Source organism: Acipenser ruthenus, chromosome 5 (genome assembly GCF_902713425.1).
Source record: "Acipenser ruthenus chromosome 5, fAciRut3.2 maternal haplotype, whole genome shotgun sequence".
Taxonomy (NCBI): Eukaryota; Metazoa; Chordata; class Actinopteri; order Acipenseriformes; family Acipenseridae; genus Acipenser; species Acipenser ruthenus.
In genome coordinates this window covers 4,313,358-4,548,995 of record NC_081193.1, presented here as the reverse complement: position 1 = coordinate 4,548,995, position 235,638 = coordinate 4,313,358, and the positions used below count along the sequence as shown (strand labels likewise).

Below are 235,638 nucleotides of genomic sequence, written 5' to 3'. Positions count from 1 at the left end.
GTTAGAAGCTCTATAGCTGCTTGTGCTGGAGCTTTGTCATTTACGCACTCTGCTGGACAAACAAAAGAGGTGGCATCTACTAAATAAAGTCACTACTCTGTACTGCATGGTACTTAGCTGGAGTTGTAATTGTGGCTTTGACTGGGCTTTTAAATAATCCAAGAGATTTTAAAGCACTGCTTATACTTTATATGGGAAGGGGTCTGCCTGACTAACACTAGATACTGTCAGTTTTCCTTCTCTGAGAAATACACATAACCAACAGTGTGGTACCTGCTGTTTGTTATATATTGCTATGAGTGCAATAACCAGTGGTGCAGGCAAGCCGGAACGCACTGGAATGCAGTTACGTTACTATGTTCTACAGGCAGCAGTGGTGCAGTCAAGTCAGAACGCAGTTCCGTTACTACGTTCTACAGGCAGCAGTGGTGCAGGCAAGTCAGAACGCAGTTCCGTTACTATGTTCTACAGGCAGCAGTGGTGCAGGCAAGTCAGAACGCAGTTCCGTTACTATGTTCTACAGGCAGCAGTGGTGCAGTCAAGTCAGAACGCAGTTCCGTTACTATGTTCTACAGGCAGCAGTGGTGCAGGCAAGTCAGAACGCAGTTCCGTTACTATGTTCTACAGGCAGCAGTGGTGCAGGCAAGTCAGAACGCAGTTCCGTTACTATGTTCTACAGGCAGCAGTGGTGCAGGCAAGTCAGAACGCAGTTCCGTTACTATGTTCTACAGGCAGCAGTGGTGCAGTCAAGTCAGAACGCAGTTCCGTTACTACGTTCTACAGGCAGCAGTGGTGCAGGCAAGTCAGAACGCAGTTCCGTTACTATGTTCTACAGGCAGCAGTGGTGCAGTCAAGTCAGAACGCAGTTCCGTTACTATGTTCTACAGGCAGCAGTGGTGCAGGCAAGTCAGAACGCAGTTCCGTTACTATGTTCTACAGGCAGCAGTGGTGCAGGCAAGTCAGAACGCAGTTCCGTTACTATGTTCTACAGGCAGCAGTGGTGCAGTCAAGTCAGAACGCAGTTCCGTTACTATGTTCTACAGGCAGCAGTGGTGCAGGCAAGTCAGAACGCAGTTCCGTTACTATGTTCTACAGGCAGCAGTGGTGCAGTCAAGTCAGAACGCAGTTCCGTTACTACGTTCTACAGGCAGCAGTGGTGCAGGCAAGCCGGAACTTGTTTAATAGTTAAGCTAAGTCACATGACTCACATCTCCTACACAACTGTCTGATTCAGTCAGTATTCCTCTTGATGCAATGAAAAGAGCATTAGGAGCTTCTTATATTACAAACTATTTCTTTTTAGAAGGTTAAAAATGCTGACGAAGATGACAGCAGCAGTGCATCCACTACGACTGTGGACACAAACACAAACAAAGCCACTGACACAGACATGTAAATAAAGTAAAGCCTTCTGACAGGATGGAGAAAGACACTGTGGAAAGAGTTGTAGAAATGTGATACCGCATGACCTGTTATATGTGTTACTAGAAGTTCAGTATACACATACATTGTGAAATAATTCTTGTTTAAAAAAATCAATACCACCAAGCTTCAGAATAGATCGGAGTTCCCTGAAGCAGTTCATAATGCTGAAAAAGTACTGAAAGTTATTTCAAGTGATCTGGGAAGAGAGGAAACTGCACTGCTAGGTCCAATGCATCTAACAGGTTACTGTATAATTTATATGGACATGATTCTGTCTCTTTCAAGTTAAAATGTTTCTAACATTGATTGATTTAGACATGTATATTTTATGCCACTTTCCAAAATACATTAAGTAGGGTTACCATGTGGCTCCAGATTAACCGGACGCTGTGAGACAGAACGGGATTTCAAACTTGCCCCTAAATTGAAATAAATGAAGGTGTAAATGAACCATCCTTAGCTACAATTATGGTGCTTAAATACCTGGATGGGTGTCAAATAATTGTGTTATACTAAGAATGAATTGCAGCCAGTCGCTATTTTTTTCTGTTTCTTAAAATTCAATCACCCATATTATTCTGCAAATACAATCAAAGCATCATCAACACGTTGCTCTATTCGATAGATTAGCTATTCGTTCATTAAGATCTGATCAGAAGCAGCTGATCAGTGTGACTTATTTGCTGTGCCTAAGCAATTCCACCACAGCAGGATTAATCTCAGCAATGGTGGAGCTCATTTATACGTGAATTACTTTCAATTTAGGGGGAATTTTGAAATCCCGGTCTGTCTCAAAGCGTCTGGTTAATCTGGAGCCATATGGTAACCCTACATTAAGATGCCATCTTGAAAGCCACACCCTCAAACTCCCCACATGCAGGAGATTAGCATTACTGTATAATGCACCTGTATTTAAGTCCAGCTCTTAGGTGTGTAATAAGAGAAGAGCCCCCTGCAAGTAGTTCATTATTCTTTCATTTGACCTCTTTATTGTCCCCCAGCTGGGGTGCAGGCATTTGTCCAATATAAGGCACTTAGTACACTACAGAATGTCTCCATAAAGTCATATAGCCGTTCTTAGCAATGGTAAACGAACCATCCATGCATACCTCGCTTAAAGTGTTGATATTTGTGGAGTCGGGACAGGTCACTCACTCAAAAAAAGGTCGATATTCTTTAAGACATGACCATTGTATATAATGTAGAGTGCACGGGGAAGGCAGCAGCAGGGCTGGTCGGTGACGTATTCACACACAAAGATATGAGCCCGATATACGCTCCTTGCAAGGGAGCCGGCTCTCTTGTACAGCGGTATGAGCGCTATGCTTTAGTGCGAGATGTCCCGGGATTCGCGCCCGCCCTCCGCCTGTGTGTGGACTGCCTCGCCCTGTGTGATGCGCCTGCCTGCATTAACCGAGATATACACACACACACACACACCACTCGTTATATCGTCCTGGAGATGGCAGCCCATTTTTACTGTCTTACTGCAGCTGCAACACACATAGGCACTTACAATTACTGTTCGTTTTTATTTCGTACTGCACATCACAAACAACAATATACAAAACAGTTAAAAACAAAGCGTACTGTTATCATATACACACGCATTGCACAACAACACAAAGCAAATTAAATATCTACTTGCTGAAGCAGTTTTTATTTAGATTGGACCCCGACACCCGCGTTATATCGAGAGAGTGTGTGTGTGTGTGTGTGTGTGTGTGTGTGTGTGTGTGTGTGTGTGTTTGTGTGTGTGTGTCCTATCAATGTTTTACTTTATAATGCGTATATGTTTTGTTTTTCAAATGCTTGGCCCATAGAGTAAATAAACAGTATTATATCTAAGAATTAAATTAAAAACTGTGACTTATGTGGGTTGTATACAAACAGTAAAACAAAATCTGTCTCCTTTCAACTGTAGTCTAAACTGTCATCATCATCAGTTGACAGTTGGTTAGCGGATTAACTCCTGATAAAGGAAAACTTTATGTAATGTAATTCCACCCACAGATAATCTCAAAATCCAGATTAATTCAGTGAAAACAAAATCTGTCAGTTTTCAAAATAGCCACCACTAGAACAACAACGAAAACACTAAACAGAGGGGTAGATTTTGCTCTCGATGAATTAGTGCAAAACAAGCATACATGTTTTGTGAAAGACTAAATATCCATTAGATCAAATATTTCTCCGCACTTTCGGTGAGGTATTTTGTGGGCATGGAACTACGCTGCCCAGTCCTCAAGGACACTGTTGGAAACAGTTTGTCCTGTTCATTTTTATTACATGAGAGTCGCTGGTATTTACTTCATGCTAATAGTGTAGTCAGCTTTCGCTAGGATAATATGAGACAGTAGTTCTAATATGGATTGCCTATTGGCCCGGTGTTGATGGCTGAAGTGTAATGCTGGTGTAACCCTTGTGGTTTCGTAGACCCGGCCAGCACCCAAGAACGTCACGCTGCACACCACAGGAGTTGTTTTTTATTATGCTGATTTATTTTGCGCATCTGGTGAGCAAGTCCGAGGGTGGACTTGAGGCTGGCAGGGGAGTGTGTAGCATGCACGGGGGTAGGGGTCAGGGTGGTAGGTGACGCAGTAAGCCCGATACCAGCTCCTGCAAGAGAGCCGGCTCTTTTGTACAGCGGTATCATTATCAGGGGTATGCTGCAGTGCGGGAGGTCCCGGGTTCGCGTCTCACCTTTGTAAAATATATAATCTTTCTCATCATTCATAATACCACAGTAACATTTTCATTCCATTCCGAATATTCAATCAGAAAGATTGCATCCTGCTGTTGCTTCCATCCTGTCTTTTTGTATTATATGTTATTATTGCGGACACACGCCGGCTCACACAGGTTGCACAATATCACACAGATTGTACTTTTTCATTAGGACCTGATGCGTTGTGCTTTTCCACGTGTGTTAAAGAAGTACCTCTGAATTTGTCCAAAGTGTCTGTTATGTCACCAGTTCCTCTGAATATCAAACAGCGTTCAATATGTTATTTATTGATATGGTTTTTATACCAATGAGTTCATATAAACTGGGCGGTAGAATATTGTTTCTGCTTCTGTTAAACTAATCATGTTTATTGTTTTTGTACAGTATTTACAACATTTCTGTGGTACAGCACTCCATTAATAACCCTACTTAGGTCTTGTTCTTCATTTTTTCAAAATGCAGTGTACTCTGATTTTTGTTAAACAAAAATGTTTGCAAAAATAGCACTGAAGTATTAGGAATTGCTTTAAATAGAATATTAAGAATGTGATTATTTATAAATGCTTTCAGTTCCTAATTCCTAACCCTGGTTTTTGATTATCCATTTGGTTTCTCTAACACAGAACCACCTCCAAGGCATGAGCTTGACTTGCATACCTTGTAATACTGCAACACTGAGGGTACTCTGTGCTGTCAAGTGCTGCTTCGCTGCCACTAGGATAAATGGACATTTTAATGTTATTTTGTTTTACAGTTTTTTTGAGAAATGCACACAAGGACAGCTGTTCTAAAGTTACTGTTTAGGTAATGCTAGTAACTTTCAGCTCGCAGCCCTATGTTCAAGCCTACCTCAGAAGGTAGTTATGGGATTCAGAAGGAATTGTTTTTATACGGCGTGTGCTGATTGGTCTACAAGTACCAGCATTGTGCTTGGTGTAGGCCCTGGCACCTTTCTTCTGTATCCAAGGTGGCCCCAGTTATCTTGTGAATACAGATGTCAACAGAAAATCCTTTGGGTGGGAACATCAGTTATTTTGCCATATAGAAATGGTGCTTGCCTCAAAGGCTTGACTGTTTGAATGAGCTTAATAAACTGCAAGACAATACAAGATCAAGAACAGTGTTGTGGCTGTCTGCTTGTACGATACTCATATCAAGTTTCATATTCAGAAAAGCTATTATGTATTTTGTTTAAAAATTGGAAACGTTTTCGTGCACTTGCTTTAACCGGCTGTTTCTTCCAATTCTTTTGGCTGACCTTGCAGCTGGCCTATCCGCGTGGCTGTTCTACTGAACCATGTATGGGAAACGCAGCACAAAATGCTGTCCGTTTTGACATGAACATAAAACCAAAACTTCCACTTAGTACACTGGCACAGTTTACATCATATGCTGTATTTAGATCACTTAAAAAACAGAATAAATGTAATCTGCAGTAAACAACCTATAGCTAGAACTTGGTTTAGATGTGTAATGCACAGCAACACATTTAATCAATAGGGTGGGAAATAAGTTTCCATGGCTGTTTCCTATATTTAGCCCAAAATAATGAACAGGACCAAAGTAATACATTGTCTTTTTAAATGATATTTATTAAAACAAAATAGATAACATCACATAGTACAGTGGAAACATTCACTGTTTATTCATTTCACTTGTAACTAGAAGGGCCTTGTGTCCATTTCTGTGGACGGTAACTAGAAGGCACGCAAATAGACCAAACAACGTAGGAACATAAAAAGCACGTTGAAACAGACCCATATTTTAATTGTGCATCTGTGATAGAGAGAGAAAGGATCGATGCTGTAAATCTCCCGATTAGAAAGGGCGCTGTGTAAGGGGGAAGGTAAGCTGCCTCCTAGATCCGCCACCTCGGTGGTAGGTGGAAACCGGAAGGTGACCATATTAGGAGGGGCGCGTAGCTGCAAGTACTCAGGACGATTCCATTGCAGTCAGCTGCAGGGCAGCCCTCTATTGGAGAAACCATGGCGACGCATTGACTGCAGGGAGGAGTTTGCTGGGTACAAAGGGGAAGCAGCTACGTCAGTACCTCCGCTTGCGCTGAGAAACTGAGCCACCAGCCGGAGCGTTGTGTTTTTTGGATTATGTGTTGTTTGTTGTGTGTTTTCAGAGGCAGAGTAGGAGTGCGGGACTGCAGCCACGGAGCCGGTTCCAGATCACAGAGCACTACCTTCCCTTCACCAACATCAGCACACCCCGTGTGGATTACAGAGCACTCTCATGCACAGGACACTAGGGATTTCATTGTGGACACTTTCTGTTTGGGTTTTGTATTTTTGTTTCGTGTGTCAGCCAGCTGTGTTCCCCCCAAATACCATCGCTGGTAAAGGGGAGGTTTATTTCAATAAACACAGTCGTTTTGGGAGAAATATTGTTTCGGGACTGTTTATTTATTCAATACACCACTCACATCCGTCACAGCATCTCAGCGTTACATCTATAAATACATTGCAGTATTGCCAAGCAACAAAATGACCTTCAAAAAGTAAACACTCTGAGGTGAGAAGCAAACCCTTAACAGAATCAATATTAAAGACGTTTGCCTCTCAGTAAACAGATCTGACTGTGTGTGTAACTCTGTGTGTATGTGTATTCATAAGGTTTAAATACAGCAAACTAGAATTTGATAGAACTGGGATTTTCAAGCTGAATGCAGGAATTGAGAATTAAATCGAAATGGAAAAGATTGGAAAATACTGTTCCTTGTAGTCTGCTCACATGCATAGCACCCATATTGGTGCATGCATGCGAGTCCACTTGAGACCAAATTAATTTACACGTGTGCCGAGTTTGAACCCAGGTCTCTTACCCCAGTCCAAAGACTCAGAGGGCTCTTTGATGTAATATATATATATATATATATATATATATATATATATATATATATATATATAAAAAAAACTGACTTCGGAATCGTAATTATTTGTAATCTGGATAAATGTAATCCAGATAAAAGTAATCTCGTTCACAATATATAGAATTACAAAATCCGGATCACTTTTATCCAGATTACAAGTTTTGAAAAACCGACCCCAGTAATCATTCCTAACTGTTCATCAGTTGATTCACATTGTAGTGTGGTTTAGGTAACATCAGAAAGGAACAGCTTACACCTGCCTTTAAAAAGCAAACAATTAAAACTTGAAAGTAGTAGTATATAGGGTCCCTACAAATCGACGTGTGTAATAAAAAAAAAAAAAAGGCTATCCATGGAGAGTATTTGATTGTGATCTCGTTTGAGTGCAGTGAGGGAAGAGTAGTACTGTCAGTTAGGATTCAGCGGGAGGCACTGGCTGCCCCACCCCACTGCCCAGGCCCGCTGCCGTTCTCCCTTCCTGTCACTTCACATTCTTCTTTCAACTTGGACAGGTGGAAGTCTTCTTTCACCTGCTTCAGAAGCTCTGGGTTAAACAGAACATCCAGCGCCATCATCACCAGCGTCTTGGCCGTCCGCAAAGTGAAAAACTGGGCCTTATCAGAACCTGCAGAAACGAGAGCAGTTGAGTGAAAGTTATTTTGATGAACAAATATGAAAAGACCAATGGTTTCAAATCCAAGGCCTTGCCTATAGGCTTTATTGCCATGGTTACTGCTTCTGTTGGATTTAATGATCGTTTGTTCAATTCTCTGTAATAATCAATCAGTTCCATTTAATTAGATTTCTGTCTCAATATGATATGTAACAGAAACAGGTAGGTTAAAATTATGATGGAACACGATCAATATTATGCTATACAGTAATAAACTAAAGAATCTGCCAACCAAGTACGCAAATCACTTATTTGGTTCAGGCCGCTTTATTACCAACAATCAGATTAAACATAGGGGGTCCGGTACACAAGTTTGCAACAACATATAAACCCCATCAGTCTGCTGTTAATACCCTAGTACAGAACAGAGGGTTACCAGTGTCCCGGAAACCGCTGCCTACTCTGTCTCTCCATCTCAGGAGTTTCTAGTTAGTTCATTTGACTCCCTTATATACACTAGTTTGGTGCGGTCCGCCCAAGGGCTGGTTTCTTGTACATATGGGAGTGCAGCTGGTATGTCTCGGTATTGTCATGACCACCATTTTCCAAAGAACAAATGCCTAATTTTTATCATTATATTCCTTCCTCAGCATATTTCTTAGCATAGCATTGTGATCTTTAATTAAAAAAAAAAAATGCTGGTAAGCGAGTTACAAAACTGCAAACAAGCAGGTTACACTTCTGCAAATTGTAGACGCGTGCTTTTCAACGCAGTAGATAAACGTTCATTCTGGTACCAAGTTGGTACTACAGTACTTGACGTGGTTATGTCCCAGGTAGCAGCAGCAGCAACATTTCACCTCTAGCTCTGTCTATGAAATATCTGGGAGAGGTATGAAAATACATTTTAAATACATTTTAAAACCTATATGAGATATGGCATATTGTATTAACAGGTAATTAAAAGCTGAAGAAATGTTTGTGTGTTTTTAAATTGAAAACAACACAATAAAAAAAAAACCCACGGCAGTAACAATATGATCAGACCCAATTTGACCTTTTATTGACAAGCGAATAAAAAAAAATAAAAAATAGATGCTGCTGTTCACAGAGAGCATGGATAAGATGTCCTACCAGCAGCTGCAGTGTACTCTTCAGTGTGATTCAGTGCTTTGGAGCCAATGTAAAAATAGGGGTGGATTCCAGGAACAACAAAGGACAGATTTCCAAAATCTGTGGATCCTATAAAGCAGAAAAGAAAGTTAATCAAGAACCAGCTGCTGCATTACTGCTCAGTCTGTTCAGAAACACAAAATACTAAAGCACAGGCCAGGCTGATTCCAGCATCATCGTTATGTGTGACTTCGTTTTTTAGATCTCAATCCAGACCCTAGGGAACAGCACTACTGACCATTCTACTGTGTTTTTTTTTTTTTTTTTTTTTAATTTGGAATTGCCAATTATCTTTCATTTCAACCCAGCTCACCACTGCCACTCCTGCGCTGACTCGGGAGAGATGAAGACGGACACACGAGTCCTCTGAAACGTGTGCCGTCAGCCGTCTGCTTCTTTTCACTCTGCAGGCCTGTAATGCAGCTACCTCAGAGCTACAGCGTCAGAGGACCACGCAGCTCTGGGCAACTTACAGGCAGGCCCGCAGGCGCCCGGCCAGTCTACAGGAGTCATTGGTGTGCGGTGAGCCGAGGACACCATGGCAGACCTAAGCCCTCCCCACCCGGGCTTGCTCGGCCAATTGTGCGCCGCCCCCTGGGAGCTCCCGTCCACGGTCGGCAGTGGAATAGCCTGGACTCGAACCAGCAACCTCCAGGCTATAAGGAGCATCCTCCACTCCACACGGACTGCCTTTACTGGATGCACCACTAGGGAGCGACCATGCTATTCTTGAACCCGATGATATGCCTTTCTTCCCCAGATTTGCAGCACCGAAGGAAAAAAAACCTGACCTGATTTCTTTTGCAGTTTGCATTCAGAAACAACACCCCACCTTGTCTCTACTGTACATGGTACATGGCACTTTGTGGCAGTCAGACAGAGTCCCACCCCTAAATGGGAAAAGGTATTTTGGCAAAGCACTGTGAAGATGCTTTCACCGATCCAATGTGTAACAAAGGGTGTGAGTCTCCTGTGCTTCAAAGCAGTCTGTCACCTGTCAGCAGCATTCACTCAATCCCAAGTGAAACAAGCTGAATTCTGACATACGCTGGAAAAAAAAAAAAAAAAGTAATAGAATAAAATAAATAATTTGGTTCTGTTTGCTAGAAAGACAGGAAGGACATCCAACCCCCTCCACTGCTGAAAATACCAAACTATGTGACACATGAACACAGTTGGACAGACAAACAGACCAGCAGCCTCTGCATGTCCCAGACGAAAATACACTACATAACTAGTGCCGAGCAAGAACATGCAGTTCTCTTGACAATAAAATACATTTTTAAAATGTCTCTTTATCCAGCAGGGTGGTAATAAGAAGATACCTCCAAACCACCAGGCCATACCACTTCTGCCCCCTACTATTTAAAACAGACACAGCACATGTTATCTGTGTGAAGTATTTTCATTGACAGTAAATGGAACAATGTCACGGTAATTGAAATGGTCAACCAGACAGAATAACTTTCTAAAGCAGTAGCAGTCTCTATGTTTGCACAGACCTGCATTACATAACCCCTAGGTTACAGGAGGCTGTGTGGTCCAGTGGTTAAAGAACAGGGCTTGTAACCTGGAGGTCCCCGGTTCGAATCCCACCTCAGCCACTGACTCGTGTGACCCTGAGCAAGTCACTTAACCTCCTTGTGCTCCGTCTTTCGGGCGAGACGTAGTTGTAAGTGACTCTGCAGCTGATGCATAGTTCCCACACCCTAGTCTCTGTAAGTCGCCTTGCTAAATAAACAATTAATAATAATAATAATAATAATAATAGGAATGTCACCGCCCATATCTCTGAAGCTTCTAAAATACAAGACTCTGCATCTGCAAGCAGTATAAACCATAAGAAATAAACTAGTAAGTATGAAGTAACACAAATGATGTATTTACATGAAGTAACACAAATGATGTATTTACATGAAGTAACACAAATGATGTATTTACATGAAGTAACACAAGGGATGTATTTACATGAAGTAACACAAGGCATGTATTTTACCAGATGGAGTGTTGAGCACCTGCTTGTCTGTTGTGAATTCAATGCCAAGTGCCTTCCCATTCTCCTCATACAGCCGCGCAAGTGTCTTGTTGGGAAGAACATTATGGTACTCGTGAGGCCCGTATTGCAGCTCCACCTGAAACACAGAGCACAGCTTTGTTCAGTTCCCCACAGGATTGCTTCCATCGCTTTGTTTTACGTTGACTAAGATTTTGTTATTTAAACACTCGAACAAACACTGGAGTTTGTCAGGCTCTACCCAGACATGCTCTCGTGCAACAATGCTGATGCTCATCGTAGGAACAGAAAACCAGCACCAATGCTGCAGGAAGGAGTAGTGGGGCAGCAGTGTAGAGTAGTGGTTAGGGCTCTGGACTCTTGGACTCTTGCTCTCGGTGGGGGGCACAGCAAGGTACTTTACCTAGATTGCTCCAGTAAAAACCCAACTGTATAAATGGGTAATTGTATGTAAAAAAAAATAAGTAATTGTATGTAAAAATAATGTGACATCTTGTAACAATTTTAAGTCGCACTGGCTAAGGGCGTCTGCTAAGAAATAAATAATAATAAAATAAATAAATAATAGGAGGGAGCGTGATCTAGATGCACAGTGTAGGTTTTGTTTTATTCCTCAGCTGATTTGTGTATGAAGAAAATATCTTGAAAAATGTCTTGTAAAAATAAGTAAGATAAAGGTATGTCTGGTATAAAAAAGAACATTTAAATGGATCCTGAAACACATTTTTGATGGGAAAAAAAATGACTAAAACTACTTTTTATTGCAGTGTCAAGTCTTTTTATACTTGGTGGAATTTAAAATAAAAACATACTATTGTCAGTGTGCCTTTCCAGGTACAGCCAGTAACAGGTGGGCTTTGTTTGGGTTTCTTTTTTACATTCTGTTTTCTCACTCTAGTTCCCTTTCACACAAAAATGCCGCTACTGAGCCGTCTCAGAGACGTTTCAAATATTCTATAAAATACCCATTCACACAGCATGAAAAAAGCATGGATCATGCGAGTACAGCAATCCATCGTGTATCCACCCTAACCGTTTATCTGCCATGATCAAGCTCTTCAGCAACGTCACTCACGTGTACAGCGCTAATGCAAAATGGCTACAGGAAAGGGAAAGCGAGTTGTGCTTACAATTGAAAGGTTTTTTTTCTTTGTAAACCTATGCATTTTGCTACTGTGTAAATTACCTGACACTAATGTAAGTTTATTGCTGGTAGTGTCACGTGAGCGGTTTAGCGTGTTGTTATGTAAATAAATCCTGTTCGCCTGCGGGGCGTATCAACTTCAACCTCTGTCTCGATCTCCTGCCTGTCACTCAGCAGTGAATGCACGCACCCACATGGCAGATGGCTACTCTGTCACAAACATTAATACCCTGTATCTTTCTAAACAAGAGATTTATGGGAGTTTCCTTATAAAAGCTGAATCTCAAAACAATAATTGTGTGAATATAGTAATTGTTACAGCTGTGTATAATGGTATTTAAAACAGGATTAATTTATCCAACTTTTTACATATCCACCCTTACTCTGGTCCCACCGCAGTTGGACTACTGTACAACTTTCAAACCTGTCAGTCAACAGATCGTTTTCATGGCAACGGTTATATCCATGCTTACGCACCGTGTCGGAGATTCGCCCAGAAATGATCACGCACCGTCCCTTCTATTTGTGAATTCACCTCCTCGTCAGACCTAAAAGTTAATTCCTTAACGCATTTCCGACTCCTATTACTACCTCTTTCTTGATCAGCCATTGCATTTGCAAAAAAGGAAAGCATGTAACAAAAAATACCCAAGACGTCTGGTATGCATGCAGTCAAGTTGGATGTTGACTTTCAATCCATGCCCACTATAGCGTTTCAGAACCATTTTCATGGCAAATTGCACCCCCCAAACGTTATTAATATGAGTCAAAAAAACCAAATAACCATTGGTGTGTCTGTATGAGACAACATGAGTTATAGTACGAGTTACAGTATATATATACACACACACACACACACACACACACACACACATTGATCTGTGTATTTAATCATAGCATAGCATTTCACACAGGAGTTTGAACGGTTCAGGGCCGTCTCTGAACCTCCCGTGAGGTGGTTCAGAGACGGCATAAAATATGACGGCTCTGTGATGGTATAAGCAATTCACAGACCACAATCAGTGCCAGTTCTGAGCCGTCATAACTCGTCTGTGTGAAAGGGGCTTTAACAGCTGAAACGTACTCGGCATCCGGTTGCCATGGCAGCAGATCTGAAACACTGCTCCGCCTTCTCTCTGAGAAACGGGAGGTCCCTGCGCTTCGGGGTGCGCAGATAGAAGTAGAGTTCGGAGTATGCTGGAATGATGTTCGGCTTCACCCCTCCGTGTTTAATGATACCTGGAGAAGGGCACAAGACAAAGATAATGCAAGGCAACAGGGAAACTGAATACAGAGATTGGGAACAGCAAGTTGCTAAATGCAACCCTTATAAAAAATTATTTTATAGAAAAAACCTCTAAAGAATTTATATGGAAAATTGGCCATGCAGAGAATCTCTATAGGATTCTATAGAAAATAAAACTATTGACTTTCTAGAGAGCAGCTCATAGGACCCTGTAGAATTCAGTAGAACATTGTCATTAGGGAAGATTTGCAATTAACATGTCTCTGTACAAATGATTCACGCAGATAAAAGCTCTTGAACATAGAGACAATGTGGGGAAAAGGGTTACCTTTTGGGAGAAAATAAAAATAGATGAATAAACCGGGAAAGAAAAAAAGCTGAAAAAAGAAACAGACGTTTAATGGAACTAGTACATGAATCCTCACCGTGGAGCCTCCAGTCAGGCTTCAGCTGCTGTCTCAGCAGAGATAAGTTGTTGTAAGCAAGGACAGCAGCATCTAAAGCATTAATCCCTTCCCATGGGTACGCTGCAGCATGAGAAGCCTTTCCATAGTACTTCACCGTCACACTGCAAAACCAAAATCACGCCTTCTTAAAACGGCTCACAGCAAGGTCGCACTTTATTTATTTATTAAGAGATACTAAAAGAAACTAAAATTCAAAGACAAACACTTCAACTACTATTTTTTTTCAATGTATTGAAAAGTTTGTCATTGAATTTTAGTTTATTTTAGTGTTTCTCAAATGAGCTGTATTGAATGTTGTTGTTTGTGTGTATCTCTCTCCTGGTTTACATACAGTACAGCTGTGGAAGCCTGAAAACACACACGGCATTGCTACTGATTTCTTTAGATCTCGTTTGGCAGTATTATATTGTAACAGCTCTTCAATTTAGTTCTTTAATTCATATTTTGCTTGTGTAAAGCCATGGGAGGAGGAGGAGGAGGAGGAGGAGGAGGAGGAGGAAGAGGAAGAAAGGCTTCAGCCACAATCAGATTTCAAAACCTAGAAGCAAAAAGGAAATCCAGCTGATCAATCTGAAATCACACATGTAGAATTATTTTTTACTTTGTGAAATGCCCTCTCTTACCCCTCAGCACTACCAGACTGGCACATACAGTGCCTTGCATAAGTTTTCACCCCCCTTGGACTTTTCCACATTTTGTAGTGTTACAACCTGGAATTAAAATGGATTTAATTAGGATTTTTTGTCACTGATCTACACAAAATAGTCCATAATGTCGAAGTGGGGAAAAAAATCTACATATTTTTCAAAATTATTTACAAATAAAAAACTGAAAAGTCTTGATTGCATAAGTATTCACCCCCTTTGCTGTGACACCCCTAAATAAGCTCTGGTGCAACCAGTTGCCTTCAGAAGTCACATAATTAGTTGAATGGAGTCCAACTGTGTGCTATTAAAGTGTCACATAATCTCAGATTAAATACATCTGTCTCTGGAAGGCCAGAGTTTGTTAGAGAGCATATCTAAACAAACAGCATCATGAAGACCAAGGAGCTATCAAAACAAGTCCGGGATAAAGTTCTGGAGAAGCACCAATCAGGGTTGGGTTATAAAAAAATATCCCAAACTTTGAACATCCCCCGGAGCACCGTTAAATCCATTATTAAAAAATGGAAAGAATATGGCACAACCGCAACTCTGCCTAGAGAAGGCCGTCCACCAAAACTCAGTGACCAGGTAAGGAGGGCATTAGTCAGAGAAGCAACCAAGAGGCCAATGGTAACTCTGAAGGAGCTGGAGAGATCCACAGCTGAGATAGGAGAAACCGTCCCTGGGACAACTATAACCCGGACGCTCCACAAAGCTGGGCTTTATGGAAGAGTGGTGAGAAGAAAGCCATTGCTGAAAAAAAACCCATATCAAATCCCGTTTGGATTTTGCCAAAAGGCATGTGGGAGACACAGCAAACATGTGGAAAAAGGTTCTCTGGTTTGGTGAGACCAAAACTGAACTTTTGGCCTTAGCGCAAAGTGTGTGGTGCAAAGCCAACACTGCTCATCACCCTGAGAACACCATCCCCACGGGGAAGCATGGTGGTGGCAGCATCATGTGATGGGGATGCTTTTCATCGGCAGGGACTGGGAAACTGGTCAGGATTGAGGGCAAGATGGATGGAGCCAAATACAGGGAAATTCTAGAGGAAAACCTGTTTCAGTCTGCAAGAGACCTGGGACTGGGGCGGAGGTTCACCTTCTAGCAGGACAATGACCCTAAACACACAGCCAAAGCTACACTGGAGTGGTTTAAAAACAAGAACCTGAATGTCTTAGAATGGCCCAGTCAAAGCCCAGACCTCAATCCGACTGAGAATCTGTGGCAAGACTTGAAAATTGCTGTTCACCAACAGTCCCCATCCAACTTGACAGAGCTTGAGCAATTTTGCCAAGAAGAATGGGCAAAAATTGCAGGATCCAGATGTGCAAAGCTGGTAGAGACTTACCCAAAAAGACTCACAGCTGTAATTGCTGCCAAAGGTGCTTCTACCAAGTATTGACTCAGGGGGGTGAATACTTATGCAACCAACAAATGTCTTTTTTTTTGTTTAATTAACTTTTGTGTCACAATAAAAAATATTTTGCACCTTCAAAGTGTTAAGTATGTTGTGTAAATCAAATGGTAAAAACCCTAATTAAATCCATTTTAATTCCAGGTTGTAACACTACAAAATGTAGAAAAGTCCAAGGGGGGTGAATACTTATGCAAGGCACATTTATATAGGAGCTCCAGTACCAGACCGGCACATTTATATAGGAGCTCCAGTACCAGACCGGCACATTTATATAGCAGCTCCAGTACCAGACCGACACATTTATATAGGAGCTCCAGCACCAGACTTACAGTGGCTCGGTTATGTTGTTGTTAACACATTACACCCATCTAACATGGCCAATGGATTTAGCCTACCTTCACAGGCATGTTAGACTGAAGAGTATCACAGATGCAACTACAAGCTCCAGTTACCCATTACACCACATACAGTGTATATAATACATCAGAGACTGAAGACATCTCCAAACCCTTAGAGAGAAGTTACACATGGATGCAAGATCAGGTTGCATTGCAAGAAGACGAGATACTGCCGGGTGGTGAGGGGTACAAGCTGCTAGACCGTGTATAGTAAGCAGAAGAGAATCAATGAGCCAGGGTCTCACTTGAAAGAGACCATAAGCTACAAGGTCTTTTTATTGTTACATGCATAGTGCTGTCACATTAGTCTAGGGGGCAAGTGCCACAAAAACAAATGCATAGTGGACAGTCTCAAACAACTTTCATTTTATTTATAGGTTTTCTGTAGTATCTTACTGACTATTAAAAAAAAAAGAAATTGCCTGGCATTCGCGTTATTCAAAGCCCAGAATAGTATTTGCTAAGCGTTTAATGATTTAAATAAAGTTTGATATTGATAACAATTATTATGGACTGTTGGTACAGGGGCCTATAATTATAGCACTGTGAAATTCTTTTTATACTTTTTTGTTTTATTTTTCACAAATTGCATTTTATTACAGATACACATTAATAAAACAACTCAAATAGATGTATATCAATAATAGTATAGTACACGTTTTAACTACATACATATTTTTTATTAAACATTATCCGATTTTTTTAAAACATTTTGACAAACAGACTTCACACAGAAAAATAATTTAGTTACCATAATTTCTCATTAGCGTCAGTCCCCCACTTTTTTAAAATCAACTTTCTATCAATATATATAGGGGCTGTGTTTTAAGGGAGGAGGCAGCAGATTGTGGCTACGAGTTGCATTGCGCCCTGTGGACTTCGAAGCGTGTGCCGTCAGCCGACCGCTTTTTTTCACACTGCGGACTCACCATGCAGCCACCCAAGAGCTACAGCATCGGAAGACAACGCAGCTCTCGGGCAGCTTACAGGCAAGCCCATAGGCGCCCGGCCAGACTACAGGCGTCGCTGGTGCGCGGTGAGCCGAGGACACCCTGGCTGACCTAACCCTCCCTCCCCCGGGCGACACTCGGCCAATTGTGCGTCGCCCCCTGGGAGCTCCCGTCCACGGTCGGCTGTGGAATAGCCTGGACTCGAACTTGCGACGTCCAGACTATAGAGCGCATCCTGCACTCCACGTGGAGCGCCTTTACTGGATGCGCCACTCAGGAGCCCCACCCTGTGGAGTTTTTGGGGACAAAAATAGACTAAGGTGGGGGCAGTGTAAAGATCTGTGCATTTGTGTTGTACTGTACTTCTGTGTATGCGTGTTTACGTGCTGTGTGTGTCTTATGTCGTTCCCTTCCCCCTCTGTATTTCCCGCCGTTGTTTAACTCTCTGTTGCTGTGTGACCCTAGCCTGTGCGCAGAGGCATGTTCTTTGTCTCCCTTGTGATTGGCCCTTCCCGCTGTATGAGTTGTGTAGTCCGTGGTTTGTGTCTCCCCTGTGATTGGTCCTGTCTGTAAGTCACTGTGTGTTCATGTGTTCAGTGTGTTCCCATTGGCCCGAAGTGTGCGGGTGAGGCCCAATGGGACGCGTAAGTTTTGAATAGAGTAGCGGGGTGGGCTGGGGTTATAAAAGGCGCTGCGACGCCCTGTGTGTGTGTGGTTGTGTTGTGGTTACCATGGTTTTATTTATTTGTTTATTTAGCAGACGCCTTACAGAGACTAGGGTGTGTGAACTATGCATCAGCTGCAGAGTCACTTACAACTACGTCTTACCCGAAAGACAGAGCACAAGGAGGTGAAGTGTCTTGCTCAGGGTCACACAATGAGTCAGTGGCTGAGGGGGGATTTGAACCAGGGACCTCCTGGTTACAAGCCCTTTTCTTTAACCACTGGACCACACAGCCTCTGGAGCAGCTGACAGGGAGCTGTGTGTGTGCGACTGAGTGCTGAATAAAGCTTTTGGAATGAGAAACCAACGTGTCTGTCTCTCCTGTTTTCTGGCTGTCTGCGGAACGCTACAATATATATTTACACTGCCCTACTATTGTGGGGCTGTCATAATAATTGCACATACAACAATCTACCCATTAAAAAAACAAAAAAACACAAAAATAAATAACACAACAATAGAAATTGTATTTCAATCCCATTGCACTGAAGCAGTATACAACAAGCTTGGGGTCTCTCAGTATTTAAACACAAAGCAAAGCAGATTCATTCATTCAAATCCATTCAAAACCAAAATAGCATTTGCTCCAGTGCAAAGTTTGCACCACTTGAAATAAAACAAGTATTAGAATACCAATGCAAAATACAGTACAGGCAAACAAGCCATATTTTCCCCAAAAGCAATGAACCAGCCGACAGTTGTAAAATCTGCACATCATTATTTTGCCACTGTCAGCTGCATACATCCCCTCATGCTCAAATTCTTTGCAGTGTTGTTTAATTGTTATGCACGGTTTAGGCATTTTAGAAACAAAGTCTCCTCTTCCATCACAATTTTAATTACCAAACAACTCGCTTCAAATTATACATCTGCGCAAGTGCTAGTCAGAGATTCTGTTTCCTCAGACCAGGTATTTTCTGTATAAACCTCACAATTTAAAAATGTCACTCTGTTTTGTAATGATTTTTCACACAGGGCTCTATCTATAATAGTTTCATGTGTATATTATGTTATGTTAAATGTGTATTTGATTTTTTAAATGGTATTTTTTTTATAGCATTTGTAAACAACCACCCTGGTGAACATGTTTCCCCTGAAGGCACGCGTTCCACACACACAAGTAGCTTCTTAAAGTTTGAGTCTGTGACGGAAAAACAATTCTGAATGTTTTCCTGAGCAAATTTTTTCAAATATTCCCCCCTAATTCTGAATGTTCTAAAACGTCATTTGTGCACCAAGGCATTGCAACCTGCAGCTGCACTTCTGTGTCAGAAAGAGCAGACTAATTACTTCACAATCACTTGACGTGCGACTAGTTGACCAGTTTCTGCGGTCGCCTGTCACTGCTAATCAGCGAGTCGACTATTCGCTTACTCATCCTCAGCCATGTCAGGAAGGTAGGCAGCATCCTCCTGCGATGGGTGTGCCATGAACACCAGGTCCAGGCCTTCAAAGCCTCCTGCTTCGATCAGGTCAATCTTGCCACCTCCCTCTTCTTCTGCAGGAGTTCCAATCACAGTCACCTAAACAGACCCCCTCAGTGTTAGTGACGAGGGTATTCTTACACAGGGCAGCCTTGACATCGGCAGGGGGTCTGCACTGTATTGTACTGAATGTGCTTAAAAACAATCCACTACTGTAGAGATTTCAACGACACTCTCTGAATTAAAGTTACACCTTCTCACTGCACTGAACTACAGCATTTACTATATGAACTAATATTTGTGTATCAAAAAAGTACTTAAGGCCTGTAGTCCGGTACAAAAAATGTAAAGTAACACAATTAAATACAGATTGACGCTGCCCATTTAGTAGTGACAACCAACAGTCTCCAAAATCAAAAATAAATAAATAACCACAACAAACCATGTCTGGACTAATCGTACATAGTTGGTTAGGTTTAATTGTTGTTACTGCAATGATATATGAATGGGTTGCACCACATCAGTGTGTTCCAAAAGGTCTAGACCAGGGGTGCCCAATCCTGGTCCTGGAGGGCCGATGTCCCTCCTGGCTTTTGTTGCAACTGTGCCCTAAATTACTTAATTAGACCAATCAAGCCCTTATTAGAAGCCTAATTGGTCCAATTGATCAATTTAGTGTACAGTTTGAACAAAAACCAGGAGGGCATCGGCCCTCCAGGACCAGGATTGGGCACCCCTGGACTAGAGGCTGTTGTTCATCTTTGGCAAACCATGTCTTAACTACAGGTGTTTAAATCCCCAGCGAATGATGACTGTGGTCTTGTGGAGGCACAGTGTTGCAGCAGGACTGCACCCTGGCACACAGCACCATTATTCCACCCAGTGGTGGGAAGGCAGTTTTTTCTGGCTGCTTTGGCTCATCTTGCACAACTTGAGTTCCTTCACATCTGTTTCGTGTTTTTTTTTTTTGGGGGGGGGGGGGTATTATTTAAAGGGGCACCACGTTAAAATGGCAAGGTGACCAGCAATGTGACCCTCTCAAATATACGTGTGCAGCGTTTTACATAAACATTCTGTTAGGGTTGTTACCAGACCCCACCCTGTACTGTATCATCTGCCTTGTGATTAAGAAATGGTATGCAGCTCTCCAAAGCTGGGTAACGACTTTCCCAAAGAAGTAATTGAAGAAAATTGTATTACAGTAATTAGGACATTCCATGAATAACACAACCATGAATATAGTATAACAGATATACAATTTTACCCTGCTTCGTAATTTTTCAACCAAGAACGCTTGGCAGCTTCTATGATTCTTGCCTTACCGTTACTCGAACTGGAGGATCGACCAGCGCCTCCAACGCCCCTTTCATTCCCACAGCTGCGGCAGCACCGACCTCAGCGATCAGGTTATGTCCGCATGCATGACCGATACCTGGCAACGCGTCATACTCGCACAGAAACCCAATATTTAACGTGTCACCCCCCGCGTTGCCTCCGGTGGGTCCCCATGTGGCCCGGAACGCCGTGTCCAGTTTGTAATGGCTTTCAACGCTCCATCCCTTCTCTGTCTCCGTGAAGAAGCGGACGAGGATGTCGTGAGACTGCTTTTCCTCGTACGCTAGTTCTGCGCAGCTCCATATGTCTTTACTCAACGCGAACAGGGTGTCCTTAGCTGAATCTATGCAACATCCTGCTTTGTGTTTGCACTTCTGCAATTTCTCTTGATTACAATTGTACGCTGTTCGCATGGTCAGTATATGGTAAATATGATAAATGGAACACTAAAAAATAACCGTAGCCTAACTGAAATTATTATTAATTAAAAGTAATTTGTAGTGTTGATCTTTTTTTTTTTTAAATCAACACAGAAAAAAAGCAAACTTACGGTAATTCTGTAAAAATAAGCAGTTTGCACTGTCAAAATTACCCTGCAAGGTTTTTAAACGCACTAACTGAGACAGAAAGAGTCTGACTTTAATTAACAGCTGGGCAAGTACAAGCACGCTTGAGCATTTTGTCTGTCCCAAAGCATTTCCCAAGCATTTAAAGGGTCAAAAGCAAGGGCACTTAATCGCTATGCACCCTTTTAATTGTAGTTGTGCAGTGTGGTTCTTCTCATAGCCTGACACTTCGTTCAATCGCACTTAACACTACAAAGCCCAGCATGCATTTCGACATTTTCTCTCCGCTGTTGTGTAACATGGAAACCGTATTTACTCTAACGTGCCACTCAAGATTGCGCAAAACCAATCACTGGAGAAATGGATATCCCTGCAAAATGCAAGCAGTGTCTCGTAAACATCCAAATCGAGCAGCCTTCTAGAACCCGGATGTATCCAAACTCTAGGAGCTTAGTCACCTTGTTTACCTTGGTTTAAATTCAAACGAGGTGCAGTGAGGGGGGAGGAGCTCAATATGAAAAGGCAGTACCCCTGCACCCAGCACACTTACAACTGCATAGTCAATATTAAGAGCAAAGAAAGCTGGAAAAGAATGGAATAACAACAGAGTTGGAATGTTTTAAGGTTCCTTTCCACACACAACTGTGTGGTTCATGTTTTTAATGTCTGCCAGCTTGTACTGTACAAGTCATTAAAGATAACGATAACCATGTGCAAATTAATGTCATGCACTAATGTTGCCTTAGATGTAACTTATCCTAAACCTGTTATGTACACAGATTGTCTATATTTTATGAAATAAAATAAAAATACAGTGAGTGCTGAACAAGTCCCTTTCCACCCATCCCAACGTGCCTGGAGGTCGGCAGTACCGGTGCGGTGTTGTAAGTGGTACATCGTCAGAATGTGGTACGCGTACCAAAACTTGACCCATGTAATGTCAGAAAATGGTCCTCTGTCAGCTTTTGGTACACGTGTAATCAATTGAGCTCTGATAGGTGTTTTGCTATTGTCAAAAAGAGGTACATTTACCGTTAATTATACATTATACTTAAATTGGAAACAGACAACCAATCTCTCTTTAAGGAAAAAACTATTCACCATGAACAAGACACAATGTATTTGCATATGATAAATATTCACCTACTATTTTCTTAATGGTGGAAAAATATGATAAATGATATTAAAAACTATGTAAAAGACTGGAAAAGATCAATGCAATTAAAAAAGACGTAAAAGATCGAGCAAGCGCAGTGTGCTACGTACCACTATTTAACGCATACCTCTAAATAACACTAGACCGGTACCCAGCAAACAAACCTAATGGGTCGACTTTCATGTAACACAATGATTCGGAATCTGCATAGTTCATATTAAACTTTGTAAAAAAAATGTAAAGTTTTGAAAATTCACGAAGAAGCGGTGATGTTTCTGCTGTAAAAAGTAGCTTTTAGAGTTTCTAATTGTGCTTCATTGGAAAAACAACATCATCCTTAAACCCCAATAGAAAAGCATAATATGAATCATTTCCCACTCTGCCCATACTTATTTGTAAACTGGAGGACATGCATAATGTTCTAGGGCAGCAGTGGTTAGGGCTCTGGACTCTTGACCAGAGGGTCGTGGGTTCAATCCCCGTGGAGGACACTGCTGCTGTACCCTTGAGTAAGGTACTTTACCCAGATTGCTCCAGTAAAAACCCAGCTGTATAAATGAGTAATTGTATGTAAAAATAATGTAATTGAATGTAAAAAATAATTTGATATCTTATAACAATTGTAAGTCGTCCTGGATAAGGACGTCTGCTAAGAAATAAATAATAATAATATTAGGCAGCATTTCATATTTGACTTGTTGGCGTTGTGTCATTACATTTCGTCGTGTTCGCACTGCCTCGCAACACTGGCACAGGAGAGTCTTATAGTATTGGGGCTATATTAAGACTCTGTCTAGGCAGACAATTGTAACTTTGTGGAAGATAGTGTTACCAACACCATTCCCAAGCAGTATATTTTATATTATTTTTTTACATTCTATGGTATTGACCAAGCAATTCAAGAAGTAGGTACCTGCTTTGAATAAAGGGTGTCTGTTCATTTCTGACAATCCAGCAACATTTTACTGCAGCCAGCCTCGGGCTAGAAGGACCTAGCAGCTCATTGCATTGCACTTCCCATCACATTTCTACATCATTAGGTTGCAGAGCCAACACATAGTGCTTCCTGCTTGCACTGTGAAATCAGACAGCATTCTCAGCAGAATCCCAAAGCAAGCCTGCATCCTTGATTAGCTCAGGTGTTTTGCATCAGCCCAGCAAAGTCGTGCTGGATTAGCTTTATGATTTGATGACTCAAAATGTACGCTAATTTATCATGCTCTCTGGACGTGTAATCCTCGAGTGCTTCCCAAGTCATCTGCAGTGGAAATGCATCGGGATTAAAGGTGTAATAACAAGTGGGGCCCTGCTATCTGTGACACAGGAAATGTACTGATAGAACCAGCTTCATCTGAGTCCAAGTGGAAAGAAAAAAACAGCTCTGGGTCACTGGCGTATTACCTTTTACACAACTGTGTTTTCACCTGTTAGTTAAGAAAGATTGTTTACCACTGCACTCACATATGATACACTGCACACTAGGATAGACTACTGCATGCCACTTCCAAGAAAGCAATTCATCCTGTATGAAGATAAGGAGTGGAAAAACACTGGATAGCACCGGGCCAGCAGAGGATTTGTTAACTAACATCCTGGACTTGCATGAGAGAGAATCAGTTACCAGCAGCTTTTTTTGTCTTTTTGGTCTTTATAGTGGTTGTAGCTCTCAAAGTACATTGGTCTTAAATGTGCACTGTTGAAAGAATGTTCATTTTAGAGCAGAATATCTATTATGACACTGGGTTGAAGATCCAGCATCATAGTTAACCCTTCATAGTGTTGTGCATGCATCCTTTTAAAATTCTGAACAATTTGACCCCACTTGAGAAAGTTTCCATGCTGCGTTTTGGAGTTCTTTTGGAAAGACTGCCTCCTGCTGGGTGGGTCTTGCAGTGCCTTGGTATTATTCTCGATTTAAGAACCGGAAATACAATTTACCACTGAACAATAACGTCGGCTTGTTTTTAAAAGTAGCTGAGAGCAAGCCTGCACCTCCCAACTAAAGTCAACAGGAATCACGATGTACCTGCTCACCTTGACACTGTTGCTAATCGTTTGGAATGGTTCAGGGTTCTGCGTTCTTATTCCAGTTTCACACTGTTGCTAATCATTTGGAATGGTTCAGGGTTCTGCGTTCTTATTCCAGTTTCACACTGTTGCTAATCATTTGGAATGGTTCAGGGTTCTGCGTTCTTATTCCAGTTTCACACAGTTGCTAATCATTTGGAATGGTTCAGGGTTCTGCGTTCTTATTCCAGTTTCACACTGTTGCTAATCATTTGGAATGGTTCAGGGTTCTGCGTTCTTTTTCCAGTTTCACACTGTTGCCAATCATTCGGAACGGTTCAGGGTTCTGTTGCTTCAGTAATGAGTGAACCATAACATGGTCCCTAACTTGCTTTTCTTGCGTAGCAGTTTTTTTGTACCCACTCCAAAATCTTGTCCAAGTTCGTGAAAACTGCTTTATGATTTGATGAGAAGAACATAAAGTGATGGGATGATGAATTCATAACAAAGGGCTTGAGTGGGGCAAAACAGGCAACAAATACCCCACTTCCAATCATCCATTCTAGCTTAACAGGGACAAGAAGAAGAAGAAGAAGAAGAAGAAGAAGAAGAAGAAGAAGAAGAAGAAGAAGAAGAATTATGTTCCTACTCTTTGGCTGCTGAAGAAATTGCACTTTTTGGCTGCTGTGAATTCAGAATTAGGTCTGTACTGAAACATGCAAGCAATAGGAATGGTCACATTTCCCCCTTGGGATCACCAATTCAATTAAAGTGATACCTTAAGTCAATGAGGACTTGACAGGCAAATATATACCAGTGCCTCACTCCTACGACACGACAATTACACACTTTAGCATGTCCACTTTATTCACTGAATGCACTTAGTGACCATTCTATAGGTTAGCACCATACACTTGCATTAGCGGCATTTGAAACTTACATTGAGTTGAGTAGGTGAAGCAGGACTGCAGTACACAAAGGGCAATTTGGAGTTTGGATTGTACAGAGTAGAGATGGGGAATAAAGTAGAACACCATGTGAAGCCAACTGATCCCTAGACATATTCCAAAGCTACTTCGTTTCTTGTAGTTTAACAAATACAGAGCATAATAAGATCATATAGTTATTATTGTTAGCACTTACTTTGGTTTTCATTTATAACTATAGAAGTACCAATCCGTGAAGGAATGCCTGTATTTTGGTAATGTAACAGAGGAAACAATTGGCCCAAAAGCAGACTCTAATGAAACCCTCCCTTGCTCCATAAACCTTACCGCACCTAATTATTAAAAAACAATTGATTACATAACCTTTCTATTTAACTGGTTTAAAATATAATTTGAAAAGAAATCATATATAATCAAATCAAATTTAATCAACCCTTTATTAAAATGAGACCAGATTTATTTTCGTGTCCATTTTGTTGACTAAGACAGACCCCCTGTGGCCATACTGAGTAAAGTCAATTTTACTGGAAGAATTTGTTTTATTAAAGAAAGACTGGAAGGAGACACCGCACTATAAGAAATCACGCATGCTCAACACTGCATCAACTCTGTGAAACAGGCTGAGTATTCCCAATTAAACTAAAGAATAGAAAGGGTTCAGAAACTATACTTGGGGAATGAAATCAATGTATATTTGCAGAAACGTTAATAGTGGTGTAATGTAAAAAGGGTGTGTGCTATATTTTGTTTTCTTACAGAAGGAAAAAAGGCTATTTTAATCTTCCATGAAAGTGAATTACAGCTAACAGCTAGAATAATTGCAAGGCGATCTATGAACTTGAATAAGGGGTGCTGAATCTTACTTTCCTTAAAGAACAGTGTAACATATTTTTGTGCCATGATTCTAATTATATATATATATATATATATATATATATATATATATATATATATATATATATATAACAACTGATTTATAAAGAATTAAGAACAATTTCATAAAATCATATTAATTAGAATTCACTGAATTTATATTAATTTACATACTTACTCAAATGATTATCCTGCTTGCATATTCATATCATTATATTTACTGACTTAAGAATATAATTAGTCTTGCAGAACAGACAAATTATAGACAATTAATGTATTTATTTCACTTGTAATTGACATTTACATGGAGATTCTGCCTAACCAGTATTGCTTACTGAGATTAATGTGCTGATTTATAATATTTTGATATTAACCTTCTTCCCTGCTTTTCTACTGCATTGTATTTACAAACTTTTGATAAAAGTTATAAAAGATATAACTGTGTTGCATGTTTTATTGTGCAATTGTTTCCTTGCGATCTTTTGGGAGCAATGTGTAACTAGGAGCACTAACTGAATGAAACCATTACACACATGAATTATCTTCTTTGGTTATCTAAACACCCAATCCCCCCCCCCCAACAGAAGACAGGACGGCCAGTCGGGAGACCTCATTTACACACAGCAACTTCTTTAGCTCCGGGTTGAGCAAAACCATAACACTTTGTAACAGCTTGTATTGACACTAGAAACACCCAGGCTTGCTTTCCCACATCCGTTTGTTGATACCATAGAAAAAAAACAAAATCAATTATTCTTTAACAAAAATGTGGTATAATGCCAAAAACCGACACCCTGACAAATGTAGTATTTGTATACTCAGCAGATTTTTATTAGCAACTGTAAAGTCCTGGTGGATGATAGCTATAACCTAAACAAACCTTGAATGCCATCCCTTGTGGAAGTAACCGTGCAATTTAGGGGTCAATGATCTCATATTGCACGTGGGAGAGAGGGGATGTTAAAAGTAACGATTCTATGAGAATTTCATAAATCACTCTTTTAATGCTCTACTATTTGTCACGTGTGCAGTTTTGAAATAAGCGTGCAATAGGAAATATCTGTTTTGCCATTTTTTAAACCATCTGGTATGAAATGATTTGGGAAGTGCAAGTGCATGAAAGTCATGAAAGTAAGGCATGCAAATGGAGAGCGAGGAAGATAAGTGCCTGCTATGTGCTTATCTCAAAACCGCACATGTGATATTTAATCAGCAAAATATTTCACTCAATACAATCCCTGGCTGTTAGGCTCCACAGCCCTGAGGAATGGATTTCTATTAAAGCTGACCACAGATACAATAACGCTGAAGCTGCAGAGTACCGGAGGTGCACACAGACTATCTGCCACTGCCTCACCAGACCTGCATGTGTAGCACAGAACATGTCTGTATTACCCACTGGGTAAGCTTCCTATGATATGACGATCTGAGTCCAGAAACGGTCCTTTTACAACATACTGTAACTATACCTTTATTATTATTATTATTATTATTATTATTATTATTATTATTATTATTATTATTATTATTATTAATATTTATTTATTTCTTAGCAGACGCCCTTATCCAGGGCGACTTACAATTGTTACAAGATATCACATTATTTTTACATACAATTACCCATTTATACAGTTGGGTTTTTACTGGAGCAATCTAGGTAAAGTACCTTGCTCAAGGGTACAGCAGCAGTGTCCCCCACAAGGGATTGAACCCACGACCCTCCGGTCAGAAGTCCAGAGCCCTAACCACTACTCCACACTGCTGCCCCAAGGTCCATGTCCTGTGACAGACGAAGAGCTGGTCAGATTGACGCAGAGCTCTTGTCCTATGCACGCAGCATCTCAATGCCGGCACTGAGCAGAGGAAATTTAATCTCTCATCCTCCGTTGAAGCAAACGGAGGTGGATGGAAGGACTCCAATTCCATAGACTGATTAACGTGGAAGGCTGTGATCACCTTGGGGAGGAAAGCAGGGTTTGTGCGCAGAGACACCCTGCTGCCATCCTCCCAAATGCGCATACAGGAACTGTGCACAGACATCGCCTGCAGCTCACTGACCCGCTTAGCGGAGGTGATAGCCAAGAGAAAGGCTGTCTTCATAGACAGGTACTTCAGCTCTATGAAGTGTATGGGCTCAAACGGGGCCTTCATGAGAGCCTCCAGTACAACCTTAAGGTTCCATTCAGGAAGAACAGTCCTCCTAGGATGGCATAATCGCCGAGCGCCTTTAAGAAAATGGGTAGCCAAAAAATGCGTGCCTGGAGACATTGAATCTATGGGGGCATGGCAAGCAGAGATAGCTGCTAACACCTTCAAATTGGAAGGTGACCTACCAGCATCAAGCAGTTCTTGCAGAAACTGTAAGATGACTGGCATAGGGCAAGATATGGGGTCAAGTCTTCTAGCCAGACACCAAGCCTGGAAATACCTCCACTTATAGGTATACAAAGACCTAGTGGAGTCTGCCCTAGCGCTCTGCAACGTACCCACAACCACATCTGATAGCCCTAGGGCTAACCAGCGGTCCCTTTCAGGGGCCAGACCCATAGCCAGAACCTGCCCAGATCCGGGTGCCAAAGAGAGCCTTTCGCCTGACTGAGGAGATCCATGCGAAGTGGAATCTCCCAGGGCTGGCCGTGCAACCGCTGGCACAGGGTCGAAAACCAGACTCTCCTGGGCCACTTGGGGGCCACAAGGAGAACTGATGCTTTCTCTAACCAGACTTTTTTGAGAAAAGCCGGGAGCAGCGGTATAGGCGGGAAAGCGTACAAAAACACTTTGGGCCATTCATGTGCTAGGGCGTCTATGCCAAGTGGACCGCCTAAGTGGTGGAGGGAGTACCATAGGGGGCAATGTGTCGTCTCTGCCGAGGCGAAGAGATCAACCTGCGCCTTCCTGAACCGTTCCCAAATGTGTTCAACTATCTGAGGGTGGAGTCGCCACTTTGACAGGTCTGCTGCCCAGCTAACTGCTCCAGGAATGTTCATCGCCCATAGGGACAGCAAGTTCCTCTGAGCCCATGTCAATAGCCTGAAGGCCATGTGTTGCAACCCCGGGGACCGTAGGCCACCCTGGTGGTTGACATACGCCACATCCCATACGTAATGTCATTGGTGGTCGTCTTCGAATTGAAAGGGAATCACAGTCATGCTCAGGTCCAGAAAAAAGAAAATGACATCATTATTATTATTATTATTATTATTATTAATAATATTATTATCCAAGAGTAATTTATTTCAGAGATTTGTGTAATAAAGGGAGTCGTGTTCTATTCCTGTTAAGGTTTTTTTTTTTTTTTTTTTATTTAAGCAGGTGCTTTTTCAATTGTAATGAACTTCTACAACATTATTCCACATTAAACAGATTTAACAAGCACAGATCTTTGATAAGATTTATGTTTTGCCTTTTTTGCATTCAATAATCCAGTGTCCAATGATAAGTTTGTTAAAAAGATGTATATGGTTTTGTTTTTGTTTTGGTAAAAGTTGTTTACCTTTATACATTTTTCTGATCAAATGTAATATTTCTTGTATAACTTTAATAGAATATTAACACTAAAATATTTTCTGTATTTTTTTTAAATAATGCCAAGACACAATGGCATGAGCTGTGTTGGTATAAATGTATTGTGCTCTATTACTTATTAATCTGATATTTCAGGCATTACAAGGAAATCGGGCTGCCTTAAAAGCATCTTTCAGAGTTAGCCTGTGGAACGCAAAGGAGAGGAAACCCCACACTATAGGAGAGGATTTTATCAAGCCTTGTGCTAAAGACATCTGTAAAAGTCTTTTAGGTGAAGAAGCAGCCAAGAAAGTGGATTTGATCCCCCTGTCTAATGATACGGTAGCAAAAAGGATTCAGGATATATGATATTCAGAAAGCTGTTGTAGAGAAAATCAGAGACTATAAAAGGTTTGCTCTGCGGTTGGATGAATCAACAGATGTCACTGGACTGCCTCCGTTAATGGTGTTTGTTAGGTTTGCGAGTGATGGAGATGTTCAGCAGTTAATGGTGTTTGTTAGGTTTGTGAGTGATGGAGATATTCAAGAGGAATTTCTTTTTTGTGATCTCTTAGAGAAGACCACTAAGGGAGAGGACATGTTCAGGGTTGTGGATTCAAACTTGAAGGACTTGCATTTGGAATGGGGTGACTGTGTAGGGATCTGTACAGATGGTGGATAAGAGTATGATGGGTTGTAAATCAGGTTATTGCTTTTGGAGAAAGGGAAGTCTGACTTTTCTGTCCTCTTTCTTGATACCAGCTGGTTGTCAAGGTTTGCATATTTAGTGGACATATTCAGACAATGGAATGACTTTAACTTGGGTCTTCAAGGCACGGGGTCTCATGTGCTGGTCCTCCAAGACTCCATACAGCGGTTTATGGCACGCATTCTAGACTGGAACTGGGTGAATATGGCATGTTCCTTATACTTTCCATCTTTCTTGAAGGGAATAGGAATTCCCTTACACAAAATGTAAAACTTGACATACTGGAGCACATGACAAGGCTGCAGGAAAATATGTTTTATTAGTTCATCCAATAGGAGCAAGTAAAATTGCCCCGACAGAAAGCTGATCCCAATACAGAGAGATCTTCAGACTGTATCCATATTGAAATGGATTGACACAACTGGTGATGTCTTTAGATTGGCAGGGAGGAAAGAGGACGCTTTTCATAATTATTTAGTTTAACAGTTGAATAACGTATTTGGAATATAGATCATTGTCTTCTGAAAGTGCAGAATTTCTGAGTATATTGAATAACAATGGTTGTATATTAGCACTCTCACATGCCTGGTCTCTTGGTTCATCTGTATGTGCACAGGGAGGGGCAGCTCCTAGTAATGCTATCCCTGGCATTCTCAGCACTGGGGGTGCACAGGGAGGGGCAGCTCCTAGTAATGCTATCCCTGGCATTCTCTACACTGGGGGTGCACAGGGAGGGGCAGCTCCTAGTAATGCTATGCCTGGCATTCTCAGCACTGGGGGTGCACAGAGAGGGGCAGCTCCTAGTAATGCTATCCCTGGCATTCTCAGCACTGGGGGTGCACAGGGAGGGGCAGCTCCTAGTAATGCTATGCCTGGCATTCTCAGCACTGGGGGTGCACAGGGAGGGGCAGCTCCTAGTAATGCTATCCCTGGCATTCTCTGCACGAATGGGGGTGGGGGCCCTTTTGCAATGTGAAAGATAGTTAAACTGAGCCCTGGCATAAAGATTATACAGTACCATAAGAAAATCCATCCAACCCTCACTTTAAATAGGGAAGAAAGGCAACAATCTGAATAGTTTGGGGAATTGCCAGTTCCCCTTTAAATTATGCAAAAGACTCAATTAATCATTTAGCAGTGCGCCTCTGCTCTAAACAGAGAATAAATCCAATTGCACAGCAGTCATCTAATGATATCTGGAGAAGAAGTCTTCAAGGACACATGCAAAAAGACTGGGGGTGAAAAACAACATTTGCAGTTTCTCAGATATTTTACTGCACGAATCGCTCATGATCTTTTTTAACCAAGCATTGACTTTCTACTGATTGCTTTAAAATGGCGTTCCAGGAAGGTCCCTTTGTAGTAACCTGAGCACACATCTCTTTGCAGAAAGCAGCGAAGCCCAATATCAAACCCACTCTACACCATTTTGTTTTCAAGAGGAACTATTTTGTTTTGTCATATTGGGATTTGCTTGTATTAAAGTACAATTTGTTGCTGCTGCAGTTTCAAATTCACAGATGTAACTGGCATATTACGTACTTTAAATTACAATTTCAATTTAATTTGCTAATAAATATAATCTGTATTACCTTGATTGGGGCTGCAAATGCTAAATGTATGAACAGTAAAAACAAAACAAAAAACCCAATAACTAAATGTTTAAATATTCGAATAACTTTTAATTTACTGTATTATGAGAATTTCACATTGATTACTGTGACAATTCACTGACACGGTGCCACCAGAATTATTCAGTCAGTTAAATAGTCCTACATTTTAATATGCTGGTTAGAATCTTGGGCGTACAGTTGCGTTCCCTCAGAGGAGCAAGGAAAATCATCCGGGATTAATTTGCTTCACTGTGAAACAGCGGCCCCTACTGTCCACTACAAGCAATTGGATATGAGTGGGATTGAAAAACGTCTGTCCATCTTCAATCCTTAAACCAGTACAGGGGAAATAATATAATAATAATAATAATAATAATAATAATAATAATAATAATAATAATAATAATAATAATAATAATAATAATATGTGATTTGTATTTAATTATGTAGGATCTTCTTTAATACTGGCTAAAAAATATTTAGAAATTAAAATAAGGAATTTGGTCTTTACAAGGATATTTTACTATTGAACCTAAGTGTAATATATAGAACTATGGCAATGAAAGATAACTTGAAAGAGAATCATTTTAACTGTCGCTGTTTTTCGGACACCACTGCAGTTAATTATTATATATGAAAAAGGCAAAATATTAATACAAGTCAACAGTTTTTGCTGGATACTTTAAACTTACTATATGTATGCTTACTGAAACTGACCCTTTCAAGGACGGGTTTAGTGGACAGTGCGTCTGTTTGTCAGTTACCTATGCCAGGCTTGGCAGGGACATGCTGTAGCATGTTCTTGAGAGTATCACATCTACTTGTTCATCATATTATTCTAAGTGTGTGTTTACAGCAATAACATGCGGTGAGGTCAGTGGATGGGCAGGCACTGGCCAGTCTCACACCCCAATTTACATAGATTCGATTGGCAGGTTTATAGAGAGCAGAATTCGAATTACGCACGGTTGGTAACGAGTCATGAAAACCCCGATGTAATTACACGATTCAACCGACAGATGGCACTGAATTTCGATACCTACTTTATTATTATCTGACCTCAATGTCAAATTGATGGTTATTATTGTCCACAAAAGAATGTACTGTAAAGCGTACACACTGATTTAATTCATACTATTAGTGTTTTATATAAATCCCCAAATCTACAGTTAACTTGTTACCGTTCTTTAAACATTTGCTCACCTATACCCGACAATTAAAATGAAAATAAATATTTGCACTTACATATCTACTTGTACATGAAATCCATCCTTCTCTCCTTCTGGACGGAGATGTCAGTGACATCATTGTAGAATTGCTCTCTCTTGGCCTGAAGTTTTAAAAGTGGCGCCAGGGATGAGAGCCGCCCTAGATTGGTCCGATTCCGAGTGTGGGTTTTGATCTGTTTAAGCTGATCTATAACGTTTTTCATTTTTGGATCGGTTGATGTTAGAATTGCTAGCATAGCTTGGTTGGTTTACTAAAGAGCGGTAACTCAAGGACATGCCCTCAAAGGCAGAGAAGGTCTGTGCCTTTCCAACGGTTGTTCCCACAGCATTTTTCCTGCAAGAACACACGTGTCGATATTAACTGTGCAATGGAATTAGTGTAGTCAGGTGACACAGTTAAGGCAGCGACGCGCTGTGCTTTTTTCTCACTCATTGCTGAGACTATAATATAAGGTTGGAACACACTTGCGCGACTCAGTAGAGCGGCTTATGTTCAAGTTCAGTGGTAGGGAAAGGCAGAGCGCATCGCTGCCTCTCGTCTTTTCATCGAATTTTGTATATTACCAAAAAAAAAAAAAAAAAAAATCCACTATGCAGAAATGTGTTGTGACAACGAAAGGTAATGAACAGTCATACACAATTTAATGTTTTCTTTTTGCTGGATTGTCACTAGGTAAGCAGTGCCTACCTCAACCACACGTCACTGGTTTACAACACTGGTGGGTGGGACATGTTACTGACATACATATTTTCTGTGTTATAGGCAATAGATTCCCAGCTGCAACAGATAACGTGAATGCAAGGAAATTCATGAGGTCAAAAGGTAAAATAAATCCCTAAAGAAAACATTAGCAGCTGAATGATAAGGGACTTCTGGATCCTTGAACGACTCCCCTGAAATACATGAACTAAACAAACAAAGACACACACAATGTTTGGGGGAGGCCAAATAGCTTTTATTTGTTTTGTTATATATCCAATTGTAAAGAAATGGGAGACCAGATATATATATATATATATATATTATATATATATTTTTTTTAATTTAAAAAGAAAAGTTGCAACAAAATGTCTTGATTTTTAGTGCTGTGTATCATTTTCCATCTGCGCTATATTCAAAAGATCCAAGAACTCAAAAATAGCTGCCCAACAAATGGTGTGGATTAACACAAATCAAACAATTATTTTTAAATGAACATTTTGCAATGACATAACAAAAGTACAACTGACACCTGTTCTTGTATGGGCTTTTTCAACTGTATTATTCTTGGATGTGATTATAGATGTTATAGGTGCTAAAGGGCAAGATATTAAAACAAACCTGAAAACTGAATGTTCTTGTTAAGCAGAAGGTCAGTGCTGGTAGTATCGAGTGAAGAAAGCAGTATCTGTACAATAAAGCAGGCAGTTCTCTTCGTCTGAGGTCACAAAGCTTGAAGCATGATGATATGTTCACATTTCTATTCCAGTGCCAGGACTTCAGAGATTGTGCCTCAAGTTCTTAGTTTCCCCACTAATGCATTGCAAGTTGTGTTGGCTTAAAGAATCCACATGTTGTTTTGCTCCAATCCAGTTGCTCTGTTTGGTTATCAGTCTTGTGCAAAATTAGTAAGAAAACACAAATTGTTTCTTACTTTATATGTGCCCCAACAGGTTTTACAGTCTTTCATTTTTATAGACAAAATAAAACAATTCAGAAAGTGCACCTATTCTCGGTACATAATACAGTACATACAGGTTTCAGTAACAAAACTATAATTTACTTTTGTTAAAAGAACATGAAAAATACACAATATTACATGGTTTACAATATTTACACAAGTTCATTAAAAATCCACTAAACTGTACAAGGCTGCTGTTCCATGCAAATGTAAAATTCAATACAGTCCAAACTTCAGGACCTTCTGTTGCAACAACTTCCAATTCCAAAACTCTTTCAAAATGTAATCTTTAGTGCTGAATTGTGCTCGGGTGACTTACTGTCATTCTTTTTTCTTCATTAATTCATGGCAATGCTTGGAGCTTGAGTAGGGTCTTTAGGTGCACTGTCATGAGTGCTCTGCTCGGGTTCGAATGTCCCTGGGTGTTGTCTCCTACCCAATGGCTCGGTGGCTTAGGAAGGACACTGGGCGATGGAGGCTCACTAAACCTAGCACCAGCGTAGTTCTTCTTGCCATCCTTGTGGTCCTCTTCAGAAATCAGTTCAGCTTCAGTAACTTTAACACTCTTAAAATAATCGGCAGGGTTGAGAGGTATTTTAATCCCCTCTCTATGGTACAGGTCCAAGGAGGCGGGGCTAGGCTGATAGCTGTTTTCATTTTGTTTTACTGGAGAAACCTTGACAGGCGTGCTGTGCTTAATCTTCTGTTTGGTGGTGTTCAGAGACTGGACTGGGTGTTCATATTTATTCAGGTTGTGCATGGGCTGCCCGCCGGGATAAGGGGTCTTCTCAGTTCTTACCGGTTTTGATTTTAAAACCTAGGAAGAAACAAGACAAACACTGTGTTTAACAGGAGGCCAGGAGCAGAGTAACTGATACTGTAATGGCTTGTTAAAAAGGGAGCTTTTTATTAGACTCCAGGCTAGATTCTCAAAGCTCTTCATTGTCATTAGCACAATTATTTCAGAAACAAAAACACACCGTATGAACTTACCAAATGAAAAATAAACAAAGCAGAGGACACAACTTAAATTCAGGACTGGTAGGAGGCTTAGTGTTCTAGTGGTTAAAGAAAGGGGCTTGTTACCAGGAAGTTCCAGGTTCAATCCCGGCTCAGCCACTGACTCACTGTGTGTAACCCTGAGGAAGTCGCTTAACCGCCTTGTGCTCTGTCCTTCGGATTAGACATAAAACCGTTCTATTGTAAGTGACTACATAGTTCACCCCCAAGTCTCCAAATAGGGTGGGGGAACAAAGCATGATGGGGTTCATCCCCTATGGGAAGGACTGTGGGTGCAATTTTGAAATCAACGTAAGATTATCCCAGTAATCAATCGCAAAACATATACATATATTAATATAACTGTCTGCTACATGTCTGTCCTAAAATATTTAATTATGTTTGTGTGGTTTTATGTTTAACAGAGTTCTAAAGTTGCTACAAACCGTAAAATGCAACGAAACCTGTGTAGAATGGTATTTAAAATAGGATTCATTTATTCGACTTTTTATATATCCGCCCTTACTCTGGTCCCACTGCAGTCAGATACGCGACGGATTACTGTCGTATAATAATTTATTCAAATATAATATCAATCCCACAAAATATCGTTCTTTTGATTGCACTGTTCATCTAACATTCGGCACAAAAAAAAATGTTTAAGTGTTTTTATATGAAATAACAGTTTGTTTTTCAGACAAGCGTCACAGTCCATTTTGGGACCATGTCTGTGGTTCCTACATTTTTGGTTACGTTCTCCCCTATTTTGACCTGACTGCATGGTCCACTTAATATTACACATACAAAATGCTTTTAGATGAAATGAATACCGTTGTGTGCGGTCTGCAAAACATGAAAAAAAAAAGTTTAAATATTTTGAGGCGGTATTTCAAAGCCCTAACCACCTACCAAAATCAACAAAGTGCTGTGTGTGTCTGGAAGATGTACCCCTGAATTATTGTCCTATCTGGGGTTTCATGAGATATGGGTTGGACTGGAGGTTTGACCTGCGTCAAGTTCACTTTCAGCACAGTTTCTGCGCTCTCTCATATAGATAGAGATAGAGATGATTACATAGGGATATAGAGCAATGTATGTATATGTACAAATGCGAAAGAATATGGACTGCGCTTTTAAATCGTTAACAATTTACTATAATACCGTCTGCAGCGAATTCACGTCTTGACATTTAACTCGCAAGTATTTCTGAGGTAAATCTGTAGGACTAACTAACGTGGTAACTCGGAAAAGCATGGAAACGCCACCTTCTCTGGGAGACTTCATGCCAGTTCGCACGCATTCGAGTCTCCTGTCGGTGGAAACTTTGATGTTAATGTTGTGTAAACACCAGCAGCTCGGTACATTCCTTCATTAACACCAGCTGGCACTGCACGTTCGCTACTGAAACACCCACCCCAAGCCCGCAGGCTGCAGCGATTGGCCACCGATTCTCTACTACTGTTGCCAAGTGTAATACTATTTTTACTGGTGACGTCTGGTAATTTGCGTCATATTTTCCTATGCCAAAACAAACCCATCTGCTGTTCCACGCCCCCATACCCGACCCCGCCCCCAAAACAGATGCGTTCCAGCACACCATATATGAACAACGGGGCGGCTACAACCCCCCTTTAAATTATTAAAAAACAGAAAACACACACACTTTAACACGCCTGAAAACATGATCCGCGACACAGGGAGGCACAAGACGAGCCTTCTAGTTGAAAGGGCGATGTTAGACCAGTGGCGTATTAATTATATAAAGTGCAGTGTCTTGCAGCTAGACTAAACCCCCACCCCTTGCGTTTGTAGTACATCATGCACAGTTAAAAACACACGCCATTTACATCTGGTGTGCGCTGCAGACACATACAATCGCCGTGGTTAAATGCAATGCAGGCTTGTGCTGGTAATGCTTCACAAAGCAGCGAATTACCAATTCTTTACACCCCGAGGGAAATGCTGCCTACACAAACAAAGCCAATACGTCTAGCCTCGCTACCGCTCCATCGTTTGTTTTTTGGTCACAGAACAATATTAAAAATGAGAAAACATACCAAGTAATGTTATACTATGCAGAATATATCGTGCACACACACACAGACACGCATGCATGTTGTTACCTCTTTCTTCGCCCCCTGTTTCTGGTGATGCAGTGTTATAGCAGTAGATGCAGGGACCCGGCTTGTGGCGCTACCACAGTCTGCTGACTTTCCTCCAGTCCCCATGGTGTTGATATCACTGAAGCGCGAAGGGTTGCTCCTCGCCAAACTTGGATGTTTCTGGTTATGATGGGGGTGATGATGGTGTCTGCTTTGTAAAGCCGCAGGTGTCGAGCGGGCTTTCCTCCCACCTTTCTTCAACAAAGCTTGTCTTTTGCTGATACTATTGTTGGCCCCGCCATAATGATGATAAGACGGCGGCTTGCTGTTCTCGACATGGTCGAGTTTCGACTCGACGTGGTGGGCTAGTGTTTCCCCGATCATGACCTGGAAATCGCACAAGGGCGGCGAAGGAGGATACATCAGCTGGCTAACTTACTAGAAAACTTTCCTTCCAATAGCGAAAAGCAATGCCTTTACAGCAGAGTGTCCACATATATAAACAACCTGGCGGACTGTAGTTTGTCGTCCAGTTCTCTGTCCAGACGCTGCCCTGGACTCCGGGCTGAGTGCAGTCTTTCTGTCCCCAGGTTTCGCAGAGCCCCTTCTGAGATGGCGCTGACTTCAGAGCAAGTGAAAATGGCGGCCTAAGACTAGCCACTTCCTGATTGTAAACAAAAGCGAAGAAACACACGCCCACACAGAGAAACGCGAAACAAACCGAAAAAAAACAACTGCGCTTTTTTTTTCGCAGTTAAATGTTCTTGTATTTATTTACGAGTTTTCTGGCAAATTCCCAACAACCCCGGTTTTAAATAAACGCGAAAGGTTACTGTTTTTAGAAGTCGCGCTTGAATTGCAGTTATAATCCAGTTTGTTAGAGACTGTGTTAACATTTCCTAACATTACTGCGCGCTCACCACCGTCATTTTCTTATTTACTGTAATCTTAGCCCTGGTAAAAGACCAGCAACTCTCAGAACTCACTTTTCTTCTCCAAAGTAGCGCTCCCTTATAAAAAAAAAAACAACTCAACTTTATAGCCAAATGAAGATGGAACGTTTCTGTATACAATCGGCGAGCCAATCACGTCTGCACGTATAGACCATGCACCGCCTCCCATTCAACTACGTCATGAAACAAACTAATCCGTTCGGAGGAGGTGGGTGGGAGTTTCCGAAGTTAGCACAGTCTGGGAAGTGACACAGAAACTTGAGAGATGGCTCAATGACTTTGGTTTGGAATGCCTTTGGCAATAGTGAAATGATGTAATGTAATGTAATGTAAACTAGTTAACGGCGTTGATTTTGGAAAAAAAGAACACTTTTTGTGAGGCTTTATGTTTTTATTTTTATTTTTCCCTTGTCACTCAAAGTAACTTTATATATATATTCAGTAGTTTCAGTGTCTTGTATGTATACTTATTTCATATGGGAGATCTTTGGGAATACACAGTTCATCTATCAATGTACTGTAGTTAGAATATATGGTTGTGTTTATAGCATGAATAGCAGGTTTGAATTAACAATCAGTTTGCCATACATGTATTAGGTTGATGTTAATTTTTAATGATGCCCATATGCTAATTTAGACAGATGTGTGATCGTAGTCCTTTGAAACAACGCCCAAGGTTTCAATCGGCTTTAAAGACACGAGTCTTCTGTAGGTGGGGACAGGATTGTCAAGTGTTTGAAACACAGGCTCTAGATACTACTGAAGATACAGGAGTGGAGGAAGAGGATGAATCTAAATGGCATGAAAGGTGGGCTTGTTCACAGTAACGCGATTTACATTAGTCATTAGTCATCTTCTTAATATAAATCATTTTCAGATGTCAAAGTAAAACGTTTCCTGTGCATATAAGATGCATTGTCATTGTGATATATACACAGTACAGAAGTTTGTGTGGGCGAAGTCAAACAATATAATCCAATGGCTGCCTTAATTCCCTGCTATGATGTTTTTGGGCTAGTGCTTCTATAGTCCGACAGTTTGATTGAACAGAACCCTAAAACAGAGGCACAGTTGAGGTCATACATGATACGTCCACCACTATGTGAATAAAAGGAGGGAATAGCTATCAAGTGGCTTACTGGTGTGAGTCTTATTTTGTTCAATACAACAATCAGTCAGCTTAATAATAATGCTTTATTAAACTTCAGTAACAGCAAGCAATGTCAAAAAGCTGTTAATGGGCAGAACTTCCAGTTTCAGCGACACAGAATGTGTCAGTCTTCTCTTCTTCCTCTGGTCTAACAAAAGATCTCTGTAAGCCTTTTTATACCTAACCTGTGGTTCCATCATTCTTCAGCAAGTCTTTCTTTTTATACCTAACCTGTGGTTCCATCATTCTTCAACAAGTCTTTCTTTTAATACCTAACCTGTGGTTCCATCATTCTTCAGCAAGTCTTTCTTTTTATACCTAACCTGTGGTTCCATCATTCTTCAACAAGTCTTTCTTTTTATACCTAACCTGTGGTTCCATCATTCTTCAGCAAGTCTTTCTTTTTATACCTAACCTGTGGTTCCATCATTCTTCAACAAGTCTTTCTTTTTATACCTAACCTGTGGTTCCATCATTCTTCAGCAAGTCTTTCTTTTTATACCTAACCTGTGGTTCCATCATTCTTCAACAAGTCTTTCTTTTAATACCTAACCTGTGGTTCCATCATTCTTCAACAAGTCTTTCTTTTAATACCTAACCTGTGGTTCCATCATTCTTCAACAAGTCTTTCTTTTTATACCTAACCTGTGGTTCCATCATTCTTCAACAAGTCTTTCTTTTTATCTGTTCTCCAGTGCAGCTTGGTATCCTCCTGTATGTTTCCCCTCTTGGTCACTTTTCTAAGATAAACAGACCCACAGTTCATGCATTTGACACACACACACACCCTGCTTATAAGATATATTGCTACAGAAGATTACAGGACATTGACAATATATGTAAGCTTGCCTTTACCTCATCCAAATACAATCTCAAGAGAAAAAATAATCCACATAACGTTTTATCTTGTAACATGCCATGGGGTGCTGGGATACATTTTCAGTGCTAGAAGCAGATCGTAACCCTTGCTGTTCGGCATCCTTGGACTTCATGAATATGAAGAAACCGCTTCATATCCCTTGAAAGGGACGGGTTGACGTTTTCAGTTCCCTAATAACCTGGCAAAACAAATATTCATTGCTACCATTTATACTATGCTTCTTTTACCTTTCTTTTTTTTTTACTGTGGTTAAACTCAACAAACTGCGCCATTTTCTCATTAATTACAGTAAATTGTTATTTATTTCAATGCATTACTATCTAGGCCTACAACAAACTAAACATACAGTACTTAAACATTCAAATGCCAAACCATACTTTACTGTATGCTGTTATTTAGTAGGGGCCTACCCTCTACTGTACAATAAAATTTGGTGTTACGGGAACATCAAAATGCTTGTATAAATTGCATTTTCATTGCAGGATGTCAGAGATTTCCAAAACAGCTTTAAGCATATAAACTGTCCTGTCTTGCTACTTTGCCTTATCTGTATACTGTTTTAATGATCTAATCAGTAGTTTTAAAACCAAACTATCTGGTCCCTGCAGGCCACAAACAAATACTGGTAAAAAATGGGCTGAAAGACAATTAAGACGGGCTACTGGGGTATTACTGGGGGTCTGCTGTGGCCGCATGAAACCTTAAACATCTTGAAATAAATGCGTATAATCTGTCTTATTGTAATAGCAATGTACTTCCCCCCTCTCTCTGTGTCCCCTGGTTGTTTTAGAAGTCAGCTTTATTTGGCTGTTATTTCCAACCACAAAGCTACATTTTAATGAAACCTGTATTGCACAAAGCAGCGATGACGTAACCAGTTTCATTTCCTCTGTTGTGTGTAAACTATCCCCTGCCTTTATAACAGTAACCAATGGCAGAGTGAGATGCAGTCACATGGTGGTACTTCCCCCCAGCAACACAAACACAGCAGCTGTTGCCTAGCCGTTTTTCAGGACGTGACCAACCAGGCAAGAGAAAGCTTGCCAATAAATCGTCACATGTCTTCTGGGAAAATCCACACAGCGTGTGTTAACATTCGAAGTGGCTCTGAAGGCAGAAGTGTACCATTTTTCAGAATTTAAAAAAGGAAAGGGATTGTGACAAAACAATAACAAAACTAGGAAATTTCTGACAGTACAAATGTGTATGAGATGAACATTGGCTGTGGTGCCATTGTCAGCGTTTTGGTAAACGATGCCCAAATCAGTGCATAACATGGCTCATTTTGGGATGTGTCACCTTCTACCACCACATAAACATGATTATTTAGGGATTAAAAAAATGAGCTGCTATCTCTTAAATTCCCCTACTTTCATTCTGCTAGCGTTTAGAGCAATCTTTGGAATCCAGCTTCATTCAGAGGGAAATATGCAGTGTCTTCAGCACTATTCTATAAAAAGAGAAACACCCCTGTGACTGTGTAAAATAAATAAATAAAAAACAATTGTAAAAGTTTAAAGAGGCAACCAAGAGGCAACGTAGCTATTGCAAAAGTGAAATTCAATGAATATATATATATATATATATATATATATATATATATATATATATATATATATATATATATTTACCTAAACCTAGTTTTGGAACATTAGCTTGAGTTTATTTGTAGTTAGAAAAAGGGGTGCAAATTTTGCACTGGAGCAAAAAGCTTTGAAAGCAGCCCCACAAGTGTATTCCTAATGCACATTAGAAGGAGACAGCAGTATTGCTACAGTGCACTTCTCAAAGCCCCACTGCACACACCAGGGCATTGTAGTCTTATGGTCCTTTGTTCTGAAGAGCTGTTATGCTCACTTTTTTAACCTCTAGCACGTACACAGCAGTATGATTTCTACAGAAAACAACAATGGGTCTGCTATAGATCAGGTAAATCTTTGATTCTGTGTACAATAATTTATTTGTGTTATTTGTTTTGTGGTAATCAAGAGACTTGAATAAGAAAACACCATTCCCTGTATGTTTCTGTTTCTGAGAGCGATAACAGTTTTTACTTTAATGCTTTCTTAGGCATACAGTACTAATGGTATATTTCAGAAGTGCATGACACATTATTTGCATGTTCTGGGAAATTCCTGAAATTACTTTCGGTTCTTTAGTACATTTAAACATGCTGCGACTCATTTGGAATATCTTATACATTGCAGCACCACCCACAAACTACAGCAGTTAACCAAGTCGTACTGAATAAGACGCACACAAATACAAATCTGGCAACACAACACATACACATGGCACAGTGGTTCTGGTACTGTATTGTAGCACTCTGGTACTGATATGGCAACATGGTACTGCTCTGGCTTCCCAGTGTGAATTCATTCATACTGTAGGTATGAATGTGTTCAAGTATAAAACAATACACGAGTGGGCGCCTAGACAAAGCATTGTTACTCAATGATCCACTCACCTGCCTTGGATTCAACTTTGCATGGACAATTGTTAAAGTGCACATTTTCCTTCTAACAGGCAGCGTGCAAGGCTCCGGGAATACAAATGCACACAAGTCAATTACACCTGCCACATTCTCTCAGCGATGAAACTCACTTAACAGGTAGCGCCCGCTACATTCTATCCCCCCCCCCCAATTTTATCGACTTCCCGTCAATGACAAATTCTATTTACTAACGTTACTGCCAAGATCGAAAAAGTAAACTATTTAAAAAAATTAAAACTACCGGGACCTAGCCCAGGTAGCATAGGGATTCCAAATGATCTTCTGGGGGGGGGGGGGGGGGGGGGGATGCAACAGCTGTTGGGGACCAGGGCTTGCTGTCTTCGGACCTCCATCACGGGTTCAACAGTTGTACCTAGAAGACACAAACCTCCCACAGTGTTCCCACATACACCCCCAAAATAAATACTACTTGCTCTTGCCTGAAGGAGTAACCAACCCAACCCATGCCTTGTTCTGTAAAGAGTATATCTCACAAAATTAGTACCTACTCCTTTTATCTCAGCATGCCTGCTTCCCCTTTAAAACAACACACTTCTGCCATTCGTATGTGCCCCACTCACCTGTAGCATGCTTTACAGCACACATCACTTCACAGCTCACTTTTCCGCCTTGCTCCTGCCCCTTGGTGGATCCATACAGATAGACACTGGGGTACCTCTGCTTCCTCAAGGCATAGGGTGGTTACGGCCCTTTACGGTCACCACAACACATACTCCCTTGCCATGATAGCCCTGTAGCTTTTCAGCAACCTTTTCTTTCCACAGTGTCTACAGGCACTACAGACCGGTATGAGTATCTAGGGGAGTGGTCATCTCGGCCTACCTTCTCGGCCTCACCCACCCCTCTCTGTGCCCTTAAGGCCTAGAACCCACACTCAGTCTTGACCTTACCCTTAAGGCACTGCACCACCTGAGGAGCTCTTTCCATCCACAATACTCAAGGGGAGCCTTCTCCATTGCAAATCGGCACCTGCTACAGGGAGGGGCACAACAAAACCAGCAGCGTGAACATCAAATACCAAGCATACCAAATCCATCAATCTTATATTTCTATTTAAAATAAATAAATCCCCTTCAAATAAATTTACTTTATCTACATTACCTTCTGAGCCTTATCAGTTTACCAAGAGCCATGGGTTTCCTCGTTATCTTACAGTAGTGCTTTCTAGCCCCAAACATGTAAGGTAACAGCAACATACTAACTGCATTACTCGCCTGCCCAAAATTCAGAACTATCATCTTCTGCCAAACTGATTGTGCCTCTAATTGAACTTTGTAGTCAGGGCTACCTTCCAGGTGTTACATTTAGTAAATTAAAGCTTTCCTTATGACTACACTACACCAATATGTGTAATGATCGTTTTTTGTACCAATAGTACTGAAAATAACCAGGCAGTTGTCCTGCTTTTTCTCAATTTACTCAGCTGTGTCCTTTTAAATCTCATTACGGTACTTGGCTGAGGTTAAAGCATTCTCTTATCGAACTCATTTGTAACCATTGGCAATATTTTTTTGCATTTTGACACGGAGAATCGCATTCGTGCTACCAGCTGCCTACAGCTTCACATTACTGGATCATGTGTGCCGTATTTATTTGTACAGTTTTTAAAGTACAGTTTGTTTGAATGAGGACAGTGAACTGTGTTGTAATTTGACTGTGCACTCCGTAGGTTTACAAAACGTGTTCTCTTGTAAATCTGGAGAGTGTTTTTCGTGTAACACATGCACATGTTTTGTCTGGCATTAAGTGAATCGAATGGCACGCATTGATCAAACTAGCAGGAGAAGCATATGCCAGAAACTGGTAAAACTGTAACAAAGCTATCATTTAAGACAACAAGGAAACTGTACAAGCTGCATTGGATAAACAGTCCCTGTTTACAGCATACATTACACATAGCTCTGTGCAGGTGCATCTCCGTGTAGTTCTGTGCTCAATTTACTATTATATTTATTGTATGACTAACCTTGAAACATCTAGTTTTCTTTTAACAAAACATACTGTTTATAGAATATTATAAAGCAACTATATAGGGTTTTATTTGCGTGTGTGTGTGTGCATTTTTGATAGGGGACTTGGAGAAAATTATACAAGAACGATGTTCTGTGTAACAAAATGCAGTTAAACTTACTCACCATGACAAAATATCAACATGAAATAGTATAATTTAAATATTTGCATGACGTTTGCATCAATTTTCAACCTCTGCAATGAACATTCAGCAAGTGCTGGACACACAGTTTACAATATAACTTGAGCTGAAAGGCAGATGTCATTTGGGATTCGATGGAGTCTGTAACTACTCAATCCATTTTTAAGCATTTGATAAACTGCAGGAGTACTGATACTACTCTGATCCGTTAAAACGTCAAATCGAATGAGTCTGTGAGACCTTCTTGATTATTAAAAGTCATCTGGATACGTTGCAAGTCCAGTGCACGAACAATCCACTTAAAAAGGGTATGTGCAAATTTGATAACAGTGTAGTCCGGATCACAGTGTAGTCCGGATATCACAGTGTAGTCCGGGTATCACAGTGTAGTCCGGATATCACAGTGTACTCCGGGGATCACAGTGTAGTCCGGATATCACAGTGTAGTCCGGGTATCACAGTGTAGTCCGGATCACAGTGTACTCCGGGTATCACAGTGTAGTCCGGATCACAGTGTACTCCGGGGATCACAGTGTAGTCCGGATATCACAGTGTACTCCGGGGATCACAGTGTAGTCCGGATCACAGTGTAGTCCGGGGATCACAGTGTAGTCCGGATCACAGTGTACTCCGGGGATCACAATGTAGTCCGGATATCACAGTGTAGTCCGGGTATCACAGTGTAGTCCGGAACACAGTGTAGTCCAGGGATCACAGTGTAATCTGGATCACAGTGTCCTCCGGGGATCACAGTGTAGTCCGGATATCACAGTGTAGTCCGGGTACCACAGTGTAGTCCGGATATCACAGTGTAGTCCGGGTATCACAGTGTAGTCCGGAACACAGTGTAGTCCAGGGATCACAGTGTAGTCTGGATCACAGTGTACTCCGGGGATCACAGTGTAGTCTGGATCACAGTGTACTCCGGGGATCACAGTGTAGTCCGGATCACAGTGTAGTCCAGGGATCACAGTGTAGTCCGGATATCACAGTGTAGTCCGGGTATCACAGTGTAGTCCGGATCACAGTGTACTCCGGGGATCACAGTGTAGTCCGGATCACAGTGTAGTCCGGGGATCACAGTGTAGTCCGGATATCACAGTGTACTCCGGGGATCACAGTGTAGTCCGGATCACAGTGTAGTCCGGGGATCACAGTGTAGTCCGGATCACAGTGTACTCCAGGGATCACAATGTAGTCCGGATATCACAGTGTAGTCCGGGTACCACAGTGTAGTCCGGAACACAGTGTAGTCCAGGGATCACAGTGTAATCTGGATCACAGTGTACTCCGGGGATCACAGTGTAGTCCGGAACACAGTGTACTCCGGGGATCACAGTGTAGTCCGGATATCACAGTGTAGTCCGGGTATCACAGTGTAGTCCGGAACACAGTGTAGTCCAGGGATCACAGTGTAGTCTGGATCACAGTGTACTCCGGGGATCACAGTGTAGTCTGGATCACAGTGTACTCCGGGGATCACAGTGTAGTCCGGATCACAGTGTAGTCCAGGGATCACAGTGTAGTCCGGGGATCACAGTGTAGTCCGGAACACAGTGTAGTCCAGGGATCACAGTGTAGTCCGGATCACAGTGTACTCCGGGGATCACAGTGTAGTCCAGATATCACAGTGTAGTCTGGGTTTCACAGTGTACTCCGGGGATCACAGTGTAGTCCGGATATCACAGTGTACTCTGGGATCAGAGTGTACTCCGGGGATCACAGTGTAGTCCGGATCACAGTATGCTCCGGGGATCACAGTGTAGTCTGGGGATCACAGTGTAGTCCGGATCACATTATAGTCCGGATCACAGTGTTGTCCGGATATCACAGTGTACTCTGGGTATCAGAGTGTAGTCCAGGTATCACAGTGTAGTCTGGATCATATTGTACTCTGAATTACAGTGGAGTCCGGATCACAGTGTACTCCGAATCACAGTGCACACTGGATCACAGTGTACTCTGGATCACGCTCCTTCATGCAGCAATGCTGTTTTTCTCTTCCCACACTACACCACTAATTTCAATCAGAGCACCAGCACTGTTGCAGGAGGGGGCATGAACTGGATACACAGCGATGTTTCTATTGGCAAACGATCCTGAGTAAAAAAGTTGAAAAAATAAAGTAATTCCCTAGTATGTTCTGTGAATAATAAAATATCAAACTATTAGGAATATGTACTGCACCCAGGCCTGGAACTGTTTATCTATAATCCAAAAACTTTTCATATTCGATAGTTATTATTTTTCTTACCAGATCTCATTCATTCAAATCCAGCAACAGAATGTCAGAGCGATTCGCACTGCTCCAAGTTATGCAGCATTGCTAAGTAGGTGCAGAACTTGTTCTAAGGAAAGTAATTATCCAAAATCAGCTAGTTGTAGGACTAGTGTGAGTTTCTAACCCTTTGTTTTCAGTTATTCCTTTCGTAGACCTGATTGGAGTGTTGAAAGAGTAAATTAAATCAGGAAACTGAACGCCTGGCTGTCACTGCACAGCCTGCAGCACTGCAGTTAAACACCATGGTGGTTTGGGCAGTGTACATTCATGGCTCTGAATCTTGTTCTTCTGTCTTTGTTTTCTCAGGAACATTTTTGCCTATGAAAACAATGCTGGGGCCAAAATACGATGACCTGGTCCCAGCGGAGAACCGATTCCATCCCAGCATCCTCTCTAATTATCTAAAGAGTCTCAAAGTACATGACATGTGCATTTTGTTTTATGTACATCATACTGAATCCGTTTCATGGTTCAAAACTGTTTTACTGGTGTGTGTGAGATCTTATTAGGGCACGTTCATGTGAGCACTGCTGTCATCAGAAAGTAATCTCAAGTGGCGAGGACACTCTTTGCAGTAAGTGTGGTAATACATTGCATGCTAAAAAGCAAATGCCATTGACTTCTGCCGTTTGCAGCTGCTGTTACACTGCTGCATCAAGTAAACACTCAGTCAGGACAGCAGAATCCCCCTGCACATGGGAACTGTGAACAGAAGTGCCTCAAGTCCAGAGGAATTAGATGCTTTATGTGCATTCCAGTGTGTAGCAGAGACAAATGTACTGCACAGTCCTAAAATAGGAATACTATTGCGTTATTTAATCATACTTATACCCAACGTTTACTTACAGTAACATTGTGCTTGTAACATAACATTATGTAGGGCCCATTTTTGTAAGCAAACAAAAAACAGCAGTGATTGAAAGGCCATTATTTATTATTTGTTTATTTAGCAGATGCCTTTATCCAAGACGAATTACAGAGACGAGGGTGTGTGAACGATGCATCAGCTGCAGAGTCACTTACAATTACGTCTCACCCGAAAGACGGAGCACAAGGAGGTGAAGTGACTTGCTCAGGGTCACACAATGAGTCAGTGGCTGAGATGGAATTTGAACCGGGGACCTCCTGGTTACAAGCCCTCCTGGTTACAAGCCCTTTTCTCTAACCACTGGACCACACAGATGTATCAGCTTAGTACAGTTTCTTGTGGCATTTTCCCCTTTAGTAATCTTTAGTGTGTAAAAGATTATGAATTACATTTTTTTCTTTTCAGGTGAAAATGGGATTGCTAGTTGACCAACACAACACGATTTTACGATCGGAATGAGATCGAGCAAGAAGGCATTACATTTGTGAAACTTCAGTGTAAAGGGTAGGTGTGTCTTTGATTGATGTACGTTCTGTTAACATTTTCAGTGCTGTTTGTAGGACTGCCCCAATCTATAGATGTTGGTTTTAATTGAAGGGGATCTGCGATTGTAACTGGAGTTAGCAGGTTCTTGCTCTGACTAGGTAGCAAACATACTGCTTTGGTTCTGTGCCTAAAGTTATTTACCAGTTTAGCAACTTTAGGGAAATTTCCATGTGTGTTCTAATTTTTCTCGAGACATTGTGCTTGAGCCAAATGAAAAATGACCCTATACATTTCGGGTTTCCATTGGCTCAGTTTATTTAACTGGAAGACCCTCTTTTCACCTGACGTCATGCAAATTAAGGAGAACGTAGGAGGTCAATATGCAAATTAGACATGCGTAGCGTTCTCGTGCTGTTTTTGCAGACAGCTCGGAAAAATTTGGTTTCAATACACAGAGAACAGGTACACGAGAGAATATCACCTGGAAATCCATGGTTGTCAGGTGACGTCTTGTTTGAGTGAAGCTGTTTAAAGCACAGTGTTAAGCTCATGTAATAAAGCTGTGATTTGTAAATGCCTCGTGCCTGGTTGTTTAATAATATGTTTTACTGCTCTTGCCCAAATTGTTTTCAAATGTCCATTGGTGGGGTGGCTTATCGTTAGTAGTGAATAATATTTCAACTAATTTATCACACGACTTATTCATTAAAGAAAAAAGAAAATAATTAACCCGGAGGTATATAATGAAACTGCCCAACTCAGCTATTGCAGCTCACCATGGTTGAAAACCGGTGGAGACGTAGAATTATCGAGATCTGTGCCAGACCCCTTCCACGTATGCTCCCAAGGCTGTCTGGATTGGGAGCAGTGGACGTTTTCACGTGAAATGCGGATTTCCATGTGAAAATGGGCGTGGATTTCCCGTGTTGCTCAAGAGTAAATGAGATTTACCCTCTCTCTCTGCGGCCGTTATTTTCATCCACAAACCTGATCCTCTCCAGCTGTTCTCTCAAACGTGCACTTCATGTGTAAATAACCACACATGGAAACTCCCCCTTTCTTACTCGCAAGACAAGATAACCAGAGATAACATCATGATAATGAAAAAAAAGACGTAGATTGTTGTTATTTTATACTTTTCTTTTTTTAAGCCTAAGAAATGTACCTGATTTATTTAATTGGTCTCACATGGTATGTCATCTTTTCTCTTTACCCAGAATAACCTTTTCCCAGAAGAATAGCAAACAAGTGCCTCTGTAGTTTCAGGTCTTTTCTGTCACCGGCATGGCGAATGCCCTTCGACAGAACACTTATCAGGCTGTGTGAGCACTTCATGGAAAAGACTCCTGCTGAACTGATGGGTATGTAGAGTGTGTATGTGTAGCAGCACAATGGGTTATGTCTTTGTGAGTTTAATGGCATCATGTCCACTTGTCATCCTTACTCAAATCAACCTTGATGTGTGTGCTAAAGATGATAGAACTTGCATAGCTTACTGATTCTTCCTGATTTCAGACTGCTGAGACCGACTGTATTACACTGCGACTCCTGAGATAACATGTCTTGTTCTGTGCTGCAGCACAGAGAGTTTTTGCTGTTTTCTGGGCTATGCTGCCACCTTGTGGAAAAGTCTTCAACCAGCATGATCTTTAAAAAAAAAAAAAGCACCTTCTTTTATGTATATGAAGAATATTAAAATTAGAGCAATGCTTTAAATGTTCAGACATACTCATGCTGGATTTGCACACTGTTACATAATTATTTGTAGCCAGCTGCATTAAAAAAGTAAAATCCTGCACAATTAAGTTGGAATTCATCTACTTTAACTTGGCTGTTGTACTTGACCTTTGAGTGCAGCGTGAACAATTTACTATTTAAATAGGAGATATGATGCTAGGTGTCACTGTGCTAAACCTTTGAAAGGACCATTTGATTTGTAAAGATTAACTGCTTGCATGTCCCTGTGACATTACATGAATCTGAAAATCCACTCATCTGCCTATTTGAACTGCATGAAGGACCTATCAATCAAATGAACAATTTAGCTCATCAAATCTAGATGAGACGGATACTATAGCATTACAGTACAGCTTGTGTCATAAGGAGCTGTGGGTCTCAAGGTGTCTATCAAATTAGAAAAAAGCCATCCCTCTTAAACATTCAATTTCTTCAAGTTGACATGTGTAGCAGGATACCGTTAGAAATAAGACTCGGTAGGTGTACTAAGATGGGTCAGTCGCAGGGCAAACATACCGCAATTTGCATTTTTGTTGCGACAATTCGCAAAATATACATTTTGTCCTATGTGCTAAGAATATATGTACAAAGAGAGCCAAAATATACCAAGTTAAATATTTGTTGCATCATCTTAGCGAGATCTCTAGCATTGTGAGAGTGGTGCGACATTTTTTCGAATAAATAATGAAAGGCAGTTTAATCCCAACAGATTCTATAGTGCGGCCCCCACCTTCAGCCCCAAATAAAAAATGTGTTTCTTTAAAAAGCTTTTCATAATCATACAGTAGCCCCTCTACACCGAATATGTTTGTCGGAAATAAGGAGGTGTCGAGTTTAAAAAAAAATACAATACAATCACATACATTTATAGTGCTCAATGTATTTTAAATGTATCAATCATTGTGCTGAAATAACACTAATGTGTTTTGGGTGGGCTACAAATTACATTATGTAAGAATATAAATCTGTACAGTACACCAGTGCAGTAGTAAAATCAAATGAATACCTAGCACACTTTCTTTTTACTTTAGAGGAATGATAATGCAGAGTGGACAATAGTTTGACCACTGCAGAGACAGCATGGCTTCTCTGGGTGACAGGCTCCTGGTCATCTTTTAAATCAGACAGCAGCTCAAGAATTATGTGGCTGCTGAGCCTGTACCTGTGCTTAATCTGGTCTTCATTGAAATCTTTCTTGCTGTAGACAATGTCTCCTTGCTGCAGTCACAGCGGCCATGGTTAGGGGATAGTGTTTTTCATACTGCCTTTTAAAGGTTTGCTAATTGTGACTGTTTAATATGCGCTTTCAAAGGTTCAACAAATTGATACAATTGTGTTGCAATTGCCGGCAGTTTTAGCATATCTCATATTTCAGAACCCTCATTTTATCTTCACTCCATTTTTGTGAATTTACGCAGGAACCCCCATAATTACATATTCATCATTGAACCGCAAAGAAAAACTGCTGCCGCAAAGCATTCCCTAAAAAGTTACAAATAGCATTGCACATGTTTAGTACATTTCACCTAGACTTCTGACTGGTTTGCGACAGCCGCAACGCTTTAGTACATCTGCCCGAGAGTCCAAAGCTGCAGTGCAAGCGCTGTTGCTCACGGTTAATCAACAAAGAACAAATAAACAGGCACAAGTGCCAAAATAAAGCCATATGTACTATATGCTGGGCATTATAAGTACACAAACACACCTCAAAACACTCTCCTAACTCCCTTCACCAGACAAAGGATTTCTCCTTCCTTTATATATGTTCAATTAAGGCTCCAGCCACATTCTCACATGTATTCTGGCACAGATTTATTAATTTATTTTTATTTTTTATTAAAACAGGTAAAATGTATCACACAGATTCCCATTGCCAAGCCTTGCAAATTTGTATCTTGCAGTATCTGCTTGTGTTGCTGGCATTAACACTGATAGATTTGCTGTAGGTGGCCGCATGTGACAAATGCAGGCTAAGGTATGCACCTGGAAGCTCATTGTATTGTGGGTGGATACACACATGATGTGCATCCCAGCAGAGAGCTGAGCAGAACTGTCCAGAACTGTCCAATTCTAATGAGTTTCAGTACAAGTTTATGTTGAACGTCAGGTCCATAGAGTACGATGTACTGGCCAAAGTGACATACAATGTCATAACATTAATGCTGATAAAGCCTAAGTATTAGCCACAAATCTAGCAAGCAGTTCAAAAAAAAAAATAGCAGAAATGCAGATAAATAAGCACATTTATATTCTTCACACTAGCTACAGTAAATAAAGTAACTTGGCTATGAAATTGTGTTTGTGTTGGCCACTAGGTGGACCCTTCAAGCTGTTCTATGCAGTTTTTGAAAGAATAATGGCTTAGAATTGATACTGAATGAATAACGCACCAGCAGTTGCCACCTAATTATTAATATCTTGGCATTGTGACTGAACAGTGGAAGAGTTATGAAGGTTAATTGACACCAGATATTATTCATATATGGTTGAGAACTCCCTGCTGCTGAAGTTTTGGATTAGCAGCACATTAAGAGGAAGTAAAATCACGGATTGGTGGTCTTTTTAGTGCTCAAAATCTATGGTTTGCTAACTGACACTAAATTTCCTTTAATTACCCTGGTGTGTGGACAATCACAATTGTCTTTTAAACTGACTCTTGATACTTGTCTCGCCTCCTGGTCATTTTAATAAAGGATAGTTATTGCTGTGTATCCATCTGTCACATATCCTCCCTGACCGTTTATCTGCCACCATCAAGCTCTTCAGCAACGTTAGTTTATTATTGAACAGAGAAGATTAGTTCAGAGATTGTAGATCCTGCCAAAGTTTTTGTACACTGTGTTGTATGTGCACCGTGCGCTGCCATTGCTGGTAGTGTCATGTGAGCTGTTCAGTGTTGATATGTAAATAAATCCTGTTCTCCTGCAGGGGGCTATCAACTTCAACCTCCGTCTCGATCTCCTGCCTGTCACTCAGCAGCGAATGTACGCACCCACACGACAGACGGCTACTCTGTTACAAGCATAAATACCCTGTATCTTGGGGATTTAGTGGAGCTCCCTCATAAAAGCTGAATCTCAAGACAATAATTGTGCGAATATAGTGGTTATTACAGCTGTGTATAATGGTATTTAAAACAGGATTCATTTATCCGCCTTTTTACATATCCGCCCTTACTCTGGTCCCACGGCAGTTGGATACGCATCGGACTACTGTACTGTTAAGGCACCAGGCTCCACATTGATTGTTATTGAGATAAGCTTACTTATTTACAAATATTGAATGTATGTATTTGTTTGTTGGAGAGCGCTCGTTTAGCTTCATGGCTCCGACTCTCTGTAACACTTTGGTGCGTGATGCTCCCACCGTCGCTCGCTTTAAATCAACTCTCAAGACCCACCTGTTCTCTCTTGCTTTCCATGCTCTTTAAGCCTGATACCTGCTATTAGCTGCTGTGTTGCTGCTACTATTTCATGTATTATGTTATTATCACATATTATGCACTTTCCACTGTATATTAAAGTATTCTTGTTACTGCATCTTGTAAAGCGCTTTGTGATGGTGGTCCACTATGAAAGGCGCTATATAAAATAATGACTGATTGATTGTTTTATTTTGCTACTATTACTCCTGGATACTGTATTTTAATTGGGTAGAACAGTCTGTTAGCATTGTTACAGTCCCTTAGTTACAACCACTGTGATTACTGTACAGCAGCACTGAGTTGTACTAAACTTGAAACGCAGATTGATTTGCAGATTGATGGCGTTTAATTGTTGGTAGGTTAAACAAAATCCCCCCATTTGAAAATGTTCTGTTAATTTCAGGGACATGCTGTCTTCATTTTCTCATTAAAATGCCTTTAATGTTACATCTGTACAGAACAGATTTCACATGAGACAGATTTGTTTTTCAAATGAAAATGCGAAATCAAAATTGGGATTTCAAATTCCCAGAGCGGAGTTATAACGTCTTCTCATGTTACTTCAATGGCCTGAAGTGTAAGCGAGCCTTTTGGAGATAATAGAATAAAAGATAACAACTAAATAGCTTTGGCCGCTGGGTGGAAATTAGCAGAAGCAAATACTAATTTTTCAAATGCCAAAAGCATTATATGCAGATCACTCAAAAGTGTAAAGGACTGAAGGATTTCAAACCATGAAGAACTCATAATAACAGTTCCATAGCAGCAGGGAATAGCAAAGACCCAATCCAAGGCTCAAGTAGGCAGAGTGGATACTTTGGATTAAAGTAAAAAAAAAAAAATACCCTGGACACTTGTTTCAAGATTGTTTTTATATCTAACTGTATGTGACAGTACTGATTCCTGAGCCATTGAAGAGTATCTTATTTTGTGATTGTGGCAAAGTGGCTGCTGATTAAGACCGGATGCAGAGGTGATGCAGTGCAGAGACAATCACACGTGAAAACTGTAATCTAATTTGGAAAATGTTCTTTTTATTTTTACAGAAATCCTGGTCTGGCGACCAAACAATAATCCTCCGGCAATACACCCCTGGAAAATAATAACGATTTGTAAACACAAATAACACGTTATCCGCTCCCACAATACTACTAACACAAATCACCAGTCCGGGTGCGTGCAGTAGTGCTCAAGGTGGGTGATAACAAATAACAGTGACTGTGGTGTTGTTGTTCCGGGTAGTGCTGGCCCAAGGTGACAGCTCCGGAGACGTGTTAGCCGTCTAGTGAATTTACAAACAAAAGACAATTACTAACAGTGCTACAAACAAACAAAATACTCACAAATATTTATTATTTATTTTTGGGAACTCTCCCGGTCCTTCCAGTTCCGTGTGTCTCTGAAACCAAGCGAAGGATTACAAGTCTCTGTCCCCTTTTTATGCTGTCACGCATGACCCCTTGGTAAACTAATGCAGCTGCCTTACAATCAGCGACTGCTACATTGTTTACCTTCCGGGTCAATACGTTCTTGCAACAGAGACTCGCCTTCTTCCAGACTGACCGACTCCCCGACCCGGTAAAGAACTGTCTGTCCAGCCCGTCAAAAGAACTCTGTCCTCGCTGCTTAGCGCCCTCACAGGTCGGGAGGGAGATTTACAACCAGAACTCATTATATTTCTGTCACAGTGATATATATATATTTTTTTTCCCTATGCAATTTTTTCAAAGTACTGACACGTGTACAGTAATACGCTCTTTGTATCTATAGGTTAGGGTGTTTATCCTGCATAGAGTACAGCCTACACATTTTGTTAAATATTCAGAAGTGACCTCCTAGGAACGAGGTTGTCTCTGCTGTTTTATTCTTGATGAACAGGGGTTACATGTCTCCCTCTGAGCAACTGAGTGTTACCTTTGCTGGTGAGTAATAACTGCTAGTGCAGCTGAGAGACTGCAGATTAATAAAAGGTCACTGAAATCGTGTGCATTGTAGGTAGAGAAGACATTTGCTGGAGCAAGGCTATTTAAGAAAAGGTTATTATAACAGTTTTCTTTTAAAAGAGATTAATTATTTACATGGTCGTCAGGACTTTCTGAAATCAAATCTTTGTTAAGATTTAGCTTGTATTAAGTACAGGATGGATCCTTTGTTACAAGTATCAGAGCAACCTTGAATGTCCTGACAACTAATAGGCTGGTTCAGGGACAAACATCCACATCCCTGTTAATTAACTGAGTTTGTTTTGAATGGCAGCAGGAGGTCAGAGGTCATGCAAAGGTAGGATTTATTGCTTGGTTTTCTGTTTGTCATTCCTACTATTGTGGCTGCTTTTGCTCAGACGAGACCACCGGGAATTTACAAAGGCAATTACCTGAAAGAGCTGTTCTGTTGCTATGGTGACGTGGAGGACGCCCCTCCTGCCCCCGCTCCGCCGGACTGGTGTTTTGAAGACGATGATGCTGATGATGTGGATGATGAGGGGAAGACGATTGGTCAGGACTCGGGACCCAGCTCTTCAGGGTCATTGCCAGGCAAAAAGAAAAAGGAATGTCTCAAACTGGTAAGAAAACAAAAAGCTTGGAAATACTGTAAAACCCTTTTCCTCTCTGCCCATATTGTGTATTGGAAGCACATCTATCCTTTGTCCACAAGGTGGCAACGTTGGGCATCCTAATGCTTCCGAGGCCAGCATCTTTACTGGCTTACCTAAAACAGGGTTCCACAACGTTAGCAACCAGGTCCATTCTTCTTAAATGTAGTTACCTAGCTGGGTGTACTAGGCTAAATTAGAAGTCCACAAAGGGGAAGGAAAATAAATGTACTACAGGAGCTATTTTGAAAAAAAAAATCAAGCAGAAGTGTTTTTGTATAATATCAGGTTTTTTTTTTTGTTATTTTACTTTTCAATACAGAGCATATCTAGCTTTTCTGTTTACATTGAAGGAAAGCAATGTGTTTGCTTTGTAGGGAGCTGTGTTCTTGGAAGGAATTCAAGTTAAAGGTGTAACACAAATTACAACACAACCAAAGCTCGGCGAAATCCAGCAGTTCTCTGAATGGGAAAGGTAAGCATATCCATCTTTATCAAGACCGTGTGTATTTTCAGAAGATATAACTGCTGCGAAAATATTCAAAAGTATTCATACCCTGACAAGGAAAATGAAATGAATAGCTAGTTGAGGCTCCTTTAACAATAATAACCTCTTTTAAACGATTAGGATATTTGTCAATGAGCTTTAGGCATGATTAGTGATTTTTGCCAATTCAACGCAAAATTGTTCCTGTTCATTCAGATTCCAAGGACTTCTCTTGTGCACAGCCTTCTTCAACTTATACCAAAGATTCTCAATCGGATTTAGCTCGTGACTTTGACTAGGCCATTCCAGAACCTTGATTTTATTCTTCTTTAACCATTCTGAAGTAGATTGTGATGTGTGCTTTGGATCGTTGTTGTGTTGGAAGGTCCAGTTGTGCTTTAAGCCAAGTTTTCTAGCAGAGGGTTTCAGATGATTGGCCAGTATCTTTTGGTATGCTATGGAATACATTTTACCATGTATTGGAACTAAAATTTCCTGTGCGATTAGAGGAACAACAGCCCCATAGAAGGATGTTACCAGCTCCATGCTTGACAGTAGGTATGGTGTTCTTTTCTTTGTACGCCTCACCAGACTTTCTCCAAATGTCTATCTGCATGAACAAATAGCTTGATTTTTGTTTCATCACTCCACAAAAACTCTGTCCAGAACTCATGTCCATCATTCAAATGCCGTTTTGCAAACTTTAAGCGATTGTCCTTCTGACGTTTTCCTAAGAGTGGCTTTTTCCTTGGCCTGCGACCATTAAGCCCTTCACCATGCAATATTATTATTATTATTTTCTTAGCAGACGCCCTTATCCAGGGCAACTTACAATTGTTACAAGATATCACATTATTTTTACATACAATTACCCATTTATACAGTTGGGTTTTTACTGGAGCAATGTAGGTAAAGTACCTTGCTCAAGGGTACAGCAGCAGTGTCCCCACCGGGGATTGAACCCACGACCCTCCAGTCAAGAGTCCAGAGCCCTAACCACTACTCCACACTGCTGATTTCAAGAGTGATCTTCATACTGTTGATTTGATGGACAATGACACCTGTGCCTTCCGACAGTTCTGTTGTCAATTCAATGCTTGTCTTCTTTCTATTTCTTAAGGATATTATTTTCAAGTATTGCTCATCCTTGTTAAAGTATACACTTATTGTGCAGGTACTGTGTGTGTGTGTGTCTAATATATATATATATATATATATATATATATATACAGACGTGCTCAAATTTGTTAGTACTCCTCCACAAAAAACGAAGAATGCACAATTCTCTCTGAAATAACTTGAAACTGACAAAAGTAATTGGCATCCACCATTGTTTATTCCATATTTAATAGAAATCAGACTTTACTTTTGATTTCTTATTCAACATAATATTGTAAATAATAAAACAAATGAAAATGGCATGGACAAAAATGATGGGACCGCTAACCTGATATTTTGTTGCACAACCTTTAGAGGCAATCACTGCAATCAAACGTTTTCTGTAGCTCTCAATGAGACTTCTGCACCTGTTAACAGGTAGTTTGGCCCACTCTTCCTGAGCAAACTGCTCCAGCTGTCTCAAGTTTGATGGGTGCCTTCTCCAGACTGCAAGTTTCAGCTCTTTCCATAGATGTTCGATAGGATTCAGATCAGGACTCATAGAAGGCCACTTCAGAATAGTCCAATGTTTTGTTCTTATCCATTCTTGGGGTGCTTTTAGCTGTGTGTTTTGGGTCATTATCCTGTTGGAGGACCCATGACCTGCGACTGAGAGCTTTCTGACACTGGGCAGTACGTTTCGCTCCAGAATGCCTTGATAGTCTTGAGATTTCATTGTGCCCTGCACAGATTCAAGGCACCCTGTGCCAGGCGCAGCAAAGCAGCCCCAAAACATAACCGAGCCTCCTCCATGTTTCACTGTAGGTATGGTGTTCTTTTCTTTGAAAGCTTCATTTTATCATCTGTGAACATAGAGCTGATGTGACTTGCCAAAAAGCTCCAGTTTTGACTCATCTGTCCAAAGGACATTCTCCCAGAAGGATTGTGGCTTGTCAATATGCATTTTAGCAAATTCCAGTCTGGCTTTTTTATGTTTTTCTTTCAAAAGTGGAGTCCTCCTGGGTCTTCTTCCATGGAGCCCACTTTCGCTCAAAAAGCGACGGATGGTGCGATCAGAAACTGACGTACCTTCACCTTGGAGTTCAGCTTGTATCTCTTTGGCAGTTATCCTTGGTTCTTTTTCTACCATTCGCACTATCCTTCTGTTCACTCTGGGGTCGATTTTCCTCTTGCGGCCGGGCCCAGGGAGGTTGGCTACAGTTCCATGGACCTTAAACTTCTTAATAATATTTGCAACTGTTGTCACAGGAACATCAAGCTGCTTGGAGATGGTTGTGTAGGCTTTACCTTTACCATGCTTGTCTATTATTGTCTTTCTGATCTCCTCAGACAACTCTCTCCTTTGCTTTCTCTGGTCCATGTTCAGTGTGGTACACACAATGATACCAAACAGCACAGTGACTACTTTTCTCCATTTAAATAGGCTGAATGACTGATTACAAGATTGGAGACATGTGAGATACTAATTAAAGAAACTAATTAGTTTGAAATATCACCATAATCCAATTATTTATTATCTTTTCTAAGGGGTACCAACAAATGTGTCCAGGCCATTTTAGAATATCTTTGTAGAATAAGCAATAATTCAACTCATTTCACAGTTTCTTTGCTTTATTCTATGACATACCAAAGGCATGCAAGTATACATGATAAAATAGCTTTTAATTTAATCACTTTTCAGGAGGAATGAAGCATTATTTCAGTGATCTGTAAGGGTACCAACAAATTTGAGCACGTCTGTATATATATGTACACACACACACACACACAATTATTATAATCAAGTTTGTGAAAAACAAAGTATATCTTCACAATTTATGCCACTTCTTTACAGTCCTGATTTGCTTCTATTGATGTTAATGTAAAGTAATGTAAACTCCCCTCGAAATGGAATGGAATAAACTTGTTAGTAAAGGCTTATATTTTCATCAGCAATACTTGCATTCAGTTTGCCTTCTGGATTTAGGATGCAAGGCAGCAAATATAATTAATTTAAAAGCTTTGAGGCAGTAATTTATGAAATTGCATTGCAGAAATTGCCTTGGTAGAAATTGGTGGAGGGTGGGAAAGGGTTTTTATTTTCATTGACAGTGTCGGTTTGTAAATTGAACTTGTGATTGAAATGACTGTGACTGAGACTGAGGGGACACTTGTATCATGTCTGATTGACTTCTGATAGAAGTTTTTAAAGCCTGACTGCGGTTTGAAAGACATGTTGGTAATTCTTAGGTCTGGGTTCCCTGGAGCACAACCAGTATCCATGGATAGACAGAACCTACAATTCCTCGAGCAAAAGGCATCAAAGTGAGCTGGATAGCAATTGTAAAACAAATCCCCTGGGCCGTATGAGATCCTCCCAATAGTACTCAAAGAAATGAAAGAAGTTATTTACAAACCGCTAACCAAGATCATGCAACAGTCTCTTGACACAGGGGTTGTACCGACAGACTGGAAAATAGCAAACGTAATAACGATTCACAAAAAGGGAGACAAAACCGAACCAGATAACTACAGTCCAGTGAGCCTGAGTTCTATTATATGTAAACTTATGAAAACTATAATAAGATCCAAAATGGAAAATTACCTATATGGTAACAATATCCTGATTTCCATTACACGAGAGTAGATGTTAAAACTTCATGCTGATTTGAACTCGGCTCTCGCCAAGATAAGCACCAACTAAGACGTAGCTTTACAGTAAACTAATATGATCCATATGTGTCTCCATCCATACGTTTCCTTCCATAAGATGATGTAGATATCCTTCTGTCTGGTGTTAATGGCTGAAGTGTAATGCTGGCTCCAGGGATCAGCTTATTTTGCCTCCCTGGCGCATCAACTCACACAACGGCTGCGATGCTGGCTCCGGGGATCAACCACAGTGCGGCCTCCCCAGCGCATCAGCATGACAACCGTCTGGATTGAGCTAAGTAGGGTACATCTCTGGGGTTTTCAAGTGGGCACCTTCCATCCTCAGTGTTTCGTCGACTAGCCCACGACACCTCAAGAGGGCTCGACAGTGATTCTGGCGTCCCAGCATCACCCCCCTCCGTCCCCCACTCAACTCAGCCCAGCTTACTTACCTGTACATCAGCGTTTCTTTCTTTCTATTGTGCTTGAGATCCCCAGCCAGAATCTTTCCGTCTCAACCACAGCCAGTTGCTGCTCCTCTCTGCTGCTTCAGATAAGTTCTTCACTGTGCGACGCAACTCTTGGCCACTGAATCCGACGTCTCTGAGAAACCGGGTTGTAGAGTGTGCCACAAATCCTCGACAACCCACTTCCACTGGGTAAACCCGAACTCTCCATCCTCGCTGTTCCGCTTCAGTGGCTAGTTGAGCATACCGCAGTTTCTTCCTCTCATACGCCTCATCTACAGCATCCTCCCATGGCACTGTTAACTCTACCAGGTGAACAAGGCGTGCTGATCCAGACCACAAGACAATATCTGGTCGAAGGTTAGTGGTGGCAATCTCAGGTGGAAAAATAAGCCGTTGACCAACATCTGCCAGCATTTTCCAGTCTCTAGCAGCTTCCAGTTGTCCTGGGCGAGGATTGGTTTTAACACCTTTTCTTGGTGGTTGCTCTCCTGGGGATTCAAGGAAATGCATGCACATAGATTAGGGAGTGGTTAACATGTACAAAACAGAGAGTACTGATTAGAGGAGAAACCTCAAAATGGAGTGAAGTAACCAGTGGTGTACCACAGGGATCAGTATTAGGTCCTCTGCTATTCCTAATCTACATTAATGATTTAGATTCTGGTATAGTAAGCAAACTCGTTAAATTTGCAGACGACACAAAAATAGGAGGAGTGGCAAACACTGTTGCAGCAGCAAAGGTCATTCTAAATGATCTAGACAGCATTCAGAACTGGGCAGACACATGGCAAATGAAATTTAATAGAGAAAGGTGTAAAGTATTGCATGCAGGCAATACAAATGTGCATTATAAAATATCATATGGGAGATAGTGAAATTGAAGAAGGAATCTATGAAAAGACCTAGGAGTTTATGTTGACTCAGAAATGTCTTCATCTAGACAATGTGGGGAAGCTATATAAAAGGCCAACAAGATGCTCGGGTATATAGTGAAAAGTGTTGAATTTAAATCAAGGGAAGTAATGTTAAAACTTTACAATGCATTAATAAGACCTCAACTAGAATATTGTGTTCAGTTCTGGTCACCTCGTTACAAAAAGGATATTGCTGTTCTAGAAAGAGTGCAAAGAAGAGCAACCAGAATTATCCCGGGTTTAAAAGGCATGTCGTATGCAGACAGGCTAAAATAATTGAATCTATTCCGTCTTTAACAAAGAAGACTACGCGGCGATCTGATTCAAACATTCAAAATCCTAAAAGGTATAGACAATGTTGAGCCAGGGGACTTCTTTGACCTGAAAAAAGAAACAAGGACCAGGGGTCACAAATGGAGATTAGATAAAGGGGCATTCAGAACAGAAAATAGGAGGTACTTTTTTACACAGAGAATTGTGAGGGTCTGGAACCAACTCCCCAGTAATGTTGTTGAAGCTAACACCCTGGGATCCTTCAAGAAACTGCTTGATGAGATTCTGGGATCAATAAACTACTAACAACCAAACGAGCAAGATGGGCTGAATGGCCTCCTCTCGTTTGTAAACTTTCTTATGTTCTTATGTTCTTGTGTAATAATTTTGAATTTTAAAGCAACTCTCAAGCTCTCAGAATCATGGTAAACCAGAGTGTAATGTAACCTATTCCCCAGCAACACCCTTTGTGGATTGAAGAAATGCTTCAAGTAAAGAAACTGCACATGACCAGTGTGGTACTTCTGCACCCGCTAGCGGCTCAGCATTACAGGGGAACCTGTTTGGTTTGTTAATAGGGTTTTTATTTTTATTTCCCAAAAAGAACCACAATTCTTACTGTTGATGTGTGATCCAGTTTGAAATTCAGCTGGATGACACATCCCAGAAGGTTGTTTTCTCTAAAATGCTTTTTACTTTACTCTAAAGTGATTGCAGCACAGAATGTGCGATATGTTTTGCTGGGTTTAGTTTGTTAGGAATAGATTTAAAGTAACCTGAAAGCATAAACGCAACACATTTTTCAAAATGACCGAATTACTAAGCTAATAAGAGAAAGCGCTCATTACCCCCTGAGTGGTTGTGTCTAGAGTCTGCTTGAAGAAAAGTTTCTCCAGTTAAATGCTGCCATGATTCATTTGCATGTTATTCTAATAGTTAACTTTCAGTCTCTGTTGTGAGAATACAAGTTTCCTAATTAAATTGTCAGTATATATTACAGAACATAAACCCTTATTGGACATTACCCTCTAAAAGTAGCATAAGGGTTATTTAATCATGCAGCAAATCAGTCTTGCCCTTTTGATTTAAATTTGCATTGCTATACAATCTTACATGGTGAAAAACAAAACCTTTAACTGTTATTTCCTTTGGCTCCTGCTTTGAGACATTAGTCGGGGATAATTTTACACAAGCCAGCATTCAACACAATAAGACAAGCGGTTATTATCCCCCCTTGGGGTAAGTGGTGGTGGGTATATATATATATATATATATATATATATATATATATATATATATATATATACACATACTGTAAAAGATTCGCAACTCACACGGTTCGTTGCCCCTTTAAAAATAGACCCAATACACAGAAATTGATTTTTAAGTGCGTTGCACAGTTTTTAATAAACACAAAAATAAACAAAATACAAAAACAAACACCTAGCTCTTTACGAGCGCTAACTAAACAAACAGGAACCTAAACTATAAATCAGGACAGCTAAGCTGTTTACCTGGAACACAAAACAAAATCTTCACCCCGAAACAAACCACACAGGTTTACACTACCTTTCTTTACCCGACTGCTCGGAAGCAGAGCACCTATCCTGCTTCCTTCTCTCTCAGCAGCCGCGAGCAAACTAACTCTTTCTCTTAAGTACCCTGCACCTGGTCCTAATTTACAATTGTTTCCAGGTGCCGGGAATAACTAAGCAATAAAATAATTAACAAAACCAATTAAACAATAAAGCAATACAATCAAACAAAACAAACCCACACATTTTACTGCGGGGATGACTCCAATCCCATCCCCACTGTGTTACAATACATACATACATACATACTTACATACATACATACATACATACAGACGTGCTCAAATTTGTTGGTACCCTTACAGCTCATTGAAATAATGCTTCATTCCTCCTGAAAAGTGATTAAATTAAAAGCTATTTTATCATGTATACTTGCATGCCTTTGGTATGTCATAGAATAAAGCAAAGAAGCTGTGAAAAGAGATGAATTATTGCTTATTCTACAAAGATATTCTAAAATGGCCTGGACACATTTGTTGGTACCCCTTAGAAAAGATAATAAATAATTGGATTATAGTGATATTTCAAACTAATTAGTTTCTTTAATTAGTATCTCACATGTCTCCAATCTTGTAATCAGTCATTCAGCCTATTTAAATGGAGAAAAGTAGTCACTGTGCTGTTTGGTATCATTGTGTGCACCACACTGAACATGGACCAGAGAAAGCAAAGGAGAGAGTTGTCTGAGGAGATCAGAAAGACAATAATAGACAAGAATGGTAAAGGTAAAGGCTACAAGACCATCTCCAAGCAGCTTGATGTTCCTGTGACAACAGTTGCAAATATTATTAAGAAGTTTAAGGTCCATGGAACTGTAGCCAACCTCCCTGGGCGCGGCCGCAAGAGGAAAATCGACCCCTGAGTGAACAGAAGGATAGTGCGAATGGTAGAAAAAGAACCAAGGATAACTGCCAAAGAGATACAAGCTGAACTCCAAGGTGAAGGTACGTCAGTTTCTGATCGCACCATCCGTCGCTTTTTGAGCGAAAGTGGGCTCCATGGAAGAAGACCCAGGAGGACTCCACTTTTGAAAGAAAAACATAAAAAAGCCAGACTGGAATTTGCTAAAATGCATATTGACAAGCCACAATCCTTCTGGGAGAATGTCCTTTGGACAGATGAGTCAAAACTGGAGCTTTTTGGCAAGTCACATCAGCTCTATGTTCACAGATGATAAAATGAAGTCTGGAGAAGGCACCCATCAAACCTGAGACAGCTGGAGCAGTTTGCTCAGGAAGAGTGGGCCAAACTACCTGTTAACAGGTGCAGAAGTCTCATTGAGAGCTACAGAAAATGTTTGATTGCAGTGATTGCCTCTAAAGGTTGTGCAACAACATATTAGGTTAGTGGTCCCATCATTTTTGTCCATGCCATTTTCATTTGTTTTCTTATTTACAATATTATGTTAAATAAAAAATCTAAAGCGAAGTCTGATTTCTATTAAATATGGAATAAACAATGGTGGATGCCAATTACTTTTGTCAGTTTCAAGTTATTTCAGAGAAAATTGTGCATTCTTCGTTTTTTGTGGAGGGGTACCAACAAATTTGAGCACGTCTGTACATGTGTCACTCTTCATGCATGCGTCTAGAAAACCTCTTGTCTTATTTTGATGCAACTCGCTAAGGATCTTCTTAAGCACAAGTTATTGGTGGGGGGAGGGGGGGAGGATTCTCAAACATCAGAGGTATTGTATCAAACTCGCAGTATAGTAACTACAGCTTTAGTAGCAAGTGATTTTCAGATGAATCGTGTAATGTGCACATTTAAAACCGGTACACACACAGATGGTCCTCATAAATGCACAACTGTAAAAATAATCCCCCAAAAAAGCATATAGGAAAAGTGTATTCAATGGCCGAGTTATTTGCAGGAATAGTACATACTGGATAGCTTTCAATCGAAAGACAAACTCGGGAAACAATTTGTCTATACAGATATACTTTTTAAATGTCCCTCTCAAAACACAGAGAGGCCAGGAATCCCTCATATAGGTTATCAGAACTGACCAGCTCGCCACCCCCTAGTGGTGGAGGTCAGTATTACAGCAAATTAATAGTAATGCACAATAACCAACAGGCATGAAAAAAGAAACCTAGAATTAGCTCTGGGCTATAGTCTTATCAGTGCATTTACCCTGTCGATATTAATAATTTGTATTCTCATTGGCTAGCATTATGTGATGGTGTCACAACCATGGTGTGACAGACAGACAGACACAATCTGGGCATACGAGTCTCCACTTTTTAACCTTATCTATGTCCAAAATTATATGTAACGTTCCTGGCTGTGTTACTTCATCAGTGACGCACTCCCGTTGATCTTTGCTCTGGTCAATGTGATGCCTAAGTGCAGGTAACGCAACATGCTGTCTTTTGCCTTTTATGTAATTCAGTCAGCTGCGTTTGTTTTTTCCTTTAGGTATTCATGCAGCTGCTCAGTATTTATATTCTTCATAATATGTTACTCAACAGATGTATTTGTAATTCATTTTAGAATGCGTAGAGACTGGTTTGGACAGACCCAAATGGCCGCTATATTGTTGTCACAGGCAAGATTCATAATACCCCATTAATACTGGCCAATGTTTATAACTGGGATGATAATCAGTTCACTTCTAACTGTTTGTCATCCCGACCAAACCTCAACTCTCATTGCCTGACTCTAGGTGGAGACTTCAACTGTCCCTTATACCCTGCCTTGGACCACTCTTGCTCTAACCCTGTCCCCTCCTCAAAATCTTCTTTAGCCATTAAATCTTTTCTCAATAATTACGCAATCTCTGACCCATGGTGCTTTTTATTCCCTGCATCCAGGCAGTACTCCTTCTATTCTCATGTCCAGAAGATGTTTTCCCATATAGACTACTTTTTTTTTATTGATACCAGCCTGCTCTCCTCCATTCGGTCTTGCACCTATCATGGCATTGTTATTCCAGATCATCCCCCTGGTTATGGAACTCTCTTTTACTACCCCAGCCCTGACCTTTACTCCTTGGCGCTTCAATTCTCTCCTACTTTCAGACCAAAGTTTCGTTCAGTTTATCTCTAACCAAATATCTTTTTTTCTAGATACCAATACTACACCTGTAGTCTCCTCCTCTATATTATGGAAGACCTTAAAGGTCTTTCTACTGGGACAATTTCATATACTGCCCAGGCCAACAAATGCAGCGTACATAGGCTTTCGGAGAAGGTACGGGACTTTGTATGTAAGAGAATAACTCATTTTCCCCTCTTGCCTCATTACTCAAATTGAAGCCAGATTCTGACGGATTGATTTCTGAAATGTATTCTCTCTCTGCATGTCCCTTCGTTATCCACCTTAAGAAGCATGTGGGAGTGGAATTGTTTGGAGCTTGAGGATGACGAGTGGAAGTCTATTCAATCTCGGGTACACTCACCCTCCATCTGCGCTAGGCATGGATTGATACAATTTAGGATTCTCCATTGTATTCATTGGTCAAAGCTTAAATTGTCTAAGATCTTCCCGGATTTGGACGCATCCTGTGACAGATGTAAACAGACCCCTGCCTCTCTTATTCATATGCTTTGGTCCTGTCCCAGGCTGATCCCTTTATGGAGCTCTATGTTTTTGACCCTTTCTCATATTTTGGGTATCCCCCTTGACCTTGCACCTCTCCCTGCTCTTTTTGGGGTGGTGTTGGATGTATCAATGCCTAAAATAAAATGACACCCTAGCCTTTGCCAGCATGTTAGCTAGGTGATTAATCCTGCAGAACTGGAAACAGACTGTCCCACCCTAACATATCCACTGGATCAGGGATATTATGTACTTTATTAAGTTAGAAAAAATTAAATACACTGTTTGGGGATCCGTGGAGAAATTTTACACAGCATGGCAACCATTTTTATCATATTTTGACAGTCTTCAAATCCCCTCTGTGCCCTAACTACTAATAGTAATTAATTAATTCAAAGCATGCCTTCTCTGTATGGAATGGTAGCCGGTGACCTTCTTCCCTTATTTCTTTTAACTGCTAATGTATCTTCTTTTATTTCTGTTAGTTTTATTAAGTTCTTTCTTTCTTTCTTTCTTTCTTTCTTTCTTTCTTTCTTTCTTTCTTTCTTTGGAGGGAGACGGAGGAGGGTGCTAGGGTTATAACATAATTAGGGTTTTGGTATAAATTTTCCATTAGCAAAACTGAGAGTGAAATCAGGTGATTAGAAATTGCTGAACACACAGAGCACAGAAATTGTCAACCGAATTGCTGTAAAATAGAGCAGTCATATATTCCAACAGCTCCAGTGCCGATGGAAAATTTGTTGATAAACTTGAGTTGTCAATCAGTGACACACGGCCAGTTTGAGTTGCCAAGAAAAAAATAGCTTAAATTGCTTGTGTATCTCAGGCCTAAGTGTTTGGACCCAGGATGAGTGACACTCGCAGTTCATTTAAAAACTGTCATGCAGAGCTCCAGGCCTTCAGGGTGATTAGACTTCAGCACAATGTGGCCAACAAGCTTGATCATTCTGTAGGAAAGACAAGAAACACACTGTATCTGCCCTGTGGGGTAATTAAATGGCTTTAACTGGATGTCATTTGAGGGTTCCACTAATCCCACTGACTGACACGCACATGTGCAGCAGTTGGTGCACTAACCTAGAACAATACCTGATGCTTCTGCTTTAATAACAGTCTGGGGACTGGAGCTGCTGTCAGACATTAAAGATGCATCACATAGAGAGTGTGCACATGGTGGCTATCAGATACAATAATTCATAATGATTCATTGCAAACCTCTAAAGTAAAATTACCAAAAAAAAAAAAAAAAAGACGTGAAATATGAGGCAATGCTGTGTCAGAAATGAATGTGTCATTAAGCTGGGCTAGAAGTTAACTTTTTAAGGCGGTCTGGTCGGTCATACATACTGCAACATAAGGTATCGGCAAAATGCTACTCCATAAAAAGATAGTAGCAAATTAAGAGTTTTGGGTAGTAAAATGCTACCAAATATGTTAACTTGGAGCCTTGCATTAAGCAGGGCTGTAGATCAACATGGATGAAGGAGCTCTCCAATACGTGTGTCTGACTGCTCCGATTGGATTTTATTAATTGATATTGATAGTTATTAAGTGTGTAATTAGCTATTTGCTACAACAATATTAAACAACATTTAATTTAAAAGTCTTGTCAATATAAATCTTTATTATGTAGTAGAATAAAAGTAAACAAAACATAAGACAAGATAGATTTCATGTATTACACCTTGCATCTATTTAATATATATTTTTAAACCCTCTGGATTTGGTAATATTAGCTTTCATCAACAATTATAACAACATGTTCTCTAAAATGGCTGATTAAACACCACAATATTTGTCTTGTTTGATTTGAACTGAAATTAACGCGTTTGAATTTGGAATGGTACTGCATATAACAGATGCTCCAACAAAGCATGGGAGACACAGTGTTTGCTTTTTCAGACTTCGGCACTGTGCAGTATGTATTCCCCGTGACAGATGGCAGACTGGCTGGCACAGCATGGTTAAAGCCCTTGCATTTAGCTGTTGTCGAAGTTTAGATATGTGGAAACGATAGCAGTTAGCTATGGATCAGTACAGAAACAACCAATCAAGTGCTGAAACCTTGCCCTATTATAAAACAAGGAGATGAATGTTAACTCCACAAAGTCAACGTTCTTGTTTTTATTAGTTCCGGTTCTCAGCATTGCACTATTCACAGTCAAGAGCAGTGAAATAGTACAGTAACATGGGAGATACACCACCATATTTATTCACACATTACACATTTAAACCGAATCTTTGGAAACTAGCGAATATCAAGTCATTTTAACGTAACACAAATGATAATAGCAGTTCTCATGTTGCTGGTTTGTGCAGTGTTCATTTTCTCCTATTCAAAATGCATTTGGAATAATGCATTGGATAAAAAAGTATTATATATGGATAACCTGCCAACAAAATTGCTGCCTGCTGCTGAGTATTCTAACAGCGTAGCCTCACTCTGGAACATTACTCAGATATACAATTATCAGATCTGTTCACTTGAATCTTCGAGGTGAAGTGCATAGGGCCAATTATAATCATGTAAGCTGCTATTTGCAGTTGACTTATGATTGGAAAGTATGTGGCCTTTTAATTCTGAAAAGTTTACTTAAAACTGCTGATATCTCAAAAACCATTTTAGCTCACAACTTCGTGTTTTCGATGTCTTGGATGTCAAAATCTAACAACCTTCCTTTAGACCCAAGAGGGTCACTAGATTGGGGTCATGTGCGGTTTTGCTTTCCAAATGATAAAGACAGTGCTTCGAGAGATTTGCTTCATAATCGAGACTGTGCTTGTGATGTCTGATCGAGGCTGTCGTACAAGAAAAAATAACCCTTTCAAGCCAGTTATTTAACAAAACTGACACCACCAAAACCTCAGAGCCTTATATCTCAGAAACCATTTGAGATAGTGACTTCATATTTATATCGATCCGGCGTGCTAAATGTAATGCTGACCGTGACATTGACCTCTCCTAATACGACTGCCAGATTAAGGTTGTGCTGTTTTTTTTCTTTTTTCTTTACAGAGACAATACAGTTTTGAGTTTTTATCTCCAGTTGAACCACCATTTATCTGTCTGGTTTGTAAAATACTGTTTGGGATCGTGTCTTGTGAGTCCAAATTACTCCGTTACCCTTATTGTTGTATGATTAACGACCTTTGCCTTGTGGAACGATTACAATAAATTGGTCCCTGAGTCTGTTCCTATAGTGCTGTAGTTTTACAAGGTCTTCTTTGGAATAATGAAATGGTTTTGAAAGAGAAACTATGTTTGTGACGATGTATGCTGTCAGATTGCGACTAATATGTAGACTTTGGTGTCTGGTTGTATCTAATTTAAAAGTCTAAAGGGATTGCAGTTTCTTTGTGTTATATTCTGTTCTGTCAGCCAAGGAGCAGCAGGTGCATGGGTTTGCTGTAGTACACAGTTGATCCCTAATGAGATGGAAGATTATGAAGCCAAATATGCAGGCTCCATCCTCACTCACACTATGGGGAAACAAAGTAATGTAAGATGTCAGCTGCTTCAGCAGATGCATTGATTTACAGCCAAGCCAAGCTTGTATGTTTTATCTTGAAAGCAGCACTTTTAATGAAATGCTCATTTTGTTGATTGTTTTGTACAGGAATTATCAGTGTGTTTACATGAAGGCTAATACTCCATTGCCCTTTGCAATTCAGTCATTGCACTTGCCCAATAATGTAGTATTCTTGATAGTTGTTATTTGTCTGCTTGCAAATATGGAATAGTGGAATATTAAATTGTAAACAGATTATTCAGAATAAATATTTGGTGTGTTACTTATACTGAGTGTTAATCATTGCTGTCCGATTAAAAAAATAAATTGTTTGTTTGAGTTCTGAAATGTGTTACATGATGAGGCATTATCCTATGTGAATTTAAATAACGTGTTACATTAGGAATAATTGGGCCTATTACCGTAAAAAACGTTGTATAATTCGATTTTCTAGGCATTTTTGCGGGGTCCTTAAAAGGGAGGAGCGACTAATTCACCAGTGCTTTGTGTGCACCGGTGTGTCTAACATTAACTACTGTACCAGCGCCACAATGGGATTACTACAGCCATGGTTATGGCTCACACAAACATAACTGTCAACAGATTTTTATTTGTTCAGGATCTACGGCATTCAGGTCACGTTGCTAGAAACACAACATAGAAACACAAAACTTCTGTTCTAATTTAAAAGTTTAAATTTCTTACTCTCAATACCCTTAGTCATTTTGAATGTTAAACGCAAGCTTTCAGACTTGACTGACCTCCTCTCAAATGTCACAGCTATACTGCTTCCTGTTAACACAATAGCTGTCAGTCTCGAAGAATTTCCTTATTCCCACCCTCTCGAGCCATTGATTTGTCAACATTCAAACTGAACCCGCCCCTGGGATCCGTAGCAAACAGCTATTGGTTAGAAAGTCGAGTAGTAAACTTTTCAAGTCTTCTGTACGTTATAATAATGCAGGTGACTTCGAGACCGGATAAAGTAGGACAGTAAGAAAAAAAAGAAAATGCTACTCAACAGGTTTGAAATTGCGCGTTGTTTAATTTGCTGAAATAAATGTTAATCGCAATGCTGAAAAAACAGTACGTGACTCGAGACGAAACAAAGACCAACTTAAAATGGCAAAAGAAAAACGAGCTGGTAGGAGGAAAGTGTTTATGGCCCGGTGTAGAAAACATTTTGTTTGAATGGAGCACTTTGAATGACTTTAATACATACTGTATCTGTTCTGCATGTCAGTGCAACGCAGTGGTACACTTGGAAAGCATGTGTATGGTTATGGTTTTTAACACTGTTCTTTTAAATTTGAATTAAGAGAACACATTTGTAAAAGCCAATACAACATGAACTATTGTCTAAGTATGGTTTTGGAAAGAAATGTTCAGTAAAGCAAAGAAGATATGTTCTTGAACTTGTTCGGGTACTTGACAAGCCGATAGTTTAATACAGATGTGATTTGGGATGTATAACTGGATTTTACGCTCTGTTAATTATTACTTTTTAAATTTTTAAAAACGTAATAGTTTCTAGCAGTTTAACTAAAAACGGAAAAAAACAACACTATGAAATTATTAAAGGAGTAAAATGATGCAAACAAGGGTTAATTCAAAACTAAACCTGTGTATCTTTATTTATCAGTGTTGAGCATGTAGGAGAAAAATAAATTGTAAAGTATTTTAAAACACAAAAAGGGTTTTTCTTAATTTAAGTCTCAAATAGGGGAGCGACTTTTACACCAGTGCAATCTGTAAAACGATTTTTATGGTAGCAGTTTTATGTGTTTGATTTGGAATAATTAACATAAACGTGTGTGTGCAATAAGTAAGCCAAATGGTTCTAGAACAAAAAAACAGAATCTTGCATGTCATTTACAGGGGCTGGTGTAATTACATGTGTCAATAGACCTTAGATAAGATAGATTCAGTTAGACCTCTTGATTTCAGACCTAGATATGGTGTCTCATTTTATTTAGTGCTGGGACAAATATCCAAATTATTCTAACGAATATTTTTTGACATGTATTCGGATATAAAATCCAGATGCTCCTATTCGCTAGAAATGACAAAAATACTGCGCACTTATTTACCACCTCACCAAAAATTATATTATATATATATATATATTTATATAATATTTTAAAAAAAGGATCAACACAGCAGCTCTTGAGCCTCTATTTAAAAGTTTTAGACAGTAAAAAGTAAACACTAGATTATGCGCCTGCAAGCGTAGTGCTCTCTATGGAAAGCTGTTTGGGTCAAAAAAGTGTTGTGCTGCTTTAGCGCGAATGAGAATCTCATGACAGAATATATTATAATTTTTGTGTTGCGACTTGCGTTATGTGGAATGTAATAAACGAGAACCAAAAGGGTGAGTCTTTTCCACTTTATTTTACAACGCCATTTCCACGTTTGTTTTATTTTAAGTGTTTAAAGTTAAATTTCAGTTTTTGTTTGGTTTCATTCAGTTATGATAAGGCACAAGTAAACCTCATGTTATTACTTTATGAAAACGTGTCGATGGCCACTGTTTACTGTGAAGCAACGACAGGGGCAAGGAATTTAAAAAGAAAAGAAAAAAAAAAAGCATACCATCTCAAAATCTGCATTTTCAACCAGAACATCTGCATATTGCATCAACCGATTAACGGAGTTAACATGCAAAACAGTACACAGTATAAATAATGGTAGTAGAAATAGACATAAAGACAAGCTTACCACGAAACGTTTTCTTTTGAAAATCCCCCGTTCACAACGTAAAAATCAGTGTTATAGAACATGTACCAATGTCTCTGCGGGGAGCTGTCAACATCAGAACTATTTATAGTTTTGCCATTTAGAAGTTCTTTAAATTTTCCTTTTAGCACCCAAGTCAAAAAATGACTTGTGCTCTTTCCAAATCAATGTGTTAATAATTCTCAGGAGCTTCTATTGAAATTGTCATGTTAGATGATCCTCACGTAAACGAGAGCGTTTGCTGGTCTACACTCTGTTCTGACAGCTAAACCCCGTTCTGCTGGTACACAAGATACAGGTATCGGAATTGCAATTGCTGCAAGTTTTGCGAAAGCAGGAAAGATGTCAGAATAGTTCCGTAAAAACTCTGCAGGCCTCACCCATAGTCTTAAAACCATGACTTGTGAGCATGTGTTTTACTTGTCCAAATTATTTGCTGAGATTTCAACAGGTAAGATGCTCTGATACAGATTAGTGAGTCACTCTTATACCAGGGACATGCGCAGTACTACATGGGATGCTATGACCTAGTAATGTGGTGAAATCCAGGCCATTGAGAATATAATGATGGAATATCTGACCCACAGTATCCAACCTACAGATACAGATACAACAGAGTGTGGCAATTAGCTGGGAGGGGGCGGGGGGAGATGTGGTATCCTTCTGGGAATTTGTTGGTGAGTGGTCGCCTCACCCCATCATTAATACGTTGCTTTCACTGTGTGTAGCCTCCTGAGTCCAGACTGGAATGAGTCCCTGATGTGCTTCATTACTCATAACGACCACAGCTCTCTTCAATGAGCTGCTCAGATGGACTTCTACCCAACTTCGTTTCGATTTTTTCATTTTTTATTATTATTATTATTATTATTATTATTATTATTATTATTATTATTCACATTTTCATGTAAAGTATGCAGCTGATGTACAGATGTAGAGTAACATTATGTTTCAAAGTTAGATAAGCTGAAAAAATAACAACTGCTGTTTATTGCTGCTGGTCACTGAGTGAAAGCCATGCATTTTCCCTCAAAGATCTCTATCGAACCATCCAAACAAGCAAAATGCACCCGGAGTGGGATTAGTGTTGTATTGATTTTGTTGTTTGTTCATTTCTTTCTGTAAGGCAGTAGAGAACTGAAATGAGTCTATCTCTGTTATCAAGACAGCAATCCCTTGAAGCAAGCCAGGAAGTAAAAATTGAAGGTTTATAGATTTCTTTCCTATGCAGGCTGGCCTGTTTTTTTTAAACTTTATTATTATTATTATTATTATTATTATTACTTTTTTTTATATAAAAAAACATATTTTTCAAGATTGATCTGAGCTTTTGAACAGTTGGCCTTTTTTTTTTTTAAACACCATGGAAGGGTTTGCACCAACTGTATTTACGTCCACCTGATCTGACTAGAATCAGTCGATTCAGTGGGACGTTATGAAGGAAAATCATGCCATAGGAATGGGCCGGTAGGTACCTAGTAGCCTCCCAACAGGTAGAGTCGGTCCGGATCAAGCGCTTTAATGGACGTCGGATGTACTAGCCGCTAGAGGGCTCTGAAGAAGCGGTGTCGAAATAATAGTAACAGTTACTTTAATTTAGATTGAGGGGTTGGGAGGCTACTAGGTACCTACTGGCCCATTCCTATGGGATGATTTTCCTTGATAACATCCCATTCAGTCATAAGAACATAAGAAAGTTTGCAAACGAGAGGAGGCCATTCGGCCCATCTTGCTTGTTTGGTTGTTAGTAGCTTATTGATCCCAGAATCTCATCAAGCAACTTCTTGAAGGATCCCAGGGTGTCAGCTTCAACAACATTACTGGGGAGTTGGTTCCAGACCCTCACAATTCTCTGTGTAAAAAAGTGCCTCCTATTTTCTGTTCTGAATGCCCCTTTATCTAATCTCCATTTGTGACACCTGGTCCTTGTTTCTTTTTTTCAGGTCGAAAAAGTCCCCTGGGTCAACATTGTCAATACCTTTTAGGATTTTGAATGTTTGAATCAGATCGCCACGTAGTCTTCTTTGTTCAAGACTGAATAGATTCATTTCTTTTAGCCTGTCTGCATACGACATGCCTTTTAAACCCAGGATAATTCTGGTTGCTCTTCTTTGCACTCATTCCCTTAATGACGTACACGAGTTCCACTCAGGAAACCACAACATCATAAATTTAATAGGAAGGAGAGTGTGTGTCTTTTGAAGAGTTTAGCCCCAGAAAGTTATCTCTAAGACAGCACGGGGTCCCCTTTTAAATTGCCATGTGGTGCACTTCAAAGCTTCTTCCTTACCATCTGTCTTCCTGCTCCAGTAATTAATATTAAACCCAAATTGTCTTCTAACTAACTTTAAAACCCAAATACTTACCCATTCTAAAACCCAATACATTTTGTAAACTATAGTTCCTTATAAAGTGAATGTTCTTCCAACATGGAACAATAGGGATACCCAATTCGCGATTCCGCGGACTTCACGAAATTCGTGAAATTAAGAAGTCACTATGAAATTTACCAACTTAGGGGGCCAGAGCTCACCACAAGTGATGCAAACTACGTATCTTAATTCTGTAGATATGCTCCTATTTTTTTTACACCTTTCCCGTCCGGTGTAAATAAATCTTGTTTACAGCATTGAAGGTAAAATAAAAAAAGCAAAGTATATTTCAGCTGAGGATCGTGTGAAGAAATTTCTCAAAGAAACTACTTGCAGGTGGAGGTAAATTGTTTTGCACATCTTGGAATGTGACTTTGAATCTTTTAAGAAAAAATACGATTGATCACCATTTAGCTTCAGAATCACACATAAACAAAAGACTACTACACAGGCTGCTGAACAGAACATAAAACAAACAACATGACAACCAACGTGCTGCAAATGCCAGATGCCCTTGTAATCCAAAAGGATACGATAAGGAGCTTAGTATTTGGCAGTGGAACTGGATAAATCTGCTGTTGTCAGCAGTCACATAGGAAACTCAAAAAAATCATTGGAAAGTTGTAACAACATTCATTTTTCTGTTGCTCTGTTATCTTAGTTAAAATGAGAGTGAGTTGGTGGAACGGAAAAGATTAAGTACAAATGTGCCAATCTAACACATTTTGGCTGCACTGTAAATGTCTATTAAATGTTTCATCCTTTGCTTTAGAACACAACACTGTACAATCTCTCCCTCGTTTATTTCAAACTTGTGAGAATTAACTTGAAGAAATGCGGTTTTGTTTCTTTCAGGTACTGTATATGATGCTGATTGACAGAAAAAAATGAAGTCTATATGATTGACAGAGACAATTTAATATTCACATAGCCAATTTGGAATTTCCCTTCTGGAAAGATCTCCGTGTGCACCTATCAAACACCCTGTTAGATGGGGTAAGACTTTCTTGCCAGATAGGACAATGACCAGACATGGGCATGAACATGACCACTTTGCAGTTTGGCAATCCTAAATCAGAAATGAAAACCCAATATACCCGCAGGAAGGTTTTGTTTCCAATGATATCATGTCTTTAGTTGTGGAATGTATTACATTTTCTTTATATAAGCCGCGCTTCCCAAAAAATAACAGTGCATAATACATTATATTTTTTAAAACTGCCAATTTCACCACTTTATAAGTTATAGAAAAAAATATTAGGATGTTACAGTTGCAAAGATTTATGTTTAAAATAAATAAATAAATAAATAAATAAACATCTTCCGCTGTTGAGCAGCTACAAGATTTTTTCAGAGCCATGGTCTGTATGACAAAACGGCCCTATTGTCAGCACTGCTTTATGGAAGTAGCAAAATATCACAAAGTACATTGCCAGACATATCTGAATTATTTAATAATTTTGCATTAGGAAAAGAAAAATCATATTTATATACAAACGTTATAGAATTAAATATCACTACGAATAGCAAATGAATTAAGTCTATAGAAAAATGAACTATAACAACAAAAAGTATATAGAAAAAACTAACTATAAATGACAACAAAGCAGTAAACCTAACTATGTTGGGCTACTGCAATAAATGTCATATTTCTATACAAAAGTTATAGAATTCAATATAACCACGAAGAGCAAATCAACAACAGAAAAAGAACTATATGGTGACCATAAATCAGTAATTGTAAAGATAATGAGGTGATGCAATAAATGTGGCCACAAAACAAACAAACAAATTAATTAAAAATACGTGCTGGTAGACATGTTTCCATCCCGGAAAATAGATTGTGTCATCAGTGCTTAAGCTCTGAAATCAGAGCGGTTTGGCGCGTTGGTGTTAAGCAGTGCTAATTTCCATATTTGAGGAATATGCCTTCTGTATATGACAAAACCAATACACTTGGTGTGAGCATCGTGTGTGAGGATGCCTCAGCCAGTCATGTCTGGTACAGTATAGGCGCTGTGCACACCACATCTTCCCAAGTTCTTAGTCGATAGATATGTTAGAATTTGTATAGTGCTTTTCTGTGGTGTCATGCAATCAGACTTCCTGGAGGTGCGGTACATACTGTATGTGTTAAAAATTCAAGTTGTGTTGAAATTAAAAAGAAATAAACGTTATTGCTTCACAGTGTGTTCACAACGTATGCAATATGCTTTACAAACTCCCAATGGAGCACTCTTGAGAGAAATGCTACACTTTTAAATAAAGGATAAGGTTAATTGTCTGCGGGGACGTTTCCACGGAAGGTGGTAGACTGTTCTAATCACTGCAGGAGACTGCTGTCTCGGAACACCATTGGGAGTTGTGTGGCATTTATGAAGTAGGCAAGTGCTAATTGGTATCTCATTGCTCTTCAAGTGAGAGTCACTCTTCTAACAGTAATTCCTCTTAATTATCATGTCCCCTTTGGTCACAATTTATTTAATTTTTAGAAATGTTTAAAACTGTTTATGTGAACTCTATAGAGTATGTGAAACTGCCCATCCAAAAAAAAAAAGTATCATAGAATGTAGCATAGCTAGGAAGCGTAAGATGGTACAATTCTACATGTCGTGACCGAAGAGGGTGCTGCTGAGGTTTTTATAATGAAGATACCCTTGTTCTATTTGTCTCCAGGGATGCTGTGATTTAATAGCTGCTTTTGGTGTTGTATAAGGCTGTAAGCATAATATTACATGTTTAAACCTTCTGTGTCTTTACCATTTAAACTATTATAAACATTTTCAATGAACAACAAGACTGTTTCTTTTCTATTTAATTATTTCCGTGGATCGTTTTTCTTTCTGTAGGAGATGATCATTGACAAGGTAAATGGACAGCCAGTGCCAATGTACCTGATCTATGACATAGTAAATAATGTGATATCTGTATAATGTGAAATAATGTATAATGTTATCTTGTAACAATTGTAAGTCGCCCTGGATAAGGGCGTCTGCTAAGAAATAAATAATAATAATAATAGTGAAATTTAATGGAAGTACAAGCTATTTACTGTGTATTTATTTATTTTCAAAAGGACAAGTGTCTATAAGATGGCAATTTTGACTGCAGCCAAAAATGAAATATTCACCGTGGAAGTTGTTTCACCATAGGGTACACAGCATATTGTCACTTATTTTTTCCATGTATATCGAATCCTATGTAAGCCCACTTGTGCACATTTGCTAATTTTAAGGTTATTTTTCCTACTTCGCATCCCTTTTTTCATGCCATCTTTAAACAGCTCGGGGTTTTTAGGTGTTTTTAGGTGTTCGGTGAGTGGAGAACGGGAGAGAGAGAAGGAGAAAGTAAAAGAAAGCAAAAGCGTAAAGATAAGTGTTTTCACTCACCGTGTTTGTTCGTCCCTGTTTGTTAGTGTCTGTCCGTTTTGTTTGTCTTTTTATTTTGGCTACCAGTGCCGTGTTTTTGTCTGTTCAAACCTTTTATTTTCTGTGCTGTTTTATTAAATGCTGAGCGAAACCATTCGCTCAGCTCCACCAAAACCCCAAATCTCTGTGTGTTACTTCCTGATTCTGGTCTGACACCACCCACTCTGGCCGTCTTTGTGACACGCATGCTTTGCAGTTATCCACTGTCGACGTTGCATCCTCAAAAAAATCAAGCAGGTTGGTTAGACACGATCTCCCTTTCCTAAAACCATGCTGACTGTCTCCCAGGATGCTGTTACCATATAGTTTGGGCTCGGCTCTGCTCGGGTCGGGTTAGTGTGTTATCTGAAAAGGGATGCATTCGTCCTGTAGCTGTTTTAAAAGCCATAGTAGTGGTGTAATATTTCTTGTTGAACGTTAATTTTACGGTTTGATATGATGTAGGCTTGTCTTAAATGAGCATGTTTGTAAGAGCATCTTAGTGTGTGGCTGTTATGGTAACAACGTTTTGAAGAAGCCTGTTGTCTTATTTTAAATCATGCAGTGTTGGATTATTAGGAAAGAAAGTAAATGAGATATGATTAATTGAGAGTGATTTTTTTTATTTATTTGCATTTTTAACTGTAAATCAGGAATAGACTCTACACGGAAGGTGTTTAGTTTCAATAGCGTATGTTTGGAATTATGATATTTGTGGAGACGGTTGGGTCGGGTATGCTAATATTTCAGAGGTCTCGGATCGGGTTGGGATTTGTTTGGTCGAGGTCATGTTCGGATTAGGATTTTAAATTTAGGCTAGAGCAGACTTCTAGCTCACATTACAAAATAAATGCAAAGAAGGAAAAATGCCCTTGTGACAGGATGGGTGATGTGGTGATATCAGGCCCGATGCAGGAAGGAAAACAAAGGTAGGTACTGTCGGGCAAAAGTCACGGCATGCGTTGTTTATTTTTTTAAATACAAAAATAAATACAATATTTGGAACAAAAACAGTGCTCACAGACCGAAAATAAAAGTTTAAACAAAAAACAAATCTCGAACACAAAACACAAACAATAGGTCAGGCTAGGCAGTTGCTGTCACTGTTCCTATTTTACTTTCATTTAATCCACTCAAAGTTCAGTTTTTCTGAAAATCTGCCCTGTGTTTGTTCCATTTAAAGGTGAAACAACTTCCATAGGAAATAATGTATTTCATTTTCTGACTTCGATTGTTGGCAACATTCCCGTCTTTTAGACCCTTGTGGCATCTCTTTTTCATTTTTATGACAAGATCAAAATTACCCCTTTTGTCATTTTAGTAATTTTACGAATCTGCCTCAAGCCTTCTATATATTAGGTATTTTAAGGCAGTATGAGGAAGTGATATTTGCAGGATTATACAGTGCATGGTATGTGCTTTGTAGAGCTTCACATTGACATGCTCTGCTATGTAGAGACAGTGCACTGACCTAATGTTTGGTACACAGCTCAATACTGTGATGTAATCAGTTTCATGACTAGTGCTCGGTCAAAATTAAGATTTGTACTGCCCTATTGGTTCAAAGTCTGGCAACAAATACGCTTTTGAGACACATCCATCATACATTACCTCCTGGCTATATCCATCATACATTACCTCCTGGATATATCCATCATACATTACCTCCTGGATATATCCATCATACATTACCTCCTGGATATATCCATCATACATTACCTCCTGGCTATATCCATCATACATTACCTCCTGGATATATCGATCATACATTACCTCCTGGATATATCCATCATACATTACCTCCTGGATATATCCATCATACATTACCTCCTGGCTATATCCATCATACATTACCTCCTGGATATATCGATCATACATTACCTCCTGGATATATCCATCATACATTACCTCCTGGATATATCCATCATACGTTACCTCCTGGCTATATCCATCATACATTACCTCCTGGATATATCCATCATACATTACCTCCTGGCTATATCCATCATACATTACCTCCTGGATATATCCATCATACATTACCTCCTGGATATATCCATCATACATTACCTCCTGGATATATCCATCATACATTACCTCCTGGATATATCCATCATACATTACCTCCTGGCTATATCGATCATACATTACCTCCTGGATATATCCATCATACATTACCTCCTGGATATATCCATCATACATTACCTCCTGGCTATATCCATCATACATTACCTCCTGGCTATATCCATCATAAATTACCTCCTGGATATATCCATCATACATTACCTCCTGGATATATCCATCATACGTTACCTCCTGGATATATCCATCATACATTACCTCCTGGATATATCCATCATACGTTACCTCCTGGATATATCCATCATACGTTACCTCCTGGCTATATCCATCATACGTTACCTCCTGGCTATATCCATCATACGTTACCTCCTGGCTATATCCATCATACATTACCTCCTGGCTATATCCATCATACATTACCTCCTGGATATATCCATCATACATTACCTCCTGGATATATCCATCATACATTACCTCCTGGCTATATCCATCATACATTACCTCCTGGCTATATCCATCATACATTACCTCCTGGCTATATCCATCATACATTACCTCCTGGCTATATCCATCATACATTACCTCCTGGCTATATCCATCATACATTACCTCCTGGCTATATCCATCATACATTACCTCCTGGCTATATCCATCATACATTACCTCCTGGATATATCCATCATACATTACCTCCTGGATATATCCATCATACATTACCTCCTGGCTATATCCATCATACATTACCTCCTGGATATATCGATCATACATTACCTCCTGGCTATATCCATCATACATTACCTCCTGGCTATATCCATCATACATTACCTCCTGGCTATATCGATCATACATTACCTCCTGGCTATATCCATCATACATTACCTCCTGGCTATATCCATCATACATTACCTCCTGGCTATATCCATCATACATTACCTCCTGGATATATCCATCATACATTACCTCCTGGCTATATCCATCATACATTACCTCCTGGCTATATCCATCATACATTACCTCCTGGATATATCCATCATACATTGCCTCCTGGATATATCGATCATACGTTACCTCCTGGATATATCCATCATACGTTACCTCCTGGCTATATCCATCATACGTTACCTCCTGGCTATATCCATCATACGTTACCTCCTGGATATATCCATCATACATTACCTCCTGGATATATCCATCATACGTTACCTCCTGGATATATCCATCATACGTTACCTCCTGGCTATATCGATCATATATCGAAACATATCACGTATTCCTTTTCATTTGTGTTTTCAAACCTTCTGATCAGAGAGGTAATTTGTCTTCCTTCATGGGAATGTGTGCAAACATTACCAGTAGCTGAACAATGTATAATAATATAGCACAGTATTAAACTAGAGAATTCAATTAAGAGTGTCTTTTTATAAATTAAATATAAAATCAGGTAACTGTGTCACATGAATTGAATTTGTGTTTGTTAGAATGTTTTTTTAAATTCGTATTCGGTGTGGATTCAACATTTAGAATTTTACTGATCTACTCAAATCTGGTTTATTACTAAACTATTCAATACAAATAACCCTACTTGCGCTAATGGACTTGTAGAATGAAGTACTTGAAGCCCCTGTGGCATTACTACTACTGTATATGAATATATGAATGCTACTTTTAGCAGCTACAATCAGTTACTTCCATGAAAAAGTGTTCAAATACATTTGTCCTTGGTCAATTTTATATTATACATAAATCTTTCCATATAACCTTGGCTTTACAACTAATGTACAACATATTTAGTGAAATATAAAGTAAAAAAGGATGTTGCTATTTGCATTGCTGAAATGAGTACAATTTATTCAAATTATTTTAAAGTTCTTCATGTTTGGCTGAAGAAGCTCAGGGAAACGTATGCTTTAATGCATTTGGTTTCTGAACCATGAAGCTGCAGCAGATTCATTACTTTCAAGTTGTCATTCTGTGAACACTCGCTCAAAAGTAGCAAAGCTCGCTCTTATTTTCCTTCAATGATTTGAAGCAGAGCGTGGCATTTTACAGCTCTTCACTTGAGTCGCTGACCTGAGATAGTAGCCTGGAATACATAAAATAGTGGTGGAGGAGTGCGATGCAGCACATACAAAAAATTGTATTTTACACTGGTCATTTATAATCTTTATTTTCATTTCCCACACTAGCAGTTTGCACCATAACATTTCACACTTCTGTGTATTCATTGGGCAGGTGTCCTCAGTCAGCAATGCCTAACGAAAGCTTGGGAATCATACCCAACACTAGGGGTGCACCGATAAAGATGTTCTTGGCCGATACCAATAGCCGATGATTATCTACCCACATCAGCCAATACCGATAAGAATAGATAGTGCAGGTAAGCTATTGTAAACTACTAGAATAAGACATAGGGTCTATATTTAACTGTTCTATAATTATAAACGTTAAAAAATAAACAGGTGTCGTTTACTTGTGTATTTATGACAAAAATGAACAGGTATTGTAATGTTGTTACATTTACTTCAGAAAATGAATACAAAGAATAACATGAGGTTACTTACCGTAACCCTGGTTCCCTGAAAGAGAAGACGACCACCAATGACATTACGTATGGGATATGCCTGCCCATTGGGTAGGTAATGCTGAGCGCTCTATAGCAGAGCTGCCAGTAGGCCCCTTCCTGGGATGATCCACTCGGTCCTGCCCACTGAGGGGATAAAACTGTCATCCAAAGGAAGCCATTTCTCTTTTTCCATCAAACCTGTGAGGGCGACCGATGAGACCTCGTGGTTGGTGGTCGTCTTCCCTTTCAGGGAACCAGGGTTACAGTAAGTAACCTAACATTCCCTTTCAATTCGAAGACGAACACCAGTGACATTACGTATGGGGTAATGTATACCAGAGCTGTCGCAAGGGAGAAGAAACGGCAGCATATGAGGGACGCACAACACTGTCTAACCCAGAGGTTAGCGGTGTGAACTTACACCCTCAAGGGTCCTTGTGCCTACAGAAGGCAAGGCAGGGTCTATCACATTAAGTATGCAGCATAGCCCAGCTAGCCGCAGTACAAATATCAGACATCGAGGCACCTCTGAAGAGGGCCCAAGATGTAGCCAACCCTCTAGTGGAGTGCACGGCTACCCTACCAGGTGGGGGCAAGCCAGCACTATTATGCAGTTGAGACTGTATCCACAATCCAATGCGACATACGCGGCTTAGAGAGGGGCTGTCCTAGGGTCCGTGTCCAGTGACAGACGAAGAGCTGGTCAGATTGACGCAGAGCTCTTGTCCAATGCACGTAGCATCTCAATGCCCGCACTGGGCAGAGGAAATTCAATCTCTCATTCTCCGTTGAAGCAAACGGAGATGGATGGAAGGACTCCACAGACTGATTAATGTGGAAAGCTGTGATCACCTTGGGGAGGAAAGCAGGGTTGGTGCGCAGAGACACCCTGCTGCTATCCTCCCAAATACGCATGTAGGAGCTGTGCACAGACATCGCCTGCAGCTCACTGACCCGTTTAGCGGAGGTGATAGCCACGAAGAAGGCTGTCTTCATAGACAGGTACTTCAGCTCTATGGAGTGTATGGGTTCAAACAGGACCTCCATGAGAGCCTCCAGTACAACCTCAAGGTTCCATTCAGGAAGAACAGTCCTCCTAGGATGGCATAATTGCCAAAAAATGCGCGCACAGAGACACTGAATCTATGGGGGCATGGCAAGCAGAGATAGCTGCTAACACCTTCAAATTGGAAGGTGACCTACCAGCATCAAGCAGTTCTTGCAGAAACTGTAAGATGACTGGCATAGGGCAAGATATGGGGTCATGGCTCCTAGCCAGACACCAAGCCTGGAAATACCTCCACTTATAGGTGTACAAAGACCTAGTGGAGTCTGCCCTAGCGCTCTGCAATGTACCCACAACCACATCTGATAGCCCTAGGGCTAACCAGTGGTCCCTTTCAGGGGCCAGACCCATAGCCCTGTTCTGGGTGCCAAAGAGAGCCTTTCGCATGACTGAGGAGATCCATGCAAAGTGGAATCTCCCAGGGCTGGCTGTACAACAGCTGGCACAGGGTCAAAAACCAGACTCTCCTGGGCCACTTGGGGGCCACTAGGAGAACTGACGCTTTCTCTAACCAGACTTTTTCTAGAAAAGCCGGAAGCAGAGGTATAGGCGGGAAAAGCGTACAAAAACGCTTTGGGCATTCGTGCGCTAGGGCGTCTATGCCGAGTGGACCGCCTAAGCGGTGGAGGGAGTACCATAGGGGGCAATGTGTTGTCTCTGCCGAGGCGAAGAGATCAACCTGCGCCTTCCCGAACCGTTCCCAAATGCGCTCCACTATCTGAGGGTGGAGTCACTACTCTGATGGATGTGGACCACTCCTGGAGGGGAGGTCCACTGCCCAGTTCACCGCTCCGGGAATGTGCGCCGCCCGTAGGGACAGCAAGTTCCTCTGAGCCCATGTCAATAGCCTGAAGGCCATGTGATGCAACCCCGGGGACCGTAGGCCACCCTGGTGGTTGACATACACCACCACTGTCGTGCTGTCTGTCCGGATTAATATATGCTTACCGCTCAGCACTGGGAGAAAGTAGTGGAGAGCAAGGGATACCGCTTGCAACTCCAGCATGTTTATGTGTAGGGATGTCCAGCGGTCCAGCCAGAATCCACATACTCCTCTGCCTTCCCAGACCGCTCCCCAACCCAAGTTGGAGGCGTCTGTCGTCACCACTTGGTGGTTCAACACTACTCCCATTCACACACCTTTGTCGTCCTCCACCATTATACGGCTGCCGAGCACACGTGAGACACTGTCAGCCGATGGTGTCTGTCGCGTTTGGCATTGAGGTGGAATGCATTGAAGCAGATCCAGCTGAATGGCCGATATGGCTGCCGCCATCGGACCTAATAGATTCTGGCACAATAGGGGGGTGACCTGCGATCCCTGTTGAAACAGGGAGAGGCAACCCTGGATAGCTGCAACTCTGTCGTCTGACAAGTATGCATGCATCGTAATGGAGTCCAGCCGGAGACCCAAGTACATAGCGCACTGCACTGGTGTAAGCCGACTCTTTGCATCGTTGATGGTGAGACCCAGCCTCGCCAGATACTCTGTCACAACCGCCGTATGGGCCAGTGCTCCCTCTCACGACTGGGAACAGATCAACCAGTCGTTGAGGTAGTTTATTACTCTGATCCCCTGCAGCCGCAGGGGAGCCAGGATAGCGTCCACGCACTTTGAAAACGTACGAGGAGCTAGGAAGAGGCCGAATGGCAGCACAGTAAACTCGTAAACGCTTCCTTGAAAAAGAGAAGCAGAGATACTTTCTGTGCTCTGGACTTTACTGCAGGTTGATCGCACGCTACACAGTACTGCAAGGGAAATGACTATCTCAGTGTCATTAGTAGTTTTCTTAGTAGTTTTTTTTTCTTTTATATTCAATGTGATTGGTGTTGCACTTTATATAATTCATTATGGTGGGAAAAATATATATTCTTCTGATTTGTGGCGACGGATTTGTGCCATATAAAAATGCAAGAAACATCATCTATCTGCGGTTATTACATAGCCTGTATTGTTCTTATACAGTTATACAGTTATGCCCCAATACAGCGCTGTGAACACGGTTTATATTTTCTGCACTCTTAAGGATAGTTCATACAAGAGTGGTCCTTTGGCCCCGTACGTGGGTTGCTTTGAACTCCCTATGAGATATTTGGATACAAACAAGCCCAGCATAAAGCTAATTTGATACGAATCATATGCAAAGTTTGAAATAGGTGAGTACAGCGTATACGACATCGTAGAAACCTGTTACAAACCTGTTACAAACCTGTTACAAACCTGTTACAAACCTGTTAATTGCAAGATGATATTTCCTTACTTTTATTTTAAATGTACGCATTTGTTCATACCAATCAGTAATAATGAGAAAGCGTCTTCGAATTGAATTAGATACAGTAACTTCTCTGAGCACTTTATGTTGGCTTTTTTATTTGCTTCATAGCTAGGGATTCTTTTTTTTTTACTTTAAGGTCAAGGCATGCGATTATTATAAGGACGATTAAATAGTGTTCCTTTCTGAATGTACATTACATATGTCATCTGCAATCGGAAACACAGTGGTTCAATAATCAGACACTATCTACAAGTACTGGATAAGTTTTATTTTCTAATATTTTGTATTATGTCTAGAATCTGATACACTAATAGTTGTATAGTTTTGATATGTTTAGCTTAACTTTATGTACCTCTTGAAACCTGCTTTAGTACAGTCTATTGCTTGCACCTGTGAGGTATCCTTATTTATTTGTCTATTGTAACACAACATGGATTATTATTTGTTTTAGACTATAATCAATAGGGACAAAAGCTGAGCAAACAAAAGTAATCATTAGGTTTCTTGACTTCCATCTATCAACAACCCTCTGCTCTCTTTGACATCGGTAGAGCTATAAGAAGCCTAAATGTAGGTTGTGAGCCACCTGGAAAGGCTCGTCACACATTTCATACTGTCAGTATCACAGCCTTCCTTTAGAACACTGCCCTGCATGCTCCAGTGTATTGCTTTACAAACTAATTTAGTGAATTGGATCAAACTGAATACTTGCCTTTGGTCTCTTGGTCTGGTTAGGAAATGGAAGTCCTTTTGAATTTTTTTTTTTTTTTAACAAAAACCCTAGTCATTAAAAGCATTATCTACCATTCTGAAAGGGACAGGTGCAACTTAATGGTATCCTCTTAAAACTGAAAGAAAGGCAGAGGAATACAGTGACACTTCCAGCGTTGGAGAGTGAGAAACTGCTTTTCTGTTCCTTCATGTTGTGAAAAGCAGTGCTGTACAATGAACTACACTTTTACTGCAATTATGAAAACAAGTATTGAGGGTAAAATGCCAATTTAAAACTTATTTTGCACTTCAGAAAGATCATTAAGGAAGTGACAAATACTTATGTACTCGACTGTTTAAGGACCCTTCGCTCATTTACAGCCCTCAGTGTTTCCTGGTTTTCTTTTGTATGTGCTAGTCAGATGGTTAGTGAATCATCATGTTGTAATATGACCGGTATTGGGTACAGTATCTGCTAGGGGTGGGTATTGGGACATAAGAACATAAGAAAGTTTACAAATTGAGAGGAGGCCATTCGGCCCATCTTGCTCGTTTGGTTGTTAGTAGCTTATTGATCCCAGAATCTCATTAAGCAGCTTCTTGAAGAAGGCTGTGTGGTCCAGTGGTTAAAGAAAGTGGCTTGTAACCAAGAGCTCCCCGGTTCAAATCCCACCTCAGCCAGTGACTCATTGTGTGACCCTGAGCAAGTCACTTAACCTCCTTGTGCTCCGTCTTTCGGGTGAGACGTAATTGTAAGTGACTCTGCAGCTGATGCATAGTTCACACACCCTAGTCTCTGTAAGTCGCCTTGGATAAAGGCGTCTGCTAAGTAAACTAATAATAATAATAATAATCCCAGGGTGTCAGCTTCAACAACATTACTGGGGAGTTCCAGACATTCACAATTCTCTGTGTAAAAAAGGCAGCTTCACCTTTTAGTTGGATGTGGTGAGTTGAATCTGTTCAGGTTCTGACTAGTCACGGCCCAGACGTTTTCAATAGACTATTTTTGACCATGTTCACAGTATGATGGTATATCAATGCTATTTATCTCTCTGTCAATGAATTTTGTGCTTTGCAACTGGAACATTGATAATGGCATTTCTATTAGGGACTAGAGATACTGGTTTGTCCATTTGGGGTACTCTTGATATATGTTGCTGCTGTTGGCAAAAGCTTTACTTTGTATTTAGCCACATATTTTTTTATATAACAAGACTGCAAATGCATACAATCTTCTATTTTTCTTAATTATTTTTAAAATAGTTACCAGTAATTAAACAGCCCATTATTTGCACAAGATTTCAGCACCGAAATACAACAAAGGCTACATTTTGAGTCTAGAAAAAATGATATGCTGCTAAATTAGCTGAGATTTAACATTCAGATAAGTGCCTTTTTAGTTTTAATACTTCATTTTGACCAATGTCTTTCTGTTTAGAAGAGTGATAGACCAAACTTAAACCTTTCTTTTTTGAGGAATTCATAATTGTCTGTATTTGCAGCTTGGGAAAATGATAAAGTCTGACTGTAGCGGTTTAATGTTCCACTGAATGATGTCTAAAATTGCATATCTTAGTCTTTGTGCTAGGCTCTATTCCCATTTTAATGAAACATTAAAGACTGCTGATTCCTGCAGGGAAGATGTGACAGCCCCCTAACAGTGTTTTCATACAGCTGAAATTAAAGTGACGCAGAATATAGTTTCTAGATTACAGGGTTGCTCAGAGGAAGTTGGGCTGTTTTGTGAAATAAGCTTTTCTTTTCTTTTCTTTTTCTTTATTTAAACACAACAGGATCTCTATTTTGGGGGGAAAATAATGTCTTCCTGATCTAACCACTGCAGTACAGTAGGATACAGTTATTGTCTCAATGGTCTTGTGTTCTCTCCCTCCCCCCCCCCCCCCTCTATCTCTCAATTCAAATTCAAATTCCAAAAATGCTTTATTGGCATGACAAAATGAAATTGAGTTTTGCCAAAGCAATTCAACAATGAACATTATTACAAATTATTTACAGTGGACATGGGTGCACATGAGTGCCTGGTCCCCGTGCTCCAGGGTGTTTACACCTGGGTCTGTCTCTCTGTCGCTCTGTCTCTCTGGCTGTGGCAGTAAGGGGAGTAAGGGGATCCGACCTAGTTCGGCCCTGTAAGCGCTGTTGGCTGCACTCCTGTGAACCTGCAGAAGGTGTTTACAAAATTCCAGATGGAAAATTTCTATGGGGCTTTGATCCCATTTGTTATAGACGTGGTTCATAGGGGGACCCCATACTTCACTACCATACAGAAGGATTGGCTTTATTATGTTGTCGAAAATTTGTAGCCAGATTTTTATTGGTGGTTTAATTTTGTATAGCCAATTTTTTATGGCATAAAAAGTCCTGCGCGCTTTATCTTTTAATGCATTTATAGCCAGGTTGAAATTCCCAGATGCACTGATTTTTAGACCCAGGTAATTGTAGCTGGTGCTGTGCTCCAGGGTGTTGTTCCTCAGGGTGAAGTGGTACCTGTTTCCCTGAGATCTGGCTTTCTTCTGGAATACCATATCTCTGGTATTTCCAGGTTTACTGTCAGTGCCCATTTCTGACAGTACTGCTCTAGCAGTGCCAGGCTCTGCTTCAGACCCTGCTCTGTGGGTGACAGCAGGACCAGGTCATCTGCATAGACCAGGAATTTGATTTATTTGTCATGTAGAGTGAGGCCAGGGGCTGCAGAATGCTCCAACACCATAGCCAACTCGTTGACGTAGATGTTGAACAGTGTTGGACTCAGAATGCAACCCTGTCTCACTCCACGCCCTTGGGTGAAAAACCCTGTTTTTTGGTTTCCAATTTCACACCACACTTACTCTCTGTGTACATTGACTTAATGATGTCATAAACTTTACCCCCTACACCGCTTTCAAGAATTCTAAGGAATAGACCTGGATGCCAAATTGAATCGAATGTTTTTTTTAAATCTATAAAACAAGCAAACATTTTCCCTTTATTTTTTTGGTGGACATGTTTGTTGATTAGGGTGTGTAGGGTGTAAACATGGTCAGAGGTGCGGTAATTTGGTAAAAATCCAATTTGACTCTTACTCAAGACATTTTGTTCGGTAAGGAAGGCCAGCATCCGGGCGTTAATGATACTGCAGAATACCTTCCTCAGATTACTGCTCACACAAATGCCTCTGTAATTATTGGGGTCAAATTTGTCTCCACTTTTATGGATTGGTGTTATTAGCCCTTGGTTCCAGATGTCAGGGAAACAGCCCGCAGCCAGGATGAGGTTGAATACTTTGAGCAGGGCCTCCTGCATCCTGGGGCTGCTGTGTTTCAGCATCTCATTGATGATGCTGTCAGGCCTGCAGGCTTTCCTGGGTTTGAGGGCTTGGAGCTTTTCCTTTAGCTCTGGTCCCGTTATTGGGTAGTCCAGTGGGTTCTGATTGTCCTTGATTATGGTTCCCAATTCATTTAGTTTTTTTTTAAATAGAATTTTGGTCTGGATTTAATTAATTTTCATCTAATTCTTGATAAAGTTTATCAAAGTAATTTTTCCAAATGTTTCCATTTTTGATTGCCAATTCGTGATTCATTTTTGATGTGTTTAACTTGTTCCATAGTTCCCAAAAGGAATTTTGCTCTACCTGAAGTGACATGGGGATTTTTAAGTTGAATAAATAACAGCACACCAACCTCACTATCATTTATGCATATGACACATCCCACATTCAAGAAGTGAAATGAAAACAAACACCAGCTCGCTTCGCCCACAATGCGCCACCAGCCTGTGTTGTCGTTGCATTTATTTTCTAGGAATCTGATTATTGGCTCGAAAAGACAGTGCATCATCAAAAAGACACACAAGTCCTTTTTGTAAATGCGTAGCGGATCGAAATCTTTTAAAGTGGGCTCTTGTGCAATAAGATTATGGAACGCAACATCTGTTGTAATTTACACTACTGTGACATGTTGGCCTTTCCACTGTTTATGTCATTATAACACGGCCTGTGAATACGAAACCTTACAGTGTAGTAGAGAAACTTTCAGCAAGAACTGCTTCCAAGGCTGTGGCAGACAAAAGCACCAAGGCAGAAGACAGTAAAGAACAGCTGCCAGCAATACCCTGTGAAAGAACTATTTAATCTGGTCTTCAAAGAGTATAAACCAGTGGGGTGGACCAGAGAGAATTAGAAATGTCACAGTGTAATAATAAAAAAAATATATATATATTAATGAATAAAAAGTAAATAATCATAATTTATTGTTTTAATCAATGGGTCAGATGATGGTGAACCAAGACGAATGCAATGTGCAATGACTTTGTCAGATTATTACTAGCTCTTAAAATTCAAGTGTCTTGAGTCAGAGATGGAAATAAAGGATTATTGATCGGCCTCTATAGGCAGTGGATTGGGTATTAATGATGATGTTGTCACTGCAGTCCTTAGATGACCATGTCACTCATTACGAATGATTCCAGATGGTTATCTAAGGTTAGCTAATGAACGCCCCTAAGTTTTAGATCATAATGTTAGGCATTGACTGTTTAGGCAGGCAGTGCTTTATATGGAACTATTGGTTGTACTATAGAAATTTGAAACACTGGACCCTATTCTCAAAACCTTAAGGCCGCCCACACAGGTATTTGGAGTTGATTTGTTCTGAAGTTAGAAGTGGTGGAGATCAAAACTGAGTAAACAGATACCGTGCTAAACCTTTTCGAAAACAGTTTGGTCAATGCTGTGAGCAGAAAACCAAACCTAATAAATTAAAAATAAAGCCCATCGAGCCATTCCCTTTGTTCACAGCATTGTGAACAAGCCTGACATGAGTAAAACAGCAGGTTCTAGTTCTACAGCGTGGCTACCATGGAAACCATGCATAACATATTTCTGCATAAAATATGCTTGTACATTTTGTACTGCTTTGAACTACTGTGATGTTGCACATTAAATATGTTTTTAGATTAAGTTATTAAACATGTTGCCATGGCTACCAGTTGCCAGCACATTTAGATAGTCTGTAGAAAAGGTTATTATTGGTTACCCCATTGGACTTTTAAAACCATCCATCAGCATTTGTTAATTAAATCACAGGTTGCACAGTGAATGAAGCCCATGAGCAATGCCTTCAACATCCACAATCCTTAATATACAGGGACCAGACAGGTTGATTTTTGTATTTACATGAATCTTTTAACTCATTCAACACCGCAGACCTGTATACAAGCATAGGTAAGATCAGCACACCTGTAAACTACTAGATTTAATATCTATAGCTGTACACATTGTTATTTATTTTTGAGTGTATTTAATACATTTATCAGTCTTTCTGTAAAGTAAGTTGGGGCAGAAAGAGTTAATGCATTTTAATACAGTGAATAAGTGGGGTTGGTATAATCGGTATAGCTTATCTACATTTTAAAATAAATTGTCCCTATATAATATATTGTGTGTGTGTGTGTGTGTCACAAAGATGGCCGGAGTGGGTGGTGCCAGACCAGAAGCAGGAAATAAATAAACAAAACGAGAGGTAGTTTGGTGGAGCTGAGCGAATGCTTTCGCTCAGCATTTAATAAATAAACAGAACAGAAAATAAAAGGTTTTAAACACAAAACAGGACACGGCACTTGCGCCAAAATAAATAGACAAACAAAAACGGACTAACACTACAAACGGTGCACGGACAGACACACAAACAAACACGGTGAGTCTATAAACACTTATTATTTACTTATATTTACTTTTCTTTTACTCCTCTCTCTCCCGTTCTCCACTCTCGAACACCCAACCCCGAGTGAATGAAACGTGCATCTATTTATACTGTTGTGCTGCGATTCAATTACTAATTAATTATTCACTTGAATCCCAGCACGTGAATTAATTATGTGCAACCTCGTGCGCGCATATTACTTACTTTAAATGCACGTGCAGTGATGTGCAATCCCGTGCCTAAATACAGTTATACCTTTTAAATACACGTGAAACACAGACCCGTTTATATCCCGTGTACCAATGACTATACACCAACATTAACACACGCACGCAACATACAACACATAACACACAAAATACACACAGGGGTGGGCACTTCGTCACAGTGTGTAATTATGATTATTTTGTATATGAAATGTTATAAGTATATACATAAAAATTTAATCAAAACCATAGTAAGTATCTCAACCAGTGATTTAATTCTGCAAACCTTTTAAAGCTTTACAAACATCAAGCACCCTTCTAGACTCTTTGCATTGCTCTTTATGTTCTTTATTAGGAGATCATTGCAACATGTGTGCTCCACAAAATGGCATCTAATCATTTCCTGTCACTAATGTCAATGCTGGGATGGCTAGATGTGGCAAAGATGGTTGTAGCCTATTATTCTGTTAAGGCCTCTTGCTTCCAAAGTCCTATCGATTCGGCACCTGTCCAGGATCGCTCTGGAGTGTTACATATCATCATCCCGTATGCGTTATACTCCTCTGATCCTAAAACAGTTCAATAATAATTCTGAAGAAGTTGGTTCCCTTGGAAGGTGGAGTGACAAGGAAGTGCCCTTTAGCTTGTGTTTATCTGGAGTCCCTCCAGTCTTCATGAAGGTCACATCAGTCTGTTTGGTGCTGGGCAGCAGGCTGTGTTTGTGGATCTCAGAAATGGCAAGGCAGGAAGCATCAGCTGGTGGAGCCCTGTTGTGCAAACACAGCGGTGTCGTTCCAAGTCACTGACTGTGTTTGAGCAGTGTTTGTGACTCGTCTGCTGTGTATTGTGGATTGCATGCCAATTGGAATTCATTTAGGATACTTCAGATTAGACCATTAAATCTATCAGCAAACTCCTTGTTCCAAACATTTTAAAAAAGGATTTCAAATGTTCCTGTTACATATGCCAAAAGCAAAGGATTTCATAGCCTGCAAAAAAGGTTGCATGAATGGATAAAATCATATTATCAGTAGTATAATTTATCGGTAGATCATTCAGCGGGTGGAGCATTGCTTTTTTTTGTTTCTTGCAGTACTGTACCTAACAATAAAATACAAATATTTTAAAACAGTTTCTACATGTTTTAGTGACATTGTTTTCCATAGGAACTGGATCTTCATCTTCAAAAATAGTTTCTCCTCCAATATGCCAGTGGTTTCACATCTGTCAGCGCTGAACCACACAGCATGAGCATCAGTCTAGTCAGGGGACAGAAGGCCCCTACATATTTAATGGCTTGTGCAACACATATAATATAATGAAGTTGCTTGAATAGGCTTTCAATACGTGTTGCAGGGTATTGTATATCTTTTAAATGTATTTCATATTCTGGAAGTTGTTTTTCTTTGTAGGGTCAGCCTGTTGGTCAGTGTGATTTCATTATTTGACTAATTTGTATAGAAAAGGAAATCATCTTTCCAAGGCTACAGAAAATGAAGAATGGACAACTTGACACAACAAAGGAACCTTTCAGCGTCAGAAAAAAACATTCATGCATCAAAAAAGATAATTAAAATGCATTTTTAATACTGAAAGACAGGTGGTCTAACTGCATGTTGTCCAAACAAAACAGAAAAATGCATACGCTTTCTATGCATCATTTCTTTAAAATATACACCTAGAAGTTGGTATGAAATTGACTTATATCCCTGCATTCATGATGACTCACAGACCACAAGAGATTCATTTCAATGTCAAAATGAAATATTACTTTTTTCTATCCTGTAAATGCTATATTTAACCCTTATCTAACTTTGGACGCATTACTTTCCTGAATGTTGACAAAGCTACTACAACTGAATTTTTTCTGGGGATGATTGTGTGTGCAACTATGGAAGATTAGGGGTGATGTTATGATGCAGACATTTAGGCTCCATTTGAAACTATTATCCAAATGCTTCCTTTTTGAAATAGGATCTCATGATTTTAAAGTTCTAAACAAGTAAAGAGCTGTCATGTTAAGAATGTTAAACAAAAGGTCTAATTTAGTCACATTTATTTGAGATCAGATATAGAAGCTACATCCTCAGATCTTTGTGTTTGGGCGGAATAAAGTTGGTAATTAGAGTACTTTGATTTAAATTGATGATCATTAAAATTCTCACAAGGAACTGAAGCAATAAAAAAATATCCCGTGACTGGCACACTTTACAGACTGGTTTTACTGTGGACATGTGTGTGAAATGTCACAGGGTTCCTTGATGCATGTCAGAGTCAGTCTTTCATATCAATAAATGTTAGGGCAGTAATAGGCTTTCTCCCTCTGTATATTTCTAGTTACAATAATTTGAAAAATAATTTGAGCAACTGTTATACTGAAGTAACTGAATTAGAAATACATGTTATAAAATACAAATACAACATTATTATTGTTGAAAGAACATATTACAGTTAAAAACGAAAGAAGTTCAGTACTAACTGACACTGTCAGAATATTGTAATAATTGTACTGTGTTCTAAAGAATATAAAACCAGCATAAATAAAATTGCAGCAAATTCTGAACAGGTTACAATGATTTGAACTAAGAAAACTGAACAAGTGTTAGAAAAAAAGCTGGTCAATGTGCCTTTGTTATTAGTGCACATACACTCGTGGAAGCCTGTAACCTTGAAAGAAGCAGACATCTGGGGGAACTAAACACGGAGGCTAGGTATTGCAAAACCCTTTTTAGACAGAACGATATTTGAAACTAAAAAGACCTATTTGATTTTATTTTATCATGTTGTTACTAAGCATAGAGGTTTTAAATAAAGTATTCTGATCTAATAATAGTGACAAAACTCTCTGAAGAGAAATATGTTCAAAGTATTTTGATCTAATCAGAAACATACTATTTAAACTAACAAGTGTTTTTGCTTGTTAAGGCTCTACAGTAATACAAATAGACTGTAAAAGCAGGAGCGAGCATTTAATTTAATCAATTGAAGAATTAGTTCAGTTTCTCCAACTAAACAAAAAACATTTTAGACATTACAATATCCATTAAATTAAAGAATATGTGTTTAGTTTATATAAAGGTTTTACTAAATAAATCTACAGAAAAATAGCCTTGCCCTTATCTGCTTGCAAGCAGAGCAGTGCTAGATATGGAAGGTTCTTTCTGGCAGTCAAAGTGAGATTTACTTGTAGTCCGCAGTTTTGAATCCAAGGTCGTTCTATAATAAGAAAACCTTGTAGTGGAAGGGAGCATTCCACAGTCTTTGTCCCATACTTTGTTAACACACATTTGTATATAAAGTTAAACTGGCCCATTGACAACTGTGGCAGGATGGCTTGCAGTGGTGAGGTGTGGTGACGTCACGGACCAGGAAGTAACAGAACCAAAACAGTGGATGGGCAGGTGAAGCTGAACGCTACGGCATTCAGCTGATTTTATGAAATAAATAAACAAAACAAAAGATTTAAACAAACAACACAAAACAAAAGGGCACGTTGGCCAAACAAATAAGCGTGCTGGTTTTAGCACCAGCACGATACTTAGCAGTTGTTTATCTTATTCTCCTCGCTCTCTCCGCTTCCCGTACTCTCCTCTGTACACTCTCTCCTCGCAGCACGGACAGCTGCAGGTTCTTATACTCTGGCCGAGGGGTTAACTAGCTGTTAATTATCTTATTACCCCTCGGCTACAGTCTGCACGAGTTTAGTAAGGATGCATGACTATCAGCTAGTTAAATAATTAGTAGCTGATCAGCCACGCATTTTAAATATAAAAACAACAATAAATACGCGGCGCTTTGAACTGCGCCGCAAACAAAAATACAAATAATAATAAAGAAATATATAGGGGAGGGACACTCCGCCACACAACACACTGAAAAGGTAACATAATATGTGGCTAAGAGAGACATATATTTTTGATCCAGCTTAATATAATCAAACAGAGCTGGTGTTACATATTAAAAACATCTCTCATATATACACATATACTTGTATTATATTATAGCAAGGATTATGTGAACTTTGGTCCAGCTGACTTTTTAGAAAAAGGAGGAGTTGGAAAAAGAGAAATGAAATCATTTTCCAATATTTTTTGGCAAGAAGTTATATTTAATCAGTTTTGAAAAAGGAGTTGACCAGATCCTTCTAGAATGTATCATTAACTTAAAGATCAGAAATGTCAAGGCCAAGTGATGATTAGATTTACCTGGGACTTCTGATGTATTCAAGAGAGATAAAATCCTATATAAGCCCAGAGCAAGACCCCATTCAATATCGCTCGACTTGCTAACTACAAGTTGTGTGGTCCATGCTCTGAGGATCTCTGAAAAACTGATTGCTGTTTGGTCGAAGTCTCTGCCTTTTGAAGACAGTTCTTATTTTTCAGTATATCCTACACTACACTTCCATATACTGGAAGGTAAGCATATATTTGAATTTAATATCTCTTTTATATTGATGCATTGCTATAAGATATAGGATTTATATTTTAGCTGTTGAGAATGATATATTGAATGTTCTAAAACGTAGCGGTGGGCGCATTAGCTTTTTGAATTTTATAGCCTGAAGGCTAAGCATATGATAACTGTATTACTGTATTGAAGTACTAATGCTATTGATTGTAAGTCGCCCTGGATAAGGGCGTCTGCTAAGAAATAAATAATAATAATAATAATTAAGCCTGTAAAGGAACTGGAAACGCCCAGGCTGCCTATTAGCAGGGATCCAAAGTGGCTTGCAACCACTTGATCAATTTTAAAGCATTTAATAAATCGAAAAGAGCACTACTACTGCTCTGATTCGTTAAAACTTCAAATTAAATGAGTCTGTGTCATTTTCTTGATTATTAAAAAGTTGTCTGGACATATAGCATGCCCAGTGCATGAACAAAACCACTTACAGGAGTTATGAACATCTCTGTTCTCCTTAAACGTCTCCCCTGGGTTTAAGAGTGTGCTTAGAGTATATACAGTGCCTTGCATAAGTATTCACCCCCCTTGGACTTTTCCACATGTTGTAGTGTTACAACCTGGAATTAAAATGGATTTAATTAGGATTTTTTGTCACTGATCTACACAAAATAGTCCATAATGTCGAAGTGGGGAACAAAATCTACATATTTTTCAAAATTATTTACAAATAAAAAACTGAAAAGTCTTGATTGCATAAGTATTCACCCCCATTGCTGTGACACCCCTAAATAATCTCTGGTGCAACCAATTGCCTTCAGAAGTCACATAATTAGTTGAATGGAGTCCAACTGTGTGCTATTAAAGTGTCACATGATCTCAGATTAAATACACCTGTTTCTGGAAGGCCCCAGAGTTTGTTAGAGAGCATATCTAAACAAACAGCATCATGAAGACCAAGGAGCTATCAAAACAAGTCTGGGATAAAGTTCTGGAGAAGCACCAATCAGGGTGGGGTTATAAAAAAATATCATATAAAAACTTTGAACATCCCCCGGAGTACCGTTAAATCCATTATTAAAAAATGGAAAAAATATGGCACAACTGCGACTCTGCCTAGAGAAGGCCATCCACCAAAACTCAGTGACCAGGTAAGGAGGGCATTAGTCAGAGAAGCAACCAAGAGGCCAATGGTAACTCTGAAGGAGCTGGAGAGATCCACAGCTGAGATGGGAGAAACCGTCCATGGGACAACAATAACCCGGACGCTCCACAAAGCTGGGCTTTATGGAAGAGTGGCGAGAAGAAAGCCATTGGTGAAAAAAACCCATATCAAATCCCGTTTGGATTTTGCCAAAAGGCATGTGGGAGACACAGCAAACATGTGGAAAAAGGTTCTGTGGTCTGATGAGACCAAAATTTAACTTTTTGGCCTTAGCATAAAACGCTATGTGTGGCGCAAAGCCAACACTGCTCATCACCCTGAGAACACCATCCCCACGGTGAAGCATGGTGGTGGCAGCATCATGTTATGGGGATGCTTTTCATTGGCAGGGATTGGGAAACTGGTCAGGATTGAGGGCAAGATGGATGGAGCCAAATACAAGGAAATTCTAGAGGAAAACCTGTTTCAGTCTGCAAGAGACCTGGGACTGGGGCGGAGGTTCACCTTCCAGTAGGACAATGACCCTAAACACACAGCCAAAGCTACACTGCATGTTTGATTACCTTGCACACCAAACAAATGAAAGAAGCATCAAACTTTGGTGTCATTTTTTTTCTCTCAGACTTCCTCTATATACTACTACAACCCACAAAAAAATCTGACCAAATACAATGTGAAAAATGTGCAAAAATGCAGAAAATCAGACAGGGATATATATATATATATATTGTAACACATCAGGGAGGGGGTTAGTGTCCTCCCTGAAGAAAACATGAGCACATTTTGTTTAATTGTTTTATTATTTTGTTAATTTGTTTATTGTTTAATTATCACCCGCAACTGAAATGTATTGTAAATTAATGTCAGGTGCAGGGTATATAAGACGTGCAGCTTGGCTGTACGTGGCTGCTGAGTAGAAGGAGGCAGATGAGGTGCTCTGCTTCCGAGCAGTGTAAGTGTAAGTGCTGTGAAACCTGTGTGTGTAGGTTTAGGTTTTTATGACGGCTTAGCCGTCCTGCGAGCTAGTCAGGGACCTGCATGAAACGTTTAGTTAGTGCTCAAAACGGAGCTAGGTGTTTTGTTTCGTTTTGTTTAATTTTTGTGTGTTTATTAAAAAATTAGCGCGACAGCGCTGAAAAACTCAATTTCTTGTGTCCTGGGTCGTGATTTTAAAGGGGCAACGAACCCGAGTGAGTGCCGGGCCGTTACAATATATAAAGAGCAAGTGCGAAAATGTTGACATAACAAACTGACAGAACATAACATCCAATCCCTGGGTCCTGGGGCTCATACAATATGTTTACAAAGTAACATTCCAATCTCATCCTCCAGTAACAGGCATAGTCAGGACACTGATGGACTGGTCACATCCACAAGGAAACTTCTTCAACAAGAAGTCAAGTCCATGCTCCTTTCCCGTACCATAGAACAGGTCCCCTCATCTTCTCAAAGGCAGGGTCATTACTCAAAATACTTTTAATTCAGAAAAATAAGGGGAAATTCAGACCTATTTTAGACCTCAGGGGTCTGAACAAATACATCCTATCAGAAAGCACCATTACCAAGGTTGACTGGTTGAGTTGCATAGATTTAAAGGATGCCTACTTTCATACCCAACAACTGCAGGAGTTATCTCCGTTTCTCCATCCAGGACTGTCAGTACCAGCTCCTAGTGCTTCCTTTCTGGATTTCCACAGCCCCCAGGGTATTCACCAAGGTGATGGCTGAGGTAGCAGCGCATCTCAGAGGTGTGGGCATACGCATCTTTCCCTATCTAGGCGATTGGTTGCTGAGCCTATTGGTCAATCAAGAAACTCATCACTCGCCCGAGCTCAATCCCTTGTTTTCCTGGGGGCCCAGTTCAATACACTAACAGAAAGAGTGTACCTTACAGAGGAGAGGGTGACCACAATTCATCAACTGGCAAGTAACTTCCAAAATAGGAGCAAGACTAACAGCATTGCTGTTCCAGCAGTTTCTAGAACACATGGCAGCAGCAGTTTCCCTGGTGAGGGATACAATGTTACACATGAGGGTTACTCAAAGATGTCTCCTTTCTTCATGAAACCCCTCGCTTCCAGATTCGCTTCACATCAAGGTCCCCCCGGGGGATGCAACAGAAAGCAGTTGGTGGCAGCTTTCACCCAGCCACTATCTGCAAATCCCCCTACACTTTGTCTACACACAGACGCCTCCCTAATAGGGTGGGGAGCACACTTGGCAGAGGCTTAGGTTCAAGGCACCTGGACACCAATACAAAGACACCTCCACATAAATCATCTGAACTGGCAATCTTTTTAGCACTGTATTATTTGAATGTTTTGTAGGATTATTATTATTATTATTATTATTATTATTATTATTATTATTATTATTATTATATTTGGGACAGTGGGAAAGCCATGTTTTTATTGTTTGTTTTTAATTTAAAAACCTGTGAGAATGTGGCTGGAGCCTCAACAAGGTAATTGTTTTATTGATAATTAATTAAGGCTCCAGCCACAGCTTAAAGGAACCCGCTCCAGGCTAATCGGGGCATTTTCCTTTGAGCCAGAGACGGGAGTACTATAGAGTGAGAGAATACACCCGAAGCAACTGTTACCGCTGTACCACACGGTGTTTGTTTGTTAGTTTATTTTGGCCATCAAGCCCTTTTGTTTTGTGTAAGTGTTTTGTTTATTATTTGATTTATTATTAAAAGCTGAGCGCAAACGCGTCTCGTTCCTGTACCCACCTTTGCTTCCTTTGTTTTTGTGTTGCTCCTTCCTGGTCCGTGACGTCACTTCAACCACTTTGCCACAAGCACTGAGACACTTAAGCCCAGTTTTAAGAGGAAGGGCAATAACAGTGTTTTACCGACACCACCACAGTGGTAAAATGTATCGCTCACCAGGGGGGATACAAGGTCTTGGGAGCTTTGCCTCCTATCCATGAAGATCTGGAATTGGCGCAGAACACAGGCAACCTATGTACCCGGATCTGAAAGCAGCATCGCAGAACAGAGAGAGGACCCCCCACGAGTGGCAGATCTGCCCAGATAAAAGATTTCCATTACATGAGAGTAGATGTTAAAACTTCATGCTGATTTGAACTCGGCTGTCGCCAAGATAAGCGCCAACTAAGATGTAGCTTTACAGTAAACTAATGTGATCCATCTGCATCTCCATCCATTTGTGTTTCTTTCCATCTGATGATGCAGATATCCTTCTGCCTGGTGTTGATGGCTGAAGTGTAATGCTGGCTCCAGGGATCAGCTTATTTTGCCTCCCCAGCGCATCAGCACACACAACGGCTGCGATGCTGGCTCCGGGGATCAACCACAGTGTAGTCTCTCCAGCACATTAGCATGACAACCGTCTGGATTGAGCCAAGTAGGGTATATCTCTGGGGTCTTCAAGTGGGCACCTTCCGTCCTCTGTGTTTCGTCGACTAGCCCACGACACCTCAAGAGGGCTCGACAGTGATTCTGGCGTCCCAGCATCACCCCCCTCCGTCCCCCACTCAACTCAGCCCAGCTTACTTACCTGTACAGCAGCGTTTCTTTCTTTCATTTGTGCTTGAGATCCCCAGCCAGAATCTTTCCGTCTCAACCACAGCCAGTTGTTGCTCCTTTCTGCTGCTTCAGATAAGTTCTCCACTGTGCGACGCAACTCTTGGCCACTGAACCCGACATCTCTGAGAAAGTGGGTTGTAGAGTGTGCCACAAATCCTCGACAACCCATCCCCATTGGGTAAACCTGGACCCTTGCTGTTCCGCTTCAGCAGCTAGTTGAGCATACTGAAGTTTCTTCCTCTCATACGCCTCATCCACAGGATCGTCCCATGGACCTGTTAACTCTAGCAGATGAACCAGACCACAAGACAATGTCTGGTCGAAGGTTAGTGGTGGCAATCTCAGGTGGAAAAATAAGCCGGTGACCAACATCTGCCAGCATTTTCCAGTCTCTAGCAGCTTCCAGTTGTCCTGGGCGAGGATTGGTTTTAACACCTTTTCTTGGTGGTTGTCTCCTGAATGGAGGAATTTTGTGTGTAATGCTTTGATGGAAGTGGTGGCAACTTACGCCAAGTTACGCTTGTCTTCCAATGCTAAGGCCAAACAACGCAGCACCTGGTCATGCGCCAAGTAAACCGTCCTTGGCTAAGACCCACCTTACATCCTATCAAAATGTGCTTTAATGTTGCAGGTGATGAACACAAAGGCCATGAGGGATCCTCACCCACCCAGAGGTTTAGGTTCTGTGGTGATGGGAGAACATCATATGTTGATCTGATGAGGAAACTGACCCTGCTCTGTTCCATTGTCCATAGGTCTTGCCAGCCCATCTTGCGTTGTTCCACACTCTCCCTGCTTGGCCAGGGAAACAGCTTTTACACACCTCATCCTCTCCTCCTGCTTTTGCACCTTGTTGACTACCAGCTTCCTCCATTGAGCTGGGGTTGCCTTGTGCCATGTAGTCGGAGCTGAACTGAGACCAAGACTCCCTCTTCCATATTGAACTTGCCCCATAATATCACAGATTCAAAGGGCAGCCTTTGCATCTTCCACAGCTTTCTTTGCTGCCCACTTTCTTCCAGTTTTCAACACAGGTGCTACCTCCCTTGCGCGTTAGTCGCGTGAATCTACTACGTAATTTCCGTCTGACCTTGGCGCACTTAAACTCCTCGGTTAGTGCAGAGACTGGCAGCTGCAATATTCCTTTACTGTAAAGTCCCACTCTGCTGAGGCAGCGTGGAACTCCCAACCATTTCCTGATGTATAAACTGATTAAAGCTTCCAGCTTCTCAACTGTTGTCAAAGAAACCTCGTACACAGTCAGTGGCCACAGCAGCCTTGGCAGTAGACCAAACTGAAAGCACTTCAGTTTGCCCGGTAAAGCACTGCTGTCTATGCTCTTCAACCCTTCCACTGCTTGTTCCGCTGCTCCCACACAAACTGTGTCCTTTAGATCCCCCGTCGTACCATCTCCCAAGAATTTTCACTGGCTTCTCAGACACTTGGTATTGTCTCACCATTAATGTAGAACATTTTATCTACTACTTTACCTTTAATTATAGAGATGCTCCTTGATTTAGTGGGCTTGAATTGCATTCTTGCCCATTTGATGTTATTGGTTAATTTGCCCAATAACCGATTAGTTCAGGCTACTGTTGTAGTCATGGTTGTCATGTTGGTGGTAGTCGCATTCCAGAAGCCAAGCCATCCTCCCACTACCCATTTTGACGCCCTAGTAATTACTTCCATTGCCATTGTAAAAGCCAGTGGAGAAATGGTGCATCCTGCCATTATTCCAACTTCTAGGCATTGCCATGTAGTGCTGAATTCTGAAGTTGATAAACAAAATGCAAATCTCCAAAGTAGGCTTTCACTAAATTTGTTATTGTCATCGGCACAGTGAAAAAATCAAATGCTGCCTAAAGAAGTTCATGTGGCACTGAACCATATGCATTAGCCAAATCCAGGAGTGTCACATGGAGCTCCTTCCTCTCCTTTTTAGCTGATTGAATTTGTTGCCAGATCACGCTGATGTGTTCTAAGCATCCTGGGAAACCTGGAATGCTCGCTTTTGGTACTGAAGTGTCAATGAAGCAGTTCTTTAATAGGTAAGTTGACAATCTCTGAGCAATAATGCTGAAGAATATCTTGCCTTCTATGTTTAACCCTTTGCGGTCCTATGTCGGACCAGGTCCGACATTACAATTTTCCCTTTCCGGTCCGATGTCGGACCCTGTCTGACATCATCAAAAAGACGTAAAACACAGGTCTTTTTTTCTCCGGAAAAAGCCGAGAAAACCATTCAATAGCCGAGTGAGACCGATAGGAGCCGAGAGAAGCCAAAAAAAAGGGGAGGATTCGTAGAACTCCAGAAGCACTCTTGTATACTCTGTAGGGAAACTCCATTAGACCCTGGAGATGATGATGCCCTTGCTTTTTTCACAGCTTGCTCTACTTCATTCCACTTAGGTGCACAGTCCTCCATTTGGTATTCTGGTGGATTGATAGGTGGGATTTCTGAAGGAATTGACATAGGCTCCTGCCTGTTTGAATCTGTATGTGTTTCATCCAAATATCTCTCCAGCTCAAACTTAGATGATTTTAGTGTGTCATTTTTCTCACTGGTGAATAACTTGTTTACAAATTTGACTGGATCTTTATAAAAGTTTGTTCAGTCGCTCAGGTCTGCGCAATGTTGCAAGCTTATCTTTTATGACCCTTTGTAACAGATTGAGTCCCTCCTTCTGACTTTGTTCTGCTCTCTCCATTGCTTCCTCAGCTGCCTCCTTTCTCTAACTAAGCGTACCATCTCCTGCTGCCGTCTAGACTTTCCAGGAATAGTTTGTACTTTTTCCTTCCTTTGTTCAACTCCAAACATCTTGCTTCCATATGCGTAGATGATGTCCCCAAATTTATCCAGCTTCTTTTCAGCTGTTCCACTTAACCTTTCCAACGCAAAACAGAGATCCGTGCTGTGTCCCATGCAGTTTTGACCATTTAACTCCAGGCTTGTGCCCGTTGAGGTTCTTTTCTCTCTTACGCTTGTTCATCTGACCGGGTTTGCAAGGATCATTAGGTTCATCACTAGTTGTATCCATGCAAGTCCTCCTCACGTCTATGACAGGGGTGCTGATACCCCGCGAACTGTGGTTTGCTTCCTGTCGCTGGATTTTATTTCATATAGTACACTGGGTATTCAACACACTAGGTCATCCACAAGTAGCCCTATTTGCAACAACAGAAAACACTCAGCGGCCACTTTTCTGCTCCCGTTTTCAGCAGGAAGCAGCCATGGCAACAGACGGTCTGTCCATTTCATGGTTGAGAGGCCTAATGTATGCATACCCACCCCTGCCACTGATCCCATTAGTACTCAGGAAGGTAAGGAGAGACAAAGCCAGCCTCATCTTGATAGCCCCTTACTGACTCAAAAGATTTTGTTTTTCAGAAATCCTGAAAGTGGCCGAGGCCGGGCCCCTGCACCTACCAGTGAGCCGCAATCTGCTGTCCCAGAGCAATCAGAAGATGCTCCACCTCAATCCGTCAGTATTACAACTAACTGCCTGGAGGTTGAATGGCAACTGTTAAAGAAACAAAGACCATCGGAGCAAGTGGTAAGCATCCTTTTTGCATCAAAGAAACCTTCCACTTTCCAGGCATATACAGGCACATGGAGAGAATTTGTCCACTGGTGCAATTCAAAATCCCTGCACCATACAGCTGTCTCTCTGAATTTTTTCTCCAACCTCAGTCACCTGCTTCATAAGGGTCTCTCGCTTTCCTCCATCAAGGTTCATATTGCTGGTTAGTAAGGTCACCTGGTAGTTTCTCATCCTATGGTCTCTAGATTTATTAGGAGGATTAACCATCTAAGACCCCGAAGAAAGCACACTGTTCTGCAATGGAACCTCAGCCTAGTACTTTGGAAACTCATGGCCACATGTGAGAAGTTTCTTGCATGGAAAACAGTATTTTTAGTTGCTGTAACATCAGCAAGAAGAGTAAGTCAACTTCAAGCCCTAGTCATCGATGCTCTGTATTTCCAGGCTTAGGATAAGACTAAGGATAGGATCGTCTGCAGACTTAACCTTCAGTTTTTACCAAAAGTGGCAACTGAGTTTCATTTAGAACAGGTGATAACGTTTCTGGATTTCAACCCAAAACCTCACAAATCTAAAGAAGAGGCCAGACTTCGCTGATTGATGTCCGGAGAGCTTTGCATTTTTACATTCACAGGACCCGTGGTATTAGACCATCAGGGCAACTATTTATCTCCTTTAACTAACAAACCCAGGGCAAACTAGTTTCTAAACAAACAATCTTGATAAGAAATCCGCCCCAGTATCCATCAAAGCCCACTCAGTGAGAGGAGTGGCTACTACTTGGGAAACACTAAAATCTGTCCCAATACAGGACATCTGCAATGCTGCGACTTGGACGTCCTTTGAGACTTTTATTAAACGTTATAATTTAGCTGTGTCTTGCTCTCAACCTACTTCATTCACTCAGTGTTATCTGTGACATCCTCTACTAACATTTAACCTTCCACTATCTAGTATACTTTGATATGGTTCACTCTTACCACAGACGGGGTAAGAATACGAAGATTACCTATAATATGGTTTCTTCGTAGGATTATGAACTCCATTCACCTATATCCTACTCTCTTTCCCCACTTTGGACAACAATGCTCATTTGGAGGAGGGTTTTATGGGGGAAGGATACAGACTTTGGTGCCAAAAAGGACTATGTTGCAATGATCTCTGGGTTAGAGATCTGTTTGTTCTCCTGACCCAAGCAGAGACTGGGAGTTCACTTTGTGTGAATTTAATCTTCCTTCCAAGAAACCATATTACAGGTAATGTTTGTATTTCTTCTGTTTCACCCAACTGAGGGATGTTATAAAGATTCAGACAGCATATTGAGTATTATGGCTTCTCATGGTTTCATTTTGATTCTGCATATACATGATAAAAGACATGGAACATGCCATGCAGCAATGGATCATCCTAGAGAATGGATTCTGGAGTTTTGTTGCCCGTTAGATGCCCATGGCTTGTAGGCCTGTAGTGATTGGAGATTGGAGGAGTCACCACACAAATGACAATTTGGAAAAGTTCCCATCTAGTCCAAGAAATGAATGGCACTCCTAGAGCTATGAGTGGAAGTTTAAAATTCAAACTAGGCACATCAGCCTGCTTACTGTCCAGAAAGAAGTGACAGGCCAACGCTTTCAGTCCTGAATTATTTTTGTCGAGCTGAAGAATAAACTCCTTTATTGAGTATACATGAGAGCAGGACAAAAATATATTTTTACATATATTCATACACTACTGTACCTCGGACTGGTACCTAGGTGTCCCGTGAGGTTCCACCGTGATTTGCGACGGCATATGTTAACATACGACGAATCCTCGAGGTCCCGCCAGGACTGAAAGAGGTAAAGTAGAAGAAACTTAATGGGTAATTGAAGTTTGGCCTTTTGGATATAATCTTTGTAAACTGTTTTATTTTATTTTATTTTTTAAAACCCAGCACTCCAACTTCTCAAGCAGACGTGTCTAACCAAAGGTCAGAAAATCCCTTAACTCTTAAAAAACATTTTGACCCCAATTTTCCTCTTGTCTGAACCGAAGGTAAAGCCAATAATCTGTAAATCTTGTAACCTAGCAAACTGAGAGAGCCTAGCTGTACACTGAATCGATGTTGTTTGTTACTGTATGCTGATTTTACAAAAGATACAAAAAATGTATAAAACTAATAACAAAAACAACTTGAACTAATAAACCATGAAAATACATTGACCAAGACTACTTGAAATGTTTATTTGAATGTATTGCCAAGATTAGTACTGCAGTCAAAGCCTTTTAATATCACTTCAAAGGGACTGAGCAAACATGGTGGCAGTAAGCAGAGTTGACTTTAACAGTTCACCAATACCCTGGCAAAATAAGCATTCAGTCATAGAAGTATTGAACAAATATGTGTGTTTTGCTCAGTGTTGTGATAATAAACAGAGGGTGACATTAACAGCAAGTATATGTGAAGCAGGTTTGACTGTTGTGCAGAATCTGGGTGAGATAGGTCTGTTGAACAGTGATGTAACATTACAGATTTGTAGAATTTAACATTCTGGGGAATAGCACATCATAAATGTCCAATAGCAACTGAACATGAATGTAATGTTGATAACTAAAATTAGTAAAGGTATAAATATTACCATAATTTTTATTTTTATTTTTATTAAAGCCAAGATTTTCAATCACTCTTGTTGCTGTAATAGTACGTAAAGCACCTGAAGACTCTTACATGTCACACTGTTTAAAACATCACTTGGCTCATTGCTGGCATTAATATAAGCAGGAATACTTAATTGTATCACAGCAGTTCAGAATATCCAGCACTGTGGTGAGAATCATATTTACAGTCTTCCACTAACACAGTAGATCAGTCTACAAATAAAGGTGTTTTCAAAAGAGCTGTTTAGCTTATTGCTGGCATTACAATAACAATAAAAATATGAAACGGTTAAATTCAGCAGTGTCATGTGAGAGTAATCCTACAGGTCTCCACAAATGAAGTTTAGCGTTTTACTGTCTTACAATAACCAGGATAAAATATGAAACACTGACTGACTCGTTGCTACACAGGTTCACTGTTACTCATAATCGCATCATTAATCCTCCCAATTGTTTCTTTGCTAATTCTGCCTTGTTATTTGCATATTTTAACAAGAGGTGTGTCTCCAGCCAGAATGTCTTTGTGAAACAGTGGGTAGTGTAACTACATCTCTTACACAGTAAAGCCATCAATTTCCTTTAAGGAATGTATAGCTAGAAAAATAGCTTTGAGCTTCATCGTCGGATAATATAATTGAATTAAGAAACGGTCATGGTTTAACATTGCAAATTATAGTTTTATTAAATGCAGGTAAAGGGGAAAGAAATACACTAAACAATAATGAAATACACAATTAATTTATCTTGCTTGCTTTGGGAAAGTCTCGCCTTGAGCGCAGTACCGTTGGGTCTCAGTTTTTCAGCAGAGAATGCAGTGCTTTGCCATTTTTTATTGACAGCTTTTTTGCTTTCTTGTTCTCTAAGTGTTTACAGCTGGCAATATGATCTTCAATGGTATTGATTCGTACGTGATCAATTGGATGACAGCAACATTTTCAGAATACTATCCCACCATCCTCATATAGATAATTAGAAATTGTAGCTCTGTCTTTTGCAGAAACATTGCTTTTTTTTCTTCGTTGGTGCAGTCGCCATGTTTCAGCAGAGACACATGAGTGAATGAATTAACTCAACTAGGCTGGGTGTAGTGCAAACCAAAAAAAACACACAAACTGGAGTTGCGAGGAGAAATACAGCTCTGCAAAATTCCATTTGAAAAAAAATAATACCAGGAGCTACCACTATTCTTTACTAGAGGTTTTTTTTTCTCTAATAACTTTGATCACATAGAGCAGTTTATAAATAACAGTTAATGATGTGTCTCTGTAAATATGGCTTTCTTTCTGTTAGAAAACAAATCAGGGACATATGTTCATCATTGCAGGAGCATGTCTCTGTAGATTTATATCACCTGCTCTTAATCCTCAAATGGCTTTTTGTCAGATTTATTATGAATATACCGGTATATGAATATATTGAAAATCGTACATTAAAATCAAACCCTGCAGTGTTGCCAAGCCATTAACAACCTCAGGACATGATTATGGCACATGAAATGCATTTTCATATTGAAAAACTGTCTTGCACAGCGAAGCTGTTTTAATGATAGATTAAGTATTTCTGCTGTGTATATAATACAGATTATGCTTCTGCATCTACATCAGATTTGTACAACAAACACTGCATCACAAAACATGTTTTAATAGATGATTGGGACTAAGCACTGTGAAATTAACTGAACAATCAGAGGGTCTTGTGGTTGTAGGACTGTACAAGTGAACTGTGGTTACCAATGTAATTTATTTAATTTTTTTAGTTGGCGTGGAGTTTTCTTTAAATAATGAAAATGTCAAAACATCTTGAAGAGCAGCTTGCTATGGCTATGGAATATCACATTTTTGTAACTATTGTGTTCTTCTAGTTTAGATTCTCTTTTTATGTAATTTTCCTTTTCGGTAATCACATCCTGGTGACTCATCTGAGATCTCAAAGATGTCTTCTCCAGTGCAGCTGGTATACCAGATTGTAACCATGAATCTATCCCCCAGCAACACTGTAAGAATTACCATAGAGAACAAGCATGGTATTTCTTACATACACTGGGGGCAGAGGGGTGCAGGGGAACAGATTAATGGTTACTGTATATGCTGGTGCACCATCTTCATTTAGAGAGAAGGCATGCTTGAAAGCATGTAAAAAAAAGAAACATCTACAGCCAGTTTTTGTGAGAAAAAAGCTATGTTTAAATAATGTGTTGGAATGTGATTTAGTCATTGTAAAGTTACCAGGATATGATGACTAAAACACAAAATGACATACAAGTGATTCTTAACAACAAGAATACATTACTTAAGGCTTTAAAAACATGTCACTTGGTGCCTCTAAGTCTCTGCATTACATTGTGCAGACATTTTAATCTGCCTCTAGTTAACATGTATTGATAACCATTTTAAATCAATACCAGGATTAAATGACCCATTTGGTAAATAATGACTTCCACTTTGCCTTTTAATCAATATTTTCCTCAGGTATGTAGTCTAAATGTATCACTATTGACTGAAAAAAGTAAGCATATACCGGCCAATATTTTCTTCAGAGGTGTTGACATTGAATGAAGATTTGACCCAAATCCATTCGAGAGTTTTTTAGGGCAGATGTTTACAGCCTAGCATATCTGTTTGCATTAAAAATAATGTAGTTCAAGTTCTATTCTAATGAGATATTCAATACACAACTGTATTGCATTATTCTTTTACAGTTTTTGTACAAGAAAAAAATGTACCCATTTTTGTCATTAATTTTACAAGTTTATTGGTACCTCACAAAAAAAAAAAAAAAAAAAACCTTGTATCTTGATCTGACAATTTGAGGAACTGACTTAATAACTGCAGTTATTCGTTACACAGCACATAGTCAGAGTGTCCTCATCTTTGGTACACAGCTCCATTAACTATGGAGGCATTAGTCTGTTTAAATTGTTAAATGCACAGTGGATGTAGATCATAGTGATCTACCTTTTCATGATACTGATGGCTCTAAACTTGCACAGTATTTGTAGCCGTAATCACAGTCGTATCTTGCCTAACATGTTTGTTAAAATAATGTGCATACTGGTCTTATTTTAAGACCGTACTGGTCTTTCAGGACATAAGCAGTTTTGAATGTAGCTAGCTGCACAAGCTAGAGTTGCATTGACAGTTGCTGCGAACTGACTTGAATATTAATACAGTTCATGTCTCTTCCTTAGCTGGTATGCCTTGATATGAGTAATATGAGATATGGTAAAATGTGTTGGTTTGCAATATACAAAAGGGAATCTACATATACTGTGGGGGTTTACAGTCAATCATTCTGTTAAAAGCAACACAGCAATTAACAGAAATCCAGCTCCCTGAATTAATTTGATCTTTTAACAGTGTGCTTGGTTTGGTCTTTTAAATGTACATGATCAATGCCTGGGCTGGGTTTTTATTTTTTTTCGTTTTTTTGGTTTTGTTTTTTGGTTCACTTGTGTAGTCCTACATTCTGTTATAAAGCAAAATATACTAAAAGCATCAACTATTTCACCCCCATATCATAAATAACCACCTGAATATTTTTGACTAAGCGGTATAATTCCTTTCTGAAAAAATCTCTATGAAACCTGTTTGGTAAGCTGTTTCTTGAGGTACTGGCCTGCAAACTCACAGCTTTCTTAAAGTATTGGACCACTTATAATCTTTTAAACTGAAAATGCATGGCTGCTATAACATGTGCTTCCTTCAGAACAACACACAAAATACAGTCGTACAACGTTCAAAATACCACCAAGTCCTGGGTTTTAAGAAATAAGCCATTGTTTAATACTTCTTGAGCTTTATCAACTAGAGTAGTGTTTGATAGTTCTGTGCTTCATGGATAGTGTCTTAAAACAAATTCAAATGTATATGACTGGGTCAGAACAGTGGATATCTAGGAGGCTGTGTGGTCCAATGGTTAAAGAAAAGGGCTTGTAACCAGGAGGTCCCCGGTTCAAATCCCACCTCAGCCACTGACTCATTGTGTGACCCTGAGCAAGTCACTTAACCTCCTTGTGCTCCATCTTTTGGGTGAGATGTAGTTGTAAGTGACTCTGCAGCTGATGCATAGTTCACACACCCTAGTCTCTGTAAGTCGCCTTGGATAAAGGCGTCTGCTAAATAAACAAATAATAATAATATCGCACCCATGCAGTGTGTCATTGCTTAATTAAGCTATTTCTAGCTTTTCTGCTGTCCGCAGCACACACTGTACATCATTTGCTGTAGATTCAGGCACGAACAAACAATGAATCAAAGGTGTGAAATAATTAGTCATTAAGTGATCGTGATTATAACATGTTTAATTAAATCGCTTTTCATTAGGGGTTAATCAAAATCTAACACTGAATCTTAGTCATATGACACCGGCCGTGCCATTATCATTTTACATCTTTGCTCAGCTTAAAATATATGCATTACTTCCTCAAACAGTTTAATGTGATCAAGAGACTGCTATCCAGCTCCAAATGTAATGGGGGCCATTAGCAGTTATTGTGTGCTTTTGCTTTTGTTCTGGGACACAAAACCTGGCAGCTTCCAGATATGGGAACAATTAAAGCTGCAAATGCTTTTCCACGTGTTCTTGTATTTTAAAGTCCCTTTTTTATTGTACAGAATCAAGATAAAAGTAATACATATTTCAAGCAAAGCAAAGATATACAGTGATAATCGTCGGCTGGTGTCATTCATCCCCCAGTGATAAAGTGATCAGATGGCTAACTTCCAGTATGTGATTTGAAGCATAAAGGGGGTGATTTATAAAGCAAGCAGGCATGGCACAGAAGAACATTTCGTGTTTCAATTGGATTGGTATCAATTTGCATTAAACAGCATTTGCCACTCCAGGAAGTGCTGCTGTAAGACCACTGCCTATGGAACACATCTTTTGCCAGCTGTTCTGTACACATTTGGTGTTTTGAGATATTATATAAGCATAAGATTGTGAAGCGGTCATGGGTGTGTCAGCCCTAGGCTGACAGTAATAACTGTCATCTCATCACTTTGTATGTGAACTTTTATAACATCCTTTGGGTATCACGAAGCCTGTCTTCGGAGAGCCTTGCATGGTGATTCGCTGCCTTTTTGTTTTTTTGAAGCCTCTTTGTTGCTTGTTGCTGCTGTAGCAGTGGCGTCTTGTTCTGTGTGTCATTTATTGAAATCATTTTTTCAGAGAACCTCTTACTTAATTTTTAGTTATTGAGCAGATTATATTGAGGTTTGTTTCTGTCCATTCATCCATCAGTCTTTGTCACTGTGACAGGGTACTCCCCGCCCCTGTGCATATTATTTTGTATTTGAATTATTATTTAAATTCAGGATGAGCGAATTGTTTGTTATTGTTTTTGTTCAGTACATCTCGTGAGAATGTGTGACTGTCGGCTATTAATTATTTAATTAGCTGACAGTCACGCAGATTTATTAAACTGCAAACTATAGCCGAGGGGTTAATAAGATAATTAACAGCCAGTTAATCCCTCGGCCAGAATATAAAAGACTGGCAGCTTTGGCTGCACGGGGAGTGTGTTCAGAGTGGAGAACGGAAGACAGATGGGACAATCAAAATAATTGCTACTGGTGCTTGAAGGACTAGCACGATACTTGTTTGGGTCAGTGTTTTGTTTGTCTGTTTCTTTTGGCCATCGAGCCGTTTATTTTGAGTTGTTTTAAATCTTTTATTTAATAAAAGAGTGCATTTGCATCTCGCCCCGTAGTACGTGTCTGTGTTGTGGTTTCATTTCCTGGCCTGACGTCGCCACCCAAGCTATCCGGCCATGTTTTTGCACCTATCTGGAGAATCACTTATCAAATTGTTCTTGAACGTCATTGCTATTTCTTATCCTGTACTAGTCTGTACATGCTGTACTGTTGATATTTGTCATGGTGATCAACATTTTCATCATACTGATAGTTACTGACATATTTGTTTCTGCTTGTCAAACCCATCCTCCTCGGTTTCAGTGCTGGCTTTGGCACATTACAGCCTCACATGAGCCACACAATTCTATCAGAACATTACAATTTTAACACATTAGAAATATCTCTTGCCGGATAGTCTAAAGTGCATGAACTCCAGTTTCATAAAGATATTTTTCATTGGTACACATATAGTCAACTAATGAAAACCTCAAAATAACTCCCCACTCAAGTCCGATGATTACATACTTGCAAGGTACAGTACAACAGGAAATGTAAATTTAATATGCATACACATTAACTTCGGACAGAGAAACAGATTTGGTGTGCAGTGCTTTTTAAACTTCGACTGTAATTGTGTAGACAGGAAAACTGAAATCATGCAAGAACAGCAACTTTTTAAAAGCCACTTCAAGAGGCGTGGTCTGTGAGCACTTACTTTGCTGTATAAAACAAAGGCTTCATTTTTATAGTACAAACAAAACCTGTAATTCACAAAACATGTGTTCAGACCTACCTCTTTGAGATATTGACTTCCTACTCCCTTCACAGGTGCATTCTGTGGTTCTCTAGGTCAGTTTCATGGGTGTCGTACAGCTGCATAGAGACAGCATACTTTGAGTTATTGTCTATCTGTTTGGTACACCTAGCAGTCTTTTGATTCTTACTTCAGTTCCATTACCAGTCTTGTCCAGTAAAAGTAAACCCTTTCACTGCAGAATTGCTTTAACCTCTGGCCATGTCAATGACACAGACTGTAAGGAAACTAATTTGATGTCTGTAAATGACAGCACACAATACCAATTCCTATGTTAATAAGTTTCCATTTATTGTAACATTTTTGCTTCACTATATATGCATTACAGAGAGGGAGTTATTTTATTTTGTATTTTAGTCAGATGTGTGTTGTTATGTGTCCTGCAGCGCCCCCCACCCCCTCCCCCTTCAGTTCTAATGCTCTTATTGAGTGTCTCCCGAGACCCGCGGTATAGCGAGGGAGCACTGTATTATTATTTTTATTTTTCTGAAACTGAAAGCTTCCTGCTATCAAACTGGCTTCTGTGATTAACAAAAAGCTAGGTTTGTTAGAAATAAAATAGGGTAGAGAGGATAAAAGTCTACATCTCTCTTCCAGTCTTATCACAAACCCAATACCCATTCCCTGTTTTCCTTGACGGATACATTGATCTCTTCCAGAAAGTAATCAAACCTTTTCAAGTGAGTCTAATTACTGGTTTAATGACTCCTGTAATAAGCATTATCAGTTCCAAGCAGATGTGGGATGAGAGCTATTGCTAGAACCAGCTGCATTTAACACAAAAAGTGATAGTTACGAAAAACAGGACTGGGTAGGTTTTCCACCTTGGGGTTCCATGATTCCAGCAAAGGATAGACGAGAGAGGGATTGATTTTATTGCAGCTTTGTACTTGATTGCATTACTCCCTACGCATGGTTATCCTGGGAAAATCACTAAAATAGGGGGTTGCTGCGGTAAAATGGTTATCATAATCTGAGGAGTAAGATGAGAAATTTGCATAGTTCAAAATGCTGCTTTTTTCCTGATTTACATTTTTAGGTTTAGAGAACATTCTACATGGAGGTGAACATATAAAATACTGTTTTTGTAAACAGGGGACAATAATTCACTTGGTAAAGGAAAGGAAAGCTATTATTAATAAGTCTGAGATGCCAAATGCAGTATTTACGTCAACTGTTGGCTGACAGACCCTGCATTTTTCTGCTCCCAGGATCTGCCCAGTTAGTACTTCCTTTCAAGTGTTTGTCTTTTCAGTTCCCTGATGAGAATGCTCACACCCCCCAATCACACACACACACACACAAGGGCCTCTAAATTCCCACTTTCTCAGCTGTCAGCTGTGTTGGGACGCCCTAAGGATTCAAGCACTATTTCACAATTATAAATCGGGTGTGTTGATTTAATTTTGGACTTCAGTTATCCGAGATACTTCGAAGTGAATCACTTGTGGCTAACAGATCCATCCCTTTGTACTGTAGTTATTGTAGTGGTTTAATTTAATGTACTCAGTTAACAGCATTGAAGTTTTTTAATTACTTTTGTAAATGATAAAACAACATGAATTATTGAATATTCTGTTTTAAAATGCATGTAATGTATGTAGCCTGTTTTATGGTTCGAAATGTGGCCCCTTGTGCACTGATTTTGTCTCTGTCAGCCACGACATGGTAAACGCAATAAAAAACTTTTATTTTAGACTACTGGCATGCCCTTTACCATTCTGATTGCATTTATATATATATATATATATATATATATATATATATATATATATATATATATATATATATAGAATGAAATGGGTGTATTTTATTGGACAGTTGAGTCAGGTCATTAAGAAAATTGAACTCTTCCCTAAAATTCCCTTCAATTAATCACCTAATGATTTGTAAATGTGGTATAGCTGGATAGAAAAGTCACATAAAGGTCAAGGTTGATGGGTTTATTATAATTCTGCCTCACAATGTGAATAGCACTGGCACTCGAAAGAAATCCAAAGAAAGCTCCAGATCATATAGAACTGTCAGCTTTAGAATTGCACGATTTCTATTCATGCAGCCTTCAAATAGGAACATCTCGCAGATTAGCTTGTTCAAGAGTGTGACCTTGACATGAATATGTTCTCAGCTACTGATTCTGAGCTGCTTGTGAATTTACAAAGAGAAAAAATAATTAGCCAAGTCTTTTATTGTTTGTACTGCTTGTACTCTTTTTCGTCCATCAGAATCCGATCTTCTGATTTTAAAGATGTATTTTTAACAATGAAAAGCAGTAAAGTCAAGGTGGTTTGATGCTGTATTGTTGAATGAATTGAGTGAATTGAATATGACTAGACTCTTGTACAAAAACAAACATTTTTCTTCCTTTTAAACTTCTTGATGGCAGCTTTACCTCTCAAGTAAGCCATGAAATGGATGGACTGATTTTTTCATGTGAATATTTTTGTTCCAGGTAATGACAGTCTTCTTCCCATTGTATTTCTCATAATAAATTTGTACAGTACACCTACACTTAGTTACAGACATTTCAGACTTATGAACACCCCCAGTTCCCTGAGGCTTAATTACGTCAGCCCTGTCTGCCTGACTTGCAGGTGCTGCTGCTTTTGTTGCAAACACAATATTTTTTTAATGATGTTCCAGTATTATTCTTTGGTAGCGTGACTGATGCATTTGTTTCCATTTTAATAAACAATGTAGTCAGGACAGAACAGCCACTATACCACTGGGGGCTCCAGGAAAGCATCATTCTTTCTAAACACTTAATGGGGAGTTGTGACACAATGGCTTTATGGTGACGGCAGACCAGGAAGAGAATCGACACACAGGATTGCAAGGTAGGTGCTGCTGTGCGTTTCATTAATAAATAAAAAGGTTGAACAAAACAAAACCCCACACTGATACAAAATAAACGGCTCGATGGCCAAAACAAAAAGACAACACACCGTGAACAAGTATCGTGCTGGTTCAAAGCCAGCATCTCTTTCCTCCTCTGGACAACCCAACCCTGTTCAGCCAAAGCTGCTTGTTTTTATACTGTGGTCGAGGGATTAAATGGCTATCAATTACCTAGTATATCCCTCTGCCACATTCGGCACAGGGTTTCTTATATGCGTGGTCAATAGCCAGTCAGTAATCACTTGCTGTTGACCACGCATTCTCATGATTTTATCTGGATGGGGCATTTTAAGCCCATCCAGGCTGTAAACAATAGTAACAATAAATCAGTGTGGTTTTAAATATACAAAACAGTACATTTAAATATTATAACAAAATAATATATATGCACACAGGAGCGGGGTGTACCCCGTCACAGGGGTAAATTATTTAATGTTTTAATTTGACATTTTTCATGTTTTGGCACAGACTGCACATAAGAGAGATAGAGAGTTCTGATGAGCAAACCTAGAGGTTTTGAAAGTTGCTACCTCCTCAACAGTTTTTGTTTTATAGAACATTTCTCTGTGAAATTACCATCTGTAAATACCAATTATCCATGTTATAACAAATGTTGGGGGAGTAATGTAGCAATCATCAAAACCTCCAGTACCATGTGCTCGCCGGACAGCTCTGTCTCATGTGGAGTCTGTGCCAAAGCACTTCAACTCCAGATGTAAAAATTAACCCCCTTCCCAGGTACCAGATTTTGAAAATAATAATATTTTTTTCAAACCTGTAATTGCTATAAAATGTTAACATTTGATTAAAAAAAAAAAATTGAATTGCCTAAACTGTGTTTTTCATTAACCCTTATGCTCCTGTGTACTATATACCCATGTCCAATATAGAGATAAAAACGTGTTTCTTTTTTTTTTTTTTAATTGAATTTTTTTATTTTATTTTATTTTTTAATTATTTTTATTTTATTTGAACAATGAAAACAAAAACGCTGGCATCATGGTAGGGATCAGTAATAAACACCCAGTCCCCTGCTGTTCTTGTCTCCACATCCTCTTCATCGCTGAGTGATAAGTCAGCATCACTGTCGCTGGTATCGAAATCCTCCGAACCAACTTTGAAATCTTCATCACTCCCGTTGTCGCTCTCCACATACGGTGCCATGTTTAGCTTTTGCTAAAAACTATATAAACTACAGCTAAACAAGTAAAACTAATAATAAAACAAACCATAATAATTTAAAACACTATATATACACTTGTAAAAGTTGAATGGCTTCCCGCAATATATCTGTCTTCTAAACGCCCACAGGTAGATTGGAATCGCTACATGACACGCAATTGGATACAAATGTCACCTGACCCTCCCCTGACTTTCATTGCACATTCCACAGTACTAGCACTGCTTAAGAGAATGAAACCTGAAACGCTAGACTGAGAAACTGATCATAGAATAGAATGGTAAACTTGACTTACGCAGGTACGGCATGGTACTGTAAGTAGGTTTTCATTTGACATACGTGCGTACGTCACGGTGTTGAAGTGGTTCAATACAGTACCATGTGCCCGTCAAACAGCTTTGTCTTATGTGGAGTCTGCGCCAAAGCAGGGAAAATATCAAATGAAAACATTAAATCATTTACACCCCAGTCCAGTAAGTGTTCAGAGCCTCCAGTGGTTGAGTCATGAGGTGAATCATTTATAATAACAAAGAACGGTGCTAGAACAACGTACTAAATATCCTGTTTCTACAAAAGAGTTGCAGGTCTTTCCAGGATAATGAGGGTTAACAAACAAACACACAGTAGAACCCCAAAGTTACAAACACATGGGGATCTTCAGAACACTGAAACTGATGTTATTTCCAATGATTTAATCTATGGGTGTTGTAGTAATAAAAGGTTTACATCTGTAACATGAGGAATATTAATAAGAAAACAAAAAAATAAGCCAGGAGAGCTACGTTTAACTGTCAGAAATCCCACAGCTCCTCTCCATGTCTTTCACTGTAACCAGGAGCCCTGTTTCTGGGTTCAAGTGGTGGGTTTGGTTAACCAATCAGTTTGTAAGTGTGGTGCTCATAACTTTGAGGTACTGCTGTGTATTATAATTTAACTCAGCTGGTAGGATTACAAACTTTACATCCACATTCATTTCCTTGTACCATCTGCAGATGCTCTTATGAAGGATCCTCATTTCTGATTGCAGTTTACTTTGCATGGCATAAACAGCTGCTTTTATTTATTTTTTTATTTACATTTTTTTTTATAAATGGTTTCGCGCTGTGTTTACTGGCATAATTACTGTGAGTAAAGACTTCTGTTGTAATTTAAAAGTGATTAGGCTGCAGCCAAGTGTGCCTTTCCCACTGTGCTTACAGAACAGGCTCCTTAATTATCCATTTGGAATGGGAAGTTGATTGTCACGGCAACCTGTATTCTAGCAGGGAAGCACATTTTATTTGAGACCCTGTAAGATTTGCATAGTTTAGATTTAGATTTTGGAATTACCAGTAGTCTTTCTTTCTAAACAATTGAGAAAAATAAACTGAATCCACAACTTTTCAGACTGATCTCGGTCAAACAGGTAAGACCAATTGAGAAATGAATCTCATTCACTTGGGGAAACAGGAAGGGGGCAGGAAACTTGTTTGTTTGAGACATGGGAGGGAGTTTAGCCAGGTCAGGGTTTAATTGAACTGTACAGGGATTAAGAAGTGGAACCGGGTGAACACCCCTGATCGTCTTCACGAAAGGGGCATGGGAACCTTAATGCCAGTGGAGTACAGGGTAGAGGGAGACAACCTCTATACACAGCAGAGGGTTTCCAAGGCCTGATCACTGGTGACATCAGCTCCAACACAGTATGGATGCAAGCTGGTAATTACCTGATGCTGCAATAAGAACAGTAGTGCCTGCACTGGCTAGTTCCCTGAGTGCACAGGGGTAATAGTGCTTGTGCTAAGGGTTGCTTCTGCTCACCCTGGAGATCTCTCCTGAGCCTGCTTAGGAACCCTAGACACCTCTCGCGATGTCCTTTCTGACAAGCCACAAGCAGTTAACTTTTAGAAATAAAACACTTAACAGTGCAGTGCATAAACAGAACCGTGTGCAACCTCAGCTCTCTGACAGCAGCACTGTATTCCGTGTTTGCAATTATTACTTCACAGTGCTGCTGTCAGAGAGCTGAGGTTGCACACTAAATTACAGTCCTAATATATATATATATATATATATTAGGACTGTAATTTAGTCGCAGTTAACTTCTGCGATTTAACGTGTTAATTTCTTTGGAGAATTTTTTTTTTTCACGTGCGTTAATCGCGCGTTTGTCTTTATTATTTCTTGACATTTACTTTTTTTGCATTAATACACCCGCTTTTATCTGCGTCTAGTTTGTTTGTACGCTGCGCCGATTGCTTCCTGACTTCCCCTGGTAACAGAGGGGCGGGGAAGTGTGTGTGGAAAAAAAAATCAAAAACAAACAAAAACTCCCGCTTTGCAATTAGCGTCTCTTTCTGTCACAGCTGATGTGAAGCAGTGATATGCGATGTAATAAAAGAATCATACCGAACGTAGCATCGCCTGTTTTATACAGAATATTCTTCTAATTAGTGGAAGTCGACTTCTATTGCAGGTACTTTTTTTAAATACATATGTATATATTTACATATCGGTGAATAAAAACCTTTTTTGGTATATTAATGCGGACAGTCTATACATTACCGGGACCTGAAAACGTATCAATTCATCTCAACCTGACAAATACTGTGTCACCAAAAGAAATAATATAGTCATGTATAATAATGTACACGTGCGTGTGTTTTTATATATACAGTTTGTAATGTGGTTTAAATTACATTAAAACACTGAATGCTCATACCTACAGATTGATATAAAACATTTATGAATTTGGCAAAGAAAGTGTTCTGTTAGCACAACAAAATGAAACGTAGAGCAATGCCTGTGATCTGTTTGCTTCACACATTCAACAACATTACTGGGGAGCTGGTTCCAGACTCCTACGATTCTCTGTGTAAAAAAGTCCCTTTTATCTAATCTTCATATGTGACCTCTGGTCCTTGTTTCTTCAGGTCGAAAAAGTCCCCAGGGTCGACATTGTCTATACCTTTTAGGATTCTGAATGGTTGAATCAGATCGCCGCGTACTCTTTTTTGTTCAAGACTGAATAGATTAAATTCTTTTAGCCTGTCTGCATATGACATGCCTTTTAAACCCGGGATAATGTTTGTAGCGAGGTGACACAATACCCTAGATGAGGTCTTACTAATGTATTGTAAAGTTTTAACATACTTCCCTTGATTTAAATTCAACACTTTTTACTATATATCCATGCATCTTGTTGGCTTTTTTTATAGCTTCCCAACATTGTCTAGGTAAAGAAATTCAACATAAGCTCCTAGGTCTTTTTCATAGATTCCTTATTCAATTTCAGTGTCTCAAATGTAGTATTTCTAATGGACATTTTCTCTATTAAATGTCATTTGCCCATGCGTCTGCCTAGTTCTGAATGCTGCCTAGATGATTTTGAATGATCTTTGCTGCTGCAACGGTGTTTACCACTCCTCTATTTTTGTGTCATCTGTAAGTTTGCTTACTATAGCAGAATCTAAATCATTAATGTAGATTAGGAATAGTAGAGGACCTAATACTGATCCTTGTGGTACACCACTGGTTACCTCACTCCATTTTGAGGTTTCTCCTCTAATCAGTACTTTCTGTTTTCTACATGTTAACCACTCCCTAATCCATGTGCATGCATTTCCTTGAATCCCTACTGCGTCAAAAGCTTTCTGGAAATCTAAATAAACCATGTTGTATGCTTTGCAGTTATCCATTTTCAATGTTGCATCCTCAAAAAAAGCAAGCAGGTTAGTTAGACACGATCTCCCTTTCCTAAATCCATGCTGGCTGTCTCCCAGGATACTGTTACCATATAGGTAATTTCCCATTTTGGATCTTCTTATAGTTTCCATAAGTTTACATATAATAGAAGTCAGGCTTATTGGTCTGTAGTTACCTGGTTCGGTTTTGTCTCCCTTTTTGTGGATCAGTATTACGTTTGCAATTTTCCAGTCTGTCGGTACAACCCCTGCGTTAAGAGACTGTTGCATGATCTTGGTTAGCGGTTTGTAAATAACTTCTTTCATTTCTTTGAGTACTATTGGGAGGATCTCACCCTGCCCAGGGGATTTGTTTATTTTAATAATACTAATAATAATAATAATAATAATAATAATAATAATAATAATAATAATAATAATAATAATAATAAATAAATAAATAGTACATAAAGTTGACAACGTATTTTTTTTCATTCCTTGCCATTGCCGTTTTTTCACAGTAAACAGTGGACATAACAGAAAGTTACATAAGTATTCCCCTGGGTTGACATTGTCTATACCTTTTAGGATTTTGAATGTTTGAATCAGATCGCCGCGTAGTCTTTTTTGTTCAAGACTGAATAGATTCAGTTCTTTTAGCCTGTCTGCATACGACATGCCTTTTAAACCCGGGATAATTCTGGTTGCTCTTCTTTGCACTCTTTCTAGAGCAGCAATATCCTTTTTGTAACGAGGTGACCAGAACTGAACACAATATTCTAGGTGAGGTCTTACTAATGCATTGTAGAGTTTTAAAATTACTTCCCTTGATTTAAATTCAACACTTCTCACAATATATCCGAGCATCTTGTTGGCCTTTTTTATATCTTCCCCACATTGTCTAGATGAAGACATTTCTGAGTCAACATAAACTCCTAGGTCTTTTTCATAGATTCCTTCTTCAATTTCAGTATCTCCCATATGATATTTATAATGCACATTTTTATATTTTTTATATGTTAACCTATAGGTGGGGTTCAGGGGGCGGAGCTAGGCACCAACAACCTATCATCTGCTGTCATCAATTAAATCTACCTTATTTAAACATTAGTCACCTCTACCTCGCTGTCTTGTGTTTTTTCGTTTTTGGCTTAAACCTAAGCGATTTCAAGACCCATCTACATTTGCGTACCTCAATAATGGAGTACTTACAGCAGTTGTCATCGGATTCTGAGGATTCCCAGGATTTTCTGTCATTAACAGATCATTCTCCTTCAGCTTCAATCCAGGGTCCATCCAGTCTCCGTTTTTTCTCCCCTTCTGCTATTTCAGTTACATCTGATCAGGCTCCTGATCAGGCTCTCGACCAGGTTCCAGTACAAATGTTGCCTACCGTTCCTGCCACCCAAACATCGAATCTGCGGCGATCCAAGCGTCTTCGGCCTCAGGACGCCCCTCCGGATCGATTGTTTTGGAAGGACTGGCCCATGAATAAATTGATAAAAACCCTCCTTAAAAATGGTAATGTGATTCCGGCAGGGAGTGATAGAGAGTCTCTTTTCATTCTCTATTGCAATTCAGTCTCAGCAGAACCAGTCTTTCCTCCGAAAAAACATAATCAGCCGCGCCCAGCAGGCAGTCTATTCCGGATCAAACCCCCCCCCCCCCCCCTCAACTAGCACCGCTAACCAGCAGCCAGCCATTGAAATCCAACACTCGCAAATATTAAACGAGATAAAATCATTTATGCAGCCTTTTTCCGATACTCTATCTTCGGTCAGTTCTCAACTGTCGGATTTAGAAAAAAGGGTGTCTGTTATGGAACAGGGAAAACAATCTACAGCGCAGTCATTAATTTCAGCATCAAATGCTGCAGCGCCGCCTACAGCTTTTTCCGGTCCAGCCCTAATTTCAGCCAGCGAAGCAGATCCTCCAATATACAACCTCGCTACTGCATCTACATACGGATCCTCCTCTCCAACTGCAGCGAGACGTCACACTATATCTCCACAAATCAGACGTGTCATTCTCGAAGGTAAGGACATTAATCTTGTTTCACTATTAATGACGACTTCGGAATTCTTGGACCATAGAGTAGTCGATTGTGGAGAATTGGCGGTAACTCTAAAATCCAGAGATCCCAGACTGCTTAAAAATCTTACATTAGGGGAGTTTGTCCTTGCTTTCTCCATATTCAGAGATGTGTTATGCTCGGTATATCCTAACCGCAGAGCTGAATTGGAATCTTACGAATATTACATCGTGGAGCTGTCTGTCAGATACGGAGGGACTATGTTTTATGAGTATCATAAAGCATTCTCTGCAAAAGCAGCAGCGATATTGGCAGCAGATAATCACATCATCAATTGGGCAAAACCTGATCCAGATCTATTTAATAGAATTTTTGGTGGTTTAAGGGCTAATGCATGTGGGGTCTGCGCCTCATTCAACAGCCTTCTGCCCTAAAGCTGCAACTGCATCAACTTCTAAAGCACCCGGTTTCGTTGCTAATTCATACAGATCTTCAGTAACTAATCCTATACATTCTTCAGCTCCCCTCGATCAATCTACAAGGAAAGACAAATACGGGCGCAGTATCAGATTTTCAGGAGGAAGACAAATCTGCAACAATTTCAATACTGGCTTCTGTTCGAATAGGCAATGCAATTTTATCCACATGTGCAGCAATTGCGGTGACGCTCATGCTAATAGAATCTGTCCTTTAAAACGCAAGTGACTTTCCCCGATGCTCACCGTCTTTACTCCTATAAACATCCTGGCGTTATCATGTAAATTACAGAATCATCCCGACAGTAACTTAATTAATTACCTGATCGACGGATTAAAAAATGGTTTTTCAACCGGTCTTACTCAAATTCCTTCTTCCTCGTTCCAAAGCAAAAATCTTTATTCAGCGACTCAAGATCCACAATCAGTGCAGTCTCTCATCGAAAAAGAAATTAAAAAAGGATTTATAGTCGGTCCATTTTTAGCTCCTCCTTTTCCAATATATAGAATTAATCCTATTGGCATTGCCACGAGGAAAATGTCAGGAAAAAAGCGTCTCATTATTGATTTATCAGCACCACGGGGGTCAAGCACCAGCAGCATTAACTCATTAATTCCCCAAGATCAATTTTCCCTGCATTACATCACTATTGCAGACGCAATACATTCAATTAAATTAGCAGGTCGTGGTTCCTGCTTAGCAAAAGCAGATATATCAGACGCATTTAAAGTAATGCCAATCCATCCTTCTCTCCGTCACCTGTTTGGTATGTGCTGGGAAGGGAAGTTTTATTTTGCCACTCAATTGACTTTCGGCTGCCGTAGCAGCCCGAAGATATTTGATACCCTGTCGGAAGCATTATGCTGGATCCTTCTTAATGTCTATCATGTCCCGTTCTTGCTCCACTTGCTGGACGATTTTTTAGTAATTTCTCCTCCTTCAGATGCACCAGCAGAAGCGATTTCCAATCTTAAAAGCTTATTTTCTGAAGTTGGCGTTCCGCTTTCAGAAGAAAAATCAATCGGTCCCCTTCATTCTTTGGAATTCCTTGGAATCATTCTAGATACAGAAAAGTTTGAAGCCCGTCTGTCTGCCTGAGTCTAAACTTAACCATATTCGTTTGCTCATTCAGGATTTTCAGATCAGTAAAACAATTAAAAAACGGGCACTGCTTTCATTGCTGGGTTACTTTAATTTTGCAATACGTATCATTCCACAGGGGAGGACGTTTATATCTCGGCTGCTAGCGCTGGCATCAACAGCAAAAAATCTGGACTCCTATTTAAATATCTCTTCAGAAGCTAGGAAAGACATTAAAATGTGGTCTGCGCTTATTCAGCACTGGAACGGTCTCTCTATGTTTTATGATGATTTCATTTCAGCTCCTCACGATATGGCTTTATTTACTGATGCCTCATCTCTGGGATTCGGAGGTCTATTTAATAATCAATGGTTTTGCAGTACATGGCCTGAGGAAATCGAGAACATATCTCCTCATCTAAAATCCACAGCTCTGCTAGAGATATACCCAATAGTAGCAGCTGCCCAGCTATGGGGTCATCTCTGGTCTAAGAAATCAATACTATTTTACTGTGATAATTCAACTACAGTGCATATTATAAATAAAGGACGTTCCTCCTCCGCTCTTATAATGCAATTGCTGCGGCGGCTAGTATGGATTTCAGTCTCTAATAACTTCCTAATACAAGCTCGCCACCTACCGGGCATTTTTAATAATGCAGCTGATGCTCTTTCCCGTTTACAGATTTCCAAATTCCACAGTTTGCTGCCCTCAGCTCTGCAATATCCAGCAGCAACGCCACAGTTCAATCAGCTGATTTTCAACTAAATCCAACTATTAATAAACTTCTTAATTCAGCTCAAGATTACATGGCATCAGCACTTGCCCCATCTATAAGACGGTGGCCCCCCTCCTGTTTGTCGGGTCTCCTCAGCGACGGAACCCCCCTACTGTATATGTTGGGTCAGGAAGAGCCGGAACCTCTTTTGTGTTATCAATACTAATTCATGTTTTTCTTTCCGGTTCGCGAGCCTCTTCTTCGTATGTCGGGTCACCTCAAAGGCGATGGCCCCCCTCCTGTTTATCGTGTCTATCGATCAAGTAAATGTTGGGCCTGGAAGAGGCGGAGCCCCTCTCTCCATCTGTATATGTTTACTAACTCTGTCAATAAACACTATCAGGTGGCATAGCTCCGCCCCGTGAAATTATAAAATATATAAAAATAAAAAAAAATATATAAAAAATATATAAAATATACAGTCTATATAAAAATCACTGCACAACATTTTCATGAAGTTGGGTACTGTTGAAGTGAGGCATTTCAGAATTGTCCCAGATGGCTTTCCATAGAGATCACTATGCGTGCGTGTGCATAATCTGGTTTGTTTACTTTTTGCTGTCTAAAACTTTTAAATAGAGGCTCAAGAGCTGCTGTGTCGATCTTTTTTTTTCTCTTTTTTTTTTAAATCTCACATATTCTGGTGAGACGGTAAATAAGTGCAAGGTATTTTTGTCATTTGTATCAAAACGAACATCTGATTTTTGTATCCGACTACATGTCAGAAAATATTCATTTGAATATTCTGATCTTTGTCCCAGCACTAATATATATACAGTGCCTTGCAAAAGTATTCAGACCCCTGACCAATTCTCTCATATTACTGAATTACAAATGGTACATTGAAATTTCGTTCTGTTTGATATTTTATTTTAAAACACTGAAACTCAAAATCAATTATTGTAAGGTGACATTGGTTTTATGTTGGGAAATATTTTTAAGAAAATATCTTGCTTGCATAAGTATTCAACCCCTGTGCTGTGGAAGCTCCCAGTTTACACCAATGAAAGAAATTGCCCTAACGAGGACACAATTACCTTACCATTGGCCTCCACCTGTGAACCATTAAAGTTATATATATATATATATATATATATATATATATATATATATATATATATATATATATATATATTATTGGCATTGTGGCAGGGCGGTCTAGTGTGTGTGGGGTGGGGGGGGGGGTGGGGGTATATTGGGTGGCAGGGAGGGGGTTAAATTCCTCCTTGCAGAAACATGTGGGAATGTGGCTGGAGCCGTGAATTGAATGAATGATTAATTAGGCTCCAGCCACAGGTGTATAAAAAGGGTGATCACGGCTGTTGGAATTAGTGACAGTGAAGGTACAGTGCTGTGCGGTGTCTTGTATTTGTTGTTCTGGTGTTTCTTGTGGTAAATAAAATGTGCATGAGCACTTAAACTGAGTCACATTGCCAATGCTACCCGGTTACAGGTATACATAGATAATGCAAGATTATTTTACAATAAAAACAAACCTCTTCCCAAACCTGCAGTTAACACTGCTTTCTAAGGGAGTGGCTTGCATGTGCCTTTACTTTACTGTTATTACAGACGCATGCATGACCTTGATTTGAAGCAGGTCCTGTTCATCTCTACACTAATTCATATGATTCTAACAGGCGTGTTTCTTAAACAGATTCTCCATGGAAAGAGTTTGGGGGTCACCTTTGATCCTGACTCATATTAGGGAAGTTACTAAAGTATCTTTTTACCATTTGAGAAATATAGCCAAACTTAGACCAATTATTTCCGTATCTGATGCAGAGAGACTAACGCATGCCTTTGTTTCATCCAGAATTGATTATTGTAATGCACTTTTTCTGGTGTCCCAAAGACATGTGGTATCCCGCTTGCAGCTTGTTCGGAATACCGCCGCTAGAATTCTGACTAAAACCAGGAGAAGTGAACATATTACCCCTGTTTTGGCCTCTTTACACTGGCTCCCTGTGCAGTATAGAATTGATTTTAAGATTTGGCTCTTAACTTACAAAACCCTGAATGGATTAGTACCTAGGTATTTGCAGGAGTTACTGACCCCGTATCTTCCAAACCGCACTCTGATCACAGGATGCGGAGCTGCTGGTTATTCTTAGGGTCAACTAAAGCAACACGGGAGCAAGGGCTTTTTCTTGCAGAGCTCCTAAATTATGGAATGCTCTGCCTTCGTTTGTCAGGGAAGCTGGGACTGTTACAGTTTTCAAGTCAAGACAAAAAATGCAGTTTTATAAAATGGCTTTTTTATCTTAGTGGGTTTTAATGTAACTTTTAAATTGCTGCTTTTGTATTATGATTGTATTATTTGTATTATTATGTGTATACTATTGGTCTGATTGTGGCAGTTGTATGTGTGACATACTATACAAATGTATTATGGTTTGTTCTTTTTTTTCTGCTGTATAAAAAGTGCTATATAAATGCAATAAATCAAATCAATAAATAATATAGAATCCAGGGATGTAGAACATATTTCTCAAACTGTGAGCTGGTGCAAGTGAAACGGTACCTCATCCCATACTAATGAACTTTACCCAGCCTACCTTGTTTTTCGATCATCCCCTTGGGCCCTCAGTCAGAATGTGCCTGACAGCAGACTGTAGATGTGTATTACTGAAACGCTGCAGAAACACAGGTATGGTGAAATACAGAGGCACTGACTGGGTGATGACCCACATGTTTTCAGATGGCTGTCTTTCTGTGGTCATGTACACTGTGGTACTGCTTGCTAACGGAGCTTTCTGATTAGTGGATTTATATGTACCGTAAAAACCGTTTCATAGGTTGCACTGGCGTAAAAGTCGCTCCCCACCTTTTTTTCTGTTTAAAATACTTTTTTTTTACAATTTATTTCCTATGTGCTCAACACCGATAAATAAAGATACACAGGTTTAGTTTTGAAATAACCCTTGTTTGCAACATTTTATTCCTTTAATAATTTCACAGTGTTGTTGTTTTTTCCATTTTTAGTTAAACTTTAGTTTTTAAAAAGTAATACTTAACAGAGTGTAAAATCAAGTTATACAACTACCAGTATTTTATTTTAGCTTTTCAGGTACCCAAGAACTTATCTTCTTTGCTTTACTGAACATTTCTTTCCAAAACCATACTTAGACAATAGTTCATGTTGTATTGTAGTATTAAACAGTATTAAACAGTGCTGCTTCATCAATTAAAAAAAAAATAATAATAAACTAAACAGTGCACCATTTAATAGCCAGTAAACAACACATTTTCGTGTTGCATACAGTGCAGTACAATTGCATTTTCCAGCTGTACAAATACATTCATTTTGTTTTGTTAATCAAAACCACACACATACTTTCCAAGTGTACCACTGCATTGCACTGACATGTAGAACAAGTTACAGTATGTATTAAAGTCATTCAGAGTACTCCATTCAAACAAAATGTTTTCTACACCGGGCCATAAACACTTTCCTCCTACCAGCTCGTTTTTCTTTTGCCATTTTAAGTTGGTCTTTGTTTCGTCTCGAGTCACGTACTGTTTTTTCAGCATTGCGATTAACATTTATTTCAGCAAATTAAACAACGCGCAATTTCAAACCTGTTGAGTAGCATTTTCTTTTTTTTCTTACTGTCCTACTTTATCCAGTGTCAAAGTCACCTGCATTATTATAGCATTGCAGTTACAATGTACAGAAAAGTTTACTACTCGACTTTCTAACCAATAGAAAGGAGGAGGTCAGTCAAAAGTCTGAAAGCTTGTGTTTAACATTCAAAATGACTAAGGGTATTGAGAATAAGAAATTAGAACAGTGGTTTTGTGTTTCTATCTAGCAACATGATCTGAATGCCGTAGATCCTGAACAAATAAAAATCGGGTTGTTGACAGTTCAGTTTGTGTGAGACATACTCGTGGCTGTAGTAATCCCATTGCGGCGCTGGTACAGTAGTTTAGTGTTAGACACACCGGCGCATATGTCTCACCGGTGTATTAGTCGCGCCCCCCTTTTAAGACCCCTGAAAAAATGCCTAGAAAATCGACTTATTCAACGTTTTTTATGGTAGCTTCTTTTTACCGGGAGTGACATTTAATAAGAAGCTTCTTTCCTCAGTTGTGTTTGCTCTTCAACATTAGCCTTTAACATTGCATTCTTACTGTACACATTAAAAAGGTTATGGCAGGCTGTGGTGTTGTAATTTGATTTGGTAATTTTAATATTTTTAATATTCTTAGACAATTAAATGTTTTGTCTGAGAAAAGAATTCCCTATCCTAATATAAAGTGATTCTGTCAAGCACATTTAAAGTTGTAACCTTTATCTTTCTTTAAGGAGGCGTGCATTGTGTAATATTCCATTTGTTTTATTCCATAGACTTCTTCGCTTGCTCAGCTCCTAGGTGTTTAGTAAATGTCAGGAGTGTCCCCAAGGGGTGTTCAGCTATAACCAAGCTCATCATGCTGATTTTAAACCATTGACACTCAGAAAAGTTTTATTACACAAATTGTTAAAAATGTTTTATTGTGCTCATTTCGAAATACTGAAACACTTCAAAAATCTGTATGAATTGCCAGGACATTGTGTTCTTATAATTGTGAGGGTCTGGAACCAACTCCCCAGTAATGTTGTTGAAGCTGACACCCTGGCATCCTTCAAGAAGCTGCTTGATGAGATTCTGGGATCAATAAGCTACTAACAACCAAACGAGCAAGATGGGCCGAACGGCCTGCTCTCGTTTGTAAATTTTTTTATGTTCTTCTTATGTTCTTATTGCTTCAGTGACTCTGACTGGGGCTTCAATTATTCAGTGACTGTTAAAACAATAACTGAGCATACGTATTTTGTTCACAGATTGCCTGTTTTACTTTTTGCAGTTCAATATGACATTTTATCAGGTGCAAAACCATGCTAAAAAATCAGTCTGATTCGTTGAACCTTTGTATCTTTTTACATTTGCAGTTTCACAGTTTCCATCTGGTCTCAGAAATGGCTGATATTAAAATATACAGAATCGGTACAGAGTCATCATTTTTGATTGATTTAACTCGATGTCCCTGTGGCAGGACGGCTGAGTCGTGACGCCCCCAGGCCAGGAAGCTGACCGAGACACACATGTACTATGGGTGAAACCTCTGCTGCGTGTTTTTATTCAATGACAAAAATAAATAAAAAAGGCAGCCAAAAACCACAGCTCAAAGAGCCAAAAAAAATAAAAGTTTGTACAGAAACAAATCTCAAACACAGATATATTAAATGATAATTACTTTTCACAGGTTTTTACAAAGGAGGACACGGACAACATGCCCCACATGTCGACCTGTTCCTATCCAATTTTAAATAACTTTAGCATAACAGAGGCAGACGTGTTAAAGGGACTAGGAGCTCTTAAAATAAACAAATCCCCTGGGCCAGATGAGATCCTCCCAATAGTACTCAAAGAAATGAAAGAAGTTATTTACAAACCGCTAACCAAGATCATGCAACAGTCTCTTGACACAGGGGTTGTACCGACAGACTGGAAAATAGCAAACGTAATACCGATCCACAAAAAGAGAGACAAAACCGAACCAGGTAACTACAGACCAGTAAGCCTGACTTCTATTATATGTAAACTTATGGAAACTATAATAAGATTCAAAATGGAAAATTACCTATATGGGAACAATATCCTGGGAGACAGCCAGCATGGTTTTAGGAAAGGGAGATCATGTCTAACTAACCTACTTGACTTTCTTGAGGATGCAACATTGACAATGGATAACTGCAAAGCATACGACATGGTCTATTTAGATTTCCAGAAAGCTTTTGACAAATTCCCACATAAAAGATTAATTCTCAAACTGAACGCAGTAGGGATTCAAGGAAATGCATGCACATGGATAAGGGAGAGGTTAACAGGTAGAAAACAGAAAGTACTGATTAGAGGAGAAACCTCAAAATGGAGTGAAGTAACCAGTGGAGTACCACAGGGATCAGTATTAGGTCCTCTGCTATTCCTAATCTACATTAATGATTTAGATTCTGGTGTAGTAAGCAAACCCGTTAAATTTGCAGACGACACAAAAATAGGAGGTGTGGCAAACACTGTTGAAGCAGCAAAGGTCATTCAAAATGATCTAGACAGCATTCAGAATTGGGCAGACACATGGCAAATGAAATTTAATAGAGAAAAGTGTAAAGTATTGCATGCTGGCAATAAAAATGTGCATTATAAATATCATATGGGAGATAGTGAAATTGAAGAAGGGAACTATGAAAAAGACCTAGGAGTTTATGTTGACTCAGAAATGTCTTCATCTAGACAATGTGGGGAAGCTATAAAAAAGGCCAACAAGATGCTCGGATATATTGTGAGAAGTGTTGAATTTAAATCAAGGGAAGTAATGTTAAAACTCTACAATGCATTAGTAAGACCTCACCTAGAATATTGTGTTCAGTTCTGGTCACCTCGTTACAAAAAGGATATTGCTGCTCTAGAAAGAGTGCAAAGAAGAGCAACCAGAATTATCCCGGGTTTAAAAGGCATGTTGTATGCAGACAGGCTAAAAGAATTGAATCTATTCAGTCTTGAACAAAGAAGACTACGCGGCGATCTGATTCAAACATTCAAAATCCTAAAAGGTATAGACAATGTCAACCCGGGGGACTTCTTTGACTTGAAAAAAGAAAAAAGGACCAGGGGTCACAAATGGAGATTAGATAAAGGGGCATTCAGAACAGAAAATAGGATGCACTTTTTTACACAGAGAATTGTGAGGGTCTGGAACCAACTCCCCAGTAATGTTGTTGAAGCTGACACCCTGGGATCCTTCAAGAAGCTGCTTGATGAGATTCTGGCTACTAACAACCAAACGAGCAAGATGGGCTGAATGGCCTCCTCTCATTTGTAAACTTTCTTATGTTCTTATGTTCTTAATTGTTTTATTTTCCTTTTGTTTTACTTTCTTCTTCTCTTGTCACTCTCTCCCATCTACCTCCTCTGTCTACTCCCACCCTGATTAGCCAAAGCTGCAGGGTTTTATACCATCTCCATATTAGTAATAAATTAATCAATCTGCACGACATTTTGATATCTGCGTGGTCGACAGCCACACAATTAATTTGCTGCCAACCAGGCATTCTCACGAGCTGTCTGACAGAGACAAGCTGCTACCATATCCTCTGCCAGACCACATCCAAACCGAACAATAATACATTCAATAATAAGGCAATACATTTATCATAACAATACATTCACCAGCAACCCATTCTTTTAAATACCCCCACAATAACACAATCATACCATACATCAAGATGAATCCTCAGAATACAACACATTTATCAGCAGGGCTTTGCCCTGCCCCAATTTACACACACGGCTTTTCTGCCCTGCCACAGTCCCTCTGCGTGGCTTCAGATTTATGCCAAACATGTCATTATTTTAGTTCACAAACATGTCTCGTTCAGAGATTCTAACCATCTCTTACGCTGATCGGCAGCTCTGAAAACAACTACTTAGACAGTGACCTTAAAAGGTCAAAAGAACACTGTGGCCCATTTGCATGCAGAAGGATCAGGAAGAACATGGGTTGCAGCTATAAATCTGTAAGGTTAGTCTGTACAGAAACTGATTTAGTTTTCTCTTTGTCCTGCATTAAAGCCTTCAGCCCAGTTTGTTATGCTTCCACAAACTCTCCCTTCATCTCTCCTTGTTGCTTTGTTATTTGCTAACCTGTATTGAACCTAAATTGATACATACAAGACAAAGCAGTTTGCTGTGGAAGGAAAAAGGATGGACTTTTTTTAATTTGTTTTAATTTAAGCAATATTGAATTGTAATTTATGTCTGACTTGGATTGCTGAAATTAGCCTTTCTTTTTTTTTTTTTCCCGGCATCATCAGGGTGAATCTTGTAACAACAGTATAGATTGCTTTCAGGTGAATCCATCTGGGGACTAACAAACAGGAGCCTGCGTCATTTATTGGCATTCTCTGGTCGCATTTCCCAGTTTCTGATCATCATTGCTATGGCTCTTATCTGCTACCTCCTCCCATCAGCGAATTGCTGAAACCCAAAAATAGGATTAATGCCTGTGTCATGTGATGAGAATATTGACATCCTGCCCTCCCCACACTGTGTGGCCGCAAAAGGTATTTTTAAGGAGGTTACCATTGCCGATGGCCTTGTTTAATTATGTAAGCTGGTTTGTGTGTGTACATACAGCTGCTAAGGATGAGAGCAGTATGCTCACGGTATGCTGCAGAAGAGAAATTGTCGTCTTATTTTCGTAAGAATTAAGTTGTGAATGTACTCTTTGATATGGTATGATATAGACAGTTGTTTCTAAACAGCAGGGAACAAGACTAACAGATAATGATACTGTTTTTATTGAAGGAAACCCATTTCTTGCTATTGCTGAGCTATAAGAAAGGAGTTTTGTATTTCTATCCTATAGTTTCTTGGGAACTTGCTTGTAATAATACCTAAGCAGCGCATAGCAACTGATGCTGTTTGAAAGAAACCCAAATTGCCTGTATTTGATTTGTGGCTTGGCCTACTTTAACAAATTATTTAAAAACAAAAATTCCCCAGTTACGGTTAATGACTGAGACACACTGTAATTTCAAGAGGCTTAACTGCCTGATTGTAAACCCTCAAACAGCCTATTGGAGTTCCCTATTAGCTTGAGTCACAACAGCATCAGCAACGACAGCATCATTGAGGTTTGCCAACATACAAGAAGCAAATAATGTTAATAGACTACCATCCATATCTTCTGTGTCTGCACAGTGATTTATGTTGTTATTTATTTATTGTATTAGTATAGCTCCTTTCATACCATGGTATCTCAAAGCGCTTTACAGAAAGTATGCATCATCATAGTTCTTCAGTGATCTTCAACAGGAATTAATTTATCAGTGACAGCATCAGCATTTGGCACAAACTCTTGGATTATGCTGGCAAGCTGAATTCAACACTTGGGGCATTTTCATACTGAGTTGTGTTTTATCTCCAGATAGCCTGGCGTGTTGCTACAGCACCCACTCAATGTCATGTCCCATCTTTCTGACTGTTTTATCTCATTGCAATTGACAAAGGTTAGTCAATCGAAAAAAAACATGTACAGTATTTACTGAGAAATTACAGCAGCATACCCAATACTGATAAAAGTGATTTCTTTAGAGACACTACCAATAAGAGATAAAAGTACAGTGGTTTCTTTCTCTAAAGATTTGCCCACTGCCCTTGTTAAAAGGTGACAGGCCCATTAAATGTTGTAAAGACATGGGAAGTCATGGCTGCACAATAAACAATATGTTTTTAAAACTGCTTTTCTGATTTCTTCTAGAAATACAAGCCTGTCAGATGTGATGATATATTGAAATGAAAACCTCCTAGCCTCAACTCTGTGGATTTCCAGCTAAAAAAAACAAGTGAGGGGTAAGTACTGTGCTAATGTTAATATCAGCTAACTTATCTTAAGTATTCCTGTTAATGCAAATCTTTATTTCAGACACATTTAAACAGATTTCTCATAAAAAAAAAAAAATAATAATAATAATAAAAAAAAGAATATGCATCCAATCTCAATCTTTTATCTTTACCTGAAAATAATTTGTTTCATGCTGAATAGAATTTCTAATAACATAATTTTATATGATTCATGCAAAAATGTACCATGGTACTAAACATATGGGTTAATAGTCCCAAATTATAAACAGGCAGTAATATAACCATTAGTTGTATACATTACAGCTGGCATATGAGAAATCATTGAAATATTCTTGCTACAGACTTTGCAGTTCATTGTCAGATGTATTGACTTGTGACACTGTATCATCATTCATGCTTATATAACTTGGCATCTTATTAGTGACTAACTGTCCTGTTTAGCCCATTATAATGACATCCCTCACTTCAGCAGATGTTCATTATACACTGTTCAGCCTGTGGCACTGATGGCAAGCCCGACCACATCTCAAACACAAAGGCTTCTTAATGAGACACAACACCTTTTTTGCTTCTTTGAACTTACTTATTAGGACCGAAGTGCCTCATCCAGTCTAATCCAAATAATTAGAAGGTAATGGACTTGCTTGGCTGCCAGCTACAGTTGGAACTACTGCAAAGTCTGTTTCAGTACATTGTGCACATACAGTGAATAGAAGTGCATTCTGAGCATGTCTGTGTCAATAGTGCACACTGCTGTGACACACAGTATAAACGTGTATACAAACAAACGATATATATTAGAGACCTATGAACTTTCATCCACCAATCAGGAAGCTCCATTGCACGGCTTTACCATATATTTAAAAAGTGGATCAGATTTCCTTTAACCTGATTGGTCCATACGAGGTAAAGGCCCTTGAATGTTATCATTCAAACTACGTTTAATGTCTCTTCCAAATCAATCTGCTGGAAAATACGTAAATACAGAATTCATTAATATATTTGACCTTTACACGCCCCTGAACTAAGTCTTCCTCCCCACTATATGTTCAATCTATCTATTTAAATTTAGCAAATATAGTTTACAAAAAACGAGAATAGTGTTTGCTGTCAGCAGCAGTACAGTAAGCATACCAGCAATAGCAACTAGTCTCTGGTTTGGATAACAAAGTGTAGAAATTAAACAACTAGACCGCAACTTTATTACAGCATATCATAATTACAAAAGGCACTGCGCTCTCTCCTCTAACAAAGGCATGAGACTTTGAATACACTTACTGAACACAAGCCCTAAACAAACAACACGATCAGCATTAGCACATGTAGTCTACTAGATACTTTTAATTACTGGGGAAAAAAACAATATTTTTTCACTTTTGCTAATAAATTTGTATTGGAACCTACTGGTAATTTAAATGCTGTGTCTTACACAAATACACCAACCTACACTCAAACTGAAGGCTACCACACAACATACGGAATTCTGAGCAAACCACGTTACTCATCGAATATTGAGGCAAATGTTTGTATTTATTAGCAACCAAAACTAGTGCTGTATAAAACCACGGTAAAAACAAGCAAACAATAAAACTTCAAATGGTTTCTTTTTATTTATTAATGCATCCATTTTCTAATGCAATATAGCCGTCATAAGGGGGCATTACCATCTCACTGACTTTCAGATTTAATGAATTAATTAATGAATTATTATCTTTTTATTCCTGTTGGAATACAGAATCTTTTCCAAACATTTTGTTTAATTAAAATCTTGGGAATTATCGCCTCTGTATCTTTTTAATGCATGCTATGGGGTAGATGTAACAATACGTGCAAAGTGATTTGCGGGTGCAAACCCCCCATAAATCGTGTTTAGCAGCCGTAAAGTCTGATTTTACCAGTCGCTAAAAATGCGGCGTGTGTAAAGAATGGTATTCACCTGCCGTTCTGCACCCGCTATCAAATTTACACTTTGCCATCATTAACCCATTCAAATTATATTGAAATGCATACCATGAAGAAAAGATCATGGAATAGGGTGGGATCTGGATACTAAGTGGGCGCAAACATTATAATGTGATGTAAAGGTTTTGCCTTGCACTTAGGCAATTGCTGACCCTCCTAAAACTTTACACCTCTTCTTACAAGGTGCAAACCAATGTAGAAGTGAGTAACTAAGAGCTGTATAAAAGCACACACCTGCAGAGACCTGTCATTGGCTTCAGGATGGCTGCTGTGGTACACTTCCTGATGCGGCGAGGACAGACATGTTAGGAGGAGAAGGGCAAGATGACGAAGACCCTGCATATTCAATCCCAGGGTCACTTTGTTTGGGATGCTGGAGGATGCGATGCTAAAGCGTTATCGTCTCACTCCGCAGGTCATCCTAGACCCAATAGCTGAATTGAGGGATGACCTAGACCCCAGCGTCAATCTAGGGACTGCTATCCCTGCACATGTGAAAGTGTTGTGTTCTCTGCACTAGGACAAAAAGGGCAGACCAATACATATAATTTCCTAAGGATACTAGCATAACTGATGTTGCCCTCAGCCGTAAGGGCTCCTTTTCAGAAACCTTTATTTTCTGTTCACCAAGAGGACTTTGCTGCCATTCCTCTAACATATATATTTTTTTGGTTTGTATTTTTGTGCTCCACAAATGTCATACAGCGCCTACTGCTCTCCATGCTTCTGCAAGTGGACTGATGTGCTCATTGAGACCCTCATTTTCATAATTGCGGATCATTATTTGTGCATGTTGAGTAATTTGCATTGCTCTTAAGCTTACATAGGGTGCAGTGCAAAATAATTGCCTGGCAATGCAATTAGAATTTTCCATCCGCAATTATTTGCACTGCGCCTACACCTATCCCTGTATATCATTATTGCATTTCTTATGAGATGCAAACTGATAACAAAGATAACCGGCACATTAGTCTGGTCAATTTTAACAAAGTAAAGAAAGGTGAATATGGGCATTACCATAGACATGCTCCTATGAATATGGGCATTACCACAGACATTCTCCTATGAATATGGGCATTACCATAGACATGCTCCTATGAATATGGGCATTACCATAGACATGCTCCTATGAATATGGGCATTACCACAGACATGCTTCTATGAATATGGGCATTACCATAGACATGCTCCTATGAATATGGGCATTGCCATAGACATGCTCCTATGACCATGGGCATTGCCATAGTCATGCTCCTATTTGTTCCTTTGATGTAAAATGATCACAGTTTTGACTGGGGCCACAAACTCAACATTTAATATATCTTTTTATTTTTGTAGTTTTTTTTAGAGAGTTTTATGAGATTTTGATTATTAATTATAATATGTGCATAAGGTTTAATGTTCTCTGGTCCCAACCAAAATGTGAAAGTATTCAGGTCCCTCTGATGCCTGGCTATGATGTTTCCTCCATTCCACACTTAATGCTTTCCAGTGGATTGGCAGCAAGCTTTAATTGTACGCTATACCTGATTTAGTAATTTATTAAACTATGATTTATATACCAGTACCTAACTTTAATCCAAATCCCAAATTATCTTTTGGGTAGTAGAGTGGCTGCTGGAAATCATTTTTTTTAAATCATCAATTTATACAGTGGCTGTGGTGCAGTGTGTTGTTCCGGCTTTGTGCTGGCCCAAGACGACAGCTCCAGATACGTGTTAGCCGTCCAGTGGTTCACAAACAGTGAAGACAATTAATAACACCGACAAACAAACAAAACACTCACGAATATCTCTTTCAGCTTTCACTGCGTCTCTCACGGTCAGTCAGGTTCTCTATACAAAAACCAAGTGAAGGAGTAGATTGCGATTCTCCGTCCCCTTTTATGTTATCACACATGACCCCTTGGTAAATGTCGTTTCCCTTCCGGGTCAATACGTTCTTGCAACAGAGTCTTGCCTTCTTTGAGAATGACCGACTTCCCGACCCTGGGAAAGAACTGTCAGGCCAGCCCATCCAAAGAACTCAACTTTCGCTGCTTAGCGCCCTCACAGGCTGGGAGGGATATTTACAAACAAGATTCATTATATTTCTGTCACAAGGCCCTACTTTATTGCTCACCCCCCCAAAGCAATTCTAATATTTAATGTTTTTAATGGTCACTAAACAGTTCTTATAGTCTCATGCATTTCATATCTGTGAAGTCTACAATGAAATTACAAGCAGCAGATAAAATGTTGAGAGATATGAAAAAGAATAATTAAGATGGGATAAAACTGCAACTTGCATGGTAAATGTTTAGTAGTTTATATACAGCAGAGTCAAGGATGTCACCGAGTAGCGAGTAAACCTAGCACTGGTGAAGCCAGAACCCGAGATTTGAAAATGCTGTGTTCTTGACAGAAGTTGAATTTTGAAAACTGACAGAATTAACCAATGACTACCATTAACACACACATATATATATATATATAATTACAATTCATACAGAATGTTATGTTGCCTATCTGTTAGGCCTTGACCTTGTGTGGAAGGCTGCAAGCAGGGCCAGCCTTAATGCAAGGTGAGTGAGACGGCCGCCTAGGGCCGCACCCTTTAGAGGGCCTTGCCGCAAGATTTAATGGGTTTGTTACGTGCCGTGGATGATAGACATGTGGCAGAATTTCCTGTTTACAAAATATTACAAATATGGGTGTGATTACATATGGAGTATGTATTTACTGTAACACAAAACACTAAAAACTCATTGGGGAGGGGGTGGGGGTTGATAATTTAGCACCAGTAGGCTCTCTGGTGCTAAACTTTCAAAACAGTTTAGCACCAATTTTCTAAATTATTTTGCACCCCTACGCTGTAGCTGCAGCTCATCATGTTAGCCCCTCGCAGGTACGAGTCCTGTGAAAATGCTGCAGCGCATGCATGGAAACAGAAGAGCCGACAGATCACTCCAGTGACGGCTGCTTCTGTGAGCACAGCTTTACCAGGCTGAAACTGATCAAGACATATTTCAACTCAACGAGGACTCAAAAAAGATTCTCAAATTTGGCTTGAGAGCGAAGTTGCCAAGAATTTAGAATACTCAGATTTGATAAAGGACTTTGCTGCTGCTAAAGCTAGGAAAATATCTTTAATTTATGTTAATTTATGAAAAAAACAATTTGATAATACCCAGGGGTTCACTTGGGGAAAAAAAATAGTTAAAAGTGACATTTGGTATTATTATTTATTTATTTATTTCTGCCTGGTTACTGTCATCGCCGAGCTGTCAGAACTCATTATAGTATTTTTCAATAGGCCTATTGGGGCATGGTCGTTTTATAAAAAAAATGCGTGATATGTTTGAAGTAGACTGGAATTCTGAGTGCTTGGAAGTTGTGAATTATATAAAATGATAGTCTAACAAACAAACTGAAACAAGTATTCATTAACATTTTAATAACATGAATATTATTTACTGTATCTTAACGTTGGTATATGTAGGTGCATATGATTACATGATGCACCGATATACTGACTGTAAGACACGGTTGCTACTATAGCATTAATTTGATGTTCTGGACCAGGCACTTCATCATCACTGCCTAGGGCCCTGCACAGCCTAAAGCTGGCCCTGGCTGCAAGTAAAGCCCGGAACACACTGCCCTATGCGACCGTCGCATCTCAGTGGAGGAGGTGGTGTCGCAAAAAACATCTTTGCAAATGGGCACCACGCACTGTGCGATTGAAATCGCAGGAAGGGATGCACAATTTCTGATTTTTTTTCTGATGTTTGACCTGCCCTGGATGCATAAAGTACAGCGGTAATGGGGCAAATCAATGACAATAGGTGAAAACATAAGGCTATGACAGTACAATTTTGTCTAGGGCAGCAGTGTGGAGTAGTGGTTAGGGCACTGGACTCTTGACTGGAGGGTCGTGGCTTCAATCCCAGGTGGGGTACACTGCTGCTGTACCCTTGAGCAAGGTACTTTACCTAGATTGCTCCAGTAAAAACCCAACTGTATAAATGGGTAATTGTATGTAAAAATAATGTGATATCTTGTAACAATTGTAAATAATAATAATAATAATAATATAAAGTGGCATGATCGTGAAAACCACATTTGACTGGAGACGTGCATATATTCTCTCTCTTTCTGAGAGAGAGAATAGATCTATCTATCGATATCTATCTATCTATCTATCTATAGTGCTCACTCGGCATCACCCCCCTCCATCCCCCACTCAACTCAATCCAGCTTACTTACCTGTTCATCAGTGTTTCTTTCTTTCGATTGTGCTTGAGATCCCCAACCAGAATCTTTCCGTCTCAACCACAGCCGGTTGCTGCTCCTCTCTGCTGCTTCAGATAAGTTCTTCACTGTGCGATGCAACTCTTGGCCACTGAATCCGACGTCTCTGAGAAACCGGGTTGTAGAGCGTGCCACAAATCCTCGACAACCCAATTCCACTGGGTAAACCCGGACTCTCGATCCTCGCTGTTCCGCTTCAGTGGCTAGTTGAGCATACCACAGTTTCTTCCTCTCATACGCCTCATCTACAGCATCCTCCCATGGCACTGTTAACTCTACCAGGTGAACAAGGTGTGCTGATCCAGACCACAAGACAATATCTGGTCAAAGGTTAGTGGTGGCAATATCAGGTGGAAAAATAAGCCGTTGACCAACATTTGCCAGCATTTTCCAATCTCTAGCAGCTTCCAGTTGTCCTGGGTGAGGCTTGGTTTTAACACCATTTCTTGGTGGTTGCTCTCCTTGTTGTCTTTTGTGTGTAATGTTTTGATGGAACTGGTGGCAACTTATTGGTCATGTTACGCTTGTCTTCCAATGCTAAGGCCAAACATCGCAGCACCTGGTCATGGCGCCAAGTAAACTGTCCTTGGCTAAGACCCACCTTACATCCTGTCAAAATGTGCCTTAATGTTGCAGGTTTAGGTTCTGTGGTGATGGGAAAACATCATATGTTGACCTGATGAGGAAACTGATCCTGCTCTATTCCATTGTCCATAGGTCTTGCCAGCCGATCTTGCATTGTTCCACACTCTCCCATTTCATCCATTCTCCCTGCTTGGCCTGGGAAACGGCCTTTACACACCTCATCCTCTCCTGCTTTTGCACCTCTTTGACTACCAGCTTCCTCCGTTGAGCTGGGGCTGCCTTGTGCCATGTAGGAATGGCACAAGACTTGTGCCATGAGCCGAATGGCCTCCTCTCATGTTCTTCTTATGTTCTAATATAGATTGCATGGTAATTAATTATTTTTTATTCTTTTGGAGCATATAAAAAGATAAACACATTTTAAACTTTATATCTTTGTTTTTATGTACTGTACTTCATTTTACAGTGGGTTTATGATGTAATTTGGAAATATATACAGTCTAACTTAAGAACATAAGAAAGTTTACAAACAAGAGGAGGCCATTCAGCCCATCTTGCTCGTTTGGTTGTTAGTAGCTTATTGACCCCAGAATCTCATCAAGCAGCTTCTTGAAGGATCCCAGGGTGTCAGCTTCAACAACATTACTGGGGAGTTGGTTCCAGACCCTCACAATTCTCTGTGTAAAAAAGTGCCTCCTATTTTCTGTTCTGAGTCCCCATTTATCTAATCTCCATTTGTGACCCCTGGTCCTTGTTTCTTTTTTCAGGTTGAAAAAGTTCCCTGGGTCGACATTGTCAATATCTTTCAGAATTTTGAATGCTTGAATCAGATCACCACGTAGTCTTCTTTGTTCAAGGCTGAATAGATTCAATTATTTAGCCTGTCTGCATACGACATGCCTTTTAAACCCGGGATAATTCTGGTCACTCTTCTTTGCACTCTTTCTAGAGCAGCAATATCCTTTTTGTAACGAGGTGACCAGAACTGAACACAATATTCTAGATGAGGTCTTACTAATGCATTGTAAAGTTTTAACATTACTTCCCTTGATTTAAATTCAACACTTTTCACAATAACTTCATTATAACGAACCCCCCTGGGACCTGGAGACATGTTCGTTATATGAGGTTGTTCACTATAATAGGGTTTGGCAATTTACTGTATCAGAATAGTGATAAATTGAACATCTTTATACAGTATACAGTAGTTCTTCCAAGACAACTTCACATTGATCAACATTTAAACTGTATATTTAAAGAAAACCGTAAAGAAATGAAAAAAATAAAAAGTACACTTACATGCTGAATACAGTAATTACGTGCCCTTTCTCTTGAAAAACATATCCAGGGTAGATTGCATATTTTACGTGCTTTTCTCAATGCACGCTGTTTCAGTCTTGTTAACACCTCACGCCTGTTGCCATGGTTGCAGTTTCTGTGAAGATGGTAACGGTTGCATACATCACACATGATTCACACTACAATAGGTTATCTGTGAATCAGCCTTATCTTCGAATTAGCCAACCAAGGTCTTTGTTTTCACTGAGAGAATAACACATCCACACTGGAGAAAGTTCAGTGTCAGTCACTACCGAGATCGTTTTATCCGGGTAGATTTTGTAAAAGTGACCGTTCTAATAGGGCTAATTTCCATTGAAAAACAACGTTCTTGCTGCTTGGATGGTTAAAAACTGGGGTTATTTATAAGAAGACTGGCAGGTGACAGACTGAATCCCCTCCTTGTCATAGGAGTTGAGGGACCTCACTGGAAGGAGTTTCTTTATGAGAAGGCCTTGGCAGAGCTCGGAAACGAAAAGGAAAGAAGGATCTTCTGCACAAGAGCTCAAAAAAGGTGACTCGTGTAATCTAGGGACCCCTTGTTTCTAGAAGGTTTTGTTTTTATCAAGGCAATTTCAAAAGACGTCATTGTTACTGACTAAATACTAATGAAAACTTTGTTGTTCTTCAGAAACGCAAGGTCAGTAAACTGTGTTGCATGTGTAACAATACTGTGGTTGTGTTGAATTCGAAATCATAAAACATATTGACCCCCTCACTAAAGAAAATGTCCCCTTAAAATGTTGGTAGGGGGCCAAATTGACCCTCAATCAGTAAGTCCTGGAGCAAACACTGCAACTCGCCTCATGTGTGATTTATCAGGTTGGTCCATCTGGTAAAATAACAAGTTGTAAGTGAAGTCATGTCTGAAGTTTTTTTTCAAGTTGAAATATGTTTCTGAAAGTGGTCCAAAATGGTTGAGAGCCTCTACACCCTTAGAGTTTCGGGGGGGCCTAGGCGGCCCCAGACCCCTGGCCAAAACATTAGTTTTGCCCAGGAGTTTGTCAAAATGATCATTGGCCACTTTCTTCCATGTTAATAATGTACCCTTCTGTAGGTGCAGTAGAAGCTGGTATTCTCCAATGGCTTATAGTTAGGGCTTCAACTTTTTGGTTTATATTTTCCAAATCTCTACCTCCCTTTAAATGTTAATTAGTCGTTGTTAGGTTGTCTCTGCTTCCTGATAAAGAGAAAACTACGAATTAAAGATAATGTTTTTCTTTGCTACAAATCAAGGAGATTTTAAATGATGGACTTGCTATCATTGTACACTCCGTACTGGGTATTTTGTGCTGAAAAGAAAATCTGTCAGGACAACTCTGTTAAAAGAGTGAAAATAACAAAAGCACAATGATAAACTAGGCCACTGCAAGAATCAAATGCAATTAGGATCAGGGATGAGCAATTAATATAATTTGTTACGTCTGCTTGAAATAAAAATTAAGCGAAACAGACTCAGTCATGATATGAAGGTAAAAACAAGTGACATGGTTTTGTAATTAACAGCTTTTTCTGAGTTTAGTTAGGAAACAGAATCAGCTCAAAATAACTTTAAAGGGATGTCATGTGATAAAAAAATAAAACCCGGAAACTTATAGTCCTACCTAAAATGGACCCTCTTAGAACCAGATTCATGGTTTAACAGGATCTTTGCTCAAATTGAATAGGCCTATATGGTGTTTCTACTCCATTGTGTTTTACATTTTATATAAGATGCATATGTGCACAACTCACTCCAGCAGAGTTTCATCATTTTGTTTCTCATAACATTATATTTGTGCTTTAGGCTAGTGTAACATGTACCAGTACTGGTTGACAATGTTAACGAAAAAAAATGAATAAATCAAATTACCGGTAGCTGAAATACAATCACACATAGTAACTTGCCTTTATCAGTTGTTGACAGCATCCTTTTTATATGCAGATTTTTGAAAAAAATAAAAACATTCATTGAACTCTCTGGCATGTGCTACCAACCACAGACTTTTGTTATTAATGAAAAAGCAATTTTCAAACATTTCTAACATTTAAAATGATCTTCTATCCTCATGTGAATTCTGCAGGCCTTGGGAGCCAAGAATATTGTGTTTTACTTTGAGCTGCATATTGTGATGAATATGAATTAGTGTGATTTTTTTTTTTTTTTGGAGTATCAGCCTTCACCTTTTCATTTAAGCACAGAGTCTTTTATTCAGCATGCACCAAGGTTACTTCGTTTACATGTTGTTGTTGTTTTTCTTCACAATGCAGACTTGCTTTATTACATAATAGCTGTTCTAAAAGTTCAGCAAATGTCACAATCAAATTACATGTCTTTTTCAATTATATTAAATATATTAAACATAATTACAAAAGCTAAGGAGCCAAAACATTCATAAGGAGGCAACTCGCATTTTGTATCTGATAATTCGATTTTACTCCAATCCTTAATTTCTCTAATCTTTCAAATCTGAACCCCTCTGAGTCGGGCATGGTATGAAATGCAGCTGCTCGGAGAAAGCAAACTGTTGCATCATTGACAGGTTTTTCAATGATTGTCTCTGAGTCTGCTTGTCACTGTAATTGGGGCAGTCCTCAAAGTTCAAACCTGATCATTGGAACCATATTAATACTCCCCCTCCCTCTCTTTTGTGCTGCATTCAGAATATCTCAATTCAATTTCCTTTCAGTGCTGCATAAAGTTATACATACCACATGATCATCCAGCCCCTTGTACTGTAAACAAAAAAATGCATTAAAGCGCAAATGAATCAGTGTTGTCATCAGTCAGTTGTTAAATTGCTGTATTAGAATGACGGTATCATTCTACTATTGTAGGGAGCTGCCCTTCTTCTCCCCTTAGTATTGAATCATTGCATTGGAAATGTTGTTCCACGACACTGTTGTGATTGTTGTTAAGGTGGTTTATCAAGGCTGCTGGAACTTGTGGACGAAGGGTCTACAGAGTGTACCATGAGAATACACAGTGCATGCATCTCATTAGGTTTTCTATCCTGTCTTGTCAATTGCAGTTCTGTGGTTTGGGCCACAAAGTATCTAGTAATATGCTTCAGTACAAATATACCACCTCTCCATTGTCACAATCTATAGGCACTATATTTAATATTGACAAGGTTAAAGAGCATGTAATGATACTGTATTTTTTTTACTGCTGTTTGTTAGTCAGACATTTGTTTTCCCTTCTTGTCAAACTCCAGTCTTGTTTAGTATGTATGTGGAGCCTGGGGCACATTATCCAGTCAAGTGAGCGCCATTAGGAATTGATCTATCCAGACACGGACAGCATTGACTGTGCTAATAAAGGGATGTTTTCTCTCCAGTTTCAGGAGCTGCAGAGCTCTTCACTTCATCACAGTCACTGCATCCAGACACTCATTATTGGAGGTGATACCTATAAAGCACGCTGTCAGAGAAGCACATATTGGCAGTGCCTTTAACGCTTTCCTGGTCTCAAGTGGATCCATCCTAGGCATACAAAATTGTGTCGCTGAGAGATAGCTTTGGGAGATATGCAACTTGTGGATAGCCTACAGCATGTAAAGCAGAACAAACAATCAGCTTTGATTACCTTCTCAAAACCCTTTTCAGTAGTTTTTTTTTTTTTTAAGCTAATGAGTTGGTATATTGAAAGCTCAGTAAAGATTTTTAGGCATTATTAAATGATCTTCAGAACGACTAAGTCCAATCGAAACACACCATAATCAAGAACACTATCTTATTTTTACATTTATTTATTTATTTATTTATTTTCCCAGCTACATGTATATTACGCTAGCATGATCTTTGCATGCATAGGATCTATGTAAAGAATTTGTTTACTGACTGTTCATTTCACTATACAATTTTGACCTGAGCCCTGTTGGGTTAATAAAAAATGCTTCTTGAACCGTGCAGACTTGTTCCAGATTATCTAGCCTGAAGTTATATTCCATGTTTTTATTTAAATCATACATCTGACATGTTCAATCCTTGATGGTTTTACATCCATTTCCGGAAAACACTGTTCCTAGTTCCTAATAAACAAGGGAACTGGGACAGACAATTACAGAATGTTTATATGCTGTTCCAACGCAAAAAATATGTTTTACTGCAAATTGCGCATACGTATATCATAAGAATATAATACAACAATTGGAAACTCCTGCTGCTGCTACTGTATGTCTGGAGTCTATGTTGGGAGCAGGGTTGTGCTAAGGATCCTCGTGGGCAGTAATGAGCATTGTTTTTCTTATCCGAATGATTCCATAGAGAATCCACTGTAATGTTCTGCCACTGGTTCTTTAGATTAAGGTCTTTTCAGCTGTAATGTGTATCCTGAAGGCTTCAAGGTCGTGAATCAGCTGGAACAGGAGTGCACTTAGTGTTTGTTTGGGAGTTTGCTTCTGTGAAATCTTGTTTCTCTTATAACTTGTAAACAGCATGTTGCATTGATTGAAAATTTGCGTCCGCCTTTGTAACGATGTGGGGGACAAAACAATGGCAGATTGTTCTAATAAAGTTATTAATAAATCTATGAGTGGAATGCTTTGTGAGCACAATTTGCTGTTTGAGTTTTAATAGACACAGTACAATATTTGAAAGAAAAGAAACATGGGCACTAGAAAGTTAAGAACATAAGAAAGTTTACAAACGAGAGGAGGCCATTCAGCCCATCTTGCTCGTTTGGTTGTTAGTAGCTTATTGATCCCAGAATCTCATCAAGCAGCTTCTTGAAGGATCCCAGGGTGTCAGCTTTAACAACATTACTGGGGAGTTGGTTCCAGACCCTCACAATTCTCTGTGTAAAAAAGTGCCTCCTATTTTCTGTTCTGAATGCCCCTTTATCTAATCTCCATTTGTGACCCCTGGTCCTTGTTTCTTTTTTCAGGTTAAAAAAGTCCCCTGGGTCGACATTGTCTATACCTTTTAGGATTTTGAATGTTTGAATCAGATCGCCGCGTAGTCTCCTTTGTTCAAGACTGAATAGATTCAATTCTTTTAGCCTGTCTGCATATGACATGCCTTTTAAACCCGGGATAATTCTGGTTGCTCTTCTTTGCACTCTTTCTAGAGCAGCAATATCCTTTTTGTAACGAGGTGACCAGAACTGAACACAATATTCTAGGTGAGGTCTTACTAATGCATTCTAAACTTCCCTTGATTTAAATTCAACACTTCTCACAATATATCCGAGCATCTTGTTGGCCTTTTTTATAGCTTCCCCACATTGTCTAGATGAAGACATTTCTGAGTCAACATAAACTCCTAGGTCTTTTTCATTCCTTTTTCAATTTCAGTATCTCCCATATGATATTTACAATGCACATTTTTATTGCCTGCATGCAATACTTTACACTTTTCTCTATTAAATTTCATTTGCCATGTGTCTGCCCAGTTCTGAATGCTGTCTAGATCATTTTGAATGACCTTTGCTGCTGCAACAGTGTTTACCACTCCTCCTATTTTTGTGTCGTCTGCAAATGTAACGAGTTTGCTTACTATACCAGAATCTAAATCATTAATATAGATTAGGAATAACAGAGGACCTAATACTGATCCCTGTGGTACACCACTGGTTACTGCACTCCATTTTGAGGTTTCTCCTCTAAGCAGTACTTTCTGTTTTCTACCTGTTAACCACTCCCTAATCCATGTGCATGCATTTCCTTGAATCCCTACTGCATTCAGTTTGAGAATTAATCTTTTATGCGGAACTTTGTCAAAAGCTTTCTGGAAATCTAAATAAACCATGTTGTATGCTTTGCAATTATCCATTGTCAATGTTGCATCCTCAAAAGTCAAGCAGGTTAGTTAGACACGATCTCCCTTTCCTAAGACCATGCTGACTGTCTCCCAGTATATTGTTACCATATAGGTAATTTTCCATTTTAGATCTTATTATAGTTTCCATAAGTTTACATATAATAGAAGTCAGGCTTATTGGTCTGTAGTTACCTGGTTCGGTTTTGTCTCCCTTTTTGTGGATCGGTATTACGTTTGCTATTTTCCAGTCTGTCGGTACAACCCCTGTGTTAAGAGACTGTTGCATGATCTTGGTTAGTGGTTTGTAAATAACTTCTTTCATTTCTTTGAGTACTATTGGGAGGATCTCATCTGGCCCAGGGGATATGTTTATTTTAAGAGCTTCTAGTCCCTTTAACACTTCTGCCTCTGTTATGCTAAAGTTATTTAAAATTGGATAGGAACAGGTCGACATGTGGGGCATGTTGTCCGTGTCCTCCTTTGTAAAAACCTGTGAAAAGTAATCATTTAATATATTTGCTTTCATATGTCATTTAACACACATAGCTTTTACACCAGAGCGGTGGTACTGCAATTTGTATGGACATTTTTAACTAATAGGCTTATAAAGATAAGCTTGAATTTTTTTTGTTTTTAATTTATTGAATTACATAAATTATTTTCACAAAATTGCCATCCCTGCATAATACTACAAATATAGTGAAATGAGAAATGTTAATTTCCATAGGCTTGATCAATTTTCAGATGTACAGAACAAACTGATTGGCAATATTTATAAATGGGTGGAATGAGTCAGAATGGGGGTTACATTTAGCACATTGTATTCACTTTGAGTATTAACTCTCAACACCTCCACATTCTCTTAAATCACAGCCTCTCACAAGCAGCTTGGGTCTCCCATCTGTATCAAAGCAGAAGCACATGTCAGGGTGCTCTCGCCCACTCTGTCCATCACACATCAAATATGTTTCCTTTTTAAGTAAAGATAGCTAAATGAAGAAATAAAAGCAGACATTTCTTGTGGACTGGAAGTGTTCCTTTGTGTAACACGATTCGAGGAATTACAGATGCAAACTGAAATGATTGGCCTACTTATAAAAGTAGGTTTTCGGTGTGCCCCTGAAATTGAGTTTATGTGATGCCACTGCAGGTGCAGAAATGGTCTTGTCTTGTAAAAATCACTAAAATGAGGGCAACATGATGTTGATTTGTGGACCCAGTTAAAGGTTCGGATGAAGAGGAGAGGCAATGGCAGACAGAAAAAGAGACCATGTGCTTTTTTGAAGCAGCCCTTCTTAAACACCTTTGCAAAGATGTGTCATTATTTGAATCATCTAATTCGCTCCACACAGGGTTGGGGCCAATTCCTGTTTTTCAGTTCCAATTCTTTTTTAAAATCAAATTCCCAATTCCAATTCCCTTTTAATCAATTCCAACACATCGATCAAAATTGCAATTAGCAGGATTCCATTTAAAACAAGCTTCTCACAGTGGCAACACATTACTGAAATTGAAGTCACTGTTAATCGATTAAATTGGATTCAGATGAAAGCAGTTGAACAATCCCTTTCTTCTGCAGGTTTCAGCTCAAGTATTCCATTAAAGTTTTAGCTGTACCAGATGGTACCACAGTTTCCTAAAAGGCAGACTAATCTGATTAACAAATGGATCATGTTACCATTTACTTAACATTTCAGCACAATTATGTGTGCCATTTAAAATGTTTACAACATTAAAAACATTAACCATAAGATAAAACTATAACTGACAATGATCAACTTTTTACTAAAGCCAACATAAAAATTATCCAAAGGGACACGGAATAACTTTGTTGAGTATTTTCTTCCTTTGTTTTTCTTTTGCAAGTAAGAAATATCAATACACGGAATAATCTGGATGTACTCTATGAAACACTATTGCTGTTTCTAAAATGCAGCAGCACCTAATAAATAAAACAAACTGTCAAAGTATTGCAGTTATTATTTATGTTTACCGAAGCATTATCCGTCTAAAAAATGCAGATTGTGCTTTACTGATTAGTATTCAATTATACGACAAGTTGAAAACTGCAAAGTCCATGAGCAGCACTCTCCATAAAGGCAGAATCACCAGACGCCTGCTTCGCCCACCCTAATATCAGAGTGTAAATAAGCTCTGTCAAAATCAAGCAGTCTGTGTGGAGTGCAGGATACGCCCTATAGCGTGGAGATCGTCGGTTCAGCTTATTCCACTGCAGGCTGTAGACAGGGGGAGGCCTGGGTGGGAAGGGCTTAGGTTGGCCAGGGTGTCCTCGGCTCACCGCGCACCAGCGACCCCTGTAGACTGTCCGGGTGCCTGCGGGCCTGCCTGTAATTTGCCCAGAATGACGCTGTAGCTCTGAGGTGACTGCGTGGCGGGCCTGCAGAGTGAAAAGAAGCGGACGGCTGACACTTTTCAGCGGTCCGTCTTCGTCTCTCCCAAGTCAGTGCGGGGGTGGCAGCAGTAAGCCGGGTTGAAATATAAAAAATAATTGGGCTTTCCAAATTGGGGAGAAAACTATACTAACCTTTGAGGTGCTAAACAAAAAAAAATAATATTTCTCCACAGTGGTATAGAAATAATATATAATACATAAAAATAAATAAATAAAAATAAAAAATCAAGATCATTATTTTCATTTACTTTCATTCTTATTTTTGCATTTGAGTCCTCCTGATCCCTAGAAGTATCCCCGGGGTTACGTGTTAAAAACCTCTGCTCTAAAATATCAATTCCAAGTCCTTTGAAGGAATTGGAATTCCAATTGGAATCGGGAATTGATGTCTTGCAGGTTGTTTTTATACAAAAACAGAAATCTGGTATTTAAAATAAATAAATGAAAAAAAAACCCTTCTGATTTATGCACTGGGAATCTCATAATGAATACTCCTCCAAGTTCTCTCCTGTGATAAAAAGGGATTTGTCCCCTGACTGCGTTTGAACAACCCTCCGTAATTAAAACGTCAGAAGCTGTGTGTTTGTGGACCAGCCAGCTTGCTGAGTTTTACTGAATCATCCGCTTGCCTCCTGTGTGAGATCACAAATTACAGAGTGCAGGAACTGCTTTTCTCTGCTCAGGATTATTTGTTTTAATGAGTTTTTAAAATAGGTTCACGGTTTTAAAAAAAGCATGTACTTTTTTGGTTTGTTTGTTTCACTCTAAAAACAGCTTCAAAGGACAACTGGCTATCAGTGTTTTGGATGCTATAATCACAGTAAAGAATACAGAGACGTTATTAAACTGCTAGTGTTTTTTTTTTTTATAGTATATGATCACAAATGAGTGCTAACAAAGGCTTTCAAATCCGGAATTATATTTTAGTTCTAAAAAGAAAGGCCAGCACGTTAACTTGCTAATAAATAACACAATGTGTTTTAATGCTTTGGTTAACACCTCTTTAACAGCTGTATTAATCCTTATATTATAGCGGCTGATGAGTTTTTATAATACTAAGATCCGTACTTGCCTCTGCACTCCAGAGTTTGCTCTATAGTTGAATGGTAAGACCTTCCTCTTTTGAATGGTTCACGTCCACCTCTTACCTGTCCAGTCAGTTCAGGAGGCTGAGATGCTGATTCATTACAATGTATTGTCACTCTGTGTGTGTGTGTTTAATTATATAGAATATAGGTGCAATCCACCCGCTAGTGAAAGCTAACCTGTGACTCTAATTCTTTCTGTTTGCAGGTTGCTGACACAGACCGTAGGACTACTCTATGTTGGCAACTATGAAAGACCTTTTGCTCAGATGAAGGTAAGCCAGTTAAATATACAACACATATGAATAGATTCATCACTTTAATGTGTGCACTTCAGGGATGATTAAACTAGACCTGGGTATTGACATGCCTGGGTGTGCTTTAGGTCCGATTTCAGCATCACTCGTGGAAGATAAATTAAAGAACAGCACTAGTGGACTTTTTAACCCTAGATACACCTGAAATTGTAGGGGGTGGTCCAACTTTTTGAAATATGCAATTTTTAATAGCCAGTTTATGTAGATTTATAAAATGGCTATAGCAACATCTACTATTACCACTGAGTAGATCAAGTGTTGACCTATGGGAGGCAGAGCTGTTACACTTCATGCAATTTAAACATCGCATAATTAGTCAGACACTGTCTCCCAGGCTAATTTTGCTAATTTGTTATTTTCTCCCTGTATTCTACAGCACTCTTCTCCTCTGCGTCTGAAACCTGTTAACCCTGTTCCATAACCCTAACTGCCTTATCATAATTTATACTGCCATACTGTCACTACGCACTGACTGTTAAAAGACTCCCTGAAGACATAACTCTATTCACAGTAATAGAATCAGAATCCCCCCATATTATTATTATTATTATTATTATTATTATTATTATTATTATTATTATTATTATTGAATCGGGGCCACATGAATGCTTAGGCTCAGGTTAGTGGAGCTCCCAAGGTTAAAATTCTTATGTGTTCCAGTGCTTTATAAACAAGACCTTTTACTTGGTATTTCAGTGTAAGTAATATAAACATTTTGCAGTAAAACAAGAGCCTGTAGTGGTGTTGAGAAAACCCCTGGGAATTGAGGACTATTTGTAAAACATTTCATCATCTTTTTTAGCTGGTTTCATTCGACTGGTGGTGCAAAACTTTTAGCCATAGCTGTGCAGCTCTGTCATTCAGAATCTACAGAAGTGCATGCTGGCTATTATTGTGTGTGTTTTGCAATGACCTTGATGATTGATGTGTCTTTCACTCTGATCCCAAGCTTTGTAGGATGTGTGTTCTGAAACATTCATGGGGTTTCAATGAGAGTTTTTTTTAACTCGAGACATTTACTTGAGAAAAATGTCTCGTAAAATGCTTTTTCAGGTTTCCATTCGCTCAGTTTATTTTACTCGAGTAAACCGGGCTTTTCACTCGACGACATGCAAATGAATGGGAAAGGTGGAGGTTGATATGTAAATTAGCTATGTGTAAAGTACTAGTGCTGTTTTTGAAGATTACTAGTGAAATTTTGTGAAATTTTGTGAAAATGCGGTTTCCATGCGCAGAGAACTGGTACACGAGTGAATCTAAGCTGCTGTAATAAAGCAAAATACCTCGTGCCTGGTTGGTTAATAATGTGTTTTACTGCTCTTGACCAAATTGTTTTTCAAATATCACTAGCATGGTGTCATGTCGTTAGTAGTGAATACTGTTCCAACTAATTTATCTTACGACTCATTAATTAAAAATGAAAATGAGTATAAAATGAAACTGACCAACAGGTATTGCAGATCATCATGGCTGAAAACCGGTAGAGACGTTATATATATATATATCCCTTTCATTCAGGCAATACAGCATATAGGGGATCAGGTGATGCTGCGTATACTACCCTGGCTTATAAACCCTACCTGTCTGGATGACTGACAGCTGCTGAGGAAGCATTCAACATCACGCTTGGGCAAATATGGCTAGTGAGCACTTGAAAGGGAAGTGGCAGATACTGATGAAACGGACTGAAGTGCATTAGTTTGTACCCCAAATTGCCACTGCCTTCTGTGTCCTGCACAAACTCTTGTCAACAACAAACTGAGGTGTTCAGGAATCAGGCTGCCCGTGAGACAGACGGGGAGGTTACCAGTGTTGTCAAGTCTCACGAGAAAAAAAAAAAGCAGCACTGCCTTTCAAAACAAGACCAAAACAAGCGCACCCCGTGTTAAAGTATGAGTGTTTATGCAAATTACAACCCGCAACTCTCAAAAACAAGCCCAATCCCGCTTATTATAAGCGGACCTGGCAACTGTGAAGGGTACCTGAGCCGCCAGTTTCAATTGGACAGCAGCGATCTGAGGAGGCTCGTGCTGTCAGAGATTCTCTCCTTTCTTTTAAGTTGCGTTGGATTTACTGTTGTGTTAAATATTATATAAAACACAATCAATACGTTCATTTGCAATTTTATTTGGTCAGTTCTGAGAGGGCATCAACAACTTGGATGTTGTTACGCTGTTTCATGACATCCAGTTCACAAACTATATTCATTAACATGGAGGGCAGACACGCGTTGTCTTTGGACATAGCTGGGATCAAAAAAAGGACGGGAATTAATTCAGTTAGACATTTAAGCAGCTCATTTGCTCTTCATGTTTAACTTTAGCATAGTTTTTACAGCAAGGGTATTCTCAAACAGCTGCTTTAATACTATAACAAGGACATAACGCAGTTCATGGTAATTGGTTTTATATAGAACTGTAAACCCACAAGAGATATACAACATGACAGTCCAGACAAAGCAAAAAACAATAGTAAAAAAAGCTGCCCGCATTATCATTAAGGTGAACTACTCCACTGCTAACCATAAAATCCCCCATCAGCCACTACTTTCTGCTATCTTGGAATCCACAGTAACAACCAACCTGCTCCCTTGCAATATTTATAGGTAAGGATAAACACGCTCATTAACATTTACATGTGAAATGCGGGTTTCCATGCGAAACTGGGCGTGGTTTTCCCGTGTGTTTCGTCATTTATACGAGTAAATGAGATTTACCCTATCCCTCTCTTTGGCCGTTTTTTTGGCTACAAACCTGATTTACCCGAGTAATTCTCCCAAACGTGCACACGCATCGCCATTTCACGTGTAAATTGACCCGCATCGAAACCCCATGATTAACAGCTTTCTCAGCAGATGCCTTTTTCTGTGCTTTCACCCAAGTTAAAGTAGCTCCCAAAGTCAAAATGATGAATGGCTATTGTGTATCAAGGCTTTTCTTGTGTTTTCAGCTGAGTGCTGGTAAAGTCCTGCCGCGTACTGCCCTACGGGAAGCCTGTGGCTCAAGTGCCGTCCTGCCTGGGATCCTTAGCACTCAGTCGGCTGTGCATTCTGGTTGTGTGTTGTTAATATTGTGTTTCTCTCTCCTCTCTCTTTCGCTCTCTTTTTCTTACAGTGTAAGGATTGAAACGAAACCAAGCAGCTACTGTGGGCGTGCCTACTTTAGTAGCTTGATGCTCACTCTTACAAAGGCTTGTTTACAAGAAGGCTGCTTCCAGTCTCGTGTCTGTACTGACCGGAAGGTTAGCCAGTGGTTGTTTTACAAAGGGACATCCCTGTTAATACCCCACTAATGGTAACTGCGACACTGTCGCCCCCGCTTCTGGACCGAGGTTACCATTCAGTACCGAGTACACTGGGTCAGTACCGAGTGTCAGTACCGAGTACACTGGGTCAGTACTGAGTGTACTGGGTCGGTACCGAGTGTCAGTACCAAGTACACTGGGTCGGTACCTAGTGTCAGTACCGAGTACACTGGGTCGGTACTGTGTCAGTACCGAATACACTGGGTCAGTACCGAATGTCAGTACCGAGTACACTGGGTCAGTACTGAGTGTACTGGGTCGGTACCGAGTGTACTGGGTCAGTACCGAGTGTCAGTACCGAGTACACTGGGTCGGTACTGACACTGGGTCAGTACTGAGTGTACTGGGTCAGTACAGAGTGTCGGTACCGAGTACACTGGGTCAGTACTGAGTGTACTGGGTCGGTACCGAGTGTCAGTACCGAGTACACTGGGTCAGTAGTGAGTGTACTGCGTCGGTTCCGAGTGTACTGGGTCAGTACTGAGTGTACTGGGTCGGTACCGAGTGTCAGTACCGAGTACACTGGGTCAGTACCGAATGTCAGTACTGAGTACACTGGGTCAGTACTGAGTGTACTGGGTCGGTACCTAGTGTCAGTACTGCGTACACTGGGTCGGTACCGAATGTCAGTACCGAGTACACTGGGTCGGTACCGAATGTCAGTACCGAGTACACTGGGTCGGTACCGAATGTACCGGGTCGGTATTGAGTGTCAGTAGGCTGGACCCTCCTCTCATGGCTCTGTGTCAAGGGAGGGTAGGAGTCGCGTTCGAAGGAGTCCAGTCGAGAAGCCATGCTCCTCGTCTTTCTCCTCAGTGTCTTCCTACAGTTCCCCTTCCCCTTCCCAAGGAAGAAAGCTTGGCGCTCACGTTCAGCAGACAGGGGACAGTTGGATAAGATATGGGAAGCCGTGTCACGCCAGCAGGCTATCCTTGCTGAACTGCTGCACTAGCCCACAAGCTTCTGCTGTGGGCACAAGAGAACCTCCTCTCACTCTGGGCAGTTCACCTGCCTGGGGTGATCAATTGGGCTATGGACCTCTCGAGCGGGGTCCCCAGCGGTGAAGAATGGAGGCTCCATCCCAAGGTCGTGAGCCTTATTTGGGAGAGCAGAGGTAGACCTCTTTGTCTCTCAGGAGTCGGCACACTGCCCCCTGTGGTTCTCCATAAAAGTAGATGGGGGACCTCTGGGAGTAGATGCATTGGCACACCTGTGGCCAGCACGTCTACTCTATGCTTTTCCACTGCTCGCCCTGCTCCCGCTGTGTCTGGAGAAGGTCAGGCAGGACCGGGCCAGGGTGCTGTTAATAGCCCCATACTGGCCCAGGAGAGTTTGGTGCTCCTCCCTGATGCAGCTCCTGAGCGTCCAGCCATGTGAACTGCCGATGCGCCGTGACCTGCTCAGTCAGGCGCAGGGCACTTTGTGGCACCCCAACCCATCAAGCCTACAGCTCTGGGTCTGGCTTCTGAACGGCTGCATTTGAGCCATCTGGGGTTATCGAACAGGGTGATTGACACCCTGCAAAACGCCAGGACAGCCTCTACCCATTCCCAATATGAGTACAAGTGGGGTGTGTCTCAGGCGTAGTGCTTGTCTCATGGGTTCGAACCCACGACATGCCCCATGGCAGTTATCTTGCAATTTTTACAGGACCTTTTTGATGAGGGGAAACCCCCCTCTACTCTAAAGGTCTATTTGGCAGCCACCTCGGTGTACCATGTAAAAAATAGTCTCCCCAGGATCTCATTTCCTGGTGGGCAATTTTTGAAAGACAGCCAGCGGCTTAGACCACTGGTGAAAGATGTAGTTCCTCTTTGGAGGTTGAATGTAGTGCTTAATGTGCTGATGAAACCTCCATTTGAGGCAGCTTTCTTGCTTGCAGTTACCTCCTCTAAGCGGGTGAGTGAAATGCAAGCATTCTCAGTATCGAAAGCCTGTCTAATTTTTTCCAGAACGAAAGTTACCCTTTGTACTAACCCGGCTTTTTTTCCAAAGACCATCTTGGCTTTACATGTTAACCAGTTGGTGGAATTGGAGGCTTTCCATCCCCCTCCTTTCCAATCTGACAGGGAGCACCAGTTTCATAGCATAATATGTTGACAGGACTAAAAGCTGGAGGCAGTCAGAACAATTATTTGTCTGTTATGGGGCTAAATCCCAGGGACAGGCTCTGTCTAAGCAGCGTCTGCCTAAATGGTTGACAGGCACAGTTAAGACTGCTTATGAACTGGCCAATATGCCTCCACCAGAGAAGCTGACTGGCCATTCCACCAGGGGTCAGCTACTTCATGGGCTTTGTTCCAGGGTGCATCTGTCCAGGACATATGCAATGCAGCGATGTGGGCTTCCCCCCATACTTTTACTCGGTTCTACCGACTGAATGTCGTAGATCCGCATAACCCTGGTTTCTGCACTGAAGTGCTGAGGGCGGTTTCCCTGTCCACCTTCACAACAGAACATTAGGTGAGTTTTCATCCTATGCTTCTTCCAGCTATTGCTTGAATAACAAGCACAAGGCGGTTTCAGCTTAGCTTTTTAGCTCAGTGGTATACTACCATATCCTTGCGACAGCTTGGTCGCTGTTCTCTAAGGAAAATGGCATTGTGGTCAGTGCATGCAGCTCCTTTAGGCTCTCGGGGGCGGAGCAGCAGCTGCATCACACTGCTCTGACAAGAAGTCTTTGCTATAAAGTTTCAGCTTTGGGTGTCTTAAAGGGAAACACCCATTTTGTAATGGTTAATATTCCTATTTCAGGGAACCAGGGTTATGATAATAACCTAACGGTTTGTTTTCTTTTATCATTCCAAAATCAGGATATTTAGTATTAAAACAAAAATTCACCATGCACCATTTAAAATTATTGTGAAAAAAATTGAAATTCAGAACTGTGCCTTTAAAAATATATTTAAATATTGAGCTTGATAGAAATGGCACGGTACATAGACAGAAAACAACACTGAGATTCAAACAGAAGTCTGCTTTTAAGATGTTCTTCATAATCGAGTGTGTTAGAAACCAAAATCAATAGATCCAATGGCTCAGCTTTCTTTTGAAATGCTTTATGTTGTTTTTTTTATTCCAGTCAGGTAATGCAGTTACAAGTGGGTGGTTGTTTTTTCAGAGAAGACCTCTTAGTATTCAGCACAGATGGGTTGTATACTGAAAATGACCTCCACAAAAATGTTATAACAAAAACACCTTTTCAAATTCCGAAATCTATTTTTTTTTAAAAATGTACTTAAATTTTTTAGATTTAGATTTTTTTCTAATCTTACATTGCCCTTGCAGCATTTCTTTTGAACGTTATTGTCTTTTTCATGTTTTTTTTACATTACTCAGCTACTCAGCACTTGCCACAGAAGAGTTTATCTGTGTGAACATCTTTGGACGAATAGAAGCAGGCATTCATCTTTTAGACATCAATATTTAATGGAAATAAATCAAAATAACAACTTTATAATGTCTTTAAGGAAAGAGATGTTGATTTGGAACCAAATCAATAAAGTGATTGTTATATAGAAGCCTGTCGGAATCATTTTGCACAGTCCAGTTTGAAGACCCTTTCATGTGCCGTGTATGCTGGGTGAACTAATATAGGTAAACTGTAGGAAGTATAACCATGACAGTTCAGTCTACTGTTTCCCATCATTTCCCTGTGTTCAATGGAGTTTTATAAAAACTCCCAACAAGCCACCAGCCCCAATAGGTTGTAATGAAATGGCTCCTACGCTACCAGACAGCCTTTACAGGCATTTCATAGATGAGGAAGTCTGACTACATATCTAGTTATTAAAGAATAAATGCCCTTTTTAAAATGAGAAATTAAGAATTCATGAAGTATTTCAATATCGATTTTTCTTTTTTGTAAGGACATTAAAGTCTTTACATTAATAATGCACCTCTTTAATGGCTTTATCTCTAAACAGCAGTGAAAGGATTTTAAACATTCAGGGTAAGTCTTTTTCTCTAGCAATAAATGATGTAATTGAAGCCTGGGAAAGGGATGATTTTCATTTCAGCAGATAGACCAGAAATTGCAGGTGCAACTCTTAACTCTTAATCTTAAAGTTCTTCAGTGGCTTTCTTTTCTACAAGCAGGGGTAGCGTCAAGCCCGGTACAGTACCTGTATACACTTGGTATTGGGATTTTAAGTAGTTTGTTCAGTCAATCAGTGACTCAAGGGTAACAAACATTTGTGCTGATACACATGGAAGCAACGGAGGCAGACAGGATAGAAAGATAGCGGCTTCTGGACAATTCTAATTTAGAAGGTTTCCCCTTGTTGATTGATATCTTGAAACCCAGCGGCGCAGGGTAAGAGAAAAGCCAATTTCATGTCTTGATCCTAGTTAGAATAGAAAAGGGTTATCAATATCAATTGCCTTCTCATAGCAGTACAGTAACACACTGATTCAATGACCCCAGAGTGCCTTCTCATAGCAGTACAGTAACACACTGATTCACTAACCCCAGAGTGCCTTCTCATAGCAGTACAGTAACACACTGATTCACTGACCCGAGTGCCTTCTCATAGCAGTACAGTAACACACTGATTCAATGACCCCAGAGTGCCTTCTCATAGCAGTACAGTAACACACTGATTCACTGACCCCAGAGTGCCTTCTCATAGCAGTACAGTAACACACTGATTCAATGACCCCAGAGTGCCTTCTCATAGCAGTACAGTAACACACTGATTCACTGACCCCAGAGTGCCTTCTCATAGCAGTACAGTAACACACTGATTCACTGACCCCAGAGTGCCTTCTCATAGCAGTACAGTAACACACTGATTCAATGACCCCAGAGTGCCTTCTCATAGCAGTACAGTAACACACTGATTCACTGACCCCAGAGTGCCTTCTCATAGCAGTACAGTAACACACTGATTCACTGACCCCAGAGTGCCTTCTCATAGCAGTACAGTAACACACTGATTCACTGACCCCAGAGTGCCTTCTCATAGCAGTACAGTAACACACTGATTCACTGACCCCAGAGTGCCTTCTCATAGCAGTACAGTAACAGAGCCTCACACTGTAGCTTGCACGTTACATTATTCTTTGATTTTTGTATTAATTGGTTTTTGATTTACGATTTTTTTTTGTTTGTTTATACTAGTCTTTTATTGGCATTTAACATATATCGGAGCACTTTTTAAAACTTTGTGACAACCACAGAACGTTTAGGTACAAGAGCTTGAAATGTTGTTTTGCATTCAATTAAAATAAAAGCCAGCCACTATCAGTAGAAGCTCCGTCATCTCCCCCGAGCTGCACAGAAAGTAACTCTGACCTGCTTTTAGACTGTCCTTGATGCACTGATTCAGTACTCGTTTGGGATTTAAAACCAAAACTCAACAAACTACTTTTCATTTTCACATTAGCCACGGGTCAGCACATTCTGAACCTGATGTTTGTGGTGTAAAAGCAATTACATTGCTCAATGATAAAAAGAGCTTTGTGTTTTTTTACATGACAGAAAATGTATTAAATTTAATTATTAATGATTATACTGAATTATTACCCATTAATTGTGCAGTAAAAGCAAAGCATTGTGCAGTTAAACCAAAACATTTTATTTTAAGAATTGTTAACTAGCACTAGTTTCTGAATAGCTGAATCATGTAGCAAAAGTGAAAATGCAGAAGAGGGCAGCTCATTAATGTGGCTCTGCTGTTTTCCTGTTGCCTGCCAAATAGTACTGCATACTTGATGCCTTCATTCAGTTCCTTAATAACAAAAGATGTTACAAATAGTAAGATGACCATGCCAGCTGCTTACATTCTGGAAGTTTACAGTCCTGCTCGAAGTAGATATCAAGTTCTTTAATAAAGAAAATTCCCTTTCAAGTACAAAATGTAACCATTACCAAATAGGTTATATCTCTTATAGCCCGAGTTACCTGAGCACTTACAGCTAGTGAACAAAAATATGGAAACACGTGGGTAAATGAGGGACAAGTATATTGAAAGCAAGGGCTTCCACACAGGTGTGGCTTATGCGTTAATTACGCAAATAACATCCCAGCATGCTTAGGGTCATGTATAAGAATGCTGGACAGGCCTGGTTGTCTATAATTATGGCTAGCATGGCTGCAAGAGGAGACCTCAGTGACTTTGAAAGAGGGGTGATTGTTGGGGCGCGTTTGGCAGGAGCTTCAGTGACCAAGACAGCTCAACTTGCTGATGTTTCACGATCAACGGTGTCTAAGGTGATGTTGGCATGGAACTCCGAGGGAAAGACATCATCAGCAAAGGGCAACAGTGGGCAGAAGCGCATACTCCAGGACCATGCATTAATTCGAAGTGCAAGGCAAAATAGGTGAGCAACTGCAGATTAATTGACGGCAAATAATTTCGCTTTTGCGATAAATCTTAGCTCAGGTTCTGGTTAAGTCCCCTCTGCGACCTTGGGCCCTGGTGTGACGCCGATGACTCTCCACACCCCTTCCCCAGGATTCGGTACCTTGTTGCGGCAAAGTTTCACGCTCTCTCCCTTGCTGGTCAGCTCTTCAAGAGTCGATATTAAATTATTGCTAGCGCCTTTTCAACTATATATATATATATATATATATATATATATATATATATATATATATATATATATATATATATATATATATAATATGATATATATTTTTAGCAAGTGTCTAATAATTTTTTTTCTTTCTGAAATCCAGCAAGTCTCCCTGTACTAAAGTCCGCCTCTGTACACAGACAGTAGACTGTGCTAGCTGTCTTTTTTTCCAGTCAGCTTTTCGCGCTAAATAGACACACTGATTCACTGACCCCAGAGTTCCTTCTCATAGCAGTACAGTAACACACTGATTCAGTGACCCCAGAGTGCCTTCTCATAGCAGTACAGTAACACACTGATTCACTGACCCCAGAGTGCCTTCTCATAGCAGTACAGTAACACACTGATTCACTGACCCCAGAGTGCCTTCTCATAGCAGTACAGTAACACACTGATTCACTGACCCCAGAGTGCCTTCTCATAGCAGTACAGTAACACACTGATTCAATGACCCCAGAGTGCCTTCTCATAGCAGTACAGTAACACACTGATTCAATGACCCCAGAGTGCCTTCTCATAGCAGTACAGTAACACACTGATTCAATGACCCCAGAGTGCCTTCTCATAGCAGTACAGTAACACACTGATTCAATGACCCCAGAGTGCCTTCTCATAGCAGTACAGTAACACACTGATTCAATGACCCCAGAGTGCCTTCTCATAGCAGTACAGTAACACACTGATTCAATGACCCCAGAGTGCCTTCTCATAGCAGTACAGTAACACACTGATTCAATGACCCCAGAGTGCCTTCTCATAGCAGTACAGTAACACACTGATTCAATGACCCCAGAGTGCCTTCTCATAGCAGTACAGTAACACACTGATTCACTGATTCAGTGTTAATGGATATTCCATGTGTCTCTATGCCGTTGCTGTGTGTGCTTTGTGGCACTGACAACGAAAGCTACTAGATTTTTCTAGTTAGCAGGCAGCTGCAGCCTGCCTGTTTTACAATGCATGCTTGCAGACTGCCAGTGACTTTTTCGGGTTTTTTACCTGCACGCCACTTGTCCTGGTAAAAGCCCAGTACCAGTGACTCACTCTGCTAGTACCAGTTGGTACCAGATCTCATACCCTGGTCGCTACCAAAGCCTGTACCAGTGACCTGTTGGTACCAGTGCCTCTACAGCGGCCTGGTCGCTACCAGAGCCAGTACCAGTCACCTGGTTGGTACAAGAGCAGGTATCAGTCGGTAACACATCCTGTCCTGGGGCAGTACCAAAGTAGGTACCAGTCATCTTTTATTGGTACCAAGGTCCCTACCAGTCATCTGGCTCATACCAAAATCGGTATCAGTGACCCAGTTCGATCCATTTTGACACCAAGATCGTTACCAGTACCGTACTCCATTTTACTCCAGCTGAACTGTTTTTTCACCCTTGCACCATACCTGGGTTTCACCCTTGTGCTGGCTGCAAGAAAAAAATTCCAGCAGAGGATAAGCACGACAGGTGCATCCACTGCCTGGGAAGGAAGCATGCAGAGGTAGCAGTTAAAGACTTGTGCTCATTTTTCTAAAAGGACACTGGAAAGCAGGCTAGCCCGCTGTTCCAGGGACCGATCTGTAACTTTCACACCAGCACAGCATGACTCGCCCCTTTCATCACCTGCAGTGCGGTCAGCAGGGTTCCCACTCCCTGGTACACCTGGAGTTAGGAAACAAGCCGCTAGAGGTAGGAGCAGGACCGCTCTCCTCTAAATCATCCTCTGACTCACAGAGCTCCCCCTTTCCTCCTCCAAGGAAGAGGAACAGGAGCCACCGTAGCAGGCATTCTGGTACTGATCGGGTTGCAGGGCAAATGGAGAAGCTTTTTGAAGCTTTGAACCAGCAGCAGTCCCTTTTGAAGCTATGAACCAGCAGCAGTCCCTTTTGAAGCTATGAACCAGCAGCAGTCCCTTTTGAAGCTATGAACCAGCAGCAGTCCCTCTTGACGAAGATGTTGCGAGCCCCCCCCCCCATTGTTTCAGTCCCCAGGGTTCAGGAACCATCACCTGACTCACAACCAGAGCAGGAGGACGCCATGTTCAAACAATCAATGCAACGTCACTGAAATACTGAAAAAGGCCTATGCGGCCTCATCATTTTGCACACGTCTTGGTAGCTACAGTAGCATAATGGTGGCTTACCAGTCCATGCTGCTACAAGCACTGTCCTCAGGCCATAGACCCTCACCCCTTCGGTTGGACGAGCTGAGCCTGGTCAACAACCACCTACTTCAGTTGTCTAAGTACAATGATCAGGCATTGGGCAGGAGCATGGCTGCATTGGCTCTGGCTTGCTCAGGCTGAAGTACCTGACAAGGACAAGGTGTCGTTACTGGATGCACCTGTACCACCAGGTCATACCTTTGGGCCGGCAGTGGATGAGATGCTAAAACGCTCTCACCAAGCACGTAAGTTGGCATGCCTCCTCCCCAAGCATAAAGCCCCAGCCCGTAAGCCAGCGAAGCTTTATCAAAACAGGCAGCCTCAGCCACAAAAGCAGATTCAGTCTCCTGTAACACGGAGGCCGGCGCAATTATCGTCTGCCTGCTCACAAGCAGCAGCCGCAGGTGCAAGCTATTAAGAGCCAGCAACCCTAGGATTTGCTGCGACAGGTCCAGGGCCCATTCCATCAGGCCCACCTTAATTACTGGTGATCGTGCACCATGGACACCTGGGTGATTACCACCATCAGGGCTGGTTACTCTCTGCAGTTTCGATTTGGCCCCCCACCTTTTCAGGGCATGATCGCAGTTACAGTCATGAACCCTGAAGACACTGTATTAGTGTCCCAGGTGGCGGCCCTACTGCACAAACAGGCAATCTCAATTGTCTACCCTCCCAGCGAGAGAGAAGGGTTTTACTCCAGGTAATTCCTGGTGCCAAAACGGGATGGAGGCCTCAGACCAATCTTCGACCTCAGACAGCTCAATCTGTACTTGAGAGTCCGAAGGTTCAAGATGCTGACAACGCGGCAGCTGTTGCAGTCAGTAAGATCAGGTTACTAATTCACTACAGTGGACCTCAAGGGCGCCTACTTTCACATCCCTATAAGACCTGGCCACAGGAAGTACTTGCGGATTGCCTTTCAAGGCATTGTGTATGAGTTTCCTGTACTGCCGTTCGGTTACTCTCTAGCTCCTCGCAATTTTTGAAAGTGCATGGATGCTCTATTGGCCCCTTTGAGACTAAAAGGCATCAGGGTGATCAATTACCTGCACTAATGGCTGATATGTGCCGAGTCACCAGCACAGGCAGTGTTACACATGGGACTGGTCACCAACCACCTCCAACGGTTGGGTATCACAGTGAACCAGTTGAAAAGCCAGTTAACACCCTCTCAAAGAGCTGCCGATCTCAGTGTAAGCCTCAATTCTGAAAACATGTCTCGTGGTGGAAACGACCAGCTCATCTGTGCTTGGGCACAGCTCTGGGCTGTGTCACGAGGAGAGAGGCGGTGACTACAGATGCTCCCAAGCTAGGTCGGGGCGCTGTCTGGAACGACGTGGGAGTGCAGGGAGTGTGGGAACCCCCGTGGGAGGGTCTTCACAACAGTGTTTGGGAGCTGCGTGCAGTTCATCTGGCCCTGCAGCAATTGCGGTCTCTCGGTCTCAATCGTGTTGCCCAGCAGCTTTTGCTATGGGTTCACGAACACCTGTTTTCAGTAACAGCAGTTCATCTGCCAGGGAACTCTTAGTAGCCCCGAAGTGGCCCAGGAGGACCTGGTTCTTGGTACTGGCACAGCTCCTATACTGTCAGCCACTCATTCTGCTCTTTAACACATTTTTAGTATGTTCCACTTTAAGTCCTCAGGTAATTAGCCATACACCCTTTCTGGACTTCTGGTGTTAAATGCTGAAGTTACTCGGTGTAACCTTGCAACATATACACTGCATGAGGGTTCTCCCTCACTGTACTGTGGACTATATGCCATGGATCCTTATCGGTCCTTGGACAGAATGCTAAAGGCAGTGGTTAACATGTAGAAAACAGAAAGTACTGATTAGAGGAGAAACCTCAAAATGGAGTGAGGTAACCAGTATTGTACCACAGGGATCAGTATTAGGTCCTCTGCTATTCCTAATCTACATTAATGATTTAGATTCTGGTATAGTAAGCAAACGTGTTAAATTTGCAGACGACACAAAAATAGGAGGAGTGGCAAACACTGTTGCAGCAGCAAAGGTCATTCAAAATGATCTAGACAGCATTCAGAACTGGGCAGACACATGGCAAATGACATTTAATAGAGAAAAGTGTAAGGTACTGCACGCAGGCAATAAAAATGTGCATTATAAATATCATATGGGAGATACTGAATTTGAAGAAGGAATCTATGAAAAAAGACCTAGGAGTTTATGTTGACTTAGAAATAAATGTCTTCATCTAGACAATGTGGGGAAGCTATAAAAAAGGCCAACAAGATGCTCGGATATATTGTGATAATGAAGTTATTGTGAAAAGTGTTGAATTTAAATCAAGGGAAGTAATGTTAAAAATTTACAATGCATTAGTAAGACTTCACCTAAAATATTATGTTCAGTTCTGGTCACCTTGTTACAAAAAGGATATTGCTGCTCTAGAAAGAGTGCAAAGAAGAGCAACCAGAATTATCCCGGGTTTAAAAGGCATGTCGTATGCAGACAGGCTAAACGAATTGAATCTATTCAGTCTTGAACAAAGAAGACTACGCAGTGATCTGATTCAAGCATTCACAATTCTAAAAGGTATGACAATGTCGACCCAGGGAATTGTGAGGGTCTGGAACCAACTCCCCAGTAATGTTGCTGAAACTGACCCTGGGATCCTTCAAGAAGCTGCTTGATGAGATTATGGGATCAATAAGCTACTAACAACCAAACGAGTAAGATGGGCTGAATGGCCTCCTCTCGTTTGTAAACTTTCTTATGTTCTTATGTTCCTTTTTAGCACATCTGCTGGTGCTGAAAGTCCTTCACTTGCGACGGCTTGGGTATTGTATCCCATTAGGTAATGGTTACATTTCGTACTTCATAGGGAACGTTAGGTTATTATCATAACCCTGGTTCCCTGACATAGAAATGTAACCATAACCCTTTATGGTCGCTGCGTTCACTCCAAAGCACGTCTGAAAAGAAAATGGCATTGAGCCTTATGTGTCACTGTGGCAATGTGCCCCGCCCCTGTGTGCATATTATGTGTTGTATGTTGCGTGCGTGTGTTAATGTTGGTGTATAGTCATTGGTACACGGGATATAAACTGGTCTGTGTTTCACGTGTGAGTTAAAAGTGTAGATTTGTATTTAGGCACGAGGAGAATGTAAAAGTGAAGTAAAATAATAATCTATAAGTGTTTGTACTCACCGTGTTTGTTTGTCTCTCCGTGCACCGTTTGTTAAGTGTTTAGTACGTTTTGTTTGTCTATTTATTTTGGCGCAAGTGCCGTGTCCTGTTTTGTGTTCAAACCTTTTATTTTCTGTTCTGTTCTGTTTAATTATTAAATGCTGAGCGCAATCACCAAACCACATCTCTCTGTTTATTTATTTCCTGGCTCTGGTCTGACACCACCCACTCCGGCCGTCTTTGTGACACGTGGTGTCCTGCGTGGGATCTACAGCGCCTCCAGGACTCAGGCCAGAGCAGGAACCGCATATCTGGATTAAAAAAAAAAAAAAAAAAAAAATGGCAGAAGACGCCATCAAACTGCGGGACTGGATCCTGGAGAATGCTGGGCTGGAGGCCCAGTCTATCCCAGTAGCCGTCCGGTTCCTGCGGTTTATGGACAGAGAGCGATGGGAGGCATATGCGAGGGAACAGACCCTAAGCACCTGGGAGGAAGGTGTGGAGTTGGTCCTCAGCTACCTGGAGGCGGTCATAACTACGACAGCCCAGGTAGCAGATCCACCAGCAGAGGAAGAATGCCTGCTGTCCCCGTCTCCACCAGCAGAGGAAGAATGCCTGCTGGTTTTGCCTCCACAGCCCAAGCGGGAGGAGCCAGAGTGTCCACAGCCCGAGCGGGAGGAGCCTGAGCGTCCGCAGCCCGAGCGGGAGGAGCCTGAGCGTCCACAGCCCGAGCGGGAGGAGCCCGAACGTCCTACGCCTGAGTGGGAGGAGCCCGAACGTCCTACGCCTGAGTGGGAGGAGCCCGAACGTCCTACGCCTGAGTGGGAGGAGCCCGAACGTCCTACGCCTGAGTGGGGGGAGCCCGAACGTCCTACGTCTGAGTGGGGGGAGCCCGAACGTCCACAGCCCAAGACGGGGGAGTCGGTGCGTCCACAGCCCAAGAGGGGGGAGTCGGTGCGTCCACAGCCCAAAAGGGAGGAGTCGGTGCGTCCACAGCCCGAAGAGAGGGAAGTCGGGGCTTCCACAGCCCTAGGACCCAAGCTGCCAGCAGAGGGAGAATACCTGTTGGTTTACCTGCTGCTGCCATCCCGAGAGCTAAAGGGGGAGGAGCCATCGCTGCCGTCCCAAGAGCCAGAAGGGGAGGAGTTACAGGCTCAACCCCCTGAATTTTTCTGGGGGGGAGAAGGGCAGGATGCTGGTGTCCCCCGGCAGCCTCTATTTATGCTGCTGAAGGGAGCACGGCGCACACCAGCCCAGCCGCCACAGCCTCCCTCTGAGTGGCCAGCATCAGCCCCATGGCCTCTGCCTCCACCGCAAGGAGCACAGCAGCAGGAGCTGCCTCTGCCTCTGCCACCTCCACCGCTTCCTCCACTAGGAGCAGAGGAGCAGGAGCTGCCTCTGCCTCCACCACCGCCAGGAGCAGAGGAGCAGGAGCTGCCTCTGCCTCCACCACCACTAGGAGCAGAGGAGCAGGAGCTGCCTCTGCCTCCACCACCGCCAGGAGCAGAGGAGCAGGAGCTGCCTCTGCCTCCACCACCGCCAGAAGCAGAGCAGCAGGAGCTGTCTCTGCTTCCCGTACCTCCACCACAGGGAGTACGGTGGCCGGAGCCCCAGAAAGGGGAGCTGTCAGCCACGAAGATGGGGGAGGAGGTCTGGAGACCACCAACCCCAGCAGCAGTTTCGCTGCCGGAGATCGTGGGGGAGGTCAGGAGACCTGCTCCCACTGCAGCAGTTTCACTGCCGGAGATCGTGGGGGAGGTCCGGAGACCTGCTCCCACTGCAGCAGTTTCGCTGCCGGAGATTGTGGGGGAGGTCCGGAGACCTGCTCCCACTGCAGCTTCTTCGCTGCCGGCAGTACTGTGGTCGGAGCCCCACCAAAGGGAGCTACCGGCTACAAAGACAGGGGGAGAGGTCAGGAGACCACTTTCCCCAGCAGCAGTTTCGCTGCAGGAATGGACCAGCATGCTGTCAGCCGTGCCACTACCGGCAGGGGTGCTGACAGCATGGCCAGCCATGGGCCCACTGAAGCCTCCCTTCCCAGCCCGAGACTTTGTCCTGGACTGCTGGATTTTTAAGGGGGGAGGTGGCCGTTGAGGCCATGTGTGCTTTGCACAGGGGGGGGTATATGTGGCAATGTGCCCCGCCCCTGTGTGCATATTATGTGTTGTATGTTGCGTGCGTGTGTTAATGTTGGTGTATAGTCATTGGTACACAGGATATAAACGGGTCTGTGTTTCACGTGTGAGTTAAAAGTGTAGATTTGTATTTAGGCACGAGGAGAATGTAAAAGTGAAGTAAAATAATAATCTAGAAGTGTTTGTACTCACCGTGTTTGTTTGTCTCTCCGTGCACCGTTTGTTAAGTGTTTAGTACGTTTTGTTTGTCTATTTATTTTGGCGCAAGTGCCGTGTCCTGTTTTGTGTTCAAACCTTTTATTTTCTGTTCTGTTCTGTTTAATTATTAAATGCTGAGCGCAATCACGCGCCCAGCTTCACCAAACCACATCTCTCTGTTTATTTATTTCCTGGCTCTGGTCTGACACCACCCACTCCGGCCGTCTTTGTGACAGTCACTCATATTTATCTCCTGGGGGCAGGGCGGAGACGACATCTGACGCATACAGGGCTCTTAAAGGAGCAGCTTTGATATAAGTGCTCGGGTAATTCGGGCTATAAGCGATATATCCCATTAGGTAATGGTTACAGTTCTATTTCAGGGAACCAGTGTTATGATAATAACCTAACGGTATTTCTCTCCAGTCATTGTAATGTGTTTTTTTTCATTTACGCATCTATGCTTGATTAATATTGTTTGGGATCTGTCGGTCTATGTCAAGATGAAGAATGTTCAATCCTTGTGAGCCCCAACTACCTGTCTTTACAGACATTAGTGACTTGAGCATCAGTGCACACAAGTTGTTTTACTGATTTAAATGTCTCAATAAGTCAGCCAGTCAGCAGTTATTAATGTTTGCGTACTGGAATGATACTGTTGAGCGGAACCCTGCTGTGATGTCTTGCTGAGAATAGTTAGAGCTACACATAAGAATTAATTGGTTATTGCTCTAAAGTCATGCTTTTTATTGAGGTCATGTCTTTTTCTGTATGGATTTATATTTTTAGAAATGTATAAGTTTAAGCTGCTCATGGTCTTTCATGTTGCTTTTCAATCAAAACAAATTCCTTTGTACCTCTTGAAGGTCACTATACAAGCTAGGATGCTATTACTCTTAACATGTCTAAATGAGATGTGTTTAATATTGATAGAAGAAAACCAAATACACACAATCAACAATAAAATATACTCAGAATATGGTATTTAACACATTACTGATTAAGTCAAAAAGTCATGCAATGTCATGCAGACAAATGACTGCATCTTGTATTGATATTGTGAACACCAATGCAAAAGGGGACCTTGGTTTATGTCTGCAAAGCAGTCCACTCGACACATTGTGAAAGCACTTTTCAGAGAATGGGCATTCACATTGCAGGTGTAGGGAATTGTGGTAACTTGCTTATTTATAGGGCTTCTGATTTTCGGTTTTAGCCGATAAAACCCGATAAAACACCCCGATACAAAAAATTGAAATCGGTGGATAGCCAATAAACACCGGAAAAACTGTGGAAATGGTTCATCAATTCACGTTGACTTTACCCTATTGCCATTAAAAAATAAAACCTACTACAAAAATAATAATAAATACATTTCCCTGTGCTGCTGGGCAATGTCCCGCCTTCCTGACTTAAATCTATCATTGATTCGTTCTGAATACTTTAAACCCACCCCAGCTACTGAGTGACAGCACATTCCAACATTTCTATTGGAAACTCCGCTTGCAATATTTAAAACAAGATTACAATGAGGATGGAGGCTTGTTTGCAGGATTTAAAACTGTATTACAGTTAAGATATGGAGGATTTAAAACAGAATTGTAGCGAAATGTACAAAAATGCCTACACACAAAACTCCAGAAGAATGTGCCTGTGACCATAGGGATTTCGTTGTGGAAGACAGCAAAGGAAAGAAGGTACAACTTAAGTGTGCAAGTACTGTCGAGTTACAACTATACATATTTTGACAGAAAAAAAACGCTCAAGCATTTTGGAAAGTAACCGAAAACACTAATTTCATACAGTATATCAAAAACGAAAACCCCGAAAAAAACGATTTACATAAAACTAAAAAATAGCTAAAAATAAGCACCGAAAAATACAATTAATAAAACCCGAAAAACAGAAGCCCTAGTTATTTATTATAATGCATCAGACAATTCTACTTTGATAATGAAATCGAATTACATGGTTTATTGATTAATAAAATAGTAACATGTGATTACATTCATTGGTTATTCAAGCTACAGAAACAACACTATTATTGCAACATATTTTTCTAGATGAGAAATGGTAGTCACCTAGCTTGCAGTCAAAATAGTAATTGCCATTTTACCTTTCAACTGGGAATGCCCTTTCAGACAGGTTAGAGAGCAGAGGTCCATGTCACCTCTTTAGTCCATTTCACACGAGCAAATTCATTTATGTGCAGCCTTAGTTCCGCCTATATAGTACACTTCATTTTATCTTTACACAGGTACAGTACATCACTGTTGACAAGAGTGTGACCAATTTTCTTTAATTCAAAGATCAGGACATTTCTGTGTAATTGTCCATTTTATTTTATAGGATTCTCCCTTTCCTTTGAGAAAATGCCTTGAATTTTGTTTTCAGTTTTCCATGGACAACACTTGATAAAAGTAACTGGTCAAAGGCACTGAAACCATGCATTCTTATTGGCTGTTTTATCATGAAAAGAAATCTGGTGGGTTACCAGTTTTATATTGTACAAGTTTGCAAACCTGCACTGAATACAGGCTGTAAAATTCAATTGTATGATAAGACTTTTTTTTTTTTTTCTTTGGTTAGGTGTCAAAAGATCTGAAGCAGTATGACAACAAAATCATTGAATGCACCTTTGTGAACAACACCTGGGTTTTCATGTGCCAGAGAATAAATAGGAGCTTCCCAAACGCCTACGAAACAGCCATGGGTAAGCATTTACAGAACAAGAAGCCGACCTCACAGGAACAGGGCGACTCTAAAATGATGATCAAGCTCATCCCATGTATAAACACGTGGGGTAGTGCACTTCAGTTCTGAGGGAGGCGCATTTCTAATAATGCCAGTTATTAACATGTGTCATTTGGTTTCTCTTTGCAACAGCATTCAGCATCCAGTCACAAAGGAAATCCTGCTGGAGATCATCGATAGGTGTGCGCTCCCAGCTCAAGGACAAACACCCAAACACCCAGTGTTAGACGCAGGTGGATGTCCTCCACTCACTTTTTTGGAAGGTTGGACTCAGTCCACCCACTATTTTTGGTGAAACGCCATTTTTTACACTCCATCTACGTTGTTACTTATCTTGAATAGTAGCCTATTTTATTTCTCCCCAACACCTCATCGTTTAATGTTCCCGACGCAGCGTTTGCTTTTATTGCGTCTGGGTGTGCACTCTAGCGAAACAGCAACTCGAGTTGTACTGAAATTGACAAACGGCACCAGGAACTGAAATCGACGTGACAACTGGTAGAGGGCGAGTTCATTTAAATTTTTTTAAAGAATGTTATCACATAATAATAACATGGGTTGATTCAGTTCAACATTTCTAAAATGAACTAAGTGAAAATTAGTATAACAGCTGATCTTGTTTTTCCCTTCCAAAAATGACAAACACGATCCAAACAGATTTGATGAAAAATAGCATCTGCTCCAAACCGGCACTGCGTTCCTAGCAAGATCTCTCGATGTGCTGAAAGTAACTGGGAAAGCGCATAATACAAAGCGAGATGTGTTTAATAGCATATCCGTGTTTACAAAGACACTGCACATCTGTTTTACTATAGGCTGTAATACAAAGCCGTCCGTTCTTAATTTTATTGCATGCAAACTGTCGTGTTGTTTTTTATTTGTGACTTGCTATTTTGTCTGATTTTTAATTTTTTAAATCTTTCTTTTTTAAATTTGATGCATACAACTTAATAAGATGACTTTGTGCTTTTTTGTGTGTTGTATAGGTATAATTCTCAATATATTCTGGTAGGCTCCATTTTTTTTTTTTTGGTGCTTTGATAGTAAGTTATTTTTCGATTTTTATTTTTTGTGTACTAGGGTGTTTTTTTTAATTTTTATTATGATGTGCTAAAAGCGTTTATTTTTGCAAATATTAAAAAGAAACAGCACTCAAATACAGTAGGTTACAGTAACTTTCGGTTTCCCATTTAGAATCTCACTTGAGCAACGCATAAACCTTCAACATATTACATGTAGGTTTAATGTTAGACTAATACATATAATGTAACATCATAGTAGATGTCTTGTGCACCTTTAAGAGTCAGGAGCTGAATCAGTGTTGAATCTCACTGTCAAGAAGCAGAATGTGAGTAAGCTGGCTGCCCTTCACATCACCCCAACATCAGTGATGTGGATTTATTTAATGTGTGGTCTTTTATTATGTTTAGAAAGGCATTAGGTATTGTAATGAGTGCTGCTGAGACGGGTGATTGTGTCTGTTTTTAACCTTTGTACACATTTTGCTCTTTTTACGTTTAAGCCAGTATTATTTAAATTGAATGATTAAAACATCGAAATTTAAGGCAGAAACCCCCTCGATATTTTATGCTAAAAACCAATTAGTTTACATGAAGACATTCTGATAGTATTAACATGTTTCCAACCGTCCTGCTCTGATCCTCTCTAAACATGTTAGTCATGTTTTATTTTGTGTTTTAAATATTTTGTTATTAGATTTTAGAATATTGAAGACTTTGCAGAAGATTCTTTCTGGCTTGGCATGCAGCAATAATATTTATTCAACTGGATGTATGCTATTAGTGTGTAAGGCTATATTGTGGTCATTCTGAGGACTTGAATGAACTGAGTCGGAGCCTAACCCAGCATACACAGGGCGCAAGGCGAGACTACACCCTGGACGGGACACCAGTCCATCACAGGGCACCACACACACAGAGGGCAATTTAGAGTAACCAATCAACCTAGACAGCATGTCTTTGGACTGTGGGAGGAAACCAGAGTACCCAGAGAAAACCCACGCGAACACAGGGAGAACATGCAAACTCAACACAGACAGTACCCTAGGCTGGATTCGAACCCAGGACCCTGACGCCGTGAGGCAGCAGCGCTGACCACTACGCCACCGTGCCGCCCATGCAAAATACAATTCATTTAAAATGGTTACCATGGGGACCAGGAATAGTCATTATTTTCCCAAATGGTTTCATGTGGTGGGTACATCCCGCATTAACATTTTTTAAAATCCAGTATTGCACCAATAGCCTTGCAGTCAAATAATATTTCTCAAGAACAGGCAAGGATAGCCCTCCTAGTTTAGAGAGCGAGAGTCTCTTTTTCTTTATTCTGGGCTGGGAACCTTCCATAGAAAATCTACCCAACAGTGACAGCATATGCTCCACTATTAATTCTAATTATTATACTGATTATTGGTAGCCTAAAACTTCGTTCCAGTCTCCACATAATATCATTATTTAAATGCAAATAAAGATTTTCCCAGTCAACAGCATGATTTTTCATGGACCTGGCTCCCCATATAATATCTATAGATCAATGTCATCTTTTTAGGTGTAAAATTGACTTCACTGGCACTGGGAATGTGCCAGTGAAGCTTTGCCCCTGGACCCCACTGGGGCCTGGGGTCACAAAACCCCTTGTGGGTAGGAAAATGTGCACCATTGCTCAACATTGGTTAAACCTATTTTCTGTAGGAGTCTAACCCTGCAAACACCCCCTGGATCCAGACTCGGAGCTGATGCCACCCCCTCCCCCAAAGAGCCCGAACCGAGCTATACCATAGCGCTGCGGCCAGGGGCCGCTCGCACCCCTTCACTAACGCTGCTACTGTGTGGTGTCAGCTCACCTGCACAGAGCACCCCCACGTTTACTGACATAGAACATCCACCTCTGTGGAATTGATGATGCAGAAACATTTCTTCTTAGGGCTATGGTTAATATTTAAGGTTATCTGTGGCAGCCTTTCAAAAAGGACTGCATCGCTTTTTAAAATGGATTGTCCCCCTCCTCCTCCTCCCCCCTCCCTTGCCTGTACATTTTCTGTTTGTGTTTAGTTTTGAGCATTCCAAGTACTGTATCATGGCTTTCTTATTTTTACTAAACAATCCATCGTATGCAATATATCCTCATTTTACATGCAAGCAAGAAGGTCTGGTTTGGTTTAATTATTTTTAAAAGTAGATATTTCAGGAACACCTTCGGTTGCAGTTGTATCCGCCTTCCTTTCTGCTAAATTGTACCTTTTGAAATTGTATGCAGATCATTTGACTTGAATTTCTAAATGTTTTTATCCAGTGATTGTGCTCAAGGAAGATGTGAACTTTCTAATAATGGTCTCCCAACAACCACCCTGCAATTCAGTCCGGTCCCTCTCTTAAAGGGAGAAATCCTTTTTGCTTATAAGCAGGGTGGATATGTTAAAGAAATGCACAGTGACAAACAATAATTCAAGCTCAAGACAGAAAGCTGGAATCGTGCAATGAAGACAAAACACTCTTGCCATGAGTGCGAGGCTGCCAAAACAGTAATTCAGAATCATAAATACATGTTCAGATAACATTTGTATTTACACAGCAACTGCACGTCTTACTAGTTCCTGACTATAGCATGAGAATTTCTCTCGTTCTCCAGACAAGGAAACCGCTAAGGGAACCTACATTGGAGCGCCCAGTAAGCTTTAATAGGATGTCGTGTTAAAGATAGCTGGGAGGTCTGCTTGTGCAGTGGCGGTGTTCATTTCAAATAGTTAAGTTACATTATTAACACAACTTTATCTTCTAAAAGATCATGTCAGATATTTCAAAGCACCTTATCTGTCTTCTGCTCACGTTTAATGTGTGCTTAGCTTACCAGGGGCAATGAAATCTGAATTGCAATCCAAAGGGATTCTATCTGTACCAGAGAAATGGATGGCTTATATTACAAGCTCTCTGCAAATGCAGCGTCGATATTAGTAAATTGAAGAGTGCTTTGGTGTTCAGAGGCAGTATCACTGCTTCAGATTCCAGCTAGCCAGTCTACAACCACAGATTACTTGTGGGGTGGGGGCTTCGTCAATATTCATCACATTAATGCACGTTACATTTCTGACTCGAAGGATCTCATGAAGGATTTCATTTCAACCCACTCCAGCAATTTTTCACCTTTTTATCCTCATGTTTGCTAATATTTTTTAAAACCGGTTCTACAGTGTTCTTCACAAACAACCCTCCACATGAAAACCACATATCACAGAATTGAGCTTCAGAATTGATCTGGGATTCACAGGAAGCTGAGTAATAATGTTAATGGAAATGATCTGAGATTCACAGGAAGTTGAGTAATAATGTCAATGGAAATGATCTGGGATTCACAGGAAGTTGAGTAATAATGTCAATGATCTGGGATTCACAGGAAGTTGAGTAATAATGTCAATGTAAATGTTAATGTTGCTTGTCACTGTAAGAAGGACCTAATATTTATTTATTTTGTATAGAGATTTACTTGTCTGCTAGACATGCAGCAAATAAACCTGAATTAGGTTCAGGGTGGTATGCCTGCATCGACATCAAACCATGCCTCACAATGAGAATCAGGTTTTATTTTTGTAACTGAAAAGTTTTTGGTTAACTAACCATGTGCAACATCTGGGCCAAATTCTCTTATTATCATTTAGCCCATTCTTTCAGACAGATTTCAAACCTTTAATGCATGCATAATTTTACACATTTATTTTTTTCTATTTAAAATAACCTGTTTTTATAGTTAGAAATAGACAAAAGCTTTTTATTTATTTTTTATTTTATTTTTTTAGCAGGTGCACAACATTGGCTGGTTACCCTTTCTTTCAGAATCAAACACTTCTGAAGCAATGGAAAAATGCTGGCCTCCTCTGGGCCCTTTTGGAAATGAGTATAAAGTCTCAACTACATCTTGATTGTCAGTACCATCCAAACTCACTATATGTCTATATTATATATATATATATATATATATATATATATATATATATATATATATATATATATATATATATATATATATACATACATATATACATACATACTGTAACACAGCAGGGAGGGGGTTAAAAATCCTCCCTGCTAGAAACCAGTATGTGTTAATTGTTTTATTATTTGTTAATTAATTTCAGCTGGCAATTATTGTAAATTGAAGCCAGCTGACAGAAATAAAAAGGCAGTCAGTCTAGGCGGGGCTGAGTAGAAGGACATGGAAAGGAGTACTCTGTGTCCGAGCAGTCACATTGTAGTACTGTGCTGTGTTTAGCTTTGTAAAGCGTGTGTTTTGTTTGTTACGGGTAAACGTCCCGTGCTAGGAAGGGTGTTCCTGTATGTTTTAGTTAGTGCTCAAACAGAGCTAGATTTTTGTTTGTTTATTTTGATTTGTAAAATAAAATTGCGCACCAGCGTTGAACTTTCATTTCCTGTGTCAAGTGTTTTAAAGGGGCAATGAACCTTTTAAAGTGTGTTGGCAAGTGAAAACAAGTGAACTCTTTCACAATACATACATACATACATACATACATACATACATACATACATACATACATACATACATACATACATACATACATACATACATACATACATACATACATACATACATACATACATACATACATACAGTTCCGCGTTATACCGCCCCCATCGCATACTGCCATCTATTCTCTCTGAACAAATGTCACCAATATAAAAAGTGCTATTTGTACCCGTTACATTGCCACCCTGCTGTTCGCCAGCCGCCAACTTCCCAAGCCAAGCAAACGTAAATATAAGCATAGTAGTTTCCCTCATTGTAGCGCCAGCGAAATAATCATGGTCAATTAAAACAACAAAGTTATGCAGTTAACCTTTGACTCTCTTTCCAAATTCGGTGTTAATTGAACGTTCATACCAATGTCATCAACACTTCTGCTCCCAAAGCAAAACAGAAAGTACAAAATGGTGAGTTGACCCTACATTTAACACCTGAGCAAAAGAAATAAATCTGCGTGTCTGCATCTAAAAATAAGAAAGCAAGTCAGCAAGACATCGCAAATGTTTTCTCGCCTAAGCGAGGCATATCCTGTTAATCGAAGGACAATCAGAGACATTCTAATGGATAAAAACAAATGGCTTACCTTGATGAAACAGGTCGATTTGTTTAACCTGAAAAAGGCTTGACGCAGTCTAAAATAAGTGACTTTTATAAACCACAGTAAATGTTAAAAAAAACAAAGTACGGTAAGAGGTTTGTTTACATGCAAGTTTTGCACAAATGAAGGCTGACTTAAACTAAAGCATCAGTTTTGTAAACAGCAGAATAGTTTGTTTTTTTTACTTTTCGTTTAAGCGTTTGCCTGTACATATTCAACGTTTTTCTTTAACTGCTTAAAAAAGAATGTTGTTGAGCATAAATTGCTTTGTGAAATAAATAGATGGCATTGTTCAATGGGGGATAGGATTCAGCAGGCTTGCAGTCGTGCCACAAACAGTAAAGTTCAAATGAAAAAAAAAAAAAAAGTCTATAAACTCTACCTCAAAAGTAACCATGTATGTTTCATACAGATGGGAAATGATGATAAAACATCACTAGTATACCTACTGTTGTGTTAAGAACTAGTACTGTAGTTTAAAAAAAATATTTTATTAAAATGGCCTGGAGATATTGTAATTGTATAACTAAAACATTAAAACATTTGAATTTATTGCAAACATAGAAGGTTGTGTGTATGTGTGTGTATTTTTTTAACCTCACTATAACGCCACCCTTGCTTATTGCACGCTTTTGCCCATGGCCCTTACCTGGTGGTATAAAGAGGGTTTTCAAATGACACTCCAATGTTTTATAAAGTACATTTTTGGGGCTAATAGCATGGCTGTCTTTCTCACTTGTGTGTCAGTCAATGTGACTGGTGATGGTGGGAGGATTATGAGCAAGAGGATCTTCACACACTGGTATCTTACAGTATGGATATTTTTAGGGATATATGTGTGGAAATAACTATCTTGGGTAAGCTGTTTTTACAAAGATGGGGGTGATACACATGCGTCCTGTCTCTTCGAGCACTACTTTGGTTCTTGATCAGAGAACCCTGGGGAGGCTAACGGAGCTCTATAGATGGTTCAAACCCTAAAATACATAGTTTGTGTACTGGCTTACAGTGTGATGCCTTTAGACAACTTTAATCAAGAATAATCACACAGACCCATTCAATTTGAAGTTTCAATGATTCAGAGCATTATAGTACTCCGGCTTATTAAATGCTTAAAAATGGATCGAGTGGTTACAGACCACGTTGGATCCCAGCTGATAGACAATCTGTGCGGTCCAGTACCTTGTGCAAACTTAACAGCGTTAGTACTTCAAACAATTATGGTTATAACATATTTTGCCCTTGGGCTAGACATGCAAAACGCTAATAAATGCCCACTGCTAAAAACCTAAAGCATCATATGTCACAAACTAAAATATACTTTTCCAGAGATCTTCAGAGAAAGGACCAAACAGCTTGTGTTACCAAGTTGAATGATACTTGACTCTAGTCTTGCCTCAACTTTTATAGAACCTTTCCTCTGTACATGGTAAAAGGACCTTGGATCTAAGACAGCGTCTGAGCAGTAAATCCCGCTTTGGATACCAAAATTCCCTTATTCCCTCGCTCATGCAGGCAAAAGCTGGGAGGCCTTTTTTAGTAAGTCTACTGATAAGAGCATGTAGTGTCATGCATCTACCAATGGTTTTTAATTAGGTCATAGTTATACTAAATTGTCTCATTTTTAGACATCCAGTTTTTCTGTTATAATACTTCTGTTTCCTATTAAGCAAAACCTTATATTCAGCTTAATTAAAGACTGTTTTCAAATCAAGCTTATCTCTTTCTGATAAAAAAACTTGACTGTGAACACATTCTCCAGTTAATTAAATGCAATCCTAATTTCTTCCTTTCCTCCCAAGGTTATAGGCCTCTGCTCCAGCAGCTCTCAGATAAGGAAGGCTAGTACTTTTCACAGATGTTCTTTTAATAAGCTTGTTTCTTAGTTTGAATCCTGTTATCCTGCTCATAATTTGCTGCAATAGTATTTCTGCTGGCTTTATGTCCTTTAAAACACAGAACTATTACAATATTTTAACATTGTTGCAGTTTCACAAATGTTCAATTTGTATCCCAAAGATTGTCCTGTTTCTAGCAGGAGTGATAGTCTTGGGTCAGGTTCTGCTCTCAGTGAGTCTGTCAAAGCCACCACAGGATCCTTTATCCATTTCTGCACATCACAGGTGTGGGTGACAGTCTTTAAAAGCCTGACTGATACCTGCAAAAAACTTAAACCTTTTTAGCCAGGCTCCCATCTTTGCATTCTCATATCCATCATCAGTGGGGAAACTTCAAAGAAATGAATGTAACCCTACTAGTGAATAATACTTCCAGGTTACCGTTAGGTTCGTTGGGAGACTGGTTTCATTGATTTGCACAGTAGTAACATACCAGTAATATAAAGAAATAATTTGACAACTAGTGTAATTACTGTTCTTGTATATGACATTTATCTTTTTTCTTAAAGAAAATAAAACAATACAAAATTAAATCATCACGCACATCACCAATTAATACAGCATAATAAGCACAATCAGCAGTTCACTGTCCATTCATTTATATACCCAGTTAGTTTATCCTACCACTCAGTTCAATCCTTAGGCCAACAAAAGAATGGAAATGAAGTCGTTGCAGAGAGTTGATTCACAGCTGTTGATAACGTTGCTGCTGAATAGCTGTTATGATGTCATCAGTCCCGGTAAGAAGAAATGGTGATGGCTTCTCAGTGAAAGAAAAGTCCCCCCCCCCCAAAAAAAAAAAAACAACCAGAAAATCATAGATCTCAGTTCCTAAAGCGTTGAAGTTCTTCAGCTCTTTTCCAAAAGTTCAAGGATTCCTTTAAACTATTTATATATATTTTTGTTTGCAAAATAAATCCTAACAACTTGCGGTTGCTTGCGATTTCTTTCTCTATTTCCCAAAAATAAGTAAAACGTATTTTCTATTGCTTATGCTCTGCTTGCTTTCTTTTTATTTATTTATTTTGTACAATATATTAGAAGATAAACTGTTAAATGTCTAGATTTAACTAAAAAGTATTTGTTGCAGTATGACATCAATTCATTGCTCTTACAATGCATTTCTTGAAGGGAACTGTTTGAAACGAAAACCAGCACTGTTTAGAACCACTAGCTTAATTTACTTTTAAACATTTTCCCTGGAGTGGAATAAGTTTGGACGATTTTAAAAGTAGCAGCAGATTATATGTATTGATGCCTTCAGAACTGTCTTCTATTTCCCTAGAGATAGTGCCCACGTTGCAGCCACTCTCCCCTGTTCTTACATGCTCGCTTTTATCCTCATTGCCTCGCAGGCCGATACGCATCCCGATTCCCCACCTCCCAGGCGGCTACTCCCTATTCTTGGTGTGCCTGGAGGAAAGGCGATGCATAAATCTTGAAATCCCTGAGGCTGTCTGCATCTATTTCCACTGTCAATCTTGCAAACCATTCCTGGTGATGAGAGAGCATTTCCACCATTGGTTTTATATAAACTTGGAGGGATATTTCTGATGTGCTACGAGTTGAGCATTTGGGATTCAGTGCTGACATGACAATGTTCCTGTGAAGCATAGAATCAAACCTAATGACAATGCGCAGGTGCCCTGGTCCTGCCAGGTCATCTTCTGCACTTTTATACAAACCAGGTAACATCTGCTACAGGGGCTCTTCTGGTTATCTCAACCTCTTAAACAAGTGTGGAACCATCCTACATTTTGATAATAGTAAAAAAAAAAATCATGTGGTCAATTTAGTAATGTAGTTGTAAAAAATAAAAGACAATCCTCAATCAATATTTTTTTTAGTTAGTTAATGTTTGTACTATGTTGACAGCCTTTTCCAGATTCACTGCCCTCTACAGCAAGCCTCTGTATACAATTGAAGGTTGCCCAGAAGTGAGTTCCTCTTTGGAATGCCCCTAGCCAGTATCAGTACCCAACTTTTAAAAATGTTGCCAGGAATCTGCAAGGGATTTTCCTGACAATAGTATATCCTCCTTTTACTTGAGTGCATTGCATGCTCTTATTGAGCCTGGCTTTGATGAACAATGAAACCAGATCAAGGAGCTTTATAACATAAAAAGTAAGACTTTATTTTTGTGCTGTTTCTTTTTGTTGAATGAGTGTTAACATATAGCTCTTAAGTTTGATAGCTATATAGTAGGCATCAGATTAATAGATCAAATGAATCAATTGAAAAGCACAGAATGTAAAAACAAATTTAAAAAAACAACAACAACTAAGCAGATGCCAGATGATTTTATTAGATAAGGACAGCTTTGGTCACAACCCAAGGGAAGCTATATTTTGCATAGCTCTTTGATTTTAGTAGGTACCAAGTATAGGAATTCAAAATGCTCCACATTCAGCACTACCTGAAGCAAAACAGTAAAACATGCGATTTTGCTGAATTGGCCTTGTTTTTTGTAACAGCCTAGTTAAATATCTGCAATAGAAGAACACTGAGAATATAAATGAGATAATCACTATTAATTTATTTAGATTTATCATTTATAGATTGACTTTAACTAAACAACAACAAATAAACAATAACTTAAAGTAAACGATTTACCAAAACAAAATAAAGAAATAACTTAAAAAGCAATTTACTGATTACATCGCCCAACTCTTACGTATATATTACACTGAATTGTGTGAATACCTGACTCGAATTCTATATCTGGAGGATTTTTAAGTTAGCGCGGTGCTAGAGTTGATAAATAACCTTGCTTATTGATACTGGTGAACATGGAGCTGAGAGTCCATCCTCGCTGTCACTCGTCTATCCTCTCCCAAGAGAGATGCAGCTCATTAGCACTTGAGTTTGCACTGACTCTTACATGTCACATGCAGACTGGGGTTTACTTTGCAAAGGCGTACACCGTCTGCCGTTTCAACTGGGAGTAAAATTAAGAGACATGTGGGATATTTGTGCAGTCGCTATGAGAAATAAAACTGTACGTTCCTGACAGCTTGTTACTATCCACCCCGCGGTCTCCCACTGTTGTTATTAAAACGACCTGCCGTCTGAAAGAGGGTCAATTCTTTTTCATACTGATTGCCATTCACGTATTTCTCTCGGCAGGGAGTCTGTACAACAGCTGGCAGACTGCATTCATTAGGTTGCACTGGCTTGAGTAGGAAGAGATTATTAATTCTGGTTATTGGTTTAAATTGACAGCACGTGAGTAATAGCGACTGTAGAAGTTCTAATGTATGAGACTGTATAGATGTATGTTTAACTGTGGTTTATAATCTGATGGGTGTGGAAACAATTACAGTTTATGTATTGTTTAACAAAGGTGGGCTTATTAGCAGGTTGCTTCATATCTTTGTTCCTTTATTGGTTTATCTAACAACTTTTTTTCTTAAAGCTACAGTGACCCACAATAGTGTTTGCATTTAATATTTCTTTATATTTAATATTTTATTGGATGTTCTCACTGTTATTTGAAATTACATAACAACTGGACATGTCACATCGCTGTGTGGTTTCTTAATAATCGAATAGGGAAGAAATCACATCTGTGTCCTTAATCACAACTCACACAACTTTTTAAAGTGGTCAAACCCCCATCCTATTAATCTTTAGGTTTAGCAAAGGTATTGTTTATCACTGTTGCAATATTGAGAGGTTGAGGCAGCAAAACAGGGACATGTCAGGATGGCATGGCGAATTTACAGGTATGCTAATTGTGAAATACCAGATTACTGCAATGTGGACTGCCAAGACTGACACAACATTCAAACACCCCTGCACCACACACTAACACATTGTTGGTAGGACAGGGTATGTACATGCAGGCTACTAATAACATTTCTATATGAAATGTGCTTCTAGAAAAGATAGATTTTTGCTATATATAGTTGCTTCCAACCGTGTAAATAAAGCCACATGAAATCATCTGCTGAAGCCATTTCCTGCTAAACATATTAGAGTCTAAGATTGTTTCATATTTCATGGTCCCCCAGGCTATGCTGAATGAATTTCTGAAAGGAAAAGATATATTGTTCCTCCACCAGCACCAGCAGACGATGAAGATGGAGGTCAATCAGATTGATTTACTGCGAGTAGTACAAAAGCATTTTATTATAATTTGTGTATGTTTGGAAAGGAGATCCAATTACATTGCCAGGGCTTCGGAGAACTTCTGCCAAGAAAACTAAACATAAACTTAAAGCAACAAAACCAGTAATTCTACTTCAGTGACACACTCAATTATTTTTGACCTGAAATGACAAGAAAATGTAGCTGGTAAATCAGAAGTGTGTGGGTGGTGGATACAGCAACACACATTCGCAAAGCACCAGGAATACCAACTAGAACACATTTATGGAAGAACAGTCTAGGAGATGTGTGAAGGAAGCAGTACAAAAATCAATTACATCATTCATTTTTAAACAGTTGTTTCTGAGGAGATTCAAGTGTCTGTCATCATCATGAGTCAGATAAACAGCCAGCTTCAGATGTCATTATATTTGTTTTCTCCCCAGAGAGCGAGCTCTGCCATTCACATAGAGAGAGAGCTCTGCCATTCACCCAGAGTGAGCTCTGCCATTCACATAGAGAGAGAGAGCTCTGCCATTCACATAGAGAGAGAGCTCTGCCATTCACCTAGAGAGAGAGAGCTCTGCCATTCACATAGAGAGAGAGCTCTGCTATTCACATAGAGAGAGAGCTCTGCCATTCACCCAGAGTGAGCTCTGCCATTCACATAGAGAGAGAGAGCTCTGCCATTCACATAGAGAGAGAGCTCTGCCATTCACCTAGAGAGAGAGAGCTCTGCCATTCACATAGAGAGAGAGCTCTGCTATTCACATAGAGAGCTCTGCTATTCACATAGAGAGATAGCTCTGTCATTCACCTAGAGAGAGAGCTCTGCTATTCACCTAGAGAGAGAGCTCTGCCATTCACATAGAGAGAGAGCTCTGCCATTCACCTAGAGAGAGCTCTGCCATTCACATAGAGAGAGAGCTCTGCTATTCACATAGAGAGAGAGCTCTGCTATTCACATAGAGAGAGAGCTCTGCCATTCACCTAGAGAGAGAGCTCTGCTATTCACATAGAGAGCTCTGCCATTCACCTAGAGAGAGAGCTCTGCCATTCACATAGAGAGAGAGCTCTGCTATTCACATAGAGAGAGAGCTCTGCTATTCACCCAGAGAGTGAGCTCTGCCATTCACATAGAGAGCTCTGCCATTCACATAGAGAGCGAGCTCTGCCATTCACCTAGAGAGAGAGAGCTCTGCCATTCACATAGAGAGCGAGCTCTGCCATTCACATAGAGAGAGAGCTCTGCCATTCACCTAAAGAGAGAGAGCTCTGCCATTCACATAGAGAGCGAGCTCTGCCATTCACCTAGAGAGAGAGAGAGCTCTGCTATTCACATAGAGAGCTCTGCCATTCACCTACAGAGAGAGCTCTGCCATTCACATAGAGAGAGAGCTCTGCCATTCACCTAGAGAGAGAGAGCTCTGCTATTCATATAGAGAGAGAGAGCTCTGCCATTCACCTAGAGAGACAGCTCTGCCATTCACATAGAGAGCTCTGTAGTGGAGAGGTAAGTACGGGTCTAATGCTGATGTCAGTAGTATTAACTCAGCAGCCACTAAGTGGATATCCCTTTTAAAAACGGGCAATTCGAATTCCGCCCACAGCAAAGCAACCTGCACCCTTCTCCTCTTTTCAACCATCAACCCTGAGCAGCAGATGCTGCCCAGCTAACCCTCTGCCAACAGTGATGCCCTAATTGCATGACTCTGTGCAACTGGGGAGCTGCTCTGGAATATCTGGTGAAATAACTTTTATTTACTCTTTGGTCATCACACACAATACAAAGTACAACACTATACTTAATTTCAACTGTTGCCTCATTGCCTTCCCGTAACAGTAGGGACAGGCATCGTACTGCACATCCACTTTTCTTGTCAATGTTGTGAATCTCTCTCTATGTGTGTGAATGTAAGCTACTGACTGTGACTGATAGGTTTCAAACAATTCTGATAGTATTCTTTCTTTTAGGGTAAACTTTATAAATTAGGCAGAGTTCTCAGAAAAGGTTATTTGCAGCTGTTTATTTACTTTCCTTGAATAACACCCATTTCACATGTGAAGTAAATGTGATTCTGCAGATCCAGCCCTGCATGCATTCAGTTAAAGCACAGAGAACTCCAAAGTGTTGCAGTGAGGCATGATAACTGGGTATTATTTCAGCACTGATTCAGAACTTATTTATGAGATGTTCAAAGCACGGTATGATTGAGATATTGTATTTATAACTAGTGAATATTCTTGATGCTGACACTTCCCTTTCTGAATGCGTTATCTGCAGCACTCCATGTACCTGTGATGTGTTCGTAAATACTGGGGGCAGCCAAAGTCATTCAGTTCTGCAGCAAACCAAAGTAAACATCTGTCATGGTAAATAGGCATTAAGGCTTATATGAAGACTAGGATCCAAAGTATGTGCAAATGGTGATAGCTGATTAGCAAGGACAATGTTCTACTGGCAGTGACAACATGTGTGTGGGTTACTGCTAAGCTTGTGCCCAAGAAAGAGGAAGTGTGCAGGAACAACAACAAAAAACACAATAAAAAAATACATGGCATGCATTATTTTATTTTTTTTTCCATGGCGCAGCAAACTAGTGTCTGAAGCTAATACTTCTCTAACCATACCATTGTCTTATCTCTTTTTAAAATGAAACATGTCCAAAATATAGGAGGACAGAAGTAAGAAGTCAACATCCCATCCTCTGCAATTGCAGAACACATAGATTAACCCATACTGAAATACCGTTAACATATTAAAACTGTTAACAGTATACTTTCTTTTTGTTTTTGTTTTGCACTTCAGAGCGAAACATACTAGATAAACAGTTGAACAAAAACAATACAAACGCTTTAAATACCCTGTGGTTTCAATAAAACATGACACCGCACACCCCTAAACACCAACGATACCCACACACAATTCTCCTCGTCTCACCTTCTCCAACATTAACTCACCCAATATTCCCCCCACACACACCCACACACCTGTGCACCGGCAGGGCTTCACCCAGCACAGACACAGAAAGTACTTTACTGCTGTGTGTTAATGTACAGTATGCATTGCACGTGTCCTTTATTGTTATAGTGTACTGGGGCCTTGGAACAGGATTGAACTGCCTTGGTTTGTCTGGTCTGGCCAGAAGATCAGGACACAAGGTACATAAAAAAAATCTAATGATGACAAGAGATGGGAGTATTGTGCACCTGGACTCATAGCTATAGATTTATAGAACCTTTCGGCCCCTCGGATAGCTCCCTGGGGACACCAAGGATACATGAAGTGAAAAGGTCAAGTGCCTTGTTTAGTGCATGAATCCAGTTAATTTATTAGGGCATTTCAACTGCATACAAAAACATATGGCAAGGACAGCTCGGCTGCCTGAGAAATGTTAACTGGTGTGTTCTTTCTTTGCCCCTTACAATATGATTGGCCGTGTTTTAGACAGGGTTTTTCAGATCTGTATGCATTTCAGAAAACAGAAACCTTTATAATGTGGATTTAAACCACAGTGATTAAATTGTTAAAAATGTTATACTCGCCTATCGCTGTCTCGACCTTTCTGCTCCCTCCTATCTCCAGACTATCATTTCTCCCTACACCCTCTCTCACCCCCTCCACTCCTCCACCACCGGCAGATTAGCTGTACCCCCCTCCGCTCCCCCGCTTCCAGAGCCCACTCCTTCTCCACCCTTGCCCCTCAGTGGTGGAATGACCTACCCATGGATATCAGGACTGCTCAGTCCCTGACCACCTTCTGGCGCCTCCCCAAGACACACCTATACAGACAGCATCTGTAAACCTCACAACTCTCGACTATACTGGACTACATAGCACCCAATTGTACCAGTACTTGCTTCAGCTTGTACTTGCACTGAAATGCTCAATACCTTGCTGAATTCTACTACTGCTCTTAATTATAACTACTTTTTTCTGGTACTAAATTTTACTTTCATAGGTATCTGTATTCACATTTTTTGCAATTGCTCTTATTTGAAACCGTTCTCATCCACTTATCATACTTACTACATGCTCTTAATGGAACCTACTCGTATTAGCAAATATTTTTAATATAAGTTAAGTTATAAGTTAACTGCTCTTAGTCGAATTCGCTCTTAAATGTAATTATTTACTGTATTCTTTGTTTTGCTCTTACTTGCTTTTACTCTTATTTTCTACTGATCTTATCTGTAATGTGATATTTTATAATGTGATGTGATGTTTTGTAATGTGATACTTTGTACTGTGATATTTTGTAACAATTGTAAGTCGCCCTGGATAAGGGCGTCTGCTGTGAAATAAATAATAATAATAGACAGCAGATAACTAAATGGCCATACGCAAACTAATTTATCTGCAGCTCAAGGCTTTAATGCAAAACAGTCACAGAGAGAAAAGACAGAGTATAAGAGCATTTCACACTTGAACAAGCTTAATATTTTAGCACAGTGTAGCTCGTTGTCAGGACATTCTCATTTGGAAAGAACCTTTTTTGACTACTTGCCACCGCTTGCCCTTGGACTTCACTAAAAATCAGATCATGTAGTCTGAATGAAATGAACCTTAACCCATGATGAAGAACAGGGACGTGACTGAATAATTTCATTCAAAAGTGAACAAGCCTATTTCCTAGGAACCCTTGTACCATAACGGGTGCATTCTGCAGTATTAGTGCCTGCCTGAATGCATTTAATTCAAAATGCAGTTGTATTGCCTGTCTACCAGGTAAGATAACCATTCTCACCACTACTGGATCTGCTCTGGCAACACCCCTAAATTGGAATCTGGTCAAAACTGGAGGGGATGCAATGACAACAGTGTACTGCAGCTTAAAATCGAGGGGGATGAGTGGCTTCACAGGAGTATATTCTGTTGATGCTATCAGACCATTATTGAATCTGCAGTCACATTGGAGGAAGTAGTAACAGAGCTCAGAGATCCAGAGTGATAAAAGGACTCTCATACAATCAAGGCTTTTTCTGCAGGCAGTCTGTCTCCTCAGCAGATTTGTGTGTAAAACCTGGAAACAAAAGACATTCTGCCATGTGACAAGTTGTATGTTGTTCCACTCTTACTCATAATCTGGCAAAATCTTCCAGTGTTGATTACTCAAAGAGAGTCTAGATCATGTGACGGGTCTAGTAGAGGGAATGTGGTCCTCTTTTAATATAGGTGATCATATTAAAGTGTAGAGGATAATGATAGAGCTGAACCATCTAAATCAAACACAAACCAAGCTACCTGGTAGGCATAATGATAGGTAAGAATAGCAACTCTGATTTGAAGTTTGTACTCATGAAGGTAAATGACATGTGAAAAAGAGTGGGATCTGCATCATTCACATGGCTATAGAGTGGCAGTGAACCAGTTCATTCTTTTTTGACAACACCCGTAATGAAACTTGACTGAGAGAATCATAGAATGTAGCTGTGCACCAAATCTAAAAAAGTGTGCTGCCTGCATAATGCAGAAACTTTAAAAGTCACATGACTATCATGTCCAAGGTCAAAGTCAAGGTTACTGACACATTTAGCATGCTATGTTTATATAACCCTTCAAATATGAAGTCATCATCGTAAAAGGTCTGAGATATGAGGCTTTCAGAGTGTGGCTGCCGCAGCTTTGTAAAAGCTATAGGGTTTGTTTCCTTGAACGATACATAGGATGGAACTTGAACAAAAGAATCATAAAGCTTTAAGCAAGTAATCCAGAAACCAAAAAGTCACATGACCCCAATCTAGTAGCTATACCTTCAGTACTGTCATGTTTTACCCAAATTGTTAACATGACGTGGAAAGCATGATGACTCCCTCTAAAATGGATATCATCAATTGAATAGACAACAGCAGATTTACACAAACAGAAACTCAGTTTGGGATGCTTCATTAACTTACATTCATTGAAGCGACATGCAGTACTATTACGTTATGGGTTCTTCATCATCAGTGTCCAAAATGTGAACTTAAAATACTGCTCAGAGGCACTCACCTCAAAAGTAGTCAAGACAGAGATTGAGCTCCATTCTCTGTCAGACGATATTTCCATCAGGAACCAGATACAAAACCAAGTGCATATAATCATATAAAAGGGAATAAAATAATGTGTGTGCATTAAATTTAATCGAGGTTTATATATAATCTACCTCTTTGTCTGATCCACACACTGAAATACAGTATTCTTATTTTCACTGCAAAATAATGTTATCTTTTATGTCGGATCTAGCCGTGGTGTTTGTGCTGCACGCACTATTATCCTGCAAATGGTGTGAGTCTCATCACTTTGCATCCAGCTAATGCTGGCATGCTGCTGACTCACTGAGCACAGGAGCTCTGAATGCCTCTCATGCCTTCATCTGTAATGCTTTTATTACTGATTTAGCAAAGCCTTCCAAGATTAATGGAGCCATTAAACTTGAAAAAGTGCAACTGCTTGATAGGAAACCATGCTTTTTAAAGATATACACTAGCTGAGAGCTTGTTGATCTGCATGTAAATTATTGCTATTATAGTAGTATGCAGACAATTACAAACAGCCAAGAAAGAAATGAAACAGCCAGAAAAAAATGCTTAAAAATTGAATAGTTCATATGCTATGTGGGATTTCTTTTCAGTCCTGGTGTCTTCTCTGCTGGTGTGTGCAATCTGTCAATAGAAATTGTTTTTGTAAGTGTCAGTGCAGCTCTAAGGGAAGGTTTCTCTCATTAGTGAATGTACAGCATCATTTGCAATCAAGGGGGTGTACATTATTGTAGGTGAGGTAAACAAGGCCCAGTATTTGTACAATGGTTATGACAGCCTGAGGTGAAGAGCACCATAGCAACCAGAGGGTTCTAACACATCTTTACAGAGGGAGGACCAATAGACAATGAGTGATAACCATATCCCCAGCCTCATCCACTGTGCAATCATACTGCCGCCAGTAGCCGTTTTAGGCACGAGTCCATCAAAGGAACTGTGCAACTCTTTAAATTCAGAACTCCGCTGCTTGCATTTTAACTGGCACTAAACTGGGTGCCCATATTACACCGGGTCTTGCTTCTTTGCACTGGTTGCTGGTTGAGAGCAGGATTGATTTTAAAATACTGTAGTTAACCTACAAGGCTCTGAGCGGTTTAGCTCCATGTTACATGTTGAATTGCTTACATGTTACACACCAGTACATAATCTACGTTCTTCATCCTCAGGTTTATTGGCAATATCCAAAACTAAGCTTCGCTCCATGGGCGATGGGGCGTTTTGCTGCTATGCGCCCAAACTTTGAAACGACCTTCCTCAATCTATCAGGGATGCCAAGACCGTTGATGCTTTTAAAAAACAGTTAAAGACACACTTTTACGTTCAGGCATTTTTATCATGATTTGGTTTTTGATTTGTGTCATTTCTTTTTATATTACATATACTCTTAATATGCTGAATGTATAGATGGTTCTCTGTGTTTTTATTGTGTTTGTACAGCACTTTGACATGCGTGCATTTGGGCGCTTTATAAAATAAAGATTATTATTATTATTATTATTATTATTATTATTATTATTATTATTATTATTATTATTATTAAATGAGGTGGAGGAAGGGATGATCTGAAGGCTTGGTCAAGCCAGCCGGACTGGCGCATGAAACTCCTTAACAAACACAAGTGCAACCAAAATGGCCTTGATTTCCTAACACTTTGATAAATATAATGCAATACAAACATAAACATGAACACATATTTCACATTTCCATTTCTAAAGCTAGAGGGATCTGAGAATTGCTTGACTCGTTCATCTTTCTAACAGTTTTTGATGAATAAAGCAATCTGATTTACTATGCTGCGCAGTCCATGGCTTCCTTTGACATGAGGCTCAGATCATTACATTGTGGTCCACGGATGCCTTTTGTTCTGTCTGGGTAGTCATTTTCAAGGCGGGAGGAGGGAGGTAATGGGTTGTAACACGTGATGCTGTGAGTTGCGCTTCATAAATATGCAGAAGCATTAGATTATCACAGAGAAAGATAGGAGGGAGCGGCAGCGCCCGGATTTCAGAGGTGCCTGGCAACAGTCACATCACTAACTTCACATCACAAAGGCAAGAACACTGTACTAGAACCAGAGAAAGAGCGTGGACTAAATTCAACACAAAAGGTTTACTCAGAACAGTTTACATCAACGACTGGACTTCAGCAAGACGATCGTCCAACTGCAAGAATTCATCCACTAACAAACTATACGAAGGTAACGGAAAATGGTACAATGTTTTTTAATCTGGCTGGTGTTAAGTAAAGGTGCAGAATGCATTTTTAATATGTATCTATAAAATAAATAAATTGATGAGTTATACATTCCATAACTATACATGTAATTTATGACAGACCACTTTATAATCGAATGCATGATTGTACACCCTAATGGTACAATGTGAAGCCTTATGATGGTGCGTACATCCATCAATCATTTATACAAGTTCGTTACAGTGCAGAGTACAGTTTAACGTGCAGAGTACAGTTTAACTTTTTTTTTATATTCCTTTAAAGTCATAACTGTTGATTTTATGAATGTCGTTCAAAGCAATTGCCGTTGCCATATAGTCTAACTGAGCAACGTTTTTCAATTAAAGTATTAGGAAAACAAATCGTGAAATAAACTGCCCAAAATGACTGTCAAAAGTCGATGTGTGTACCGTGCTATGAATTCATGATTGGTGTATGACAGATCCCTCTTACTGCGATGTGGAAACCTACTGAATAATGTTCTCAGTTATTTTAACACATCGTCTTTATGTCTCCACACACATAAAATAGCCTACCATTTAACCACGGTGTACATAACGTTCTAATAAAAATAATGGTTAAATAAAAACGACAAACAGTATTGTGCTGAGCAGGTATGAACCCTAAGTGTAACAGACCATTCGAAAACAGTTGATCATGCCCAGTAAAGTAGCGTTATATTACCATGCGTTTTTAAAAAAAAAAAAACATTTTTATGCTAAATCCTTTTCATACACAGGTTTTTAATTTGCAATGCTTTTAATTAGCATTTGTTTTATCATATTTTTTAAAAAAATATTCTTTAACTTAAACTACCTCGTCAATCGAAAGTAGAACCAGATTATTGCCTTCTGAAATCGAATGGCAGTATTTTTTCACTCAAATTACATTTTTACTCCTTGCTGAGCCTTTAATGGCGTGTGTATCATTTTGTGTAAAAATTAATCATAAACTCCAGTCTCTAGCCTTGTGCTGTTAAAAAGCAGATTGGAGACAATGGCTTCTATTTGTATTCATTCATTTATTTTCACTGAAAACCATGGCGTTGAAATAAAACGTTATAAACGACTGCTACATGACTTTTACATTGCATTGAACAGGTAATTTGATTCTGCAGTGTGTTTTGGCATGCATTATTTTTTTCGCTCACGGCTTTCTTTATCAACACGCTCACCTTAAGTGTTCAGTGTTTCATTAATGCATTTCTTTAAATGAGAAAGCGAAGCTGCGTTTGTACAGTCTACAACGCCTCAGCCGAGTTTGTATAGTTTACAACAACTCCGCAGCCACAGGTACCACGCGTCGTGATGTGATTTATACTGTACCTTTGAATTGAGATCATTAAAATAAAATAAAACTTTTTGAAACAACCGACACCGACAGCACAAAAAGATTTCTAATGGTGTGGTTTCTCATCGTGAAGAGAAATCGAAATATGGACACAGAACACTGTTAACGGCAATGCCCTTAATGGGACGAAGCTGATGGATTTCGTATGACAGCGTAGGCTAGGGTGTAGGAATTCCTAGGTAATCTGAACGCGTATAGTGACTACACGAGGGGCGTGAAGAAATACGAGGTGTGATATTCTCAATGTCACACCGCCATTACATTACATTGACCTCTAATGAAAATGGGTTTAAAAGCAATACATTATCTCAAGTAATCAATAAACACCACTATCTATGTAGTAGGTTTACATATGAAAAACAGTAAGAGCGGGTGGTTATTTCTAAAATATATGTAAAGAATATCGTACAAGCGAAATAAACCCTGTTCTTTTTTTATATAACTATACTCAACAACTTGTATACCTGAAAACGTGTTCATTGGAACTTTGTAAACAGTGGCCTCTAATGGTCTGTTTAAATATTACAGCTGCTGTAGTAAATGGAACAAAGGAAGCTACAGGACTCGTGTTATATCGGTACTTTTTGGTTTATATACATATATAAAAACAATAAACTCCATGAAATATATTTAATAAAAATATATAGTCTTGTTTTATCTCAAGATGGTAAGAACTGAAAAGTTGATTGTAGAATTGATATGTATTAGCAGCCTAATATAACTTCACTTTATTAATATATGACAATGGAAGCAATGATGTTTTCTGAATAGTATTTCTGTGTATGTTGACATGTTTTATAAAGGCATGCTGAACTCTATACTCCACCATTGTCTTTCTTATACCAAGTAAATTGTATTATTATTCATTATAATTTTCTACTACCTTCTCAAGCACAATAATATCTCTTTATGCTTCAGTGTTAGAACTTATTTCACCCGTGCTTTTTTATTATTGTTTTTTCATTTTATTATAATTTAAGTCTAGTAAAGAGCTGTTGTTTACATTGATTAAATAAAAGGCTCCAGGGCATTTTTATAGAACCACAAATTTGGCAACTTGTGCACGCCAGCCCAGATCCAAACCATGTAGCTAGGCTTGTGCACACCAGCCGAGATCCGAACCATGTAGCCAGGCTTGTGCACACCAGCCGAGATCTGAACCATGGAGCCAGGCTTGTGCACGCCAGCCCAGATCTGAACCATGTAGCCAGGCTTGTGCACGCCAGCCCAGATCTGAACCATGTAGCCAGGCTTGTGCACGCCTGCCCAGATCTGAACCATGTAGCCAGGCTTGTGCACGCCAGCCCAGATCCGAACCATGGAGCCAGGCTTGTTTGGAAGGACAATTACAGACTTTATGCATGTCCTTGTCATTTACACACTAGGGGTCAGTCTTGTACAGACTCCCTATCTTTTACCCTGAACCTCAGCCCCTCATCCCCATCCCCATCCTCATCCCTCTCTCCTCTGTTCTCCCACCCCGACATGAAAGAAGTGTTCACATCATAAATTTGACATTATAAAGATCTTGCAATGATTTACACGCAGCTTGAACAGCCCAGTCATTATTTTATTTTTATCTTTTTCTATAGGCTTCCTTAAGCCCTCCCAAGTGCTTTCCCACTGCTTTCCTACTACACATCTAAGACAGGAGCCATGAAGTCAGTCCTGGATGGTATAGCGGATACCACGTTTCGGACAATAACGACAGGACTGGAATACCTTGGTTCCAATGACGTCCATTATGATGACTCCAGTGTTGATGTGGACTTCACCGAGGGGGGCCACTCTTCACAAAAACTGCCTTTCTCTGCATTCAAAAGCGGCTCATTACATGGGAAGGCATCAGTAGAAGAGTATCTCTTTTTAAAAGGCATTCCGTTCTACCCCACAAACATTACCGATCTGTACACAAACAGAACTACCCCCAGCTACAGGGACGAGGAAGGCACTATACAATGTGGGGAGAACTTTGTGGACATGGAGTGTTTTATGATCCTGACTCCCAGTCAGCAGTTGGCGGTCGCTGTCCTGGCACTGATCCTGGGGACGTTCACAGTTCTTGAGAACTTAGTGGTGCTGTGTGTGATCCTGCACTCTCGCAGCCTCAGAAACAGACCATCTTACCACTTCATAGGAAGCCTGGCAGTGGCTGACCTGCTGGGCAGTGTCATATTCGTTTACAGTTTTGTTGACTTCCATGTTTTCCATCGTAAGGACAGCCCCAATGTGTTCCTGTTCAAGCTGGGAGGAGTTACCGCCTCCTTCACAGCCTCGGTGGGGAGCCTCTTCCTCACTGCTATTGACAGGTACATCTCCATACACAAGCCAATGGCTTACAAACGCATTGTGACCAAGACAAAGGCAGTCATTGCCTTTTGCATGATGTGGATCATCTCAATCATCATAGCGGTCCTCCCTCTGCTGGGTTGGAACTGCAAGAAACTGAACTCTGTTTGCTCGGACATCTTCCCGCTGATCGATGAGAATTACTTGATGTTCTGGATCGGAGTCACCAGTGTTTTACTGATGTTCATCATTTATGCTTACGTGTACATTCTGTGGAAGGCGCATTCCCATGCAGTTCGGATGGTGAGCCGCGGGACTCAGAAAAGCGTGATTGTGCATTCCTCGGATGGCACCACAGTGCTGCTTACGAGGCCAGATCAAACACGAATGGACATCAGGTTAGCAAAGACGCTGGTCCTCATTCTAGTGGTTCTCATCATCTGCTGGGGCCCAGTCTTGGGTATCATGGTGTATGATCTCTTCTGGAAGATGAATGACTTTACCAAGACCATATTTGCCTTCTGCAGCATGCTATGTCTGATGAACTCAACGGTTAACCCCATCATCTATGCCCTTAGAAGCAAAGATCTTAGGCACGCTTTCCAGACCACGTTCCAGTTCTGTAAAGGGACGACCCAGCCCCTTGATAATAGTGTGGAGTCCGATTGCCAGAACAAGCACGCAAACAATACTGGCAGTGCCAACAAAGCTGCAGAGAACTGCGTCAGGAGCACTGTGAAAATTGCCAAAGTGACCATGTCTGTCTCTACAGAGACATCTGCTGAAGCTGTCTGAACTGCCTTGTCGGGATGTTAATGGACTAAGCTCTGACATGTCCCATACAGCACTTACTGTTAAATGTTTCACACAAGTAAAACCCTCATAACCTACAGATTGCATATGGACTGTTATGTGAGCCAGTGCAGTGTGAAAACACAACAATGCTTCTACCTGTTGTTCAGCTAAAGCTTAATTGTATGACTTTGTGACTGTCGTTTATAACAAAAAGGATCAAACATGTAAATAAAGGGTTAAAGATGGGCTCAATCCCTAACGTCATTAAATTGGATAAAACAAAGTTATACTTTAATTTGATCCTATTTGCCAGCATGTATCAACTTAAATAACAACATATGGTGACTGAATTCAGGTCTGAAGAATGTATATCTTTAACTTTGTAACTGTGGGACAAAGGGGCTATAGTGGTCTTTACATAGATTATATAGCAAACATGTTGCTATGTATATTTCAATTAAATATTTTTTGTAAATACTCAACTTACAGCAATGCTTACAGGATACAGAATATAAAACCAGTTTTACTTGGGTTGTTGTCATGTAATTTTACTCAGTCTTGCTTTATAAAAATTGGATGTCATTGTTCTTTAATGCCTTGGTTGTGAATACAGCATTAACATGACATAGCCTGACAGTTTACGTGTTAACCCTATGCTGCATTGCATGCAGTAGAGTGGATATTGAATATTATTGGTACGTGTATTTACATTAAGATGTGCTTGAATTATTTTCATGTTCATCATCAAATGATGTTTTACTTTCAGTGTATGTGTACTTGTGTCCAGTGGTCGGATGGTCCAGTTGGATTCTAGTTTGATGTTTTGCTGGCTTTGTTTCACACCATGCGGCATAGGCGTAGTTTTGTACTGACAGGTACTTATCACACACAAAACTGCAGTGCTGAAATCAGAAACCATTCTATTACACAAAACTGCAGTGCTGAAATCAGAAACCATTCTATTACACAAAACTGCAGTGCTGAAATCAGAAACCATTCTATTACACAAAACTGCAGTGCTGAAATCAGAAACCATTCTATTACACAAAACTGCAGTGCTGAAATCAGAAACCATTCTATTACACAAAACTGCAGTGCTGAAATCAGAAACCATTCTATTACACAAAACGCAGCCCTTCTTGGTGGGCTTGCCCTGTTTTGTAAGACTTCCAGGTAGTTGAGTGCATGTGTTCTATCCATCTCAGCTTGCTATCAAGACAGCCCTTCCTTCTAAACTCAAATGATCTTTTCAGGCAACTTTCTTTCAATGCTGACAAAGAAAGTACAGTATCTCTCTAACATTATTTGAGGGATGAGTAAAAAAAAAAAAAAGATAGAAAATCTGTTGTGTTTTGCAGAGTTAACATATTGAAGTCTTTTGGCAGGGCCAGATCAAAAGCTACTTCCTTTGTCACATAGAAGCATTATGCCTCAGAGTTTCGAAGAGACACAAAGTATCACATTCTAGGGACTTTGAGAACACTCTTCAAAGGTGGGATTTAATAATGTCAGATCTTCTACACAGCCCTAATGTATATCTGATGGATGCCATACTCTGGAGAAATTACTTGGCACATTACAACACGCAGACATAATGCAAACCCGAGTAACACTTCTGTAGTAAAATCATGTGTGAAAACAGAATGAGGAGTTTCTTTAGTTTTACACACCTTTTATAATTAGGTGTTTAAGGTTATGCTTGAATTATTTTTGCACATTTATTAAAAGTGTTGGCCTTCCCCCAATCCATCTCTGCAGTATTATGTAAATCACCGTGAAAAACTGTTTTAGAAAATTTACATCACAAATGAATAGTATTAAACAGGCATGTCAGGAGGCTAATGAGCAGTTAAGAGTGTACCTACAGAGATGATGAATCTGGGTAAAATCCCCTGAATTGGACCAACCCAGACTATTATCACTAGATTAGTTTTAATAGCTCATAGTGAATACACCATGCTAGTGTGCTGGTCACACCAATGTACTATACTCTAAAAAACACATTTATTAATGTTTAAGCTTAAAGTTAATTTCAGTGTTTTGTTCTTTGGCTGTACAGTATTTTCAGTGAAAATTACCAGGTTAACATGCATACCGTTTGGTCATTCAATATTTTATTATTGTGTTGCGGTAATGTACAGTAAAGTATTTAATAACAAAAAAAAAAAGTTTCATTTGATTAAAAATGTATTTTATTTACTCTTTTTAAGGCACAAATGTTTTAGGGTAAAGGGAAAGTGAGAAAACAAAATACAGTATTAATGCATTATAGGATGCTTGGGTGTCTGGGCCTTGGAATAGTCAAGGTTCATACACTGCATTACTAGTGCTTGAAACTTCAGTTTGAACTGTATATATTTAATGGTTCGTTCAATGGACATTTTAGATGACCTGAATAACTAGGTTTGAACTTCTTGGTCTGTGTTCAGTTCAGTGTGACTCACAATTGTATTGGTCTGCTTTTCAACCACTTTTTCTACGCTCCTGTTATGTCTTAAGTCTTCAGCTAGGATTCAGTTGTGAAGTGGCTTCTGTATTAATGCTGCATGTAAAGAATTAGTCAGAAACAAATTATGTTCCAGGCCATTGGCCAGAGGTGTTTGACATATATAAAATGTAGTCTGTAACTCTACCTGTTAATAAAGTCGCTCCTGTTAAACATCTGAGAGCCTCTTGTTTGTTTGTGTAAAACATAGCTCTGTTCTTCAATTAAAGATGTTCAAAATAAACTGAAATCAGTCTACCAAAAAAAAAATGGTTTGGTTCCAGATTCATATCTTGCCTGTGATGTAGTCCGGAAGTCCTAAAGCTGAAGGAATTCTTAAAGAATTATTATACAAATTAATGTTTTATTTGTATACTTAGTCATGTGACTTGCCTATTAAGCGAGTTCTGGCTTGACTGCACCACTGCTGCCTGTAGAACACAGAACCAGAACCACTGTGCCCTACAGTCAGCACTCACATATCTGACCCTATAAAATTTTGACTTCAGTGACGGTTAAACGCGTGGGACACATACCTGATTATTTCATTTTGGCCCGTCCCAACCCTTGTCCGTTTTTCAGGGAACACAAAAAGATACAATATCAAAAATACATATCTGAAAGGACTGTGTTTTAAAATAAGTAGGCTTCTATTTAGATGTACTGTATTTGTTTTGTTGGTACAGTACAATATTTTCAACAGAAGTAGTATTTTAATTCAGAATGATATGATTCTGAAAATATCACCTGCTAAAACTAAAGAGACAACACGTTAACTGTAATACAGGACATACTTTTCAATCCATACGTATTGTAGCGGTATGTAAGATTTCCCATTAACAACCTAACAGCAAAATGAAATCTAAATGTTATCCATGCACAGAACTGCGTAAAATGTAAAAGGCACTGCAATTTAGCAAAACCAAAAGGTTAAAAAAACACAGTTTCCATAATTAAAACAGTATCCCAAGTCAGTATTCAAAATTGCAGATTATAGCGCTCGATAATGCCATAATGTCACAGTTCACTTGCAAATGAAAAAGCAACAAAAGATCACAGATAAAAAATTTAAAAAACTGTTTAATGATTAACTGTTACATTACCCTAGCTTGTCTTGTTCGCTTTGTTTTGGCTGCATTTTCGTCAGGTGAAACTGGTGGAAGCGCTGTGTAACTGCACAATATAAGACAGGCTGATTTGGCATTAGAGAGAATTAAAAAAAAAAAAAAACACAGGCTGTGGCGGATATTCAGATAAATTGTAACATTGAAGAGATGGGCTTTGTATCAGAAAACTGGTGACGGAGTCGGACATCGCGTGTGACATATATATATAATGGGGATTGATTTTATTCTTAATACAAGGGCGGTAAAACGCGACTGACGTGTATCTGGGTAACGGATATCCGAGTGCTGACTGTATATGGACCTAGTTCATTTAAAACGCCCTAGTTCATTTAAAACGCCCTAAGTCTTAATTCTAAGACTGCTTATAAAAACTTAATCTATCTTTAAAAATAGTCTGACATGCAGGTTTGTGGTTTAAATTTCTTTATATATTTACCGTTCTATTATCAAGAAAATAAGGTTTTACAGAGTTATTTCAGCAACTGTTAACACTCAAGTGATGGAGCATAGATTTCAAGTTGAAGAATGGGCTCTGAAACATTATCAGTCTCCGGTGCTCCGGTGTATATTGAGGCTCCAATTGCTCCGACTGCTTTTCCAGTGGTGGTTCTGATTGTTGTTGGGCATGAGTTTCTGGACTTCAGGCTTGATCTGATTTCTCTGCTGTAGCTTGTTCCTGTGGAGTTGTAGTCTTTGCTGGTAGTGGTTCTGATTGTTGTGGGGCTTGAAGCTGTGCAGGGGGTTCTGCTATTCTGACTCAATAAGATTCACTAGTGTTGCTGTTCTTTGCAGGGTTCTAGCCCTTGCAGTGGTGATATAGGAGGATACAAGGCCCGAGCATACGGCCTCAGATACATTGGTCGTACCGGAAGATCATCCATTTCTGGTTCATAATCACAGAGTGTAAAATCAAAGTCATGCCTTGGTGTTACTGGCCACTGTGCAGCATACATAGACTGTTGAAGGTACGCACATTGTATAGCATATAGTAGCTGTGAAGCATAAGAAAGCTGTGGAGCTTTTGTGAGTGATTTTTGTGGAACATGATCAGGCTCTTGTGCATGTGAAGCCTGAACAGGCTGTTGGGTGTCATTGGGCTCTGGATAATAATCACCGTCTGGAAAATCAGTTCTTTGGACACGGTGCCTTTGAGCTCGTTTCCTTTGAGCTTGTTTCCCTTGAGTTTGTTTCCTTTGCATGCCTGGCTGTTGTAGAACAATCTGCAGTGTTGAAGCCTTACCAATCTCTGAAGCATTACCAGTCTCTGAAGCATTATCAATCTCTGAAGCATGACCAATCTCTGAAGCATTATTAGTCTCTGAAGCATCTCCAATCTCTGAAGCATTATCAATCTCTGAAGCATTAGCAGTCTCTGAAGTATTATCACTCTCTGAAGCATCACCAATCTCTGAAACATCACAAATCTCTGAAGCATCGCCAATCTCTGAAGCATCGCCAATCTCTGAAGCATGACCAATCTCTGAAGCATGACCAATCTCTGAAGCATGACCAATCTCTGAAGCATGACCAATCTCTGAAGCATTGCCAATCTCTGAAGCATCGGCAATCTCTGAAGCATCGGCAATCTCTAAAGCATCGGCAATCTCTAAAGCATCGGCAATCTCTGATGCATCGCCAATCTCTGATGCATCGCCAATCTCTGATGCATGAATAATCTCTAAAGCATGACCAGTCTCTGAAGCATGACCAATCTCTGAAGTATTATCACTCTCTGAAGCGTCATCAATCTCTGAAGCGTCATCAATCTCTGAAGCGTCACCAATCTCTGAAGCGTCACCAATCTCTAAAGCATGGCCAATCTCTGAAGCATGGCCAATCTCTGAAGCATGGCCAATCTCTGAAGCATGACTCATCTCTGAAGCATGACTCATCTCTGAAGCATGACTCATCTCTGAAGCATGACTCATCTCTGAAGCATGACTCATCTCTGAAGCATGGCCAATCTCTGAAGCATGACTCATCTCTGAAGCATGGCCAATCTCTGAAGCATGGCCAATCTCTGAAGCATGACTCATCTCTGAAGCATCACCAATCTCTGAAGCATGGCCAATCTCTGAAGCATCACCAGACTTTAGAGGTAGTCTTCTGGCAGCTGGTTGTGAAGATTCTGTCTCATCTTTCTTTTCCTTTGTCCTAGCTTGTTGTTCACCAGAATTCTTATATATGTTTTTATTCACAGTAAACCTAAATATTTGTAATAAACTACTGTTAATCCTCTGCCATATTTCTTTGAAGCTTCCAAAAGAAAAATAATAGATAGATAACATCAGGGGCGTCATTATATGGGCATGGGAGTCATTTGCCACTTTTTGACATCCCCCCCCTCCCCCCAGACACATAATATAATCATATATAAGATTGAAGTTTTCTTCACAAACTAATAAAATACATTTTTCAAAAAATCATTCTTTTCTAATCTTAACCCAGATCCGGAATGAAGCTGGCGACGGTTGCTATGTGATGTAATTGCTCACGTCTTAAGGCGCTCGTCTGCGGCATTCATTCATTTTTGATTGAAAGTTCATCGTTGTCCAGCGATTATATCGAGACCAAAGAATTACATTGCATTCTATTATTTATGTAATAATATAATATTATTGATATCATGATGAGTCAAAGGGAAATGTCGGATATGTGTGTCACAGCAAGTGGAACATGGAAGAAATTAAGTTTCTACTTGCGGTAGAAACTATTAATATTGCCAGGTACATTATTTGTACATGCTCTAATGAAAAGGTATATTTGAAAGTGAGATTTCGGCTGATGTGTATAGGGCTGTGCTGTGCGTTTTTAGTTTGCATAGCTTGATCCATAAACTCAACAGTGGATCAGCAGAAAAGAATATTTAAGGTAGTACACTACAGTAGTTCATACATTCTGGTTGAAATGTAACATTTTAAATATTTATATAAAGCACTGTAATCATTAAGAGTTCTCACCCTGAGTAGCTTTACAAGCAGCCAATATGCAACATTGCTTAAATATGTATTCATGTGGAAAGCAATGATTAGGCAATGTTATACATGAAAATCAATGGATTTCTTTTTCTAACATATTTTCGCTGTATGAAAATGTTGGTATTAGTTCGGCAAAAACATTAGACTTACAAGCTGGTGTTGACAAATTTGCCTAATTGTATGTAAAAATAATGTGATCTCTTGTAACAACTGTAAGTCGCCCTGGATAAGGGCGTCTGCTAAGAAATAAATAATAATAGATGAAAGCAAGACACTACCCCCGTTTATTTTAGTTTATTTGTGATTATCTGTATGAATGTGTTATTTAAACTTTGCTACATATTTCTACTTTTGACATTGTGGCAGGGCAGGGCCCTGCCTGTAAATACTGTTGTGTGATGGTTGACAGGGATGGGGTTAATTTCCTATCCCTGCCAAAATACATGTGAGAATGTGGCTGGAGCCTTAAGTAGGTAATTGATTAACTGATGATTAATTAGGCTCCAGCCACATGGCATATAAGTATGGCCCTGCGTTTTACGCGACCTGCTTTCTTAGGCTGCACTTCATTCCTCCCAATGCAAGGTGGTCATGTAGTCTGCTTAATTAAAACACTTATTGAATAATAATCTCCTGATTCCTTTAATCATCTCAATTAGTCATTCTATTAATGCGCATTGGCGTGTTGATTAGACGGCAGCAGCAGCTACGGACATTTATTTAGTCATGCATCCCTTTATTACTAATACGTCTTATTCAAGATTATTTCTTAGAATGTGTAAATAAATAATTTAAATGTTTCAGTTTACTAGTAGGAACACATAATTTGTCAACAAAATATATATATAAAAAAACAGCACTGATCCCTGGAACAATTTATATAAAATACTGAAATCATAACATCAATGCTGTAATATATACATTACAAATATAATAATAATAATAATAATAATGCAAGGTTGTTCGCAAGCAGCACATTAAGTGTCACTTACAGTTTCATGAAAGAAAATGTCCCATGCAATAAGTGCTGCTATTAAACTTAAGTATCGTCAGTTGGCTAACCTTGCCTTCTTTCATAGCTTGACGTTGTTCTGTTAAAACATGGCCATAAGAAGAAACACTTCTTTCAGCATTTACAGAATTGGTAACAACTGACAAGTATATTTGAGCTTTTTGTGTTAAATTTGGAAATAATTCTTCAGCTTTAATACAAAATTAATTCAAAGTCATTCTACTGGCATTTTCTTTTGCATATGGTAGGTATTTGTCCATTTCTGATTTACAGTCAGCATCAAATCCTGGAATAGAATATAATGGGAGGGCTTCCAGATCCAAACTACACACTTGGGTTGAACATCCTTACTGCCATCAGAAAGTTATGAGCTGGTTGAAAAAAACCTGGTTTCTTTTTGCATTGATCCGGGTTGTAGTAATTAGTCAGTTTTTCAGAAACGTATGGGAGGTTTTTCCACATAGTTTGTTTATTACGTCGTCTGTGCTGTGTACCGCTTGTGCCATTGCTCGGTATGTATTTATTAATTCTGCAACTTTATTATATGTTTGATGGACTCTCACTTCATGGCTTTCAAACCACTGAATCAGATCCACCAGTTCCTTGGCATGCGTCGCAATTAGGGAGAGCTGAGATTTTAAACTTTGCACATCTTTAAGCAATTTCTGGAGGTCCTTTAACACTACAGTGTTTGGTAAAATGTGCATTTCCTTTTCCACGAAGCCTGTGTAAAAAGGGATGTATTTGAATGATATTCAGAAGCAGAATACCAAGTGCCCCATCGTGTTATTCATGGCTCAGGTGACAACTTTATGGGTAAAGTACAGCCTTCTTGTTGGATTGCTTCTGTCAGGTGGGCTTTAAAACACAGTTTTCTGCTTGGGCAACGGTTGCAACCAGTTTGTCTGCTTTCTGAAAATTATATGCCCAGATATTGCTGGCAAGGGCTATTATGTGGGCATTACAAGTCAAATGTACTGAATTTGGCAGTAAACCTCGAAGAATGCCATTGTATGCCTTTATCATGTAACTGGCATTATCGGAGACAAATCCAGTCACATTATTAAAATTAACTTCAAATGCGTTTAAACATTTCACAACGCCCTGTGCCACCAATGAGTAATTCACAGTGCAGATTAACTGTATAGGCTAATATTACTTTCAGTTCGAAGGTATTCGATAGTCCTTGGAGAACAAACAAAATGTGCAAAACATACTGATCTTTTGTGTTTGTAGACTCGTCAGTAACTACAGATACACTGTCAGACATCTTTACCAGTTGTACAATTTTCATCTTGTGCAACTCAGCAATTTGGGGTAGATATTCCCTTCTCAGTTGACCTGCTGTAGGAATTGCTCCCGCATTTATTACGTTTGTTCAGAAATGCACGTAGTTTGGGATTATCCATTTTTTCCAGGGGAATATTAGCACAAACAGATGCCTCTGTCAAATCGAAAATAAAATCTCATCGGCGTTCAGAATTTTCATTCCCCTTGCGTTTTATACTGGAGGACGCCGTGTCTCATAGCTGTCAATCTCAGCCTTTCGTTTTCTGTGTTTTTCTGATGATACATGTCGGTCTATTGTTGGCTTTCGAGTGTGGTCCAAAGATAAATTGCAAGTTGTGCAAAATAAATTCTACCCATCGGTGTGCAGAACACCAGGTGGATACTGTTGCGTGCGTTCGCTCAATGAAATGCTTTTTGATTGCAATGTCTTTGACTCCATGTTTAGGTCTCTCGATTTTTCTTTTAACGCATCAATTTATTCAATTACCATTTATACTCATCATAATTAGCTTTTATTTTTCTAATTATTCAAAGTGTAATGTGTTGATTTCTGAATTGTGAATTTGATTACTATAACTGGAGTGGCTGCAGGGACATCTAGGGGATAGCAGTTGAATTACAATTGAAAAAAACAGGTCACGTAAAAAGCAGGACCCTACATATAAGGAAGGAGAAATCCTTTGTCTGGGTGAAGGGAGTTGGGTGAGTACACTGTGATTGGTTGCTGTCAAAATATTCAAAACTTTGTACTGAAGGCTAATGCCCAGCCTGCCTTTTGGTATTTTGGTTAAACCTTTTTGTTTTGGCCCTTGAGCCAGTTATTTTGTTCCCGTTTATTGTGTTTGTGACTTGTTTTGTGAACCCTTTTTATTTAGCTCTGTGAGCAGTAGTGTTTTGTTTTGTTTTTTTATTTTTATAAATTAAACTGTAGTTTTCTAGCCTCCGAGTCCCTGCCGATGATGTCATCTGGGCCCGCAACACTACCCTGTCACAGACATTCACAGAATTGTGGTGCTTATTTAGCAGTTTATGTATATTGGTTTATATTTGATACAAAGTGTCATTCTTTGTGGAAAGCAGGTGAAATGTATCAAACTTAACTCAAGGTTTTAAGTATGTATCAAATCTGCTGAGACATATTCGGATGGACGCTCTAAAGTTAAACTGCATTCTTCTGGCTCTTTGTAAAGCCCATGCAATACATTGATTTTTTTTCAATGATCTGAAATGAGTAGTCTAAAGTCCCTAGCTGCTACTGTAAAATGATTAAAAAATGATATTGTATTGTAATGATGATGATTTGTTTCATGTAGCAGTGACAGTATCTAACCGTGAAATGTTTACTTAACTGGGATATCGGAAGCTGGCAGCAGAGCGATTCGGTTACGTTCAAGTCTTTACCCACTTTTAAAACACAAAAGTTTCAGTGAAAACAACGACCGTAACATTACACACTTTATTACTGTAAAATGAGACTTAGTTAAACGACATTTGAGTTTGTTATAAACCAGTGCTGTGCTTTAAAAATACTTGCATTGCACAATTTGTATAATTTATTTTAAGAATAAGAACAGTGTTGACAAAGCGCAGCACGCTATTTCATTGTAAACTGGCCTAATTACTGCCTGTTTTTTTCTCATTCCTGATGCTATTTGGCACAGAGAATGGTGAATGTTGACACAACTTTGCCCCGGAATGTTTCTGAAATGACGCCCATGGATAACATGCACAGCTATCATCCAACTTTACCAAGAAGTACCTTTTACAAGAGACGACCCTATCGGGAATAACACATGATTTGTAAACACCAAGCAAAACTGATAAGGGTTTGCAAAGTGAATACAGTACATATGAACTGTATATACATGTATTAATATGGGTTTATAAGGCAAGAGTTTTAAATACAATTAATAAACATCAAGTCTTCTTAGCAATACCAAGGAAAGGTACATGCGTTCATTTAAAAATACAATATGTTTTGGCTTACCTCTTAAAATAAAGGAAAAGCAATGTGGAAATAATAAAGATAGAAGCAAGAATGAGAAGCAGCCCCAGAGCCACAAAAAGCAGGCCACTTCCACCCTTGTTAAGCAGCATTGCTGCCTCTGCATCTTCCTCCTCTGAAATCACAAATCAGGTACTCGTTAGGCTGGGCCACTCCACATACCTTAGGTAGTGTACAACAATTGTGAATGAACTTACCAGCATTCTCTGAGTAACAACAAAACAAGCACAATGTCCCTCATTTGTACAGTACTATGCTTACTATCAATGGGTGAACCGTGACCCCCTTTCATATTTTAACATCCCATAGAAAATGGATTAACCCCTGAAACTCTGCAGTTTACTACACACATGCTGACCCACAATAGCTTAGCATGAGTTTCATAACCTCTTAACCTTGGACATTAGTCCAAGGTTAAGACAAAATGGACTAAGACTGTTTTGTGCATGAAACTTATGAAGGTCTATATACTAAAATTAAGTTGGCATCATTGTTAAAGCAAAAATCAAACTGTTAATCATCAAATACAGCAAGCTTGCACAGCATGCTCTTTTGCAAGCCTCTACCACATATACATACCACCAGTAGCATCCACAATAAACCTGACTGTGCTTATCACGTCACCCTTTTCAAAAGTGTCACAGCGGTATTCAACAGGAGATTTCCTTCGTATCACTTCCAAGGAAATGGTATTATCAGGAAGCTGGAAGGGATTCTGTCGACAACATTAACTCAGTTATCATGTCTGCCCTTTAATAGACACACTTGTAACGTTAAGAGTATGTATTACATACAGCGTGAGACAATATGCCTACTCCACTTAGCAGATATTCATATTAATAGAGGTATTTACCAACATAAAATGTGTATACATACAGCCCAGCAAAAATGATGCCGTAGCAAAAGGGTAATGGAACTGAGAAAATCCAAGCATATAGCTGTGTTCCAGGCATGACGAGAATACCTCAGAGTGCACCGTCTCTACACAGCAGTGACGTAAAAAGCCCCTGACCTCAATGTGACACTCACATTAGGTCTCAGGTCAAGGTCACCAACACATTTAGCACAGGGTTTATATAGATCTGCAGATCTGGCACTTTCTCAAATGGTTTCTGAGAGTCTGTGTCAGCAGCAGCTTGGCAAAACAAACAATAATGAAAGAGTTTATTTGAATTATTATTGTATGACACACACGCATCAAACTTGACCATGAAAATCACAGAATACAGCTATGTACTGAGTATGAAGCCAGTACCTCAAAGCGCTATGTCTATATCATGCAGAAACCACTAAGTCACATGACATCAATATGGCTGACATCATCGGCCCCGGTTTTACTGCCATATATCAGTTATCAACGAGTGCGTTTGAAGCTATGTATCAAGGCCTGGATTGAAGCATTACTCGAGACATGCTGTTCAATGGCATTTTACTATGGCTACAGCTATGTACAGATAGGATATAATCAAGTCTAGGTCAACAGTTCAAGTTGTTTCAGGCATGACATACCGAAAGAAACCCTGTTAACTCACCACATTGTTCCTTGTTACTGTCCAGACGAAGGTAAACCGCTGGAACGGTACGATGGCAACACAATACAGTAAAGCTCTGGTCGGGCCGAGGGGTATTGTGGGACTAACTGTATAATGACAAGTACATGTTGACTGAGATAAAGAGTCGTAATATAATCATTTTGGACTGAAATATCAAGAGATGAGCCTGTCTTGCCTTTGCTTTGCTCAACAGACTTAACCTGTAATTAAGACTGAGTGTGCTATCAAGTGCTTTTGTAGTTTGTAGTACGGGTAAGTATATATGTTTTTGGTCGCGGTCCATATGAAAATCTTTAAAAAGGCTGTGGACTGCTACTTCTAGGCTTTTTTATAGTGGTTTCCAGAATAGAGAAGTTTAATCCTGGCATGTCATTAAGGCATTCTTATTTCCCCGATTAAAACACATACTAGACGTTTACCTCCACAATCTACGGCCCCTCTGCATTCAGCTGTGCGTAAAACACAGGTTTTTTTATTTCCTGGACAGCCTTTAGTTTTCAGAATTTCTTGATGCCCAATACCTGGAGAAAAAAAATATGGCAAGTATTTCAGTAAGGATAATAATAATAATAATAATAATAATAATAATAATAATAATAATAATAATAATAATAATAGAAAGACAGACAGATAAGCAGGCATAGCTTGAGAGGGGGAAAGGGAGAAAAGAAAGAGAGACACGTCCAGTTGACACATTAGGATAAGGTAAAGACTGCATTATTGATTTGGAAAACTAATATGGCAAGTCTGAATTAATATAACTAGAATAATGTATGGGTCAGAATATATTATCACACAATAATTTACATATATTATTGTGTGATAATAATATCGTCTTCTGACCATATAATGATTTGATATAGTCCAAGTTTCTTAAAGCATACAAAAGTGAATAACATTGAAAAACAAACCACCGCCATTATCAACAAGCACAGAACAACCTGTACAACCAAGAATAAATAATACATTGAAAATCAAGACCTTGTTCAAAGTTTTACTGACAAGATGAAATTTGAACAGTGTAAGTCCAGGTGTTTTTCCGGTATCTGCTGAAGTTCTCTTGTTTTTTCCCCTTGTATTTTCATTTTCCTGCTCCTCTTCTGTTATAGGTCTGAACCTCTTTGGTTGTGAGTTTTCCTCATTGTTTGAATGCCCATGTCTTTATTTTGAATGAATTATTTCTTCTCCGTCTCTCTTGTTGTAGCGACAGTGATAATGGCAATGGTATGTCTTTAAATGAAGCTGCTGACCAGGGAGCGTCATGATGTACGAACTTGTATATTACAGGAATACGTGCCTACATATGTACAAGAAGAGTACAAGAAGATTTGTTTTCAATATCGCGAAACCTGTGTAGAAAGAAATGTAAAAAGTGAAGGCAAGTACCTTTGCACACACATAAGTGGTAAACATTCAATCTCATCAAATCACTGTAAATACAAACATGGACAAGTTCTAGAATTAAAGAAGCTGGAATTTCCCATACTTACCACAGGTAACACTGCAGGGTACCTCCTCCAGGTAACTGATATCGGACATCGGATCTTTTTCTGAGGATCTAGTGTCCATCACAGGTGTCTCTAAACAACATCAACAAAGGTATTCTATTAGTTACAGGTATTCTATTAGTTACAGGTATTCTATTAGTTTTAAATGAGCTGAGATGGCCTGAATCCCGCACTATGCAGAAATATTTACAGTTCAGTATTATTCCTCTCAGGAGCACCCCCAGAAATCTTTCACATGGTACGCAAAGCTGAACCACACCGAAATTCCATCTCATGTCGATAATAACTCTGCATCACCATTGTTGGAAAGTGTTTCAGCCAATCAGAATGCTGTATTTTTGTTCCACAGCACTTTCGTTGTCACATTAGAAAACTGTAAATCACATTACATCACCGGTTTCCTTTCTAAAAATGAATAAACACAGCGTGCTGCCATCATGATAGAACAGCAACTACAGTGACAGCCAAATAGTCCAGTTTCAAATAAATCTATTTGAAATACAGACTTAAACTAGGGGATACAAGCTCACAAATCTGTTGTGCTGGTTCCATTTATAATCATTACTCTCACAATCACTACAACTAATGTAATCATTACTCGCCCCCTAAGCATGGTGTATACAAAAACTTTATCTTTGTGACAAAACAGGTAGTTTATTAATAATAATAATAATAATAATAATAATAATAATAATAATAATAATAATAATAATAATAATAATAATAACTTGGCAATTATGTGTTAATGATTAGGACATGTATTATTCATTTTAATATAAGACACAGATAAAATTAAAATGCAAATAAAACTTGTATAAATGTGCAGTTACCATGCCCAATCCTGGAAAAGCAGATAATGTAGTACTAACATTCAATACCACCAGCATATTTTCGACGCTTAAAACTCCACCACCTTTAATGCCTATATTTAGCATGCTGCATGTGTTGCAAAGAAATTTGTATTGTAAAATTAGCAAAAAAATACAGAATAAACCAGTTTAGACATACACTTTTAAGCATACATCAATTTTGTTAGCTGATTGCACATCCATTTTATCACTCTCCCCATGAAGGAGGAGTTCATTGAGAAAAGCCTGTTTTTCAGATTTTGGTACAAAAACAGCGTGCAAACATGGCAGAGATAGCAAGTTAGCATGTTATCCAATTAACTTAAATTGAATAAGTAACTGGGGTATTTCAAGGGTAAAATCGCTTTGAGCCACTTATTTCAAAGTTGATTCTCACAGACGGGGAACCCCTCTATGTCACTCATATGTATTTATCCCAGACCAAAACGGATTTTGATGCACTACGACTACTTAAAGTTGCCAACTTTCCAAAGCCTAAATCCGGGACGTCATCATTTGCAAAGACTGTAACTCAGTAAGAGTTTCCGCGCTCATCCAGTCAGCAGTAACGAGCTGTGAACTCAATATAGTAAGAAAATAAAATAACCTCAAGTTTTTTTTAATATATAAGGTATTCTAAAAACAATGACAACTTTCTTTCAATGAAAACTTTTCCTCACCTGGGTTTAATAATATTTTATGCCAGTGGTAACTGGTGGCTAAAATATTTGGGTGTTCACACCTCAGATGCAGGTAAGGGGTGGAGTCCAGGGGGCATTGTGTCTTTTTCAATTGATAACATGGCTAAAGCATTTCATCGTTTGCTTTTCATACATTAAAAAAATCTAATATAAAAAGTGAGATGTTGAAATAAGACAAATATATTAAACACACCTAATGTACTTGGAAATTGAAAGGTGTGTTTATTTAAATTGAAGTTGTCCCTGAATCTAAATCAATCCCAAGTTCAAAGCCCAAGAACAGGAAAAAATAAGACTTTGAATGAAAGTTACAATTAAGACCAAAAAATAAATAAATAAATAACAATGAAATGGATTTGTTTTATTATTTTCAGGAACCAGCAGATAATTTATATAGGCCTAATAAAAAGACTGATCATAAGAACATAAGAAAGGTTACAAACGAGAGGCCATTCAGTCCCATCTTGCTCGTTTGGTTGTTAGTAACTTATTGATCCCAGAATCTCATCAAGCAGCTTCTTGAAGGATCCCAGGGCGTCAGCTTCAACAATATTACTGGGGAGTTGGTTTCAGACTCCCACAATTCTCTGTGTAAAAAAGTGCTTCCTATTTTCTGTTCTGAATGCCCCTTTATCTAATCTCCATTTGTGACCCCTGGTCCTTGTTTCTTTTTTCAGGTCGAAAAAGTCCCTTGGGTCGACATTGTCAATACCTTTTATAATTTTGAATGTTTGAATCAGATCACTGTGTAGTCTTCTTTGTTCAAGATTGAACAGATTCAATTATTTTAGCCTGTCTGCATACGACATGCCTTTTAAACCTGGGATAATTCTGGTCGCTCTTCTTTGCACTCTTTCTAGAGCAGCAATATCCTTTTTGTAGTGAGGTGACCAGACCTGAACACAATATTCTAGATGAGGTCTTACTAATGCATTGTAAAGTTTTAACATTACTTCCCTTGATTTAAATTCAACACTTCTCACAATATATCCGAGCATCTTGTTGGCCTTTTTTTTATAGCTTCCCCACATTGTCTAGAAGAAGACATTTCTGAGTCAACATAAACTCCTAGGTCTTTTTCATAGATTCCTTCTTCAATTTCAGTATCTCCCATATGATATTTATAATGGACATTTGTTATTGCCTGCGTGCAGTACTTTACACTTTTCTATATTAAATGTAATTTGCCATGTGTCTGCCCAGTTCTATTTTTGTGTCCTCAGCAAACTTAACAAGTTTGCTGACTATACCAGACAGTACCATAACAGTAAAAAAACAGTAATTTATAACCCCCCCCCCCCCCCCCCCCCCCCCCCCCCAATAAAGAGTATATTAACAAACGTTATTAATACACGTCAAATCAACAAAATAACCATTTGGTGTGTCTGTATGAGACAAAATGAGTAAATAAAATGTATTCAAATTAGGTTCGGGGTTTGCAATATAATATAGCTGAGTTGCGCATAAAGACGTAAACATACACGCATATCTTTGGTTTAATTATGATAATATGCAATTTAGATAGCTAGTAAGTAAACCATATTTCATGTTTGTTTTTGTTGTTTTTTTTTACTGTAAGGGTTTTATTTAATCACACGCCGATTAATGTAAAGCATCCAGAGATGATAAATAACAAAAGCATGAAAAGTATCATCATATACCAATACAGAAACGCGCAAATATACCCTTGTTATTACTCTGTTCACTCTGAATGGGGAAACGAAATCGACACGTGACTGGTTTACGACTGCGGAGGGGGGCGGGCCTTATTTTACATAATTAAGTCGAACACAATTGTTGCAGAAATAAATAAGTACAATTAATTGAGTTATATCGCTATGTATTTAAAAGTATCAGCTTAATGAAAATCAGAGTTCAAAGCCTTGTGACAAAAAAAAAAAGTTATTTTGTTTTCTACCTTATATTAACATTTTTCCCTCCTATTAATTATACCAAGTACTTACCCACAGCGTCTCCGATTGAAATAGTCTCACCGTAAACATTTATGAAAATTAAAAGTGTAACCAGAAAACGTATTACTTTCAACTTTATAACACTGTAACAGAACATAGCTCGAAGTTTCTCGCGTAGCGCCTCCTACTGGAGGGAGCTTTCAAATAAACAGTGGCCAAAGACATTTACGTCACAATAGTCCGTGCTTTCCATTGTCTTGTTATGCTAATGAGCTTGTTTGCGTACTTGCACCAGAGCCTTCTGTGTAGGTGTACTCGGAAGCGAGAATTATTATTATTATTATTATTATTATTATTTTTTAATTGATGGGGAAAAAATTGGACCTGACTGCAGGTGTACAGTCACCTCTGAGAAAAGAACAGTCAAAACCCGTTAGCAACATTACCTCTACCAGGTGTGGTGTTATTTTGTGGTACCCGTTAAAGCATGGTACATCATGTACTGTGCTTGCCCCGGCACGCCCAAATGATTTTAGCTCAGAAAACAAGGAAATGCCCATCTGAACAGGGTACGATGTAGTGAGTTTGGCCCTTAAAGTTCTTTATATACCACTTTCTGGCTCTACATCGGTACTGAAGTGTTCTTTATTTAGTTTGACAGTACAAGTATCTACTGTAGCTCACCACAGCATTACCCGGTGGCTACCCTAGTGCATCATGTAGAAAGTGTTATAGTTCTAGATTCCAGTCCTCTGTTTGCTGTGAATGACATACCCACAGTGATTAGATTACAGCAGCTAGTTTATACATTTAAAACAAAAGAGCATTTAATTTGTGAGTATACTATGTTATTATTTTACAATTTCAAATAAAAGCAGAAGCAGTAACCCTCAACGTCTCGCCCTGGTATTCTATTGGGCGTTCCAAAGCAGAAGCAGTAACCCTCAATGTCTCGCCCTGGTATTCTATTGGGCGTTCCAAAGCAGAAGCAGTAACCCTCAACGTCCAGCCCTGGTATTCTATTGGGCGTTCCAAAGCAGAAGCAGTAATGCTCAACGGCGTTCCATTTTTGCAACTTCCAGGGACAATCCATGGCAAACTAGAGAAAAAGGTAAGTATTCAAGGTAACTATAGTAAGTATTCACCCCCCTTTGGACGTTTTCACAGTTACAACCTGAAATCTTGATGCATTTAAATACAGTACAAATCTGGCCTGTATGGAAGAGTGGCAAGAAGGAAGCCATTCTGAAAAAAGCCCATGTAAAATCCTGCTTGGAATTTGCAAAAGGGCATGTGGGAGACTCTGAACAGATGTGGCAAAAGATTCTGTGGTCCGATGAAACAAAAATTGAACTATTTGGCCTAAATGCAAAGCGTTATGTCTGATGCAAACCCAACACAGCACATCACCCAGGTAACACCATCCCTACTGTGAAGCATGGTGGTGGCAGCATCATGCTATGGGGATGCTTTTCATCGGCAGGGACGGAGAAGCTTGTCAGGGTAGAGGGCAATATGGATGGAGCTAAATACAGGCAATTCCTTTAGGAAAACCTGCTTCAGTCTGCAAAAGACCTAAGACAGGGATGGAGATTCACCTTTCAGCAGGACAATGACCCCAAGCACACAGTCAAAGCGAGACTGGAGTGGCTTAAAAACAAGAAAGTGAATGTCCTAGAGTGGCCCAGTAAAAGCCCAGACTTGAATCTGATTGAGAATCTATGGCAAGATTTGAAGATTGCTGTCCACCAACGATCCCCATCCAACTTGTCAGAGATCAAACAATTTTGCCAAGAATGGGTGAATATTGCAGGATCCAGATGTGCAAACCTGGTAGAGACTTACCCCAAAAGACTCACAGCTGTAATTGCTGCCAAAGGTGGTTCTACCAAGTATTGACTCAGGGGGGTGAATACTTATCTAACCAAGACATTTCAGTTTTTTTATTTTTCATTAATTGTTGTTTCACAATAAAAATTCTCTTGCCTCTTCAAAGTGTTGAGTAGGTTGTGTAAATCAAAGGAAAAAAATCCAATTTAAATGCATCAAAATTTCAGGTTGTAACACAACAAACTGTGAAAACATCCAAGGGGGGTGAATACTTACTATAGGCACTGTATATACAGAACTCTTAAATTCTTTATCAGTTCTTCAAAATGTTTGTCTAAAGTGCTTTCAATATGATAGCTGGAGAAGCAGATCAAGCAGTTACTACAGTACGCTTTTTTTGGTTAGATGTATATTTGGCTTGAAAGCTGTTGAGTTTTTTTTTTTCTATGTAGAGAGTATATGGAAGCCCATAATCAGTATTGCAGTCACTTTTCTATGCGTCAGTCACTTTTGCTTGAGCAGGCTCAGGCTTCTTGCTCCTGCTCGCAATCATTCTCTGGTTCCAGTTCCGGCTCATTCTCAGGTTCTGGTTCCGGCTCAGGTTCTGGTTCCGGTTCCGGCTCATTCTCTGGTTCCGGTTCCGGCTCAGGTTCTGGTTCAGGTATAGGCTCAGTTTCTGGTTCTGGTTCTGGCTCAGGTTGAGGCTGTGGTGCCAGGGTTGGAGAAGGATCTGCAGATGGGCCTTGGCAGCTCTCTGCATCTATTTCCTTGCAGCGTTTCGATATAATTTTACTAAATTCAAAATGGAAGACAAAAGGAAATCATGGAGAAGGTTTTGATTGCACACTGTAAGCTCTGTTTGAGCTGCAATTTAACTGGTTTATACAAATGACCTGGAATGATCAGGGAATCAAGGACTGGTATTGATAACCAGTGCTTTTGTTAGATGACAGGTTCCATAGTCTAAAGATTTTATAGGCTGTGATAAATACTGTGGGATTCTTAGATAGACTACAGTCTGCTACCACCAAAAAATGAAAATATCAACTTTATCTAGACTGGGGAAATATTTCAGTGGCTAAGGATGTATAATTACATTTCTGTGGCTGCCACCAATAATTGATTCACAAAACAACAACATTTACAGCCCTACAGTCCACTGAGGACATAGCAGCTCAGTTTGAAAATGTGTTTTTCACTTAAGAATTACATTAATTAAGACAACATTAATTTTACATACCTGTACAATTCATACACAAGGAAAACGCAACACAAAATGGTCAGAACTCCTACACTGATGAAAAGGGGTTGTGAGCCTTTTTTTGAATAAGCATGTTCATCTAACCCTGAAAACAATATAAATTGCTTGTTTAGGGAGAAGAAAGCATGTCAGTATTTGAAAGTCACAATCACCTAGTGATAGAGATAAACATTACTGTGCAGTTAATTTCAAACATGTGAGCTACATCTTGAGACTAACTTGGTAAGGACATTCCTACACACGGTGTTAAGGGCGTTATGATGACCTAGATTCTGGACTCTGGTAATAGGCGGGCTAATGAAAGCTAAATATTAGAAATGGCTCACAGGAATCTGATTAAACGTTGCATGAACATTTAACACACTGCATAACAGGCACACAACTTGGTGAAATATCAGGTATTGGAACTTATAGTTCTTGTTGATTAGATTCATTTAGTGTCATTACAGCCACTCTACAGTTCTCAAAAACTCTAAAGCCACCTGTGATGGGGGGGGGCGGGGGGGGCCCGCTTCCTTATAAATATTTGTGTTGTTATTCGTATATATTGTTGCGATTGTTATGGTGATGAGTGTTAGTATTGTAATCTGTGTTGTATTGTGTGTGTATGTAGTGTTCACTAAAAAAAAGGGTCTAAGAATGAAAAACCCCAGGGGAAAGTGAGGCTCTAAAATCCAACAGAACCCTTTCAATGAATCAAACCGAGTGGAATCCAACCTGTGCAGCTAAAACCTTGCTAGATTTCTACTGCAGCGGTTGCATGGTGGTGTGTGTGTGCAGCGGTTGCATGGTGGTGTGTGTGTGCAGGGGTTGCACGGTGGTGTGTGTGCAGGGGTTGCACGGTGGTGTGTGTGCAGGGGTTGCACGGTGGTGTGTGTGTGCAGGGGTTGCACGGTGGTGTGTGCGTGCAGGGGTTGCACGGTGGTGTGTGTGTGCAGGGGTTGCATGGTGGTGTGTGCGTGCAGGGGTTGCATGGTGGTGTGTGCGTGCAGGGGTTGCATGGTGGTGTGTGCGTGCAGGGGTTGCACGGTGGTGTGTGCGTGCAGGGGTTGCACGGTGGTGTGTGTGTGCAGGAGTTGCACGGTGGTGTGTGTGTGCAGGGGTTGCACGGTGGTGTGTGTGTGCAGGGGTTGCACGGTGGTGTGTGTGTGCAGGGGTTGCACGGTGGTGTGTGTGTGCAGGGGTTGCACGGTGGTGTGTGTGTGCAGGGGTTGCATAGTGGTGTGTGCGTGCAGGGGTTGCACGGTGGTGTGTGCGTGCAGGGGTTGCACGGTGGTGTGTGCGTGCAGGGGTTGCATGGTGGTGTGTGCGTGCAGGGGTTGCGTGTTGTGTGTGGATGTGTGTGGAGGGGAACTGGAGTGTAGATTTGGCGCGAAAGACAGGGGGAAAGGGCGGGGGAAGCGAGGGCATATAAGGGGGTGCTGGGAAAAGACCGGGATGATTGGGGAAGACAAGAGTTTGAGAGAAGGGTGTGTTCAGGGGAGAAAGAGATAGAGTGAGAAAGGGTAAGGTAAAAGAAAAACTACTAAAATCATTTATTTTCATTTTTGAAACGCTATATATATATATATATATATATATATATATATATATATATATATACAGTATATATCTATATATCTATGAGGACTTTATATCTATATGGACTTTATCCATCTATATATATAGATGGCACATTACATTAGAAAATGAGAGGTCCTTTTTTTTTTGGAATACAATGTTCCTTCTCAGAAATGTGTTTAATATTAAGACTTTAATAAAGGAAAATGACTGCTTTAATGAATTTTCATGTATCTATTTCAGTGCAATGTAGTTTCTTCATTGTAATAAAGAAATACGTGTTTTTTTTATTTTTACATTTACATTTTATTTCTGTTTCTTCATAAAAAATACATTAACTTTGATTCATGTACTAAGGGTTACTCTTAAATGAATTCACGATCCAGATCTTGTGTACTTTTTTGTGCTAAACTGAGCATGCGTGTCTTAGAAACTCGGCTGTCAGCTGAGCAGAATATCCCAAAAACGGGGCTAAATTCGGAAAAGCAAAGCGACCCACAATTTGGGACTTTATCTGAAAACCAAACAGACCCAGAATGTGGGACATTATAAAAGCAAAGCAGGCCAGAACCCTGAGAATGAGCAGTCTATATGTAAAACTGTGAATACATTACAGTAAACGAAAGAATCCTGTAACAAAACTGTATAGTGGGCAGGATATATATTTGCAATTAAAATAAATCACACAAACGATTATAGATATATGCTATTTGAAAGAAAAAAGTAGATCACCACAGAAAGCCAATTCTTACATTCATGCATAACATGACAATTTATATAAAGTAATAGGTAACAGTCACCCGTAGTTTGTTACATTATTACAGCAAAATAACACATTATATTTTAATTGAAAGGTTATGGAAAGCCGATCTCTCTCTCTCTCTCCCCCCCCCCCCCCCCCCCCTCTCTCTGATCACTCCAATCAAAACGTGAGACTGTTATGTAGTTCCATCCCCAAAACCAGCCCTGCGTCACCGCTGCAGCCGTCCTGTCACACCACCCTACGGCTTCAAAAGATTTCACAGAATGAACACCTGGGACACAATAGAAACCACAAACCTGCCCCTGTGCACCACACTTAGAGTGGCAGTGAGAAATAAATCAGCAATGCCACATAGAACCAATGACTGTGAGAGGGCTATTGAGACCTTGAGCCCTATAGCAAAGCCTCTGAGAGGAAAAGCACTGACAAACATATTTGTACTGTTGCTGGGCATACAGACCGCTGTTTGGGACTTCAGGGGCTAGTCCCAACTATAACCGGTCATGTGATGGTATTTTAACAAATCAAAGCTCTTCTTCAGGGGCTAGTGCCAACTATAACCGGTCATGTGATGGTGTTTTAACAAATCAAAGCTCTTCTTCAGGGGCTAGTGCCAACTATAACCGGTCATGTGATGGTGTTTTAACAAATCAAAGCTCTTCTTCAGGGGCTAGTGCCAACTATAACCGGTCATGTGATGGTGTTTTAACAAATCAAAGCTCTTCAGGTAGCAGACAGATGTTGTAAACAATAATCACTGTACAAAAGGAGCTGTGGCCAAAAATAGAAGGACTATACCAAAAAACAATTCAGTATCAGCCCCTTTTTCCAATGCACTGTTTTCTAGTATAACTATGTCTTCCACTATGTACATTAGTTATAGATGAATGACCTTTTATTAATGCAGTACACTGCAGTATTAAGACCAGGAGCTTAATACCACAAACCCTATTAAGCACCACATGTACACAATGGCACTGAAATTGTGCTGTTACTCAACATTGAGTATACAGATACCAAGTATACATACCAAGAGATTCATGCACAGTAAATCGTACTGTGCTAGTGAGCGAATCGTTTTCATAAGTGTCACACTGGTAATCCACGGGATAATTCTTTCGTCTCACTTCAATGACAGAACGAGTATTTTTTAGAGTTAACGGCTCCTGTTAAGGCAACAGAAAGTTAAATTAATTTGATTTAATATTATTATTATTACAGGAAGAACATTAAACAAAATAGGTTTCACAATCAAGAATAAAACTAGTGGAGAAAACTGAAATATGGAAAAAGACTACATCCCAATAACCCAGGAAAAGAGAGAGAGAGGTTGAGAAGGGAAGAATATTTGAGCTGGTTCTTACAGGCCATTGTTTACAACACATTCTTAGACCCAGAATGGATGCCTTCTCAAAGCAATGCAGTTTCATTTATAGTAAGGTTACTATGATGCATTTACATCCAAAACGTAGCATAGCCCCACCTTATTAACATTTAGCAGTTTGCTGTAAACCCATGTCATGGGTCTCAGTCTATCACAGTGTGCTACCTCTGTTTCCATTGTAAACAAAGCCAATGACAGTCACACATTGCGAACTGTATGTTCATTTTAAAACATTCAATTGACTTTTGCAAATTCGAACCGCCAAAATGACTTTTAATCCAAACGATGCAATCATAATCAAATGCATGCAGAGAGCAGCTGTACAGGATAGAATCTGGAAACATTTTGTCAAATTCAAGTACTTTCAAGACGCATCCTACAAGAAAAAAAAGAAAAAAACAACTCACATTATTATCCTCAATTCGTTGCCACCTGTATGTAAACCTGAATGCTGATTTGATGGTGGCACAATAAAGCAAAGCTTTGGTACGGCCACGTGGTACAACCGAACCGTCTGGATAATGGAAAAATACAGTTACGATGCTGAAACTAAAATGTGATCCCCAGTCTGGACAATGTGAGGGAGGGAGTGGTACTGAGAGGGTGTGATACTGGATGGGAGGGAGTGATACTGAGAGGGAGTGATACAGGATGGGAGGGAGTGATACTGAGAGGGAGTGATACTAGATGGGAGGGAGTGATACTGAGAGGGAGTCATACTAGATGGGAGGCAGTGATACTGAGAGGGAATGATACTGAGAGGGGAGTGATACTAGATGGGAGGGAGTGATACTGAGAGGGAGTTATACTGGATGGGAGGGAGTGATACTGAGAGGGAGTGATATTAGGAGGGAGAGATACTGGGAAATACTGGGCGGTAAGGAGTGATACTGGGAGGGAGGGAGATAGTGATACTGGGAGGGAGGGAGGGAGTGATACTGAGAGGAAGTGATACTGGATGGGAGGGAGTGATAATGAGAGGGAGTCATACTAGATGGGAGGGAGTGATACTGAGAGGGAGTGATACTGAGAGGGAGTGATACTAGATGGGAGGGAGTGATACTGAGAGGGAGTGATACTAGATGGGAGGGAGTGATAATGAGAGGGAGTCATACTAGATGGGAGGGAGTGATACTGAGAGGGAGTGATACTGAGAGGGAGTGATACTAGATGGGAGGGAGTGATACTGAGAGGGAGTGATACTAGATGGGAGGGAGTGATACTGAGAGGGAGTGATACTGGATGGGAGGGAGCGATACTGAGAGGGAGTGATACTGGGAGGGAGAGATACTGGGAAATACTGGGTGGGAAGGAGTGATACTGGGAGGGAGGGAGGGAGGGAGTGACACTGAATGGGAGGGAGTGATACTGGGAGGGAGAGATACTGGATGAGAGGGAGTGATACTGAAAGGGAGTGATACTGGGTGGGGGAGATACTGGGAGATACTGGGTGGGAGGGAGTGATACTGGGTGGGAGTGATACTGAGATACTGAGAGGGAGTGATACTGGGAGGGAGGGAGGGAGGGAGGAAGGGAGTGATACTGGGAGGGAGGGAGTGATATTGGGAGGGAGGGTGTGTGCAACCAGGCTGACCTGCAGGACAACAAGTGATAAGGAACAAGGAAACTTTCTATATATAAGGTATTAACTTTGAAAGATTTGCATGCATATCAATGAAGTCAAGGGCCCTATTCACAAGACATCATACAACTGATGCTAAGGAATGCTTTGTTAAGGACTGTTTAAAAAAAACAAAACAAAAAAACATTTTGAATAATTCAATCAAGCTTTTCATCTGTTTAAGAGACATTTATTAATGCATTCTCATTTTGAATAATTCAATCAAGCTTTTTATCTGTTTAAGAGACATTTATTAATGCATTCTCATTTTGAATAATTCAATCAAGCTTTTCATCTGTTTAAGAGACATTTATTAATGCATTCTCATTTTGAATAATTCAATCAAGCTTTTCATCTGTTTAAGAGACGTTTATTAATGCATTCTCATTTTTTCTAAATACTGTTTAATTAAATGTTCGAATCTAAAAAATAACCTTCTTTAAAGTTTGGTGTATGGAGTTATAAAAACAAGCTACCAAGAGACCTGAGAAGGGACTTAAAGCCTTGACTATATAACTTCTGCCTCACACAGAAAACAAGGCGCACAAAATCACAGAGTTCATATAGATCTAAAAGGCACTAGATCTTAAATTAGGGTATACCTTTTATTCACAATAAAACAATATGTTGGACATTCTGTCATCGCTTACTGTTATGCCAGTTACTTGAAATCATGCTTTCAATACTTACAACCGCAATCTGGGTCCCTTTTACACTCATTTACGCTTAAAACACATTGTTTTTGATTTCCAGGGCAGCCCTTAGTTCTTAAAGTTTGTTGAACTCCAATTCCTATAAAACAATAGTTTACAAAAGACTTGATAGGATTTCAGTGTCATTAGCTTTACTATGATTAACAGACAGGGTCTTCACACTGAACCAGTGATCCAAGGAGCAAGCGTCACAGTCAAGTGGTTAACTCTGCACCCCAGTGACACGGAGGGCTGTCAGCTTGAACATGCCAGCACTAGCCCACGGATAAGGCTTGCTACTGGCTGACCAGATATCAGTACGCACAGCTGCTTGGGAGAACCCATTAAACTGTAGTGACCAAACGTGTAAACACAGAAATAAATCTACATCTTGATGTTTTATTTTAGAAACATTTGAACATCTTTCAAAACGCAATCACTGCCAGTAAAAGATGAAGGAGGGGATTTTGGTTTTTTTATCTTTTAGCAGGCAATACATGTAAATGGATTAATTGTTGAAATCAATCAAAATAGGGTCCCGTCATCTCGGAATGTTTCACAGACAACAATACTCGCATTCAAGGTAGTGATTGAATCTGTGTTTAATTCACATTCAAGGTAGTGATTGAATCTGTGTTTAATTCACATTCAAGGTAGTGACTGAATCTGTGTTTAATTCACATTCAAGGTAGTGATTGAATATGTGTTTAATCTGAGGTTACACCAATTGTATATGGTCCCTGCTCTTTGTACTTACCACAGGTAACACTACACGGTCCAAACACGGTGCCTGCTGGATTCAATTGCCCTTTAAAATGAGTAGACATCACAGGAGTCCCTAAACCATGTAAATACAATTATCTCTCTCTCTCTCTCTCTCTCTCTACAGTTACACCTCCTTTCAAACCTACAATATATATATATATATATATATATATATATATATATATATAAGATAAGATATTCAAAATAACCAAATTTTAGTCTTAAAGTGTAATACATATGGTAATGCCTTATATATCCATAATATACAGGCCTTTGCATAGCAAATTTGCCATCCATCCACAGGATTAGTATATCTAACCCAAGCAAGCACAAAACAAAAGGAAAAAAATCCTCACCTGCCCTCATGTCATTTCTATATTCATTGTCATTAGCCACAGAGCCTTATGGAAGAGAGAATACTTATACGTGGATACCATTTTTTAAATGGATTGCAACAACATGTTTAAAATATGTTTCAATACGCTGAAATATATAGTTTATATACAGAATCAGTATGTCTATTTCATATATACATATATAAACAACACATGCAAAAAGATACAATAAGAAACTGCTAACAACCTTTAAAAGCACAGTACACCATAACTGTGTACTGTACAGCACTAATGTTTCCATAGTTCTGGTATAAGAATTGAAAAGAAAACTCACCTGGTGTTACAGCAGTTGAGAAATAATTATCAGATGCAGACCCTTTTTGAAAAGAAATAATGTGTTCTATATTTTTAAAATCATATCAGAAAAGACCAACAGTACAGAGGTCAAGCACAGTCTCTGTCTGTGCATTAGCCTGCCTCACGCTGTCAATCCCTTCCACACACACCTGCAGCACCAATATTACAAACATTCTTTATTATTATAAAAATCCATGCCTTAAAGAGAGAAATACATGAAGAATTAATATAGAAGCACTCTCTATATAGATAATTTAAGCATGTTGATGCAGAAATCTACTTTGTATAAAGTATAACCTCACGGGATATCCTCAATACAATTGATAACCTCTCACATATCTGATACTAAATAATGAATGAAATACATCAATACAATTGATAATCTCTCACATATCTCATGCTAAATAATGAATGAAATACATCAATACAATTGATAATCTCTCACATATCTCATGCTAAATAATGAATTAAATACATTATTATTATTATTTATTTATTATTATTTATTTCTTAGCAGACGCCCTTATCCAGGGCGACTTACAATTGTTACAAGATATCACATTATTTTTACATACAATTACATTATTTTTACATACAATTACCCATTTATACAGTTGGGTTTTTACTGGAGCAATCTAGGTAAAGTACCTTGCTCAAGGGCACAGCAGCAGTGTCACCACTTGGGATTGAACCCACGACCCTCCGGTCCAGAGTCCAGAGCCCTAACCACTACTCCACACTGCTGCCCCCAATTGTATACATCAATACAATTGATAATCTCTCACATATCTCATGCTAAATAACGGCTGTATTGCTCCTCCTTCTTGTTATTCTGCCCTCAGATGCTAAAACCATTTCAGTATAATTTTACAGGAGAATGTCCAAAACCCTTGAGACATTGAACGAGATGAGAATGTGTCAGTATAATTTTACAGGAGAATGTCCTTAAACCTTGAGACACTGAACGAGGTGAGAATGTGTTCAGAACAGACGAGGGAGGGAGGGGGGGTATGGCAGGTGTGGTGTATCTACAGACGAGGGAGGGGGGGATGGCAGGTGTGATGTATCTACAGACGAGGGAGGGAGGGGATGGCAGGTGTGGTGTATCTGCAGACGAGGGAGGGGGGGGGTGGCAGGTGTGGTGTATCTACAGACGAGGGAGGGAGGGGGGGATGGCAGGTGTGATGTATCTACAGACGAGGGAGGGAGGGGGGGATGGCAGGTGTGATGTATCTACAGACGAGGGAGGGAGGGGGGATGGCAGGTGTGGTGTATCTGCAGACGAGGGAGGGAGGGGGGGATGGCAGGTGTGGTGTATCTGCAGACGAGGGGGGGGATGGCAGGTGTGGTGTATCTACAGACGAGGGGGGGGGATGGCAGGTGTGGTGTATCTACAGACGAGGGAGGGAGGGGGGATGGCAGGTGTGGTGTATCTGCAGACGAAGGAGGGAGGGGGGGATGGCAGGTGTGGTGTATCTGCAGACGAGGGAGGGAGGGGGGGATGGCAGGTGTGGTGTATCTACAGACGAAGGAGGGAGGGGGGGATGGCAGGTGTGGTGTATCTACAGACGAGGGAGGGGGGGGATGGCAGGTGTGGTGTATCTACAGACGAGGGAGGGAGGGGGGATGGCAGGTGTGGTGTATCTACAGACGAGGGAGGGAGGGGGGATGGCAGGTGTGGTGTATCTACAGAAGAGGGAGGGAGGGGGGTACGGCAGGTGTGGTGTATCTACAGACGAGGGAGGGATGAGCAAAGGTGTTGCCTGGACAGTTTAGTCATTTACAGTTTGAAAGAGCTGGATAACCGTGTCACCAGCCAGCATTTATTATTTATACAAGGCCTTCAACATTATTTTCCTTACAGTTTGAAAGAGTCCAATACTCTTCTAATATAAAAGTATTATTCTGCAGTCACAATATCTGGTACCTGACTGAGCTGAGAGATGAAGTCACATAGATCTGCTTCATAAATAAAGCTATGGAACTTTGGTGTAGAAGACAGCGCATTGATCAGAAACCCTGGACACTGGAGTCCGATTCTGATAACTTGAGCTAAAGAAGGTTCTTAGCAAAATGTCATCAATATTACACAAGTTTACAATGTTACAATATTCATGTAAAACACAGACAGACAGACAGATTGACAGACAGATAGCCTCTCAATCATCTGTCTTAGATTTAAGCTAAAGAAGATTCTTAGCAAAGTTTAATCACAATTGGTACATTGCATTGTGACTAGCAGTTCATTGCAATCTACAGTACATTGCATTGTCATTATAAAGGCATTGTGCTCATATCCTTCTAATTTCCCTACCCAACTGGCATGCTCTGAAAACTCACTATTACAACTACAAGGACAGACAAACAGGCAATCAGATAGATAGACAGACAGACAGACAGACAGACAGACAGACAGACTGACTCACCTGGTACTTTGGTAATTAGATCATCATTGGGAGCAGCAACAGACTCTAGTGAAAAATACATAAATAGCTAATATACATGTTTTATATATATAAACTACACAAAGTATTCACCCAGCAGCCTGAAATGTAAAGTGTCTGTCAGTTTGTAACTTTGTCATCGCTGATAGCTGTAAAATACACAGACAGACAGTCAGATTGATAGACAGACAGCCTCTCAATCATGTCTCTTAGATTTAAGCTGAAGAGGTTCTTAGCAAAGTTTTATTACAATTGGTACATTGCATTGTGACTAGCAGTTCATTGCAATCTACAGTACATTGCATTGTTAACTAGCAGTTCATTGCAATCTACAGTACATTGCATCATGACTAGCAGTTCATTGCAATCTACAGTACATTGCATTGTGACTAGCAGTTCATTGCCATCTATAGTACATTGCATTGTGACTAGCAGTCCATTGCAATCTACAGCACATTGCATTATGACTAGCAGTTCATTGCAATCTACAGTACATTGCATTGTTATTATAAAGGCATTGTGCTCGTATTCTTCCAATTTCCCTACCCAACTGGCATGCTCTGAGAACTCACTATTACAACTACAAGGAGAGACAGACAGACAGACAGACAGACTCACCTGGCACTTTGGTAATTAGATCATCATTGGGAGCAGCTACAGACTCTAGTGAAAAAGAAATATATAGTCAATATACATGTTTTAAATATATTAACTATACAAAGTATTCACCCAGCAGCCTGAAATGTAAAGTGTCTGTCAGTTTGTAACTTTGTCATCACTGATAGCTGTAAAATACACAGACAGACAGTCAGATGGACAGGCAGACAGCCTCTCAATCATGTCTTTTAGATTTAAGCTAAAGAAGGTTCTTAGCAAAGTTTTATCACAATTGGTACATTGCATCATGACTAGCAGTTCATTGCAATCTACAGTACATTGCATTGTGACTAGCAGTCCATTGCAATCTACAGTACATTGCATTGTTACTAGCAGTTCATTGCAATCTACAGTACATTGCACTGTGACTAGCAGTTAATTGCAATCTACAGTACATTGCACTGTGACTAGCAGTACATTGCAATCTACAGTACATTGCATTGTGACTAGCAGTTCATTGCAATCTACACTACATTGCATTGTCGTTATAAAGGCATTGTGCTTGTATTCTTCTAATTTCCCTACCCAACTGGCATGCTCTGAGAACTAACTATTACAACTACAAGGAGAGACAAAAAGGCAATCAGACAGACCGACCGACAGACAGACTCACCTGGCACTTTGGTAATTAGATCATCATTGGGAGCAGCTACAGACTCTGGTGAAAAATACATATATAGTTAATAAACATTTTTTATATATATTAACTAAACAAAGTATTCACCCGGCAGCCTGAAATGTAAATTGTCTGTCAGTTTGTAACTTTGTCAACGCTGATAGCTGAAAAATACACAGACAGACAGCCAGATTGACAGACAGACAGCCTCTCAATCATGTCTCTGAGATTTAAGCTAAAGAAGGTTCTTAGCAAAGTTTTATCATAATTGGTACATTGCATTGCGACTAGCAGTTCATTGAATTGTGACTAGCAGTTCATTGCAATCTACAGTAGATTGCATTCTGACTAGCAGCCCATTGCAATCTACAGTACATTGCATTGTTAACTAGCAGTTCATTGCAATCTACAGTACATTGCATTGTGACTAGCAGTACATTGCATTGTGACTAGCAGTTAATTGCAATCTACAGTACATTGCAATGTGACTAGCAGTACATTTCAATCTACAGTACATTGCATTGTGACTAGCAGTTCATTGTAATCTATAGTATATTGCATTGTGACTAGCAGTCCATTGCAATCTACAGCACATTGCATTATGACTAGCAGTTCATTGCAATCTACAGTACATTGCATTGTTATTATAAAGGCATTGTGCTCGTATTCTTCCAATTTCCCTACCCAACTGGCATGCTCTGAGAACTCACTATTACAACTACAAGGAGAGACAAACAGGCAGTCAGATAGACAGACAGACAGACAGACAGACAGACTCACCTGGCACTTTGGTAATTAGATCATCATTGGGAGCAGCTACAGACTCTGGTGAAAAAGAAATATATAGTTAATATACATGTTTTAAATATATTAACTATACAAAGTATTCACCCAGCAGCCTGAAATGTAATTTCAGTTTTTTGAACTTTTCCAGCTTTGTTAATAAAATAGAGAATAGTCACTTCACTGTGTATTTGTTGTTACATAAATAACTTCAGCTGCTGTGTACAGCCTTGTTGTGTTGAGTGTGTGCAAATGTGTTCTCCGGTTACACCTGGTCCTGAGTCAGAGTAACTTTATTTATTTACTTATGTATTTCTTTATTTAAATAAAAAAGCACGTTGGTATTTTTTTTCTTTATACTTTTGTGAATGGGCGTAAGTTAATTTAAAAATAATTCGGGGCAGAATCAATGTATCTACATAGGGGTACTCCCACTTCAGGTGGAACAGTTCATTTGCTTACAGTGACATCCACTTCTTCTGCATGGATGTGTTAGGCGTGAATCGAGCCCTCATACTGGAATGGAATCTGAGTGTGACTAGCAGGTCATTGCAATCTACAGTACATTGCATTGTGACTAGCAGTCCATTGCAATCTACAGTACATTGCATTGTGACTAGCAGTCCATTGCAATCTACAGTACATTGCATTGTGACTAGCAGTCCATTGCAATCTACAGTACATTGCATTGTGACTAGCAGTTCATTGCAATCTACAGTACATTGCATTGTCATTATAAAGGCATTGTGCTCGTGGTCTTCTAATTTCCCTACCCAGCTGGCATGCTCTGAGAACTCATTATTACAACTACAAGGAGAGACAAACAGGCAGTCAGATAGACAGACAGACAGACAGACAGACAGACTCACCTGGCACTTTGGTAATTAGATCATCATTGGGAGCAGCTACAGACTCTGGTGAAAAATACATATATAGTTAATATACATGTTTTAAATATATTAACTTCACAAAGTATTCACCCAGCAAACTGAAATGTAAAGTGTCTGTCAGTTTGTAACTTTGTCATCGCTGATAGCTATAAAATACACAGACAGACAGTCAGATTGACAGACAGACAGCCTCTCAATCATGTCTCTGAGATTTAAGCTAAAGAAGGTTTTTAGCAAAGTTTTATCACAATTGGTACATTGCATTATGACTAGCAGTTCATTGCAATCTACAGTACATTGCATTGTGACTAGCAGTACATTTCAATCTACAGTACATTGCATTGTGACTAGCAGTACATTTCAATCTACAGTACATTGCAATGTAACTAGCAGTTCATTGCAATCTACAGTACATTCCATTGTCATTATAAAGGCATTGTGCTCGTATCCTTCTAATTTCCCTACCCAACTGGCATGCTCTGAAAACTCACTATTACAACTACTGGGACAGACAAACAGGCAATCAGACAGACAGACAGACAGACAGAAAGACAGACTGACTCACCTGGCACTTTGGTAATTAGATCATCATTGGGAGCAGCTACAGACTCTGGTGAAAAATACATATATAGTTAATATAAATGTTTTATATTTATTAACTAAACAAAGTATTCACCCAGCAGCCTGAAATGTAAAGTGTCTGTCAGTTTGTAACTGTGTCATCGCTGATAGCTGTAAAATACACAGACAGACAGTCAGACAGACAGACAGACAGACTCACCTGGCACTTTGGTAATTAGATCATCATTGGGAGCAGCTACAGACTCTAGTGAAAAAGAAATATATAGTTAATATACATGTTTTAAATATATTAACTATACAAAGTATTCACCCAGCAAACTGAAATGTAAAGTGTCTGTCAGTTTGTAACTTTGTCATCGCTGATAGCTGTAAAATACACAGACAGACAGTCAGATTGACAGACAGACAGCCTCTCAATCATGTCTCTTAGATTTAAGCTAAAGAGGGTTCTTAGCAAAGTTTTATCATAATTGGTACATTGCATTGCGACTAGCAGTTCATTGAATTGTGACTAGCAGTTCATTGCAATCTACAGTAGATTGCATTCTGACTAGCAGCCCATTGCAATCTACAGTACATTGCATTGTTAACTAGCAGTTCATTGCAATCTACAGTACATTGCATTGTGACTAGCAGTACATTGCATTGTGACTAGCAGTTAATTGCAATCTACAGTACATTGCAATGTGACTAGCAGTACATTTCAATCTACAGTACATTGCATTGTGACTAGCAGTTCATTGTAATCTATAGTATATTGCATTGTGACTAGCAGTCCATTGCAATCTACAGCACATTGCATTATGACTAGCAGTTCATTGCAATCTACAGTACATTGCATTGTTATTATAAAGGGATTGTGCTTTTATTATTCAAATTTCCCTACCCAACTGGCATGCTCTGAGAACTCACTAT

At 39.9% G+C, this 235,638-nt stretch overlaps 4 protein-coding genes, 1 long non-coding RNA gene and 1 pseudogene across 6 annotated transcripts; 2 read left to right on the top strand and 4 right to left on the bottom strand.

Moving 5' to 3' along the window:
- Nucleotides 1–6,545: 6,545 nt before the first annotated feature.
- On the bottom strand, nucleotides 6,546–21,298 carry LOC117403000 (peptidase M20 domain-containing protein 2-like). Of its 2 annotated transcripts, none has more exons than XM_034004798.3 (7): nucleotides 20,574–21,295; nucleotides 19,202–19,350; nucleotides 13,647–13,789; nucleotides 13,060–13,214; nucleotides 10,814–10,949; nucleotides 8,779–8,886; nucleotides 6,546–7,656 (listed from the first exon to the last, which is right to left on the bottom strand). In XM_034004798.3, exons 1-7 carry the CDS (start codon nucleotides 20,997–20,999, stop codon nucleotides 7,451–7,453), a joined length of 1,323 nt encoding a protein of 440 aa, XP_033860689.1. In that variant the 5' UTR covers nucleotides 21,000–21,295; the 3' UTR covers nucleotides 6,546–7,450. The 2 variants fall into 2 exon arrangements, with proteins under 2 accessions (XP_033860689.1, XP_033860690.1); XM_034004799.3 differs by having other exon boundaries at nucleotides 7,519–7,656; nucleotides 10,833–10,949; nucleotides 20,574–21,298.
- Nucleotides 21,299–34,365: 13,067 nt separating this feature from the next.
- On the bottom strand, nucleotides 34,366–39,014 carry LOC117402432 (proline-rich nuclear receptor coactivator 1-like). Its single transcript, XM_034003562.3, has 2 exons — nucleotides 37,974–39,014; nucleotides 34,366–35,668 (listed from the first exon to the last, which is right to left on the bottom strand). Exons 1-2 carry the CDS (start codon nucleotides 38,373–38,375, stop codon nucleotides 35,195–35,197), a joined length of 876 nt encoding a protein of 291 aa, XP_033859453.3. The 5' UTR covers nucleotides 38,376–39,014; the 3' UTR covers nucleotides 34,366–35,194.
- A 17,704-nt stretch (nucleotides 39,015–56,718) lies between these two features.
- On the top strand, nucleotides 56,719–180,888 carry LOC117403224 (mRNA-capping enzyme-like; annotated as a pseudogene).
- Nucleotides 180,889–195,991: 15,103 nt separating this feature from the next.
- On the top strand, nucleotides 195,992–203,426 carry LOC117402518 (cannabinoid receptor type 1A). Its single transcript, XM_034003740.3, has 2 exons — nucleotides 195,992–196,294; nucleotides 199,272–203,426. The coding sequence occupies exon 2, from the start codon at nucleotides 199,336–199,338 to the stop codon at nucleotides 200,761–200,763; it is 1,428 nt and encodes a 475-aa protein (XP_033859631.1). The 5' UTR covers nucleotides 195,992–196,294; nucleotides 199,272–199,335; the 3' UTR covers nucleotides 200,764–203,426.
- Nucleotides 203,427–206,569: 3,143 nt separating this feature from the next.
- Nucleotides 206,570–213,284, bottom strand: LOC131737082 (uncharacterized). Its single transcript, XR_009328645.1, has 4 exons — nucleotides 213,193–213,284; nucleotides 212,240–212,375; nucleotides 211,643–211,775; nucleotides 206,570–206,631 (listed from the first exon to the last, which is right to left on the bottom strand). It is a non-coding gene; the product is annotated as an uncharacterized LOC131737082 (long non-coding RNA).
- Nucleotides 213,285–218,822: 5,538 nt separating this feature from the next.
- On the bottom strand, nucleotides 218,823–231,238 carry LOC131737191 (sperm acrosome membrane-associated protein 1-like). The gene is made up of 7 exons (XM_059024744.1): nucleotides 231,178–231,238; nucleotides 228,729–228,770; nucleotides 227,293–227,394; nucleotides 225,389–225,495; nucleotides 224,628–224,763; nucleotides 221,254–221,359; nucleotides 218,823–220,805 (listed from the first exon to the last, which is right to left on the bottom strand). The coding sequence occupies exons 1-7, from the start codon at nucleotides 231,236–231,238 to the stop codon at nucleotides 220,538–220,540; spliced, it is 822 nt and encodes a 273-aa protein (XP_058880727.1). The 3' UTR covers nucleotides 218,823–220,537.
- Nucleotides 231,239–235,638: the final 4,400 nt, after the last annotated feature.

Bases quoted from the DNA above. Each gene is read 5' to 3' on its own strand.
- LOC117402432 (XM_034003562.3), bottom strand. From the start codon at position 38,375: ATGTATCCTCCTTCGCCGCCCTTGTGCGATTTCCAGGTCATGATCGGG. The intron at 35,669-37,973 runs GTAACAACATGC...GTTTCTTCCTAG, and splicing joins AACAGGGGGCGAAGAAAGAG to GTTTTAAAATCAAAACCGGT.
- LOC117402518 (XM_034003740.3), top strand. From the start codon at position 199,336: ATGAAGTCAGTCCTGGATGGTATAGCGGATACCACGTTTCGGACAATA.
- LOC117403000 (XM_034004798.3), bottom strand. From the start codon at position 20,999: ATGCGAACAGCGTACAATTGTAATCAAGAGAAATTGCAGAAGTGCAAA. The intron at 13,215-13,646 runs GTGAGGATTCAT...GCCCTTCTCCAG, and splicing joins GCCTGACTGGAGGCTCCACG to GTATCATTAAACACGGAGGG. The intron at 8,887-10,813 runs GTAAAATACATG...TCTGCTTTATAG, and splicing joins GGTGCTCAACACTCCATCTG to GATCCACAGATTTTGGAAAT.
- LOC131737191 (XM_059024744.1), bottom strand. From the start codon at position 231,238: ATGTATTTTTCACTAGAGTCTGTTGCTGCTCCCAATGATGATCTAATT. The intron at 224,764-225,388 runs GTGAGTTGTTTT...TTGCCTTAACAG, and splicing joins AACGAATTGAGGATAATAAT to GAGCCGTTAACTCTAAAAAA. The intron at 220,806-221,253 runs GTATGTAAAATT...TTTTGAATTTAG, and splicing joins CTTGTGTATGAATTGTACAG to TAAAATTATATCGAAACGCT.